At 44.0% G+C, this 278,388-nt stretch overlaps 3 protein-coding genes across 6 annotated transcripts in view; 2 read left to right on the top strand and 1 right to left on the bottom strand.

Annotated features, from left to right (window-relative positions):
• Positions 1-90,865: 90,865 nt before the first annotated feature.
• Positions 90,866-222,457, top strand: PPP2R3A (protein phosphatase 2 regulatory subunit B''alpha). Of its 4 annotated transcripts, XM_069975694.1 has the most exons (17): positions 90,895-90,966; positions 104,261-104,407; positions 128,030-128,151; positions 160,713-160,770; positions 169,164-171,639; positions 212,114-212,380; positions 212,605-212,708; positions 213,531-213,633; positions 214,334-214,408; positions 215,957-216,043; positions 216,227-216,383; positions 216,889-216,937; positions 218,070-218,159; positions 218,515-218,690; positions 218,784-218,902; positions 219,445-219,551; positions 221,519-222,457. In XM_069975694.1, exons 5-17 carry the CDS (start codon positions 169,663-169,665, stop codon positions 221,613-221,615), a joined length of 3,408 nt encoding a protein of 1,135 aa, XP_069831795.1. In that variant the 5' UTR covers positions 90,895-90,966; positions 104,261-104,407; positions 128,030-128,151; positions 160,713-160,770; positions 169,164-169,662; the 3' UTR covers positions 221,616-222,457. The 4 variants fall into 4 exon arrangements, with proteins under 4 accessions (XP_069831794.1, XP_069831797.1, XP_069831795.1 ...); XM_069975693.1 differs by lacking the exon at positions 104,261-104,407 and having other exon boundaries at positions 90,866-90,966; XM_069975696.1 differs by lacking the exons at positions 104,261-104,407; positions 160,713-160,770 and having other exon boundaries at positions 90,866-90,966.
• A 22,171-nt stretch (positions 222,458-244,628) lies between these two features.
• MSL2 (MSL complex subunit 2) lies at positions 244,629-250,676 on the bottom strand. The gene is made up of 2 exons (XM_069973967.1): positions 249,913-250,676; positions 244,629-246,398 (listed from the first exon to the last, which is right to left on the bottom strand). The coding sequence occupies exons 1-2, from the start codon at positions 250,052-250,054 to the stop codon at positions 244,786-244,788; spliced, it is 1,755 nt and encodes a 584-aa protein (XP_069830068.1). The 5' UTR covers positions 250,055-250,676; the 3' UTR covers positions 244,629-244,785.
• Positions 250,677-267,924: 17,248 nt separating this feature from the next.
• PCCB (propionyl-CoA carboxylase subunit beta) overlaps positions 267,925-278,388 on the top strand; it is a 14,321-nt gene continuing 3,857 nt past the window's right edge. Inside the window, exons 1-11 of the mRNA XM_069975692.1 lie at positions 267,925-268,177; positions 268,424-268,543; positions 270,624-270,692; positions 270,791-270,847; positions 271,502-271,615; positions 273,124-273,234; positions 274,011-274,119; positions 275,466-275,586; positions 276,218-276,299; positions 276,476-276,599; positions 278,297-278,388. The exon at positions 278,297-278,388 is cut by the window's right edge and continues 16 nt beyond it. Of these exons, the coding sequence (XP_069831793.1) occupies positions 267,989-268,177; positions 268,424-268,543; positions 270,624-270,692; positions 270,791-270,847; positions 271,502-271,615; positions 273,124-273,234; positions 274,011-274,119; positions 275,466-275,586; positions 276,218-276,299; positions 276,476-276,599; positions 278,297-278,388 (1,188 nt within the window). The 5' untranslated portion in view covers positions 267,925-267,988. The remainder of the gene's footprint in view (positions 268,178-268,423; positions 268,544-270,623; positions 270,693-270,790; positions 270,848-271,501; positions 271,616-273,123; positions 273,235-274,010; positions 274,120-275,465; positions 275,587-276,217; positions 276,300-276,475; positions 276,600-278,296) is intronic.

The following is a 278,388-nucleotide window of genomic DNA, read 5'->3' as shown; positions in this document are numbered from 1 at the left end:
CTCCACCTAGGGCCCCGCAAGACTTGGCCAGGTGGCAGACCATCCAGGAAGAGTCCCGTGTCCTGGGGGAGATCTATGACTACCTCTCTACTGGTCGGGTCCCCATGCGGATAAAGAGGCCCTATCCTGATGTCGAGCTAAGGCGACTCTGGAGGCAAAGAAAGAGGCTCTTCTTACAGAAGGGACTGATCCTGCGGAACTCTCTTGATCCGGTCTCTGGGGAGAGGTGCCACCAGATCCTCATTCCCCGACGAGACGCTAAGATGGTGCTAGATGCCTACCATGACCGGTCCGGTCATTTCGGGGTACACAAGACGGAGGCCACTATCCGACAGCGGTTCTACTGGATCGGGATGAGGGCTGACATCGAGAACTGGTGTGCTGAGTGCCCTGCCTGTAATATCTCCAAAGCTGGGGGAAGAGAAGTCAGGGCCCCTTTGCATCCAATCACCTCCCACCGGCCGAATCAGCTAGTCGCCCTGGACCATGTGAAGCTAGCCCCTACAAGATGCGGGTATACCTACGCCCTCACCATGGTTGACCACTACTCCAAGTGGGTAGTCGTGGTACCTGTCAGGGACTTGACCGCCAAGACCACTGCTCTTACTTTTTACAAGGAGTATGTAAAGCACTATGGGTGCCCAGAGTCTCTGCTGACGGACCGGGGTCCGGCCTTCGAGTCGCAACTTTTCCAGGAGCTGTGTGCCTACCATGAATGTAAGAAGCTCCGCACCACGGCCTATCACCCTCAAGGGAATGGTCTGTGTGAAAAAGTTAACCAGGTCTTTATCAACATGCTCCGAACGGCTTCAGTGACCAAGAGAGTAGAGTGGCCCCACTTGTTGGATGAACTAGTGGAGATCTATAACAATACCACTCATTGTTCCACTGGCTACTCCCCGTTCTACCTGATGTTCGGCCGCCAAGGCCAACTTCCTCAGGACCGTGCTCTTGGAGTCCAAGCTCCTGACACCTTCAACCCCCTACCTGAAACGGACTGGGTTCGGGAACATCAGAGGAGAATCCAGGATGCCCGGGAAATTGTTGACCGGAGGATGGGGGAGGCTCAGCAGCGCCAAGAGGATGCCTACAACCTAAGGGCGAATGCCACACCACTACAAGTGGGGGATAAAGTTTGGCTAAAGAAATATCATCGCTCTCACAAACTTGAAAGCCTTTGGGAGCCTGAGCCCTATGTCATCTCCTCTATCCCTTACCCAGAGACTGATGTGTATGAAGTCAAAAAGCCTGGGCTAGCCCCACAGACGGTGCATCGGAATAGGATAAAACGTTGCACTAAGGAGGACCTACAGGGCCTTACAGCACCGTGTCCGGTACCTGCATCCACGCCTCCGGCTCCCCCAGCAGCTCCAGCTAAACCTCTCTCTCTGGAAGAAATGTTCCAAGTTGAACCGTTCCTCATGGCCGTAGGCTATCCAGCGTTCCCTGTACCCGTTTCAGCGGTTTCTCCACTTCCAATTGTGCCTCCAACGACTCCATCTTTACAACCAGACACTGGGGGTGATCTTCCACCGGTACCTGCACCAATCACTGTTGAAGAGGATCCTCCGCTGAGACGGTCTGAGCGCTCTACCAGAGGAATTCCTCCACTTCGCTACAGAGACCAGAGCCCTTAAACTGTTTCTGTTGTCTAACTGTTTTGTTCCAGTTCCTGCAACGTTCAAGGTTCGTGCCTGGTCCTCCTGACCAAGTTCCCTGTACTAACCAGCCATGAGCTGATGGACACTTACAGTAACAAAAGGTTCTCTAGTGCCTGTCCCAGAGCCTTTTACATGGACGATGTCTAATTGACTAAAAGAGACTCTACCTAACAGAGACACTTAATCCATTCCTTCCTAATGCACTTTCCTGTGATTGTGTGTTCCACACAGGGTATTATTGCACTTATTTCATTATTGCACTTTTCCTACTATTGCATTCCAGTGTTATCGAAGTCTTTGTATTTCCTCCTCTGAGTAAGCACAAGGTTACATAGATTGCCTCAGAGTAGAGCGCCTCTTTTGTAAAACAGTATATTTTCCAGTGTCAAAGTCAGATAGCTCCTCCTCTGAGTAAGAGAAGTCAGGTTACATATACCTCAGAGAAAGTCCAGTTTATGTAGGAGTGTATTTTCTCATCCAGTCTCATTATTGTGTATTATTATATCTATATTATATCTATTATATCTATCTATTATCTATAGCTGGAAAGATTTAGTTGAGCCAGTTCGTATGCAGATTTTTCTCAGATTTTCATTCAGATTTCTCTCAGATTTTCATTCAGATTCATGTGAGCCAGTTCTCCTCAGGACCTCGCAGTATTTGTTGTCTTTTGTGTTTCCCTTCCTTTTGTTTCCAGTATTTGTTCGCCTCTGTCTTGTCCCAACACAGTAGTTATCACACATAGTCATACCTAACCTTCACACTGGTCCATACATATCGCACCTTGGATACCTTTTCGTGTGTTTGGCCTGTGGAGTGCTTGTGTGTGTGATTGAGTGGTATGAAAGGGAGCTCCCCATGTATGTTTGCTTTTATTATTTTGTTCTTTTCTCTTCCAGGTATCCAAGACACTACTCAGACACGCCAAGGTAGTACACAGGTCTTCACAGTTCTCTTTTCCAGTAGGGTAACACATTTAACAGAAAACCTACTGTCTAACTGGCTGGAATATTGAGGGTCACCCGCCAGCAGTTAAGTTGTCCTGGCTTACACGTCAGATGGTTCACGCACTAGCTACCTGGTCGCCAGAGTACGTTAGGCACCCCTAGGTGAAGTCCTGCCACTAGGGTTTCTCATTCTCTCTCTCTTCTCACCTGTGCCTTGGGCGTGGGAAACACACACCTCATCACACTCACTCTCATCATTCATTCCTGTTGTTTGATTGTCCAGTCTATTCATGTTTGCTGCCTTCTAGATTCGCCGAGGTCGGCTCAAATTTGCTAGGGAGGTATGCAGTGTCCCAGAACATGCAGACTACTACTCCTATTATGGCCATTTCTCTTGCTGTGTCAATGCCTGTTCTGGTAAGTGTTTGCACTGCAACTGCTGCTGGTTTTCCCCTAGTATTCTCTGGTAATGTGCATTTTCATGTGTATTGTCATGTATTCCTGTGTATTATTACAGTGTACAGTGGTATGCAAGGCTGTTGATCACGTGACCTGTAACCATGGTTCCTCCAATGGCCGACTAGTTCTGGCCAGGAGCAACCATGTGACCTCCCACTTCCTCCTAACAAGTTAGTCTTCCCCCTGCTTCCAAGCAAGGAGGATGTGTGTCGTCCCTCTCCTGCCTCAGAGGAGTTGTGGATCGAGTGCTCTGCTGTATTCAAGTCTTCGGCTGTATCTGCCTGCTCAAGTGACCGGATTCTTCTCTCTCATCTGGGTGTCATTCTGTTATCTCTCCTCATCGCTGCAAGGATTCACAGCAAGTATTATTCTCAAGCTAATCCACCCAGCAACGCTATTCCTCTCATACTCCTACTCCCATCATCCGGCACGTATTCTCACAGCCTATGCAGCACCACTCCTGCCTTATTTGTCAAAGCCTGCTATATACCCGGTTGCATCCGGACAGAACTGTTGCTACTAGTTACCTTTTCTATAATAAAACCGCTGTTACTGAACCCTGGCATTGGTGTCCACTAACTGGTGCCCTGACTAAGTGCAGCGAAGAATCGCATGCCCATCATCACCCGCAGATTCCACAGACCGGCCCTACAGCTGTGCTGCACTCAGGCCTATACCGTGACAAGTATAACCCCTGCAGCTGCCCCGGTCATTGCCCGCTCATAACACCAGCACTGCGGAAGTGGCCCCCAGGGGCCAGGGCATCGCACGGGCATAATAGGAGTTGCCGTTTTGGAACAGCTGGAGGGCTGAAGGTTCTCCATCATAGCTCTAGAACAAGCTAAGATGCCCTTAAAGCGACTCTGTATCCACAATCTAACACCACCACCCCCTCCCCCCAAGATCTGTCCTGAGGTTTTCATCAGCTGTGTGAATACTGAACATGGGCTGGATCGCTAAGGCACCTGTGCAGTGTTCAGACAGGAGAAAATGTTCCAGTGGCAGTCCTAATGATGAAGATGGTGGGGAGGAGGGACGGAGGGGTGGTGCAAAGTTAGGGCACAGATACTCTAAGCCCCGGCCATTGGGCACGTGGCTGCAAGTTTAAAAGTTGTTTTTTAGGACAGTAACCGCATCACCTGCCGAATGGACCCCAGGACAGATCTTGTATTAAAAGCAGCTATCCGAAGGTACAAATGGTTTGGGGGGGTCAGATTGTGGGGACAGAGTCGCTTTAAAATTGAAATGTGATAGATAGGGCAAAACACATAAACATGATGAACTTGAGAGGTCAACATGACAGCAATTCCTGGTTAAGGCCGTATTAGACCCCGGCTTCTTGGGTGATCATTGTCTTTATTACACGGAGCGATATCTGTCCTATTGCCCTGTGTAATAGGGCTCCTACATAAATCTTGGAACCTTCTCCAACCAACTCAACTTCAGACAGAAAATTCTTCAGGCTCAAGACTCAAGACCATGAGGTCTGGAAAAGCTGTGCTTATATAGGGAGTAAAATATGCTAGCCCTACCTAGCATACTACCTACTTTATACAAGAAAATTCTAGGAAATGATGTTGTGTTTAACTCTAGTACTAGGATATGTGCACATTATGGAATCCAGGCGGATAACCAGCCACGGATTACACCGCTTGCCCCACGCGCATCTCCGCCCTTGCCATAGACTGTATTCTATTCACAGGCGGGCGCAGTCGCAAGTGGGGGAGAGTGGCGGAATCCGTGGCTGGCTATCTGCCTGGATTCCATAGTGTGCACATACCCTTATTGTCTGCCAGAGATTGAGACAGAGAGTAATGAGTGTGTATGAAATTAACTCCTGTGTACTGTACAATCTGCCAATATATGGTAGGAGACATGTGCACCTGTATACTTATACAATCATATAAAATAATACAACTTTCTGTGATAATTTGTCAACCCATAGGAACACCTGTGTTGGGACACTGCAAGTTCAAATTCAGCATGGATAACACACTTATTATCACACTGACTGATAAAAGTGGCAGCCTCCAACTGCTGTGAAACTCCTAGGAAAAGGGATGCAGCGTATATCAGAATAATGCAAAGCACTTGCGCACTAGCAGCCTTTTTTATTGGCTGGAGTGCATCACATGACTTCCAACTTGCTCAGCCAATCAGACAGCTTATTAACACACATTACAAAGTTATGTAACTTTGAAATGTGTGTTAATTAAGTGTAAAAATGTAATCGCCGCACTACCCCTTTAAAAAGGTAATGCCGAACAGGAATAGAAGAAGGACACATTAGAGACATGCTTACTTGTGGTATGCCCCCGGATGGTGTTATAGCGGTAGGACGGCGGTCACTTGCTAGATGGAAGTGTGACGCCACTACTGTGGTGGATGGCTGAGATACAGCCGGACCTTAAGGTTTTGTCACGTGACGCCAGTGCTTGTGAGCACACAGATGTGATGGCACGCCTGCTTTTAAGGTGTAAGGCTGGTTATACCCTTTTCCCCTGTGGTCGGTGTCCTGTCGGGTTGCTACCGGGGTCCGTTTGGATAGTGTAGTCGCGGTATAATGACCCTCACGATTAGTAGGACCCGCCACCCACAGAAAGGGCAGATGTCCCAAGGTTGTGGTGTATATACTGTGTAGGTGGTAGTGAATAATCAAAGACTCCGTAGATAACGTTGACTTGATTTACTATTGGCAAATGTGCAGCAGGTAATACAGATGGGCTTAGGTATACACTTGATAAAGTTCCAATAAATACTTGAACGTAGGACCACCAGATCTGTGTCATAAGTGCTGAGTAGGATATAGTAGAATTGGTAAAGTTGTACTGAGGTAGCGTAGTAGGGAGGAGGGTGCCGTGAGAGTCTCAACCCATGTAGTAATGTGCTCTGCCGGGATCTTGGAGTGTATAGAAGAATACTTTCAGAAGAAGAAGAAGAAGAAACCGGTGACTGTGTATTGACCTTTCTAGAGTCTTCACACCACCTTATGCCCACTAGGGTTCCCTTGCTGACACTCGCACTGCAAGATGGAGTTCATTGACTTTTACAGTAACTTTGCTCCACCTGGATCAGTTTCTAGCTCTTTGGCTCTTTAGTGGATACTGTCCTGCACTGTTGTTTTTTTTCCGAGTCCACGTCGTGGGTTAAGGTGATCTGTTGGCTAGTCCTCTCCTGAGGGGTTTAACACTGGATTCTGCAGGGTATAGGCACTAAGGGAGAAGTTTGTAAGAGAGCACTGTCCTGTGTCCTACCCATGTGAGGCACTAACTAAGACTACTCCTCTTCTTTATGAAGGAACCTAGCAGAGGGCCAGGGCCCAGGTAGTACCACTGTGGAGAGCTATCTGGTCTGCATCCATCCTCCACAGAATCTCATCTAAGACGCCTCCTTCACCCAAGGGACTAACTTCCTATCCAGCGTGTAAGGTGCGCTGTGGTTGGGTGGAAAGAGTGCAACAGAAGAGCAGAAAGAGAAGAGGTGATAGGACAGAAGAAAGTAAAGATCCTACTGGTTCACAGATTCTGTTATACATAAACACAATAACCACTGAGACACTTCAGCTGTGCAGCTTCCACACTTCAACACATAACACAGTGACCTCTAGTGGTCATCTCTAAATTCTACTTTGGCTGCAATAAGACCACAAAAAGTACAGACTTCTGCGAAGGGTGTGAACAACAGTAACACCCCTTGTGGGACACCACATGCTGACCCTATAAGTTACAGTCCACTTATGGGACAGACCAGGAACTGCAACCGAAAAGGGGATATTGTAGTTATGGGTGACCTCAACATGCCAGATGTGGATTGGAATATCCCTTGTGCACTTACATGTAAAAGCAAGAATGTAATAGAGACCCTCACAGGGGCCTCTCTAAAACAGCTTGTGAGGTCACCAACCAGAGGAAAGAACATTCTAGATTTAGTATTTACTAATGGGGATCGGATGTCTGAAGTTAGAGTGGAAGAAAATTTAGGTTCCAGTGTCCACCAGTATTTATGGTTTGACATACAAACTGACTGCGTCCAATCCCATACTACAACAAGGGTATTGCATTTTAGATTTTAAAGAAAATGGGGGAGTATTTAGATAAAGAATTCAAAGGTTGGGATAAAACATTGGGAGCAAGCACTCAGTGGGCAGTATTAAAAAATGCCATATTAAAGGCAACTAGACTACATGTACGAGAAACCACGAGGTAAAGAAAAAAGAAACCACTATGGTTTACTAGAGAGGTTAAAGGGGTTCTCCACCTAGAGGTGAAAAAATAAAATAAACCTGCAGCAGATGCATGTAGCATTGCTTACCTTTCTGACCCAGTTCTGAAACTACCAAAAATCGATGTTTTGCAGGTCTTCATTCTGTATTGTGTGGCTGTACTTCCTGGTTCAGCATCTGCTCAGTTTTACTAGTTCCAGAATGCAATGCTTTCCCTCACCTGTTCATCACAGTGCTGCACCCTGCTCATTCTCCGCCCAAATCTGTTGCAGAACCTCTAGGCTGTGTTCACACATTGCAGTTTTATTGTGTTACTGATGAGTTTTTGAATTTAGTTTTTTTTCTCCACGTACATATGATCAAGCATCTTTGAATTTGAACCCACAATAAGGACTTTATTTGATATTATCGTACATGGGATATACTGTTTATGCCTCGTTTCTTGTCCAGGTAGGATTGGCAATGTCGGCTCTGATCCCGTGTGCCATTTAGCATCATTTAATTGTGTTACTGTATCAATTCATTGCATAATTTTTGTGAAAACGCTGCAGTACTGCAATGACACTCCAACATGTGTGAACATAGCTCTAATGTCACTGCAGAGTTTTGCACAATGAGTGAAGTTGCAGCAGCTGCTTCTGTCACTTCTTGTCCGCTCAGGTGTAGGCTGGAGAGGCCGGTCAGAGATGTTGAATTGGTGAATCACTCAGGGGGATATGAGATCTAGCCAAGCCTCCTATGACATCAGAGATGATGCGTTGACACGGGAGAGGAAAGCTGGGACTCAATACAAGTTTTGAAGACCTTCTATTTTCCCATTTCCTGTCAGTGTTGAAGCACAGAAAAGCCACTGAAGCGAGGACTATTGGTAATAACATTATATTACAAAGTTATATATCTTGGTGTGATAGTTTACTTTAAATACAATTTTCTCATACTGGAGTACCCCTTTAAGGCTATTGTAAAGGGAAAAAAAGGCAGCCTATAGAAGGTATAAAGAGACTGGAAGTGTAGCTGACAGATGTGTTAAAGTAGATTATAAATGCTGCTAAAGTTTTAAAAGAAGACTAAATGGAAAAATCTGTTAAGGAGAGGAATAAAACCTTCTTCAGATATATAAGTGACAGGAAGCTATGTTTCTATGTAATCTGGAGAGATTTTGCTGCACCCAGTCTACAACACTCTGTATGTAGCCATAATCCACCAGGTATGTTACTTGTATTTAACTCATAAATTACTTTTTAGAAACTTTGGTTACATCCATAATCTCAACACCATTTTCTTAGGTTGAAACATATTCTGTGACAAATAAAGAGGTTGTCTGGGGGTACATATTTTTTCGTATTTGCTTGTAGGTGATGGGGGGGGGGAAGGAATACTCACCTACCTTCATCCCCCCCATCATAGGAATTGCCCCGCTCAGCCATTCACTGGCCCTAACAGTGAGCCATCTCAGTCAGAGTTTGGCAAACATAAGTTTTTTGTATTTTTACCCTCCGACAACCTCTTTAATTTCTTCACATATCATAATTTTGGTCAAATCTTTGCTTTTCTAATATGGCGATCCAAATCCCCAGCATAGACATATATTTACTATGATTATGTCTGAATTCAGCTGTCACAGGGGCACGGTAGAATATTTCCTCAAATAAAAGAGTCTTGCATATGGATAATTGCCATTCATATTGTAAATTGTATTGAATAATAAAATAATAGATAAGTAATAAAAAAAACTAGAGGTCTATTTACACAGAAAGATTATCTGACAAATTATCTGCCAAAGATTTGAAGCCAAGGCCAGAAACAGTCTATAAACAGAGATCAGGTCATAAAGAAAAGCCTGAGATTTCTCCTCTTTTCAAATCCATTCCTGGCTTTGGCTTTAAATTTTTGGGAGATAATCTGTCAGATAATCTTTCTGTGTAAATGGTCCCTAATGATTTCCCATCTATCTGTCATTACAGCCAATAAGGAACTGTTGACATCAAAGAGGCCAGGAGCTCCTCAGCATCTCCAGCGTCAGCCAATTAGTGTCTGCTGCGGTGTCCTGCCTCAGCTGCTGATTGGCTGAGCAGGAATAGTGTGCCCCCCCTAACAGAGTACATTCTGACCTCCAGGAAATTAAATTAACCCCCTACGGTCTAGACTGTCACTTTGTAAGGTTTCAGGTTAACCTGGTACTCTCCACTCTGCTAAGTAGGAGGCACCTGGTTCAATTCTCCCATTTCTCCCATTTTTTTTCAATGAGGTTTTTTACTCAAGTCGAGCACCCTACAGCATTTCAATGCTCCTTCAACACTTATGATACTACCACAACTTAAAGCGACTCTGTACCCACAATCTGATCCCCCCAAACCGCTTGTACCTTCAGATAGCTGCTTTTAATCCAATATCTGTCCTGGGGTCCGTTCGGCAGGCGATGCAGTTATTGTCCTAAAAAACAACTTTTAAACTGGCAGCCCCGTGCCCAACGGCCATGGCTTAGATTGTGTGTGCATTAGGCAACCTCTCTGTCCCTCCTCCCTGCCCTCCTCATCATTAGGAATGCTCCAGGCAGATTGTCTCCTATTCATCAGCTGTGTCAGCACGGCACATGGGCTGGATCATTAAGGCACCTGTCTAATGTTCAGACAGGAGAAAATGTTCTAGGGGCATTCCTAATGATGAGGACGGTGGGGAGGAGGGACGGAGGGGTGGTGCAAAGTTAGGGCACAAATATTCTAGGCCACGGCCGTTTGACACAATAACTGCATCACCTGACGAATGGACCCCAGGACACAAATTGGATTTAAAGCAGCTATACGAGGGGGGGACAGATTGTGGGTACAGAGTCACTTTAAAAACAAGAGACATTGGAGGTTCAGCCAGCATGATGTAGGTTAACATTCATGTGAATAATGTTTTGTACATTTTTACACAGCCCGCAGCCAAGACTAAAATAGCTTCCTGCATCCCACACAGTCACCTACTATAGTTTTAGGTTGAAATTTCAAATGAGGTCAAAATTTCAAATGCAAATGAAGTAAACTTTTATTAATGCAAGGAATGGAGCAAAGGGACTTTGCCACTTTGGCTGATTTTGCAGCTTTTGAATTTTTGAAATTTTTTTTTTAATGTGTCAGAATTTTGCCTCATGCAGTATCTTTCCAGCCTCAAGAGGGCAGCAGTTTGAAAAAAATACTATCAATCCATGATCTAAATTCAGGCATCTCTGGTTCAAAAAACGGCTCTGAGCATCCCTGACTGCAGTATGGCTGCAATATACAATGACATAGAAGTAAATCATGTGCTACCGGCTTCATGGCACCACAGTAGCGCTATGTTCACACTTTGTACTACAAAGGCCGTTGTATTAAAGCACAGCACTGGCCATATTTATACATACTGCCATATCAGCCACAGAGAAATTAGTGAATGGTTATTTAAATTGTGGGCACCTTTGGTTGTACCTGCAACTCAATTAACCATTGACCTCAATACAATGTAAGGCCATTAGCACGGCCATACATTGTGAGAACAGGCCATTGTATGCACAACGGACGCTGTTCTCCATAGGATTCAACACAGTGTATTCTTTTCTTTTTTTTAACAAGAACAGCCGTTGTTATAATCGTCAACAACATCCGTTATTTAAAAAAAAATAATACACTGTGTGAACATAGCCTAAGAAAGACTCTTTTCCAGTTGCAGGTCAGCAGTAATCTAGCTAAAGCCCTTGGTACTTGGTTTTCCATTACAACAATATTTTTAACCTTCTTCGTTAAAGTGAATCTGTCAGCTGCAATTCACATTCCAAACTGTTAGATAGCTGTTAGGTCAAGGAGACACATGATACCTTTCCTAGATCTGTCTGTGCTTCCAGAATGTAGAAAAATGCTTTTGAATTATGGAATTTCCCGAGCACATGAAGTACAGCAAGCTGTAACATCTTCTTGCATCCCTCCAACCCCATCAAGCACCCCCACCCCAGCCCTGCACTCAGAGAACATGTCCCTTAAACTTCAATAGCCTTCCTCTTAATTTTAACAGGAACAAAATTAAAGTATGACTTTTCTTAACCCCTTCAGGACCGGGCAAATTTTCGTTTTTGCGCTTTCGTTTTTTCCTCCTCGTGTTTAAAAGGCCATGGCGCATGCAATTTTTCACCTACAGACCCACATGAACCCTTATTTTTTGCGCCACTAATTGTACTTTGCAATGGCTGGCTTAATTTTTGCATAAAGTGTGCTGCACAAACAGAAAAAATTAAATGTGTGATGAAATTGAAAAAAAAAACAAAACACATTTTTTTTAATTTGGGGGAGTTTTGTATTTACGCTATTTGCCCTAGAGTAAAACTGACTTAACTTGACTGACTTGTTATGCATGTTCCTCAAGTTGTTACGATTACAATGATATGTAACTTTTATTTTATTTGATGGCTTTTAAAAAATTGAAACCTTTTTTTTTTTCAAAATATTAATGTTCCTTAAAATTGCTCTATTCCCAGGCTTATAGCGCTTTTATCCTTTGGTCTATGGGGCTGTGTGAGGTGTCATTTTTTGCGCCATGATCTGTACTTTCTATCGGTACCTTACTTGCGTATATGCAACTTTTTGATCACTTTTTATTACAATTTTTCTGGAATTTTTTTGCAGAAATCAATAGTACACATGATTTTAAGTAACTTTCTAATTGGGTTTATTAGCCGAAAAATGCATTTTTATCATGAAAAAACAGTTTGAAGCTCTCCCCCCTGTTTTCATGGTTCTCTTATTAAGAGGGGAGGGGTTGAGGGAGATGAGGCACCAAAATAGGAGAACAAAGAGTTAATTTACAGCTACATCCCCAATGCTATCTCCTCTGAAGTCAGCACTGACCTCTCTGACCTCTGAATACTGGCTTTCATACAGCTCCCACTGTGTAATCCTTTGTTCTATGCTCTTTAATCTCCATCCTCCCTCCTCCCTCCTCCCCCTCCCCTCTCCATAGAACAGACAGGGCACGTCTGATGTAAAAGAGTCGAGATTTCCTGATAATGAGCAGTGGATGAGAGAGAGGAGGGAGGGGGGAAGGGGCTGGGGAAAGTCTTTTTGAATTCAGATAATGGCATATTTGCCTAATAAACCCAATTAGCTGTAAGTTAACTCTTTGTTGTCCTATTTTGGTGCCTCATCTCCCTCAACCGTTCCCCTCTCAATAAGAGAACCATGAAGACAGGGGGGAGAGCTTCAAAGCTTTTTCATGATAAAAATGCATTTTTTGGTTAATAAACCTAATTACAAAGTTTCTTAAAATCGCCTGTACTATTGATTTCTGTAAAATAAATAAATATATATATATATATATATATATATATATATATATATACATATATGACAGTGACACAAGAAGGATGTGTCCCATCTCAGCCACTGATTGGCTTACAAGCGGTGGCGTACTATATGGTGTCCATTTCAGGCAACCGTCCTGGTGGGCCCATGGCTCTTTGAACCACCCACGTCTGATCTCACTGCAGCTGCACATCATTCGGGGGCCCATAGATGATCCTCTGGAGAGCCCCCTGAGTGATATGCAGCTGCAGGGCCAGTGAGCACACTAAAAACTCACCTCCCACGCGCTCCCCCTGTGCTGCAGGTCTGCCGGTGCTACTCTCCCCTGTTTTGTCTGCCGACACAGGCAGCGTTTGTTACAAAAGCTGCCTGCATTGGAAGTTCCGGCCGCCTGTGCTGCTTACTTACTTACTTACTTACTTACAGTCCTAAGTCTGAGAACTGCATTCATCACAATCCCATTCATCACACTGATCACTAGTCTAGCATTTCACCACTGGGTGGCAGTAGAGCCCTTTACATTATTTGTCCTCCTGTGGACTCACGTAGGCAGGGGAGAATGTACTTGGACCAGCATCTCATACATTCAGCTGCGCTGGAATAAGATGCAACAAGTATTTTAAGAGGTTTATCTATCCTAATAAACATCTCACATCTTGTGTTTTTTTCTGCACCACAAAGTGAAATCTTTGCCAGCTCAGAGCGGAGCAGTCTTCAGCTATCATGTGCTCTATAAATTACTGGCATAAATGGTAGGTAATCTGTTGGCAGCTAGTGCAAACATTTTCTACATTTTTCTCCAGCGTCTTGCACATGCGAACTTTCCATACTTTTCCATACTGTGTTGATTAGATATATGTGGTGCTCCACCCTCACGCTGGAGGTGGTACAGCCGGTCACTTGCTAGGTGGTGGAGGGTGACGCCAGCTCTATAGTGGTTGGCCGAGATGTAGCCGGATCTTGGGGTTGTATGTTGCGACGCCAGTGCCAATTAGACATACAGGTATGGTGGCACACCTGCTTTTATTTTAGAGAGCCGGTTACACTTTGTTCCCCTGTGGTCAGTGACCTGCCGGGCTGCTACAGGGTCCCTTGGGTTATAGTCACAATAGTCCAGAGTGGAGTGATGACCCACCCGGACTATTAGTACTGCCACTCACAGAAAGGGGAAATGTCCCAAGGAGTGTGTGTATACTGTGTCGCTGCGGGATGAAGAATCACAGAGTCTCTTTACTTACGCTTGTGTGCAGCAGAACATACAGCTTTGACTTGACAGAATACGTTACACTTGATAAAACACTTAATTGTTCAGGAGAGGAGGATGTTGTGAGAGTCCCAACCCAAGTAATACTGTGCTCTGGCGGGATGTTGGAGGATGAGGTAGAAATATAAAAATACTTGTAAGAGAATATTTGTGCCCGTGCATCGACTCTTGTCGGAATGAACCACCTGTTGCCCTACCAGTGTCAGGGGACCCGTCTTAGAGAGTGACACAAGCCCCAGACCCTGTTACCTGGGATGAGCGAAATGCTGAGGGTTTCCTCCTGACAACCGCGCTGCGAGATAAAGTTCATAGGCTTCTAGCAACTTTGCTCTATCTGGATCAGTTCCTAGATTTCTGCTTTTGTGGATACTGTCCTGCACTGTGACTCTCCTAGTCCACAACGTGGGTTGAGATGATCTCTGACTTGTCCTCTCCTGTAAGAGTTTTAACACTGCATAGTGGCTGAGTAAAGTGGCTGGGTAAGAGAAACTGTTAGGTGCATCCTAGCTAGTGTCTAGTGACCAAAGACCTCATACGAAGGCTAGGGACCTGGCAGAGGGCTAGGGCCCAAAGGAACCACATTAGGGATCGTTCTAGCTTGCGTCCTTCCCCTACAAAATCCAATACAAAAGTCCTCTACACTTCAACTACCCATGTGGTTTCCTCTCTACAGCTCCCCGTAAGGTGTGCTGTGAATGGGTGAAGAGTGCATAAAGAAGGAGTAAAGAAAGAGATGATGGGACAGAAGAAGAAGATACTCTCATAGGTTCACAGATCCACGTGACATACAAGCAAACAATAACCCTTTCAATACTTCAGCTGTGCAGCCACTAAGTACATATACTTACAATAGCGACACCTTGTGGCGAAACCTTATCACTACTACTTCACCACTTACTTACAATAAGTACAGGCTTTTGTGAAGGGTGTAGCCAATAGCAACACCCGTGGTGGGATACCACATATATATTAGAGGAAAGCAGATTAGAGGAATCTTAGTTTAATCTTCAGCGCTGTTTCGGTGCAATAAGGAGTTTAATCTTTATGCTAAGTGGGCATTTTAGTGCACTGGGATGGGACCACTTCCTCCAGTGCACCGATCCTCCCCTGGCCACCCCTTCTAATGAATTTAATTGGAGCAGGCCGGTTTGGTTCCTGGTAGTCCCGCCCCCAGTCCACCAAAATACCTAATTAGCATAAAGATTCAACTCCTAATAGCACAAAAACAACGCCAAGGATGAAGGTAAAAAACTTTACTTCATCCTCAATGCACCATGCACCATAGGGACATATCAGCTGGTTAGATGGTTAGATAGTTTCCCTTTAAAACACTGCATATAGTGTGAATACAGCCAGAAGCACAATCAGGCTTCGATTGTAGATACTGTTATAGCTGTAAGTGCCATGAATCCCGGATAGGTCGTTTCTGGAAGTGTATCTGCTCCAAGTTGTTAGGGGACATCACAGATGAGTATTTGTTCAGATGCAGCCATTGTTGGATAGATTTATGAGGCCGCATGTTAGAGTGCACATTCCGCAGATTGGTGGGGCGCATTTCTTAGTACAGACTGGAGGCAGAAATACATCTACTTTATGTTCAAGTGCAAAAATAAGAAACTACACTTCAATGTGATAATTACATGTGACATAAATGCCTGATAGATTCCGGTTTCAAATGCCCTGTCCTGTAGACATGTCATAAATCTGCATCTGAGACAGCTTGAGTATAGGCCAAAGTAGGGTCTATGAACATCGCAAGAATGAGGATCCCTCCCAAAGAGTTTCAGGGTATTTTTCTATGTTAAATAACCTGTCATTGTTATTGTTCAATGTTATTTTTCTATGTTGAAGGAAAGCTGTCATCACTCCTGACCTAAATACTTGTATTCTCCACAGAATAACAATTCTGGAATATAATTTCTTATTTGATGTGCCGTTCCTCTTATTCTTACTAGAAGGGTATGACTCAATAACCAAGTGGGTGTTACCAATGGGGAGTGTCTGACACTATCCAATGAGAGCTGACAGCCCAGACTGTGTAGGGACACACCCCCAGGTGGTAACACCCAGTTGGCTATTAGTCATGGATTTGTTGTTATAACTTTTAAAACCTAAATCAACAGTAGATGTGAAATAAAGCAAGTTTGCAATTTACATTCATTATTTTTTTTCCATTTTCATGGAAAACACAGGAAGTCCTATGTTTCCCAGGTCATCTGAGTGCACACAGAGAAAGCAATCATGTGACTGATGGACACAATGAACCTTGACTCTCCATACTGGCCGGACTTCATGTGTTTCGTGTCTTTTTTTTAACCAGCACAAGACTAAAAAGTCAGTATAGCTGTTATATAGCTGCCTCCAGGAGACTGGGCCTGGATACAGTCAGTATAGCAGTTATATAGTTGCCTTCAGGAGACTGGACCTAGATTTATGGTAAGTATAGCTGTTATATAGCTGCCTTCAGGAGACTGGGCCTGGATACAGTAAGTATAGCTGTTATATAGCTGCCTTCAGGAGACTGCACCTGGATACAGTCAGCATAGCTGTTTTATAGCTGCCTTCAGGAGACTGGACCTGGATACAGTCAGTATAGCAGTTATATAGTTGCCTTCAGGAGACTGGACATGGATTTATGGTAAGTATAGCTGTTATATAGCTGCCTTCAGGAGACTGGGCCTGGATACAGTAAGTATAGCTGTTATATAGCTGCCTTCAGGAGACTGCACCTGGATACAGTCAGCATAGCTGTTTTATAGCTGCCTTCAGGAGACTGGACCTGGATACAGTCAGTATAGCAGTTATATAGTTGCCTTCAGGAGACTGGACATGGATTTATGGTAAGTATAGCTGTTATATAGCTGCCTTCAGGAGACTGGGCCTGGATACAGTAAGTATAGCTGCTATATAGCAGCCTTCAGGAGACTGGACCTGGATACAGTCAGTATAGCTGTTATATAGCTGCCTTCAGGAGACTGGATATGGATTTATGGTAAGTATAGCTATGTTTAAAGCATGAAAACAAAACAACTATGTAAGAAATACACTGTGTTCAGTATTTTTGTCACTAGTTTATGCAGCCTACATTCAAGTCAGCATAAACCTACTGGCAGATTCCCTTTAGGCTATGTGTGGAAGGCCAGGCCGCGTATGCTGGAGTAGCTGGTGAGTTGTTTGTGGCAGCTCTGTGGGTCACTTGGACACTTGCCACCGTAGCCCAGAGTGATGTTGACACCCACCCCTGGACAAACGGGCACTGCTTCCGAGATTTCGGATAACCCAAGTGTAAGCCTGGTGTGTAGGTGCAGGTGCAATAAGAATAGGCCAGAGTCCAATAGCTTAATCAGAATAACATCTGTTTACTTAGAATCTTCAGTGCAATACAACAATACTTTAGCAACTGTAGGTGCAGGCAAGAGGTAGTAGTAGTAGTTTGTAAACAAGAGGAAAGTAGAGTAAAGAAAATCTTGAGGGCACTGTCCAATGTAGCCATGTACTTTTACGGGATAGTGTAGTGAGGAACAGAAGAAGAAGATGCTCATACTCACGTATAGATATCTTTGATTTTACTGCCTTATGCCCTATAGTGTTGGGATACCCATCCTGTTAGGGTAGTACGAGGTTCCAGATCCCTGCACTGGGTTGAGCAGCCTTTCCCAGACTTTCCCAAACAGAATAGCCGTGCGCTGCAGATGACGCCTACGTATCCTACTGCAACGCACGGCTATCCTGAGAAGTCTGGAAAAGTCTGCTTAACCCAGCGCAGGGATCTGGAACCTCGTACTACCCTAACCGGACGGGTATCCCAACACTATAGGGCATAAGGCAGTAAGATCAAAGATATCTATATGTGAGTATGAGCATCTTTTTCTTCTTCTGTTCTGATACGTAGGCGTTATCTGCAGCTTTGTCCTACTGGGGTCAGTACCTAGCTCAGGTATGTGACCCTGTGTCATGTTGATGGTGTCCCTGGCATGGACAAGGTGATCTTCAGAGGACATCCTTCCTCCTGAGGAGGTCTAGCACTGCATGCTAGCTGACATCACTTGCATAAGGAATCTTTAAGTCTCTTGGTCCCTGACAAGGGTCCTGATCTGAGCCAGGCCCCGGCTTCACTGCAGCAGGAACTGTCTCTCCCTCTAAGTTGCTTTCTCTGGCTGAACTGACTAGAAAAGACCCTCACAACAGAAACTAATCTCCTTTTAGAAAGAGTAGCTGTGATATCAGAGAGAAAGGGAAAATGCCTGCACCTGCGATAGGAGAAGAATAAACATGTGATACAAACAGTTTAACCCAATGCTTCCATCGGCTGTGCATAGTATAATAAATAGAGAATACAGACAGTGACACCTAGTGGGAAAAACAAACACCACAACTCTCCTTCATACCACTGTGAGACCCTTAGTGAGTTACTTTGCCCAGGTGCATAGAGAACTTAGTGGCACACCTGGGACCCTACATATGTTCACACATAATATTTCAATCAGTCTTTTGGTCAACCAAATTTAGGAGTGGAACTGACGGCAATATTATAATGAAAAGATTAAGAAATGAAGCCACAATACCATGAAGCTTGGCAGTTTTTAACCCATGTTTTTGTTTCTTATAAGCACCACTAAAGTTCAGTGCACAAATCAGTAATAATGTACCCCAGTGAGGCGATGAGCTCATACTGTAACCTTGTTTCCTCTAGGTACAGAAACACACAGATATTTCATGTTTGAATGCATACACAATCCTTTATTAAATACATTGTGGCATGCTTCAAAGCATTTTGAATTTCGGGTTGGGGGTGGGGGGAACATAATAAAGAAAGTTTGCTTACCGGACCTCATGCCCGTGCTGCGTCGCATCACCAGGCTCTCGTACCCTGCTGGATGTAGCTTTCTCCCAGCTTTGCTGTATGTCATGCCACGACTGAAACATCACCAAAGGGTGGGATTTAGCCCAACCAGTGACTGCAGCGTTGCCCCGCCCCAGTAACTGACTGGCTGAGCCGGGCATCTGTCAGCTGTGTTGTGACGTAGCAGCAGGGGAGATGTGCAGACTGTTATCAGGTTCCAGGAGCAGGTTGCAGCGCTGCATGGGCACCGGGACGAATAAATACTGTATACCTTCTTTATTATGTTCTCCCTCCACCCCCTGCCCAAAATGATTTTTTCCCCCGCACCAGACTTTTCCTATAATATAAACACATAAGTTTATTCATTTCTAATAGTAATTTAAAAAAAAAGTGTGAGGCACATGTGACCTTAATTTTACTAACAGTAATCCGCTTACTTAAAGGTAATCTGTCAGGTCAGTACCAGGTACAGAGCTGCAGACACTGGCAGATAGGATAAAGGAAGATAAAACAAATGATGCCCTTGTCTTTGTGCCTATATACATTGTTACCTTATTTTATTCCAGCATGCACTGCACTGTCAGCGCGTTCTGCAGGGATCTTTAAAAGAGACCTTCTAACAGGTCTTTCTGTCTGTCAATCATCCCTGCAAAGCGTGCTGACAAGCAGAGAGGCCTGACTAGTGACAACCCGGATACCACCTAGATGACTAGTAACGACCTCTCTCCCTGCAGCGCAAGTCAAAATAAAATAGCATTTTCTCAGATATACCACCTAGGAGGAAGGCACACAAAGTATGGTAAGAGCACTCTTTAGCAGCTCTATTAGGAGCTGCTAACAGCAGTATATGTGTTATAATAGGGATTGGTTCCCTTTATAGTAATTTTTTTAGTGTTAGTAAGTGTAGTCACTGCACTTACTGACAGCAGCTCCCTATGTACCTCATAGAGCTAACATCAGACTCCCCTCCTCCAGGCTGTGCTATCCTGCTCTGTGGTTAGTCTGTCCATAAGATGGCCGACAACGAGAAGCATGTGACCATCACAGAATCACCACAGAGCAGGATAGCATAGCCTGGAGGAGTGTAGTCTGATTTTAGCTCTACGTATACAGGTATACAGGTATACAGGGAGTTGCTGTCAGTAAGTACAGTGAGCACACTTACTTATACTGTCCACTGATTTTTCTAAGGTTAATTTCTGTAGAGTATTTCTTGTTAATGGGAAAGTCTGTATTACAGTAGGACATGGACCCACTTAGCATGTTTAATATATAGTCACATTTATTCGCCATTATATATATATATATATATATATATATATATATATATATATATATACATGTAGAAGGGGGTCACAAAAAAGATCAAACCTATGTAATCCTGGTCAGAAGCAGGGTCATAGACCAGGTAATAAAAATGTCTAGACACCGCATTATAGCCTACTAAACAGGCCAAAGACCACTTTATCTATGGCCCCAGGTAATCCCGCTATTGGAGCCAGACCTGACCTTCTTTTCACATGCAGGGAATCATTGTACATTGGGTACGGCATTATTGTCGTATTTACAGCTTGTAGCCATTTAAATAATTTTTTTTTACATGTTCCTCAGTGGAAACAATCCAAATCCCATTATTATAATGAAGGTATTCCATGTACCCATTAGCTATGATCAAACATCTTCATGCTGCAAAACGACTGTGGTGAGGCCAAGAACAGATTAAAGTCAGCAGTCTAGACCGGCTATAGCTTTCTCTGTCTCATTTAAGCTTCACGTTGCTCTTCTTGAAGAGTCAAAGGCAGGTCAACCTTCATCATAACCAATGTTACGCCAAAGAGCGGTGACCTCTATTGTCCTCCCTCGTTGGATGTTCCAGATACAAAATGAATACGGAACTGAAAAGTTGCATCTCCGTTATATAGCTGAAAATAATGAAAACCATAGTAAGCAATGATTAAATTAGTTTACTTGAGACTAGTATGTTTACTCATATTAAAGGGCCCTCTATACCAGTAGTGGATTATAATAGGGGAGTTTTGGGCAGCAGCCCGGGGCCCTGAGCTCCTGGGGGGCCCATGACCACCCAAAAAGACTTATCCTTTCAGTGGTATACTGTCTCCTGGCTACACTTCTGCCGTGATTTTCAAAAAATCACTGTTTTTTTATGGCAATTTTGCACAAATCAGGACATCATGACATTATCTGTCCTGTACTATGAACAACACGCTAGTGCTTCTATAGTTACAGTGGGGTGGGGGGGCCCAGGCTTGGTGAACAGCCCGGGGCCTATGGTAAAGTTAATCTGCCCCTGCTCTATACAGTGTATTACAATGCAAGAAATTGTCATTCTTGTTCATAGCAACCTTCAGATGAGTTAACATTTCTTAAAGGGGATGACCAGGTATAGTAAGAAAAAAAATCTGCTTTCTTTTTTACAGTAACAGTGCCACTTGTATCCATAGGCTATGTCTAGTTATACTGTTTATTACCATTTAAGTGAATTGGGTTGAGCTGCAATATCAAATATAGACAAATGGACAATTGGAAAAATGCCAATCCCTTTAAATTGCCCGATCCCTTTAGAATTCTTGTCAATCCCTTTAAATTGAGTGTGTCACCCTGGAAGTGTAATTCAATCCGTGGGTAGCATCTTACATAATAACATAGTCTACTACCTAGCATCTTTCTGTGGCACATAGAAGCAGCTCCAATTGTGTAAAAAAAAAAAACGATCTCAAACGACCGCTATTGTGAAAGACTTGAAAATGTTCTTTTATATCCATGGAACGATAATCGTTACTTATGATTGTATTTGCGATTGTTTTTTCTTCGCTATTTCTTCGCTATTGCATTCGTATTTACTGCGAACGACCGAACGACGTCTTATTCAATGCGAACGATTTACGAACGTTTTGCGAACGAGCAATGATAAAAATAGGTTGAGGTCTTATAAAGCGATCAACGATTTCTCGTTTGGTCGTTAATCGTTAACTGCATTTCAACCGAACGATTATCGTTTGGATTCGAATGATTTAACGATAATCTGAACGATAATCGTCCGGTGGAATAGGAACCCAAAGCCAGGAATGTATTTGAAAAGATGAGAAATGCCAGTCTTTTCTTTATGACCTGTTCTCTGTTTACAGTCCATTCCTGGTTTTGGATTCAAAAATCTGTCAGATAAATTGGTCAGATATCTGTTGGTGTAATAGGGCCCTGAGAGAGATAGAATTTGCTAGAAAAAGCTTCAGTATAGTTAGTAATTTATTAATTTAACCCTCTAAATACTCTGGGCTTAGGAGTCCAGTTGACAACCTCCTCCTATAAGCATACATGCAGAGATTTCAGTCAATCACTAGAACCACCCACTGGACTCCTAAGCCTCTGGTCGACGCCCTATTGAAAACTATCTCTTACAGACTCAATGGGGGAGATTTATTAAACTGGTTTGAAGTAGAATTTTTCTAGTTACCCCTAGCAACCCCTAGATTCCACTTTTTATTTTTCAAAGAATCTGTGAGGAATGAAAAGTGGAATCTGATTGGTTGCTAGAGGCAACTAAGACAATTCTACTTTACACCAGCTTGATAAATCTTCCAATGTCTACAGATTGACAAGAGGGCGGTCCCACTACCTTTAACAGGGCATAAACAGTCCCCATTAAAAATTGATGATGACAACCACAGGTCCTCTTTGAACAAACACAAGGAGGGCAAAATTCATATGTTGTACAGTGCTGCAGGTTGTGCGGGGGAGGTGCCTGACACCCTTTAAAAGCTCGCAGTGGCACACAGAGTGCCTACAGCTTTAGGCTATGTTCACACTACGTAAGTTTCCGGACGTATCGCGTTCCGTGAATAAGCGGCCGGAGACTTACGTAGTTTGCGTACAATGGAAAGTATACGATGTACGGCTGCACAGTTCACACTACGTACGAACTTACGCCCGGATCGTACGCGGCGCCGTAAAAAATGAACCAGACCATTGTTTGCGGACGAAAATGTCGTAACTTACGCCCGTAGCGTTACATGCGGTCCCATACGTAGTGGTGATTTCTTCATTTTTGCAGCTTTTTGTGCCGATCCAAAAGGTTCTGTGGGGTGTCCGGGGCTAGGCGAAGATTTCCAAGTAAAAGACCGCTGTCAGATCGCTACGTAGGGCGCTCGGGAAGCGTAAGTAGACTACGGGCGTAAGTTTGCGGTCCGTACGCAGCCGGCCGCAAGTAGCGTAAATCTCCGGCTGGAGTTTACCGCGTATATGTCCGGCCGGACATATACGCAGTGTGAACATAGCCTTATAATACAGAACCATAGGGACTACTTATATTGTTTTTGGAGCTAAGCATAATAAATAAAGCACCGATACACTATTAACTACATGCAACAGTCGCATTATTTTTCAAGGGGTTCCTTTAAAACATGTAAACTGTTTTGTAGATGTAAACTGTTTTTTTTCTTCTTTTTTATTTGAGAACCCCACCCTATCTGAAGTCACAGTATAATATGTTCAGCAGATGTTTGTCCTAACTAACAGTATAAGCTATCGGGGTGTGCAGTCAGTGCTCTAGTATGAGAAACTGCTCTGTGACTGAAGACAAACTATAAGGTATTTTAAATAAGGAAAACTAAGTGCAAATATCATCATTCTAGAATGTATGAACGCCCCTTGATTTGCTTATTTTTTATTTTATGAAGTGTATTTTGCTCTGGAGGACCTGTCTTGTCCTGCATTGCATGGGTTTGACTGGACACTATGCAATACGTCATCTTCCCTGTGGTGATGCCACCGAAATATTGTTCACCTACTGCACAGTTTCATCACAGATCATATAAAATCTCTGGAGGCCCCATTAAGAGGGTACTTTGGATTCAGATAAAGGAAATCTGTCATCTCTAGATCTTGCTCAGAGCTAAAGTGTTGAAGGAGAAGTCTGGCCATTAGTCACTGGGCTGACAGGGGAGAAAATAACAATCATTGCTTACCTCTCCCTGTGCCCACAATGTGCCACTTGACCAGCTCTGGTACCCCCACCAGAAGGCATCTTCCACTGAGTTGTGATGATGTCAAGACGCAGGGAGGAAATGCCCATCCCGGCTGATGGACAGCCCGCTCAGCTAATCCATGACGAGTGGTGTCCTGCCCCAGTCTCTGTCTGGCTGATCAGGCTGTCCATCAACCAGGTCATGACGTGTCGGCTCTGCTGGATATCCCTGAGCCCAGTGGGGTTCCCAGAGCGGCGAGCCAACTATCGAGAGGCACACAGAGAGGTGAGTTAGTATATTTTGCTATGTTCCCCCTGTGCCCTGCAGTTAGAGAAAAAATGCCTGTGGCCAGACTCCTCCTTTAAGGAGGCAATTCTGAGTCTACGCAAACCTCACTCCCCCACTCCTCCCTGCCTTGATTTATTGGTGTACAGGGCTCAGCGCTGAAGCCAAGCCCTGTACATCAATAATGCTGGTGGTGGAGGGAGGAGGTATACATGGTGTGGCTCAACAAAGCCTCCTTGACACTTGTTCTCTTAGCATACATGTCTCCTCCCTCTTTCACTCTTCCCTGCCTTGATCGATTGATGTACAGGGCTCAGTGTTGGAAGCCAAGCCCTGTACATCAATCATGTTGAACAGTAGTGGTGTTGGTGGAGGGAGAAAGTATAAATGCTGTGGATCAGCAAAGCCTCCTTAACACTTGATGTCTAAGCATACATGCCTCCTCCCTCTTCCACTCCTCCCTGCCTTGATTGAGAGCCGTGGTGACACCCCCCTTACAGACCCAATGTCTACAGATTGACACAGGGGAGGTCCCACTACTTTTACCAGGGCATAAATGAGTTGAGTGATGGCAGCTACTAAGTTGACAGTCTAGGTCCCCATTTAAAAATGATGATGACAGACACAGGTCCTATTCGAATAAAAACAAGAAAGTCAATATTTATATGTTGTGCTGCAGGTTGTGCCAAGCCCTGTACATCAATTATGCTGAACAGGAAGTGGTGGTGGAGGGAGGAGGTATGCATGCTGTAGCCCAGCAAAGCCTCCTTGACACTTGATCTCTGAGCATATGTGCCTCCTCTCTCTTCCACTCCTCCCTCTCTTGATTGATTGATCTACAGGGCTCAGTGCTGGAAGCCAAGCCCTGTACATCAATCATGCTGAACAGGAAGTGGTGGTGGAGGGAGGAGGTATAAATGCTGTGGATCAGCAAAGTCTCCCTGACACTTTATCTCTGAGCAATCTCTCTAGATTTCTCTCTAGAGCTAACAGATTTCCGTTAATGTCTTTAATGATATTATACCCAGGGATGGTTTAGAACAGACTTTGGACCAGTACCTGCGAGCTTGATGCAGGTACAGCTTTTGATGTAACACAACTTTAAAGTTTCTCTATGAAAACAGTTGCTATGAAGGCTTTTTGCAACTTTTTTGGTCGTAGGGAATCAATGCTATAGAAGCCTAGTGTACAGTAAACGTTAGTTTGATCTAAAGCAAAGTAAATATTGACTCGTGGATGTATATGGGAGTTTAATAAGGTCACTAGAATTAATGTCCACTTTGTCTGCTAATCTGGACTCCTGGTCTTTATCAAACTCTTGTATATTATTAACCTTGGTGCAACAAGCGCAAGGCAGTAAGAGAGCGCTAGGGATTATAGTTATATAACAGCTTCATGGCCACCACTGTCAGCCCTACATAATAATACATGATAATTATTGATATCTTGAAGGGAATGTGTCATTAGAAAATGACCTATTGTTCAATATGAGTGCTATGTCATCCTGGCTGTGCACGGCTCGCTCATAGCGTTCATGTTCTCTTATGTGGCCCAATGACCCTAGCACGGGTAGGTGTCCAGCCGAAACTGCAAACTCTACAAACCCTGTTGCTATGCCACCAGGATGTGTTTTATACACAGATCATAGCGATTGCAGCTAATAGTATTTTTACAGCCAGTTTTTTTCCACTTCAATATTATTGAAATAGTCAAGAAATATCCAAGATACATCAACATCTACAGAAGGCAAACTTGGCCAGATTCCAGTGCCGACTAGGCTGGAGGGAGGTCAAGCTAGATGATAAGTCTATAGTCGGCAATGACAAAGATCTGCAAGTTTCCAGATTAAACTGAAATTTCTAGTCATGTAATGAGAAGCAAGAAAAAGGAGGAAAATGTCACCTCAATTTAAAAAAAAATACATAAAAACTTTTGGCATGCGATAACAACATGTCAGAAGTGGTGTGACAGGTGGATTTCTGCCTTGGCTACCAGGTGACTCAGTTCTATCTGGGAACTCATATATGAGGATGAGGGTGCAGTTGCATTATTTAAAGTGTTGATGTGTGAGTGCGGATTCTTGAACTCAGTGTCGGACTGGGGTATCTGAGGGCCTACCAAAGGGAAATGATCCTGGGGGCCCGCCAATGAAGAACCAATGAGAAACAAAATGTCAGTCAGTGTTTGTGCAGGTTCTAAAGCTGGGGGGCCCACCAGAGGATTCTCCGGTCCTCCAACGCTGCTTGAACTCTATTCCCAGCCAAAGACTTCTATGTTTTCTCTACAACGGCATACTTTAGTTCAGGGTGAATTATAGATGATATCGTAATATCCTGGCTGGATGGAGTGGGATGGCTGCTCCTCCCATGCACTGTCCTGTCTGAACTAAGCAGCCTTCTATACCCAGGGATTTAATAGGCTGTGAAGTGCAGGAAGTGTTATGCAAGGGGAGAGGAGACCAGCCCAGTAAACCCTGCAGCCCCTCTGGCATTTGCCCAAATTTCCTGATGCCCAGTGTGGCCCTGTTGCTATCACACGGACAGACACTGAGCAGAGAGAAGCATGCGCGGGGGGGGGGGGGGGGGGGGGGAGACACGAATGATCTTTAGATCGATCGGGTGGCCCATTGAACTCAGCGGCCATTGCACGGAGCAGCGTTGCTGACATACTTGTGCTTGATGCTTCAGCATGTTGAAAGACCATGAACAACCGACATTGTACATGTTGCCTGATTGTTGCCTTTCAACATGTGCTATTACACTAAAAGACTGTAAGGCCAATAAACCTTAAGTGTAATAGAGCCTTGAGCTGTGCATGCATAATGAGAATTTGACAGCTGCAGTTTGACGCCCCTGCATTAGAAGATCACCCCCTCTATAACTATAGTGGACAGCCATGTTACTATGAATATAATGATTACTACAATTAGAGCGATGGGACAATAGGGACATATTACTTATCAGAGATAAGAGGCCATAAAACTAGTTGGTAGCTCACAAAGTCAACTTTACTACACTTGTAGTATAATAATAATAGTCCCAATTACGTAACATAATATCAGACGTAAATCAAGTAAAGGTCAATTAAACTGTAATACAAGGAATAATTGCTCTGACATTTATTAATGACTTGCTATTTCGGTAATTCCAATGAATAAGTCATAAATGACTAAACTGTAAAGACTGCTGCGGCTACGGGCAATGATATAGGCCTTGAGGAGAGGAGCTAACAGTAATGCAATGGAAAATCTTATTGTAGTTAACATCATCTGGGCTTTTTAAATTAAAAAAATAGGAAAAGAACAATGTTCACCACTGTGCACCACTAGCAGAGCATTGGCTCCATGAATGGTGCAAGGAGGAACAGATGTTTGTTAAAAACAGAACAGATGTCTCATTTGTCGAGTTTTTCCAGAAGCGTTAAACATCCAATTGGTCTCAGGAAAACTAGAAATGGGCTACAATGTTTTTTTGGGGATGGAACTTTGGTACCAATGTGGTATCCACTAGGGATGGTGAATGTTCTGAGTAGTAGTGTGGTTGTATTGACACCTGACAGGGTGGTGCAGCTAACTCGGTGGGCCCTTGTGAACTCAGCAAATGCTTTTGTCAAGAGTGTCCTCTGTTTGATGGAGGAATTTACAGGTTATTATATTCATTAGGTGGCTTCTTTTTTCTCCCTGCTGGATGTTTACTCAGTGTGCATAGTGTATGACATAAATAAGACATCAGCTTGAATGTTATTAGTTTAGTTCCATTGTGTTTGTCTAAAACCTTGATCACATTTTATTAGTGATCAATGAAGAATGTCACTTCCAATGCATCAAGGTAATTGCAAAGGATTCATTTTTTTTTCTTAGCACATATATGCCTGTATATATGCCTGGTTTTTTTTTGTTTTTTTTAAAGGGGTTATCCAGTGCTACAACCACATGGCCACTTTCTTCCAGAGACAGTACTACTCTTGTCTCGAGCTTGGGTGGGGGTTTGCTACTCAGTTCCATCAAAGTGAATGGAGCTTAAAGTGACTGTACCACCAGGCCCAGGCTGAAGCACTGGAGGCGGGCCGACCCACCCTTAGTGGGTGGAAACCCCCACCCCTCTATGATAAGGTTCCATTGATTCTAATAGAGTCACAGCATGGAGGGGCTGGGGTTTCTTCTCACTGGGGGTGGATCCCCCTGGGTGGGGTTTTGAAACTCAGCTCCATTGAAGTAAATGGAGCTTAATTGCAAACCCCACCTGACCTGGAGACAACAGTAGGGGGAAAAGTGGCCATGTTTTTGTCGCACTGGATAAGCCCTTTAAATACAAACCACACCTCTGAACTGGAGACCGGAGTGGTGCTGTCTCTGGGAAAAAATGTTTTTATAGCACTGGATAACCCCTTTAATGTCAAATCTCTCTATCATCAGAAGTGTCTACATAGGTGTTTTTTATGGAAGCCTATGTTAAGTGAATAGAGTCCGTCTAGTGAAGTGATATACTACGAGGACAGGCTGTTATAATCCTATCAATAGTAATTGATCATCTGGAAGTATTCACACCTCCAATGCTGTATCCATATGAAAAGTAACAAATACAAATCAGAAGCATAAGGTACATGGGAAATAGACACATAGATATATTAAAACCATCTGCTTACAAATCTATGGAAATTAATAATGTGCAGGAAAGTTAGAAGTCGCTCCAGAGATCAGGACCAGTGCTGCTGGATTCTACCAGTGTCACTGGTCATTAGGTCTGTGCATCTACTGGTGTCTACTGGTATCCAGAATGACTGTGGAGAATCTGCTTAGTATTCCTTTACCCCGAACAGCTGTACGGGGCCATTTGCCAGCTTCCCTTTGATGATACTGTGTTATAGAGCGCTCTCACAAAGCAAGCCGCCTGCCTTTTACATCCCACAGCAATGTTTATGAGCATGCAAACATCTCGCAGATGTCACTGGTTTCAGTAAGCTCATAAGCTCCATTTAAGTTTACCACCCGAAATAATACAACATTTCATGAACTTTAAGGAATTATACAAACCATGTCATTAACCATGTCTAAACCTTGTCTAATGCCTAGATTGTATTGTACCTATGCTACATTTTGGAAGTACAGAATTTCGGCGATATTTGGGAACTATATTTTTATTTATTCCTCTATATACACTCATGTTAAATTGAATGTACCAGCAGGTACATTGCTTTAGTGCTTCATTAGCATGATGGGAAAGTAGGGGAGTATGCTACTTTCCCATCATGCCTTGAGAAAGCACCAGCGGGCATTAAACGGCCATAAGCTGGGAGGTAGCATGTCTCTGTGTCCTCCTGTAATGCACTTCTGAATGCTACAATAATGATTGTCTTTTTAATGGTAAGTGCACCTGGAAATCCTACATTTATCAAGTGGACTATTGTTATATCAGCTGAGCACCACTGGTTGTGACCACATGGACTAAGTCACAGGAGGTCTCTTCAGTCTCTGCTGGGAATTGTAATGCTGGTGAGTGAAACTTCAAAAGACTACATGTGAACTACAGACTGTTCACATGGAAAATCTTAAATTGTGCATACTGCCTCCCTGTGGTATAAAGCAACAAAGCAGTAATACTTACCCCTTCCCCACTGCTCCCACTGTGCAATCTTCTGGTCCTGGCTGTGTGGTGTCCCACCACGGGTGTTACTAGTTTATACACCCCTCACAAGAGCCTGTACTCTAAGTAAAAGTGGTAATGAAGTAGTACCTAAGTTCTGTAGTATGTAGTATGTATATCTTGTACCTATGTACTGCACAGCTGTAGTGCTCAAGGGGTAATTGTTGTTTGTGATTTGTGCACCAATGAGAGCTTTTTCTCTTTTCTCTACCTCTCTATTCTCCTTCTTCTTCTGAACTCTCTTCTCCACCACTCACAGCAGGTATTTCATACCCTGTAGGAGTTTGTCACATGGGGAGAGGAAGTGTAGTTACACACTTAGTCAGACTTAGTCTGGTTCCTGTACAGAGAGGACAAAAGCCAGAATGGTCCCTACAGCAGTCACGTTGGGCCCTGGCTTATGCCAGGTCCCCTGTTGGAGGACAGTCCAGTGTAGTCTGAGGCAAGATAGTAGACAGAAACACATGGGAAGCACGGACACTCTTTTCTTGAAAGCAGCACTTCCACACACTATGCAGTGCTAAACGCTCACAGAGGGGACAAAGTCAGAGATCATTCCAGCCCACGCCCAGAACCAGTCTAAAGGTGCAGGACAGTATCCTAAAGCAAGAGGACCTGATCCGGATAGAGCAAAGTTGCTAGAAGCATAAGTACTCTATCTCGCAGCACGGTTCTAACCAGGAAACCTTGGCCACTCTGCTCAACCCAGGTAACAAGGTCTGGGGCTTGTGTGACCCTTATAGGACAGGTCACCTGGGGAAATAGGTGGTGCAAAGGCAAGAAGTCAAAACACAGGCGCAAGTATTCTCTCTACTCTCAAGTATTCTACGTATTCTACTTCTTAAGTTCCGGCAGAGCACATTACTACTTGGGTTACGACTCTCGTGACATCCTCCTCTCTATTTCTCTGTACTTACTCTACTTATCAGCACGCAACCAAGCCAGCACGGGTGGGTCACAACTCCACGCCGGACCACTGTCCAAGGGAACCTCTCACAGCTGGCAGGTCACTGACCACAGGGGAAAGGGTATAGCTCGCCACTGTAAAATAAAAGCAGGTGTGCCTCCATACCTGTGTGCCCACCTGGCACTGGCATCACAACAGTACAACATCTGGCTGAGCATATTTCGACCAACCACCACAGTACTGGCGTCACAAAAAAACATCGGGCAAGTGACTGGTCGTGCCTCACAGCAGTGCACCTCTATTCTTTTAAAGCATCAGCATAAACCAGCAGAAAAAGCATACAGCCGGGACCAGATAATCACATAGCGGGGGAGCATGGTTGTATTATGCCATAAGGGGGCAGTATGTATAGTTAGAGTTTTCATTACAATTTGCATCAAAGCAATAGACCAGCAAGAGGAGGGTATCTGAGAGGCACAGTGTTGTTGGAATAGTGATGTCATGATTTTTATGTGATGACATCACTTAGCTCATTTAGTGGGTCGATCACTAGACCGATGTCTACAACTGGGTCATGTTCTCTGTGGGATCTTTGTATCGTCCTTTAAATCTGACAGACTTGGCTTAAGATGTATATTCTCTCTTTTTCATTAGTCACTTTTTTTCAAACAATCAAGAATGAAGTTTTTGTCCACTAAAACTTATTTTACCCCTGACAGGGCAAGATGTAAAAGGGAGTCACCAGCCATTTGCAAAAAAGAACTCAGATCAGTTGTAGGCGATCAGTCATTCGATATATATAACACGTGCATGACATCACCGCTCGGTTTCTAGTAAATGTCAGATATGCTTAAACATCCGAACCCGCGACGCACGCCAACCGGAGCAGAACTAGGTGAATTACACAAAATGGCTGGCAGCCTGTGGCCAAACACAACACTCCGCAGTGACTACATGTCTCGCTACACATCTGTGTGTTGTCTACAAAGCATGGACCCTCTCCAAGTTCTCCTTGTAACATGTATTATATCTACATCTACTCACATTATTACAAAGACAGTGAAACAAAACATGACGCACATCTGAACTCAAGAGGAGTCCTGAAGTGTGTACTCTGAGAATGATTTACTAGGAATAGATCAATGTAAACCCTTGGAAGAACATTTCTGAGAATACAGGCCTGTAGATCTAGCTGGGCCCCCATTATAGTGCTGGGTTTAAGATGAACAAAGGGGGATATTTATCAGACTGGTGTAAAGTAGAATTGTCTTAGTTGCCCCTAGCAACCAATCAGAATCCACCTTTTATTCCTCACAGGTTCTTTGAAAAATGAGAGTTGAAATCTGATTGGTTGCTAGGGACAACTAAGACAATTCTACTTTACACCAGTTTGAGAAATCTCCCCCATAGTGTTTTTTCTGTCATAGTGGTTCCTCTGAAGAGGGGAGTCCTATACAAATTCCCAATGCTCATGTACAATTGATAAGACTAACAGTGGTGTCCCACTAGGGGTGTTGCAGTTACATACACCCTTCGCAAAAGTCTGTACTTCTTGTATTATTATTGTGGTAAAAGTAGTACTGAAAGTTAGCCACTAGATGTCGCTGTATTATGTATGTATATGTAGAAGCTGCACAGCTGAAGAATTGCAAAGGGTTATTGTTTTTGTGTGTCACCAGAGTCTGTAGACCAGTAGGATTTCTGCTTTTTTCTTTCCTATCATCTCCCTCCTTTCTTCTTCTGTTGCACTCTTTCACCCCCTCTCAGCGCACCTTAGGGAGGAAGTCACATGGGTGGAGGAGGACCTTGCACTTTGCGTTCTGGATGTTGTGGAGGAAGGACACGAGTCAGATAGCTCTCCACAGTGATCCGTTTTGGGCCCTGGCACTCTGCCAGGTCCCCGTACCTGCAAGTCAATCTTAGTCAGTACCCCGCATGAGAAGGACGCAAGACAGCTAACTGTTACCAACTTCTTTACCAGTGACTATACAAAGTACTATGTACTGTTAGACTCCTCTTAAGAGAGGACTAGCCAGAGATAACCTCAACCCACGCCGAGGACAAGGAGAAGTCACAGTAAAGGACAGTATCCATAACTGAGCCGCAGACCCAGGAACTGATCCAGGTGGAGCAAAGTTGCAGTAGCCTATGAACTCCATCTTGCAGTGCAGGTGTCAGTGAGGGAACCTTCAGCACTCCGCTCATCCCAGGTAACAAGGTCTGGGGCCTGTGTCACCCATTAGGAAGGTTCAGCCAAATCTAGTGGGCATAAGGTGGTGTGAAGACTGAAGTCAAAGGTCAATACACGGGCACAGGTGTTCTTCTTATTATTATTCTTCTTACAAGTATTCTACCTCATCCTCCAGCATCACAGCAGCGCACATTACTACATGGGTTGAGACTTTCACGGCATCCTCCTCTCTGCTACTCTACCTATTGTATTACTCAGCACAACTCAACCAACACAACTATATCCTACACTGCACTTATCCTACAGCTCTGGTCGTTCTCTTATCAAGTGTTTATTGGAACTTTGTCAAGTGTGCTTCAGAGAATTTCACTAAAGAAACCTTATACGGTCATTTCTGTATTACCTGCTGCACATTTTCAAGTAGTAAACTAGCTCAAATTTATTTTAAGAGTCTGTGATTATTCGCCACCACCGACACAGTACACACACCGAAACCTTGGGACACTTCCTCTTTCTGTGGGTGGTGGGTCCTACTATCCAGGAGGGTCATTACACCACTCTAGCCATCCGCAACATAACCTCAAGGGACCCGGTAGCAACCCGGCAGGACACTGACCACAGGGGAAAAGGTCCGGCTGTATCTCGGCCATCCACCATAGAAGTGGTGTCACACTACAACACCTAGCAAGTGACTGGCCGCTCCTCCGATATAACATCACACCGGGGGTACACCCCACAACCATGCCGAAGGCAGCCATGCAGTCTTGGTCCCATATAAATGTATGTTTAAACTCCTGTACTATTGTGCAGGAATGTGTAAAAGTTACAGTGAGATGTACACAACAAGATTTTTGGGTTGGCCAAAAAGAAATCATCTTTTACCGGTAGATCTCACATCTTGATGGTGGTGGTGGTAGTGATGGTCCATGCTGCTACAGTAGTGCCATTTCATGTTCCATTCTCTTAAATGCGACAACATGGTAAAAACCCTAAGGACAGGCTATCAATTTTGTACAGTGGAGAACAATTCTAAAGGGCTATTCCACTCAAACATAACTTTTTATATGTTGCTGTCCATGGTGAGACTAACAGTTCATTCCATACTTCAGTCTCCTTCCCTAGTTCTCAGCTGCTGCTTTCTGCGGTGTGAGCTTTTCTCTCTGCCTCCCCCTCCCTTCTGAGACTGCTAATGTAAACAGATCCCTGGCAGGCTGTATCTGCAACATTGTAACTTCTTTGTAATGCTAGGAGGGTTAATCTGAAGTCAAGTTGCTGATGAACTCACTGTGATTATGCCTCCTGGCATTACAAACAAGCTACAATGTTATAGATAAAGCTGAGGGAGGGGCAGAGAAAGGCTCACACACAGATTTTTGTGTTTTCAGCAGAAAGCAGCAGCTGAGAACTGGGAGAAGGAGACTGAATAAATAATAAGAAGTGTGGAAGGAAATGTTAGTCTCACCATGGGCAGCAACATATGAAAAGTTATGTTTGAGTGGAATATCCTTTTAAAGGTGTTTTTCCATCTGTCAAATTATCCCCTATTTTATCTCCCCTATTCCATCCCAACTAATCTTTGCTCATTCCAGAATAAAGAGTCATATAGGTGGTTCTACCTAGTAACTGACAGTTTTCTTTATATGCACATTTATACACAGATAGCTGTCAGTCACTGCTTGGACCGCCCACTGGACTACTTCGCCCAGAATTAGCAATGTAAATAAATAGTTATCATTCTGCTCAGCTCCTGTTGCTCTAAAGAGTAATGGGGGAGATTTTTCAAACTGGTGTAAGTTGAAACTGACCCAGCTGCCCCTAGCAACCAATCAGATTCCACCTTTCATTTTCCAAAGAATCTGTGAGGAATGAAAAGTGGAATTTGATTGGTTGCTAGGGGCAACTGGGCCAGTTTCACTTTACACCAGTTTGATAAATCTCCCCTTAATCTATAGATTAAACTACATTTTCAGTGTGACAGGTTCCCTTTAATAACACTAACTGAGATGAGGAAAAGCAAGGTTTCTCTTCTATAATGATCTTATTAAGACAACTAAAAATGTCTTCTTTTACAGTATGTAGATGTATGCTTATTGCCTAATGGCTTAAAGCTGGGACCTGTCACTATTAAAACAGTCCTTAATCTATGGCAGCATGTTATAGTCCAGAAGGAGCTGAGCAGACTGATATGTAGCTTTGTGCAAAGAGATTAAGTATTCCTGCATATAAATCTTTGGTCATTCTGGGCTTAAGAGTCCAGTGGGCGGTCCTAGTAAATAATTTGTGGTTAATAATGTAAGCATGATTATATAGGGTATAATAAATGTGAGGTGAATATAAAATAACATGAATCCATATCAAATGAAGAAATTCTTCAGGTTCCTAAAATATCCGCAGTCTATTTTCTGGTTTAATTATAACATCTGCCTTTGAGTTAATAATACGGCTGATTAGGGAAAGCTTTAGATTTACATACATTAAATTATTTCTCAAATTTACATTTTTTAGTTCCAACGATGAAGAGTAGTCTTTATAATTTTTGTCACTTAACTTGCTAAGATGTCTTCCTGTATGATGTCAATGAAAAGCCCAATTTCCTCTTCAATAACACCAGCCTAATCTGCACTTCCCGATGGGATGTTTTGCTTTCCTATTACTAGGATGTTTGGTAAAAAAAAAAAAAAAGTCCCCAGCTAACACCTTTTAATGGTTAACAGAAAAGACGATGATGATGTCATCAAGTTATCTAACATGTATCTCTAAGGCCCCGTTCCCACTGAGCAAAAGTATGTTCATTCTTCAGCGCGTACAGAGCAGGAGTGCGCGCCTCCCATAGACTCCCATTATGAGCGGGAGGCTAACGGCATTCCGCGGCGGACAATTCCGTCACGGAATTCCGCTGCTTTTGCTCAGTGGGAACGGGGCCTAACATTTCTGTATTCTGGCTAGGGTAGTACAAATATATTCTTTTTGTGACTTTTTATAACTATCCCCCTCATAGAAGTACAGATTTTTACAGAATATAAAAAAAAAAAAACGATTGCGTTCATAAGTAGGAATCTTTTTGATACTCTGTCTTCTCCTGACAGTTTAGTTTGTTTGGGGCTGCTGATCTATTACTCTGGATTGGTTACAGTGTGGTGCGGATTATAGTGTATGCTCTCTACATTTGTTTCTAGCATTCCAAGTTTTAAAACATTTTCTTGGGAAAATCTATTGATTGCCTATCCAGAGGTTAAACTGACCTACTCTGTGCTGACACCCAACATCCCTACCGATCAGCTGATCAGCACAGCCATGGTGCCTGGATGTAAACAATCCATTGTGTAGTTAGTTGTACCACCAGGCTGGCACATCCCATTCACTTCAAGTCTGATGACTAAGTATTAATCTGCAATTATTTAGGGACTAAGTGCCGATGCATGCACGGACCATTGTTGTGATTCATTTCAGGCAGTATGTTTTGGCACAAGCAACTACGTCATACATTGCCTACCAACCAACATTGTCTGTGATATAAAAGCGCAGGTGAGGATGCACGTAGTAAGTTTTTTTATTAGCCTCTTTCTATGATTGGCTGGATTCTGTGACTTTCATTTCCTGGCAAATTCATTGATTTGACGTTTCCTACGACAGTGGGATTTAATTTATTCACAATTTGACAGCTCACCCTATCAAACACTAGGAGGTTTGGCAGCTTTGTATATGATTGTTGCATTTTCCCCTGAAGACATCACCTGTATGTGGTGAAACATGTTGGGGGGGGGGGACTAAGAGAAATATTTTAATTACAGCAAGTGTTCATAACTAGATCCTACAGAAACATTTACAATAATGAATTGTTGTTGCCAGCTGGCAAACCACATCATGAATAGGGCTTGATTATAATGAAACTGCTTTTTAGTTTTATAGACTTGCAATACAAATAACAGTTAAGTCTTAATACAATACAACAAGTTAATTTGTAAACTAGGGAATAAATGTATTATCCTCCATTCACGCAGGTAATTGTGGGTGGGAGTTGTAATGCCACATACAACCCGAGGACAGGTGTGGCGCTGTTTTTGGAAAACAGATTCGTTTTGTCATGCAATTATCTATCTATCTATCTATCTATCTATCTATCTATCTATCTATCTATCCTAAGATACTAAGGACAATAAGAAGAATAAAGAAAATAATTGAAGGGCACTCCAGGTGGTCTTTTCCTGCCAACATTCTTCCATGTTTCTATGTGACACCAGACCTGTTGCTACTAAAACGCGACAACTGGGCAATAGTTTTATCATATTGTACTTGCACAATTTGCATCTGACCCACCAATATAGGAAAGTGCTGGCATTTGCATGGATAGAGGTCTCAATGTCAAGGCCACAGACATTACTGGTGGCAGGAGCTTCAGGGTCTTACAAAGGAAACCTATTATTAAATTGGGTATTACTCCTACAAAGAGCCTCTTTAAGGGTACAAAATGGGTGGCGTGACTAATATGACGCTCTATTCTGAAGCAATGTGGGTGGTCAGCAAAGTCCAAAGATAGGCCAATGAGGATTAATGAGGAGATATGACTACTTTCTGGCTCTTATGTTTCATGGACAACTACAAAAGGCGAAACCCCTTTAGACTGTGATTTGGCGTCTAGGAAGCCATCAGTGACATGCTTCTCATTCTCAGGATACATAGACAGATGCACAGGCTTGCCGACTGGGGGCAACAGGAAAGCTCATGACAGGAGAAGAGTAATGAGGGACAGAGGGCTTCGCTTGGCCTGAGCCTGGACACTAATAAATACTATATTCTGTTTGTCTATTGAGGCAGGATGTTGAGTTTGTTTCTCTTCTACGGTTACATTGCAGATAATATTTGATGTGAGCGGTTTTATCTATGAGCGTTTGATCTGTCTCTGCTGTGTTTATATAGGTTAGTCAGCACTTTGCTGTGTTTTTTACCCTCTTTTCTATTTGATCTTCCTAGGAATCCTTGCCAGTCTTGTATGTTTTTTGTTGACATTGCTCCTTGTGTTTTGAACGTATTAATAATTAATGGCGGGGTTGTGTTTTTTAGCGCGGTGCTGTCAAGCGAAAAGACAGACTTTACCTGAATCACCTAAACATTACATTGGTTCATTGGGTCTGGTCTTGCTAGCTTTGCCCATAGGACGGTAAACATTTGGCTGCTCAGCAGCTGGGATAGTTCTTCGCTGTTAGGTTTTTTTTCATTGCTGTGTCAATAAATCAAAGCTGTTTTCCTTACGAAGACGTTTTCTGCACAGTACATTGCCTTTAGCCAAAAGCCTAATTATAGCTACACCTTTGCTTTACTCCTGCACAGTGTGTGAGCTGACACCAAGAAACCTCGTACAAGGATTCAAAATAAAACATGGATTTGCAGTGAGATCTTCTTGGCTGGGTTCTGCTAATGAAGCTTAAAGGGGTTGTCAGGGGGAAATATTGATGTACTATAATGTTTAAAAAAACAAAAAAACATCTAAATCAACATTTAAAAAAAACAACGTGCCCAAAGTGTCAGACCAGACGACGGGCAGAGTTATATTGGTTGTAATAATAACCGAGGAGGGAAGCTTCAATAAGTGGCAATAAATCTGCCTAACAATAACTTTTATTGTACCGTCCATAGCAACAACACCCAGTTACAGGGCAAATTAGTGATATGACGCTATTGTTTAAAACTTAATCCCAACGTGTTTCCTAAGCAGATGGACAAGTTCATCAGGGAACGTTAACTGAGTTAAAAACAGCACCAAAGCACATGGCTCCAATCTAAGACTGATGAAAAAGTAAGTGGGTGATAAACCAGCTTCAATCGAGCCACTTAATATGACCTCATGTCGTACTTCAGCACTGATGCTCTAACAGTGCCATTACTATAGTCAACCCAAAAATAATATGATAGAGATACCGTTTTCAGCATTACATTGTCTTATTGTCTCCCAATAATATTAATAAGAGTGCCACCAATGATAATTGTCATAACTAGTGCCCCACAAAAAATGTATAGATGGTGCCCTGACAGCACTTAGTGCCTCACACAATGCCCCCCACATTAATGGTGCCAATCAGATAGTCCCTCTTAGCACCACAAAAATAAAAATACCACGCAAATACCATGCATATCTCCAATATCATGTTGACGTATTATAAATTATAATTGTACCAACCACAGTGTCCCAGAGTTAAAGGGGAACTCCTCATAAGGAAAACTTGTTTTCTATTAAAAGTACATTAAAAGTTATATAGATGTGTCTATACAATGTATTACCATATCTGTGCGGTTCTGCCACACTGGTAGCAGATAGAAATCCAGGAAGTGAAGAAAAATGGCCTCTGTGCCAATCCACATTGTCTCCTGCTCCCACTGCTCTCCCACCTTTGGAGACAAATATTCCATGCCTCTGTCTCACATTGTGTGTGTTTGCTGAGCACAGGCTGATGATGCAGACAGGGGGAAGGGCGTGATGTCACAAGAGGCTTGGCTGGATCCCCCAATCCCCTGAGTGATTCACCATCTCTGACCAGCCAGAAGCAGATGTTGCAACTTTACTGACTAGGGCTATGTTCACACATGTTGGAATTTCATTGCAGTACTGCAGTGTATTCACAAAAATGATGCAGTAACACAATTAAATGATGCTAAAGGGCAGAGAGGATGAGAGCCGGCACTGCTAATCATACCATAGAAAAGACAAGGCATAAACAGTATATCCCATGGAAGGTAATATCGGATAAAGTCCTTCTTGTCAGGCTCAACCTCCAAGATAAAAGATGCTTGATCATAATTTGTGCGTGGAGATTAAAGAACTTTTTGAATTTTTTTTTCTTTATTCCAATATCAGTGTTACAGGTATAGAATACAGCATGCTGTGGGGTGTTACAGGTAGAGAATACAGTGTGCTGTGTGGTGTTACAGGTAGAGAATACAGCGTGCTGTGTGGTGTTACAGGTACATAATACAGCGTGCTGTGTGGTGTTACAGGTAGAGAATACAGTGTGCTGTATGGTTTTACAGGTAGAGAATACAGCGTGCTGTGTGGTGTTACAGGTAGAGAATACAGTGTGCCGTGTGGTGTTACAGGTAGAGAATACATCATGCTGTGCGGTGTTACAGGTAGAGAATACAGCATGCTGTGGGGTGTTACAGGTAGAGAATACAGTGTGCTGTGTGGTGTTACAGGTAGAGAATACAGCGTGCTGTGTGGTGTTACAGGTACATAATACAGCGTGCTGTGTGGTGTTACAGGTAGAGAATACAGCGTGCTGTGTGGTGTTACAGGTAGAGAATACAGCGTGCTGTGTGGTGTTACAGGTAGAGAATACAGCGTGCTGTGTGGTGTTACAGGTAGAGAATACAGCGTGCTGTGTGGTGTTACAGGTAGAGAATACAGTGTGCTGTATGGTGTTACAGGTAGAGAATACAGCGTGCTGTGTGGTGTTAAAGGTAGAGAATACAGCGTGCTGTGTGGTGTTACAGGTAGAGAATACATCGTGCTGTGCGGTGTTACAGGCAGAGAATACAGTGTGCTGTGTGGTGTTACAGGTAGAGAATACAGCGTGCTGTGTGGTGTTACAGGTAGAGAATACAGCGTGCTGTGTGGTGTTACAGGTAGAGAATACAGCGTGCTGTGTGGTGTTACAGGTAGAGAATACAGCGTGCTGTGTGGTGTTACAGGTAGAGAATACAGTGTGCTGTGTGGTATTACAGGTAGAGAATACAGTGCGCTGTGTGGTGTTACAGGTAGAGAATACAGTGTGCTGTGTGGTGTTACAGGTAGAGAATACAGTGTGCTGTGTGGTGTTACAGGTAGAGAATACAGCGTGCTGTGTGGTGTTACAGGTAGAGAATACAGTGTGCTGTGTGGTGTTACAGGTAGAGAATACAGCGTGCTGTGTGGTGTTACAGGTAGAGAATACAGTGTGCTGTGTGGTGTTACAGGTAGAGAATACAGCGTGCTGTGTGGTATTACAGGTAGAGAATACAGTGCGCTGTGTGGTGTTACAGGTAGAGAATACAGTGTGTTGTGTGGTGTTACAGGTAGAGAATACAGCTTGCTGTGTGGTGTTACAGGTAGAGAATACAGTGTGCTGTGTGGTGTTACAGGTAGAGAATACAGTGTGCTGTGTGGTGTTACAGGTAGTAACTGAGTGCTATGTGGGTGAGACTACTACTGCAAATAATTCAGTAATACAATGAAACTGCAATGTGTGAACACAGCCTAGATGTTCTGCAACAGCTTTGGGCGGGGAATGGGCAGGGTGGGGGACTGTGATGAACAGCTGAGGGAAAGCATTGCATTCTGGAACCTGTAGTACTGAGTACAACTGCTCAACCAGGAAGTACAGCCACACAATACAGAACAAAAAACTGGATTTTTTGAAGTTTTAAAACTGGGATAGTTTTTGTTACCAAGCAACAGAGCACAAACTTTCCCACAATCCCCATTGCTTGCAGGCAAAGTGGAGACCAACTGCCAGTACTTCCTGTAGATTGGGTCGTAAACAAGGGTAACGGTATAAAAACAATGCAGGCACAACTAGGATAAGTAACTCTATATCTCTCAAACAGGACAGTTTCAGAAATGCTTGTACATTCGAAATATGTTTAATTTCACATAGCGCATCAGTTTGGAACTTAGTTTTCTTAATGACACAACCCCTTTAAGGAAAGTTCCCTCAACAGTCACCACTAGGATATGAATCAGTGAAACTTCAGATTTTAAACACTATGGTGGGCATTGATTAAATCTGGCGGTTTTTACGCCAGGCTTACAAATGTCCCAGCAGCTCTGGAGCTCAGAGGATTTATGTATAGGTGCACTGCCTTTACATAAGTCCCGTGTGCACGGAGCCCATCCGTGCAAATAAATTTAAACCTGTGCCAGCACAGAGCTGGCGTAGGTTTCACTGTCATTTTTCCTCCAGAAAAATGATAAATGTGGTGCACGCAGAGCTTTCTGCCGCGCCCGCCGTAACTCCCCCTCTCCATCGCACTGGTGCAGGAGTCGCAGATGGACCCGATGCGAATGAAATATTTGCAAATAGACCATTTGCGAATATTTTTACGCCGATCAGGCCCATCTGCGCCTCTAGTCTTTTTAATAAATTTCCCCCTATGTAGATAAGTAATAGAGATGAGCAAACCTGGAGCATGCTCGAGTCGATCCGAACCTGAACTTTCGGCATTTGATTAGCGGTGGCTGCTGAAGTTGGATAAAGCCATAAGGCTATGTGGAAATCATGGATATAGTCATTGGCTGTATCCATGTTTTCCAGACAACCTTAGAGCTTTATCCAAGTTCAGCAGCCCCAGCTAATCAAATACCGAACGTTCGGGTTCGGATCGACTCGAACCCCAACCCGGTTCGCTCATCTCTAATAAGTAAGTGTTTTATCTTGGTTATCTTAGTGTTACTTTAAAAAAGGGCTCCCCTTTAAACAAATGCACAGGTGTTTGCTTATATAACCACCTGCGAGATGGTTTACTCTATAATGTTTGCTCTCTAATATAAGAATAAAGGCACAGCCGTTGTCATTAAAGAGTCCTCAGAAGCGGCATCTATTAAGTTCCATCCACCCACTCCTTGTCACTTACAATATATTTGAGGCTACAGGAACACAGTATTATAAAAGCAAAAAGGAAAAAAAAAACATATATTATTTACCGAGGCTGCTGGTTGCAGTCGTGAGATTCCACAACTCTAGAGCTTTCAGCAAGCCTATAGATCAGAGAAAAGAAGATGGAGTTTATGCAGAATGGGAATGTGCCAGAGCATTAAAGCTATAGGGACAGAATGTACAGATTGTGATCAGGTGGAAATAGAGGAGCTGGAGATCAGGTTTGGTGAAATGATGTTCCTGATCCTGTAACGCCTGGAGTAGTGGATCCACTGGACCGTCACCAGCAATGGCACTAACCTCACCAGGGAGCGGAGTCTAAGGGGCCGCTGGTTTTCACCAGAGCCCGCCGCAAGGCGGGATGGACTTGCTGCGGCAGGCGACCCCCAGGTCGCTACCCCTGGCTTGGTTGCTAGTGACGGCAGGCGAGGCGTGGCAGGAGCAGTAGGCAGGAGATGGTGCTGGCAGAGGTCTGTAGGCGTAACCGCAGGTGACAGGCTGAACACAGGAGCAATGGTGTAACAGGGGAGCAGGAACCAGGAACAAGGACTAGGGACCATGTAGCGGATAGGAATCAGGAACAGGGACTAGGGACCAGGTAGCGGATAAGAATCAGGAACAACAGGGAGCTGGGCCAAACGCTATGGGAAGCATGTAGAGGCTCCAACCCCTGGAAGGGGGCAGGGCTGTAACTTATAGGGAGTGATTGAGTGCAACACCAATTAGGGGCGGACTGGCCCTTTAAATCTGAGACAGCCGGCGCGCGCGCCCTAGGAGGCGGGGACGCGCGCGCCGGCCGGCACAGACGGAGACAGGAGCGGAGGTGAGGCGCCCCCAGAGGCCGAACTAGCAGCAGCGCCGGGTCCCTGCACAAGGACCCCGGCGGCTGCATGGGGCAGGAGGAGGTCGCGGCGGCGGCCCGGAACATGGGACGCCGCCGCGGCCGTGACAGTACCCCCCCCCCCCTTTGGTTTCCCCCTCTTTCTTGCCTGCAGATGGAGGCATCAGGCAAGTCTTGGTATTCCGCCGGTAGGCCGGACAAAGGCTTGGCGGGCTCGGGTGACAACATAGAGTACTCGGGCTGAGGTGACCTCAGACACTGGTTGGAACAGTCCTGACCCCAACTAAGAATCTTCCCGGTTCTCCAGTCCAGCTTAGGGGCATGTAATTGCAGCCAAGGGAGTCCCAGGAGGATGGTGGAAGAAGAATGGGGCAGGACGTAGAAGGAGATCTTTTCCAGATGTGAAGTGCCCACCTGGAGGACTAGAGGTGCGGTCTGGTAGTGCACATGGTCGGTAAGAATCTCGCCCGTGACCGAGGAGATAGTCAGGGGTCTGGCTAGTGGGGTCACGGGTAGCCGCCATCTCTGGACCAATGTAGCTGCAATAAAATTGCCTGCTGACCCAGAATCGAGAAAGGCAGTAGTCTGGTGAGTTTGTCCTGAGGGTGTCTGGATGGAAACTGGCACAGACAAACTTGGAGAGGTGGCATTCACACTTAGGGAGACCTCTCCCACCGGAACTAGGTGCTGGCGTTTCCCGGACGCTTGAGGACGTTGGGGACATCTCAGCCGAAAGTGATCCGAACCACCGCAGTAGAGGCAGAGATTCAGCTCCAGACGACAAATTCTTTCATCAGGCGTCAGGTGAGCCCGTTCCACCTGCATAGGAATCTCAGGAGTCGACTGGGACACCGGAACGTCAGGATTCTGGAAGACCGGCGCCAGCTGGTGATGGCGACGGGACAGACTTAGTCGCCGTTCATGCCAGACCTCCTCCTCTCTCTCAGAAAAACGAGTATCGACCCTGGTGGCCAGTAGGATGAGTTCGTTCAGGGAGGTAGGTAGGTCTCGGGCGGAAAGCACGTCTCTCACCCGACTGGACAGGCCCTTCTTGAAGGTGGCTATTAGAGCGGCCTCATTCCAGTCTAATTCTGCCGCCAGGGTGCGGAACTGGATGGCGTAGTCAACAACAGAGGAGCTCCCTTGAGAGAGGTTGAGGAGAGCAGTTTCAGCTGAAGAGGCACGGGCAGGTTCCTCAAAGACGGAGCGAAACTCGACTAGGAAGGTTCAGAGATTGGCAGCAACAGGGTCATCTCGGTCCCACAGCGGCGTGGCCCAGGCCAGAGCTCTACCCTCCAATAGGCTGATGATGAAAGCCACTTTAGAGCGCTCGGTGGCAAACTGACTGCTTAGAAGTTCAATATGCATAGTGCACTGAGTCAGGAAACCTCTGCACAACTTGGAGTCACCAGAGTATTTGCTTGGGAGAGCCAGTCGAAGTGTAGAAAAAGCAGCAGGAGGTGGTGTGCGCTGGTCTGTAGTATGCTGCAGTAAGGCGGCAGTGAGTTGCTGGATCTGCTGCGACTGTTGCTGGATTTGTTGAGCCTGTTGGGCGACCACTCGGGCTATGTCACGGATATCAGGCACCTCGCCGGGATCCATGGTTGGAGCCTACTGTAACGCCTGGAGTAGTGGATCCACTGGACCATCACCAGCAATGGCACTAACCTCACCAGGGAGCGGAGTCTAAGGGGCCGCTGGTTTTCACCAGAGCCCGCCGCAAGGCGGGATGGACTTGCTGCGGCAGACGACCCCCAGGTCGCTACCCCTGGCTTGGTTGCTAGTGACGGCAGGCGAGGCGTGGCAGGAGCAGTAGGCAGGAGATGGTGCTGGCAGAGGTCTGTAGGCGTAACCGCAGGTGACAGGCTGAACACAGGAGCGATAGTGTAACAGAGGAGCAGGAAACAGGAACAAGGACTAGGGACCAGGTAGCGGACAGGAATCAGGAACAACAGGGAGCTGGGCCAAACGCTATGGGAAGCATGTAGAGGCTCCAACACCTGTAGTGGGGCAGGGCTGGAATTTATAGGGAGTGATTGAGTGCAACACCAATTAGGGGCGGACTGGCCCTTTAAATCTGAGACAGCCGGCGCGCGCGCGCCCTAGGAGGCGGGGACGTGTGCGCCGGCCGGCACAGACGGAGACAGGAGCGGAGGAGAGGTGAGGCGCCCCCAGAGGCCGAACTAGCAGCAGCGCCGGGTCCCTGCACAAGGAACCCGGCGGCTGCATGGGGCAGGAGGAGGTCGTGACAGATCCTAAATATGGTTTCATGTTAGAGAGGATCTCCATCTTAAATGTACAACTGGCCATATACTAGCTAATATCTATCTATCTATCTATCTATCTATCTATTAGCTATATATATAATAAACAAAATAATAATAATAAAAATACTAGCTATACATAAGTTTTTCATTTTTGATCTCCTAGCACCTTGCAAAGCCAGTTCATCAGTAACCCTTACCATCTCCACAAATTATCTACTGTATAGTAATGTACTTTAGATCTTCCTCCAGCACAGTGCCAGCCTGTCCAGTGTAGCAGTGCTCCAGCACTATTTCATAGTTTAGCAGTAAGGAGGCCAGACAAGTAAGGACAATGATGTGCCTGTGCGAGTACTGCTGGCAAACAGCCGTGCACCATGGAGGGGGCTCTCAGTGGTTCATTACCAGCAGAGAGAGCAGTAAAATCATTACTACCCTAAAGAGATACTCTAACAGACTATATGTTACACTTTGTACTATGCAGCACTATAGCACCAAATGACACTTTGTAAAGTGTCTGGGAATATATTGCACCTTATGTGTTAAAGGCGAGCCTTAAAGTGCAGTCCTGGCTGAAATCTAACAGCTGCCATTGGTAGGGGCAAACATAATAACCAGTGCTGATGACGTCGCGACTTAGGGGAAAATGCCTGTCCCGGCTGATGGACTGGGCGCTCAGCCAGTCAGTGACTGGAACAGTGTCCTGCCCCAGTTAATGACCGTCTGAGTCCAGGTCATGACGTTGTCAGCCCAGGAGTTCCCAGAGCGTAGATCCGGCGCTGATGAAGTACAGAGAGAGGTGCGTTATTACCCTTTCCTATTTTCTCTCATGCCCCTGCCATTTAAAAAAAAAAAATGGAGGCCAGACCTTTAGGGTGGGTTCACACATTACAGAATCGCAGCGAAATCTGTTGCTATTCCCGTACTGTCAGTGTGAATAGGATTACATACTTGCCGCAGAATTTTCATTCCACTGCAAGTATGTAAATACCGGCCCCTTAAACTGTGGAAGCCCAGTGAATACATCACCGATCCACGCTCCAGCTTGCTTTCGCAGCTCCCAGCATCCTGATGTCCCGCTCAGCCAATCAGTGCGCTGTCCAGCCACAGCCACAACTGGTGGCTCAAGAAGTTGTATGCAGCCCTAGGGAGTCCGGGAAAACTTGGATACAGCTTATGGCCTATAGTTGTATCCATATTTTCCAGGACTCTTTAGGGCTGCATCCAACTTGCTGAAATCAGACTTGAGCACGCTGGAATAGCGCTCATCTCTAGCGGATATCACACACATTTTGTAGTTTTTATTTCCTTGCTGTAGAAAAGAGAAAAAATGGTCCAGATAAAATGGTGTCACTCTAAATACCTTTTTGGATTAGCAGAAAAAAAACAAAAGTTTTAGTAAATGAGGACCATGGTGAAAATAGGCGTGGAATAACAATGTCTCACGGGAATAAGTAACACTTATTATTACAGCAAGTAATTTATTCTATATTCAAAGATAACACCTGGCTGTACGCTAAGCTGTATTAATGCTCACAGCATTAGCACATGACAATACATGCCCTTTGGCCATGAAACATTCTTGATTCATATCAAAAGATCAGTGTTTCTGGCTTTAGTGCAAACTCATGAATCCAACTTGCTGCAACGTGTTCCGTGCGTGCGTGTGGAGGTAACATGAAATGCCTCCATGGAAGAACAAAGTATTGTGCAGAGCTATAAGAGCATGGTGTGTGTATTAAATTGATGTTATAGGGTCAGCAAATAAAGGCTATTAAGTCTAATGAAATATAATATTAGTTATATAATTGTTATATATTGCGTCTGTATCACAGCTATCGAGATCATTGATTGCCGTCCTTCATTATTAAGCTTCATAGTTTGCTTCCAGTGAATTAATATCTGTCCTACTTATGCAATGAACACACAGGTGCATGGCTTCTTACAGGTAAAGTGTACCTTTATAGTAATGTGAAAAATGATTATAGTGCAGCCCTGTGCACAATAATCATGTACCTAAATTGATGAGCAGGAAGCTCCATCTCTTAATGCACAGTTATTAAGGGCCAGGAGCATGGACAATGAGTGATTGACACAGGTATTTAGACACCGATTTGAAAACTGAATGAATGTAGAAAAAATATTATTATGCACAGAGCTGCACTATAATCATTTTTTTAATGTAATTTTACAAGTACACCTTAAAGTGGGGCTATCAGCAGTAAAACAAGCCCATAGCTAGATAGGGCTCTCATCAGTGTAATTAAGTATAAGGCTAGGTAAGGTAAGGGCCCTATTCCACCGGACGATTATCGTTCAGATTATCGTTAAATCGTTCTAATCTAATCGTCCGGTGGAATAGGGCCCTAAGTCATCAGTAATTCAGGTATAACTTTTTCTTTTATTTCCATAGTCATCTCCAGGGCCTTTTTGTTAATATGTAAAATAGGCGCAAAGCCCATGGGTCATTGTCCAGGTGAGCCCAGCTCATGTCCTCTTTTTCACCACCTCTGTATATGCTTCCATCCTCCTATCTGATTTGACAGCGACTAATCTGTAAAGAGACACCTATCAGGAGTTATTACCCTAAAAAACGAATGGGTTACAGGAATTGGCAGCTTGAGGGAATGCTTCCATGGCATAAAGGGTAATTTGTGCATCAGAGAAAAGGGACATCCGACAGCTTGGCCTACCACCCATTGCGAGAATGGAGGACAGACGTTCTCTGAATTAATGGAGGTGCAGTGGCATAGGCAGCAAGTACTTAAAGGGGTATTCCACTCAAACATAACTTTTGATATGTTGCTGCCCATTGTGAGACTAACAATTCCTTCCATACTTGTTATTATCTATTCAGTCTCCTTCCCCCAGTTCCCAGCTGGTGCTTTGTACTGAAACACACAAAAATCTGTGTGTGAGCTTTTCTATCTGTCCCCCCCTCCTCCCCCTGATGGAAACAAGTCCCTGGCTGGCATTATCTGCAACATTGTAGCTTCTTTGTAATGCTGGGGGGATTATTAACAGTGAGTTCATTAGCAGCTCTACCTCAGAAAAGCCCTCCTAGCATTACAAAGAAGCTACAATGTTGCAGATGAAACAAGCCAGGGACTTGTTTACATCATCCATCTTAGAAGGAGGGGGGGGGAGAAAGAGAGAAAAGCTCACACACAGATTTTTGTGTTTTCAGCAGAAAGCAGAAGCTCAGAACTGGGGGAAGGAGATTGAATAGATAATAATAATGGAAGGAAGTATGGAAGGAATTGTTAGTCTCACCATGGGCAGCAACATATAAAAAGGTATGTTTGAGTGGAATACCCCTTTAATTCATCCCCTATGGAGCCTCAAACATTACCAAGCCCAGCACAAAGAAATGTTTGGAAGCTCGAATAAAGCACTGGCCACGCATGACCAGTGTACTCCGTTAAAGCGGGAGCACAAGCCTTCTACGTGATGGGTGGTTGTCTCAGTGGTTGGACACCCACCAATATGCTAGTTATCCCCTATTCTGTGGTATAAACATATTTCGAGGCAGCCGGTGGGGCGAAATGTACGTACATCGAGGTCTGAGGTGGGGACCCCCTATTCCATGGTATAAATTAAGGGCAGCATTTTTATCTATTGGCAGCTTACATGCTCCTATTATTATACTCTGCAGTTTATGGGCATGTATATTTTGATGAAAGCTTGCGGGTATCTGGTGGCAATATATATCTGTATGTTTACAATAAGTTTCTCTATAATAGCTGCTATATATATATTTTTTTTTTATTCATTGTTGCTCATACACCATATGTTATTATTGCACCTTATATTGATGAAGTTGCTGCTGCTAACATGATGTAACCACTATCATGATGCGAGAATGGAAGGGACCCCACTTTTATGTATTGGTTTTTAGGGGTGTTTTTAATCATGTTTCAATAAAGATTATTTATTATCATTCTTATTTTGTATTTCTTTTGGGGGGGGGGGGGGGGGGGTTGTAGGTGTTCATTAGTATTTTCTTTTCCCCTCATACGGGATTTATTTGATTGGGGTTTTCCTGAATTGTAGGTGTACTATATTTCTAATATAAAAGCAATTCTGAAACTATACTGTATGAGAGATATAGACTTACTAATCCCCCCATGTGCCTGCTTTGTTTTGTTGCCCTCGCTTACATCCACCTTACATCCACATGCTCAGTTCAACTGTCTCCCGGTCTGTCCCAGAAGAGGGATTGTGGGAAATCATTTGCAATATTGCATGGCCACAGCTGAGAAAGGAAGCCAGGAAAGGATCGGATCAATGGGAGAGAAAAATAGTAGAGTGATGTCAATCAGGGACGTAACTACCACTGTAGCAGCCATAGCAGCTGCTATGGGGCCCACCGCATCAGGGGGCCCTGTTTCCTATTCCTGCAATGCACTGGTCCCCCTGAGCTGTCATCATTTTCAGCATCAGGTGGCCAAGTGGGCTCCCAGGTTCTGCAAGTGTCCCTTTTAACTGCAAGCACCCCTGACAAGCCCTTGCAGTTATGACTAAACTTGACGGTTGAGTTGGGAAGGGGGCCCCAATCAAAAGTTTGCTATGGGGCCCAGCCATTTCTAGTTACGCCCCTGATGTCAATTATTGTACCTTATAAAAGGGTCACATTCACATTTGTACTACTTTACATCATGTATGTGGTATGCATCTGATTTTACTAACTTTGCTTAGTGGAAAGACCCCTTATACTTGAAAATCCTTTCTAAATCCCTTAAGTTTCTAAGCTTCACCACATGGTCACCAACCCATCTATGTTTAAGTACATAATCCACAATATAAAAAAAAAATATATATATATATATGTGTGTGTGTGTGTGTGTGTGTGTGTGTGTGTATATATATATATATATATATATATATATATATATATATATATATACATAGCGTAGAAAGGGAAGAGACGGCACTCCGAAATAAAGTGAAGGTGTATTTTATTCACCCAACACGTGTGGCAACGTTTCGACTCTGCTCTAGAGTCTTTCTCAAGGCTTGAAACTCAGAGTCGAAACGTTGCCACACGTGTTGGGTGAATAAAATACACCTTCACTTTATTTCGGAGTGCCGTCTCTTCCCTTTCTACGCTACTACTCTGAAGGTACCTGGGGTCGGTTACCTGAGTCATGCACCCTCAAGCTGGAAGCTTTTTGACTGCAAGTCTACACAGTGCCGTTCTACCCCTTTATATATATTTTTATATATATATATATATATATATATATATATATATATATATATATAAAACTTTTGCCATGTCCTAGGTGCATGTCAAGAGTTTTGATTATTGTTAGAGTGAGTGAGGAGAAGTACATGGCTGAGCGCTGTTACTCCCTGTTCTGTCAGCCTATGGTCATTCTATTGAAATCCATCCCCTGCTGTAATGTAGACAGAGCTGGGAGTAAATGCACTTTGCGCACATTTCTCCCCACTCATTCTTACGATCATCAGGGGTCTAAACATCCAGACCCCCATTGATCAAACTTCTTGACATGTCCCTCAAAGATTTTATCAAATGATAGTATCAATTTAAACAACACCTACCACCCTTTTCCCATACGACTCAGTCTTGTAGAATATAAGCAGGCTACATGATGAGATAAGAGCATAGTTAGGAATAAGACAAGGGTCAGACCCAGAAATAGAACGAAAGGTGCCAGGTGAATAAGCTAAGCCAAGTGCAAAAAAAACAGATGAAAAAACGGGTGCATTTGTGTGCAACCATTTTGATCCGTTTTTCCATTGACTTCCATTATAAAGAAAAAGAATCAAAACATTCTTTTTTTTAACGTACACAAAAACATAGTTGACCACATTTTTGTGTATGTTAAAAAAAATGGATGCGTTTTGATCCGTTTTTTATAATGGAAGTCAATGGAAAAATGGATCAAAATAGATGCACATAAATGCATCCGTTTTTCCATCTGTTTTTTGCAAAAACGGATGAAAAAAACAGATTGCAGTCTAACACATATAAATGGCCTCTTCTAAGACTATATTGTCACTTCCTTCCTGTGCATAGTTAATGGAGGTTGATAGGATGAGCCGGAGCAAATTTTCTACAGGATAGATACTGTATGTAACTGAAGACACAAGAAATAACACATTCGTCTTCCTCCAAACCTCTGCGTAGAGTCAGCCAAAATAAACTCTGTCATATGGAGGAAGAGAGTAGACAATGTCTTGATTGCTGCACAGAGAATATACAGTAACTTTATCTCTGGGCTCCACTCTTGTATCAGAGTGCGGGGTCGTATTTAATTATATCAACAGGATGATAGACTGATTAGCACGTTCCCCTGAGTCTATTGCCAAAATGCTTGATTTCTAGCCAACATGTCTTCCTTCTCCAAAAGTTATCGCTGAGAAATTCATGTCCGTATAAACAGAGACAAGAAAAATAATCTAGAGTAAAGGAAACTAGCGTCAGTGATCGTCCAGTAATAGGGTTAGATTAGAGAACGCAGGTTTATGTCTTGTTCTACAGTATTAGGCTATGTTCACAAAACGTAAGAGACTGTCCTTTCTGTGACCCAGCCGGGTTACGGAACGGCCGGTCTCAGAAGAGATCATCCCGGCTGGTACTGCAGTACAGGCCGGATGATCTTTAGCTCCGCAGAGTTGTGATGCGGGCACATTCGTGCGCGCCCGCATCAGAACTATGGAGCCGCTCGTTCCATAGTTTGCACTGACATGGTTTTCTACACATGGTATACACTGACATGGTTGTGTACACATGGTGTACACTCCGGCCGGGATCCCTAGCGGCACTGCAAACAACTGACATGTCAGTTTTCTGCAGCCTCTATTCAGTGAATAGTGACCGCAGAAAACATGTCAGTTGATTGCGGCGCCACTAGGAATCCTGGCCGGAGTATAAACCATGTGTATACGCTCCAGCCGGGATTTCATAGAATGCGAAGTGACGTGTATTTTCGTAATAATCACATGGTTTTACGAAAATATACGTAGTGTGAACACAGCCTTATAAAGGAAAGACAATAGTCCAATCCATTGGATGGGAATCGGTCATATGATAGGGTTCTATGTTTGAGGATATTGTATAATAGATAAAGGAAATACAGGAAGACATTGGTAAAGGTGAATCAGTGGAGGCACCAGCATATCCTCTCCTTAGGCCATTGTGTTAGGGGCATATTACACAGCTCGATTACTAATGTAAACGAGAACCGATTGGCTAGTTTGGCGCATTTCAAATACTGCATATGTCCCTGCAGCCCTTCCCAAAGTGTGAAATAATAAACCTTATACATACCTGTCCACACTCCCTGGTGTCCTTATTGCTTCTGCCTGCAGCTGTCTCGGGCACTTGTGAGGCGGTCTCCGAAGTGACAGACAGCTCAGCCAATCACTGGCACTGCGCTGTCCCATCTCGACCAGTGATTGGCCGAGCGGCCTGTCACTTCAAAGACAGGATGAGAAGTTCCAGCAGCAGCTGCGGGCAGGAGCGAGAAGAAGACTGGTGAGTGTAGACAGTTATGTATAACGGTTAATATTTTTTTTACACATCCATCAGCCGTTGGCCGTACATGTCTATCACACATAGTGTTGTGTGGTCGACGGCCAATGTTTTTTAGGCTGGTATAAATGACAACGATCAGCCGTTGATCATTTCCTCAGCTGGTCGTCTATATTACACGGAGTGATAATCTGCCTGATTTGGCAGGTTATCGCTCTGTGTAATAGGGCCTTTAGACTAAGAGAATATTTTGGTCCTGGTTAGCCAGATCCAGAGATTTATTGGATGTCTTTTATCTGAACTAACTGATCTAAGGGCCAACCGACTGGCTTGGAGTGAAATGCAGAAGCCTAAGCAGCACAATGGGCACTAACCAGAGTGTTGGCACGGTGATATTAAATATCAAAATATATAACAATGGCTGACTTGTAGCCCCCCCACCCTCACCTACCAGACTGGTGCTGAATCTGTTGTTGGCATGTGGCACCCATTAGGGACCATGTGGCTGTTTTTCATTTGGTTACATTTTATTTTAAATTCAAGGTTTTTATTAAAGAAAAAGCAAAAAGTCTGTAAGAATTCACAGCTGTCAGCAAGTGGAAATAGAGATGAATCACGTTATAAGCATTGAAGTAAAGCAATTACAGTCATTGTAAGTGCTATAATGCTTGCTGTACAAGAAAAAAGGGAATCAGTAACTGATATATAACAGTTAACACGATACAGGACATGTTACAAGCCTTGTATCCAGCAGTACAAAAGACTAAAGAGGGATAAGTTGTGTAGGAACCTGCCCTATTTGTTTCGTCAAGCTATGATGCTGTTCCTGGTATTGTAGCTCGTCCCATTGGAAAATTACCCAAGTGCCAGGTGTGGTAGTATGAGTCTCAGGTTGGCACAACTGGGCGAAGCTAACCTCTCAAGATACCAGGGTAGGCTGAGCAAGTCACTGCTAGTGACTGGGTAACAGAAAACAGTAATGTTGCGTTTACATGGAGCGATTATCGTGCGAATTTGCATGATAACGATCAAATTTGAACGATAATCGTACGTGTAAACGCAGCGAACGATCAAGCGATGAGCGAGAAATCGTTCATTTTGATTTTTGAACATGTTCTCAAATCGTCGTTGGTCGTTCGCAAAAAATTCAGTCGTTCACCGATTTAACCTATGTGAGAGATAGACTTAAGTTATCGCGAAACGATTTTTCCGTACGATATATCGTTCCATCTAAACGCTGATCATTCTAAAAAAAAAACAAAAAACGTTACTTCGAAATTGTTAATCGTACGATCGGGCCAATTATCGCTACGTGTAAACCCAACATTAGGACACACAGTTAACCTGTTTACCTTCAGCGGTGCATGGAGAACAAGGGAGAGTGAGACACCAGGTGGTTATGGTGCAGAACAACATCCATCATCCCAGAGTGTGACACCTGACAGAGATACCTTTCGATAGGTGGAATACAGGACTTAGTGGCACATCTGTACTGGCATACTACAGATACACTAATAGGGACAGCTGCTGGGTGCTCAGAGATTAGAGGAAGGCATTGATTTTGCTTTCAGGAACAACATGGATCCAGAGCCGTTTTAATACATTGGTGGGCCCAGTGCACAGCCCTCAAGAGTGGGCCCCCCCCCCACTGAATTTGCCCCCACACTGTATCAAGAGCCCCAATACATACAGTAGTTACCTTATAACACTATTTCCACCATACAGTGATTACATATTACATAAAAACTGCACTAAACAAAACAGAAAGATATCACCAATGATACCATTACATAATACCGCCACATCATGACCCCTAACACTACAACCCTATAACAGAGTGCAGTTACATCCAGTGACTCACCGGGGGCGTCTTCTCCGATCAGAGTCTGTCACCTTTTCTTTTTCTCTCCATCCAGCCTGGGCCACCTTGAAGTCTTCTCCTGGCTGTGAATCTTCTCTCCAGAATCTGCCAGACAAATATTTTAGGCTCCAACACATACAGTATTAAGGTCCCTTGTACCCCTATACAGTAGTTACACCCCTCTGTACCCCTACATAGTTACACCCCTCTGTGACTCCATAGTTTTAAGGTGTCCCTGTAGTATATAGACCCTCATGTGCTCCTCCAGTTATATACAGCCCTCCTGTGCACTCCCCCATTAGTATATAGCCCCCCTGTGCACTCTCCCCAGTAGTATATAGCCCCCCTGTGCTGTCCCACAATAGTATATAGCCCCCCTGTGCTCTCCCCCAATAGTATATAGCCCCCCTGTGCTCTCCAATAGTATATAGCCCCCCTATGGTCTCCCACAATAGTATATAGCCCCCCTGTGCTCTCCCACAATAGTATATAGCCCCCCCTGTGCTCTCCCACAATAGTATATAGCCCCCCTGTGCTCTCCCCCCAATAGTATATATCCCCCCTGTGCTATCCCCAATAGTATATAGCCCCCCTGTGCTCTCCCCCATAGTATATAGCCCCCCTGTGCTCTCTCCCATAGTATATAGACCCCTGTGCTCCCTAATAGTATATAGCCCCCTGTGCTCCCCAATAGTTTATAGACCCCTGTGCTCCCCAATAGTATATAGCTCCCTGTGCTCCCCGATAGTATATAGCTCCCCTGTGCTCCCCAAAAGTATATAGCTCCCCTGTGCTCCCCCATAGTATATAGCTCCCCTGTGCTCCCCCATAGTATATAGCTCCCCTGTGCTCCCCAATAGTATATAGCTCCCCTGTGCTCCCCAACAGTATATAGCTCCCCTGTGCTCCCCAATAGTATATAGCTCCCCTGTGCTCCCCAATAGTATATAGCTCCCCTGTGCTCACCAATAGTATATAGCCCCCTGTGCTCCCCAGTAGTATATAGCTCCCCTGTGCTCCCCCATAGTATATAGCCCCCTGTGCTCCCCCATAGTATATAGCTCCCCTGTGCTCCCCCATAGTATATAGCCCCCTGTGCTCCCCCATAGTATACAGCTCCCCTGTGCTCCCCCATAGTATATAGCCCCCTGTGCTCCCCCATAGTATATAGCCCCCTGTTCTCCCCAATAGTATATAGCCCCCTGTGCTCCCCAGTAGTATATAGCTCCCCTCTGCTCCCCCATAGTATAGAGCTCACCTGTGCTCCCCCATAGTATATAGCCCCCTGTGCTCCCCAATAGTATATAGCCCCCTGTGCTCCCCCATAGTATATAGCCCCCTGTGCTCCCCAGTAGTATATAGCCCTCTGTGCTCCCCAATAGTATATAGCCCCCTGTGCTCCCCAGTAGTATATAGCTCCCCCATAGTATATAGCCCCCTGTGCTCCCCCATAGTATATAGCCCCCTGTGCTCCCCCATAGTATATAGCCCCCTGTGCTCCCCAATAATATATGCACTCCCCCTCCCATATAACATTGAAAAAAACAAACACTTTTACTCACCTAGGTCCACGCGTTCCTCTTCTCTTCCCTCTTGTGGCCGCACTTCCTGCGGTCACAAGAGGCTGCACTCCCCTTACCCTCGCGCCGACGCTCCAGTGACGTCGGGCGCTAGAGAGAGAGTGCGGCCTCTTGTGACCACAGGAAGTGCGGCCACAAGAGTGACTGACAGGGAGGGAGCCAATGGCTCTCTCTCTGTCAGCATCACTGCTGAAGCTGAAGCGCCGCAGCAGCAGCGGGCGGGCGGGGGCAGCAGTGGACAGGGGGGGCCCTGCGGGGGGCGCCATGGAGGGGTAAGTAGATTACCCATCCATGGCGCTCCCCCCTGACAGGCTGGTGGCCGGAGCCCTGTGCGACCGCATTGGTCGCACATAGCAACGGCCGGCCTGCTCGGGGGGGCACCTTTAACCAGTGGGCCCGATGCACATGCACCATGTGCCCTCTGGTTAAAGCGGCCCTGCATGGATCATCTGAAAAAGTTAGACAGGATGGCAGATTGCAGGCACACAGCCCAGGCACTCTCTATTCCTTCCTGTGTTCCATCCTGACATAGCTGTTACTTGATACATACTTAGCTTAAAGGAGAAGTCCGGTGCAGGGGTAAAAATTATTTCGGCAGTGGCCAGTATTTTACAGGGTTTTTTTGTCTGGAGCTAAAGAGGCATCTTTGGTAAATTAAGTGATTTACAGGAATGATAGAAATCATACAGTTGTATGCAATGACAGTGACCTCTACTTCTAAGTCTTTATTGTGAACATTTTATAAGAAATGTTTTGTCTAATTTTCCATTTTATCATCTATAATTTAAAATAATCCTGAAATCTGTCCAAAATTCCTAAAAAAAAGCTGCCAGCAGTCTTATGATTATCGCCCCATTGAAGGTTACAATGAACAGTGACACTTGTAAAAAGATAAGGTAGAATCAGGGCAATCGGTGTAATGAATGATAACAGCTCCTCTCCTACCCTTCCCTGCACATTAGCTCTGCACAGGTCATAGAGCATGCCAGGAAAACACTCCCATAGAAATAAATTAGTCCCCTTCAGTCTGCTGTAAGTAATCTCTAAATGCTGTTAACAGAGCAGAAGCTCAGGCAAGATGGCTGCTCCATAATAATGTGCAAAACATACATTTAAAAAAAATTTCAATGAGAAAATAGCAATAGATTAGAAAAAAAATGAACATTTTAGTATCTCACTGTGATTAGGAGAAAAAAAATCTAGGTGTCATAGTCCCTAAAAGTGAATGTGAGATGAGTCACTGTGCCGTGTAACCTTCATTGTGCTGATCCAGAGGGGTTCTGGAGATAGAGTAAGCTATAAATGTTTCATCTGCGGTGGTCCAAAGGATAGGAGGACATTGGTGCTAAACTCCCCTTTAATTCCATCATTATAAAATAAATAAATGGCCTCCATCAGTTACAAATTGGTGACTTGCAATAGCTACAATTCTGGGTGATTGTTATAGCTAGCCCCAGGACTGTATATAACACATTTCATCTGAAAGAAAACAAAGCATCAAACAATTTACAGCGCTTAGTTATCCTCTGCCCGGGAAGAGTTCTCTTTGGGGACGTTAATACTTTTATTTACGGTCTGTTTTTCGAGGTGGATGATTTGCTTGTAGAGCATGGTTCCCAGTGACGTTCCCTTTGCCAATACACATCTGTGCACTGAGATCATCACCATTCAAGCTCCAAAGATGTGTCTAAAATCATTTATCAAGAAAAGTCATATGCCGGCATTAATCATTGTCAGCATTGCTGTTTCCTTGTGTCAGTTTAGACGTAAAAATCTCACACCGTATTGTCAAATAAGAAAAATATTATTTCCTCTGAGCTTTGAAAGTACCAGGATTAGAGTTTGTATGTAACTAGTGATAAGAAGAGAAGAGAGAGAAGGGAAGAAAGAAGGGCAGGCAAGTCAAGGTCAGTAAGGAGAGAATATAACTCTTTAAGGCTATGTTCACATTTGTGAAGCAGCCTATGTTAGATATATGTGAGGGCTAAACGTATAAAAACCTTATATTTAGAAGCTGTTGTGAGACAGGCAGTGTGTTCAGACATCTACTGATACGGCTGTATACTGTGAGTGTGGCACAATAGCTGTTATCTTACTACTACTGATTTGCGCAGTAAAGGAGTTGAACAGCTCTTTCATTTTATTATTGTAAAAAACAATTATATATCTGGTATTCGGCTGTATACTGTGAGTGCGGGATGATACCTGTTATCTTGCTTCTACTGATTTGTAGTTATCGTAAATTTTCGTTATTACGTATTTTACACTGCACCTGACCTGATGTGTACACAAGGGTATACCGCTAGACCGAAACGTATACTTCTACTTTACATTCATAATTTGTTCGTGAATGTTCAGCAAACATGAACCAACCACAAACATTTTTTTTTTTTGTGTTCGCATTCGGGATCCGAACTGAAAATTTGGATGTTCGCTAATCAGTAGCGTTAGATGCAGCCAGGCATGCTTCCCCTGCTGTCCCATATGCATTCCAGAGGTGTTGGCATCATTTCCTGAGGTGTCATTGTGCACTTGGTGACCTCCTATTGGTCGAATATTGATTTCCAGGTCCCAAGTATTTTTCTCCCATTGACTATAATGGCATTTGATATTTGTTCGAATATACGATTCGTTCGAATATTGGAATCAAATTTTGAATTATCGAATATTTCACTATTCGCCCATCTCTATTTAATATCTGTACATCTCCCTGTGTAAACAGGGGATGTGCAGCCAAAAGCGCTGTATTTAAATGGCTGCACAAACAATACAGTGATCATTCATGTGGCCCAGCCGCTCGATTACGATGTGTAAAGACGCTGTAAACGAGTGCTGATCGGCAATTGTTTGCAGCCACGGACAGCTGAAGATTGGTAAGTGTAAAAGCACCGTTACTGTAATAAACAATGTTTTGGACACTATCAAAGAACGATTGTCCTGTGCTCAGAAGTACAGACACAGAAGTCTCAGGGCTCCTTATCTGTATAGTACAGGATACCTTTTAACATGATCAATGTCTTTTCAGTATTTTCCTGAGTACATTTACCCTCAAGGGGTATGTTCACATGTTGGTTTGTTTGTTGTGCAGATTTTGATGCCAAAGCCAGAAACAGATATAACAAGAGAACGCTCAGCCTTTCCTTTCTACATTATCATCCATATACAATCTGTTCTTGGCTGTGACTTCAAAAACTGAATAAAAAAAAAAAAACCTGAATGTGTAAACGTGTCTCTAGATACTATGGGGCATGGAAAGATGGCTACTTGCCTAAACACCAGTAACTGCTTGCCTATAATCAACAATGGAGAAAGAATCATAGGATTCACATGCTGTCTGGTTTGGTAAGCTATGTAACATTACAGGCCTTGCCTCATAACAGGATGCTAAGATATGCCATCAAAGCCTAGTTGGACAACGTGCTGCCATCTTGTACTATAAGTGGTGGCAACTGTATATGTATGGCCACCTATAAAAGGGAACAGGACAAGGCCTGTAATACAGTAAGAGAAGACCTATCACTAAGCCCTTTTATACAGGACACTAGAGAGTCAAGCGCTCTCCAATTACAGTGCATTACACCAACCTAAATCCGTTTTACGTGCATAGCAACAAAATTATCGCAAATTGAACAGCAATCTTTTCAAGAGGTTCTGCTGATCTGAGGCAGAAATAACCTTGTCTATAATTGTTCCTACATGTATAATCTGGTATGAAATGGTTCTCAGGATCAATTTAGCGTGTTACATGAATTGTCAGAGAGCCCTGTCTGTCATGTACAGCAAACACCATGAGCGGGAGAACTGCAAGGATTTAGAGGAATGATTGACTTCTATAAAGAAATGGTGTTCCTTACAATAGGAATGTCTTAGAAAGACCGGAGCAGATATACAGAAGGCTAAAGGATATACCCGTTTAGAGTGTCATCTAAAAACCTTGTCCTCTATATACCACCTGATGTGAGAAATAAGGATTAAAAATGTTAGTATGAGCCCATGGTGTAGTGTCCTACTATGTGTTTTTTTTTCTCTCTCTTCTTATACCTTGGTAAAACTGTCTCAATCCAGTGTCACAGGATAGGACAGGTTAGCTGTTGTTCCTTACTTCAACCACTAGATGTCACACTTTCACAGCACAGCTTCAGATAACACTAGGTCTAGCTACACATACACTTGCTCTCTGTATTTTACACTTCCTGAACATATTCAGTCTAGTTCCAGAAAGAAAAGAAAGTAGACCTGTTTTCACTACACTAGCTATCCAACCACCATGTATAGCTAGACTAGACTTTTAAGGTAACAGAGCCAAGGGAGACCTTACCTTTGCCTATGCCGAGGAGCCACTAACAGAATAGGACAGTCGACCAGCTTACAAAAGGGAGGGACAAGCTCAAGACTGATCCTACAGTAGAGCACAGTGCAAGTTCAGCCACTCTCTACTGAAAAGCGTTCAGCTTTGTAGGAAGGACACTACAAGCCAGGTCTACCCAAAGCAGAGACCTGGGACTTGTACTACCCCATAGAACAGGTAACCTTAAACTGTGCATCCCAGCATCCGGTATGTCCGTGTAATGGAGGTCATGCAGCTTTCCCAGTACCTTGTAGTCAGTATGATGGAGGTCACCCAGCTTTCCCAACATCCTGTGGTCAGTATGATGGAGGTCACCCAGCTTTCCCAGCATCTGGTACTCAGTATGATGGAGGTCACCCAGCTTTCCCAGCATCCTGTAGTCAGTATAATGGCAGTCACCCAGCTTTCCCAGCATCTTGTAGTCAGTATGACGGAGGTCACCCAGCTTTCCCAGAATGTTGTATAGTAGTCAGTATAATGGGGGTCACCCACCTTTCCCAGCATCTTGTAGTCAGTATGTGGGAGGTCACCCAGCTTTTCCAGCATCTCATACTGAGTATGATGGCGGTCACTCAGCTTTCCCGGCATCTTATACTCCGTATGATGAAGGTCACCCAGCTTTCCCACCATCTTATACTCAGTGACTGGTATGCTCGGGGAGCTGCACAGTAAATCTATACTGTGCAGCTGGAAACCACATCAGCACAATTGTGCTAATTGGTTCCCTCTAATGATCTATACAGCACACACGTTGTATGTGAAAGCTTAGTAATCCAGCCAGAGTGTATACCCATAGAGGGAGATTTATCAAACATGGTGTAAAGTGAAACTGGCCCAGTTGCCCCTAGCAACCGATCAGATCCCACTTTACATTCCTCACAGACTCTTTGGAAAATGAAAGGTGGAATCTGATTGGTTGCTAGGGGCAACTGAGCCAGTTTCACTTTACACCATGTTTGATAAATCTCCCCCATAGTATACACTTTGGCCGGGATCCCTAGCGGTGCTGCAAGGAACTGGCATGTCATTCATTGAATAGCGGCCGCAGAAAACCCTGACAGTTCACACAATGGAGCGTGCGGCTCCAGCTCCGGCTGAACGCTCCATTGTGAGCAGCAGGGAATTCTGATGCGGGCGCGCATGGATGCGCCCACATTCTGAGTTCAACGGCGCTGAAGATCATCCTGCAGTACCAGCCGGTCACGGGATGGCAGGTGTCATACAGCGTCTGAACATAGTCTTATACAGGAAAGTGACTTCTGGCCCCTTCACAGGGAGCAGTAGGAATTTCCTTTTACAAATGACTGGAAGGGCCAAAGATGTTATTTGAACTGTCGGAACATTGCTGCTGGAGGAAGTACAGGCCCGGGCGGCCATCTACCTTCCCTGCACTGATGTGGGGAGAGTAATAATAGATAAGGGCCAGAATGGTCCTTAAAGGATGGGCTGCTGGCCAGCTACTCATGGGCCAGTGTTTTGTGCTCACCCCCCAGGCTAAAATTTGACAGCTAGCCCCTGGCAATGGCTGTCCAGAAAACCCCACTAGCCTGGATTTCTGCATCTGTTTCCTATACAGGTATGAAGTAAAATTTTGAGTAGTGACTATTAACATGGGGGTTGGTTATATGTAATTATTCTCAAAGTGGTTTTAACTAGATTTTGTAGGCTTTCAGGAAGCAAAGCAAATCAGAATTCAAATGTTCAGAATTATCTTAGTAAGACGTCCACTGACTGTTAAGCTTATAACTAGGCAGGGAGGGGTAAGGGAAGGGGGAGGCATGCATACTGTGGCTCAGCACATCCTCTTTGACACAAGCTTCAATCATGATATAGAACTGACATGATATAGAGCTCATTCCCTTTACCAGTATTACAACAGCTGTGCTCCCTGACATATATGATATGTAACCTTAAATTTTTTTTTTCCAGGAATTATCCTATTTTCTGCCAAATATTTTACATGTTAAAGAATTATTGTGAAAAGAAGCTGCTACTCCTTCTGTGATTGATGCCATTAAAGGGGTATTACCATCTCATAAAGTGAATATTTATTGATTTTATTGTACACGGCCTATTACATGGCCAGATAATCGTTTAGCAAGGGCTGCACGGACATTGTTACCGATGTCCTTGCAGCCCTCACTTAAACAGTATACATTACCTATCCACGCTCCAGGGCTGCTCTTGTAGTCTGCTTCTTTCCTGGGTCCTGCATGCTGCAGCTTCGGGGTGGCCTGTTTGAGCTGACAGTCCACTCAGCCAGTCACTGTCCGTGACCGCCATGGCCAATGATTCACTGAGCTCAGACAGGCTGCTCCGAAGGTGCAGCGCGCAGGACCCGGGGATGAAGCAGACCGCAAGAGGAGCATTGGAGCATTGACAGGTAAAGTCTACTGTCTGCAGAATCATTAGCTGCCGGCCACATATCGCAATTACATGTATGCAATGCACGGGTGGCAGCTGGTGATTTTTGGTTTAGGCCTAAAACAACGATCAGCCCATAATCGTTTTATCAGCTGATCATTGTCTCTATTACACTGAGGGATAATCGACCACGTTGGGCCGATAATCGCTCTGTGTAATAGGGCCCTTAGGGTACTGGCCCCATAGCAGTGGTGTGGTCTGTCTTTATGGTAGCTATGCCACTGGGACTGGCCAATTGGCTAAAGTGTTTGACCACTTTAAAAGGAACCTTTCACACTAAAAAATGCAACCCAATCTGCAGACATCCTGTTACAGAGAAGATGAACAGATTGATAAATAGTTTTGTGGGGAAAGTTCCAGGATAACTTGTCATTTTGCCATGTAGACATCTCATTCTGGGCTAGGGAGTCGTCTGGGCGGTCCTACTCATAGATTGATCGCCATCTGTGTGTAGAGAACTATCAATCTCTCTCTCCTTAGGAATGCCTGCTTGACTGCTTAGCCCAGAATAATTAAAGCAGTCAAGTGGGTGGTCCTTCTTAGTGATTGACAGCTCTCTATATGAACACTTAAAGAGGCAGCTGTCAATCTCTGTGTAGGACTGCCCACATGACTAATTAGCCCAAAATAGGCAGACATTTTCAGGAATAAATACTAGTTATCCTGAAACTGGAATAAATCTGCTCGGCTCCTCCTGCTCTATAACACTCTGTCTGCCGATTGGACTTTATTTTCAGTATGACAGGTTCCCTTTAACTCTTAATTGATAACTTACAGATATGATTTAGTAAAAAGGCTCCCTATCTACATTCCTAACCTTACTTTACTTTCTATACCTGGCACCTTGCATTATCTGAAAAAAATAAGTCGTTTTACGTAAAGCACATATCATAGGGTAAGGTGCCTTCTAAACTACCCCTTTAATAAAAGCCGAATTCTATAAATTCTTAAAAAATGTGAACCTGCTTTAAATAGTTTTTCTGTTGCCGTCTGTTTTTTAGATCCCAGAACCCAGTCATACGATTCCTATTACATAAATTGGAATTACACGTAGGTAGCATAATTCCTAATGTTCCTGGCTTTCTTGCTTTCGCTGTCTGGATCTAACGCGAAATCTCACCAATGATTAATGTTCTCCTAAGTATTTCTCTTACCACAGGGAGCGTATGATATCGCTTAGAACTCTATGCAGTCCGTAATTATGGGGCCTATATATAATCACATCACATTGAGCAAGGAATTAACTGTATGGACGTCGCTTCTTTCATTAAATAGGATTTATACAGGATTGTGGGTTTACAAAGAGGGGGAAATGTAACCAGACGATTTCCTATCCTACTATTAACTCACGTAAAATGTTATTAAACTCCACTAGAGCTGCTGGAGTGGGCCCAATACATACATGTGTCTGAACGCTAAAATACCTTTCCGTCTGCTTCAAGTGAGTAATAATTAGATTTATAGTTAATATTGTACAATGAGATCATTTTACTCCGCAGTGTATTGAGAATGATTTACATAGAGAAAGAGTTCAAGGGGGTTCGTGTACTATATGTAATGCCTAATCAGCGTAAATTAAAGTGGAACTCTGGTGTGTTTTTTTCTTTAAAATCAGCTGGATTTATAAATTACTATTTAAAATTCTCAAGTTTTCCAATACTTATCAGCTGTTATATGCCCTGCAGGAAGTGGTGTATTTTTTCCAGTCTGACACAGAGCTCTCTGCTGCCACCTTTGTCCAGGACAGGTACTGTCCAGAGCAGGAGAGGTTTTTTATGGGGATTTGCTCCAGCTCTGGACAATTTCTAGCAGGGACAGAGACGGCAGCAGAGAGCACTGTGTCTGACTGGAAATAATCCACCAGTTCCTGCAGGACATACAGCAGCTGATAAGTACTGGAAGATTTGAGAGTTTGAAATAAAATTAAATTACAAATCTATTTAAGTTTTTTAAACCAGTTAATTTGAAAGAAAAAAAATTGCCCCTGTGATGTGAAATAATAAATCATTCCCATAAAATATTACAACAATGTTGTACAATGAAAGGAGCGTAGAAACAAAAAAAGAAGGTGCCCAAAGGTACAATGACCTTATAATTTCTGCAACAAATGTGCTGCATGTAACCTTACCTTTAACACTAAGGGCCTTATTGCACTGGACGATTATCGTTCGCATAATCATTAAAGATAAACGATTTCAAACGACCGCTATTGCGAACAGCCTGAAATCGTTCACCCATTTACATGGAATGATAATCGTTACTTATGATCGTTCTTGTGTGTGGTCGTCTTGTCGTCACTATTGCGTTCGTTGCTACTGCAAACGACCGAGCGACATCTTATTCAATGCGAACGATTTGTGAACGGGCAACGATAAAAACAGGTCCAGGTCTTATTTAGCGATCAACGATTTCTCGTTCGTTGTTTAATCGTTAACTGCTATTCAACCGAACGATTATCGCTTAGATCCGAACAATGTAACGATAATTCGAATGATAATCGTCCCGTGAAATAGGGCCCTAAGGCCCTGTTCAAACTACAGAACTCAAGCCCCCACCCCACGGAGAGGTGTGAAGAGCAGAGGCCCACAAGCCCTCCCAAATATATAGAAGACAGGATTCTGCGTAGAGTTCGTGCACGCACGTGTGTGTGTGTGTGTGTGTGTGTGGGGTCAGTACGGAATTTCGGAGCTGATTCCATAGTGTGAATGGGGCCTAATGCACATAATATTGAGCTATTTGTATAGTAAGTATACTTGTGTTACAGTGTTTGTGAAAAAAAAATTGTTTGTTTTACAAAATGTTTTATTTAGAAACAAAGAACTAAACAAGCTATTTGTAACACTGTAAATATCATAAAAAACACCATAAAGAGTACAGTCTGTATTCATCTATCTATCTATCTATCTATCTATCTCCTATCTATCTATCTATCTATCTATCTATTTATCTATCTCCTATCTATCTATCTATCTATCTATCTATCTATCTATCTATCTATCTCCTATCTATCTATCTATTTATCTATCTCCTATCTATCTATCTATCTAGTATCTATCTATCTATCTATCTATCTATCTATCTATCTATCTATCTATCTAGTGCTATTTTATCCAGGCTATTCTAGGCAACTCTGCAACCACTGCAGATCCTGAAGGACACTGTGCGGTTTCTAACTCTATATCTTAATCAATATATTTATATAAACATCAAATAGATCCATAGTGAATTATTTATTACACAGCTAAAGACATGAAATCTATAGCCGGGGCACTTTCATGATTCTTTATGCAATGTGGCAGAGTGATTAAAAATGCTGTTTCTTCCCATATAAATCCATCCAGTATTATGGCAGCTATTACAGTCCTCTGTGACCGCATTACAGCTGGAAATGCGTTTGATGTATATTTATACCTTGCTGATATTCTGCATAAGTGCAAGCCCTGGGAAATGGGGGCTCATGTATGTATACTGTATGGATGGATGTATTTTTGTTGCCACCCCCACCCCCTCCATCCCTTTATGATATAGAATAAGATGAGCTCCTGCTCAGACAGGTACCCTTCATACATTACATGATCAGCTGTAACATTAAAGATGGATGATAACTCCGCGGTTTGCAGTGTTGTCCTGCAGGGCAAGGTTCCTGGGTTGAAATCCAACATCTCCATAAAACATACAGGAGTTATAGGGGTAATTCCATCAGCTGAACGTGGGGATACAATCCAGAGAATGGGGAATAAATAATGTCGGTGCTCTTGAAGGAATAGATCAAACCCAACTTAACAAACTAAATAAATACACAAAGACAACTTGTGGACTTAAACATAGGCTCTGGACGAAATTTATTAAATATTCTTTAAAAACAATAATAACTTTATTAACCCTTAGAGGACCGGGCCAATTTCAATTTTTGCTTTTCGTTTTTCCTCTTTGTGCTTAAAAGGCCATAGCAGTTGAATTTTTTTCACCTAGAGACCCACATGAGCCCTTATTTTTTGCGCCACTAATTTTACTTTGCAATGACAAGCTGAATTTTTTCATAAAGTACACTGCGAAACCAGAAAAAAATTCAATGTGTGGTGAAAATGGAAAAAAACGCATTTTTTTTATTAGTTTTTTTTTTATGCTGTTGGCCCTGGGGTAAAACTGACTTGTTATATATGTTCCTCAAGTCGTTACGATTACAACGATATGTAACATGTATAACTTTTATTGTATCTTATGGCCTGTAAAAAATTCAAACCATTGTTAACAAATATATGTTCCTTAAATTCGCTCCATTCCCAGGCTTATAGCGCTTTTATCCTTTGGTCTATGGGGCTGTGTGAGGTGTCAGTTTTTGCGCCATGATGTGTTCTTTCTATCGGGACCTTGATTGCGCATATGCAACTTTTTGATCGCTTTTTATTACAAGTTTCCTGGATTTGATGCGACCAAAAATGCGCAATTTTGCACTTACAGGATTTTTTTGCGCTTACACAGTTTACCGTGCGAGATCAGGAATTTATGAAATTAATAGTTCGGGCGATTACGCACGCGGCGATACCAAACATGATTATTTATTTATTTATTTTTATTTAGAACATGGGAAAAGGGGGGTGATTCACACTTTTATTAGGGGAGGGGGCTTTTTATTAATAACAACACTTTTTTTTTTTTTACACCCAATGAGAACAGTGAGCTCTGTACAGTGCAGTGGAATATGATGGTACTAAATAAGAAATTACTGTTATGGCTGAAGGACACTTCCCCTTTTGATAACAGCTTATTGCACCTTAGCTGAACCTGTGCTGGCCAATAACTAGTAAGAGCTTCATGAACCATCTTATGGGATAGCATTATGCCATACAAATCTTTCATAAAAGTGACAGAGCTGTGTATATAGCCCATATGTCATTGAACCTCAGCTCTTAGTGGCACTAAGTGAAATGGCCTCTTACTAATGTAACCTCTGTACCTGCTTATGCTGTGATGTCTGTACTGCCTGTGCCGATCACTGCTGTCCCCAACCCGTGTGGGTAATATACATTTACACATGTTGTGTCACCGCTTTCTCTCTCTCTCTCTCTCTCTCTCTCTCTCTCTCTCTATATATATATATATATATATATATATATATATATATATATATATGTATATATATATATGGGCTTCATTACTCCTCCAGGGCACAGGAAGATATTATTATTAGACATCAATAGGTTGACATCAGTTTCCACATATTTAATTTCACAGAAGTGACGTAGGTCCTGACATATGGCTTGCAGAGATGAGATAGATATAGTTCTGCATGACACAAGCATGTACAGTAGATTGTTGCTGCAGTCACTTAAAGGGAATCTGTCACTAGGTTTATAGCGCCTTAAATGAAGACAGCATAAACTAGTGACATAAATGCTGAACACATTGGTGTATTAGATATATCATTCTGTTTAGCCGTTCTCCTAATATGCAGGAGAATAGGATTCTTGCACACCCCTCCCCCCGCCCTCCAGCTGCTAATTGACAGTTGACTGCCTATACACAGAATGGATAGATAACTGCCAATCAGCAGCTGGTGGACGGAGATTTTAGCTTCTCATGAATATTGAGGACTACTGGGCTCATGCACATAATGGAGAGGACTACGTATTGTCCATGTTATTCAGGAGGATATCTCTGGATCAGCTGCACAGAACAATGTAAGTGATATATTATTCTGTTTAACTTCTCTGTCACTAGTTTATGCTATCATTAGATAGGACAGCATAATCCTACTGAGAGAGTCTCTTCAATCACCAGAATATGAGAATATGTGTTAGTACCAGACCTTACAAACCACTATTTATCGTTGCTTCTTCTCAATCCCATATACGAACCCTGAACAGCTCACTACTCAATAAATATAATCAAATACAATTATTCCATATTATACAAACAACAATACCAATGTCGGCTAAGCCACATACTTGTGAGAACTGTGAATTACAATTGGCAGGGAAAGTGCAAGTTTAGGATCTTAAATTATAGTGTGCTCAATCCAATTGGGCCAATTTCTCTCTGGACTCCATTTGTGTCTCTCCTATAGCCGTTTCTCACAGCCCCTTGTTTTGTCTGATCTGTGATACGCTGCAAGTCTTCTTGGCTGTGGAAAAGCAGAAACATTCGCATACGGACGAGCCGCGGCCCAGCGCGGAGATTAGAAACACAAACCAATTTTATAGCAGCTGTTACTGATGAGCTTACTACTCCTTCCTGCCAGAACGTTCAACTGCAGCCAGCCTGGCAAACCAAGGGTTAAAGAAGAGTTATACTACAATCATTTACTAAACATCTGAATAAGGGGCAGGCCCCCAAGATATATATATATATATATATATATATATATATATATATATATATATACCCCGCCTATATCACTTTTATTGTAACCATTAAAATTATATTGATAACGGTGACAGAGGTCCATGGTAAACATACATGTATCTACATTTTCCAGCCAAATCCACAATCACCAGACTCCACATAGGGATATACCAGCAAGACCACCAAGACATCCAAAAAAAAAAATATATATATATATATACTTACCTTGAGTTGGTTGTTGGGATCCGCTTTAAGAAGTCTAGTAGGCGTGCACTGAGCTCGGTTTACGATGGTTCAAAGTGGTGAGACCTTGAGTATAACTTGGGATCAAATAATAATAATAATAATAACAATAATAATAATAATAATATAATACTTATTTGTATAGCACCAACAGATTCTGCAGCGCTATGATAGGGACATACTGACATGCAAGGATAGTCACACCACTTAGCTCCAACACATAAACACAGGAGATACTTCTAAAGCTGGTAAACTATGTTGCAATATAATAAGACGACTACAGCTGATACTCCCACAGCCTGTAAACTATGTTAGGATGTAACAAAATAACTTTAATCACAACTACAAAGCAGTAACTTTATTAGGTTCATAAATCTGTATTTTTAGCAATTGCCTAGGGTACTGAGTGGCCCAGAAGAGAATCTGATGCAGAATTGAACGCTGATACTGTTACAAATTTATAAAAAGACGCAAAAAGTCAAACCAAAAACATAACAGAACATATAATAAGATAAACGACAGTGACACTTTAACAATTGGCATAACGTGTATGCTTCCAGCTTAGTACAAGTAGGGCCTCTGTATAGCCCCTGGGTTCACAGCTTAAGAGTAGAATGTGCGCACATTGGTGTACTTTCATCCTCAAAGAGCGGGGACTCCTGTTATTTCGACAGGGGGCCCTGTTCTTATACAGTAAACAGGGATATAATTTTCATCCCTGTTTACTGTAGGGTCCACAAAGGTAAGTGCCGATGCAATACATCACTTCACAGACCAGGCGTATAGGGTCAACTCCAAACCTGCCAAACCCGAAACTATTTTGACAGCAAAAACTTAATTTCTGGAAACAAATCCTGTAGTTTCTATAACGCTGGACCTGCTGTCTGCTATGGTGTAATGTTAGAGAACAGTGTCTAAAGATGCACAATATTTATCAATATGGAAAATCCTTAGACTGCCTGGTGTAAGTTTCTACTGTCTAAGTACTAGTCGGATTTCCTACATCTGACCCTCTATTTTTATAGTAACATAGTCAGCCAGGTTTGGAAACACATGGCTGTATTTGGATTGGGCCAGGTCTCTGGCTTCTGAATTTACGAAGCAAAAATACATTTTAATATTTTTGTTAGGTTTTTTTTAGACTAAATTTCGACAGTTTTAGGACCAAATCTGTGAGTATTGATCAATTCCAAGTTATGTAAACCAAAACCAGATTGTATGTTATTCATGTGGAGCCAAAAACATGTGATCTCCAAATATTAGCTTTTGTTTGCCTGTAAATGGAATTAGTCACACTGTGGAAAGGCAGAGTTTTCAGTTTAAATAAAAAGGTAAAATATATAAATGTGTATATATATATATATTGTTTATTCATCCTAAGTCACAATGTCTCAGCCTTGCATTAAGGCTAAATAGGTAGATAGGGGACATAATAAGATAGATAGAGTGTGGTGCTTTGAAAAGAACTTGAACCCCTATGGCATTGTCTGGAGAATCACATTATAGAGCCCTATCATTCTTTATCCCAACTGCTATAACAAAGATTTCCAGCGATAAAAAAAATCCCAAGCAATACACCAAAGGGGTCCAGGCTGTCTGTACAGCTCCATCACCCCCTTGTTTTAGGAATTGGTAGAGGTCCAAGTCCACACCCCCACACCAGTCTTATCTTCTGCCTGGCACAGCAGTGGTCCAACCGTTCCCTTTGTCATAAGAAGAAACAAGATTATACATGTTGGATATTCTCTGTACAATGTACGTACTTCAGTGTAATGGGGGTAAACATCACTCCTCCCTTAGATAATGGATTGTCGAGATATCTCCATTAAGGATGGCTTAAGAACACATTTTATTCAATATTATGTAACTATGTATATGATGTAATGTGGTGTATATAGTGTATATAAAGAGCGACAGTGAGATGGTGACCTGTAGTATGCTACAATCCTGCCATGCCCTGTGCAGTCACTGTGTAACAGAGATGGTAGTGTCTCTGGCTGCCAGGAGATGACTGCATTAAAGGGGTAGTTAACAAAAAATAAATTCTTTCAAATGAACTGGTTCCTGAAAGTGCCAGAGATTTGTAATTTACTTCTATTAAAAATGAAGCGCTATGTCTTGCAGGAAGTGGTGTATTCTTTTCAGTCTAGAGAGCAGGAAAGGTTTTCTATTGGGATTTGCTGCTGCTCTGGACAGTTCCTTACATGGACAGAGATGGCAGCAGAGAGGACTGTGTCAGACTGGAAAGAATACACCACTTCTGCAGGGCATACAGCAACTGATAAGTACTGGAAGACTTAATATTTTTTAATACAAATAAATTTCAAACATATATATAACTTCCTGGCACCGGTTTATTTAAAAGAATAACATTTGGGGTAAACTACCCATTTGACACTGGCCCAGGATGTGTATTGTGACAATGAAAAACTGCACATCTCCTAGAAGGAGGTTAGAGAATTAGAGTGTGCGGTGGAACCGCGTGAGGTGCCTGGAGAACCTGCTGTCCACACACTCCTTTTAGTGGGGGTGCTCTGTGCTCCAGCAATCACTAAATGTCAATATACAAGATGAAAAGTGCTCAAATTGTAGTCACATTTATTGTATGCAACATGTATCCCAACCAGAAATAAGGTAAGTAGAATAGGTTGAGTCTAGCCAAGATGATACTGAATACAGACAATGCTTAAAGGGAACCTGTCACCACGAAAATGCTACCTAAGCTATTGGCACCATGTTATGGAGCAGAAGGAGCTGAGCAGATTGATTTATATCTTTATGGGAAAAGATTCATTATGACTTGGAATTTATTACAAGTCATGAGGTCACCGGACCTCATTTGAGCCATCTCTGTAGAGGCTGGGATAGTGAGTCTAGTGGGAGTCTGTGATGTTGTTACTACAACTAGAAGTGAGTGTCTAAAGGCCCTATTCCATGGAACGATTATCGGCCGATATCGGCCGTTACAGACGATAATCGTCCCGTGGAATAGAAGGCAACGATTAGCCGACATCGTTCATTCGGCTGATCGTTGCGTCATTTGTTTTTCAAACAGGCTGAAAAACGAGCGACTGTGATAGCAGCGATCTGCTGCTGTTGCTCCGTGGAATAGGAGCAATGGCAGCAAACCACCACTATCCTCTATGGGCTTCCCCCCTGCAGCTCCCCGCGGCCCCCCCTGCACTAACTCGCTTGCTGCAGCCCCGCGAAATAGCGGCGGCAGCGAGTGGGAAACGATGATAGCGCTTGTTTGCTCCTCACTGTCGGCACGTGGAATAAGGACTTTAGGGAGCTTTGGAATAACTCCATAGCAGGTAGTAACATTGGAGGACCTGACCTTTGTAAGTATTGGCATGTCCCACCAGTAAGGCATGGCATATGCAACCTCTTTAGTAACTTAAAGGCAGGGCAGGCTGAGAGTAGGGGTGGCAAGCTTCCCAAGGACACTGTACTCTTGACTAATTTAGAGCAGTAGGCCCATATACTGTACTTTTGTTACACAGGGTCCACCTGCTGACTGTATTCACCCGGTGTTTCCACCTAGAGCATAACCAAGTCTACAGATGACCATATGCATTAGATTAAAGTTGGGATTGGCAGACCCTCTCATGTGTAGGGATGTATGCCAATCCCCCCCCCCCCCCCCCCCCCCCCCCCCCATGGCAGATGTTGAGGACAAGAATAGTAGGACATGGTGGATTTCAACACGTCAATCCATTTGTTCTGGGGAGTGATTAGCCGCTGCCAGAGATCTGTCTGGCAACAGCTTTCCCTCCGCTCCCCATTTAGACAAGATAAACTTTTTTGTGTATAGGGCCTTGACCCTCCAGCTGTTGCAAAACTACAACTCCCATCATGCCTGGACAGCCAAAGATAATGTTTTGGCTGTCCAGTCATGATGGGAGTTGTAGTTTTGCAACAGCTGGAGAGCCAAGGTTCCCTACCCCTGGTATGGGGGATTAGATCAGTCGTCCACTGTGTATGGCCATCGTAGATCTTACTTTAGACTCCAATGTAGACTATACAAACTATTAGGGGGAGATTTATGAAACATGGTGTAAAGTGAAACTGGGCCAGTTGCCCCTAGCAACCAATCAGATTCAACTTTTCATTCCTCACAGACTCTTTGGAAAATGAAAGGTGGAATCTGATTGGTTGCTAGGGGCAACTGAGCCAGTTTCACTTTACACCATGTTTGATAAATCTCCCCCATTAAATTTAAGCTGTCTACAAAGGTAACTGTCCTAATGTCTGCACACAGAGCTGCTGTCCTCTGCATGCCTCTGTATGAAGTGCTGGCTTTATTTATCTCACTACAATGAAGATAAGGAGAAAGCAATAAAGATAAGATGAGAACAATATAGAAACTCCTGAGATAAGGACAACTTGAATTTGAACTTTGTGCACACACTTAAATATGGGCGGTGAGACTGGTTTTCACTGTTACTCACACCGCCAGGCACCTGTGTAGTGTATTTAAAGGTGTAGCTCAACCAAAAATGTTTTTCTCTATCAAATTTACTGGTGCCAGAGATTTGTAATTTTCTTCTACTAAAAAATCTCCAGCCTTCCATTACTTATCAGCTGCTGTATGTCCTGCAGGAAGTGGTGTATTCTTTCCAGTCTGACACAGTGCTCTCTGCTGCCACCTCTGTCCGTAACAGGAGCTGTGCAGAGCAGTAGCAAATTGCAATAGAAAACCTCTCCTGCTCTCCAAACTGGAAAGAATACAGCACTTTCTACAGGACATACAGCAGCCGATAAGCACTGGAAGACTTGAGATATTGTAATAGAAGTACATTACAAATCTCTGGCACTCTCTGTCACCAGTTCATTTGAAAGAATTTTTTTTGTGAACTACCCCTTTAATGCAGTCATCTCCTGGCAGCCAGAGACGCTACCATCTCTGTTCCACAGTGACTGCACCAGGGCATGGCAGGATTGCAGAATACTACAGGTCACCATCTCACTGTTGATTTGACAGTGTATGGGGCACACCAGATACACCCTATATACATCACATTACATCATATACAAGGAACACTAATCCTAAATTAGAAAGCTATCGATGGGGTTTTTCAGGAAAAAAATCAACTGGTGCCAGAATGTGCCACAGATTGGTAATTTACTTCTAGTAAAAAAAAAAACTCAGGTATTCCTATACTTATCAGCTGCTGTATGTCCTGCATGAAGTGGCATACTCTCCAGTCTTTAAGTTTAAACCTCCAGGGAAAAAATATGTTGTGCTCGCTACAGAAAAAAAACACACACTGAGAATATGTGACCATGAGCCTATAGCACTTTGTGTATCCCAGAGAAACCTCTCCCTGAAAGCCATGCTTATACAATTCTCCACATTCCCTACATTAGGGCTATATTGCATAGACATGGATGTGAGCCATTTTTTATAATGTTGATATGAATAATAGGCTCAAGGCTGGTGTTTGACTCATCCATGATGAAACGTGTTTCCAATAGATCAAAACAAAAGCCTTACAGAAGATACGTCATCTCCATTGATTTTAATGGAATGAGTCAGAGTTGATACAGTATAGTAGTAGTAGACGACACCATTAAAGAAATAAGATGCATCCAGTCCTGTGAAAGATGGCAGTGTAACCAGAGCTGAAGGTTTAGTCATCGGCAGGCATAATATAAGACTTAACAGGAATCCTGACACATAGAGTGCTATGCTGCTAGATAACGCTCCAACATTCAGAAGCCTTGTCCCAGTAAGTGTCGCATGTCACATTAAAAATGCAGTCTAATTTACAGGCAGCGTGTTACAGATCAGGAGGAGCTGAGCTGATTGATACAGTGGTGCCTTGGATTACGAGCATAATTCCTTCCGGGACTGTGCTTGTAATCCAAATCCACTCTTACACCAAAGCAAATTTTCCTATAAGAAATCATAGAAATGCAGACAATTGGTTCCACACCCCAAAAATGAGTTTTTTTTTTTATTCTGAATATCATGTAAAACAAATGAAACAAATAGCTGACTATGTCATATTATAAGTTACTGTACAGTATAGCAATCAGCATGTGGAGTATAATGTATAGTAAGTGCATAAACCTGATAACACAGCAGCAGTTTGTAGATACAGGATGGAACTGCGGATCCTCATAATGCAGTAGTGTAGTAGATCAGAGGTCTTTGTGGTCACATGACAGCAATGGGGAAGGGGGGTGTTCAGCATGGACCAATCAGGAAGTGAGAATCACAGAGCTGTGCAGGAGGACAGTGACAGAAACTTCTCTATACAGCAGTGTGAGTGGGTGAGTGTAAGTGCAGGCACATTATAGCAGGAATGGAGAAGATGTGAAACACAAGGGCTGACAGAGACTGCAGGCAGCATAAAGGAATGAGCAGGGCATATGTGGCTCTGCCATTATATGGATGGTGAGGAAGACTTCCTGGATCAGAGTACAGGGCTATAGACCCCACTATGCAGACAATGCCCCTCCCCCACTCGCGCTCCCACCCAGTACAGGGAGCTCTTAAACCAAAGCAATGCTCTTAAACCAAGTCACAATTTTGAAAAACTGTGAGCTCTTAAACCAAAATGCTCTTAATCCAAGTTGATTTTAAACCAAGGTACCACTGTTTATAGTTTTATGGGAAAAGTTCTAGGACAACTGGTATTTATTCAAAAAAATTCTGCCCTAAGTAGTCATTTGGGCGGTCATAAGTGATTGAAGTCGTCATCAGCTGATCTGGAGAAATAGATCAGCTGTGATGCAGTTTTACAGCAACTATAGACATAGGTAATGCATGAGAGTCCTTGACGATCTGTTACCTCTCTTGACTAGCCAATATTCCCTCATGGTGTAATAGCAATATGCAGTCGACGGCTAACAATTGAATAAACTGCCCTCTGCATGCTTCCCAGAGCTGCGGCTGTAGCTTTCAGCTGACAAGCCACTCAGCCAATCACTTGCCGTGGTGGTCCTGGCCAGTGATTGGTTGAGCAGCCTGTCAGCTCAGAGACTGCTTTAAAGCTAAAGTCATGGCACCAGGAAGCATAGAGAGGGCAGGAAAAGACCAGGAGCGTGGAGAAACAATGTATAACAGTTTAGGGCAATAGCTGCACAGGCATCGCAAATAATGTCCATGCAGCCTTTGCTAAGTGATCATCGAGCCATGTAATAGGCCGCGTGGCTCAGTCACTACAGTGCCGCAGAGTTTCAAAATGTTCTCGGCATCATATTAATACATCATGCTGTGCAAGGGAACAGTCCAGTAGAGGGATTCACCATCCATGTAGTCTGTGTTCCACAGTGCTCCAGCCTAAGTCTAGGAGCCTGTCTCCTGCCCCAAGCTGGGGAAAGAAGCATGTCTGTGTGCAGTTTCAATTATACAGGTTTATGGTGGTGTTACCTGTGCACCAATGAGCCCACTGTATGTTTTGGTGAATATTTACATTTTCCATGTAATAACAGTTTCCAAGTATCTTAGAATTCTGCACCTAAAAATATCTGAATCAATTGACAACTAGGTGCCATTCCCATTCCCAAGTGGGTGCGCCTCCAAACACTGACACTGGGTTATGTTGCGTCCCATCCAGAGACATGTTAAAAAACAAAGTAAAAAAATATTTTATTTCATAACGAATACAATTATTTACTCAGCCATGTCCTCCTTAAGGTGCACTTATATAATCATGTTCTCATCTTATATTTGAAACATGGTATTAATTTAATAAAATGTCGGGGGTGTCAGAAAGTCTGAAGTGCACAGTGTTCCCCATCACAATGGCGAGGAGAGCATTTGTGCACGTTCACATATTTTGTGGGCCATGAATGACCTTTGCCCTGTTTGATCTGAGATCCCTCCAGCTATGAACATTCTAGAACACTGAACAATATCCATAATTTCAAGAAAGAACATGACAGGCAGTGACCTTGGAGAACATGGAGTGTTCTCCTAACCTTAGTGTTGACTAGGCAGGAGTCCAAAATATATGGACTACACGCTGCCGAATGCCAGGGTGGGAGGAGGACACAATCAGGCCTTTGTTTGGTAACAGAGTGATTTTATTGTCATGGAGTGTTTGAAGATAGGGTAGCGAGGAGAGAGGAGGCGATCTTACATGTTATCCTTTCACTTGCTTCCTGTACACAATGTGGCAAATAACAGAAGCCAGCTCTGTCTACTCCCCATGAGGTCATAGCTGAACACAAGATACATTCACTATCACATACACTTGGGGAAAATAGCATTAGGATTACTAGTTTTATGGAAACAGAAGAAACCCGCTTATAAAGCTGTTATAGAGAGGTGATATATTTATACCATTGGGGCATAGATATATACAGTATTCAGGAGGAAAGTACTTTACATTGTAATATGTAGTTGCTCTATTTGTCAAGTATTTTAAGGAAGGGTTAATTCTGTATGTTGGCGCCATTCATATGGTTGTTTCATATGTTTCTCAGTTACGGTGCTCTTCACAATATTACATATAGGCCAATGAATGTAGCTTACAAGGACTAAGGGCCGTATTCCACGGGACTATTACGTTCGTAATTGAACGATAATTGTTCTGTGGAATAGCAGGCAACGATTAAATGACCAAATATCTACTTAGCTATTTTGTGAACCTATTTATTGTCATTACCTTTGAATAAAAGTATGCATGTGGGGGGTTGTGGGCATGTGCGCAGTATTTGTTCTCTATTTTGTTAAATTTATATTTATAGCACATAGTTTTCTTGCATGCCAAATATGTGGTTATATTATTGTGCATTTGTGTTTAATTAAATAAATGTTATTTTATTATTAAAATGTGCATGATGTTATTATTTATTTATTTTTACAATACTTTATTTTTATTTTGTATAAAGCGTCTTTTCCCTTCCAATATACTGGCAAACTGGCGTATTAATATGACTGAATATTACGAAGTGGTCTCACACACACACTCCAGACGTCACCTTGCACACTATATTACAATGATGAAAAGCGTCTTTTATTTTAGAGGATTAATTTCTTCTAAACCGATAATCGCTTTGTGTAATAGAAGACAATGATCAGCTAACATGCACAATGTCGGCTTATCATTGTCTTTCAACAGGATGAAACTCTGATGGTGGTTTTACACGGAACAATTTATCGTTCGAATTTGCACGATAACGATCGAATTCAAACGATAATCGTACGTGTAAACGCAGCGAACGATCAAGCGATGAGCGAGAAATCGTTCATTTTGATCTTTCAACATGTTCTCAAATCGTCGTTGATCGTGTGATCGGGCGAATTATCGCTCCGTGTAAAACCACCATTAACAATCAGCCTGGCAACAATCTGCTGCCGTTGCTCCGTGTAATAGGAGTGGTGGCAGCAGACTGTCGTTGTTTCCTCTGGGCTGCCCTGACAATTGCCCGGGCAGCCCCCCGCAGCTCTTACCCGCTCCTTCTCGCTTGCTGTCAGCACATGTAATAGCACCAGCAGCGGGCAGAGAAATAAGGAGCAAATGAGCACTGACCTGACAGGTCAGCGCTTGCTTACTCTCCACATCGCTCCATGTAATAGGGGCTTAAGAACATTGGCCGTTGTTTGAAACTGTAGTATCGACCGGATGCAGTATCGACATTCGGGTATGCCCACACTCCAATTTACCATAGACCACAGTGAAAATTACATCCTAAAGCCATACTTTTCACTGTGACTGAACAGCGACCACACAAAATAGACGTCTATTGATAATGGTGCCCCACAAAATGTTCATGATCATTACTTGCGACTGTCATTATCAATAGACGGGCATAATTTCGGGCTAAAATCCCGTCGTAGCAACATAGCCATATGGTCCAGATGCCGACTGTATACCAGGGGCTGAACTCTTGACCGCTTACGGAACTCTAGGCATCAGGATTTATTATGATGCTGGGAGTTTAGAAACAGCTAAAGTTCTATATGACATGGAGAGAGAGGAGCGACTGCACATCACACCTATGGCTGATACTAATGCCGCTAGGCTATTTTTAAAAACCAACGCAAGGATGTTGGTATATAATTTGATCAAACCATATTGCCCCGTATACTACGTGCCGGTCTCCTGGTTCACACGGGTCTCTACGCTAACTCCACACTGTGTTGGTCAGCGACCGCCAACCCCGCAAAGCGTGCACATGCAGGGAAGGGGGACCATGGAATAGCCCTGCAACCCCAATGTCACAGGACCAAACCCAAAATGCCCCACCAAAACCCATCCGGCATCACCGGCGGGGAAGGCTGCCCCCAAACAACACAAGTATGAATATGGTATTGCACTCACCACCACTGCTGCAGACAGAATGGGAAAACATGAGGTACTGACATGTGAGCACAGGTATATCCTGCCAATTTGGGTCATGTGGGTCTTATGAAGGTGAGTGCCAGCTGCTCAGAAAAGGGAGAAATATAAAATACGACTATAGGAGCGGCTGCACATCCCACCTATTGCTGATACTAATGCCGCTAGGATGTTGGTATATAATTTGATCAAACCATATTCCCCCGTGTACCACCTGCCGGTCTCCTTGTTCACACGGGTCCCTACGCTAACTCCACACTGTGTCGGTCAGCGACTGCCAACCCTGCAAAGCGTGCACATGCAAGGAAGGTGTAACGCCTGGAGTAGTGGATCCACTGGACCGTCACTAGCGATGGCACTAACCTCACCAGGGAGCGGAGTCTAAGGGGCTGCTGGTTTTCACCAGAGCCCGTCGCGGGATGGACCTGCTGCGGCAGGCGACCCCCAGGTCGCTACCCCTGGCTTGGTTGCTAGTGAAGGCAGGCGAGGCGTGGCAGGAGCAGTAGGCAGGAGATAGTGCAGGCAGAGGTCTGTAGACGTGATCGCAGGTGGCGGACAGGACTCAGGAACAATGGGAAGGCAGCGGGCAAGGACTAGGGACAAGGACTGCAGACAGGAACAAGGGACAAGGACTAGGGTCAGGAACAACAGGGAGCTGGGCCAAACGCTATGGGACGCATGCAGAGGCTCCAACACCTGTAGTGGGGCAGGGCTGGAATTTATAGGGAGTGATTAGTGCAACAACCAATTAGAGGCGGACTGCCCCTTTAAATCTGAGACAGCTGGCGCGCGCGCCCTAGGAGGTGGGGACGCGCGCGCTGGCCGGCACAGCAGGTGACAAGAGCGGGGCGAGGTAAGGCGCCCCCCGGGGCTGAACTAGTAGCAGCGCCGGGTCCCTGCACATGGACCCCGGCGGCTGCATGGAGAGGTCGCGGCGGCGGCCCGGAGCACGGGATGCCGCCGCGGCCGTGACAGAAGGGAGGCCATGGATGATAGTTCAGCCATCAGCTATAGAAGGTGTATCTGTGGTGTGAGCCCCCGGTTATGTTACTATGAGGATTGGACGGTCACTTGCTAGGTGGTTAAAGGGGACTCCAGGGGTGACAGCCGGACCTTGGAGTGTTATTTTGTGACGCCAGTGCCTGTTGGATACACAGGTGTGATGGCACACCTGCTTTTATTTGACAAGGCCGGTTGTACCCTTTTCCCCTGTGGTCAGTGTCCTGCTGGGTTTCTACTGGGTCCCTTGGGTTAGAGTGATCAAGGATGGCCAGAGTGGTGTAATGACCCTCCTGGAATATAGGACCCGCCACCCACAGAAAGGGAAAGCATCCGAAGGTTGCGGTGTGTGCTGTGTCGGTGGGTTGCAAAGAATCACAGAGTCTCTTTGACTTAAGGACGGCTGGTTTACTAGTTGCAAATGTGCAGCAGGTCATACAGAATCAGCAGTACGAGGTTTCTCTGAATAAAGCACTGGATAATAGACTTGACAATAGTTCCTAATAAATACTTGACAATACGGCAGCCTGATCAGTAGTAGAAGTGCGGTGTAGGGTATAGTCGTGCCGACTGGACAGTGCGTTAAGTAACACAAAGAAGCAGAGTAGTAGAGAGGAGGATGCCGTGAGAGTCCCAACCCATGTAGTATTGTGCTCTGTCGGGATGTTAGAGAATGAGGTAGAATACTTGGAGAAGAAGAACACCTGTGCCCGTGTATTAACCTTTACTTAGTCTTCACACCACCTTATGCCCACTAGACTTGGCTGAACCTTCCTAGAGGGTGACACAGGCCCCAGACCTTGTTACCTGGGATGAGCGAAATGCTAAGGGTTCCCTGCTGTCACCCGCGCTGCGAGATAGAGTTTATAGGCTTACTGCAACTTTGCTCTATCTAGATCAGTTCCTAGCTCTTTGGCTTTTGTTGTGGATACTGTCCTGCTCTGTTATTTCTTCTAGTCAATGGCGTAGGTTGAGGTTGTCTCTGGTTTGTCCTCTCCTAAGAGGGGTTTAACAGTGCATAGTGCTTTGTAGCGTTACTTGTAAGAAAGTGGTTTGCAGCGTTTCAGGTGACAAATAGAGAAACAATAACCCTTTACATCCTTCGGCTGTGCGGCTTCCAAATACACATACATAATGCAGCTACATCTAGTGGCGAACTTTAGTACTACTTTCATCATCACACAAGTACAATAAGTACAGACTTTTGTGAAGGGTGTATACAACTGCAACACCCGTGGTAGGACACCAAATATCACCTTCTGGTACCTAAAATTCCCATACATATCAGTGAAAAGTAAGCTAAATCAAGCATTTAGGCAGGACCATCCAACTGTCTTTTGGTCTATTGTGTATTGTCTTCTTGTTTCTCCATCCTGTCAGTCTCATTTTTATCTCTCTTTACCACCATCTGTAAATATGACGATAGACAATAACCCTGAACCCCATCATTTCTGTCTCTTAATCATCTTCCTCAAGTCCCTTCTCGCCACCATATAGTTTCCTTCTCCATCCTCCTTCATCATAGATTTTTGTTTTGTTTACAAATATGACGGTCACCACCACAGAGATTTCAAGGACGTTGTAAGATGTCATGAGGCCTCCAGACTGTCATAGTTCCATTATACTATATATAAACCCAGACACATGACTGGGAGCCACATATCTGTCTGTATCTCATCTTGGACATATACTCTGATTCTATTAACGTGCAGCTACTAACATCCAGTCAATGTGTACAAACACGGTTATATGCTCCTATTCCCCTGACCTCCGGGATGGAAAATGCGATTAAGGGTAAACTAATATTTCTCAGAACGTATATGATTTTACTGTGGCAAATTAGATTTTCTATAGAAGTATATTCTTGTACTTCGTGTCAGCAGGACGTATTCATCTCATGGCTCACAGAGGCGCCACTGGGAAGCTAGAAGAAAGCTGTTGGCTGTGTGGGCCAGCATAAAAATTACTTAAAAAAAATAAAAATAAAAAAAAATATATATATATATATAGAAACCACTTTCTTTCTACAGAAGTTATCTCCATGTATAGGAAACAATAATACCCTGCCTATCGTTCTGTTATAGTATAAGGTTATACAGAGAGCTATAGTTCACTAGCATTCAACTAAAATGTCAGTCTGTTTATCTATTGCAGACAGTATTGGATGGTCAACCCCAAATCACAAATAACACAAAATATAAATATACAATATAATGGGATACTTAAAGCTGTAAACAGATATTATCAGCCATTGTAAACTGCTTGTGAGTAGAAAAGGAAACTCATACTTAGCCCCCAGCCCCCCTAAGCCCACCCTTCACACACACACAGTTATTCCAGGATGAGAGTTTGGGAGAAGGACTTGACGCCTGAACCAGTCTTTCTATGCACATAGATTCCCAGTTCCCAGGAATTCTAAATGGGGAGAGCAGAGAAATCCACTGGCAGTGGCTTACCTCCCCAAGAACACAAGGATTAGGCAGTTGAAATCTCACTGCTTAATCCTTATCCCCCTGATGGCAGCCATCAGGCAGGAGTTAGGAGGCCCCATATCCACTACATTGGTAACCATTTCCCCCCAAAACTGCAGGTTAAGCAAACTTATGTAACGTGTATGGCCAGCTCAAGTGTCTAACTAATATAGTTACTTGTAAGACTTGTCATGTTTTCGAAAATACATTCATAAAGGGATTGTCCAGCGAAAATCTTTTTCTTTCAAATCAACTGGTGTCAGAAAGTTATATAGATTTGTAATTTAATTCTATTAAAAAATCTCAAGTCTTCCCATACTTATCAGCTGCTGTATGTCCTGCAGGAAATGTTGTTTTAGTTTCAGTCTGACACAGTGCTCTCTGCTGACATCTCTGGCCGAGACAGGAACTGTCCAGAGCAGGAGAAGTTTTCTATGGGGATTCTTAGAAAACTGAGACAGGCACTCCACCAGAGATGTCAGCAGAGAGCAGTGTGTCAGACTGAAAATAAAACATTTCCTGCAGGACATACAACAGCTAATAAGTATGGGAAGACTTGAGATTTTTTAATAGAAGTAAATTACAAATCTATATAACTTTCTGATATCAGTTGATTTGAAAGAAAGAGACTTTCACTGGACAACCCCTGACAGTTCGGACCGGCATGGCAGGGAAGTGAGTAGGATGTGCGGCGGCGGAGGCTAGGGGGGGCTTGCTGCTGGGGGCCAGATGCGGGGAGGTTACAGGCAGCAGCTGCGGTGGCTGTGTGGAGGTTAGAGGGCTTGCTGTTGGGTGCCAGATGTGCAGAGTTTACCAGCGGTGGCAGGGGCTTGGAGCTGCGGATCACCCTAGTACTACTCCTCATGAGCAGATGATGGGAGGAGTAGCAGTGTTGTTCTGTCCCACTGCACAAAGCAGGGAAGGAGGGAGGAGGTATATAGATGCACCTACCTCTCTCTCCCTCCCTGTTCGCTGCCTTCCATTTATTCCATACACATAGTTTGTAAATAAAGTGTAGTTTATATTACATCTCCCATAGACTTCAATACAGTCCATAGGCTTCTACATATCCTGCACCCCCTGCTGGACACTCCATAGGAATTACACCCTGATTCGTGACGTAACGAATTTTGAGAGAATTTGAAGATTCCATGATCTACTAAATTAAGGGAAATAGCCCTATATGTGCATTTCCCATAATTAATGTACATTAGGAATTTGTCTAACTTTCCATAAGTAATAACATATTAAAAACACTTTTGGCCGGAGTTGTCCTTTTAAGCCCTTCTATAAGACTTTAAAAGGCAATTATTAGATTGCTTATACTGTACTACCACATAGCACTGATCAGTTAGATTGGTGCTCTGCTGGTAAAGTCTGACAGTTGACTCTCTGCATGTTGTGATCGCTATTTATACTAGCATGTAAAGGGTTAATCTGCCGGTATTGGACTGAAGTCTGCTCCCTGAAGATTCAGGCAGGTGTTAACTGTGATATACAGCCGGCACCCGCTACATACAGCTCCTCTATATGCAAAGACCAACAAGCTGCTGTACAAAAAAAAGTGTATCCGCTGTCATTAATAGGTTAAAAAGACACTTGGTGGCTACAGCTATGGATGTGCTGAAGATAAAACAAGATGTGAACACAGGCTAATATGTATTTTTTATAGTAAGTAAGTGATTGTCGTCTCTCAGTCTAGCTGTGAGCACATGTCAGTCTAACAATGGGGACTTTGTCTCTCTTCATCCTTGATCTCTTAGATCATCCCCACTATCACCTCAGTCTTTTCACATCACCCCTGCCAGATCACACACGAGGGGATTGGGCTGTTTTTGGCAACAAACATGCAAAGATATTCTGCTCCGTGAATAACTGGATTTTCCACTGCAAATTCAGATTTATTTATTTTTTTTGTCAAAAATGAAAAATGAAAATATACGTAGTGTGTACATAGCCTAACAGTGTCAACCTGAATGTCCCAGGTTTCTCAAGTACAACCCTGCTTCTGCTATTTGCCTATAGAGAATGGACGTCTATACGCTGGACGTTGCGCACATGTTAGCAGACGCGGCCAAATCCTCTGGCTGGAATAACAAATACAAAGAGGAAAATACAACACTATGTAAAATGTACGGAACATCTTGTATAAATCACTGCTTAAAAACACTAACTAGGCATATACTTATATGTTATCATATAGGGAAGTATATTATGACCTGTAGACCATAGTGATACAGGAGATTCTAAGTTCTTAAAGTTTTTATTCTTTCGGGAATCATTGTACTGTGACTTTTATTCTTCCTATGATGCCAAGGGGTGCGGAGTCTTCATACTCGTTTTACAGAAATAACTCCTCTTCCTCCCCAAGCGTGGGAAATCTACAGTGGACAGAGGTTGAAGGCATCAAGTTTCTATTTTTCCTAATGATGTCTATCTGTCTGGAGAACATTGGAATTACAAGGCCCCTGCTGGAAATCCTCACTATTTACCCATGGGTTATTTACCAGTGAAATGACATGATGGATCTCTTTATAGTCTGAGAATTATTTTACTTTCTATGTTAGTTATGTAATAGATATAATGTACACTATCAAGAAGTATTAGATATTGTGTATAGATATTTGCTGAAATGTATGGCCTGCTTTAGTGTCACCCAGTTCCTTTCTTTGTGTAATCTTAGTTAGACTAGTATCCTATACAGAATCACTTATTATTTTACTGACCTCCACAAAGAATTTTCTTTATCAAATCTGATAAATGGAGATGTTAAGGGGGTATTCCACTTACACATAACTTTTTGTATGTTGCTTCCCATGGTGAGACTAACAATTGATTCCATACTTGTTATTATCCTATTCAGTCTCCTTCTCCCAGTTCTGAGCTGCTGCTTTCTGCTGAAGACACAACAATCTGTGTGTGAGCTTTTCTCTCTGTCTCCCCCTCCTCCTCCCTTCTGAGACAGCTAATGTAAACAAGTCCCTGACAGGCTGTATCTGCAACTTTGTAGCTTCTTTGTAATGCTGGGAGGGTTATTCTGAGGTCAAGTTGCTAATGAACTCATTGTGATTAACCCTCTGTGATTAACACACAGATTTTTGTGTCTTCAGCAGAAAGCAGCAGCTATGAACTTGGGGAAGGAGACTGAATAGATAATAACAAGTATGAAAGGAATTGTCTTACCATGGGCAGCAACATATCAAAAGTATAGTTGGAGTGGAATACCCCTTAAAGGGGTATTCCTTCATGGGTTAAGGGATAAATGGTTGATCTTAAGAACAGTATTTCAAGTCTCCTGTTGGAATAGGCCTGCCCTTTTCTAATGATAATGAATGGAGTGGGCTGGCATGGAGGCAGGTCAGTCCTCCTAACGGTCTCATTAGATTGTGGAACAAAAGACTAACTGCACAGAAACGGTGCAGAGGAGGAAGGTAAGAGACATACCTTCCTCCTCTGCCTCTCCTGTGTAATAGGGACATATCAGCAGGCTAGATTCATCTAACCTGCTGATAGTTCCCCTTTAAAGAATCTCTGTCCTGTGTATAGGGAATCAATTCATATGTCCATGGTGGAAAAATCCCTTTAAAGTCGGGTGAAAACATAATACAGTGTGGGCAGGAGGGTGGGTTGGAACATAATAAAGAATGTATACTTACCCATCCCCGTGCCCCGGCAGAGCCACATTACCTCTCCTGGACCCTGGCTGGCTTCCTCTGGCTCTCCCTCCTGCAATGTCACAACCCGGATGATGGATTGTTTAGCCAGTCAGTGACTGCAGTAATATCCTGTCCCAGTCACTGACTGGCTGCGCGGACATTCCATCAGCAGGGTCGTGACATTGTAGCAGAGAGAACAGGAGGATGCTGGCAGGTTTCAGGAGCGGTGAAGCGGTGCTGCGGGCAATCCAGCAGCTGGATCAGGTACTTTTGAGTCATGACATACGAGGAAGCTAAGAGAAAATTAGTTCTGGCGGTCCGGGAGCCTGTTTACTCTGCGGGGGCACAGGGACCTGTAAGTATACATTCTTTAATATGTTCCCCCCACCCCCTGGACATATGACAGCGTAATCAGGAATGGAGCCAAAGGTGAGGGCCATAAGCAGAAAAACAAATGCTAGCCATGTGTGTCAGTACAGTAGCACAAAGATTTAAACCTAATGAAGATGATACGGTGAGTTCTGTACCGTAGCACATTGTCTATGCACCAACCATAATTACAGAATGCATAGAAAAATGACCATATTCTGTACCAACAATCCTTCCTTCTGGTGCCCAAGGTGCCCCAATATGACTCTGACATAAGGTTCTATTTAGTCATAATTCCTTCTCAGCCACTCTCTGAAGGCTCATATACTGACGTAATGAATGTGAACATCCCCTCGACCTATAACAATGTGCAAAAATAAAAATATGAAACTTCACTTTCAAATCCCTGTATAAGCAAAGAAAGATTGTAATCTCCTCTCCATACGTCGGTGTTTATATCACCTCGTTGTCTTAACGGTCAGAATCCTCACTTGGCCTCATTAATTTACAATGGTTGAACGTTACCTAAATGAAACAATATGATTTAGCTTTACTGGGTATCACCGCCAAACTGTCCGCAAGTTAGAATGTCACGAAAATAGTACCCCATCTGGCCCTTGGGCCTATATCAAAGCTTATAGAATGTGTTCTCCAGACGTTTTATACATTCCAGACTTTTCTGGCAAGAAACTGAATAAGAAAGTGTTAGATTTAGTGCAGTTATATAAGGACACGGAGCTCCCACCACCAGCAGGTAACCTGAGATTTACACCATCCATAGTCAGACATCATCTATACTTGTATCCACCAGTGGAAACCAGTGGTTACTTATATATATTGTGACTCAGAGTGAAGGTGAAGGCCCAGCAGGGTTGTTAGTAGAATCGGTGTAACTGCTGTGGCCGCACTTCAACCCTATATTATTTATATAGTACTATACATAAGTCATACGTTGTTTCCTCAAAAGTAAAACAGTGCCTTATATAAATTTTTGCTTCCAAAGAGACACTAAGTTTTTTTGGGGGGGAAGTCTTATTTCTCGCCCCCCCCCCCCCTCCCCCCAGCATACTCACCAACATCCTCAGAGTGACCAGCAGCGGGACCAGGAACGTGCATCAGGTTTGGATGTACGGCAGGACATGGGGGCCATGGACCAGTATGCCTGGGGCGCCGGCTGTGAAGGTCCACAAGGGGATTAGATGAGTCCCGGGGTGTGGCATGCGGTGGGTGGTAGCGTGCGACAGTGGCGGTGGGTGGCAGGCAGTCTTATTTTCGGGGGCTCCTTACTTTAGGGGGGATGTCTTACTTTAGGCTAGTTGGGGTGTCTTATTTTAGGAGGATGTCTTATTTTGGGGGGCAACACTGTGGGGGACATTTATCAAGCGTCTGCTCAAGGCGTATGCCAGGGAGATGTTACAGATTCGCCCCTTCTCCCTGGCGTAAGCCTGCTGTACGCCATTCTCGCCCGATGGGCGGGGTGAGGGAGCTTGAGGGGGGGGCGTGACGAGACAGGGAGGAGTCATGGCCTCTTCCGCACCTCATTAATCAGGATTTACGCCTGCTTGCAGGCGTAAATCATGACCCAAATCTGTACCTGCTGGAAGCAGGTGTAGATTTAGTACACCGGGCGCAGATTCAGGCAGCCAGCTGGCTGGATTCACTAAGAGGGAGCTTCTTTCCCTTACTGAACAAGTTGGCACTGGGCTTGGGAATGAATTCCAGTCTAGTGCACAAGTCCAATAGTTCGGCAATTGAATACCAGTGGCTGAAGAAATTGGGGGCGCAGTCCTAGAGAAAGAGCATTGGATTCCCTCAGCTATTCATCACAGTCCTCCCACCCTGCCTATTCCTCTCCCACAGCACTCCTGCCAGCTGTGACCATGATAGCCGATAATCATGACTGCACCAGGTCTGACCGGAGGCCTGTTTGGGTACTAGTTTGGAGCTGTGAGGTCCTTGTGAAAGTCTCCTCAAAGCCTGAACTTCTATTTACCCCTCTCCATTCTGCATGCACAACCCTTTCACAACCTTCCACAATTTTATCCGGCTACAAAGCAAAATACAATATAAAACAGTCATAACCAGCTGATCCAGAGTAATAGATCAGACGTGAGTTGTGAAACAGTTGCAGCGCAACTGCCCCAAAAAAGCTAATAAAAGATGGCAGATCAACAGGATGATTACTGCTATTCACAACAAAAGGAATATGAAAAAAAGATGGAAATTATACTATATAAGACTAAAATAAAATAAAATATCTCCTTTAAGTACAGCTTTTTATGTTATAATCATGTCTTGGCACTTCAGTAGCAATCTATATGTAACACTAACATTCACTAATGGCTGTAAAATCCCATGAGTCCCAGCTCCTCAATCCCAGCAGATAGGATCTCCGTGCCACCTTACGGATACAGAGGACGCATTGCGCTGAGTGATGGACATGCCCCATAGACACTGTAGAGGAAACACAATGTAATGAAGCACGGTGGAATTACAGTGGGGCAATCATGCAGTACATCTCACTTGTCAGGGAACCAGTTTTAAGTTTTAGTATGAGAAATATATAATTTAATGCAACATCAAGCATGCTGGGAGCTGTAGTTCTGCAGCAACTGGAGAGGCACAGATTGGAGGCCACTGGTCTAGGGGGCCTGTTTTGGGGAAGAAAGGGCTGACATTGGGGACTATTTCACATATGAAAAAGAAGTTACATCACTTTTTCCACAAAATCCACTTTTATTGTTTTTTCTTTCAATTAAATTGGTCCCAGAAAGTGCCAGAGATTTGAAATTTACTTCTAATGAAAAAAAAATTGTGTTCCAGTACTTATCAGTCACTGTATGTCCTGCAGGAAGTGATTTATTCTCTCCAATCTTCTGCCAACTGTCATGAGCAGCAGCAAATCCCATAGAACACCTCTCCTGCTCTCCAGACTGGAAAGAATACACTTCTTCCTGTAGGGCATACAGCAGCTGATAAGTAAAGGAAGGCTTGAGATTTTTTAAAAGAAGTAACTTAGAAATTTAGAAATTATAATCATCATCATCATCATTTAATTTTCCATCCACTGACAGCAAGCAGAAGTCCTGACAGTATAAAGCAGTGGTATAACAGCGTATCGTGTATTATACAGCTGCAGAACATCCCATACAGTGAGCAGACCGTCCCGCCGCGTCAGCCTACAGGGGGCGTGCCAGACTTCCCGCCCCGCCCCTTACAAACTCAAGTGCAGGAGAGATGCCACGCCCCCTGTCCGCGCACATACACACATCCCGCACATGGGGAGGGGGCGTGGACATGAACTTCAGCCCACGTGACAGCAGCTGGCAGTGGAGCCGGAGAGGCGGGGGAGGCAGTGCTGAGCGGAGATCCCGCGGAGAGGAGTCGTGCTGCTGCTGCCGCCGCTGCCGGGGCTCTCAGTGCAGGTACCGGCTCTATACCGCGCTGCCCCTCTGCTTTGTCCTATGGGCTTGTGTTGCTGCACGGGTAACTTGCTGTTGTGGAACTACAGGTGCCAGCAATGCACGACTGCCTGGGTCAGCGCCATGCATTGTATATACAGCACTGTGCACAGGCTGGGGATTATTATATAATGTCAGTGTCAGCAGTGAGTGTCTCCTCAGATCTGAGAATGAAGATAGAAAGGGGGGCACTCACCTAACTTACTGCAAGTGCCACTATAGAGCAGGGGTCTCCACCAAGGTGCTGCAGAACTACCACTCCCAGCATGCCCTGACACCTATTGTATGAATGTGTTCATGTAGTCGCCTCTGTATCCTGCAATCTGTGTCGCAGAACTACAACTCCCAGCATGTCCTGTCAGGGTTAGGACCTCTTACTGTATATGTGGTTACATATACATGGATGACCTCTAACCTGTATATCTCTAGGTGCTGCAGAACTACAAGTCCCAGCATGCCCTGTCAGGGTTAGGACCTCTTACTGTATATGTGGTTACATATACATGGATGACCTCTAACCTGTATATCTCTAGGTGCTGCAGAACTACAACTCCCAGCATGCCCTGTCAGGGTTAGGACCTCTTACTGTATATGTGGTTACATATACATGGATGACCTCTAACCTGTATATCTCTAGGTGCTGCAGAACTGCAACTCCCAGCATGCCCTGTCAGGGTTAGGACTTCTTACTGTATATGTGGTTTCATAGCTCCGAAAGTCTATAATCTGATAGTATGGATGACCTCTAACCTGTATATCTCTAGGTGCTGCAGAACTACAACTCCCAGCATGCCCTGACAGCCTTAGGATGTGCTTACATAGTCAGCTCTGATGATCTATAGGTAATTAAGGGGCCACGGGACGATTATAGTTAACGATAAACGATCTCAAACATCCGATATTGCAAACGACCTGAAATCGTTCACCCATTCACACGGAGCGATGATCGTTCTTGCAATCGCCTTGTCGCCGCTATTGCGTTCGTCGATACTGGGAAACAATGCCTTATTGCGAACGATTTGCGAATGAGCAACGATAAAAATAGGTCCAGGTCTTATTAAGTGATCAACGATTTCTCATTAGTCGTTTAATCGTTAACTGCAATTCAGCGAAGGATTTAACGTTTATTCGAATGATAGTCGTCCCGTGGAATAGGGCCCTAAGATGATGATACACGTCAGTGATCCCCGACCTGCTCCAGAACTACAACTCCCAGCATGCCCTGACAGCCTTAGGGCGGGTTCAGACTACGGAATTCTCACGGATAAATTCTATGGGCGAGCTTATTCCGCCGAAAGAATTGTCTTCTCTTATCGTAAATATGTGTTTCCAGGTATCTAAGATGATATACATCAGTGATCCCTAACCCATATCTCTCCAGGTGCTGCAGCACTACAACTCCCAGCATGCCCTGACATTACTGTATGACTGTGTTACGTAGTCGGCTCTATATCCTGCAGGTATCTTTAGTGATGGTATGATTAGTTATCTGCAACCTGTCTTGCAAAACTACAACTCCCAGCATGCTGCTCTCAGGGTATGCTGGGAATTGTAGTTTTCCACACTTCTATGGATTACGGGGGAGATTTATAGTAAGATTCTGTGTAGCAGATAGCAGCCAATCACGGCTCAGCTCTCATGTTACCAGAGAAATCTGAAATGCGTCCTGAGCTGTGATTGGCTGCTGTAGGCAGCAGAGAGACTCCTATAATAACATCTCCAATGTAGTCTGCTTTAGTAAGGTTGGGAGACCCCTTTAGGGTGCGTTCACACCTACAGGATCCGCAGCAGATTTGATGCTGTGTTCAGTTATTTAAATGAAATCTGCTGCAGATCAGCTGCGGATCCGGTAAGTTTGAACGTACCCTTAATAATATGTGAGCAAGGACTTCTATAGTCGTCTCTGTAAGTAATGGCTGAGATCAGTGATCTCCAAACTGTGGCTCTACGGCTATTGCTAGACTACAACGCCCAGCGTTGATAGCCTTAGGACCTCTTACTGTAAGCACCAGTTGTTGCTAAACTACAACTCCCAGCATGGACCACTAATTGTATGCTTGTGTTTATATAACCAGCTATGGGATATACAGGTATTTTTTGTCATGGAATGGATCAGTCATTTTCAACCTGCTGCAAAACTACAACTCCCAGCATGCCTGCCATTGTGTAGTGCCTGGTTCGGGAGCACTGACAATAGTGTCAGTAAGATTCGAGTTGCCCTGACTATATTGCATTATCTGTCCGTTGCTGGACACCTTCTATTGAATTGATGGTTCATAGTGACAGGCAATGCTGACAGCTGGGGACACCTGGATTTCTGCTCCTGAGGCACATACTGCTGCCTTTACGTTGATGCCATCTAGCAGTAAGCTGTGTGTTCAGAGCTAATAAGAAGTGACAGCTTTAGCATAAGTCGTGACTGCCGCTACCTGCCCTGTGTCGTCACCTCCCATACACTGCATCACTTTACCCGTTACAATATTACCCGCGGTCAGACGCCACACATAAGACGTGAACCATGACACTTAGCTCTGCTACATCTGCTTAGATTTCCTGTCTAATATTAGGATGACTCTGTATTCTTATGCTGCGCACATCTCCATCGACACTGCTTACTGCTTCCAAAAATATCTCTGGCTAAAGCCTCACCGTCTGTACTTAGCATATACAGCAAGCACTTCAGTAGCGGTGCAGAGATCTGCGCTGTACCCTGTAGTACATACATAGTGGTGCCGAGCAGTGAGGGAGTATACTGTATGTACATGTTCTGTAGCTAATATATACTTTTTTTGTTACTTTTATTTTTTTTTACTGCAGCCAATGACAGTAACTGTCAATAGGATTGTATTTTTAAAGGAGTATTCCGCTCAAACATAACTTTTGATATGTAGCTACCCGTGCTGAGAATAACATTTCATTCCATACCATACCTGTTATTATCTATTCAGTCTCCTTCCTCCAGTTCTCAGCTGATGCTTTCTGCTGAAAATCTGTGTGTGAGCCTTTTTCTGTCTCCCCCCTTCACCCTCCCTTCACCGTCCCTTCTGAGACAGCTTATGTAAACAAGTCCCTGGCAGGCTTTATCTGCAACTTTGTAGCTTCTTTGTAATGCCGGAAGGGTTATTCTGAGGTCAAGTTGCTGATGAACTCACTGTGATTACACTGTCATTACAAAGAAGCTGCAATGTTGCAGATAAAGCCTGCCAGGGACTTGTTTACATCAGCCGTTTCAGCAGGGAGAAGAGGGAGACGGAGAGAGTGGCTCACACACAGATTTTTGTGTTTTCAGCAGAAAGCAGCAGGTCAAAACTAGGGAAAGGAGTCAGAATAGATAATAACAAGTAGTCACCGATACTTGATAGCAGACTTGACTTTATTTAATGTTTGATCATAATGCAGGGAGGGTGCGGACATGCCTCCTAAGCGATGGCCGTTTCAGGCGCGAAGCCTATCTTCTTGGCAAGGAGTATACCTAAAGTTATGTTTGAGTGGACTACCCCTTTAAATTTGTTCAGAAGACATGCACGCTCAGCTGAGTCGGGGGTGAGTGTGTATGGTGGTTTAGGAGAAATTACTTTTCCTGGCCTATAGAGCCAAATGGAGGAGCATATCTGACCACCCCCTTCATTCAACCAGTGACCCACAGGACACAGGTTCATGTGATGTTAGGTGACCAGACGGGTAGTCACACTGGTATTTGCGATTAATATCAAGGCAGAAATGGCGCTATATTACGCTTGTCCAAAATAAGCCCCAAGGGTATGTTCACACATGCAGATTTTCTGCAACTGATTATACACACTGACTTGTTTTGAAGCAGAATTGCTGTAAGTTTTCGCGCACCAAATCCGCAACGTGTGAACGTTCCCTAACACTGGACAAACGTTTCGGCGACTGACTACTGAAGGCTAATAGATTTCCTAACCATAATACTAATATATATGGTCTTATGTTTGCGGAAGATTGCGCTAATATAATTGTCCATTGTTACATGCACGTGGCTGTAGGTTCCTGGCAGGGAGCCAGTAAAGGTCAGCACTAGTAACAGATATATATATACACACACACACACAGTATATACCTGCCATATAGAATACTGATGGAATAGGAGATCTTATCCGTCTTTTATTTATCTTGGACCAGGTGCTTATAAGTATAAGAGTTTCCCCACCAACCACATAGAACTGTTTTTATACAGTATGAATTGGCATTGTTCATCCTGTGCTTCCTGATTCATGAATGGGGGAGATTTCCTAGTGTTTCTAAAACATAAATTTTTAGGAAATGTCCTAATATTTTCCCATCTAAACACTGGCACAGCGCCATTAATGAATTCCTGGCCAATGTGCCCGGTATCTACACATTTGCCCCCTTCCCTGAGGGCTGATTCAGGGATTTGCTTTGGTCTGTGTGTATCTTGTGTTTATGGATGTAGAGATAAGCAGACGGATTTTGGGATCGGCTGTGTTTTGGAAACAGATACCAGCGTGTGGTCTCTGTTTCTACAAGCTGCTTCTGTGGAGAATACTGAACACATGGCAAGGTTTACATTGTCGGATTTTCCTAACTGTTCACTTCTGAAGTATCGCCATACACCCCCGAGAAGTTGCTTAAAGGTCAAAAAAGAAATATATCTTAAAGGGGAACTCTAGCAAAAAAAAAACAATTTGTTTCAGAAAGTTATATAGATTTGTAATTTACTGATATGTCTACATCTCAATCTTCCACTACTTATCAGCTGATGTATGTTCTGTAGGAAATGGTGTATAGCTTCCACTTTGACCCAGTGCTCTCTGCTGCCACCTCTGTCTGTGACCGGATCTGTCCAAGTCAGTAGCAAATCCCCATAGAAATTGTCTGCATTTGACAGTGTGGCAGCAAAGAGCTCTGGGTCAGATTGGAAAGAAAACACTGCTTCCTGTAGGACATACAGCACATTATAAGTACTGGAAAACTTGAGATTCTTATATAGGCGTACATTACAAATGTATATAACTTTCTAAAACTGTTTGAATTGGAAGAATTTTTTTTTTTGCCGGAGTACCCCTTTAAACCAACATATAGGAAAAAACCCTTTTCTTACTCCATTGAATTGCCTTTCCAAGATATATTGTCATTATTAGTACGGCTTTCTGTGTGAAAATTTTTGCTTAAAAACACCTCTTCCTTTGATTTTAATGGGAGACAGTGAGCATCAGAAACTAGTGATATCACTATCTTCTGTGTGGTTCCATTCTGAAGCTGCCATTGAAATCAATGGAAGTTTCAGGGCAGCATCCCTCCCCCCTCGCCCTTGTCTTTGTGCCCATGTCCTTAGGCCTCCTGCCCCCAGCCTCACTCATTAGATGTTCACTTCATACATGGCACCTTGTGTGCATCATATAATTTTCCGTAAAGTCCCTGTAGCTCAGTAGTGTGGAACTTCAAGCTTCTGCCCCAATGCGTGACGGCCAAGGCCCCCTTCAAACGTCCAGTTAATTTATCCAGATTTCTTGTCTGGAAATCTAGATAAATATCCTGACCAATAGGGTTCTATTGGGCACGAATATCCTTCAGGACTTTTCCTAAGGGTGCGTTCACACCTACAGGATCCGCAGCAGATTTGATGCTGTGTTCAGTTATTTAAATGAAATCTGCTGCGGATCCACAGCAGAAAATATGCTGCGATCCGGTAAGTGTGAACACACCCTAAAGGGTGCCCGTCCTGGAAAACAACCCGTTTTACATCTGCCTTAGAGGCTGTGTTTTGAACTGCCTTCGCAGAATCAATTTTAAAGGGATTATACTTTGAGTTGAAGGGTCGAGGAGGCTGTGCTGAGCCTCAGGATGCATGCCGCCTCCCTTCCTGCATTGACTCATTGAAGTGTATGGTTCAATGCTGGAATATGACCTCTGTATGTCAATCAAGGCAGGGAGAGGTGGGGGAGGGAGGAGGCAGCCTCCTTGACCCTTTAGCTCTATGCATGATCTAAAACTGCGGACACCAGTGGAAGACATGACAGACCCATCTAAAACATACCATCTACCCAGACAAAAGTACAACGGGCTAGTGTGAACTTGGCCTTGTGGGAGAAGCCGACTTTGTAATGTGCATCTTGTTTGTCCAAGGCAGTTTTGTAGTTGTTGGAGTAAGATGAAGTGTTTTCTGGCACCACATGTAGTGTTGGAGCAGACGTCTATTGCTTTTCTGAAGATATTTCTATGTCTGTATTATTTGCTATGTGCTGGAGGCTGTACACCCTTTGTAACATGGCCACAATGACTGTGTGACGCCATATAGTGCTCCATAGGATGCTGTATATAAGGAAGAATATTAGCGATGTATCATGTCCCTATATACGTCCACATTGTGCGGGAATAGCTTCCATTACCTCATGGTGTGCCTTCTCCCATGAGCGACATACACATATTATTATATAACCGGCGTCTAGAAGGTTTTATATCTTTTTATAAATGTTCCTTATTCTTTAGAATTGGTTTCGCTACCCAACGTAACCTCCTCGTGTATTGTTACCAAGGCCCGTGTTTCTCCATGGAGACGGATATTACATGAGGCAGTTCTGTGATAACGTTCACAGCTGTTCGCTGGATTCTTATGGAGTGATATACAGAGGAAAACCTATTGTTCAGCTCCGAGCACTTGAATCAATGTTTATACCCACAATACACGGGGCCCGGCAGGAAACCTGACGCTCAATAAAACTTGCTAATAACTGGATTCATTTGGCGTTTGCGATTGTTTGAAACTTACTATGGAGTTACCGGCAGAAAAATAAGTTTCCTCTGTAGAAGTTTCAGTATTTATAAGAAGCATAATACCCTATAGATCAGAGGGGTCAAACTGCGGCCCTCCAGCTGTTGCAAGACTACAATTCCCATCATGCCTGGACAGCTAAAGCTTTGGCTGTCCAGGCATGATGGGAATTGTAGTTTTATAACAGCTGGTGGGCCTGAGTTTGACACCTATGCTATAGATGTAGGAGCTTATATGGCAGGATTATGGGGAGTCCTACTATGGGGTTCTACCTTCATAAAAAAGGAGAGAACTACTGCCCCATTGGGTTACATATTTCAAGATCATGAATAAAATTAATGTTTCTTAAACCTCTTATCCAAGTAAAGACCACTGCTGTCCATATACTGTTTTATATAGAGCTCCCCTCTCAGGACTACTCCGCCTGTACACAAATCCACTCTGAACGGCCATTCATTACGGTGGTAGAAAAACGGACACCATTATAGAAATATTTATGACTGGAAGTGGTGTCTCCCATTAAAGAAACCCCCATTTACTTAGAAGAGTTGTTCTCTATATGACCTCTATAGGATGGATTCCCACACAAGAGATTTGGCAGACATTTGTGAGTCCATAAATCAGTTCCATTTACCTCAGTAGGGTTACTTCAGGGGCAAGTAAATTGTGTGTGTATTGGTGGACCCCCACCAACCCCAAGAATGAAGTGCTACTATCCCTACATGCACTCAGTATGGGTCTGTGGCAGATAGCTGAGCACTGTAACATCTTCTCATGAGTATGCATGCTCATCTGTCACTCAATTAGAGGGACCCCTATTCTTGTGATTGTGGGGGTCCCAGTCCCCGGACCTTCACCGATCAGTGATAAGTTTAGATTAAAGGGGAACTATCAGCAGGTTAGACAAATCTCCTGCTGATGGATGGCTTCCTACTGTGCACAGGGCATTAAAACTGTACAGGAACAGCACCGAGGATCAAGGTAAATCACATACTTTCATCCTCGGCGCCTTGTGCGCAATAGTTCCCCTTTAAAGGGGTATTCCCCCCAAGAGCCAAAAAAATAAAATGCCCCTAAACCTAGCTGGTCTCACTCTCCAAGTCCACCTGAGTATTTGGAGCCATCCCCTGTCTTCCTAGCTGCTGCCATTCCTGAGTTACAAGTTTTTCTAAAGGCGCTGGCAGGGAAACTACACTTCCCATCATGCATTGCTTCTCCCAGATGATGATGATGATGTAGTAAAGCTAATGATGTTGTAGCAGAGCGGATGATAATGCAGCAGAGCCGATGATGTTACAGCAGAGCTGATGATGCAGCAGAGCCGATGCTGGTGACCAACGGGGGGGGGAGGAATGCTGGTAGCCGGTGATGGTGAAGTGTGGAGCGGGATATCGTCAGGCTCACCTCCAATACACAAAGCTTCAAACGTGCCCTCAAAACTCATCTGTTCAAGCAGGCTTACCAGGTTCCCTAATTTTGACTGCTACCCTAACCCCCCCCACACACACACACACACCAAGCATTTAAGCACTTAGACCTGTGCATGCAGGCATTGGCTGGTGACAGGTTCACCCACCCTTACTTGCACTACCTTATTTATAAAGCCTGTCAGATCCGGGGGTGGGGGGTATAGGTGCCGTGGCCGTCCATCAGCCGGCCCAATGCGGGGGTGGGTGGGTGGAGTAGCTGCCGCGGCCGGTCACCAGCCTGTCAGATGCGGGGGGTGGGGGGTATAGGTGCTGCGGGCGGCCACCAGCCTGTCAGATGCGGGGGTGGGGGGTATAGGTGCCGCGGGCGGCCACCAGCATGTCAGATGCGGGGGGTGGGGGTATAGGTGCCGCGGGCGGCCACCAGCATGTCAGATGCGGGGGGTGGGGGTATAGGTGCCACGGGCGGTCACCAGCCTGTCAGATGTGGGGGTGGGGGGTATAGGTGCCGTGGGCATCCATTAGCCGGCCCAATGCGGGGGGGGGGGGGGGGTGTAGCTGCCGTGGGTGGCCACGAGCCTGTCAGATGCGGGGGGTATAGATGTTGCGGGCAGCCACCAGCCTGTCAGATGCGGGAGTGGGGGGTATGGGTGCCACGGGCGTCCATTAGCCGGTCTGATGTGGGGGGGACGGGGTGTAGCTATAGCAGGCGTCCACCAGCCAGTCAGATGCAGGGTGCAGCGGGCGGCCACCATCGGGTGAGGGGGGGGGATGGGTCGGGTAGTGCAGAGAGGGAGACAGTGATCAGCAGCTGTCACTGTCTCTGTTTTCTCCCTCACTTCAATGGACTGGGTTAGGAGCACTAACCCGGCCCATTGAAGAGACTGAGGACACGTGATGCCGTCTCGGAGGGTGCGGGCCAGGAGCAGGGAGCGTGTCAGGTTGGACTGATAGCTGATGATTCTATGCATTAGATGGGGGTGAGTGCACCTAGATAACAGCAAAACTGTGCAGAATCCGTAATAACTTTATATTGGAAAGATGGAAAGCTACAGGTGGGCAACGTATTAATGCAAAAATAATTTTGGGGGGGATACCCCTTTAAGGATAACACCTAAGCTTGAGTTTGTTAGGATAACACCTTTTAATCTCTTTAATGCTTTTATTCTGAATGCGTTGATTACTGTTTTCCACATTCAATATTGGTTTTCTGTTATGTCTGAGATACAGGCCATGCTGCGATCACACATTGGTAACCGGGAGTCCTTGCTCATTATGGAAGCCATCGATGCATGACTAAAAGAAGAGCATCTTTATGACAGTCTTGCTATAGCTCCGCACATTTTCCGTGGTTACTAATGCAACACTCGAGGTGTTAATGGACAGTCGTGCATCACCATACCGTCACACGTTTGTTGCTTTTAAACCCTAAAGTGTGAGGCTATATCTGTAGTTCTGTGACGTCGGCTGGGTATGGTGTGCCGCAGAGCATTGACCCCTTCCCTCTGATAGCTATTACAGGCTGCAGCGAGGCCAGCGCGTTCTACAGATACATACATGCATGGGCTAAACAGGATGTCTTCACGTTGGATTATCTTTTAGAGGCCTTTAAGATTGTAACCTTTTTGTAACCTTTCAGAATTGATATGTGCTGATGTAATGTAGGACTTTACAGATGAGGATTTACTCCGGCTTTGGGAGCACTGAGCCAGTGGAAAGGTTATATGGTTATACCGGCCAGGCGTCATGGAAGTAAATAAATAACAGCTTGGTCTTTTTTTGTTGAGCTAAACATCACAATACTTAAAGGAGACCTTCCTGAAAACATGTGTGAACATAGCCTTAATGTCCTCCTCATACAACGTACATTTTAGGAATATAACGGCCCTTGTTTCCAATTTAAACAACATGCGTTCATTTCATAGTGAAAATTGTTGCATTGAAGTCAATGCAAATAATGGCCATTGTTTACACGATGTATTGAACAATGGTGGTTGTTTGATACGGCGTGCGTGTTAATTTCAATGCAATTTTTTCAGTCCAACAACGGCCTTGTTTAAAACTCAATACAGCGGCCATTATTTTTGAGTGCCGAGCAATGGTTGTTGTCCGTATGTTGTGTGAACATAACCTAAAAGTGTGAGAAGCTGATTTGTGATCCCTTTATTTATAAGGACTAAAGCCTGAGTCTGCACTACTGAGAGAGGTCCTGATAAAAACAATTCCCTGCTGATTTCCATCAGGTATACAGTTCTCATGGGGACCTCATGTAATTTAAAGGGGTTATCCAAGATTAGAAAAACACAGACACTTTCTTCCAGAAACAGCACGATTCCCATCTCCAATTTAGTTGTGCTTTTGCAGTTAAAGGGATACTCCAGTAGGGGGGGCACTTTTTTGCTGATACGTCTCAGGTACAGAGGCGGGATCTGAGCGGACTTGAAACAGATCCCGCCTCCTTCACTAACTGGCTGAGCGGACCTGAGACGTCACGTCTCGGGCCCGCGTCAGACACCAGGAAGCGGCCGCGGACCGGAGCGCCGCGCTGCGGGACCCGCCGCTGGAACCAGGGAGGTGAGTGGATGTCTTTTCCCTCAACCACCTCCTCCCCAGTCTCAGCAAAAAAAGTGCCCCCCCGCTGGAGTACCCCTTTAAGCCCCATACACTTTAATGGAACTGATTTGCAAAACTACACCTGAACTGGAATCAAGAATCGTGCTGTTTCTGGAAGAAAGCGGACATGTTTTTTTTTTAAGATCACAACCCACAGCAATTTAAAGGGAATCCTTGTATTCCCCATTAAATAACAATTCTGGAATGTCTTCTCTTACAGTTCTGTGATGTGCCTTTCTTCTTTTATTCTTATTAAAATATTTGACTCAATAACCAAGTGGGTGTTACCAGTTAGGGGTGTGTCCCTTCACCATCTGGTACTCTCTGCTCTGATTGGATAGTGTCAGACTGTAGGGACACACCCACTTGGTACTGAGTCATACATCAGTCAACAAAGGAACAGCGCATCACATCGCTATTAGAAAAGATGTTCCAGAATTGTCAGATAATGGGCATTGCACAGATTTGTTAAAACAGGCGTATAGTCGGGAGCCCCCCATACATCTAATACAGTGGTGGGTTCGGCTTACGTCAGTATGAGACATATATTTTCTGGCCTCCCTATAACCCCACCACAGACGTCTATTTTACTAACTTTTCCAGGAGGAAAAAGGAGACTGTCAGAACGCAGTAGTAATTTCATAGGGAATACAAGTATTTGCTTTAACAGACGTGTCAGGAGAGATGAGAGCTCCTCTTTGAAATGCTGAGAGAAAATCATAACTAGGTTGAAGAGAGAATAGGAATGTCTGACGTGACTTGATATATGAGATACTTGTAAACTGATCCCCTTTTCATCTCTCTCTGCTTTCGGACATCCCTCCTTAGACAATCCATCCATCTAGGCCCGTGCGCTGGAGCTCTGTATACCATATAGGGGTGCTGTCACCTATGTTTTACTTAGTTTTGGTAAATTGACACAGCCTAACTTATTTTTTTACATAGTGTTTTGGCAGCTCTGACGGCGTTATCTCACTTTAACTGTGTGGGCGGTCTCTGGATAAAAGGTTGGAGTCTGAGGAAGACTGCCAAGAGCAGAGCAGGGGGATCATCAAACACCTTAAAGTGGCAAACCCATTTTATTTATTGAAGTATAGGTGGTCTCCCCCGATGTGCACACATACCAGGGATTACACAGCCTGCGCTGCTGCCCAGTGCTTGTAAAGAACCCTTTTGGGAGTAGAATACCACCTTTTAAAGCCTGTTTCCAGATTTAAAAAAAAAAAAAAATTCCGGGTCTCTAGACGTACAATTAAGCATTTCTTTTCTAGCCTGTTGGCTTTGGTAATTTTTTATGAAACCATAGTAGGAGAAGATGCTGGTTACTTCCTCTTTTACAGGTATCTCCGCTGAGCGTTGCTTCTTTTACCCAATCTCTAGGCCACCCACCTAGAAATTCCCTTAAATATCCACATACATAAAAAGTTTATTGTACTTCTAGATTTTAACTTAAAGGAGGAGTCTGGCAATTTATAAAATCCAGCAGGGGCAGGAGGGGAATTTATTGCAAGTACTAACTTGCCTCTCCCTGTGCCCACGGTGAGCAGCCGGACTGGACTTGAGACCACCGCCGGAAGGCATTTTTCCCTGTGTTATGACATCACAACTTGGGGGGGGGAAAAGGCCTGTCTTGGCTAGTTGACTGGACACTCAGCCAATCAGGGACTGGAGCGGCATCATGCCGAGGTCACGACTGGCTAAGTGCAAGTCCATCAGCCGGGTCATGATGTGTCAGTGCCGGAGATCCCAGAGCCAGGTGGGGGGGGGGCATGGCTGGTCCTGCCACTCGCCGCAGGCACGGGGATAGGTAAGTTAGTAATCAATTTCCCCCCGCCGGCTGCAGGATTTAATAAATCACCGGACTTCTCCTTTAACATTGCGTTCTGCCAATGTCAAGTTTTCTATGTGGTCCTGGGGATGCTATAAAAAAAAAAAATAAAAAAAATAAAACTTGCCTACCCCAGTCTCCCACAGCTTCCATGTAATGCCTTCTGGTTCCTCTGCTTTCTACTTCCAAGATAGACAAAATTCACTGGGGGAGCTGCAGGAGAGCCAGGTGGGTAAGTATGTTTTTTTTTTTTTTTTTTTTTTTAAAGACTGGCCCCAGCATCATATAAAGATAAAATCTATCTATCTATTGCAAATATGGCTTTAAAGGGGGTTATCCTTACAATAGAATTAATCTGTTATCCATAATATATGGGATTACTAGCTGATTGGTGGGGGTTTGTCCATAGGGACCCCTCAGCAATTATGAGAATGGAGGTGAAATGCCCCCGTTATGTACAGAACACACCATGCATTTAAAACTGGAGCTTCTGAACATTGCTGAGCTTTGCAGCATGAAATCTGCATTGCATACCTTTTAATAGGAACATACCCAGGTGGCTATAAACTTAAACGGGCACTGGAATTTTAAAATGTTTTTGACATGTTGTGGTTTTTTTTATTTTTTTTATTCCAGGGTAATGAGGTTCTGGCAGCAGATTGTCCCATGGGAACGAAGCATCGGGCATACTAAAAGTGAAACGTTGGGAGGCCCGTGTACACAGTTAGTTGGCCGACCCTGCCAATATCATTTGGTTTGGGTGGCATTTATCCAGTGTGTACGGTGAGTGTCTTCTGCTATGTGTGACAGCTGTCTGGGTAGCAGATATTGGTGGTTTTCCATCTGCTGATATGATTACATTACCTGTATGAATTCTCTTTGAGTCCATACACCCTTCTGTGTTAGAGAAGACAACATATTTTGCCAGACTCTGTACACACTGGTTTTATGCTTTTATTTTTATTTTATGGTGTGCTTTAGGATCCTTTATGGTCTGTCTGATGGCTCTATGGTAATAATTTAAGATCCATTTTTATGCCTCCATTGACTTTTAATAGATCTGTTTACATTAGTTGTAGCTCCACTATTCTGACCTTCAAAAAGTGACTCAGACCTGGTGGAAAACAACATGTGGGTGATCAAGACTAAAACAGTCTCATCTAACCAGCAAAATTAGTTTTCCATATGCTATTGTCCTTAAAGGAACTGGCTACATTGTGTGTGTTTTTTTAAAAAATTTTTATTTTATTAACAGTATTATTTGTAACATAGGGAACATGAACACCAGAAGATACTTGTCATTGGAAAACACTTTTTATGGTAAACTATTGTTATGCCCAGAATTGGGTTGTGTTTGGTCACATTACCCTCCTTCAGCAGCCATGTTTTTGGACAGGAGTAGAGATGAGCGAATCTAGAGCATGCTTGGGTTCATTCGATCCTGAATTCTCGGCATTTGATTACCAGTGGCTGAAGTTGGTTCCACCAGTAGGAAATCCTGGAAAACACGTTTGTTTCCATGTTTTCCAGGCAGCCTAAGGGCTGTATCCAACTTCTTTAGCCACCAGTAATGAAATGCCAAGCGTGCTTGATGTTTCCTCATCCCTAAACATGAGCCTTGGGCAATCTCTGGGATCATTTATTTTTCTTTGACTCCACTCATGAAATGCATCCCCTGCAGTATGTTGATGTGTCCGTAATAAGACACCACACCGCTCACCTCGTTCACTGCTCCTCTCTCCCATAGCATATAGCCGTATAGTCGAGATCTGTCAGGTGGAGCGATTCCTAACGTGTCCATCTGGTGGAGGCTACTGTGCTGACAGCCGAGCATGCACACACCTTCTTGGGGCTAGGGAAGATTTACAGTCTGATCATCCAAGCTTTTGCAAGAAATATTTTTGACTTGCTGTTAGCAATAGAAGATATTGTAGGGCAGGGGTACTCAACAACTTTTAGTGAAGGTCCACGTACCGGGTCTATAGTCAGGTGAAGGTCCGAGCTGAACATCAGTAGGAAACGTGTTTTGTTACTTTTCACAAACGTTCAGCTATTTACATACAGAATTGCTGCTTAATAGCGGGAAAACTGGCATTTTTTCTCTCACCAGCCCTTTTGATATTAGGTACAAAGGGGGGTGACTGCCCTGGTAGTATATAGCCCCCCTGTTGCTCCCCCAGTAGTATATAGCCCCCCTGTGCGCTCACCCCCTGTAGTATATAGCCTCCCTGTGCTCTCCCCCTGTAGTATATAGCTTCCCGTGTGCTCTCCCCCTGTAGTATATAGCTTCCCTGTGAGCTCCCCCCTGTAGTATATAGCCCCTCTGTGAGCTCCCCCCAGTAGTATATAGCCCCCCTGTGAGCTCCCCCCCAGTAGTATATAGCCCCCCTGTGAGCTCCCCCCAGTAGTATATAGCCCCCCTGTGAGCTCCCCCCAGTAGTATATAGCCCCCCTGTGAGCTCCCCCCAGTAGTATATAGCCCCTCTGTGAGCTCCCCCCAGTAGTATATAGCCCCCCTGTGAGCTCCCCCCAGTAGTATATAGCCCCCCTGTGAGCTCCCCCCAGTAGTATATAGCCCCCTGTGAGCTCCCCCCCAGTAGTATATAGCCCCCCTGTGAGCTCCCCCCAGTAGTATATAGCCCCCCCTGTGAGCTCCCCCCAGTAGTATATAGCCCCCCTGTGAGCTCCCCCCAGTAGTATATAGCCCCCCTGTGAGCTCCCCCCAGTAGTATATAGCCCCCTGTGAGCTCCCCCCAGTAGTATATAGCCCCCCTGTGAGCTCCCCCCAGTAGTATATAGCCCCCCTGTGAGCTCCCCCCAGTAGTATATAGCCCCCCTGTGAGCTCCCCCCAGTAGTATATAGCCCCCTTGTGAGCTCCCCCCAGTAGTATATAGCCCCCCTGTGAGCTCCCCCCAGTAGTATATAGCCCCCCCTGTGAGCTCCCCCCAGTAGTATTTAGCCCCCTGTGAGCTCCCTATGTAGTATATAGCCCCCCTGTGCTCTCCCCCAGTAGTATATAGCCCCCCTGTGCTCTCCCCCAGTAGTATATAGCCCCCTGTGAGCTCCCCCCAGTAGTATATAGCCCCCCTGTGAGCTCCCCCTGTAGTATATAGCCCCCCTGTGAGCTCCCCCCTGTAGTATATAGCCCCCCTGTGAGCTCCCCCCTGTAGTATATAGCCCCCCTATGAGCTCCCCCTGTAGTATATAGCCCCCCTGTGAGCTCCCCCCTGTAGTATATAGCCCCCCTGTGAGCTCCCCCCTGTAGTATATAGCCCCCCTGTGAGCTCTTCCCTGTAGTATATAGCCCCCCCTGTAAGCTCCCCCTGTAGTATATAGCCCCCCCTGTGAGCTCCCCCCTGTAGTATATAGCCCCCCCTGTGAGCTCCCCCCTGTAGTATGTAGCCCCCCTGTGAGCTCCCCCCTGTAGTATGTAGCCCCCCTGTGAGCTCCCCCCAGTAGTATGTAGCCCCCCTGTGAGCTCCCCCCTGTAGTATGTAGCCCCCCTGTGAGCTCCCCCCAGTAGTATGTAGCCCCCCTGTGAGCTCCCCCCAGTAGTGTATAGCCCCCCTGTGAGCTCCCCCTAGTAGTATATAGCCCCCCTGTGAGCTCCCCCCTGCAGTATATAGCCCCCCTGTGAGCTCCCCCCTGCAGTATATAGCCCCCCTGTGAGCTCCCCCCTGTAGTATATAGCCCCCCTGTGAGCTCCCCCCAGTAGTATATAGCCCCCCCTGTGCGCTCTCCCCTTATAGATGGCCCCCAGACAAAAAAACAAACAAACAAACAACCCACAACTCACCTAGCACCTTGCTCCCCCGCTGCGGCTGTCTTCTTCCTTTCTCCTGTCGGTCCGGCCCCTGGCTGATACGCGCTCTCTGGGGATGTCCCGGGGATTCCCCAGCAGAGCGCGCATCAGTGACCTCAGTGTACGCCGCCGGCCTGTACTTCCGGGAAGTTCAGGCGGGCAGCGTACACTGAGGTCTGTGGTGCGCGCTCTGCTGGGGAATCCCCGGGACATCCCCAGAGAGCGCGTATCAGCCGGGGGCCGGACTGACACTGCCCCCAGCCTCTCAGGCGTACTGCAATCTAAGGACAGTACGCCTATGGGGCGGGAGGCAGTGCGGTGGGGAGCGGGACCTCCTAACCGCCCCGGGACGGACCGGATCCGGGGCGGTTAGGAAGTCTGACCAGGGGTCTGGACAGCTGGTCCGCCAGTTGAGGACCCCTGTTGTAGGGTAACAAATCACAGTTTTGTAGACTAGAGCACTAAGGTGTTTGAGCGCCATCAACATGCCTTAGGCCGGGATCACACTTCTCTGTTCCATCATGGTTTCCACTTGTGGGTTTTTATGGAAAGTTATAATTGACTAAAGAAAATCAGAACACTTCATTTTACCCGTCTGTAGAGAGTCCGTTCACACCCCCCCCCCCTTTTAGGAGGTGCAAATTGAACATGCATCCGGTTATTTTTTCTTTAATTCAAAAGGAAAACTATCACTAAAGCCTGCCCTGAGGACTCTGGGAAAATATGGATACAGCCTATCTATGGTGTATGTTTTCCTGGACTCCCTAAGGCTGCATCCAACTTTTTCAGCCATTGGTATTCAAATGGCGAATGATCGGACTCAAGCATGCTCGAGTTGGACCCCCATAAAGTAAGTCCACCTGCCGCCACCCAGGACTCACTTTTTCCCCTTGTGGAGCTTCACTGTCGGCGCTGCCGGGGGAAGAGAAATAAGACATACTCTAAAAATAAGACCCAGTGCCTGTTGTGGAGTAAAAATGAATATAAAGCACTGTCTTATTTTTGGGAAAACATGGTAGCAATTTGTAACAAGACAGGACCAGGGCAGGGCTCAATAGAGAGCACAATCTTGGATGCTTCCAGATCAGTCTCCACTATCATGATGTATCTACAACGTATCGGAAAAAAGTTCAGACTTTGAATTTCCCCTTTAAGTTTGCTGTCGTGTTTGCAGCAGAGAAGTGATGTAAATAGAAGTGACATGTGGTTTTATCATTGCCGTTGGTATCGGAGCACTACCATCCTCCCTGAATGCTGATTTCTGTCTTTTAGCGCGCTCTACAGGGAAGCATTTTTTTTTGTAGAATTATTAATAATAATGTACTATAAGCTCCTAAAAATGTGCTTTGAAGCTCAAGGACAAATTGCCGTTTTGATGGTGTATGACAAGGAGGCTTTTAAAGCACTGAGCACATTCTAAATATCATTTTATTAACTGTAGTACATGTTTCCGAAAGTCCATAAGTATTCATTGCTCCATATTGGTAAGTGCAGCTTTTTGTACCAAGTAAAGAGAATGTTGTGAATATAAGGGCCGTTTGGGAGGTTAAAAAATATACTGTAGCATGTACTAATGGTGAGTTTCATGGTGAGGCGCTTTTTATGTATAGTATAGTGCTGTCACTCTAGGTGCCCACATGAGCCACACGCATGTATAGTTTTATTTGGGCATTGTATAGGTCACATTTTTTAATCCTATTTCACTGGTTAAAAAATTTAAAATAACCCCATTGGTTGCTGGGGTCTACCATCATGGTCATTCCATGGCCATTGCAGACATTAAACAGCATAGTATCTTAATGACAAGCAAGTGTTGTAGTAAGAATAACAGGGAGCGATAGAGGACCCTGGTTACTGGTGGTACGGAAATTAGGCTTCTTCACGTCTTAGGCTGGGTTCACATCATGATTTTGCTATCCACTTAATGTATCCATTCTATGAAAAAAAACTGATTGTTTTCCACACTGTTTTTCTGTACATTTTCGAAAACACATACAGTGAGACAGATCGCAAAACAAGTGGTTCTAAAAGATTGGCTAATGGGGCGCGCAAAGGTATGGAGAAGTTTTTGGATTATCCCTAATATTGGTAGAGAGAATTCCTAAAGAATTTTTAGGACCAAGCATATCCTTAGAGTTATCGACATTGCACCTCTATTTGCTCCAATTTTTCTATTGGACCAGTTTTCATACCTTCATCTACTGTCTTTAATAGATTATCCAATATTATAAAAACAGTTTCTTTCTTCTAGGAGTATTGCCACTCTGGTTTGTGCGTGGTATTGCAGCTCTGTTCAATGGAAGTGACTGGAGCTGAGTTATAATACGAAACACAACCCAAGGACGGGTTTGGTGCTGTTTTTGCAAGAAAGTAGATGTGTTTTTCTAATCCAGGATAACCCTCTTCAAAGAGGTTGCCCTGGAGTTTGAAAACTGTCAGCTAGTGAGGGGGGTATTTGGGACCTTCTGCCTCTAAATCTGGCAATAAAGCAAAGAAAGTGTTTACTGTAACTAAAATTTTAATTGTTTTGGTCTAGGATATGAAAGGGTGAAAGCGACTCTGTACCCACAATCTGACCCCCCCCCCCCCCCCCCCCAAACCACTTGTACCTTCAGATAGCTGCTTTTAATCCAAGATCTGTCCTGGGGTTCGTTCGGCAGGTGATGCAGTTATTGTCCTAAAAAGCAACTTTTAAACTGGCAGCTCCGTGCCCAACGGCCAGGGCTTAGATTGTGTCTGCATTAGGCTGGCACACCCTCTGTGTCCCTCCTCCCCGCCCTCATCATTAGGAATGCTCCAGGCAGATTGTCTCCTATTCCTCAGCTGTGTGAATACTGAACATGTGCTGGATCGTTAAGGCACCTGTGCAATTTTCAGACAGGAGAAAATGTTCCAGTGGCATTCCTAATGATGAAGAGGGCAGGGAGAAGGGATGGAAAGGTGGTGCAAAGTTAGGGCACAAATACTCCCGTTGGGCACGGGGCTGCAAGTTTAAAAGATGTTTTTTAGGACAATAGCTGCATCACCTGCCGAACGGACCCCAGGACAGATCTTGGATTAAAAGCAGCTATCGAAAGATACAAGTGGTTTGGGGGGGGGGGGGGGTCAGATTGTGGGTACAGAGTCACTTTAAAAAGTGTCTGTCTGGTATTGCAGCTTAAAGAGGATGTACCACCATGTACATCCTCTTTAATCTGAACCCACGGATCGAACAGCGCCGTCACGGAGAAGCCAGTGCCGTGGTCCGATTCCTGTGCACGGCGCCATTCTATGCACCGGAACCTGGTGGTACATCCTCTTTAACCCATACACTGCAATCCCAGCCATGGGCACAAGTGGACACAAGTTATCTTTCTCATACCAAACAACCCTAGTAATATCACAAGATATTTCTATAAAAATAGCATGTGCAATTTTGAAAAAATACATAGTCTCTAATGCTACATTTATACAGGGATGCTTTCTTTATGTATAACAGTGTCTCGGTGGAAACGCCCTTAAAGTATTGAAATGTTGGGCACAAATCATATTTAGCAAGGCAGATTAATGCAGAAAGTGCAGATGTGCATTATCCATAAGCTCCATTTATCTGACAAAAGCAGATTTTTTCCAGACGCGTGGAGCTCTCTAAGCTGGGTGGTGACGGCCTATTATAGATCGAAAATCCTAAGAAGTTCTCCCTGCAGGGCTGTGATGGATACAGCAGACACAAAGGACTTCATTACCGATACTTCTCCCTAATTAAAACCTCTGCGCTGTGAATACGTTTGTGCTGGAGATTGGGCCCCAAAGTTCTGTACGGAAGGGGCGGACGTGGGGCGATGAGTGGAAGGAATTCACTGGATAAGGGTTCGGTATGTCTTACATATGGTGCTGAGAGAGGAGTATTCCATTCATCTCCTGATGATACGAGTATCATGCTTCTTATTGCATCAACCTGCGATATAAACATCTTTCATCCAACATGACCTATGACTTCCAGAAGACTCGGGAATCGTATGGGTGAGATCACAAGGGTTCCATCTACTGTGGAATTGAATTGTGAATTAAGTGCGCTCTATAAATAAATAATAACAATAATTAACCTAAATGGGGCTGAGCTGCAAAACCCACAGCCAAACTAAGGACATGTGCGGGTTCTTGGAGAAAGTACACTTTTTTTTTTTTTTTTTTTTTTTTTTGTAAGCCTCGATAGCAGTGTGTCCTATCCCTGCTCTGAGTTAGAAAAAAAGATGTGCTCCATAGGAGCCCAAGTCCGACTTTTTTCTAAGGCCGGAGAGTGGACCACGTGGTTGTGGTCTTCTCGCGGCTCATTTTCCCAATCGGTGCAGGTCTAAACTCCCTGAATATGTGCAATGAAGGTGCCAATATGGCAGGTGCTTAAAGTGACACTATTAGCAGGTTCTTTGCAGAGAACCTACTGATATGCCGCTCTAGCTGCCTCCCTCAGTAGTAGATTGCAGATAGTTACAGCCCTGTACGCCCCCCACATTGTTTCTAAAAACGCTAAATTCTCTTATGCAAACTAGTAGCATAAGAGCATTTAAGGCGTTGCTCTGGGCCAGGGAAGCAGGCCTGTCGGAGACGCATGCGCGATCCCCCCCGGGCCGCCGTCTCTGGGACTTCCCAGAGGATCGGCGGCTTCGGGGGATCGTGCCTGCGCAGGAATCAGCCTGTCTCCGACAAGCCTGCTTCCATACGCAGTCGTCCTGTACAGAGCCCACTATGCAGTTATGAATATGCATAGTGGGCAGGCAGGGGACAGGGCGCGGTGATGCGCTTTGGCCCAGAGTAACGCCCTAAATGCTCTTATGCTACTAATTTGCATAAGAGCACTTAGCGTTTATAGAAACAATGCGGGGGCGTACAGGGCTGTAACTAACTGCAATCTAACTGCCGCTTTAAAGTGTACAATACTAGAGATTAGCACAACTCTATCATAGTAGTGTTCATGTGAACCTGGAGATCTCAACATTTTCCCGGATGTCTTAGGGCTGCATCCAACTTCTTCAGCCACCAGTAATCAAATTGTAAGACTTCTGGGTTCACATGGACTTGAGCATGCTCAGGTTGCGCTCATCTCTTTAAAATGGAGATACCACAACTTTTATCACTGATCAGAAAGTGGAAACTTATTTGCCCCAGTTGTAAATTGACTGTTATAGCAGCTGTGGCTACAGGCATAGATCCTAGATCCTGCGGTCACGGACATTGTCAAGCCATAAGAGGGGGGGGGGGGCGAGGTTTGCAGAGCTCTGCTATCAGTATGAACTCTGCGGCATCTTGGATTTGGGTCACTGTTTCCTTCGTCTGTAATTTTCTTACCCTGCATGGTATAGAGACACATTCACATTTATGAAATTCTTATTTTGCTCTTTTATATCACTTTTATCAGTTTTACCAAGACTTAAACATTGACCTAGAAAACAAAGAAAAGTTTTAAAACATACCTTTTACAGGTGTTTTGAAGATGACACCTTTTAAAAAATAGTCAGTTAGTCCAATTACCTGTTATTACCAGTGAAAGTTACTTATGTTACATGCTAGTCATTAAACTGAACAGCTGTTCATGGAATTCTTAAACATAATGCAAAACACTGCAGAATCTGTTGGCGCTATACAAATAATAACTGTTATTATTATTATTATTATTATTAGGCAAATTTAGACACCTCCCCCCTTATTTGACAAGGGGGTGTGGCCTTGTGTTGAACTGGTGTGTCCCCATTCTAAAGGGAGTGACTTGGTGAAAAGGGGGCGCGGTTTGCAATTTGACAACTTGTGTTGAACTTTGTGCACAGAATTCTGGCACTGATCAAGATGGCGTGTAATAAAGTTTTTGATAATTTCATACATAAAGGATCCAAATAAACAAACTTAAGAGTAGTGGGTAGTAACCCAAAATGTAAAGGGTATGGAGTTTTCTTTCCTTATGTCCTCAGTAACCAGTTATGCAATTATCATGGCCCATTTGTACTCTTTAGATTTTTTTTTTTCCTTTATATGTTTCTGTGACTTTTTGAGTGCAAATTGAATAAAGGAGATATATATTATATTTATATATGTCCGTTAGCCCTTATCCACCTACATTCTCAGCAAAGTGAACTGTCTAGCCTAAAGCTTGGCTGTATATGTGAACCAGAATCAAAGCTGATCTAACAGAAGGCCTATTCCTGAACGACAACTTTGAGGTCAACTATGGCTATTGGCAGCTGTCATGATATGACCACTATGGTCAAAAAACAGACTCTTCTCGTCAGAGCTATACTACCGCTTTGGCAAAATCATAATGTGGCTTGGGCCCTAGAATATTAGCTTTTCAAGTGCAACTGTTCTTCTCTAAAGCTTTCATACAGTACTAGAAGGTAACAATGGGGGGGTGCCTGTCTTCTTGTACTCCTTCCATAGGCTCAATGCCAGGATGTCTTGGGCAACAGTAAAATGCATCATCATTAGTACATTAGTGGATTACATACATAAAAAGGATGACTCAATAAATAACTCATGTAAGTTTAGCCTCGGACGTGGCCGTTGCCTTCTTGAGCTGACTCTGCCATATGGAATTGTGATTGAACTATAAGCTGCAGTAAATATAGTGGAGGCTGCTACGGATACGCCAGATTTTCATGGATCCAAAATGATGATGTGTGTATTGCGGCACATAAACCTTGAGTCTGCCAGCTCATCAGGGGATCCCCAGGCAAGGTTAATAAGTTCCTTGCTAATAGCTATGGAGGTTGATTCACTTGGGGTCTGTGGGCCGTGCAGGCACGCCGCTCATCATGATTCATATAGACCATTTGTGGTCATTCTATAGTGTTCAGCAGTGAGCTCATTATTCCTTTAGTTTAGCTGTAAAGTGACTTGTCAAATTGCACTAACCTCTCCACATTGAGGGTTTACAGAACTTCCTCCAAAATTGCTTCCAGAGCCTGTTGTCCTCCAGCGTATGGTCTACAGAGCCGCGACTGGAAGGTCTGCTGTAATTTGTGCTCATTACTGGGAGCAATAAGGGAAAGTCTCGGCCGCTCGCACTCATGTCTGTGTTCTCCCCTCATGTCTGACAGTACCATGAAAGAAGCAATGTTAAAATCCTATGCTGATGTTCACACAAAAATGATTACTGCTTTGATGTTTTACACTTTTATATACTCTTTTATTTGTTAGAAAATTTTGTTTTGTAAAAAATCTCATGAATCCATCAATTGCCGAGGCTCTCCATCCGTATCTGAGTGGTATAGCATGCCTGGAGAAGGTTTCTGCTGCAGCAACCTACCTACAGCAAGAGTAGCTTCGGCCTCCCCTCCTTTTTCTAATCCTCTTGTGTCCCAAGTAGTGTTGAGTGGACCTGTCAAACTGTTCAGTTTCGGCAACTTTCTCCACGTTTGATTTACCGTGGCTACAAAAGTTGGATGCAGCCCTAGGGAGTCCTGGAAAACATGGATATAGCCATAGTTTTTTTTTCTGGCAGCCCTAGGGCGGCATCCAACTTCTGCAGTCACGGGTAATCGGATACCAAGCGTTCGGGTTCAGAGAACGTTGCCAAACCCGAACAGTTTGACGGGCTGCTCAGCACTAGTCCCAAGGTAATGAAAGAAGTGAATGTCCTCTGGAACACTCATACAGATGGTTAATATAATTAGGATTAGATTAGATAGATCAGCCATAACAATAAAATCACTAACAGGTGAAGAATAACTTTTGGGTATCTTGTGACAGTGGGGCTTGTCGGGGCAAGGGGGATTAACAGAAGAATTGGCAAATGTAAGAATCTGAGTTTGATGACCTGAATTGTGAAATGCCAGGGGTATCTCAGTATGCAGTGGATAATTCATACTAAAAGTGATACCTGGTGATACAGTGACCGGGTCATGGATACCCAAGTTCATTGATTAGCTTGGGGTTTGAAGGCTAGCCTGCCAGGTCCGATCCCAAAGACGAGCAACTATATAATCTATAGCCGATATGGAGTGTTAAGATCCCATACGCTTTAAAGCAAAGCATTATTCATTGAGTTTGACCTGTTGCCTAATGTGTGTGGTTCATCTCTGGCCCTCCACTAACATATGATGCCAGTGGAGGGAAGGGTCAGGCGTGTTGAATTTTTAACACCCAATCTTGTTCTTGTTGGAGGGATAAGCTGTCTGGCTGTGGCTTATGCCTTGCTGAATGTTCATGTGTATAAGGAGGGCAGGAGAGATAATTTGTTAGCAGTTGTTGAAAATGATTGCCGACCTTAGGGCCAGTTCACCCGGAGTAAAACTGGTGGAACTCCGTGCCATACTGGCAGGCTATGGGAGGCTCGCGGGCCTCCTCTCTCCGTGTGGAAGAATTTACATGTAAATTCTTCCGAGTGGAGAGGCGCGGAGAGAGGAGGCTTGCGAGCCTCCCATAGACTGCCAGTATGGCACAGAGGCTGGCGGGATTCGGAATTCCCCAAGTTTTACTCAGTGTGAACTTAGCCTTACAGTGTATCTGCTAGGAAGCTGGCCACCCCGATCAGTGGTAAAACCCACTCAGCAGCTGGAAGTTTGGCTATCCATGGATTATCATAAGGATCGTCCTAGAAAACCCTTTTGATACTGGCTATAATATAATGTAGTCACAGCAGACCGGTCATCACATATTTCTGTACATGGGAATGAGTAGCCACAGACCAGTCCGAGTGCCCATGTGGAGTCCTGTACATCCCAAAAGTCCAGTAGACATTGGGAATTAGAAGTGGACTATGGAACAATGGAAGAAGGTGGCTTGATCTGAAATATAGGCTATGTTACATCATTTTGGAATCCATTAAGCATCTTAAATATATGAAAAGCAAACCTAGATGTGACTGGCGTCTTTAGCACAATGGCGCTGTATTTAAAAGAATGGTCCCACTTCTCGTTGTATGGAGCCCGGCGTTATGGTATGGGATACTCGGTGTTGCGGACAATCATCTGCTGCTAGAAAGTAGAGGAAATTACGTTACCTTACATAAGCATCTTGGGATCGCTCTTTGATGCATAACCCATTCAGTTAATTACACTTGCTCTCTAAATGGTTTTCATTGCATGTCTGTAGTTTCTTGCATCTGCTGCCAAGTTAATGTTTCTTTGGGCTCTGGAAATTTAACTCCAGTGATGCTGTGCACGTTCTTATGGAATGACAAATGTACTAGCACCGTAATGTCAGTGATTTCCAGGGTTTTAAAGATGATTATCATTATAGCCTCTATTATACACAGTTCTGTAATTCACATGCATTATAGTCGAACTATGAAAATGACTATGTGAATTAACAGCTATAATGTGTGTGGTGGCACCTGACCGGTGGCCCCTCCGCCACTTAGGAATACACTGTATTATAAATGGCACATCTTAGGTTTGTTATTAATTTTTTGTTGCCCTTTTTTACACCTATAATGTGAGTTCATGCCTACACTCCACTATATTTGACGCACAGACATCCATTTACATGGCGTTACTTTGTTATTAAAGGAGAAGAAAGTGGGCAAAAAATAAAGGGTCTGGGGTGGAGGAAGATAAAAAAGAGGTCATAGTCACTTGTCCTGGTACCCGCGCAGCGCCGCGTCTGCTCATTGACCTCAGACGGCTGTCGTCTTTGTTCCCCTCCGGCTACGTTACAACCCGGGTGACAGAGGCCCTGCTCAGCCAGTCAGTGATTGGGGCGGGACACCGCTGCAGTCACTGATTGGCTGAGCGGATTATATCCCACCCGCTTGTGATGTTTTAGCTGGGTCGTATTATACCAGGAACCGGGGAGGAGATGACACCCAGTGGGGTAAGGGACAGGTAAGCTTAGTGGTCTGGCTGATGTGTATATAGTATACATTTATATAGATTATAAACCACACTGTCAGCAATGGGAAAGACATAATGGCTTATCAGGAGAAATAGGGAAGTATTCTAAATGAATGTATTTGCAAAAAGTTTTAAAGTAGTACTTCAGGGGGAAACAAAATGTTTTCAAATCAGTTTGCATCAGAAAGTTTTACAGATTTGTAAATTACTTCTATTAAAAAAAAAAAAAAAAAAAAAAACTCCAGCTGCTGTATGTCCCACAGGAAGTGGTGTATTTTTTCCAGTCTGACACTGGTTTCTAGTAAATCCCCATAGAAAACCTGTACTCCTCTGGGCAGTTCCTGTCACAGACAGAGATGGCAGCAGAGAGCACCGTGTTAGACTGGACAGAATACACCACTTCCTGCAGGACCCACAGCAGTTGATAAGTACTGGAAGACTTTTAAATAGATGTAATTTACTAATTTGTTTAACTTTCTTATACCAGTTGATTTGAAAACTATTTTTCCCCCTCCAGAGTATCCCTTTAACTTGACAAGCCCTACAAGTATAACTGTAAGTTGAAATGAGAATGGCATTTTAAGGCCCCTAAGACATGCTAACAGCTGCACAATAAAGGGTACTGATCTTGTTGATCAGCATTCGCTTATAGAGTCTTTACATGGATCAGTGATCATGTAAGCAGGGCTGATTCAGTTATTGCTAGATTATTCTTATGGCCCATTATTTTGATCCTTTTTGGCCCTTAAAGGCAAGGGGCTGCTGATAATTATTTTAAAGGGGAACTCCAGGTAGAGGTTAAAAAAAATGAAACTTCTGCAGAAGCATAACGCATTACTTACCTGTCTATCCCAGTTTTGAAACTACCAAAAATCCATTTTTTTTTTTTTTTTTTTTTTTTTTTTTTTTTGGGGGGGGGGGGGGGGGGGGTCTTTATTGTGTTTCTGTCCTTTCTGGTTGAGCAGTTCCCAGAATGCAATGCTTTCCCTCAGCTGATCATCACAATCAGTAAAATTAGTGCTGCACCTGCTTCTGGCCATTCAGAGATGGTGGATCACTCGGGATTGGGGGATCCAGCCAAGCCTCCTGTGACATCACGCCCTGCCCCCTGTCTGCATCATCAGCCTGTGCTCAGCAAACACACACAATGTGAGTCAGAGGCATGGAAGATTTGTCTCCTAAGGTGGGAGAGCAGTGGGAGCAGGAGACAATGTGAATTGACACAGGGCCATTTTCTTTCAATTCCTGGATTTCTATCAGCTACCAGTGTGGCAGAACCGTACAGATACAGTAAAACATTGTATAGACACATCTATATAACTTTTAATGTACTTTTAATAGAAAACAAGTTTTTCTTATACGGAGTTTCCCTTTAATACCACCACACTTTTTTTGGCTCTTTTTAAACAGTCAGATTTATTGGGAGCGAACACTTCCAACAAGGAGGATTGACTTCTGGTGATTCACCTTATAATCGGCTTATGTTAAAAGACTTTTATTTGGGAAACTGTCCGATTTTGTAATCGGTTGCCGAATTAAAGGAAGATGGCTGTAGGTGGTGACCTTCCATTTCCACTCGTGGGCTGCCTCTCCTATGACCCTGTGGCCATGGTTTTTTCCCCAGCACGGCATTTAGTAGACATGCTCTGTTTTCTGTCAGTGAACGTTTTCGCCAGCTGTTTTGCATCTCTGGCTGCTGCTACAAGAGGCAGATTCCATGGAAATGCTTTAGAGAACGGGAACGCCTGCTTATTAAATGTAAATGTTTTATCTCATCCTCGACGTTGAAGGGTACGTTCACTGTGTGCGTATGTACAGCGCAGCATGGCAGCCTTGGTTATGATTAATATGTGATCCGTGGGCCAATGCACTGAACCATTACACTTTATTCTTCTTTTATTGTGGGCTCATAAATTGCGCGGTGAGCCGGGGAGTCTGGCATGTCATATAGCCCAGTGTAATGGATGCCACAGCTATTCCGCTCTAGTTATTAACATGTATATACATCTCTACCAGTCGGGACGCGGAGCAGGATTCTGGGTTGATTGACGAGAATTCTGTGGGTAGAAACATTGCCGTATGATATAAAGTTCTGCAGGGGGAAGATTGCGCTGTTTATGGAGCAGAATTTTTAAATAAAAAGCAGAGTAAATCCTGACAGGACTCCTCTATGACAGACCGTGAGAGTCCTGGTTACCCTGCTCCCATTGGTTGATTGACAGCTTCCAGAGTGTACAGAGTAACCTGTCAATCAGCCTGTGTAGGCGGAGTTAGGACTAGTTAGTTAGATCCATTTCAAGTCCGATCAAATCCCGCCTCCTTCACGGAGTGGCTGAGCGGACCTGAGACGTATCGTCGCTGGAGTACCCCTTAAATGTTCAGTTTTTGTATTTGTCCACACCCTCCCTATTACACAGGAAGCAGCTGACTGACAGGTAAAACAATATGGTCAGCTTGCCAGCTCATTGATGGCCTATTACACAGGGCAATATTGACCTGTTTAGCTAAAAATTACTACGTGTATTAGGACCCTTACTAGGGATGGTGGAGGCTCTGTGTCTGAACTGCAACAAGCTCTTTTTATTAACCCTGTCTTTACATAATCTGAGAGAGAAGTCTAAGACCACATTGTATTCTAATGGCCGTTTTTTACCTAATTCAAAGGCAGATGGGCCAGAGGCGAAGAAAGTGACCAAACAAGGATGTTACCGTACACAGATAACAAACCAAGATCTGCAAAATTTGTAAGGAACTGAACACATGGTTTATTAAAAAGTTGCAGATGTCAGCGGTGATGTCACAAAGGATGACAAGCCAGCATGCCAAACTGTCAACAAAGCAGCAGGGGGGAACACCAGCAGACCAATGGGGAGGTAACAGGTCAGAATCAGTAGGTAGTTTTTACCCACAACCCCCCCCCCCTTCCTATTAACCCCACTCTGTTTATTCCTTCACTCCAGGGCAATGTCAGTCATTTGTTTCGCAGCCACTTGAGAAACCTGTCGCACGTAGACTCTGCTTTACTTCTCAGTGTAGATGGCTGTGATGCAGCTGTCACCACAAATAATGTATGGCCTTCTGAATATACCTAGTGCAAGGCACTTAGCTGGACCTAATAACAGTTGTTATTGATTTTACATCCATGGAATGTGAAGTAAAACTATAGCCATGTCAAAAACAAAAATCCATGACTCTCTCCTGTCATGAAGACTTGTGTTTTATGCGTTGTTTAGTTACTTTTTCCCGGCAAAACTTGTCATAAGCTTGTTAAAAAAGCTTCTCTAGGTCCCTTAATGGTGTAGACTAATGCTACGTTTACACGGAGCGATTATCGGGCGAATTTTCGCGATAACGATCGAATTCAAATGATCGTATGTATAAACGCGGCGAACGATCGAAAAATCGTTCATTTTGATCTTTGAACATGTTCTTAAATCGTTGTTCGCAAAAAATTCGCAGATCGTTCCGTGTAAACAGTCGTTCACCGATTTTACCTATGTGCGAGATAGGCTTTAGCGATTGCAAAACGATTTATCCGTACGATATATAGTTCTGTCTCAACGCTGATCGTTATAAAAAAAATCGGTACTTTGAAATAGTTAATCGTACGATCGGCCGAATTATCGTTCTGTGTAAACGCAGCATTAGGTTATGCAAAGATACATTGCTATCTAGGTAGATTGCTCTTTAGGACGGTAAAGCTAAACCCAAACAGTCCATCCAAGAGTGGTTGCGTTCTTCTGGCCATCATTTGAGCCCAAGGTGGGCAGTGGGCTTACATTTGAATTTGGGTTAGATTTGTGAGCAAATTCTTTAGATCGGGGGTAGGGAACCGTGGCTCTTGGAGCCAACGTTCCCTACCCTTGCTTTAGATGGTCATCCATTGCAAATGCCTACACTGATCAAACATTTGTGGGAGAAACAAAGTAATTGCAGGGGCGTTCCACAGCCAGTAGAAGCGCAATCTGGGCCCTTGCCTGTGGAACGCCCCTGCAACACTTTGTTTCTCCCATGAATGATTGATCAATGTATGCATTTGCAATAAATGACCATCTAAAGGATTTGGTCAACAGCGGGGATATTACTAATCCCCTGAACCCATGGTGTATTGGCCATCATTTGAACCATTGCTGAACAACTAGCCATCATCTGAACCCAAATATTATTGGCGATTATCTAGCCGTTATCTGTATGCATGGCATATTGGAAGTCATGTGGCCATCACCTGAACTCATGGGGTTTTGAATTTGATGCTTCTGGATTTTAAAAGACTTGGACTTGGTCCAGAATGGATCTTTGACTTTGTATGGCACACTTTAGATAACCTGTGGCTGCTTAGTTTTTGTGGGATTGATGTGTGACAGCCATGCACGTGGCCATATACACATAAAGACTAGAGACGAGGGCAGCTTAAATGCAGCTCTAAGGCTGCCTGGAAAACATGGATCCAGCCATAGGCTTTTTTCTGACCTAAACATCCGTGCTTAGTGTAACTCTTTCATTGCGATGCTGCTAATTTTTCTTCTGCTCATAGCACCATGCAGGACCAGTGCATCAGTAACCTCTTCTCCCATCTATGGCAGTGCTCTGTATAAATCATCCCCCAGCACAGTTGCTTGAGGTAACCCTTTCCTTGCTGTTCAGCTTTTCCTGTCATGTCTGTTCACCTTGCAAAAACCCATTCCATCAATAACTCCTCCTCTACCCACATATATAGTTTATTAGTGTGTTATGTAAATTATCAGCTCAGTACTGTGCAAGCCTGTTCAGTGTGACTAGCTACAGAAGGGTGGAAGCAATTGTGTTTATACACTACTGGCATATATGCTGCATACTACTGTGTAAATACTACACAGTTGTAGTCTCAGCAGAACCCAAGAGTATTGGCCATCATCTGAACCCAATAAATATAACTATTATTACAGCCCTAAATATTACAACTAGCTTTCAGGGGCTCAGCAGCTAAAATCACCTTATCACCACTCTGAAGGGTTAATCTAACAAAACCATTGATATTTATGGGTATCTTGCAATGACTACTCCAACGCTGGGTCAGTAATAAAGATGTGATCTCTTGAATACTCCCCCATGGACTCCAGAGTCTTGCCTCGGTCTCTAACAGTAGCCTATGAAACTTGCCATGTGGATGAAACCCTAAGCATAGGAAACCTCTTCTGCTTCATAAAGAACTTTATGAAAAGGGAAAATAGTTTTAGATTATTCTTTGACTTTACGGGTCAGGTCACCGCATTATGCAGTAGCCATAGGCCTCTAGTCTATCAGCTGCTGTTCAAATAATTCCAAAAGTGGGGACGCTCCAGGGAAGCCTCGCAATAAAAGCAAGGCCGGGGTTGGTCACCATGAACGGCGGCGCCACTGTTTTGGGTCTCAGACGTGACCCCATGTGTCTTATAAAATATAACTCTGAACAGACTGTGCTGGAAAGCCTCTTCGGAGCAGCATAAACTTTTCCATGAAACATTTTGGAGTTTGAGCACGTTGCAGCCTGTCAGCAGCGATTGTCTCATTCTTCGCTGTTTTCCAAAGCAAACACAGCAATGTTATGGGCCCTGTCAGGAGGAAGCTCGCCTGTTGACTCTGATGATGTCAGTCATGGCCATGCAGATGCCAGAGTCTTGACTTTCGACAGCAGTGATGTCATTAACTTTCATTAACTTTTTCAATTGTTCCCAGATGAAGATCTTAAAACCCATCTACTCCTCACCCTGGGGACACATTAGATTTGAGGAGAACCAGTCTTATTATATAGAATTGATAATACAATACTGAACAGTATTCTCTGTCTGCAGGCGGCACTAGTGAGGGGGTCCTGACTGGCGCCACCTTCGACTACTAAAGACATGATCAGTCCCATTCTCTCCTATGGCAGCACTTTCAACATCAGCTTGGAGACCTAGAAGGCGGAGAACCTACATATCATAAGGCTCCATATGGCAAAATAAAGCCCTCTGCAGATTCAACTCAGGGGAACTCTTAGGGTATGTTCACACTGAGTAAAAGCGGCAGAATCACACCTGCCTCAGTGTGTCAGTGGGATGCCCCACGTGACTCCGCTCAAAGGATTGACTTGTCAATTCTATGAGAGGAGAGCCGCGGAGAATGGAGGCGCGCGCGGCATCTCATTGACTTACTGAGGCAGCTGGGGGCTCCGACGCTTTTGTTCAGTGTGAACAAACACTTATGATAAATAAATGAAGAAATGTCCTGTCAGAGGCCGAGTGGTAATAACTCTCTCCCTCTTCCTGAGGTAAACACTGCCACAGAGGCTAAAGAGAGGGACTGCACCTAGGTGTTTGGTGATGATGGTACTTGTAGTTCCCCCTGGGGCTTATCGATTACTGCTGTCTGAGATGTTAATGGAGAAGCCCTTGATGGTGAGGAGGTGCAGAGAAAATCAGACAACAAGCAGTGTATAAGAAGTATATAACTTGTACAGTTTCTTTATGCTTAATATCTCCCAATATGGCCGACTGCCAGAGATGGGTCACTGTTGTTACAATGGAGATTGTTGGTATATATGGAGTCACCCTTTTGTAAGCTGGCACTGAATTATCCAGTGGGATGAGAGTCCTTAAGGGGAAATTGGTAATCCTGTACTCCTCTGTGCAACAAGAGTCAATGCCCCATGGGTTCAGATGATGGCCAGATGATTTTAAACACTCCTTGGGTTCAGGTGATGGCTAGTTGTTCAGCATTATCACTCAGGTTCAGATGATTGCTAATGCTGCTAGGGATGAGATGATGGCCATCTGTTTAGCCGATGGCCAATATACGGTGGGCTCAGATGATGACCAGATGATTAGCAATATCCCTGAGTTCAGAAGATAGTCAGAAGATTGCCAATGACCATTGGGTTCTGAGATTGGCCAGTTATTGAGCAATATTCCTTGGGCTCTGATAAATGCCAAAGGATCTTCAATACCCCTTAGGTTCAAATGACAGCCAGCTGCCCACCTTGGGGGTCAAATGATGGCCAGAATACTCTTGGGTTCAGATGATTACCAATATCTTTGGCCATGGCCATTTGAGTTTGTTGCTATTTCTGCAGGAAAGCAGCCATGTTTTTCTAATCCTGCACAACCCCATTAAATTAACTTAAAGGAAACTTGCAGGAAAGTGTTCTCTAAAATCTATTTATATTTTTCTTAATTTTTATTGTTTTCTCTGTACATTATTAGGAGAGAAGCCATCTCACCTGGGCTGTTTGTAACAGCATAACCAGACATGTTTTACAGCTTAAAGGAGAAGTCCAGCAAAAGTACTGTATTGCCCCCAAAAGTTATACAAATCCCCAATATACACTTACGTGAAATGCTTATAAAGTGCTTTTTTCCCTGCACTTACTACTGCATCAAGGCTTCACTTCCTGGATAACATGGTGATGTCACGACCCGACTCCCAGAGCTGTGCGGGCTGTGGCTGCTGGAGAGGGTGATGGCAGGTGTACACTAAAGGCCCTATTCCACGGGTCGTTTAGAGGAGCAATATCGTTCGTATTCGGCCGATATCGGCCGCTACGAACGATATTCGTCCCGTGGAATGGAGTGCAACGATCAGCCGACATCGTTCATGTCGGCTGATCGTTGCAGTCGCTTGTTTTTCAACATGTTGAAAAACAAGCGACTGATATAGCAGCGATCTGCTGCCGTCGCTCCATTGAATAGGAGCATCGGCAGCAGACGCTGCTATATCCTATGGGCTGCCCGGACGATCAGCGATCCCCCGGGCAGCCCCCCCAGCAGCTCCCCGCCGCCCCTCCCGCACTCACCCGCTCGCTGACGCCGCGTTGAATAGCGGCGGCAGCGAGCGGGGAACGAGGAGCAAACGAGCGCTAATAGCGCTCGTTTGCTCCTCCAAACGACTCGTGTAATAGGGACATAAGGGACACAGGGCACTGGAGGGACACTGAGCATCCCCCTGCCATCATCCTCTCCAGCAGCCACAGCCCGCACAGCTCTGGGAGTCAGGTCGTGACATCACCATGTTATCCAGGAAGAGAAGCCTTGATGCAGTAGTAAGTGCAGGGAAAAAAGCACTTTATGCCCATTTCCCATAATAAGTGTATAGTGGGGATTTGTATAACTTTTGGGTGGCAATACAATATTCTAATAAAAATTTTCGCTGGACTTCTCCTTTAAATTACTTTTCAAGTTGTTCCTGGAAGTTGAGCAAATGTTCCATCCCTTTAATGTCTGTATTTCCATTGAGATGTTATCAGGCTCCATTTTTATAGATACCGATCTGCTAGAACTTCCAGACTTTACAATGTGAACATTTCTTCCTCCTGGGCATCCCCCTTAAGGAGCGGGATGGGGAGGAGTACGGTGCACACATGTGCAGCACACAGCGCTTCTTCTCCTACCAACAAGAAATATAAAGCAGACATTAAGGATCAGCATGTTTCCTAGAAGTCACATAAGGCAGCCGCGGGGCACTTGCTGAAGCACTCGTCAGCCCGGCTAGATTCACTTCTTTGCCTCCCACCCAATCTCCCTCCCTGCCCAGGCTTGGCATCTGGAGCCACAAAGAGAGTAATGTGTGAATGGCTCTCGGGGTCCCTCCTTCATTCATCTGGAGAACAAAAGGGAGCTGTGTTGTAAAGTAACATTTCCTCCGAGAAGTCCGCCCTCACATTATTTCATGCAGCTCCGGCAGACTGTGGGCATCCCATGCTGGGCTATGAATGCCTTGTAACCTTTTATTCATGAAGGAGGAACAGATTAGTCAGTGGGGCTAAAGAATTGTGTAAATTAACAATCTACAAATTAGCGTTAAAGGCTTTAATGATACCGCCGAACTACTTCAGATTCCCACCCGCTGGAAGTAAACGGCTGTCAGGACGGAATGAACAGGATGGTTCTGTAACGTTCCTTGTAAACTAAAGTGCAGGTTTACAGAAGTCCCAGCAGGCTATAAAAGAGGGCACATAGGGAAGAGAGTGACCCATGACACAAAATGCATATGGACACCAACCGGATCCCCTCCCATCCCCATCACTTCTGCATAGGACCTGTCTGCCCTCTAGTTCTTTCAAATATATTGGGCCCTCAGATGTTCGCCCTTACCTTGTTAGCTATTGCTATGATAATGTACAGTAGGGAGCCCTTCTCAGGCCCTACCCACCAAGGGATTGGGCTAAAGTGAGCTGGCCCCTCACTATTTGGATGTGAGCATATGCACAATAGGTTTCTATTAGAGATGAACGCAACTCGCTGAGCAAGTCGTTTGGCATTTGACTACCAGTGGCTGAAGAAGTTGGATGTAGCCCTAGGGAGTCCTGGAAAACTTGGATAAAGCCTTAAAGGGCAACTCTTGGTAATTTTTTTTTTTCACACACAAATTTGTAATTTACTTCTGTTAAAAAACAGAACTGCTACTGCACTGGACAGTTCCTGATATGGACAGAGGTGGCAGTAGAGAACAGTTAGGGTAGCTTCACACACACCGTATCGCAGCAGATTTTCTGCTGCAGATCCGCAGCTGATTTCATCTAAATAACTGAACCATCAAATCTGCACAATCAAATCTGCTGCAGATCCGGTGTGTGTGAAGGCACCCTTAGACTGGAGAAAAAAACACTTTCTGACACCAGTTGATATAAAATAAAATAAAAAATCGCCAAAGTTTCCATTTAATTTACCTTACATGGACAATGCAGATTCTCTAGACACTCAGATGCAGGTACACAGTCTTTCACAGAGCACATGCTAAGCCCCGCCCCACCTCTGAGGCTGTTACTAGAGACATTTTAAACTGACCAACAGGGAGTGGACATCAAATTGCAGGGAAGGGAGATACCTAGCGGCAAGACTTTTTGGTTTGCAGGATTAAGGAGTCACTCTTGGTAAATAAAGTGGTTTACAAAAATAGTAGGAATCACATTGAGGGAAGTTGTTTGATACGACAGAGACCAATTAAAGGAGAAGTCCTTTCTCTTTTTTTTCTTTTTTTTTTTTTAGCAAGTTCTGGGGAAGGGGTGTATAAAAGAAATATGCTCTTACCTCCCCCGCTCCAGCGCTGGTGGCTGAATACCGCCCTCTCTCTTCCTTGGGGCTCATGATCTACACGTACGTCTCTCTATCTCTCTTCTTTTGCAGACCTGGTCCCAGTGTGAAACACACTGCGCCGATTCTCGCCTGTCATCGCGGAGAGATTATTATTTTTGTCGCTCTCTCCTTTTGTTTCTTCAGGTCTGTTACGTGTTAACGGATTAAGGTCAGACCCTGTTGACACGTCTCAAGTGTTTGTCATGATTATAATTTCTGGTGATTTGCTAAAGGACTTGTTATAAGGTCTGCTCTGTGTCAGTCACTTCTCTCCGTGGCCTGGGATGGCCTGCTTTGTGAATTTAACACTTACCTACATCTCTTTTCATCTGGTGCCAGTTGGCTCGGTCAGTGTAATGTGTGGCATGGGGCGGTGGGTGGTTAGGTGGTTGGGGCATTTTATAAGACCATTTTAGTTGTGTAAAGATTTTATAAGGGATTAGAAATACAAGTGGCACCTGTCTTTGTTAAATGTATTGCCAGCTGTTACAAAACTACAACTCCACTCATGCCCTGACAGCCTGCGGCTGTCAGGGCATGATGGGAGTTGTAGTTTTGCAGCAGCTGGAGAGCCACTGGTTGGGTAATGTGTCTGCTGTAGACTTCTCTTTTGGACATTAACTCTCGTTTTCTTACTCTGTAATACCGTTTGCATTGCTTCGTGTTTTGTAATACAATTTGAATGTGCTTTTCGTTTTTACATTCCTTTGCTGTGTTTTTTTTTCCCTGTAGGATTTCTATTGAGACATTTTTGTGGAACAACAACCTGGAAACCTCAACGCTAACTGAGGAAAGAATGACTCGCGTAGAGGAACAATGTGACCATTGTCTGACCGCAGTGCTACTCTGACCAGGTCTGTGTAAGATATCTATGGGATCCCTTCATAATTCATTGCTTAGGCCACCAATTTATTCTGCAGCCATGTACATACAGTAGCTTGTCATCACTCATACGGGTTCTGTCCCCCATTAGGGCTCACAATCTAAATTCCAAATTCACCTATTTTTTGGAGTGTTAGAGGAAACTAGAGGACAGGGAGAACATACAAACCTCTTGCAGATGCTGATCTTGGTGAATGTTCTTAAAGGGGGAACTGTAGAGAAACTTTTTTTTTTTTTTTTCTTTTTCAGATCAACTGGTGTCAAAAAGTTATATAGATTTGTAAGTTACTTTATTCAAAGATATCAAGCCTTATCAGCTACTGAATGTCCTACAGGAAGTGGTATATTCTTTCCAGTCTGAAACGGTGCTCTCTACCGAATACTTTATGTAGGGCATACAGTAGCTGATAAGTACTGGAGCACTGGAGATTTTTAAGCTATAAAATACAACTTTCTGGTACCACTTGATTTGAAGAAAAAAAATATTCACTGGAGTTTTTTCGAGCCTTCAAAATATCCAGGAGTCATGTTTAAATAAAGCCAAGAAAAAACATTTTAAGAGGACCAGTTGGCTCTTCCAGGGGGAATAACAGAGGTACGGCCCAGTGAAGAGTTGTAAGAGTAGATGCTCTAAAATTCCTATTTCATAGGGAATTCTGAATTTGTCCAGAATGTTGACAGAGTAATTTCTTCTAAAATATTGATCATTGAATTTTTTTTCTGCTGTTGTGTTAAACATTGTAGTTTTAAAAATTCCCTACAGGCTGGAATTGATTTAATTTTTTTTTTTCACATATAAAACGAGAGTAGTGCTAACTTTATTTGTCGAGCCGTATCTTACAACCAACTTCGGATTGACTGAGCTCCTGGCACTGTGATTGTAGAAATCGCTGCGGACGCGGCCTGCCAGCTCTCATGTTACAGGAACCTTCATACTTCCTGTTGTGTGCAGACAAGTGTAACTGCTATGCCAAGTCTAAGAGCAGAGAGGAGAGCGTAAGTGGTGCCGGAGTAGTGGGAGTCATGTGTTCTGGAGAAATATGTGGATCAGGATTTAAAGTGTCTCTGTCGTTTAAATTTTTTTTTTTGCAGAAATCAATAGTAAAGGCGATTTTAAGAAATGTTGTTATTGGGTTTATTAGCTAAAAATGCATTTTTGTCATGAAAAAGCAGTTTGAAGCTCTCCCCCCTGTCTTCATGGTTTTCTATGGAGAAGGGAGGGGTGGAGGGAGATGAGGCACCAAAACAGGACAAAAAAAGTTAATTTACAGCTACATCACTGGGCTATCTCCTCTGAAGTCAGCACTGACCTCTCTGACCTCTGAATACTCTCACACAGTTTCCGCTGTGTAATCCTTTGCTCTCTGGTGACTAATCTCCCTCCTCCTCTCTCCCCTCTTCATAGGTTAGACAGGACTCGACTGATGTCGGGATTTCCTGATAATGAGCAGTGAGAGAGAGGTGGGGGGTGGGGGGACCTGGGGAAAGTCTTTCTGAATGCAGATAATGGCATATTTGCCAAATAAACCCAATTACAAAGTTTCTTAAAATTGCCTTTGCTATTGATTTCTGCAAAAAGCAAAACTAAACAAAAAAAAACATCAGTGACACTTTAAAGGGACAAGTCAGATGAGCCTCTTACCTGCGGATTCATCCAGAACCCTACTGCTTATTGTGTAATAGGCAACACATTGGTCAGAAATAGAATGAGGTTGGTAGCTGTATTGTTTATTGAGAGAGTAAGGGGGGTACATGATAGTCATCTTGTGTTATGTATTTGTGGGCTGGTGGGAGTAGCCATTGGCTTGGAGGAATTTTTCTGGTATAACTAAGAAGCATGTGCACACCAGCCGGTTTCTTAAAGCCTCAAAATGTTCCTGGAGATTTAATATACAGAGTCAGAAAGCTTCCCCAGAAGCAGGAGTGACTCCACAGTATACATCTGTTTTGGGGTTCTTGCCCCTTATAAATACAGAGCATGGTGCAAGCTGGCTACAGAGAGGCCTGTGTTGTGGGACCAAAGAGGTAATGTTTCTCTTTGAGGAGAGCATCATAAAGGCATGTAAAGACTTAAGGGCCCCATACACCTTATACTCTTGTCGGCCATACTCACCGCTTGGTGTATGGGGCTCTTGTAGCCAGATACCAACAGATTATATCAGTGGAGTAGGGGTCCGGCATCCTCCCCTTTGCTCTGGGAGAGATAAGCCGCAACCAAAGAGTGCCTTCCCATAGATAGGATCGCTCGGCCATGCTCAACGTTTTTGTGAATGGGGAGAGATAACTGATTGCCGTAAGATCAATTAAAGGTGTATAGACACCTTTACAGATCACCTCTCTTGCGCCACCTTTGGTCTGGCATAACTAGTTTTATATAAGGCTCTGTTCACAGTTTGTCAGGGAGTTCCAGTGTTTATGTTGGCAAGCATATCCCATTGTTCAGTGCTATTCATGCCACCATGAATGGAAGCCAGGTTGGCAATGTGAACAAAGCTTTAGTTATAGCAATTGTTTTATTTTGCCAGTTTGGTAATTAACTAGATGAGTCAATCTACGGTCATCAATGCTCGAGAGCAGGATGGTAGCAATGATTTTACCACAAGAAAGACCATTCCCCTGCTTGCGGGTATCAGGCAGTGTCGGCACTTCCGTCGCTCAGGATCCTGATGGTGGGAACGTGCGGTACAGTTACATAACTGGTATACTATGGGACAAGTACAGGCCTGCCGTGTACCCTGGAAAGATCTCCTAAATTCTGTGAACTGGATGTACGCCTAGAAAGTGTTCTTTTGGCATAAGTCTGGTTGGTGTCCTTTTCACCTGAATTGGAAATTTAGTTGACTATGCTTCACAATACATGTGTATGGATAGTCGTGTGCAGATATATGGCATAGAGGTGCACGTATGTGGTGGACATGCTCTATAGCACAGGAGATAAACTGTGGCCCTTCAGCTGTTGCAAAACTACAATTTCGATTATGTCTGGACAGCTGAAGCTTTGGCGGTCCAGAGACGATGGGAATTTGTAGTTTGGCAAAAGCTGGAGGGCCACCAGTTTGACACCCCGGGTGTGTTGGGTGAACATGGTGAGTCTATCTGCCAGATTGTCCATCTACCCTTAGTGGAAGCATCCGTGGGATCAGGATTTATCTAGGTCTATTTCCTAGGTTGTAATAGGCCTGATCTCTCAAGGAGAGGAAAACTTGCCTGTGGACTGAAGAATTCCAGAACGTGAGAATTGGCCAGACGACAAACCGGTGGAAGGGATTACATGACCACAAAACCTCAGACTGTAAATACTCCGTTATTATCGATCAATCACTCCTACACAGCTAAATGGCTAGACGTGCAGACAGGTACCTGAACCTACATCAAGTATGTCACTTCATCTCATCCCTTTATTGCTTACTAGTAGAGATGAGCGAACCTCAAGCATGCTCGAGTCGATCCGAACCCGAACTTTCGGCATTTGATTAGCGGTGACTGCTGAAGTTGGATAAAGCCCTAAGACTATGTGGAAAACGTGGATATAGTCATTGGCTGTATCAATGTTTTCCAGACAACTTTAGAGCTTTATCCAAGTTCAGTCGCCCCAGCTAATCAAATTCCGAATTTTCGGATTCGGATGGACTCTAACCCGAACCCGGTTCGCTCATCTCTAATGGGCACCTTTTTAAGGTCCCTATACACCTTCATACTCTAGTCAGCTGTCAGTATAAAGTGAATAGGGCTCTCCCGAGATGTCGTTGGTGGAGATAGGGATCGAACTTGATGGAAAATCACTGCTGAACCCTTTGTTCTGGGAGAGATAAGCCACAGTAAGAGTTCAGATGTGCTAAATATTTCTATGTATCTGGAAGACTGTGGACAAACAGGAACGATAACTGATGAACGAACATTTGGCTGTCCGTTATTAAAGGGGTTATCCAGCGCTACAGAAACATGGCCACCTTCCTCCAGAGACAGCCCCACTCTTGTCTCTAGCTTTGGTGGGTTTTTGCAGCTCAGTTCCATTGAAGTGAATGGAGCTTAATTGCAAATCGCACTTGAACTTGAGACCAGAGTCGTGCTGTCTCTGAAAGAAACTGGCCATGTTTTTGTAGCACTGGATAACCCCTCTTAAGGCTGCGTTCACACTATGTATACTTCAGTCAGTATTGTGGTCCTCATATTGCAACCAAAACCATGAGTGGATTAAAAACACAGAAAGGATCTGTTCACACAATGTTGAAATTGAGTGGATGGCCGCCATTTAATGGCAAATATTTGCTGTTATTTTAGAACAACGGCTGTTATATTGAAATAATGGCCGTTATTTACTGTTATTTGGCGGCCATCCACTCAATTTCACACTCTGTGTAAACAGAGCCTTTCTGTGTTTTTAATCCACTCCTGGTTTTGGTTGCAATATGAGGACCACAATACTGACTGAAATATACGTAGTGTGAACGCAGCCTTAGGCTGGGTTCACACTACGTATATTTCAGTCAGTATTGCAACCAAAACCAGGAGTGGATTAAAAACACAGAAATGTTGAAATTGAGTGGCTGGCCGCCATATAACAGTAAATAACGACCATTATTTCAATATAACAGCCGTTGTTTTAAAATAACAGCAAATATTTGCCATTAAATGGCGGCCATCCACTCAATTTTAACATTGTGTGAACAGAGCCTTTCTGTGTTTTTAATCCACTCCTGGTTTTGGTTGCAATACTGACTGAAATATACTGACTGAAATATACATATACTGACTGAAATATACGTAGTGTGAACGCAGCCTAAGGCTGCGTTCACATTACGTATATTTCAGTCAGTATATTTCAGTCAGTATTGCAACCAAAACCAGGAGTGGATTAAAAACACAGAAAGGATCTGTTCACACAATGATGAAATTGAGTGGATGGCCGCCAAATAACAGTAATTAACTGCCATTATTTCAATATAACGGCCGTTGTTCTAAAATAACAGCAAATATTTGCCATTAAATGGCGGCCATCCACTCAATTTCAACATTGTGTGAACAGAGCCTTTCTGTGTTTTTAATCCACTCCTGGTTTTGGTTGCAATACTGACTGAAATATACTGACTGAAATATACATATACTGACTGAAATATACGTAGTGTGAACGCAGCCTGAAGGTGTATGGCCACCTTTACTCCTCCGGTAGGTGGCACTAGAGACTAAGCCCCAGGCATCTGAAGAAGTTTAGGGCCCTTTTTCATACAGCTATCAGTGGGGAGGATAGGCAGCAAGGGATTGCAGCTATCTGGATTTTATTGGTGAACAGTTTACTCAGTTGTGTATAATAAATCAAATTCCATCATTTTTTTTGATTCAATAAAGCATCAGTGTTCTGCACCTTATTATCTATGGCTTAAAACCTAATACAAGAAGACACATATCTCTCCCCCAGACCGAGGAGTGGTCCCCTGGCATATTATCTCACACTGTATGCGGCCCCTTGTGTTCTCAGGCTTTAAGGAGGTGTCTTTATCTTCCTTTCCTTGGTTGCTAAGTGAATTTAATTCATACAAGCAGCGGCACAGGGCTGAATAGGAAGACGTTGCGACATCTTAACAAGTCGGGGCTAAGTGGGGCAAGTTCAGCATTATAACTGGAAGCCGTCCAGCTTTTGTAGGGAGATCATATATCCGCTATTATGGCTTCATCTCATTGCATTTGCTCAGTTTAGTTGTCAAGGCTGCTCGGTAGAAAAATGAGCCTCATCCGTGAAGGCTGCCGCCACTGACCGCCTCTCATCTGTACGATCCTCTGTCTTCTGTTCTGATAGAGCCCCCCGGTAGTAATAATGCTGTATGAGATGCCAGCTGATGCAGAATCATGGGCGGAATATTCACTGGCATTCCATCAAAAGGCAGAAGGTGGAGGCACAGATTTGTGCCAGAGCGTCTCTAGTTACTCACTGCACAATTATCCCAATGCACATGGTAAGACGGCAGAAAACAACCTATTTTAAGAGACCTGGAAGCTCTTCTCTTAACATGCTCTCATCCCAGTTTCCATGTCATAAACAAGTCCTTACCAGTTGTAAACTGCGGTGAATAATTGTCAGGCTTTTATAAGAACGTCGCTTACATTATCCTTCTCCACGTTACTCACTCTTGTTGTGTTGGGGGTAGAGAAGGGGCTCAAAATAAGGCTATGACTATATACACAGTGCCAGACAGCTATGTATACGGTGTAGCCTATATGTTATGTTATCTATGAGTCACGGCCTGTGAGTTATGATGTGGCTATGGCTGTCACATAATAACGCAGCTTTCTATGTCTTTAGAAGCAATGTGGATGGAGAGCAATGGCAGCCAGGAATCCTTTCTCGGTATGGAGGAGATTACCTAGTTGTTGGGGGTCAGTTCCTTTACATAGGGCACTAAATGACTATGTACCATAGTGTATATACTGCAATGCAGCCATTGTTGTCTGTTGTAATGACAGATAGTACAGAACTCCCTTTAAAATTGTTTCCTAAACGTCCTTAAATGTGATTGATGGTGTTGTCTACTCTGTGCATCTGTTTTCCATATGTTCTATGCGGGCATGCCGAGCGGATCAGTGGGGAGTAAAGAACCGGATTGTGTCAGGAGCCCCCTCATCCACTGAGATCAATGCGTTCATTTTTTCCATGTGATTCTTCTGTCCATGAAAATGAGCTCTTATACACTTGCTCCCCCGGTGATGACTTCTGATGGAAGAGGGGTCCTGACAGTAGGACACCTACATCTGGAATGGGCCCACAATTTCTAATGGGGTCTGCACATTGTGTATATTCTGTAAAAAGATTGTGACAACTCAGTATCAGGCTGGGTTCACACTACGTATATTTCAGTCAGTATTGTGGTCCTCATATTGCAACCAAAACCAGGAATGGATTCAAAACACAGAAAGGCTCTGTTCACACAATGTTGAAATTGAGTGGATGGCTGCCATATAATGGCAAATATTTGCTGTTATTTTAAAACAACGGCTGTTATATTGAAATAATGGCCGTTATTTACTGTTATATGGCGGCCATCCACTCAATTTCAACATTGTGTGAACAGAGACTTTCTGTGTTTTTAATCCACTCCTGGTTTTGGTTGCAATATGAGGACCACGATACTGACTGAAATATACGTAGTGTGAACCCAGCCTCATGCTCCGAGCTCCAGATATGGGATAGCTGATCAGAAGAAAAAACAAATGATACCTGTCTCTTAGCTGATGGCTGTTTTGCAGAGTTATAAAATCACGTTTTTCTTCTAAGCTCAAGTGTTTGGGGGGGGGTTTCTGCTGAGCTGCAGCATGCATGCCTCCTCCCTCCCCCACCCCTCCTTGCTTAGCATGGTTGATGTGTGCAAGGCTCTGTTCTGGAAGCCAAGCAGAAGGCATGCATTCTGCAGCTCAAAAGAGCCTCCACAACACTTCAGCTTAGAACAAACAGCCATTAGCTAATAGACAGGTATCATTTGTTTTATCTGCTATCTGCAGCTCAAACCTGATATATGGCTAACAAATTCCCTTTAAACAGGACATGTCCGCATGCTGGAGCCCTTTTTTGATGGAAGAAAGTTGTGCGGTCCCTCTGTTATTCCTCTTGGAAATCTGCAAATCAAATGACAGAGTATTGCCATTTTCTTGTTTTAGGAGTGGCGTTATGGTATGTTCACACTACGGAATAGATAGGGAATTTCAAGTGGAATCCGCTTGGAAGTTCTGCCTGTCTCGTTAATTCAATGAGATTTTTCAAGCGCAATCTGCAGTGTGCCCAAAGAATTCACTTTGGGCGGATTGAGGATTGTGCTGGAGAAATCCCATTGAATCAATGGGACACACAGAATTTCAAGCAGAATCTGCAGCACAGATTTCACCTGAGATTCTTCGCCTGAGATTCTTTGCCTATTTCCATAATGTGAACATACCCTCACAGTCTGACACTGCCCAAACACTAAAGTCATTTTTTTTTCCCATACATTTCCAGGAGGGACTGTATAGTCCTGAGAAACGGTGCTAGAACCCTGGTACTATCACTGAGCTCTTTAATATTGTCACGTGTTTCCTGTGGTGTTCCTCGCGTCCTTTGTATTAATTATAATGGGTAACTTTTTTTTTTTCCCTGTAAAATATTCACACGAGCTGAACCTTGGCTCCGGATATCTACATTGTTTTAACTGCAGTCACCTGGAAAATATTCCTTTTACCCTTGAAGATGTGGATTAATGTGTTTTGTGCCAATTAAAAATAACACGCCTTATTAAACCGGGGGTCCGATACCTGGAAAATAGTTGACTCTCACCCGTAAACTGAGCCTCGTTCACACTGTACAGAGTTCAGAACAATTTATTTTTCTGAAGCCGGTTGACTTAAGAATGACCCTTGTATGTGGCTGGCAGCCATGTACCTCTTGTTCTCAGAGTGTCCTTACCAATGTGCTAAGTCCGGCTGCTCCGGCCCCTGCTGCACAACCTTTATTTGCTGTACGCCATAGGCGGCTGAGGGAGGGGGGGCATGCAGATCTGCTTATTTGTGCCTCCTAGGCAAACACGAGCCGTTTTACTGGAAGTTTTTATTGGAAGTCTTTTTAATACATCCGTTTTTATGCCTTTGTCAGACGGTGTTTGCAATATAACCAGTATGTCACTTGCTTCACCTTCTGTGCAAACGGAAACCAATGCAAAAAAAGAGCTCACAAAGTGCTGGGACAAACCGGACTGTTTCTGCTAGGGAACACATGGCTGCCAACATTTGGCAACAGGTGGAACCACCCAAAACCTGGGCACCAAGGCGGATTTTCAACTTACTATGGCTATATCAATCGGGGTGGTCAATGTGGTTCAGCCTGGGATGCTCATAATAAGTGGACCAAGGCTATCTTAAAGGGGTTATCCAGCGCTACAAAAACATGGCCACTTTTTCCCCTCTCTTGTCTCCAGTTCAGGTGTGGTTTGCAATTAAAGGGGTAGTGCGGCGTATACCCTTTATTTACTAAATAACACACATTACAAAGTTATACAACTTTGTAATGTGTGTTATTTAAGTGAATGGCCCCCTTCCTCGTGTTCCCCCCCCACACCGGAAGTGTGGTGCATTAGAGGGGGCAGAGGGGGGTCGTCATGAGGGACGGCTGGAGCGGTCCGGCTGGCCTCCCGAAGATGACGACGTCGACCAAAGATGGCAGACTGGGTCAACAGCAATTGAGTAAGTATAATGCATCACACTTCCGGGGTGAGGGGAAAACGGGGAAGGGGGCCATTCACTTAAATAACACACATTACAAAGTTGTATAACTTTTGTAATGTGAGTTATTTAGTAAATAAATGTTAACGCCGCACTACCCCTTTAATTGCAAACCACACCTGAACTGGAGACAAGAGGGGCAAAAGTGGCCATGTTTTTGTAGCGCTTGATAATTCTTTTAAGATAACAATCCTATACTGCTGCCAATTCCCAGCAAAGCAGAGCCGCTTGATTTTTTTTTTTTTTTTTTTTTTTTTTACATCAACTACTGTTTCAGGTAAGCAGCGATGGAGAACTGGGCAGCCCATAAGCGAAATTTTTTTGTGAGCCTACAAGTCCTTTATTAAATCAGTCTAAGGGTGCGTTCACACCTACCGCATCCGCAGCTTATTTTTCTGCGGAAATCCGCAGGTCTGGTAGTGCAGATTTCAACCTGCGAGAAATCCGCGTATGTGTGCGTTTTGCGGTTTTTCTGCAGCAAGTTTATCGCAACTGAAATGTCAGTTTAAAATGTCTCTCATTCTAAATGGACATTTCAGTTGCGATAAACTTGCTGCAGAAAAACCACAAAACGCACACATACGCGATTTCTCGCAGGTTGAAATCTGCACTACCAGACCTGCGGATTTCCGCGGAAAAATAAGCTGCGGATGCGGTAGGTGTGAACGCACCCTAAAACTTAAGGACCATACCCTTTACCTAAAGAACACATCCACCATTGTCAGCAGTTTTTGAAATGCAGAGAAAATTTGCAACTTTTTAGGCACAATTCAAAGCAAAAACTAATGTAAACTGGTAAATGTGGGCCTTGGTGAGGCCTAACGCAACTGTATAGACTCCTAATGTGACACCCATATAATTCTGTGAGCCCATGCACTACCTTAAGTGCCTTCATTTTACATGGAGATAATCATGAGAATTCACGAGAAAAATAATTGTGCCCCAGTATGCACCATTATTGTGGAGAATACAGTAAGGCTAAGTTCACGTAATTTTAAAGTAAAGAACGGACGCTGATTGCCATGTAATCATCGTCTGTTCTTTACTACAGAGGCGGCATTGCATTGAAATTTTTAGAACAGGCATTAAAATAATATACCTGCCTATTTCCGGACGTTGTTCAGTGAATAGTAGCCGGAAATAATAGATGTTCACACAATCGGCAGCGACCGCACATTAAATTGAAGTGAATGGCTAATTGATTTGCGGGTACACCCGACTGTGCCCGTAAAAAAATAGCAAAAAACAGAGTTAGGGTCCTATTACATTGAGCGATTTTTAACGAGATTGTTTATCGTTAACCTGAAATCGTTTACCATATTACACAGAACGATAATTGTTACGATCGTTATTGCTATGGTTACCATGATCGTTTATTCCTTCTGATCCCAGAAAAACCATGAACAATGTGCATTTACACTGAATGATTAGTGAAAGAACGCAGGACTTGAGCAAACGAATGTGGAATTACAGGGAACGATTAACGATAATTTTAGGTTCAGATCTAAATAAATGATCAACGACATACGAACAATTTTTCGATAGTTGCCTGCAATTACACAGAACGATTATCATTTAAATTCGAACGATTTAACGATTCTTTGCACCATAATCGTCCCGTGTAATAGGGCCCATAGTGTGAGGTTACCTACTTCACAATAAAACTACCCAATGGAGTAGGTCAGGACTGGCCAAGTAAGTGGTGCCATATGGTACGCATGAACCTTTTATATTGTAAATGATTCACTTTTGTGTGTCTAGATGTTTCTTTATATTGGATAATGTCCAGTTCATAGATATCCTTTCGTGTTCTTTACTGGGCATATTGCACACGTTGACTGTTAGTTTATAATAAGGAAATGTTCTATTACTAGATGGATGGCATGGATCTTCAGCAAGACTATCTATCTATACCGCACTATGTCAGCAATGCTCACATGACTGGGTACTTTCAAATATAGATGTAGATAGCGTCATTACATTGCAGTTTGACCATGTAGTTATTTGAAGATAAAGACGTGTCACAACCATTGTGTTACTGAGTCACATGCCAGATAGCTAGGGTACTTATTCACCTAATACTTTTCCAGCTGAGAGAAGATAGTAGTGCCCCTTTTTTATGTGCATGGGTCTTGCTGATCTGATAGCATACCACTGGTTAATCTTTTGTTTTATGGATTGATTTTTAAGAACTAGGTTGCCACTGCACAGTAAGTTGGGTGTTATGTGCCTTCTAAGTTGATGCCCTTGAAGTCACCTTTGTTCAGTTGCAGAATAATGGAATGGCCCATGGCCAGCCGCCTTTACCCGCTCCTGACCAGATGTTGAGTGTTGTCACCCATACCCTGCACCAGAGGCTTCCTGTTTTTAGGCCAACAAGAACACAATCCAATGGGATCTATTGCCTAATGGTCCACCTGCTGCACCTTCCCTTGACCAGCCATCTTTAATATTCACTGGCCATCATTGTTGTTCTGCTCTGTTTTCGTATAGATTTTTTTTTTTTCTTATGCCTAAGAATTTACAAACTTATCCAGCTGCAGGAAGAGGACATACCATCCCGGCGACATGTGTTTTTCCTCTCGTAACTGTGTCGTCAAGGAAGTGACCTCTGACTCGCTATACAGCTTTGGGTTACTATGGCAGCCGAGCAAGTTGATGCTGGGGACGTTTTATTTCCCACGCAAGTGCTGAAAGGGTTCAGTGTGTGAGTGGAGGAAACCTATAGAAGTTGTGAGAAAAGCCAAGTTATTCAGTGAGGAGTGAGTCAGACGCCCATTAGTTCCATGTTCCTTGAGAGATCCACCACCCACAGCATGATGGTGGCCTTATAAACAGTGTATTATTTTTATATTATACATAGAAATATAGTATGCAGTTTAGTCTTTGTTTTTTGTTCTTCGTATCTATGTATGGCCTTTTTTTTTTCTTTAATACATCGGAGAGAAAACACTACACAGAACATGCGTACAATATATTCACCACTTTAGCATGAACTGAGACTATTCCCAATTGGTTTTAATTCCTTTAATTCCCAATGTGGTCTTGTCTCCTTTTTATTTATTTCTCCTTTTGGTGTCTTTAGTATTAATGTAAACTTGTCTCCAGGACCACTTTTGGCCATAAGCTTGGCCCTGCACACATTCATGATCATTCTTCATCGAATTCAAATGCATTCTTGGTTTGGCCAAGCATGCGTGTTTTCTCAATAGAGAGAAGGAAATAAACCAGCCTGGTGTTGGCTTATCTCCCCTTAAAACAAACGGATTAGGCTTTTAGCATACCCACTCCTTACCTCATTCTTTATTCCAACAACAACATCATCATTTATAGGTATCCAGTTAAGACAGGGTTCACGCCACAATGGCATGTCTTCGTCACTAACCTGTCAAAATGGGATGCCGATGTGTATATATACACAGACGCCATTGACTTCAATGGCCCAAACTTTGTCAGCCAATGGAGATTGTGATCCTGCTGTATACAGCTCTAGTGAGACCACATTTGAAATACTGTGTCCAGTTCTGGAGACCTCATCTACATAAAGATATTGATAAAATAGTCAAAGACAGGCTACAAAAATGGTGGCGGATGTGAGGCATGAACCATATCCAGAAAGACTTAAACGTTTGAATCTTTAGAGTCTTGAGGAAAGAAGGGAAATGGGGGACATGATTCATCTTCTATGGTCTCTATGTAAGTGAATCGGTGTAAGGAGCCACGGAGCCTGGGGAACTCACACAGACAGAAAACACAGAGAGAAAACAAACTGCATTCACATGCTGTCCATGGTAGGATTTGCACCCACAACCCAAGTGCTGTGAGTCAACACCATCCGATCTGACCCCGACTCCTGTCGAGAGGGAATAGTCATGTGAACTCTACACTGAATGGATTAGGATATAGTCCGTGGTATACTGTAGCCCTTCTACAGGTATTCCGAGGATAGTGCTCTATGTAACCAGAATAATTTGGTTTTTTTTTTCTTTTTCATATATAAACATAATATTTAACAGAACCCAATGACCTTTCTGCTCCCGCTACATGAATGTGCTTGTTCTCCATATGTCTTGTGGGTAACCTTACAGAATTCCCAGAAACCGTAAAACACAGATGCTTCAGCGTTGCCTTTGAACGTGGTTTATATAAAACAACCATATGTAGTTTATGAGGTTTTGTCCACATGTGTATTAATAGGACATGTTAATGAGCTGAACAAAAAAGTATACAAGTAATAAAATACCCCATTTATACAAGTGCCTGAGTCGGGAGCTAAAGTGACACCATACCTGGGCATGGGCACATTTTATCGCCATGCTCATACATTTGCTGTGGGGTGGTCGTGAACACTGGGGGAGTGGGCGGCTACAGGGAAATTAGGTTGCCCTTTTCCTCCCAGTGGGACTATACAAAGGCTGTGCTTGGCCACAAGAACTTTGGTGACATTTTGAAGCAGTTGGTACTGGACAAGATTTTTCACCATGTTGGGAAAAGTTAATAAAGTGAAACCTCTCCAAAAGACCACCCTTATCAAGACCAAATTTCACGTGATGGGCTTTAAATCTACCATACATTATGTATAGGGCCACACAACTGCCCCCCCCCCCCCCCAAGGAGACCACTTTTCAATACAATGTTGGCTGGTCTGCGCAAATAGCCGACATAGCAGGGGTCATCGGTCAAAGAGAGTGATCCTAGGAGAAGAATCTTCTCCTAACACTGGAGATGCGGAGACATCTCCACCGGTCAAATAAAGATGCTGCTTTATTTATATTTTTGCTGCTGGTATCTATGGACAGACACACAAATTTCTAGCATTCACATTGTACGTCGTAATGTATTAAACAATTGTATTACCGTTGGTTACTGTGGAAACTGCATAATCGGGATTGATGTAATATCTAGATGAGATGGGTTACTCTCTGTAACACACAGCATGCCCTACCCCACTTGGCTTCATGTAAATCTGGTTTCTTTCCCAGAAAGAATTCCATTCCTCACGCTTTCCAAACCCTTTTTTTTTTTATAAGAATACACAGATAAAATTCGCTGGTTATCGTCTTGTGGAAGTTTATCTTTTCACTTTTCTTAAAGTGGTTATCTAGGCTTAAAACATGGCTGCTTTCTTCCAGAAACAGCACCTCTCTTGTCCTCAGTTTAGGTGAGGTTTTGCAGCTGAGTTTAATTGAAGTGAAAGTGTTACTGTCATTTAAACATCACTTTGCAGAAATCAATAAGTATCAAGAGTATAAGCGATTTTAAGAATCTCTGTAATAGGTTTTATTCAGCAAAAAAGTTTCCTTCTGTACTCAAAAGCTGTTTTGCAGCATCCCTTCACACTTCAGAAGAAGCAGGATTTCTGTATCCATTATGGTCTATGGAGGTGGGAGGGGCCAAGGGGGAATAAGTGAGCATGGAGAGGGAAAAAAGGTAGCCCTGCAACCTTATCTCCTTAAGTTCCCAGACCATCACTGAGCATTCTGACTTGTGAATCCAGCGTTTTATGTGCCCAGACGGTCTCCAAACTGCAGGGCTGTTTCTCTCCTCTTCCAGCTCACTAATCCCCCTCGACTCCTCCACCCTCCATAGATTATAATGCACACCGCAAACCAGTCTTCACTTTGCTCCTTTGTAATGTAAACGACTTTGCCTGACAATGAACAAAAAAAAGTGAGGGGGGAGGGATCAAAACAGCTTTTTGAATACAAAAAGAGGCTTTTTTTTGCCTAATAAAACTAATTAGAGAGTTTATTAAAATCGCTTGTATTATTGATTTCTGCAACAATATTTCAAATGACTGTTAAACTTGAATGGAGCTGCATTGGAAAACCGCACACAACCTGAGGACAGGGGTGGTGCTGTGTTTGCGAGACAACGGCTGGGTTTTTCCTAATCCTAGATAACCCCTTTAACTCACGGCTAGTGAAGAGTGAACTTACCAGTTTGACTCCTGGTGGCTAGAAAAGTTGGATTAAGTCCTAGAAAACATGGATAGAGTCATAGGCTCCTATTGGATGGAACATATGGCCGCACTTGTAACTGGGCCTTACGATGTTCTGTAAAGTATTACAGTATTAATATCACTATACTACAATTCTACAATACGATATTAACTCTTTTATAGCTGGGGGTGTAATGGCCATGCGTTATGTCACAAAGACCATATGGGGCTTACGTATAGCATTTACCCCTGGGGCTGCCACAAAATGCTATAGCATAATAAAAAAACAATGGGAGGTCATATGTTTCCATACAGAGTACAGCAGTGGATTGTTTCAGCTTTTAACTCAGTATGGTCTCTTCAGTGCAACACTGCTATTGTTTTTTCTACAGGAAAACTGGGCCGTGTATAATTCTCAGCTTGTGGTGTGTGTGCCAAGCTCGGTGACTTCCAGCTCTGTGTACGTATGTGTCATAAAGAGCCTGTAATCAGATACCTGGCACTTCCCGCCATGAGTGGCTCCATCTGCTTTCTTTCCTCCTTTGGCCTTTTCATGTGCTGTGTGAGGCTGGAGAAGGGGATGGATCGGGTGGGCCGAGGCTGTTCATCCCTCCTGGGAAGATGAGCCACCTGCTCCTGGAAATAAGTGATTAGGCAGGGAGATCTCCTTACAGTGTAAAGTCATTTGTCTCTCACTTTGTAAGACACGTTAAAAGGAAGAAATCTTAGATCTGATCCGATTCCTTATCTCCTTCCAATTCTGGTGAAGAACAAGGAACTGGTTCTATCATACTGGACTGATGCTGCAAGCCGATACCCAGATCTGCCCGCCAGTCACTTTTTTGAGTTAGATCTTTCTGACTTTGTATTTCAGTGAATTTTACTTGTGTTTAATACAAATCGACGCTTAGTCTATCACACAGGGCATTTGTGTGGCATCTGTCGGTACCATATGTCCTGCAGAAATCAACGTGCTACACTGACTGCTGTACTAATCCTTTATTCTAACCTTGACTTTTCTACAGAAACTACTGCACCTGCCAGATGTTAAGCAGCGGGGAATTAAGAATTCTCATTCATGCTCTGTGGTGGTGACCTGTGTGCGGTGCTTAATTTTTTTCCCTGGTATTTTTTCTGGTGGTGGTGTCCATTTTACAATTATTATTATTATTATTATTAATAATAATAATAATAATAATAATAATAATAATATTCTCAGCTCTGTTAATATATCAGAAGCTTTTATATTGTACCCTCCACCTGTATTGTACTAAATTGTTATTACTAGATATCTGCGGCACATGGACAGTGCACTAGGTGTCATCTGGGGTGGGGGGAGGGGTGAAGAGGTACAACTGCATGGTGAACAGTGGTCTGGGGTTGAGGTGGTAACAGCAGTGGGCTTGTTGGTGTTTTACTTGGGCACTTGTCACAGTATTGAGGGCAGCACAAATGTGTGGGCGCAAGTGCAGGTTTGGCGGATAGGAAGAAACAGAGTTCAGCACTTAACCAAACTGTAGCTTTTAGAATCTTCAGTGCAGTACAGTTGGGACTTTTCAAAGTTGAAAAGTGCGCCAAAATAATCACAAAAATTAAATTTCCTTTCTCTTGATGGACAGTATAGAGCATTTAGCCTGGGTGCTTGTAAATAGTAGGTGAAGCAGTATAGAGTTGAGTGGGTTAAGGGGCTGTCTTGGGTACCTTGCCTAGGTAGTCCAGTACTCTCCCGGGATGTTTTTTTAGTGTCACTGTGTAGAACAGTGCTTCCCAACCTTTTCCACCTGGGGGCCCCCTTTTGGAAAAAAAATTAGCTCGAGGCACCCCTACTAAATGTTCTACAAAATAAGAGAACTGTCATACAGGGACTCACAGGTGACGTCTTCTTTGATCTGAGGCGTCACTTTCCCTTTTCCTCTCCATCCAGTGCAGTCCTCCATCAGATACGTTTCATCTTTTCAGAACCTGCGAGACAAACATCTTAGGCTCCGCACATTTCTAGCAACTTTCTATCCTTTCTCCCTCCTGTAGGCTCCCAAAGTAACTGCGCTGTTTGGTGTTATGTGCAGTAAAGCGACTAGGAATGTGGAATGCCCCCTGTATGTAGGATCACCTGCTGTGCTCCCATATACTAATAATGCCCCCAGAGGTGCCCCCCATGAGCTAATAATGCCCCCAGAGGTGCCCCGATGAGCTAATAATGCCCCCAGAGGTGCCCCCATGAACTTATAATGCCCCCAGAGGTTCCCCCATGAAATTATAATGTCCCCACAGATGCCCCCATGAAATAATAATGCCCCCAGAGATGCCCCCCATGAACTAATAATGCCCCCAGAGGTGCCCCCATGAACTAATAATGCCCCCAGAGGTGCACCCCATGAACTAATAATGCCCCCAGAGGTGCCCCCCATGAACTAATAATGCCCCCAGAGGTGCCCCTAAAAAAAAAAACAAAAAAAAACAACATCCTACTCACCTAATCCATGCTGTTTGGCTGCAGAAAGCAGCTCTCCTCCTCTTCTGGCTCCATCTTGCGAGCCGCAGGGACAGGACCTCCGGCAAGCGTGATGACGTCACATCATCACGCCTGCCGGAGAGGTCACGTCCCCGAGTCCCATAGGCTGCTGGCATGAAGTGCTGGCAGCCTATGGGAGTGAATGTAGGAGCAAGACGCTGACAGGTCCTGCTCCTGCATTCTGCTCACTTTAATGTTCCGCGGGCGGAACATCAAAGCGATCTGTGCATCCCGCAGCTTCTCTGGATGCTTAAAGAGAGAGTGCGCATTTCCGCCCGGGATCCCGTGGCACCCCTAGCGGGTTCTCCCGGCACCCCGGTTGGGAAACGCTGGTGTAGAAGACTTTCGTACTCACAGTTGAGGATAAGAAGAGAAGAAGATTGCCTTTTGCCACACAAGTCCAGAGAGTGTCAGATTTGGTAGTACTGGGCTGGGCTTGAACAACTGGGTGAAGCTAACCTCTCAAGATTACCTGAGTAGGCAGAGTAAGATCCAATGGAGTACTTCAGCACATGCGTTTTGCTCCATTGCAGACTAATCCTGGCTTTGTCCAGATTAGTTCTGATCCCTGGCATAGGCATGGTTGAACCCAGGTGACAGTTACTTCACCTTTTAGGTTTAGCACTGTATAGTAGTTTTCTCAAAGTCTCTCATAACAAATCTGAAAGCTAAGGGTCCTGACCCTGAGCCAGGCCTGGTTATAGGCTTCAGCAGGAGCTTTGTCTCTGTGTCTATCTTTCTCCAGCATCCGCTAAAGAAGACCCTCCCACCAGGGACTACCCCTTCTAAATAGGGGTGACCGGGACTAACCTTCTATTGGTGGGGAAAGTGTTAAAGAGAAGTGAGGTGTAAGAGTGTGATAGGAGAAATAGTGTAAAGCACCCAAGCCAGTGTTTGGTTAACACAAAACAGTAAAACAGACCCAGCTACCATTTTCCTCCTACAGCTGTGCTTGGAAAACAAGGGAAAGTCAGACACCAAGTGGTGACGGTGCAAAACAACACCCATCATCCGCTGACACCTCACAGTTACCTTTTGACAAGTGGAATAAAGCTTTAGTAGCACATCTGTACTGGGACACTACACAGTTGCCAAGGCAAACATCTGACACCCAGCAGATATTGTGCATGGGTTTCACTCTGCTTACAGTATAGGGGTTCTGCCCAATACTTCTAATACACCTAAGCAAATACTCTCCACGACATTGAAATTGCAACACCAAAAAAAGTTCTGTAATTATAGAAATCACAGGATCGATAGACATGTTAATGATAAAGTGGGGACAAAATAATATCTTGCATTGAGCCTCACTGACGTATAGCATGCCATGGTGTTTGAGGTTATTGGTTGTCTGGTGAATGTTCTGCCATGCTGAATGCATATAGGCACATCAGGACCCTCTGCTGGCAGCTCCCTTTGCAATTGCCAACCAATCACATCCCAGATGAGCTCTATGGGAGACATGTCTGCAGGTCATGGTAGCCTGCTTAGGCCATGCAGGCTGCTCTCAGTAGCACGAGAAATAAGCTGCGTGAAGTTGTCGTGACTCAGAAATGTGCGTACCACTAGTTCCATGACCAAATCAATGTAAGACTGAACTGTTGGTATACCTTAAATGAAGAGTGGAGCCTACCATATGTAATCCCAGCAGAGGGACTGGTGTGATGTTCCCTCCTTAACTTTGAATCTGCTACACCAAGAAAGACAAGGATGGCAATGAAGTCTGCAATGGTGTTCTACCTTCTTTAGTGACGTGTACCAGTTCTATCTTGGATGCAATGACAGAGATTTGTCTTGAGACCATGTACAATGCCATGAAGAGGACTTTACAAGGGGACGCCACACTGGTCCCAATCCCAGGGTTATGGTGTGGGGTGGCATGATGTACAGTAGCCGTACCCCTCTAGTCTTCATTGCAGGTACAATAACAGCTCAGTGTTACATTAGTTTGGTTGTGGAACAAGTGGTACGGCCATTGTTCCAAAGTGTTCCAGGTTCCATTGTTCCAAGTGTTCCAGATGTTTTCAACACAACAACAAAAGGCCGCATGTTGCGTCTGTCACCATGAGCAGCCTACGTGACCTAAACATGCTACCATGGCCTGCAGCATCTCTGGGCTTATCTGCCATCGACCACATCTGGGACGTTATTGCTTGGTAGATCTTGATGATTTGGGTGTCCAAGTGCGTTTAGCGTGGCAGAGCGCTCCTCAGAAATCCATTAATAACCGTGCATGCCAATGTGTTTGTGCGTGTGGTGCCACATAGAGAGAAACCAGCGGTGTTAATGCAGGTACGTGGCTTGTAACAACGTTTAGATGTGCGATGGCTGGCACATGTCACTAGGCAACCGTGATGCTGCCTATCATCGAAAGACATGATTGTAGTGATCGAAAGTGTCCATCAAAAAGTCATCTCCAACATCGCTCATCGGAGATTGAGGGCGTTTCTTTTCCCATTTTCTTGCCCAGTGCACACCTCGCTTATAAATCTGTTCAAACCTGATGTTTTCTGGCACTTATCTGAGTAGAAAAGTATTGAAAGCAGTGACAAATGGTATCAGTTTTTGTTAAACGTTCATGGCGGTATTATTATAGGGCCATTCTTTTCCCGAATGCTGTGCCGTATAAACAGCCGTGGACTATTATCTGGATTATTTATTACACTATAATTGGACTCCAGGCGTAATATATGCAGAGAGCACTTGACTATTATCCCAAATGACAGGTTCAGCTTTCATAAGCATGTATTCACAGCGCATGCAGTTTGGCCCAAAATGCACGGAGAGCGCCATGAAATGACCCCATGTTTGCTGGTTATAAAGACGCTAGTAAAAAGGCTGCTGGGACCAGAACGTGTTGTGTGTGTGTGTGTGTGTGTGTTTTGTGTGTGTGTTTTCCATTATACGTCCTGCCATGTGGGCAGCAGATGCCCGGCATTCTCCAGATCCGGTGCCCACGAAGACTGCGATCACCGCGAGGAAATGGATTTAATTCACGTGAATTTATGAAAATGTTTATTTTCGCGCACAACCTGTCTTCTTATTATATAAGGCATTGGCTCGTAATTCTATGTGTACTCGACAATTTAGATGGAATAAAAAGCAAGGATATAAAAGAGAATAAAAAGGTAGGGTTTACAGTGGATTGCTATGGTAACTGACTCAACCTGCATTCATTTAATACCTATTTACATTAGACTCCCACATAGCTCTCCCCAGTCGTGACTGACCAAGTGTTTTGCAGCGCTCGGCGGTATTACAGAAGCCTATTTATTACCGCTATTAGCTGACTGTGAAAGAGGTTTATAGTTTTATATAATAAAGTAGTAGTTTCTGAAATTCTGTCTCTTTAGTCATGGGACAGTTCCTATATTTTCGCTCCTCCACCATTGCCCTGTAGACCTGTCATAGTCTGGAGCCGGAGTGCAGGCGGCCGTGGAGATGGATCCTGTGTTCACATCCAGAGGGCAGCTATTCTTAGTATCACTATATGTGATGTATTTTTTTACACATGTGCATTTTCCCTTAGGGGCCTGTACACACAGGTGTAATACAGTACAGCTCTGGACAGGGGCTATATAATTAGAGTCAAGGTCAGTATCAAAACCTATCCTGAGATATCAGAAAAAGGAGAAAAAAAAAATTGGGCTCATCTTTATATACCATCTATCCAAAATTCAGATTTGCAAAGTTTACGACTTTATAAAATTGTGTTTTCCTTCTAAGCTCATGGGTCATAGAGGCTGAGCTGCAGCATGCATGCCTCCTCCCACCCCCACTACTTCCTGCCTTAACTGATTTTTGTACAAGGCTCAGTGCTAGTAGCTATACCCTGTTCATTAATGCAGGTAGGGGTGGGGGAGGTAGAGGCATTCATGCTGCACCTCAGCTCCGTTGTCGGGGCGATCCCGGCCAGTGATTGGTAGAGTGGTTGCTCTGAAGCTGCAGTGTACGGTGCCAGGCCGCATACAGAGCGCAGGAGAAGACCGGGAGCGTGGACAGGTGAAGTTTTAACCGTTTGTAATAGCGATGCGCAGCCGATGACTGACAATTTTAGGTCTGGGCCTAAAGAAGCCATCAGCCCGATCATTGGCTGATCGTTGTCTCTATTACATGAAACGATAATTGGCTGAATCAGGCCAATTTATCTCTCTGTGTAATAGGGCCCTTAATTTTTTTTTGTAATAAATACTCTTTAACTGCATGTAAATCTGCAAGATGGAGATGTATCTGTTCATATGTAGACAAAAACCAAACGTTGGACAGCACTGTGCTGGCTTACGGCCAAACTTACTTTTCAGCTCAAGGGTGCAAAACCTCTGGGAAGACAGACTAGGCTCCACTACTTAACCATAAAGATGCCATAGACGGCACTTTGATATAGTGATGAAATAAAAGCTTTTTTATTCACCCATCAATCGTGCGACTTTCGACTTTTTTTCGACTTTTTTTCGAGTATTTTTCAAGCTTAAAAAAAAACACTATAGCAATAAAGTTGAAACCTTGCACAATTGATGGGTGAATAAACTAGCCTTTCTATCATTACTATATCGGAGTGCCGCCTATTGCATCTTTTTGTTCAAATGTAAATGCTAAAAAAAAAAAAAAATCCAGGTATTGCACAGTTGTGGATTTGAACTTTTCCATTAACGCCATTTGGGAAAATGTACCGTAAAGCTGCAGTGGATCCACTAAAAGTATGGTCACAATTACTGCATGCATAATGCCTACTTGTTGGGTGTATTAGGCTGGGTTCACACTACGTTTTTGCTATTCGTTTTTAGGGCAAAAACGCATACATGTGTGTACATTCGTTTTGATCTGTTTTTCCATTGAATTCCATTATAAAAACAAAAACATTAAACGGATCCGTTTTTTTTTTAACGAACACAAAAATGAGGTCGACTACTATTTTGTGTACACTGAAAAAAGGATCCGTTTTGATTTTTATAATGGTATTCAATGAAAAAACGGATGCACACACATGCATCGGTTTTTTACAAAAAACTGATGGAAAAATACGTAGTGTGAACCCAGCCTTACTCAACCGTAAAATGTTTGCAGAGACTCCCTGATCCTTTCACTTTCCTGCTGCCATCAGCCTATACTGTCACATGGGAGAGCGCCAACCGCCATATCCATGTTCTGTACTGAGCAATGTAACATTTCTCTCTCTCTGACAAGCAGCTCAGAATTTCCCGTCTACAACCTCTGATCCTTTTGGATTTTTTTTAAGCTCCACAACGGATTATTCTTATTATTTCCAGCCTCACCTGTCACATATTGATGAGATGTCCCTTTCCTGACATGAATAGGATTTGACGTTTTAGTCTCGACATTAACCTATGGTTGTACGTCTAGCCGATCTATAACATACTGCTTTTGGGGGAGAGGTTTTTACATGTAATGCAATCTAGTAAACCATCACCCTCATATGTCATCTGTTATTATATGCAGGTAATATGTTTTTACTATATTGGATTATATCTTGTGCCCCTTGCTTTTAGTTTTTTTAGGGGTCTTGGCTTTGTACAAAGTTTAGGTGACAGATGAAAAGTCTAAAGTTTTTAAAATGATAGTAGCCCTTTAAAAAGAGTAAAAGTTTGTGGACAGTAAGCATGGGTCCCATATCCCCTGTGTCTGTGGTGGTAATCTTCCTTGCAGCAGTCTTGGTCTGTGATGCGGAGAGGTGACATCATTCTTCCTACACATTGCAGGAAGGTGCACAAGTCACTCTTTAGAAATGCACTCGGCTATTTATCTTCATCCCATGAAGTCTTGGGTGGTGAGTGGAATATTCCTCATCTGAGCTCACACCAGCCACGTAGACATGTCTCTTACTATGTGACTGGTCCCGCGTTCCTGTAACTTAGACCTCTGTCTCCTCTACTTTTTATAGAGCCTCACAATAACATTTGCTCTGTGTTCTAATAACAGGACTTGTCTCATCTCCTTCCAGTGACTTATTAAATCACAATTGCCCCCTAAGGCTGGGTTCACACTACGTTTTTGCAAACTGTAAAAACGGATGCCTTTGTGTGAATCCGTTTTGATCCGTTTTTCAATTGACTTCTATTATAAAAAAAAAAAACGGATCAAAACGGATCCTTTTTTTTAACGTACACAAAAACGTAGTTGACCTCATTTTTGTGTCCGTTAAAAAAAAACCGGATCTGTTTTGACTCCTTTTTTTTTTTAATAATGCAAGTCAATGGAAAAATGGATCAAAATGGATGCACACAAAGGCATCTGTTTTTATCATCCATTTTTTTTGCAAAAAACGGATGACAAAAAGGTAGTGTGAACCCAGCCTAACTGTTATAAACATAACTGCATATCATAGTGAACATGTGCGCACAAAAGCAATGTAGCGTCTGGAATCGGAATAATCTCCAACCCATCTAGAATCTGGAGAGGTTACTGTTAAAGGGAATGTGTCAACTCTAGATCATGCTCATGTGTCAAGGAGGCTGCGCAGCATGCATGCCTTCTCCCTCCCCCACTCTTTTGGTCCACTCGGCTGATTAACATGCAGGGCCCAGTACTGGGAAGATGAGACCTTCACATCAGTCAGTCATGGCCGGCATGGTGGTGGAGGGAGGAGGCATGCATGGTATGGTTTAGTACAGCCTCCTTGACACTGAGCATAATCTGGAGTTGACCGATTTTCCTCCCGTCTTCCCTATCCCTATATGCACGCTCAGATCAGTCAACTATGTTTGTATTCTCAATTCGTAAAGTGGTAAGATGCTTCCAGACATCCCTGGCTGTGGTTTATCTCCTTTAAGAAATTCCACATGTACCATCCTGTTTCCACCACATTTCATCTCTCAAGGTGGCACATATCCCCCATGCACATAAGCTAGTTGGCTGGTCCCACCATCAATGTTCAGTTTTGGCGACTTTGTTCCAGTTCCAAGTCCTGCCCGTTGGTGTAAATGGCACCCGCTCATGACACATGACCCTGACATAGTCCATCCTGCTTTATGAAATACTTAGATTGCTTATGAAATAACGCTGGCAAAATTTTAATTATCATTTTACAGCTGTAGATAGAGCTGAGTTACAGCCAGAGATTTCTTGCCAAAACTGGGAGTGGATCCCATCAGAGAAAAGCATAAAAATCCAGCTGTGTGAAGACGCCCTTACCCCTGCCGGGACATTAATATTGCACAGTGTGTGACTAGTGTAGGAAAGTTTGGTAAGTGAGAGTGAAGAGGCGCAGGAGCTCAGGAAGGACGGACATCGCTGTAACCAGTCTGGTAATGTGCATTTTATAAGGAGAAAAGTAACCGGATCAGATTTCTTATGGGCTAAAAATATAAGAAAGTGTTGAAAGGAAAATTCTGATAATCTGTAATAATGCAAGACCTGCTGTAAGAGTCTCCCACCACCAGCACCACTCGTAGCTCCTGTTTCCAAGATCAGCACTGAGGACTCATATAGTTTATAGTAGCTACTAAAGTGTCTATTATTTCCAGGATATTTATATATGTCTGGTTTAAAAAAATACTTGGATTCCCCATTAAATAACAATTTGTGTGAGACATTTCTATGAAGTATTCACTGTGCCTTTACTCTCTTTGATATGTATGGAATTAAAGGGAATTTTATCACTTTCATGCTGCCCGAACCGTGAGTCCCTGGTGGCTTCTTCTTACCCCAGCAACCTTGATGGATTCACCCCTATACCCAACACTGATCTGTCAATCCAGCCTGGTGTAGTAGGGAAAACCTGCAGGGGACCCCCTTAATGACTTGTGGTTTAGGTAGCATGGAAGTGATGCCAGCTTACCTGAGTGTAACCATTCCATTTATTGTGTCTCTATACCCGCTGACTTAAGGGTCTTTAAACACAGGTTGATCGGTCAGGAGTGTTGCTAGAAACGCTCTTGTGCCTGTTTAGCAATCAGCTGATTTTGCCCAATCCTTGGCTGATCATGTCTTTTGATCCTGCTACAAAATTTATCGCTATTCTATGTAAAGCAGTGTATACTTACCATCCTTCCTGCTTGTGATCCGCCATCCAGCTCTTTAGTCCTGTGGCCATTGCTGTATCTTTAGGCCGCTGTCTCCTCTAAAATGATTGACAGTCGCAGGAGGTGGAGCCTGAACCTGAAGGTACAGCAGGTGCCTGGAGACCTGGATGCTGGATCACAAGCAACATGGATGGTAAGTATACACTGCTTGTGATCTGGAAACTGACAGCACAGATGCAGGGCTGCACGAACAATCCTTATATTTGTCATGCCATGTAAAGAGACTGAAAACGAGCGCCGACCGTGGCCCACAAATCTATTTGTGTAAAAGAACCTTTAGTAGGGGTATGACCCTTTGACCAAGGGGTTGTGACACTCTCACAGCTGTATACAAATATATAGTAAGGCTGGGTTTACACCGTCCTGGTCTGACTAGGGGTCTGATGATGCAAATTGACAGCTGTCAGTCTGGGTTAATGCGATTGGGTCCGGACTTTTGTCCGTAATCCGGATACAGAAATGCGGCTCTATTTCTCCTTGTGTAACTGACCTTAGATGCATCACCAGAGCCGACGGGTTTTCTTTAAAGGGAGAATCGTGTGCAGTGAAAGTTCCCCCCCCCCAAGATCTTCATGCCGTATTCTTCTACCCAGCTGCGATTTATATTCCTCCTATGCCAAGTACTGACTCACATAGTCTATCTTCATTTTCCTTTCCCCGGACCCGCAGTCCTCTTATTGGGCCTGTGAGCCAGTCTCTTCCGTTTTATTATCCTAATCAAAGTTTTCCCTCTTCTCCTCCAGCCCTCCGCCATGTGTCATACAGACCGGGTGTGTGGACCATGTGGAATGTAATTCTGTATATAAGACATGACCTCATTGCCCTATAAACCACTATTCCTGGACACGGGCACGGATTGTTTTACAGGCACTGGTACGTCTCAGTACTGGGCAGGCTGAAAGCGCAGAAAGAAATGTCTGCTAAAGAAGAAGATGAAGACTAAAAAAATAAATGACTGTCTAAAGAATTTCCTATAGGCAGGAGCCATGTTTGTTTTATTTGGTGAAACTTTGCTACAATCCAGCGATCAATCGTCAATGTATCATTTCCTCGCTGTCGGCATTGTAGACATAACGGATACACTGTAGCGCGGCCGTTCTCCCACCCTGGTAGCTGCTACTAGTAGTGAGGCCGGTGGTGGGGTTTAGGGAATCCTTATAAGGTGACTTTGTCATTGCCATACGGAAGTCCGCAGCAGAAGTGACTCACCGCTACTAAGTGCTAAACACTGACTCCCAGGTCCTGAGAAACCTGCCGGGGGGAGAACAACAATGACTTCATTTTACTACCAGATACTAGGGATAACACTGCAGTTGTGTTGCTGCTAAGGTAGGGACCACACAGAAATATAACACTTTTTAAAGGGGTACTCCTGAGATTTTTTTTTTTTTTTTTTTTTTTTTTTAAATCAACTGATGTCAGAAAGTTATACAGAGTTGCAAGTTACTTTTATTAAAAAAAAAAAAAAACTGAAGTCTTCCAGTACTTATCAGCTCCTGTGTGTCCTGAAGTAAGTGGTGCCCCCCCCCCAGTCTGACACAGGCTTCTATGGGGATTTGCTGCTGCTCTGGACAGTTCCTGGCATGGACAGAGGTGGCAGTAGAGAGCAGTGTATTGGGCTGAAAAGAATTCACCACTTCCTGCAGTACTTACAGCAGCTGATAAGTACTTGAAGACTGGATGTTTTTAAAAAGTAGTTTACAAATCTGTAACGTTTTTATACCAGATACATTTTTCCCTTCCCTCCAGAGTACCCCTTTAAGCATTTACAGATTTTCTTGTTGATTTGCTATAGATTCAGCCATGGACTAGCCCCATGAGTGCACTTGGCTACTTAACATGGTTTCCTTGCAGACTCCCCACTCTGCAATGTTGTAGTCCATACAGTGCGGATCCCTATTGATATCAATGGAAGCAAACTTTCTTGAGGATTTTTAGCGTAGAATCTGCGTCTAAAATCTATCATGTAAACATACCTTGAGGCCAGGTGTAGATGAAGAGAAAATATTCCTTTGCAAAAATCCACCCTTGTTGCAAATTTACCCGTATTAAAGGGGTAGTTCACCCAAAAACTTATCCTTTAAAATCAACTGGTGCCAGAGATTTATAATTTACTTCAATTAAAAAAAAATCTCCAGTCTTCCAGTACTTATCAGCCGCTGTATGTCCTGCAGGAAGTGGTGTATTCTTTCCAGTCTGGAGAGCAGAAGAGGTTTTCTATGGGGATTTGCTACTGCTCTGCACAGTTCCTGTCATGGACAGAGGGGGCAGCAGAGAGCACTGTGTCAGACTGAAAAAAATACACCACTTCTACTACTGGAAGACTTGAGTTTAGTTGTTTTTTTTGTTTTTTTAAATAGAAATAATTTCTTAATCTATAACTTTCTGGCACTAATTCATTTAAAAAAAAAAAATCCTATGGAGTTCCCCTTTAATAGTTGATACTTTTTAATGCGTAACTGAAAAGAAGAAGAGTGATAGCAAGCTTTCCAGACTGCCTATGGTTTGTCACCATCTAGTCAGTTATCCACTAAAACGCATACCGTAATTTAACTAGAAAATATGTGACACAGGTCCCCCGGGGTTAGAGGGCCGGGTAAGTATAGAATGAGGGATAGGATTGACGTACTAGTGTCATTGTACAAATATAACTAAGACAATGGGAAACCTTTAGAGGTCTGGTTGTGCCAGTTTTCCTTGGTCCTTGATAGGGGCCCACTGTATTTGGGAGTTTCCATCTCCCCCCAGTGTGTGTAGGTATGGGGTGGGCCAGTGGGGGATTATCTGCATTACTTGTCGGCTTCCTAGGCACATAGATCTACACGTAATTGCTTGCTTCCTGCCCTGTTTGGAAAAATAGATGATGAATTTGTAGGAGAACTTGGCCTCGGCTATTGTGGAAAGACATTAACAAGAGTTTCCAAGGGGCTAAGGTCATTGATCACGCAGCGAGGTCTTGTGTTAATAGGAGAGGCAGCGAGGTAGGAACCAGAAAACACAGTGGGACCAAGGGGCAGAGTAAAAGGGGCCTCAGCAGGACATCTGTTATCAGGCACAGTCAATATTGTTAGCAGGGGTTAACCCCTCTGCCTTGTGAGGGCATCTAAGTGTGGCTTTATTTATAGTGACTGCTGTGCATGACACGGGCCTGCAAGCCGACGACTGGAGAAACAAGCCGCTATACTGGAGACTCCCTCTAGACGCCATACAAAGTATCTGTGTGTCATGCACCTTGCTTTCCAAGCATTTCTAGCAAAAATCCCAGTAAATAGTAATCCGGGTTAATATACGTTTTTTTTTTTATGGTGTTATAAAAACAGCATAATAACAAACCCTATATAGTCATAGGTAAAAGGGCGAACAAATGTAACAATGGGGGTGGGGGCTAGGGGAACTCCGCTGTCAGGTAGTTTCCATCTTCCGTCAGTGGGTTGACATAAACATTCGGTAACCGAATCGCACAAAATCAATTGCTTCTGGATGGTTCCAATTAGAGCGATTTATTTATCGGACCGTTTTCTGAAAGTCGAGATGGACATCTGGGTTAGTTGGAGATCTTAGAAGGTGTAATTTGTGTCTTTGAATCAATTCCAGATGTTCTGTATCTTTAAGGAGTTGTCAGATTTTCTGTTTCTAGAGCAGCACTCCCCAATTAGGAGATAACGTCTGTGTGGGAGTGAGAACTGAAGATCTTAATTCTTTTTTATCTTGTGATTTTATTTTGGTGTTTTGAATGGGATTAACCGGGATTAAAAAAAAAAAAAAAAAAAAAAAAAAAAAAAGTTAGCTTTCTTCCAAAAACAGCACCACACAAATCCTCAGGTTGTGTATGGTATTACCACTCAGATCTAATCACTTAATTGCAACTGAGCTGCAGTACCACACACAGACTGAGTACAAGGGTGGTGCTGTTTATGGAAGAAAGAAGATGCATCTTTTCTAACCCCTTCATTTATAGAAATAATCAAAAGGGAACGGATGTTACTTAAAGGGGCTGTCCCATCATTAAGACTTAAAACCTATTCATGAGATAACGGATAGGTGTTTGGATGTAGGGAGGTTCAACCTCAGGGATCCCATGTGATTTCTAGAATGGGGTCAGGTGGGTCTTCATGCATGAACACTCCCGTTCCTTTCATTGTTTATGGTAGATTTACAGTGCTCCGCTATCACCATCCACTCCCATAGACGGTGAATGGAATACCAGTACACGCATGTGACTGCTGCTTCATTGTGATGGGAGATTCGGGACTCTGTTGTCGAGGTCAGGGAACATAGTAGTGGTTGTCAAACAAATCGGAAGCCAAACATCAGCCTACTCCACTATGGGGGAAAACAACTGTACAGTTTATTTACCCCCTCCAGGTTTATTTTGAAAGTCCTGTTGTAAGGGTTCTTTAAAGAGGTTATCCAGCGCTACAAAAACATGGCCACTTTCCCCCCCTCTCTTGTCTCCAGATTGGGTGGGGTTTTAAACTCTGTTCCATTGAAGTAAATGGAGATTAATTGCAATCTGCTTTTGAACTGAAGACAAGAGAGGGGGGGAAAGTGGCCATGTTTTTGTAGCGCCGGATAACCCTTTTAAATCCAGCCTTGACTTAGAGGGAAGTTATCTCCAATAGGTGGCACTAGAGAGCCAACCTTCTGCAGGAGGAATATTATGCAACCACCTTGCCTTGGTAGTGGTATACAATATGAGTCATTGACCTGTGTTTTCCTGTCTGACTGAGTAAAAAAAGATGGCTATGAGGTATCCATCACCCTTCCGGATGTATAGACGTGTGGTCTGAAGAGCTTGCAATCTATAGCTATTCAGCTAGCCGCTCCTCATTACCACTCCTCACCTTTCTTGCACTATTTTGATCCTCCTCCCCTTTCAGTTACTTCCTGGCGCCCCCTTGTGTTGTAATATTTTCTGCTCTTTGGACTCATTACGGAGGTTTCTTTGTAGTAAATTTCCACTTTGCGATTGTTTCTGCCAGAAGATTCCTCCCTAAAATTCCAGTCAGCTATTGCAGAATTTTCCAGGTGCCGACAAAGCAGAGCTGTTTGCTGTTTAGTTATTTGTAAGCTGGGCCCCCCAGAAGAACGGACATTATAGTGAAACTGGTGGTTTTATTAACCAGGGGTTTGAGCAGGTGGTTCTAATACCGGATCAGGGATCTTGAGGTGGAAGGTTTCACTAAAGGGCCTGAAGGCTTTGCAGTCTGTGCTACTATACCACTGCGGGCCTCTGAGGGCGACCTCCACCGCAGCCTACCCTGTCTATACATCACTAGCTAGGGTGTACCATTCATTTAGGATTGTGGGTATCTGCACAACACTAGGTAGCCAAACAGCTGGACCTCACTAGCCCACATGCTTTGAGGGAATCAGCAGTGAATTTTGCACATAATTTTTATCTCTAAGATTTGGTACTCCATGGAATGGAAAGTACACCGACTGTACACATTATATTCTTCCGGCCCGGTGCCCTTGCACACCGCTTTACAAGTGTGAAGTACATTCACGGTGTTTGCACAACTGTCCTAAGTTTGTCAAGAATGGATTTTTTAATTTACTTCTATTAAAAAAATCTCAAGTCTTCCCATAGTTATTAACTGCTGTATGTCTTGCAGGAAATGTTTTAGTTTCAGTCTGACACAGTGCTCTCTGCTGACATCTCTGGCCGAGACAGGAACTGTCCACAGCAGGAGAGGTTTTCTATGGGGATTCATAGAAGACCGAGACAGAGTTATTTTCTCGGCCAGAGATGTCAGCAGAGAGCACTGTGTCAGACTGAAAATAAAACATTTCCTGCATGACATACAGCAGCTAATAAGTATGGGAAGACTTGACATTTTTTAATAGAAGTAAATTACAAATCTATATAACTTTCTGATATCAGTTGAAAGAAAAAGATTTTCGCTGGCCAACCCCTTTAAATACATTGATTTGTTTTGATGCATTTTCTGCAGTGTGTGAACCTGTCCTCAAGAGGGGACAGTGTATAAGATTACATATTGTCATATTGCAATGTATAGTGCCAAATGACATACCCGGCACCACTACATCAATTTTACTGCATCGCTCTATATACTATAATACAAGGCTGTGTAAACTTTGCCAATAACGCAAGCTGTCCCATAGACCTGAATTGCCGATCTTTGCTGTGATAGGCCCTTTGTAATCTTCCATATAAGAAAGAGGGTATATTGGTTATTACACTGTATGTAGAAGTAGTTTTGGGCGATTGTTGAGAAGTCACTGCTGTGCAGAGTATATTGGGGATGTAAGGCGTCGCACCCTTATGTGTTAGCTGCAGTGTATCCTGGGTGAACCCTGCCGTCCTTATTTATAGTGGTGCTAAAGTAGTGTACAGGGTGTCCAGCTGGATGCGAGCGTCCTGTATACAGCTGTGAGTACAGTACAGCCCGTCTCTGGTGGGATCTGCCCTATCTCCACTACCATCTCCGCCCTCCTCCTCCATCCCTCACTTTCACATTTTTTTTTCTCCTCCGCTCGCCCGCCCTCCACACTGCTACAGCTGCTCTGTTTTGTGTTTAAAAAAAGATTTCAAAGTGCTTAGTCCTGTTTGTGGAAGCATTAAATGAGGAGAAGTGTCATCTGCCCCTGGTGGTAACAAGGCTGCAGAATCCTGGCCGGAGCCTCCGCGCTGGAGACCGGCAGCCTCCCCTCCCCAGCCTGGACTCAGCTGCTCCGTGCACTCATCTAGATAGAAGCTTCTCCCTGTCATCAGATGTGATGTGACAAATGGATCCGCACCAGCGCCACGCTAAAACTGTTTGTTTCCTTTATTTGTAGCTGGCCTCGTACATGTTCACCGTGCCCAGCGCTCGCTGAGAAAGCATCGTACCCTCCGGTAAGCTTATCTCCATGGCTTTCTGTAGTAGAATTCTGAGCTGTTGCCAGATGACATATAGTAGAGAAGGTTTCATTGATTGGTGTAGCAGAGCTGAGTTTGTTATTTAACCCTTAGGGGGCGTTATTAAAATATAGTAAGGTCGCCTGCAACCCTATGTAAGACTGCAGATAGTAGAACGGTGACAAACCTGGCTCTGCTACGTCTCGTAGTAGCTGTTTAAAATGAGCACAGGACATGAGTATTAAAGGGAAAAAGTGAGGAATAATGGAAGTATGTACAGACACTGAGTATACGTGCGTATGTATGTATGTGTGTGTATATGTATATGTGTGTGTGTGTATATATATATATATATATATATATATATATATATATATATATAATTTTATTTTTTTTAATATATACATATACACACATATATATACATACACTATATACTGTATCTGTACATACATATATATTTATTATACACACACACACATATGTGTGTGTATATATATATATATATATATATGTATATATGTATGTATACTAAATATATATGTATGTGCAGATATATATAGTGTGTGTGTGTGTGTGTGTGTGTGTGTGTATATATGTGTGTGTATATGTATGTGTTTGCATATATATATATATATATAATGTGTTTGAGAGTGTGTGTGTGTGTATATGTATGTATGTATATATATATATATATATATATATATATATATATATATATATATATATAATGCACCTGTGAACATACTTGTTAAATGTCAAGCTTAAAGGGAACCTATACTATTACATTTCTGACCTGTCATAAAGAGCTGCCGAAGGTTTATGCTCACGGTAATCCAGGTCATGTGACCCCCAAGGATCACTAGAAGGAAGTGTCAGAAGTGCTCGGCTGTGGTTGGCGCCCTATTGGTTTCTAAGGAGAGATGAGGTTTGCTGTATACAGGTTATATACCTTCTAAGACCTGTCCCAATAACTCTCCAGGGAGACATGAAACTGAATGAAGACAAAGGAGCTCAGCTCTTTAAAGCACTAGTTGGCGTCTTATATAATTTTTCATAGTGTATGTCAGATCTGAGGGTGAGAGTGGTTACAAGTCTGTTTACATAGGGGTAGATGATAACAGATAGCAATAGACTGTATTGCAATGCAGCACGAATACATATTACCCTAGATTGGTGAGGTTTCTCTTAGAAGTCTGGGCTCTGAATGAACAGAATGCCAGGACTGCAGTAGAGACTGACACCCAGACACTAAAAGAATCACAGTATCCGTATTGGAGTATATGCTTCTCTGGCGCTGATATCAGCAGTGTAATGGTTGTCCCATGCTGCATGTATTACTGGGAACCACTGACACTTCCATTCTTCCATAACCATGGGTGGCATGAGATAGTGACAGGTCCGCTGATAGGAATGAGCTATGCTTTACTCTGAAATGGAAAAGTGCCAGGCTTAGAAGATGTGTTCGCTGGGTGACTTTCCCCCCGGCGTCTCTCAACCAAGATAATCTTGATAGACAAGTCCCTTCCTATGCAGAGAGATCTGTCAGTCTTCCAGCGCTGGCCGGGGAGAAGCCAGAGGGGTGACCCATCCGATGCTGTACTGGAGACTTGTTAGGGTATGTTCACACTTCCTTCCTATGCGGCAGATGTGATCAGTATAATCTGCTGCGTAAACTCTGCAAGGAATTAAATACCTGTGACGTTTCCTATAACCTATGTTATTTGTAACATAAGCTGACATTCATTGTTATGGGGGGACCTGAGATCTCTTTCAATGCCTAAAAGTCCAATGGGTGGTCTTATTGGTGATTGACAGCTATCTCTATGCAAAGTTTTCCCCAGCAAACTATATATGAATCTTATTACCTGGGTGTGCAAGGTGATACAAATCCAGCTCTGTTATAATGTAAGAATATGCACTGCTGTTAGAACTTTTTATGGCTAGAGTTTTTCTACTTTTGCCTTACTTTTGAGTACATTTTTTCACATTACTGCTCAGCCCCTAGAAGGGCAGACTGCAGTGTATATTAGTGCACTACAATGCGGGCAATGCTTCTGCTATTCTTTGTCTCGGTAGTTATAGTTTTATATTGGGATTTTTTTTATGTATCTTATATTCTGTGTGGTTTTCCCTTGTGAATCAAGTTGCTTAGTTGGCATTTAGCACAGTCAATTAAGTCAGGGGCAAATCTCAAATGACTAAGTGACTGCTTAGTGCTGCTGCTATTATTATTATTATTATTATTATTTATTATTATTATTGCTACTGCTTCTGCTACTACTACTACTGCTTCTGCTACTACTACTGCTTCTGCTACTACTACTACAGCTAGTATTCATCGTTGCTGCTGCTGCTGCTACTACTACTACTACTACTACTACATCTAGTAGTCATCATTACTACTACTGCTACTGTTAGTATTTCCTCCTCCTCCTCCTACTACTACTGCTGTTAGTATTCCCTACTACTACTACTGCTGCTGCTACTGCTGTTAGTATTCCCTACTACTACTGCTGCTGCTACTACTACAGCTAGTATTCCCTACTACTGCTTCTGCTACTACTACTGCTTCTGCTACTACTACTGCTTCTGCTACTACTACTACAGCTAGTATTCATCGTTGCTGCTACTACTACATCTAGTAGTCATCATCACTACTGCTGCTGCTACTGTTAGTATTTCCTCCTCCTCCTACTACTACTGCTGTTAGTATTCCCTACTACTACTACTACTGCTGCTGTTACTACTACAGCTAGTATTCCCTACTACTACTACTACTACTGCTGCTACTGCTGTTAGTATTCCCTACTAATACTGCTGCTGTTACTACTACAGCTAGTATTCCCTACTACTACTGCTGCTGCTACTACTACAGCTAGTATTCCCTACTACAGCTAGTATTCCCTACTACTGCTGCTAGTATTCCCTACTACTGAAACTAGTATTCCCTAACACTGTTACTATTACTAATACTATTACTACTGCTGCTGCTACTATTACTACTACTGCTGCTGCTACTACTACTACTATTACTACTACTGCTGCTGCTGCTGCTGCTGCTACTACTACTACTGCTATTACTACTACTACTACTACTACTATTACTATTACTACTGCTGCTGCTGCTGCTACCACTACTACTACTACTACTACTATTACTACTGCTGCTGATGCTACTACTACTACTACTACCACCACTGCAGCTGCTACTACTGTAACTGGTATTCTCTACTACTACTGCAGCTGCTGCAACTTGGGCTCCTTACTACAACCACTACTACCTCAAATGGTATTCCTTACTCGTGCCTTACTACACCTCAACTAACATTTCCTGCTGCAGCTGCTACTACCTCCATCACCTTAATCCATCTTCCTTACTACTATTGCTGAGACTTCAGCTCAGGCACTTACTACTGTATACCATATTTTTTGCTTTAAAAGATGCACTTGACCTTGCACCCCCGGATTCGACAACTGAAAACAGTAGTCTAAGGCAGTGGGGAGGGGGTCAAAGTTTATTGATCTGACAGATTTACTTTAACCCTCTACATGACTATACTTTATACCCATACATATGCAGCTTTGCTGCATACACAATACACAGCCAGCTCTGCTACACCACACACACAAAGCTCTGCTACATACCGTGCTACTACATCAATATACAGACACAGATCTCTGCTACATCATTATACACAAACAGCTTTGCTACATACAAACACACAGAACTCTGCTAAATAAATACAGATACACGCAATTATCTGTATGTAGACTTGACATTCAGAAGTAATGCGACTAATTAGACAACTCTGACATCACTGAAGGTCCTGCAGGTTCCTTCAGCTCCTGTTCTAAGTAAGTTCTCAGATGGGGCTGCTACATGTAGGAATCTGGATGTGATGTACTGGAGCTGATCTCACTGTTTGGTAGGAGAAGGGAGAGGACTGTGCAGCTACTGATAGTCACACAGTTCATTCAGCATCAGGCGCTGAATCAGCACTATGCCCGACTATTAGGGAAGCAGTCAGGGCGGTCTGACACTCTTGGGCCATTCTTTCTTGCTGAAAAGTGCATCTTATAAAGCGATAAATCTAGTATCTTTGTTACCTTTATTTCTGTCAATTTGTGACCTAACTATGTTGAACATGAATGATGCCGATTTTTTTTATACTGAGGAGTGAACACTTTCCCAGACTTCTCATCATTAAGTAGACAATGTGATGGATGAAAGCTTTTTCCCCTCTATCATATCAGACATTTACCAAGGGTTGTGATGTTCCTTTCCATCTCTGGATAGATATACAGCTGTACATTTAATAAATCTGTCTGGAGTAGGACCCCTGTGTGTGCCTATTGATTTCCATCCTGTAAAAGGACACATCCTCATATATCGCCCCCTGAGCAGTAGTGCAGTATTGGTGTTAGTAGAAGTAGGTTCAGACATTGGTTGCTTCTTTACCCAGTTTCACCCTTCCATCCAGTATGACTACCCAGATAGTGGCCCCCTTTTCTACAGATGCCCCTGTGCATACGGCAATATGTCCTCCTCGGAATCCAGCAAGTTGTTGCATCCAGTGGCGTAGCTACCATAGAGGCAGGGTAGGCAGCTGCTATGGGGCCCGTGCAGGAGGGGGGCCCAGGGGAGAAGGTAATTGGCTTTCTGCTCTACCAGTCACTCTTGTGGCTGCTGGCAGGATTCTGCCTCTGGCCACAAGAGATTTAACTTTTTGGCCACATTACACACACATCAGTGCTTTGTGTTGTGCGAAGGAGAGTGGGGTTGGCCTTAAAATTTTTTGCTATGGGACCCTGTGAATCTTAGCTACGCCCCTGTTTGCCCCATGTGTTTCAGATTAACATCCTGTAACGAGGGTTCCAGCCATTCTGTTTTTGCGGTTCGTTTTCCTATATAGATATCAGTACTAATGGGATCTAATGCATGATGGTCATAGGAGCGGACAGTTAGTTTGGGGTCAGAGATGTGCCCAGAGGGGCTGGGATTTCCCTCCCCCCACATACTGTGAATGGTGCATAGTTCTGTCAGCCTACATATCAAGGACTCTACGCATTACCCTTCCACAGTGTATGGCAGGCTTGGTTTGCAGACAATGGGTACAGTGTTTTAGACGTGATTCTAGCATGTTCCGGCTATGTACATGACTACTACCGTAGGTGGCATCCCTGTGATGAGCGGCGATAGTCTGGCTCTGCAGCAGATGACAGAGCCAGTTTTGCAGCTGTCTGATCATACTTGTAGTATTTTCTCTAACACTTTGACCTCCGATATTTTGGGCTCTCGGGCTTTGTCAGCTGCCGTCTAATTAGCATTTTTCTTCTCCCTTCTTGGCCGCGTTCTTGCCTCTGCGGCTATTTGTCAAGTTCACAGGAGAGTAAGCATGTGTGACGGATGTGAGTAGCCAGGGGTATTGATATGATGTGTAGTGACGCTGTCAGCCGTAGTTGGATTTATGTTGTTCACATTAGTACCAATGCAAAATAGGTTAAATGCTTAATTAGGTTATATTATGCACTTGTGTATATAAGAAACATTTTATTATGGTCATCCAAGTACCCCCCAGTATATATAGAAGGCTTTTCTCGTATACATATAGTGAGTGCGCAAATATACACCACTCAGATCCAGCCACAGCCAGCTATTGAGTTCGGTCCTTGTTCACATTCACCTTCTTTTTGGGACATTGTATGTAAAGTGGTTGTAATGTAGATATTGCTGACTTCACATCAAGCAATATCTGCATAGTAACCACTTTACATACACTGTCCCATTGGTCATGGCGGCCATATACAGTTCTACACAAGGAACCAACAGTCTTAATGGTTATCTGCTGAGGTTGGTGACAGTCTATGGTGGTGGTCTTTGCACCGTCTCCTGGTAACATGCATTTAGTCTGATTATTCTCTTTGTGTTATTTTTGACAGGAAGAGCAGCATAGTCCGCAGCTTTTTTTTTTTTTTTTTTTTCCCCCTCTTCTTTCTGTCAAAAATTGGAAACCTGATGGATTCCATTAAAAGTTAATGTTATCCACTGCAGTCCATTTACAAATACATGCGCATGGCTAATATGGATCCATTATAAACAGATGTGGCTTTAATGTAAAAAGAGCTTAAAAGGGGTTATCCGGGAGTACAGTATTGATTGCCTCTCTTTAGCTCTGTTCCTGTGGTTGTGGCTTTGCCGTGTATTGTAACGCCTATTCACTTAAATGTGTGCTGGGCGCAACTATTAAAGTATAGAGCTATGCCTTGAAAACCGTGAAGGAGCTGCGGCTCTCTAGAGAGCATTGTGCACCCTTTAGTCAGCTGATCTACGTGAATGCTGGGAGTCAGACCCCAATATGTCCAATTTGCCAATATGATGGACTATCCCACAGGTGGCCATTACTGTCGGACAAGCATTTGTAAATTTGTTCAGGGGAAAGAGGAATGGATAAGCTACAGCCAGACAGCGCTAGGGGTGACCTATCTCTACCAGAACATTAGGGTCAGTCAGTTAAAATCCAAAATACTTGCCCCCTTCCTGTTTGTTCACTTCATCTGTCTGAGAAGAGTCATGAGGCCACCATAAACGTTCAGTGACAAACTCCAGTTTTGCCTGTCCAGGCATGATGGGAATTGATAACTTTACAACAGTTAAAGGCCACCACAGGTTTAACATGTGCGTTAGACAGTGAATCCTGTAGAAGTCAACAAATTGGCCCAACTTTTGTCTAAAGTGTATGAGCACTTTTAGGATAGGCCCTTAACAAAGTCAGATGAGTTTTTGGACTGGTTTACTGGAATCATAAAGTCCTTTAATTTTGTGTGTGCATATTTTTCCCCATTAGCCCCGATCTTTTGGTCGCCATCGACATTTTGGACTAGACTTTTTTTTTTTTTTTTTTTTTTATAGATATGTGGAGTATTTCTGAAGGGCTGAAACAAAGAGATAGTGACAGGACAGGACATGATAGGAGGTGAAAAGTACCAAGAGATGTGGGTCAGGCTTGTGCACATCCGGCTACAATATTTATTTTTGATTTAGTTCTGGCATCCTAATGGGTACAAGATCCTGCATCAAGCCAGGACACCCTACAGGAACTTATAGCACATCATGCATGGAAACCATTAGGGACAGTAGTGGTGGTGTTACCCATAGAAACCTATAAGATTGCAGTTTTTAAAGAAGAATTCCGGCAAAAATTTTTATTAAAGCATTGCATTGCCCCCCAAAAGTTATACAAATCCCTAATATACACTTATTACGGGAAATGCTTATAAAGTGCTTTTTCCCCTGCACTTACTACTGCATCAAGGCTTCACTTCCTGGATAAAATGGTGATGTCACTTCCTGGATAACATGGTGATGTCACTCCCAGAGCTGTGAGGGCTGTGGCTGCTGGAGAGGATGATGGCTGGGGGACACTGAGGGACCCAGGGCATTTCCCATAATAAGTGTTTATTGGTGATTTTGCGGGGCAATACTTTTATAAAAATTTCCGCCGGACTTCTCCTTTAAGTTCTAGTGCAGGTTAAAGAATAAAATATTTTTTTTTTCCATTTGTTGCCTGCCATCAAGTTTTTTAATATGAGATTCTCTGTGTTATCAGTACTAGACATGAGGACCATAAAAATATTACCATAGAGTTGGGTTTTCGTCCTGAATACAGAGCTCGACAAACAAATACTACGGTTTGCAGGCTGCAGAAAATCATGAGTCAGTCCCTTTTATGTTGTTAAGCAAACAGGGTTTTCTGATGTTTATCTTATAATTTGTTGCAAGTGGCAAAAAAAAAAAAAGTCCTCTGCCCGGGACCGCTTCAGCGCCAATTGAAAAGATTTCAGAGTAAATATTAATATAAGTAATGGTATTTATCTTTGGAGTAAGTCTGAAGTGGCCTGCGCCTGTTAGTTATTTCAGCTGTCAGTGCACTGGAGCCTGTGAAGCTCTCAGCTGGGCAAGGGGTGATTTAAGACGCCGGTGTGGACTGCTGATCCGGGTAAATGGCCGTTCTGAGGTTGACAGCTGGTCACATGTCCACACAAGGTATATCACACACGTGCAAGCTGTCATTCATAAATAGCAGCAGGCTGGAGTTAGTGGTGGTCGTTCTTAAAGGGGGCGGGTACAATCCATTATTGGAAGTGGGTATGTTTTTTCAGTAGTGAGTAGCTAGTGTGACTGAGCCCTTGTCTGCATTTCAGGATCTATATGGGTAAGGGTAAAGATTTATATGTGTGTGCTTCATGCTTTAAGGGTAACTATTATATGTCTGCAAATTGCATTATTACTTTTGAGTATAGGGATTGGTATGGTACAGTATGATTTGATAATTTTTAGAATTTTCCTTCCGGCTCTTATATTTTCTGTTTTCCTTCTTTCTTCGTAGGTAGTCCTCCCATCGACTAGAACATCTGACGTTTCACAGCGAATGGAGAAAAACAAAGATTTGAACTTCAAAAACAGATACAAAAACTTCCAGACTCGGCGCTTTTTCTAAAGCCATGTTTTTGCAAACGGCCGTCTGTAGTTTCACACGGAGCCTCATGTGGTTACATGGAAAGACCATTAGGAAATGCGGTTTTGCACAAGCTGGAGAAAAGATACAGAGATAAACTATTACTTCTGTCATCCACATCGACTGGAAACTAATACCCATTATTGGATTACTCTGTGAATTGTTGTGTTTGGAGATTCTATTTATTCCCGGCGTGTGTGTATTTGAATGGTTTTATTCTTTTCAACACCATTTTGATGATAAAAAATATGTTAAGCCTTTTTCACGTGGATATATTTTTGCAAGTAAAACGTAAAATGGGTGCAAATTTTTGATTTTTTTTTTTCTTTTTTTTTTCTGTTTAAATCTAATTTATTTATTTATTCTCCTGATGGCTGCACCTTACAAGGTGATTGTGAGCAAAATCACGTGTTACAATAGCGTGGTGCTGGACAACAGGTTTCAGAATGTAGTACATTATTGTCTCGGAAGTTGCCAGGCTCATAGACTAGGGGTGCAGTGTCTGGTTGCACATCACACAGTGTGCTCAGAACTTCTAAAAGCGCCTGAGGCAACCTCTGATCACTGCGGAGATGTTGGCAACAAGATCTCAGTGGGTGAAAGTGCGGTTTGTGGTGAGGATTACGCTCATCTAAGCCTTAAGGTTAAAAAGACTTTCCCCGTTCAGAATACCAGCAGCTTGAAAGATATAACAGGTGAAGCTATAAATCTTGCAAGTGGAAAAACAAAGGAGTTCTCGTTTGAAAAGCTAAAGAATGCCTCGAACCAGCACGTGAATCTCAGGAAAGGTCGAAAAGTCCGTCCAGAATCGTTTGGCAGGAAGTCGGCTGACTATGACTTTATTTATGGCCAATTCAATAATAATGAGAATTGCCCACCTTTTGGTCTGGTACAGTCTCAGGGGTCAGAAGAAAAAACGTTAGTGCCCCACGGCACATCTTTAGAACAGAATATCAATTTGGCCTCGCTGTATTTGCAAGGGCTTTCAGAAGAAAACCTGATAAACCAGATTTTGAAGAAGCATAAGCTTGACAGCTCCGGGTCTGGTGAGGATATAAAGATGTGCTTGGACATTCTTCTGAAATGTTCTGAAGACCTTAAGAAATGTACTAATATAATAAAGCAATGTATAAAGAACAGATCGGTTGGTGGAAGCAGCAGTGGTGTAGGAGATGGAAAGGGGACGGATCATTTTCCAAATCCAGAGCTCATTTATATGAATGTCATGGCGAGACTATCTTCTTACCTAAAAAAGCTTCCCTTTGAACTGGAACAAGGTTCCCATGGAAGAACTGAACCTAATGATCTGGCTGAACTTGTGAAAAGCCTCAATAGTCTACAGCAACATCCATTCTCGCCAATATATGGTCACGAACAGCCTCCAAAGTATGAAGATGTTGTTCAGACACCCCCTTCTTTGAAAGCCATATCATCAAGCACCAGTGAAAACCGTGAATCTACTTCACAAAACGCCAGCACCAGTGACACTACCGTAAAATCCGTGCCAGATGTTGCCCCTCCATTACCTGCAAAGACGTGGCAAAGAAATAAACCAAACCAAGCCAGTGGTCTAAAAAATCATTCTCCAACTACTCAGCAACCCAGTCCTATAATACATGCACACACTAAGGAGAGGATCCCAAGAAACTCGACAGAAAAGCTTTTTATTGAAGAGGATTCAGATTCACAGACTACTTCTTCCCACCATAAAAAGTCGCCAACTGTGTGTGCGCCAGTAGTGTCGGAGAGTAAACGCTGGTCAACTGAAAGCCTGGGCCATGATCCCTCAACCAGTTCTCATTTTCTTGCCGCAACTCCTTTGCCTAGTTCCCCAAATCTTCTCAACACTGCCAATGAAACTGCCCGAACCCCTCCCGTTAATGTGAATACACTAGTGCCAACGAGAAAGGGCAGGAGCAACGATCACGAGGAAATCGACAAACTTCTTTTAGACTTAGAACGTTTTTCTCAGAAAATTGAAAGCACTTTAAAAAACCCACCAATGTCTTCACCAGCACCTTCCAAACTACCAGTTGGACTGCCTGCTCTCAGTCTGGACCTCAAAGCACAATCTGCTCCATCTTTACTGGCTAAAGAATCTAGCACAAGTACCGTGGAGGATGATGACAACCTTTTATTGCGTATATTAGGCAGCATTGAGGACTTTGCTCAGGAGCTTGTGGACTGGAGATCGGGGAAAGGAACTCTGTCCAAACAGAAAGAAGTTATGCACATCCTTCAAGAAACTTTGGTTCCTCAGACTCCTCCATCGTCTCCAGGTTTTCAAAGTCAAGTCAAGGACTTCGGCTCAGCTTTGTCTATTCAGCAGACGCCTGAAGTGATCAAGGTAAGCAGATTTATATAGTATAATCTTTTCTATTGTTTCCAGAAAATCTGCAAAAGGATGAGACATAAAAAGAGAAACACCATATCTAAATGGAGTATGTGAATCGTAGAAGGGCCATAGAGCTACAGCCGTCGCTTAACTGAGAATAGAAAAAAATGGTCATTTGTCAGCTAACTTGTATTGTTTGTGCAGCCGCACGTCACCTTATGTAAATGGCGATAATGATGAGGTTAATGGCCACAAGAACCACTAATCGTCCATGGTTTGTGTGGCCTGGGAGCCTATGAACCTGTGGCACTTCAGCTGTTGGGAAACTACAATTACTCTTAGGGCCCGTTTACACTGAGTAAAACAGGCGGAATTCTCCGCTGAGCCCCCGCCGCAGACTCCGCTCTGGAATCCCGCCTACCTCAGTGTGTCAATGTGCTCCCTGGCGCGTGCCTTTGCTCTCTGTCATGTCAATTCTTTGAGTGGAGAGCGGAGGCGTGTGAGGCATTGAATTGACACACTGAGGTAGGTGGGATTCCGAGCGGAGTCCATGACAGGTGGTCCGCTCGGAAATTTGCCACTTTTGCTCAATGTGAACATACCCTTATGCCTGAACAGCCTTGCAGTAGAAATAGTTTTGCAAGAGCTGAAGGCCCAGAGGTTTCCCACCACTGATCAAAGGCTCTGTAAACAAGCGTCAGTCACAGGGATTGATGCTTATTAGCCCATATAATAGGGCCCTTGGTCAGATAGGAGGGGAGAGAGACATGGTTGGTAATATCCTTTGCCAGACTTAAAGAAGAAGAAAATTTTTTATTAAAGTATTTTATTGCCCCCCAAAAGTTATTCAAATCCACAATATACACTTATTACGGGAAATGCTTATAAAGTGCTTTTTTACTACTGCATCAAGGCTTCACTTCCAGGATAACATGGTGATGTCACGACCCGACTCCCAGAGCTGTGCGGGCTGAGGATGATGGCAGAGGGATGCTCAGTGTACCTCCAGTGCCCTGTGTCCCTCAGTGTCCCCCTGCCATCATCCTCTCCAGCAGCCACAGCCCACACAGCTCTGGGAGTCGGGTCGTGACATCACGATTTTATCCAGGAAGTGACATCACCATTTTATCCAGGAAGTGAAGCCTTAATGCAGTAGTAAGTGCAGGGAAAAAAGCACTTTATAAGCATTTCCCGTAATAAGTGTACACTACCGTTCAAAAGTTTGGGGTCACCCAAAAATTTTGTGTTTTCCATGAATAGTCACACTTTTTCACCACCATACTTTGTGAAATAAATAGAAAATAGAGCCAAGACATTGACAAGGTAAGAAATAATGATTTGTATTTGAAATAACATTGTTTTTACATCAAACTTTGCTTACGTCAAAGAATCCAACTTTTGCAGCAATTACAGCATTGCACACCTTTGGCATTCTAGCTGTTAATCTGTTGGGGTAAGCTGGAGAAATTGCCCCCCACACTTCTAGAAGCAGCTCCCACAAGTTGGATTGGTTGGATGGGCACTTCTGGCGTACCATACGGTCAAGCTGCTCCCACAACAGCTCAATGGGGTTCAGATCTGGTGACTGCGCTGGCCACTCCATTACCGATAGAATACCAGCTGCTGCTTCTGCTGTAAATAGTTCTTGCACAATTTGGAGGTGTGTTTAGGGTCATTGTCCTGTTGTAGGATGAAATTGGCTCCAATCAAGCGCTGTCCACTGGGTATGGCATGGCGTTGCAAAATTGAGTGATAGCCTTCCTTATTCAGAATCCCTTTTACCCTGTACAAATCTCCCACCTTACCAGCACCAAAGCAACCCCAGACCATCACATTACCTCCACCATGCTTAACAGATGGCGTCAGGCATTCTTCCAGCATCTTTTCATTTGTTCTGCGTCTCACAAACGTTCTTCTTTGTGATCCAAACACCTCAAACTTGGATTCATCCGTCTACAACACTTTTTTCCAGTCTTCCTCTGTCCAATGTCTGTGTTCTTTTGCCCATCTTAATCTTTTTCTTTTATTGGCCAGTCTCAGATATAGCTTTTTCTTTGCCACTCTGCCCTGAAGCCCAAAATCCCGCAGCCGCCTCTTCACTGTAGATATTGACACTGGTGTTTTGCGGGTACTATTTAATGAAGATGCCAGTTGCCAGGACCTGTGAGGCGTCTGTTTCTCAAACTAGAGACTCTAATGTGCTTATCTTCTTGCTTAGTTGTGCAACGCGGCCTCCCACTTCTTTTTCTACTCTGGTTAGAGCCTGTTTGTGCTGTGCTCTGAAGGGAGTAGTACACACCGTTGTAGGACATCTTCAATTTCTTAGCAATTTCTCGCATGGAATAGCCTTCATTTCTAAGAACAAGAATAGACTGTCGAGTTTCAGATGAAAGTTCTCTTTTTCTGGCCATTTTGAGTGTTTAATTGACCCCACAAATGTGATGCTCCAGAAACTCAATCTGCTCAAAGGAAGGTCAGTTTTGTAGCTTCTGTTACGAGCTAGACTGTTTTCAGATGTGTGAACATAATTGCACAAGGGTTTTCTAATCATCAATTAGCCTTCTGAGCCAATGAGCAAACACATTGTACCATTAGAACACTGGAGTGATAGTTGCTGAAAATGGGCCTCTATACACCTATATAGATATTGCACCAAAAACCAGACATTTGCAGCTAGAATAGTCATTTACCACATTAGCAATGTATAGAGTGTATTTGTTTAAAGTTAGGACTAGTTTAAAGTTATCTTCATTGAAAAGTACAGTGCTTTTCCTTCAAAAATGACATTTCAATGTGACCCCAAACTTTTGAACGGTAGTGTATATTGGTGATTTGTATAACTTTTGGGGGACAATACAATACTTTAATAAAAAATTTCGCTGGACTTCTCCTTTAAAGCGTACCAGTCACAAAGTCTGGACTGTGCGTAATCACATTCTGATCCAACTAGGCATTACCGACTGATCATGGCGGCAAATGGATCGCACGCTATGCCAGGTCCAGGCTTTGTGACAGGTATACTTTTATTCTAGCTTGTATAATGTATTTTTCCTCCTTCATGTTCCTCTGATATGACTGATGAGTTTTGGCTATACTCTTAAACCCAACTACAATCAGATCCTCGTACCCTCCACTTTTCCATTATAGTGGAACAGATCGTTCATCTACAGCTTTATATATAACCCTCTTGGTAAATACATTGGGCTGGTATATGTTCCACACATAACACCATTCTGGATTCTCACTTCTTGTATTTTCACATAAGTTTCTACCATTATGGCCTTTTATGTTTACTTCATATTCTATGATTTTGCAATGTTTGCTATAAGGCAGATATTGGCTTAGGGCCTACATATTCTGGATCCTTTTATTGAGTATATAGCCTGCTGTTACGGTACTGTTTTTCGCTCCCTCTTCCCAGTCTGATAATAGACTTCTTTGCTGTGTGACAATAAAGTAGATCTAGCACATTACCATGTATGGAGCAGCATTTACGGCCTCTCCGAAGCTTGGTTTACGAGCCTGGCTCGGTTCTCTCTCTAGGGAGCTCATTGATGAGACTTTGCTCAGCTCGCCTCCAGTGTGAGCTCGGTAACATATGTGCTCAGAAATGTTGCTTAGGTCATTTGAGTATTTCTGATATACGTCTTTGTTAACACGTTATTAGAATTACCTCCAGAATATCCCTCCTAAACCACAGACATATTCTTTATATCCCTGCTCAATACCTTGTCCTTGTTTGCCTTGTGTACTTACAAGGCCCGGCTCACAGATTACAGCTGTATGGATGAAGCGATAGTCTATGAAGTGTACGATGTACTGAGTAATAATGAGGCATCATTCATGTATAATCTGAAGTGGGTTACTGTAGACGTGCGATATACACGTGGGTGTCAAACCCGAAGGTGGAACATTACTAAGCTGTTATTTTTGCATGGAAAGAAGTAGTAAAACAGATAGCACTGTGAAAGCATTTAAAGGGTCTCATCATAGAAGATACCTGATAAATTTAGTGACTTGGTATTCGAGACTCCATCAAATAGCTGCCATTGCTATGATGATATACCTCCTAGTCTATTTGTGAGTCTTCAAAAAAATGTGAAGTTGATAGTTTAGGGTGCGTTCACATGTTCCATGAATCATGGGAGACCAGGATCAAAGACCTTCCGCCTTCATAATGATAACAAAATCTGTATCAGTCCAGTCCTGCAAAGATTTAAACACTTTTGGCGCTCTCAGCATGATAATGATACATGATGCTGGGAGATCTGTGATCCTGGTGCCCAGCTTCCAAGATTTACGTAACATGTGAAAGCGCCCTTAAATTAGGATGAACTGTATTTTTTGAACATGTAACGTCTACAAATAATACGGATCCTGTAGAATTACGGTCCACGCTATTTTTTTGCTGAAATGATTGAAGATCCATAAAACTGTGGATAGTGTGAATAACCCAGTATAAATTAATGGGCCCTAAATGTCCATAATTTGACATGCACAATTATGGGAAAATTTACAGAACGTGTGAATGAGGCCTAAAGGCCCTTCTACACAAAACTATTATCGGCCTTATTCGTTTTGTGTAATAGGACATGTTAAAAGGCTTCGATTGGCCAACATGCACAATGTTGGCTGATTTGTGGTCTTTTAACATGTTTAGGCTGGGTTCACACTATGTATATTTGAGGCTGTATTTGGTCCTCATGTCAGGTCCTCATAGCAACCAAAACCAGGAGTGGATTGAAAACACAGAAAGGATCTGTCCACACAATGTTGAAATTGAGTGGATGGCCGCCATATAACGGTAAATAACTTCCATTATTTCAATACAACAGCCGTTGTTTTAAAATAACAGCACATATTTGCCATTAAATGACGGCCATCCACTCAATTACAACATTATGTGAACAGAGCCTTTCTGTGTTTTCAATCCACTCCTGGTTTTGGTTGCTATACAGCCTCAAACATACAGCCTCAAATATACGTAGTGTGAACATAGCCTAAAAGAGCACAATTAGTGCAGCATCGGACCAGCAATAGGACCAGTGGCAGCAAACGGAAGCTGACTTTAGTGGGCAGCTAAAATGATCTAAGAATTGTCTGGGCAGCGGGGAAACATTAGAGATGAGCGGATTTGCCGAAGTTCGGGTTCGTATGAACCTGAACTATCGGCATCTGACTCCCGCTGTCTGCCGGCTCCGTGCAGCGAGTGGATACAGCCTAAGGAACGCCTAGAAAACTGGGATACAGTCTATGCCAGTGGCTGTCCGCTCAAATCCGCTCATCTCTAGGAAAGATGGGGAAGCAAGTACTAACCTCGCTTACCCTAGAATGTTGTGCCGTGTAATATGGCCTTAAGTTTGCTCAAGTCTGATGAGGTAACCAGCTTTACGTTCCAGTACATAGTAATGTCAGATGTACTCAAGAAACCTCCATCAATAGGCCAGCACCTTATTATGGAAAAGATCCTGACCATTGTACCTCAGTGTGTCAGTCTAGTGAAATCTCCCACAGGACACATTAGGCTTGTGAGGGCTCAAGGATCTTGGATCCACTGACACTCCCAACCAGAACTAGATTGTTGGATATAGTGAGTGATACATGGTATTTTAAGGCCTATGCAGCATGAATCTTCCTCGTAATCCATCCTCTGTGCATGTTGGAGCCTGCTTCCACACATACATCAGCATTATATTATGGACATTAATCATTATATACAGCATTAGGCTCAATAAGAAAAATCTCCCCGGGGGCGCCTCCTCCTAACTTCTATTTGTGAGTTTTGACTGAGACTTTATACTTTGTTGCGTTGATGTTCTGGCATATTTTTTCCTTTTAATCCATCACTTTTGCATACACCTTTTTTTAGTTATATATAAGATTGCTTTCTAGGTACTTCCTGCTTTATTACATGAGTCTCCGGTGTCAAAAACTCCCATGAAGATTTCACCCTAGTTCACCCTTTGTGGAATCTACTAGTGCGAATACCCCATGGCAACAGTTTGCCAGTATTACAGCTTTAAAGGGGTTTCCTCAATATAACTTTTAATTTGGTTATGAATAGAGCGGTAGCCTTGCATTGTTGTCCGTCTCGATTTATTCCGACTACAATTTTACTGCATTTTCAGGATCGCACCCAACGATCGGACCCCACCAATGCCCTATCCTGCGGAGCACCCTTTAAGTATTAAACCCTATCTGATGATAAGCTGTTTGCCAGCCGTATAACGCTTGTATACTGTCTGTGTTGATTAGTCGGGTATTACACTCCTATTAGACATGAAGTACTGGAAAACACCTTTAAAGGGGTTGTCCCATTCTATTCAATGGATCTTTCAGAAGTATATTGGCAATAATGTTTATTTACCTGTCTTATACGGTTTCTCAGATCTCAGTACCAACCCATAGTTGATAGGTAACTTCCTTTGCATACAACCCGTGGTGCACTTCTGGCTGCGCATGTGCCCTGTGAGGAGGCTCTTTTACTATGGGGGGTGGCTGGGACTCCGGAGAACAGATGTTCTTATGCACAGTAGCTTTATACCCTGGTCTGATGGCTCAGCTGACTGCCAGCTCATAGACTTCAAGAATGAGTTTCTTCTCCTCTTCCCCATGCTGCTTTGAGTGGTCCTTGCTCCACTCCACTCCCACACGCTGGTTTGGCAGCGTGGGGCATTCATATTTAATTGGCGGTCTGGACCAGTAATACGTTCATAACATCTCTGCTGCAGGCCCAGACTACCAGTGAGATTTAAATGCCCATCCTGCGGGGTGAAGAGAAAACGGGTGGGAGAAGTCTTTAATGTTACTTTTAGGGACTCAAACCCAGGACTTGTTGGCCATGAACTTCTTTGCTTCTGGCTGAACATTTAAGAGCCCTATTACAGGGGACGATAATCATGTGGAAAATCGTTATATTATTTGATATTAAACGATAATTGTTCTGTGTTACTGCAGTAAACGATCGAAAAATCGTTTGTGTGGGCGTTGATCATTGATTTAGATCTGACCCTAAAATCATTGTTAATCATTCGCTGTAATTCCACATACGTTCGCTGCTGTTTGACATTCGTTCAGTAATCGTTAAGTGTACATCGTACATTATTTTGCTGGGATCAGATGGACTAAACGATCGTAGTAACTATTATTGTGACAATTGTACCCAACGACTATCGTATGTAATATAGTGAACGATTTACGGTTAACGATATACAATCTCGTTTGCGATCGTTTATCATTAAACCTCGCTTCGCCTAATAGGAGTTCTTCTTCCACCATGTTTGGGAAGCTGATAACCAGTATAGGAAGCTGCTGGATTGGTCACGACTCTGAGAATGGAAAGATTTCTTGTTTTATCCAGTCCGAATTTAGGCTGAAGTAGAGGATCAAAAATGCACCAGGTTTATGCGCCAAGTCTAGAATCCCTCATTAGATTTACTACTGTCTGTGTCTAGAAAGTAAAACAATAGTTCCAGGGTTTGAATAGTCTGGATTGTCTTCATAAAGTGCGTAGTTGATGACTTCTTCATCTATGTGTACAGAGGCCATTCATCTCGATCGGGGAGAAGGAGCTTGTGTGCCGTATGTGACTGATGGTGCTCAGGTTTCCTGGCAGTAAAGGCTTTAATCACGGCTTGGCATCTTGCCGTGCTTTTTCCTTTGGGGAATATGTTGACATAATAAAGAAAAAGACCTAAATTATACATTTCAGTACAAATTTGGGCAAAGCATGCCCCTGCTGCTAAAAAAGTACATTTTAATGAGTCATTTGGACTTAGTCTGCATATTTTACAAGTTTATTGGGAAGAAAAAATTTGGAAAAGAGTCCGTCATGTCTTTTACTACAGTCCAAATTCTCGATCTGGAAGTCGTGTGTCGGTGATTATTCCTATGACTGTGAATGTGTGGGTTTCTGGCTTGTTTGGGCAGGAACTCACTTTCCTATGGTGTCATGTGTACATGATGTTATAGTTGTGTCATGGGTATAATTATACTTATGTAACGATGACAGCATTATAATTAATAATGATCTTTATTATAATTCACTTGTATAATATAGCCAGCTGTATATGCGTCATTGCTAAATATTCCTGGCACAGTGACTTGCTTTGGACCAGTACCATAAGACAGTCCACCAGGACCATAGACAGTCTACCTGGACCATAGACTATTGTTACTGTGCTGCAACTTGGTGAAGGAGCGGGGGGTCCTTTGACTAGGAGGGTCTGAACCGCTATAACAATGCTTTATGCAGATCCTTGGGAACAAAGCAAAGTTACCATGTATACACTATTCTCATAATTTCGGCCAACGTAATACCGCTATACAGTGCCAAGATAATAGCATCATATTCAGCCCACATAATGTCAGCAGGCAGTTCCAGAAGATCCAAATTTTATATCCTTAAAAGAGCTGATGTAATGTCAGATGGATCCCACATAATACTGCATCTAAAGTCCAGGAAATAGCATTGTGCCGTGGCAGACAGTGGGCAATACAGGTCTTGGCCTGTTTCCCTATAGAAACCGTAGTTAATCTTACCTCTTCAAGCCAGTAATGTGCACTCATTTTTATTTTCTCTGAATGGCCTGAATGCTCACGATCGTCCCAGCAAACTGCATACATCGGTAGTACAAGTGATTGTTAGAAACCTTGTAATATATCTTATCAGAGAAAAATGCATCTTTCATCACTTATCAAGCTCCTTTACTTTCCCCACTTTATCTGCTAAACTTTGGTTCACCTTGTAAGATGGACTAGCAGCTCACTGAGAGATCTTGTTACATGCTTTCCGTACAAGTCTATGGAGAGGGAGAAGGTGCGGAGGAGGATTATTGAGAGCAGATGCAAAGTCATTAAGGGCTTGCAATAAGACTACACAAGAGTTAACTGTAAGTATTAAAGTTCACCTCATTAACTACTGTTCTGTGATGTCTTCCATGCAGCTGCTCTTTCTATGGAGACTTAGTTAACAAAACAACAGATAGGCTTTAACTGGTTGAAAATTAGTGTGTGTATTGCTGGGTGTAAAGGAGGTGTGGGTGCAAAATATACTGGGGGGCCTTAGACAGGTATCATTATACAGTAAACGAAAGGGGTATGCCATTGTCCCAATACCTACTTCTATTAGACTAAAAGTTTAATAACAATTGATTGGACGGGGGCCCAGGAGTCTGGTTCAGAGCTATCAGGCAAGGGGTTATTAGAAATGAGCCAACCTGAACAATCGCCATTTAGAGAAGTTTTGTGCTTCCCAAGGACTGCCTGGAAAACAGAGATACAGCCTATGGCCCTTGTGCAAACCTGAACTTTCGGCAAGTTCGCTCATCGCTAGTGGCTAACTATTGTTGACAATAGACTTTTATGATATGTAAATCATATGTTCCTATGGGATTTGGAGCGACAGACACCCCAAAAAGAGAGAGCTTAAAGTGTACCTGTCGTTATAACTTTCAAAGTCTAAATCAACAGTAGATGTGAAATAAAGCAAGTGAAGATAAGTGAAGAAAGATGCATTTTTCTCTGATAAGATACATTTTTCTCTGATAAGATACATTAGATAAGATAAAAACAAGTTTGCAATTTACATTCATTATTTCTGTTGTTATAATGCTGTAAAACAAAAGCTGTACTTACCAGAAATCTAGGTCCAGTCTCCTGAAGGCAGATTTTCTGACTTGCGCTGTTTGGCAAAAAACAGGCTAAACAAAGGAGATTCAGCCAGTCCAGAGAGTCACGGCTCAATGTGTCCATCAATCACATGACTGCCTTCTCTCTGTGAGCGCTCAGATGGCCTGGGATACACAGGACATTCTGTTTTCTGACTTTCCTGTTTTTTGAGAAAAAAGTCAGAAGACAGGAAGTGCCGTCTTTTCCATTATAACTGAAAAAAAGATAATGAATGTAAATTGCAAACTTTCTTTATATCACATCTACTGTTGATTTAGGTTTTGAAAATTATAACAGTGACACTTTTATTCTCATTAATAGTAATTGAAACTTAAGAGCATATACAAAGCCTGAATGGTGGGGGTCTAGGGATCTGCTGGTTACCCATGTGTGTTCCTCTCTGCTGGGATAGAAGGCAGCAGTCTGCAGCCCCATGTTAGTACCTAAGAATAGCCTGTAAATGTGTGTTTTTAATTTGACTATTGGCACATTACAATGAATTGAGCAGTTTATTAGAATGTATGTCTATAGGACAGATCGAGAGCTGCTGCGTGGCGGCGGCGGGGACCCAGGCCCATCCAGACTGCGGTGCAGGATGAGGTTTCTCAATGTGTTGGCTCAGCAGGAGAGGAGGAATGCTGCAACACAATTACTCAAGCTGTAACCGCTGAGGTTTCTGGATGAGTAAATGGAATCAGACTGGAGTTTACTGTACAATAACAAACCAGAAAATTGGAGATTTTCTCTCTGGTTTTTCGTTCCAGTCGTACTCCATGTTGTGGTCTGCTGGGGCTGGTGCAGAACTGCATCTTCAGCTATTTGTAGGGGGCACAGAACAGTAGGACGGGTCATTATTCTATATACCCTATAGTACCATGTCATTGTCTTTTTCTCCTCTATGTAAAATACCTACCACATATGTGTGATTTGTATAGGGGCAGTGTTTTTGTGTGTTATATGGAAGATCAGCAAAAAAGACATAGACAATATAGTTTAATCTGATCTGATTTCAGAGAGTTGCAGATGCAGAACACAAGGCTTATATGTCTAAGGGTCCTATTTAGGGATGGTCCGAACCCGCCGAGGTTCGGGTTCGGATGAACCAGAACACTCGGCATCGGATTACCGCTGTCTGCCCGCTCTGTGCAGCGGGCGGATCCAGCGGGAAGACCGCCTGGAAAAATGGGATACAGCCTATGGCTATGGCTGTATCCCTTTTTTCCAGGCGGTCCTCCCGCTGGATCTGCCCGCTGCACGGAGCGGGCAGACAGCGGGAATCATTACCGAGGGTTCGGGTTTGTACGAACCCGATCCGAACTCGGTTCGAACCATCCCTAGTCCTATTACACCTACAGATTATCTGACTTTTTTTTTTAGCCAAAGCCAGGAATGGACTATAAACAGAATAGTTAATAAAGGAAAGACTGAGATTTCTCCTCTTTTCAAACCCATTCCTGGCTTTGGCAGATAATCTGTTGGTGTAATAGGACCCTAAAACATATGCTCATGCCTCCCATTGATTTTAATGGGGTTCGTTACTTGTATAATGAGTACTTATTTTATGGCTCGCTCAACAGAAGCCTTAAAGGGTCCATATGTGCTGTTTGGGGAGCCCCTTCTCTGTAAGGATGACTCCCACTCTCCTTATAGCAAATGTGGCTTCTCTTCTCTATGATTATGATATAGAGTAGCCTGCTTCTACCTTTTAAATGGGGTTGTCTTTTTTCATAGTCCCTTTTAAGGCGTGCTCTGGGACTCTCCCCCATTCGTGAGAATGTAGCAACTTAAAGGGGTTATCCAGGATTTAAAAAAACATAGCTGCTTGTTTTCCAAAAACTGCGCTTCACTCACTTTAATAGAACTGAGCTGCAATACCACACCCAAACTAAAGACAAGAGCGGCGCTGTTTCTAGACAAATGCAGCTATATATATTTTTTTTTCTAAGATATCTGTCAGCCGCATGAGTGTTCATCCAAGAGCTAGCTCTCCTGATTTCCCCCATACACATGAATGCTTCACTTGGCCAAGCGGTCCTGTGTTCAGAATGGGTGGGGGTGGGTAGCACCTTAGTTCCCAAAGAACAAAATGACTGGGCACTTAGAATTCAATATGCCCTATCGCTTCCTCCGCTGACACCATCAGACAGGGGAGCGTTAGGACACCATCATACACATGAATGGTTGACCGGCCTGCTGAAACTTGTCTAATGTGTGTATCGGCCTTTTATTCTCCGATCAGGGTTTAGGCAGTAGATGTGCTGAGTCTAGAAGGAGTTATGTGTGTTTACATACCACATCTCAGAGACACCCAGTCGCCTGCAGGAAACTAATCCGAGGCCTGCTCGGCGAGGGGTGACTCCAGGGAACCCGATCCCACCTTCTGGCTGCCGAGCAGCTATGTAGACGTAGGGGGGATGTTCATGCCGGCCTGTCATTGTGCCGCCTCCTCCCTACATGCCTACTTAGCGGAGAAAATTGATTTATAATACATAATTGGCTTTTCCTGTGAAACCGCAACACCCTTCTAATAAAAGAAGTGCCTGCAGGAAACATAGTGAGGATCAACAGAATAACGTAGGGTTGGGAGTGAGCTCAGGATACTTGTCAGCGGGGATCCACCAAAGGGGTCATTATCTATGGAGGAATAGTGTTCTTCTATATATATGATTACAGGCCACCTCCGCCTTGTGTCTCATCCCATCATCATTTGTTACCTGCATTTCCTCATATCATTCTTCATCTCCTATCCTCAGGCCGCCATATAGGATTTGTATATTATAATACTTCCACTTTACACCCTACCATTTTCATTTAGAGAATGACTACGAGGTCTATAATAAAGCTCATTGACTGCTGTAATGTATACATAACCTCTCCACTACCTGCCAGATGAGATTCTGCATCTGTGTCCACATGACAGCTCTTCCTGTCCCTGCATTTGCGGGATCCTGTCATTCTCATAGTGACATGGTGAATCCAGCTAGCATGCATGAGGGGAGTAACAGGCTGCCAGACACTTCTGGCGGCATCTTGTCTTCCGTGAGAACAAACATGTTCCCATCCTTCTTTCGCAAGAGTTTTTGCTAAAGGCTGTTACTGTAACAATAATGCGTATGTGTCTAGCGTTTTGGGATAACCGCTCACTTATTCAGCAGATACATATCTGGTGTAACCGCTAGAACACCTGCAGATCACATGAGGAGGGGTCCCTTGCATCTCCAGGGAATGCAATGGCAGTCTTGTCCGCTACCCAGGGCACTCACTTCAGGACTGCCTAGGATAGTTAAGACCCCCATGCTTTACCACAGAGCCATATACTTGCTTTGGGACTAATGGTGGTCAGAAGTCCCTTAGGGTATGTTCACACTGAGTAAATCAGGCCGAACTCTGCGGCTGAACTCTCCGCCGCGGAATCCGCCTGCCTCTGTGTGCCGTAGCCTGTCTATGGAAGAGCTTGGGCGCCTGATTCCGCCTGATTTATAGCATACCCTTAGTGAGTAAAGAGAGTGGGTCCCAATGGATCTGTTTTCTGGTGATTGATCTGATACTTATCACCTAAGGTGATCAGTTATTATTATAGATGAGCAGACTTGCAGTAAACATGGCTGTACACATGATTTCCAGGACCCCCTAGGGCTGTATACATGATTTCCAGGACCCCCTAGGGCTGTATCCATGATTTCCAGGATGCCCTAGGGCTGTATCCATGATTTCTAAGACCCCCTAGGGCTGTATCCATGTTTTCCAGGACCCCCTATGGCAGTATTAATGTTTTCCAGGACTCCTAAGGGCTGTTTACATGTTTTCTAGGACTCCTTAGGGCTGTATTAATGTTTTCCAGGACTCCCTAGGGCTGTATCCATGTTTTCCAGGACCCCCTAGGGCTGTATCTGTTTTCCAGGACCCCCTCGGGCTGTATTAATGTTTTTTAGGACTCCCTAGGGCTTTATCTATGTTTTCCAGGACTCCTAAGGGCTGTTTACATGTTTTCCAGGACTCCCTATAGCTGTTTACATGTTTTCCAGGACTCCCTATAGCTGTTTACATGTTTTCCAGGACTCCCTAGGGCTGTATTAATGTTTTGCAGGACTCCCTAGGGCTGTATCTTTACCTTATCTAGTTCTGTGCTATGGGGTAGATGTTTGCGCGGCTGGGTTTACTTTCAGTGTCAGGTATTGGGGAGCAGCTCATGAAACTAAACTAATCCTCATATTTTTTTAAGCCGACATGATGAACACTAGCGCTCCAGTAAAGTGTGCCTGCATCTGGAAATTTAGTATTTTAGTCTTTTTTTTTTTTTTTTTTTTTGTGCTAAAACCTATTGACAAATGACATTTACAGGATTGACAGATTTTAATTATAAGTGCAAATGGTGCATTAGCAGTGAGGCTCCAGCAATGTGCAGGCCTTAGGCATTTACAGCTCCCAGCCTGCTAGTGGATGCCGTGACTTGTAGCGTAAGGCTAGAGTTACTCTGACTTTTTGTAGCGAACTATTAGGTGACAGGAAATAATTTGCATAAAACCAGAGTACAGTGCGGATGAAGACTGGAGGGTACCTGTCATTTAAAAAAATATATATATATATCCTAGAGACATGATCAGTTGGTATCGGAGTGTTCAGAGCCCGGCTAATTGCTAGAGCAAGCGGAGAGAGAAGGGCTCGGCTGAGCACTTCTCTCTGTCACACTGCAGCCATCTTGGTCATGTGGTTTAGAGTGGGAGGAGTATGTGAGCACTGCTCCCACTTTATCTAGCAGTTGGTTAGGATCTGAACACCCAGACCCCAACTGATATGTCTCTTTAAAATATATCGAAAGTTTTTTGTTTTGTTCTTTTTTTTTTTTTTAAGTGCCAATTTAAAAGACTATTAATGGCAAAAAAATTATATTCAATAAAAGAGTTATCCAGGATTAGAAAAACATAGCCGATTTCATCCAAAAACAGCTCCAGCTCCAAGTGTGCATGCGCTACTTACCTAGGCAAAGAAGGCCTAGTCCATATTATGAATAGTCAGAACTCTTATCGATGGTGTTTTCCCCTCTTACGACAGAAGGATCCGTTGACTATAAGCATTGTAGTACCCCCATACAAAGAACCACAGCAATGCGCTATGATGGCCTTCAGTATGGAGTTATACCCTTTATTTGCTTTTTGCCCTCTCTTAGGCAGAGTTCCCATCATGAGGACTAGTTCTTGTTTCCTGACATCTTGTAAGTCACAGACACTTTCTGCTCTTGCCCCTGACAGCCCCTGACAGTGTAATAGATAACTTTAATGTTATCCTAATGTACGTCTTTTATCGGCACGCTATGTTACGGCCGGTGAGCTGATTACATCTCTACTATCCCCATCTTGCAAAGTAATTGACTTGCTCAGACCTATTCCAAATAGCTGAATAAATCAGACTACTGATTCCAGCCTCCGGCCAAAACCATATAGATGATGGGAAGCAGAAGGAGCAGCTCAGCCCGGGGACGGAGGCCTCATCTAAACAGTTCCCAGTCATTACAATACATGGAGTGAGATGAATCTGGGCGGAGGACCCTCCGGTGTGTGCGGAACTACTAGGGTCTAAAATTTATGGGATCCATCAATTTTATACTGTAAAGAAAAAAATAAGCGAAAAAAAATGAATATCGTGCAGACATCTTTCCTTAGTCACTCCCACCAATCACAGCAGCAGGGAGAAACATATATTGCTGTGGTGAATGGAAGGCACCACGGGGGACATTTACTATTGAGTCTAGAACGTGCAATTTTTCTACAGAGTATTCGTCTGTTTTTTACCCAGCTGATTAGGACTAATTTAGCAAACTTCATAAATTTCTGAATAGAATATTCACAAAATATTTGTAAAAAATTTTGCAAACATATTCACCTGGTACTGACCGGACGTAAGCATTCATCACTTTTTTGCGACTTTTTTTAAATGTTGCAAATTAAAAAATTGGGCATAAATCCTGGATTATGTGTAATTTTTTGGTGAATACCCCAAACAGGCAGATTAAAAAAAAAAAAAAGTTGTACCTAAAAATATTTGCTTGTCGAATACTGGTTCATAAATAAAACTAATGGTGCCTTTGCACAGAGAAATTTATCTGACAGATCTTTGAAGCCAAAGCCAAGAACGGACTATAAATAGAGAACAGGTCGTGAAGGAAAGACTGAGATTTCTCCTCTTTTCAAATCCATTCCTGGCTTTGGCTTCAAAAAAATGGCGAAAAAACCCAATTATTTGCTGAAAAATAAGTGCAAAACCCCTGATAAATGTCCCCCAATTGTTTGCAACCTGCCCTGATACAATCTTCCAAGCGATGCCAAACTCAGCCCTTGGCAATGTTTGGAAACCCCATAGAGGATGAGGGAGCACTGGACTGCCCATGCATGGTGCGTTCCATTCATTCTAGGACATTTCTCATGATCATTGAGGGGGCGACCCCAACAATCAACACTGGTGGTATAGGATAATGTCTTGCGATGGAAATAACCTTTTAAAGAGGGTTTTACCTCTTGAAGTTTTTATGGCCGCTCCGATAAGTACAAGGATGACTTTATATGTGGTAGATTTTTTCCAGAAACTTTTGATGGAACTAAATTTAAGTTACAAAAAAATTTCTGTACCAAATCTTCTATGTGTGATCGCCCCCTAATGGTGGGCCTGGGCATGCACAGCCGCTTCTTTTCTGCAGGCAAGGCCGGCGTGGGGTCCCATAAGTAGCAGTGACATTATCATACGTCAGGCAGATCCTATTGATGATCAATGTTTGTCCAGGGAGTACAGCTTTTGAGTGGTGTGGCTGTATCAGTGTTGGGGCCTGCAGTCATCTACCACACCGTGACCTCCATTGTTGCGCATGTAGCACTCTTGCCAAACACAATCTTGTTATGAAGGCTTCTGTACGGCTTGGGTCCTTGCCTACAGTATACGTCCTTCCCCTTTAAGAGCCTGTGTTTACCACCTTTTTGCATTGCCGTCCCTTCCTCGAACTGTTCATAAATAGATTTGTTAAAAAATTTGCAAGAAAAAAAAAAAAGCCCTCCGGTAACATTTCGAGCTCTCGGCAGGGATAAAGCAATACAATGAAATCCTATCCATTAATAAACAGTGTCACTGTACACCCCGAGCCCCGCTCTATTTATACTCCCCATGCGAGGCGCGCTGGGTAACTCCAGGACAAGCGCGTCTCTTCTCCTGTCACATCCCCGCGCTCTTTATAAAACTTTTTTTTTTTTTTTTTTTTCTTTCTGCCTGATTTTGCCGTGGTTTATGTCAGCGCTGCACATTCCGCCTCAGTGTCTCCCAGTCCTGGCCGGGGGGGGGGACGTAGAAACTTCATACTTTCCGAACATAAAGCCATGGTCCCAGTTCACATTTGTAATCCGTCTGGTATGAATCGCCCATACGATAAAGCTATTAAGGATTTTGTGTACTCGCTAAATATTTCCGTTGTGTGGAGTCACTGAGGAATATCATGGCCCCGGCTTGTCCTCCCCCAAAAATATTAGACGTGTTATTTCAGGCTCTGGAATCTTTCAATCTCGAAATATCAAATTCTCCGACAGAAAGAAAGATTAGATTTCAATAATGAAGCATTAGAAGTGGGAGATTCTGCCTCCCCTTATATCTGGATGCTTATTACTGGAGCATATCAAAGGGGAAACCCGTACAAAGGCTACGTGTCATGTGTGCAAGCACTCCGACTCCATATAGATGGGGTAATAAATCCAAACCAAGGCTTGTCACACTTGTATTTATAGTGCGCAAAGGCCTCTTTCATGGCCGCTATAAGGCACTGTTCACATTGTATGTTGTGGGTAATAATCCCGATAACAGATGTTCCATACAATGCTATATACTGCACGTAGCCCAACTAACTAGTTTGACTTTGGCCCATTCCTTAGGGCAGGGATGAGGGACCTATGGCCCCCCAGCTGTTGCAAAACTACAATTCCCATCATGCCTGGACAGCCAAAGCTAAAGCTTTGGCTGTCCAGGCATGATGGGAATTGTAGTTTTACAACAGCTGGAGGGCCAAAGGTTGCCCATCCTTGACTTAGGGTGTTGTCTAAGTGGTCCGACTGTTTTCGACATATAACCTCAATACAAGGCTCTGAATTTCGTTGCAGTGGTGCCCAATATTGCCACCTCTAGGAGTGGTCCGGTGTAGGTGACATTTAGCCTAGAAAGCCAAGAGGTCAGACAAGAGAGGAGTCCAGTTACAGGCCAGTGCCAGGGCTGGCATGAGTTCCAGCATGGTCAGTGGCCAAGCCTAGGTCAGGACAGGGTCAGACACTGCTATAGAGAAGAATACAGGATTGTGGACAGAGATGAGGTCAAACCCCAATCCCCACACAATACGGCACATTGGCAGGTTGTGACTGGTGAAGCTGTTTGATATACATGGAGATTAAAGGGAGACTGGCATTTTTTTGAAATTCATATTAAGTGTTGTCAGAAAGTTATTTACATTTGTAAAATCTTTCAGTACTTATCAGCTGCTGTATGTCCGGCATGAAATGTTGTGTATTCTTTCCATCCCAGTGCTCTCTGCTGCCACCTCTGTCCATGTCAGGAGCTGTCCAGAGCAGTATCAAATCCCCATAGAAAACTATGGCAGAAGAGAGTACTGTGTCGGAATGGAAAGAACACACCACTTCCTGCAGGACATACAGCAGCTGATAAATAATGGAAGATTTTAGATTTTTAAGTAGAAGTTAATTACAAATACATATAACTTTCTGACACCAGTTAATTTGAAAGAAGTGACCAATTAGCCAGAGAACCCCTTTGAAGGATATGGCTTGGGAAGGGTTTGGTTGTATGTTCTGCTCTTTAAAGCAAGTGTACCATCAGGTACATTTGCTTTAAGTATTACTCATGTATAGAACAGTGCCGAAGCGGGGACGCCGGTGCCGCAGTCCTTTATTTGAATCAGTTCCCATGTATGGCGCTGTTCTATTCACGGGTAACGGGCAGGGGTGAAGCACTGGAGGCGGGCCGGCCCTCCCCCAGTGGGAGGAAACCCTCTCCCCTCTATGACATGGCTCAATTATAATCAATGGAGCTGCGTCATAGAGGGGCAGGGTTTTTTTCCCACTGGGGACGGGCCGGCCCGCCTCCAGTGCTTCACCCCCAACCCAGTACCTTGAATAGAACGGCGCCGTACATGGGTAATACTTAAAGCAAATGTACTTGATGGTACATTCGCTTTAAGATGTAGAAAGGGAGTGTTTGCGCACCATATGGACCGACCCAGCAAGGGATAGCATGCACTACTCAGTAGATGTCTTGCTATAACATGCACCAGACATTGTTGGCCCTCTGTATGTGACCGATACCTTTGGCACATAGTATGCTGCCATTTTTCAGGCTGTACCAGCCGTATTGTTTGCATGTTGCAGCCATCTTCAGATTTCCTGTTGAGTTACTACATGTACTTGGAAGCTCGGTGTAAATAAATTATGGACGAGATTAGAAGATGAGATATGGTTGAGGAGGCATGGTACAGCCCTGGTCGGGGATTACATGTGATTACGTAGCATTACTGCATCCCTAGGCTGGGGCATAGCTGAAGCCTTTAGTGTGCCAGTCATTCAGATGATATATTGGCATAATGTTGCCAAAGTCTGAGCGGTTGCAATGCCCATATTATATATCATTTTACATGTACAGTGATACTTTGGTTTAAGAGTAACTTGGATTGAGAGCGTTTTGCAAGAAGAGTTCACAATTTTTCAAAATTTTAACTTTAAGAGCATCACTTTGGTTTAAGAGCTCCCTGTACTGGGTGGGAGGGGCAGTGGGAGAGGGGCATGGCCTGCACAGGGTGGTCTACAGCACTGTACTCTGACCCAGGAAGTCTCCCTCACCTTCTAAATCATGGCAGATCCTCTTCAGGCTGGGGCTTACATCTGAGGACAGGACTGTGGAGGTAATCTCTTTATAGCTGTAATGCCTCTCTCCTTGGACAGAGTGTATTTATGTGCCCACATCAGCCCTCCTCATTACCTCCTGCTCCATGCAGTCTCTGTCAGCCCTTATGTTTCCCATCCTCTCCATTCCTGCTATAATGTGCCTGCACTTACTCAGCTATACACACTGCTGCTATGCTGTGTCTGCACTCACACTCAGCTATACACACTGCTACTATATTGTGCCTGCACTCACACTCAGCTATACACACTGCTACTATATTGTGCCTGCACTCACACTCAGCCATTCAAACTGCTGTATATAAAGTTTCTGTCACTGTCCTCCTGCACAGCTCTGTGATTCTCACTTCCTGATTGGTCCATGCTGAACACACACCCCTTCCCCATTGTAGTCATGTGACCACACAGACCTCTGACAGCAGCCCTGCTTCTCTATTTTAGCTTGTTGTACTACGCTACTGCATTATGGGGATCTGCAGCTCCATCCTGTATCTACAAACTGCTGCTGTTTTTCAGGTTTATGCAGTTACTATACATTATACACCACATGCGGATTGGTGTACTATACAGTACAGTTTCTCATTGTTTGTTTCATCTGTTCATGTTGTCCAGAATAAAAAATCATTATTTTTGTGGTTTGGAACCATATTGTCTGCATTTCAGTGATGGTTTAAGAGTGATTTTGATTACAAGCACGGTCCCGAAACAAATGTAATCCTATATATATATATATATATATATATATATATATATATATATATATATATATATATATTTGTTGTGATATCAGCAGTGTCTCAAAACTTGTGGGGTTTCCCTTAACATCACCTACCCCGCTCACTGCCTGTGCTGTCAGGCAACGTATCTATCTCTAATGGTGTGTGTGTGTGTGTGTGTGTGTGTGTATATATAATATATAACTGCAGGTAGATTCCCGTGTGCTGAAGTAACACAAAACGCCACAGTAATGTCCATCGAACCATCTGTAGAGTTATTGGGGTCCTGCTGCACAGCCTTGTGTATTTGGTGACACCTGGTGGTGGACAGGGATACCACAAGAGGAAAGCTGAAGAACTGTGTTTATTTCTTTTTCATTACTCTTGTTCTTAGATTGATACTCTTCATACAGGTACAGTGGAAAATACATTAAATTCCCAAATAATTTTTATTTTGTTTTTACATTCACTTTAGGAGTAAAATTCTAATGAGTATGGATGCACATTATGTATAGTTTGGGCTGGTGGAGGTGGTGCAGAGGTGGGGGGGCAATATCTTCTTGCCCCCTGGGTGCTCTGATACCTGGACAGTAGGGCTTATGTAAGCATTGGGGCTGACCAAGTTCATCCCTTTATCGAAGCTATATACCCTATGGCAGGAGGAAACATTTGGCGGGACAATGCACCATGCAAGGTCAGTGGGTTTTCTGTGTTTCCTTGCAATCGCAGTCCCCAGATCGTATTCCTATAGAACATCTCTAGGTAGAGAAGGATGGTCAGAGAATGTCAGGACCTCCAGCTAATGTGCGACCACTGCGAGGAGTCCTCCTGTCCACAATATATTCCTGCAGAATGGAATCTATGCTGTGAGGAAGGTTTATCAAATGGTGTAAAATATAGAATGGCGTAAACTGCCCACAGCAACCAATCACAGCTCAGCTTTCAGCTCTGGTAAAGTGAAAGAGAAGCTGTGATTGGTTGCTGTGGGCCGTTTACACCAGTCTATATTCTCCATCCTTTGATAAATCTGGGCCTATGTGTTTCTACATGGGGAGCTCTTTAGTGTAATTGTGAGATCTGGCTGAACAATTATTGTTATATAACCTGGCAAAGGTTCATCGCAGAAATCATTGGACCATGCCGCCCTCTGTTTCCTGTTCTAAACACTACTGGCATTTTGATGGGGTCTGATTTCAAGGGTATGTCCTCAATTCTCCCATATCTCTTATGGACTATAATAAAGAATGATTGGGAATACATACACATCTTTTTATTTGGGAAACTAAGCACCGCCAGTTATGGGGGATCCATAGGGGTCTCAGGAAATGGGTCCTTACTGATCAGACATTTATAGCATTCATTTATAAAGTAGGAAAATTAAGAAGACCCTAACTGTTGGAGAAGATAGGGGGATGCTAGCAACAAGTGTCATGACATCCTCTCCTCCTTCAGTCTTCTACTGTCCTGTGCCAGAGGCAAAAATGTGTAGCAGAAACACAGCAGACGCCATAACTGATAGGCGGTCAGATCTTTGTACCATCAGCAATATTCAGCACTGTTTCCACCAATACAGTGCTTCACCAGGAGAGGGTGCTATAGGCATGCAGTATTTTAATGGTTTACTGAAGGTGAAGCACATAGACTAGGATGAAGCCAAGAGAACTGTAAGTCTCAGTTCACACTGCGTTTTTGCAATCAGATTTATGCAAAAAATGGATGAAGAACGGATGCATTTGTGTACGTTTGTTTTGATAAATTTTCCCATTAACTTTCATTATAGAAAATAAAAGATCAAAGAATGGATCAAAACGCATCCTTTTTTTTGGTGTACATAAATCTGGGCTATTTTTTGCAAAAACGCAGCGTAAACCCAGACTAAGGCTGCTGGGGTCCCGATCGCATGTAACAACGGGCAGGGGTAAGCCTCTTACCTCCATCCTGTCAGTTTGGCGTTCTATGCATAGAGTCTGCTCTCAGGCAGTCTCTATGCATAGATCACCGATAACACTAATCTATGCTATGCTATGGCACTGTAATGATTGCATGTTTTACAGCGAAAAAAAGTGTAAAAAAAAAAAAAAAAAGGGTAGTTTAAAAAAAGTTTTTTTTAAAAAGTATTAAAAAAACACCCTTATACCCTTGCCCATTATAAAAAAAAAAATATATTTTAAAAAATAAAATAATTAAACATTATATATCGTAGGGTGCAGAATTGTCTGATCTATTAAGATATTATATTATTGTTCCCGCAAACAACAAACAAACAAAAAAACACACACCAGGCTTGCAGAAAAAATTTTATAAAAAGCGATCAAACTTTTTCTGTTACACCAATATTATACTAGTAAAAACTAGAGATCATGGCGCAAAAATTGACACCACAACCAGCCCGGAAGGTGGAAAAATAAAAGCATTATGGCTCTTAGAAGGCGGGGAGGAACATTGCATTAATTTGACCCGGACTTTTGTGCATCAATGGGCTCTGTCTTGGGGGTTAAATCTAATTGATTTAACCAGACTACTGTCATTCCTGCAGTCACCACTAGAGGGAGCCTCCTCCATATATCTAAACCCCTAAAATGCTGTCATGGCATTATACAGGATGATGTTTAAAGATCTTTAAATAAATGCATAGCTATTACGTCTATCAATACAATTAGATTCACTGAAGAATAGAAAAGGTAAAATAACATAAAATAGCTGCAACTCCAATAGGGTTAGAAGTAAATGATACTAATAAAGCAGAAAACACTCAGGCGTCCTATTACACGCCTACCACTTTATTTCTTCCCTACCTGAAGTATGTTCAGCCATAAAGACCCCCGTCCCCCTAGAAGAAATATAAAATTGCAAGGAACTGATCAATCAGATGTCGTCACTCTATAGATAATACAAATATACATGTAAAAAAAACCCTCTAGGATCTATACTAAGTACAATGTACACAAAATAATATAACTAATATTTAGAATCCTGACTACATATAAGGGTCAGCAACCTTGTGGATATTCATTACAAAGCATTGATACAATGTAACCAAAGAGGCCAAATCTTTTTAGAAAGCTTATATATATATATATATATATATATATCGGAGCCTGCCGAGGTGACCAGGGTCTCATCCCTCTTCTCATGTATCGGCCTAGCCCGGCGTCCTTCCAGCTCTGGTAACACATGGGTCTTTATATCTATAGTGGTGATGTATGCTACCACCTCCACCCTTCCCCAAAAAAGGGGCTCCGGAGCCATTACAGCCATGTTATATTTATGAAGGATAAAACTGCTTTCTCATAGTCTATAAATACAGATCCAGCTGGTATTGGCCCCCGGTGTAATCTCCACACCTGTCAGCCCCTGGCATACAGTCAAGCTGTCCCATTCCCCACGAGGTGAAATCCCCACAGTGTCACTTCTTGCTTTACTTCTAATGTAATCCCCTCTTTCCTCCCTCCCTCTACGGCTTTTTACAGATTTCACCCTCGTAGTTTGGATTAGAATTATGTTTTTTTTTTTTTATAGGTGTTATAGGATGGTGGCGGTGTAATACAAGGGAGAAACCAAGATCAAATCCCGATTCTGCCAATCTCTGGTTCGTGTATAAGGGTATATGTATACAAGATATAAGGATATGTTCACACAGGGCAGATTCTTATGCAGAAAATCTGCAACGTATTACGCTCGGATGATATTTTTGAGAAAGTTTGCCGTAAATCCACACAAAAATTGAGTTTCCATCTGCAACCTGTCACTTTATGCTTCGGATTCAGCCCATTGACTCTATTGGGAAGGTTAAAATCCTCAATAAATCCATGTGAATCCATGTTCCCCAGGATCAGTGCTGGACATCTAACCACCTAGATGCTGTAGTTGCTATTGACTGTGGGTTAGAGCACGAACAGCGGATGTCTGCTCCTAAGCTTGCTCCGTACTCCCTATTTGCACATATGCTGCAGATTTCTCCACTGACTTAAAGGGGCACTGCTGCAATTAAAATTTTTTCTCTATCTATAAGATAACTAGGAGATCAATGAGGTTCTGACCACTTGGACCCCCACTGATTACCAGAATAGAGAAGACCATATCCTCTTGCAATGAATAGAGCAGCCAGCACTCTGCAATCTTATATCTGTGGAGCAGAATTCATCGTTTTTCTGCACGTTCCTGAGCGTCTATAGACAGTGGAGCAGTGGCCGCGCATCTACATTCTGCTACCTTCATTGCAAGAGGACGTGTGTTCCCAGTTCTGATGATCACTGTCGCACCCCCACTAATCATATACTGTGGAAAGCCCCCTTTTAAACATTGCCGTTCTGCCGTAAAGCACGAAATCTGCTGCGGCTCAAAATTTAGGAAAGATCCAGTGTGTTCACCTCTGATGGTTCAGGTGGTTTCTTTGCAGCCATTGAAGCTGAAATGTACTGATAATTTATCCTTTGTAGATGTGTAGAATGTTGCTTCATACAGCGACCATTATCATGGAGGATACAGTGGGTGCAGAATGTATTCAGACCCCTTTAAGTTTTTCACTCTGTTTCGTTGCAGCCATTTGGTAAGTTCACATTTTTTTTATTTTTTTGCTCATTAATGTGCACTGTGCACCCCGTGTAGATATGTTTGCAAATTTTTAAAATATTACTTTTTAGAAAGAGTAGTAGATGCTTGGAACAAACTTCCAGCAGATGTGGTTGGTAAATCTGCAGTAATTGAATGTAAACCTGGCTGGAATATACATATGTCTATCCTAAGCTAATAAGAAGGGAGATACTAATAGAGCAGACTAGATGGACCAGGCGGTCTTTTTCTGCCGACAATCTTCTATGCTTGTAATGTGCCGTCCCTCTGATCTCTCACAGCATAGCACCATCTGCGCTCCCGTCATAGTCCCTCCAGCACAGGCTGCTGCAGTTGTTGCCGTCCTCCAATACCTTAGAAGTCTGATGAATCCATTCATGGCAACACATGCTGTATGACAACTGCAGATTAGGCAATATAGAGGATGGATTATTCCTGTGGATACAAGGACTGACTGTCACTCTGATCATCCCGTAGAGTTCGGCTTCCAGTAAAAGACATTTAAAGGGAACCTGTCATCCTTTTCATGCTTAGAACAGCGGTAGAGTATAGCGGACTTGCCAAAGTGTTTGGGTCTGGCAGGGTTCTCTGCATTTAAATCCTGGTGTCTGAAGAAGTTGGATGCCAACCAGGGGGAGTCCTGAAAAACATGGACACAGCCATTGGGCAGCATCCAACTTCTCCAGACCCAGGGAGTCAAACAGTGAGCGGTCAGATACAAAAAACGTTGCCAAACCCGAACAGTTCGGCAAATCATCAGGAGTCGTCAGAGTGGTCGCACTACTTCGCCGGCTTTTATTGCTATATGACTTTCTATACCCAAAAAGGGAGAGCTCTATGAATCAAGGCTGATTGGAGGGGACCGCCCAGATGACTCGGGCAGTATGAAAGTGATAACAAGGCTGAAGTCACACACATGCTGTTTTATCAGCTGTATATAAGAATGGGTACAAAAATAATTTTCCTGTTCTCTGCAGTTTTTGGCTAAAAAGACGGCATGTGTGATTCCGGTCTAAGAAAAAAGCCACTTCAGCCTATATTTATTTCCTAATTTTGGAGAGGGTGAGGCCGGGCTGTGTGCCTGACCTTGGGAACCATCCGCTCCTTCCTTTAGAAGTACAGGTCTTACATTTGACACTGACAGTGTTCCCTGTGTTTGACAAAGTGCAGTGGTCGCTCGGCTTCTCTCGCGGTGACTCTGCATTCCCCTCCTAAGTTACATAGGGGGCAGCGTGCCAAGTCCATGAAACAGATGTGCTCCAATTATGGGTCATTTCAAGACAAAACTCACTTCCATCCTTTTTTGTTTGACTGTTTTGCTTTTTTAGGGGAAATCTGAAGAACGACTATGAATAAGGGGTTGTCCAATATATTTAGGTGTGCTGGGTGGAATCTACCAGCCCGCAGCTTGGGGTGACCACACTTATAAGTTACAAACCGCATTTGCCCATGAGTAAGATTGTGTAGACATCAGAAACACGTTGGTAGTTCTTATTGAGAACGTTGTGCATGGTGTTTAAATATTTTTCAATAAAAGCATTAAAGTTTTTACAGGCCACACTGGATCCAGCACAGGTTTATTACATAAGGGAGGATACAAGATGTATAAGTTGTATATATCTCCACCAGCAAAATAGTGAGTGCAGCTCTGGAGCATATACAGGATGTAACTCAGGATCAGTACACGATAAGTAATGTAATGTATGTACACAGTGACCCCACCAGCAGAATAGTGAGTGCAGCTCTGGAGTATAATCCAGGACAGTACAGTACTGTGTGCATTCATTACATTACTTATCCTGTACTGTCCTGAATTACAGTCTACCTTATACTCCAGAGCTGCACTCGCTTTGCTGCTGGTAGAGTCACTGTGTGTATTTGTATATGTTACTTTGCTTATACTGTATTGATCCAATGGATACAGTGACTTCACCAGAAGATTATTGAGTTCAGCTGTTGAGTACAATGCAGCCTGTAATTCGGGATCAGTACGTAAGTAATGTAATGTATGTACATAGTGACTCCACTGGCAGAATAGTGAGAACAGCTTGGGAGTTTAATAGAGGATGAAACTCAGGATCAGCACTGTACGTACATAGTGACTCCACCAGCAGAATAGGGAATGCAGCTCTGGAGTATAATGCAGAATATAATCTTGTAGATGATATCTAGTTCTCCTTATTCCAATAGAAGAGGGTCCCTTATACAGGACTATCATGAAATATCCACTGTGGAGGACATGGTACCTATTTCACAAGCAGCACAAATAAGCCATGTGTAATGCTTCAGCTACCATATTCCACTATAGATTTCAGATGATCAGTGGCCGTCCTAACAAAGAGAAAACAAGCATCAATTGATTATCATTATCAATAAAATGGAAAAGTCCAATGCAGACACAACCTACTTAGGAAGTGTGATCCTTTCTTCTTAAAGGGGTTATCCAGTGCTACAAAAACATGGCCACTTTCTTCCAGAGACAACACTATTCTTGTCTTCAGTTTGGGTGTAGGTTTTGTATGGGTCCATTTACACAGAAAGATTATCTGACAGATTATCTGCCAAAGATTTGAAGCCAAAGCCAGAAACAGACTATAAACAGAGATCCGGTCATAAAGGAAAGCCTAAGATTTTTCGTTTTTCTAATCCATTCCTGGCTTTGGCTTCAAATCTTTGGCAGATAATCTGTCAGATATACTTTCTGTGTAAAGGGACCCTAATGCGAAGTTTACACGGAGCGATAATTGGCCCGATCGTACGATTAACGATTTCGAAGTAACAATTTTTTTTTATAACGATCAGCGTTTAGATGGAACGATATATCGTACAGAAAATTCGTTTTGCGATCGCTTAAGCCTATCTCACACATAGGTAAAATCAGTGAACGACTGTTTACACGGAACGATCGGCAAATTTTTTACGAACGACGATTTAAGAACATGTTAAAAGATCAAAATGAACGATTTATCGATCGTTTGCCGCGTTTACACGTACGATTATCGTTTGAATTCGATCGTTATCGCGAAAATTCGCCCGATAATCGTTCCGTGTAAACGTAGCATAACTTGGTCCCATTAAAGTGAATGGAGCTGAATTGCAAACCGCACCTGAACTGGAGACCAGAGTGGTGCTGTCTCTGGAAGAAAGTGGCCGTGTTTTTGTAGAGCTGGATAACCCCTTTAAGAATGAGAGGGTAACCCAGGATACGATGCTTCTGCTGCGGAGAACCCTTCTGGTATTGCTTGCCATTCGCTTTGCTGCACTTGGGGGACGCTCGGAGCCCTCCCGTTACATGCCTGACAGCAGAGAGCAGAATTTCATTAATGGAAAACGGAAACCTCTTCAAAGCCCCAGCAAGGACAAGACTGGCAAAGTGACAGGTGCGGCCTATATTTAGGAGCTTAGATTTCTGAGCCACTCAGCATAGGATTCTTATTGCTGACCGCAAGCCTTGCGTTATCACTGCTGCCTGTGCTCCACTGCCGCCTTTAGGCTGGAGGTTTAAGGGTTAACAGGGGCGTCTTTAGGTGTGCTGGGTATAGTGGGAATCCTATGCAATCTTTTAACCACCCATTGCCCTGTATGCTTTGCTTCCATCCTGCAGAATTGGCTTCTCCTATAACAAAAATGACCCTGGGAACAGAAGCTCTTTGTTTGCGCCCTTCCTAACCATATATCATGGCTCCAGCCCCGGCCCGAGGGTCCAGGTTTTTGCTGGGGCTGCATTTGTGTTGCAGGGAAATTTACAAGTAGAAGAGAAGACAGAAGACGATTGTAAGGCCCCGCTGGGGAGCGTGCTGGCCGCTGGCCATTTGTCGGATAATATTTTAGCGTTTGCATTCCCAGTAGGGGCTGTTATATCTGTTATTGTATCAAGATTCTGAATCTCAATGCTTCCTGATTAACGGAAGGGGGCTTTGAAAAATCCTAGGAATCGTCTACCTAAAACACTGCCACCTTCCTCACCTTCCGTCTCCGGACCTCCAATGCTCACGTTAGGTGATAGATTTAGGGTGTTAGGATTTTCTTTGAAGTGTTACTTCTGGAGTGCTGACATAGTCTGTGACGCTGTACAGACTTGGTCATAATTCACACCAGTCCCTGAGCTCACAGTCTACTTTTTCCATTTCAACACCCTACAGTCGGTTTGTATAGGATTTTTGAGAAAACCTGGAGGATACCACACAGACATAGGTTAAACTTAGAGACCATATGGATATTGACCTTGGTCTGATTTGAACCTTGACCCTAGCTAAGGCAGGAGTGCTAACCATTGACCATTATCCTACCTAATGCTAGGTCTAAATAGGTAGAATATAACCGCTGAACCACCATTCTGTCTAATGCCATAACCGCTGCTTTAGGTGTTCTTTAAATCCATATATCTAGCACTAACCCCATTCATATATCTGGCATTACATTGTGCATTACAGAGTCAGGGGCTGTTCACACAGTGCAGAAATTGTGCAGATTTTCTGCAGAATTGTTATTCCCTTTTAGGGTTAATTAGAAAAGTATTGAACAAATCTGCAGCATTCCACCGGACGATTATCGTTTGCATAATCGTTAACGATCTCAAACGACCGCTATTGCGAAAGACCTGAAAACGTTCACTCATTTCCATGGAACGATAATCATTACTTATGATCGTAATTGCAATCGTTTTTCTTCTCTATTTATTCGCTATTGCGTTTGTATCTATTGCGAACGACCGAACGATGTCTTATTTAATGCGAACGATTTGCGAACGTTTTGCGAACGAGCAACGATAAAAATAGGTCCAGGATAAAGCGATCAACGATTTCTCGTTCGGTCATTAATCATTAACTGCATTTCAATTCGAACGATTTAACGATAATCTAAACGATAATCGTCCTGTGGAATAAGGCCCTAAGTTAATAGAATCCCTGTTCATTGAATAGACACTGTAATACCCTATGGGCCCTATTCCACCGGACGATTATCGTTCAGATTATGGTTAAATTGTTCGAATCTAAATGATAATCATTACGGTTGAAATGATTAACGACCGAACGAGAATTAGTTGATCGCTTTATAAGACCTGGACCTATTTTTATCGTTGCTCGTTCACAAAACGTTCGCAAATCGTTCGCATTGAATAAGACATCGTTCGGTCGTTCGCAATAGATACGAACGCAATAGCGAATAAATAGCCAAACTAAACGATCGCAATTACGATCATAAGTAACGATTTTCGTTCCATGGAAATGAGTGAACGTTTTCAGGTCTTTCGCAATAGCGGTCGTATGAGATCGTTAATCGTTAACGATTATGCAAACTATAATCGTCCGGTGGAATAGGGCCCTTACTCTCCTGTGGTGGTGCTACAGGGAAGTTGAAAAATTAGGTCCCTGTTACATGGAGGGATTATCTGCTGAATTAGGCCGATTCGTGCAGATATCGCTTTGTGTAACAAAGACTGCGATCTGCAGAGGAACCAATCATCGGTTAATCGCGGCCTTCAAACATAATTGAACATCACAGGCCGCGGGATGTGCAGCTGACGGCTTATGCGAGGGTAATGAAAATAATGTATACTTACCTGTCCACATTCTCTTGCCTTAATTCTGTGATTCCCGGCTCACTGCAGCCCCTTCTGGCACCCCCGGGTTAGTCTCTGAAGTGACAGGCTGCCAGTGTCTTGGCCAGTGATTGGCTGAGCGGCCTGTCACTTAACAAAGGGGAGCAGGAGTGTGAGCCGCAGCTGCAGTAACTGGGGAATCCCACAGACAAGGCTGGGGGAATGTGGGCAGGTAAGTACTTTCTTATTATTTTACACCTTTAAATCAAGAGCTGCACAAACATTGCTAACAATGTACAGGCACAATAATCGAGCTGTATAATAGGCTCTGTAAGCAAGTGCTGATCTAGCCGATTTGTCTTGCTTACCCAGCATATTGGGCCGTTACCGCCCGGTTTTCCCACAGGTTACAGATGATCACTGGAGGTCCCAGCAAGTAGATGGGGGAGATTTATCAAAGGGTGTAAAATATCCGCTGGTATAAACCGCCCCCAGCAACCAATCACAGCTCAGCTTTTAGCTTTAGTCTTTGTTGCCTGACGTGCCATGCACACCACTCATCAGGCTCCCATCCCACCATAGAAATAATATACTGGTTCCATTAGCAATGAACCTAAATCTTGGGCTCTGTATACTCTTCTATAGAGGCGGTCCTTATGGAAACAAACATTGTCTCCTATGTAGTTCCAGTCCGTGGATCTAACCTAGTTATATATATAAGTTGGAGGGCTAGATGCGTCCGGTTATCCCTGTATATAGAATGCAGTGGGACATCAGCAGTTGTTAAGTTGGGTCCTTTAACAATATGGAATATGTCAGCGGAACCAGGTCACGTTCCATATCTGCCCCTGTGACCGGTCACCTCCCTATCTGTGTCACTGGTACTTTGTTCCCGTGTATGAATGACCTTTCCAGCCATTGAGGCTTATTAAGTAAACATAAGCAGGGAAGACTCTTTATATTAAGTATGTTGCTTTGGAGTGTCTAAGTTTAGCAACAGCCGGCAGCCGCTGGGTGCTTCCTTTCCCAGAATCCTTCCTCTGGGCTCCCACTCCCCCACTGCCCCCACCATCCCAGGCCAGCACTGGCTGTCTGTCACACAGCAGCACTATTCCGAGGTCATGTTTCTCAGCTGCTCAGTGTTAGGAGGCTTCAGAAAAAGACAGTTTTGTTCTTGCTAAGAATTTGGTTTTGTCAAGAGAAGCGCAGGGCTCCGTGTCGCCCGGACAATGCTGGAGTCTGGGAGCAGAGCGTCGGCCTTAGATCGCAACACTTGGGTTCTCTTTTTACTGCAACAAGTCTAAGTGAATCGCAGCTTCCAACAACCTGAACTCTTGTCCATTGCTTCTTCTTACCCCCAATTTTCTATTTTTTTTTACTTGAGAGCTGGTTCTCCAAGATGATGATAAAGGACACGTCATTGAGAAGGGACCCTGATTTGAGGGGGGAGCTGGCCTTTCTGGCTAGAGGATGTGATTTTGTGCTCCCATCCCGTTTTAAAAAGAGGATCAAGTCTTTCCAACAAGCTCAGGTTTGGCTATCATTCTCTATGTAAACTTCCAGATGTTATTGGGTATTGAGTTTCGTTTGTATTGGACCGGCGTGGGTGGAGAGGGGAGACAGTTCTTGTAGGTGGACATTATTAGGATGATTGTATTCAAGATGGTAAGATTATCGTTAGATTAATCGTTTCACGTATGGGACGCCTTGTGCTGGATATACATGATGGGCAGATTTGCAGGGAAGTCGGGGAGGAGTTCTAAGTGATGCGGTGCTTGGAGGTGGAGTTGAAGGATCACCTCCGAGGTCAGGAGGCCTTAAGAGGTTTTACAGTGTGTGATGTAATATTGGTTATCGCCAGGTACTGCCGGGGTATCTGCTTTGGTCTATTACTGTTGTCCAATCCCCGGTTTACTGTAAAGATCCAAAAACCACATGTACCACCACGTGGATGTGGACTGATAGGAACTGGTTTCCAGTCCTGCCCTAAAAGTTTCTGGGCCTTACTTATAAGCTGCTGATGTGTCCTGAGTTCCTGGTAAAAATAGGCATCTAATATTAAAATGAATGTTCCTTCAGCTACGCGTGGTGGATGTGTTTCATCGCTTGCTCCATTTTTAGCTGAGTGAGATTTATTCTCATGGTGTCTCAGGTCGGGTATACTTGGGCTTTGCCAGTATTTTACCAAATCTCAAATTTTCCATTATCCAGGACCTTTCTGGACCACACATGGAAGTTGTTCTGCTACGTGTACACCTGTAGAGAGTTTCACTGAAAGACAGTCACCATTAAATACAAGGTCATCTGTTACTGGAAAAATGTTATGGCGACGCATACGGCTCCCATGGTGGTTGTCACCGATTTTGCCGAAACTTCTGAAACGCGCCTCTCCGCCCGTGCCATAGACATCATTCTATGCACGGGCGGATTCCACATTCCTCCGAAAGAATTGATGCACAATTGAAGCACATTCACTAGGGTAAGATCGGGGTGGACTGTGACTTTGTAAGATATAGTTAAAAGTACATTTATGACTAGGAACTAGAGATGAATGCATTGTTCTGCATTTAAATACCGGGGGCTGAAGAAATTGGATGTTATAGGCCGTATCCATGTTTTCCCGGACTCCCTAGGGCTGCATCCAACTTCTTCAGCCACCGGTACTCAAATCTGAAATGCTGAATGATTGGACTGGAGCATGCTCATCTCTACAAAGAATCAATCAAATAAGTGTCCTCATCCATAAGAAGTATCAGAATATTTATTCCTGTGGATTCTGTACAGGATTAATCCAGGTAAAACACAATGGGCCTAACTCGTGTGCAGATCAGCTGGCATAATTCTGGACCTCAGCCTTAGGTTCATGTATGCATCAGAGGCTGTTGGATCCATCTGAAGAACGGACAGAAAAATGGAGCATGCAGCATATTTTGTGTTTTAAGAAAAGTCCAGCACTAACCGGGTATATGCAGTACAGTTCCTTTATTCCGTGTAGCTCACAGCGTGGGGAGGGGATGGAAGGAGGTGCGGGAGCTCCCGCATATCCTAGCACCCTGTGTTGCTACAGTGCTGTGTTGCAGCAAGCGGTCTTTAGCCTGACCATAGCCTGAGTGCTAACCAGCTGTATCGCCTAAAAGTGTCACTGTCGTTTACTTTTTTTTTTTTTTGCAGAAATCAATAGTATAGGCGATTTTAAGAAACTTTGTAGTTGGGTTTATTAGCCGAAAAATGCATTTTTATTATGAAAAAAGCAGTTTGAAGCTCTCCCCCCTGTCTTCATTGTTCTCTATGGAGAGGGGAGGGGTGGAGGGAGATGAGGCAAAACAGGACCACAAAGAGAATTTACAGCTACATCACCAGGCTATCTCCTCTGAAGTCATCACTGACCTCTCTGACCTCTGAATGATGGCTTTCACACAGGTCCCACTGTGTAATCCTTTGTGTTCTCTGCTCTCTGCTGGCGACTAATGTCCCTCCTTCCTCCTCCCCCTCCCCTCTCCATAGGTTACACAGGGCTCAACTGATGTAAAAGAGTCGAGATTTCCTGATAATGAGCAGTTAATGAGAGAGAGGAGGAGGGGGGGGACCTGGGGAAAGTCTTTTTGAATGCAGATAATGGCATATTTGCCTAATAAACCCAATTACAAAGTTTCTTAAAATCTCCTGTACTATTGATTTCTGCACACACACACACACACACAAAAAAAAAAAAATGACAGTGACACTTTAAGCCTCATATTTTGTGTTTAGTTTGTTTTTCTTTTTGGTCTGGTCAAATCCAGCCAGGTGAACGGACGCCATAAAGTCAATAGGGTGACTTGGTATCCAAACAGAATGCAGTCATCCCTTTGGCTCCAGTTATTGCTATTGAACAGAATATGCAAATGGGACACCGAACTGAGCCCCCCCAATACAAATGTTGAACCTAGATTATTGGAAACTAACGAGAAAAGAGTAGCGCTGTTTCTGGAAGATAGCAGGCTGGTGGGGGCAGGAAAATAATAAAGAACTGAACTCACCTGTCCCTGTGCCTCCAATGCGCTGGTCCCGGTCTTCGTTCACATCAGCCAGTGACTTGCATCTCTGCTTGCTGCAACATCACAACCCTGGCTGAGTGATTGCCCACCCAGCCCATTAGTGTCTGGGGCGGGACACCGCCCCAGTCACTGATTGTCTTAGTGGGTGATCGCTCGTTTCAGCTGGTGAAGCCAGGTGCAGGACCCAGGAGCGGCGCATCGCCGGCACGAGGACGGGTGGGTTTCGGTCTTTATTATTTTCCTGCCCCCACCAGTCTGCCTGCAGCTTTTGTCCTTCCATGGGACTTCTCCTTTAAGGATGCCTTTACACAGAGAGATTTATCTGATAGATTTTTTAAGCCAAAGCCAGGAACAGGCTCAAGACAGAACACGTCATTAAGGAAAGACTGGGAGTTCAACTCTTCTCAAATCCATTCCTGGCTTTGGCTTCAAAAATCTGTCAGATAAATCTCTGTGTAAAGGCACCCTAACCTTGGATAAAAAAAAAAGACTAAATTAACATCAAAGAAAATGATAGCTGACCCTGACACAAACGAAGTACCATTTATATTTCCATATTGCTGGACATTCTTTCTAAAGATTATTTCCGAGCCAAAAATAATGTGTTTGACAAATACTTTCCGTTCCACTTTCCTTATAGATATCAGAATAGGTATGAGAATTCTTAAATATTCCAATGAATGGTTCTCAGAATCTGTAATTTTATAGACGTTTTCCGTGTTGTTGCATCTACCCACATTGGCAGGCAATGTGCGGATGGGACAGCATCTTCTCATTGATGACTCCTGTATGGATTCATGGCACCACTAGCTTACGTTGTGGAAGGCGTCACTGACTTATGCTTTAAAAAAAAAAAAAAAGTTAATTATTTTGAAGCCTTGTTATAGTTTGAAGAGTGATCAGTATAAGGATGACATAACTTTAGCGGCTCTGGTTACCCCTGCTGGTCAGCGGTTGGTGCTGCATGTTCATTGGGCACAGTTCATAGCTGGTCGAGAGGTCTGCATGCCGTATCTTTTAAGAATGTGAACACAGATGCCATGGCCTATTTATAGTGGCCAGTGAACAGTGTCAGGCTTTCTTGTAAGTGCATAGCAGTCGGAGTCTGTGTGTGCCAAGTTACAATTCAGGCCCAGGCTTGTTCTTTAAGTTTGTGGCTGATTTTTCTGTAAAGTTATAGTATGTAACTTGCCTCTTACTTAGGAATTGTCCCGCACATCGCAGTGGTCTAACAGAGGTTTAGTCGTGTTAACATGGGTTAAGTGGAGATCCAAGATGCCAAGACTTCGGCAGAGGTTTGAGGGAGTGTTTGCTTGTGAGCAGGTAGAGTAGTCCGTCTATGTGCTGTATGTGACATGCATGGTGCTGTGTATAGCCATAGCCAACTGTTTTTGCTATTTGCTGTCACACTTTTTGGAAAATTTGTCAATGGTTTGGGAAAAAGTAAAAAAAAAATGTTGTTTTTTTTTTTTTTTTTTTTTCGCCCCATGCGTTTGGATCCTATCACCATCCCGCAGGCTGCTGTATATATACTCCTATTATTTTGGTAATAAACAGTAGTTTAGTAAAGTATAAAGAAGCGCTGTTTTCAGGCCCGTTTTGCAGCTTTTTTTTTTTAACACCTTTTTGTATTTTTTGAGACCGTCAAGGACAACAGTATTGCAGGCGTTAGCCAAATACCCACCTGATGTTTTCCATCTTATTGGTCGTTGCTTTGCAGTCTTGGTTTTCATTTCTTGTAAGTCTGGGATGTGTATTGAGTTCTGCAGAGGACGGCCGCCTCCCACCAATGGCAACTCCATATACTGTCTGGTGCAGGGTACAGGACGTCCTTGATTCTGCTTTCATACGAAGAGCAATGTTAGGAAAACCATTGGTCCTTGCTAAGGCTAGATACATATATATACTATATATATATAGATAATATATTAACTTTTAGTAGAATTTTTCAGTAACAAAAAAAGGTATAAGGATTTGATCACTTGCAAAGAACATTCCATAGTTGTTTGGTTGTTAGCGGCCATTGAGGTCTTGGCTTTTACCGCGTACCACTGGCTTAAATTATATGTGGCATTCCCTTTGTAACATGTTTTATGGCCAGGAAGACGTTCCTTCTCTTACGACATGAGTGCCCTTTAACCCAGCCCCTGTGGCCCACAAAGTGATGTTTGACCCCTGGCGGGTCAGGCTCTGTTTACATGAGGGTAAACACATCTCTTCCATCTATGGCTGTGTCCACATGGACTGTTTTTGTTGCCAAGAAACATAGAAGATTGTTGGCAGAAAAAGACCATCTAGTCTGCCCTTTTAGTATCTCCCTTATTATCTTAGGATAGATATAATTTTGGCCTCTTTATTACTTTACTACAGTGTTCAGAACATACAATGTGAGGGCCTGTTCACACAGACTAAAACTGGTGGAATTCCGCGTCAATTCTTCCAAGAGGAAGCGCGCAAGCCCTCCCATAGACTGCCTGTATGACACTGAGGCTGTCAGGATTCTGCGGCGGAGAGTTCACAGGGGAATTCCGCCAGTTTTACTCAGTGTGAATTGGCCCTAATAAATAAGATAAAGATTGAATTATCACAACCCTGGTGGTTTCTATGACCTAAGATGTTCCATAATTGTATCATTTTTGTCACATTTTCAGCTTCAATAGGGACTAAAAACATTAAAATGGTGTAAAATCTGTGACTATGGTAATGCCATTTTATGGTGTTTTCCATACGGGCAGTTCTACAATAAGTTCTTTGAATGGATATGATTAGCAGAATCTGCTGTAAAAGCTTCATGTATTAAAAGGGAATATGTCAGCCAAATTTTCTTTTACTGTTAAGAGTCAGATACCAAAATACCATTGTTATGGGGGCTGCAATCTTGCCCTAGCTGTTTTAACAGCACTTAGTGACATGCTTTACAGCAAAACTCATGGACATAGATGACAATAGACTGTCTGTTCCCTTGAGAAGAATGTAAAACGCTCTGTGACCTGTGAAGAGATCATTCCACAGGGAGCTGCTATTGTCTCCTTTATCAACTGGTGTCACCTTATGTTGTAATGCTTTACAGATCACTTTACAGCAGCCTCCTCTTATCACCACAAAGACAACAGGAAGTCTTAGCTTAGTTTTGGCCCCAGTGGTGAGAGTAAAAAGCTGAAAGATTTCAGAACTATTTTATAATATAGATTAAAAAAAAAAATTAGAAAAAATCTCACCAAAAAGTATATTTCTAATATAAAAATTTATTTAAACAATGTTATTTTCCGATGATTTATTTCCCTTAACTCTTTGTTCTAGTACAGAAGTAAGAGTGCGCTTATTGGGTCTTATCATTTAGGTATGACATGCAAATGGTCATCTGACCACAATTCTCTCCATTGACTTAATGTTTTGTTCACCTTTTTTGACCACCATTATGTATAGAACACAGTGTAAAACAATCTTGTTTTCTGTCTACATTCTTTTTGTAGGCCCTTGTGTTTCTATGGTAACAGACTACAAACTAGGCCTGTGTAGTCTAATCCTGCAATCTCATTAACAACATCTGTTTCCTGCTTCTAGTTAACCTACCAAATATATATGGGTAAGAGATGGGAAACAGATGGAAATGTAATGGCTACACAATGCCCCTAATATGCTACCAAGACCCCACAAGGAGCTGTCATCAGCTGATTATTATACCCCAGTAGCCAGTGCAGGAGAAATGTAGGGCTGTGTGGCACCAAATAAATAAATCCATCTAATACATCGATAGCTTAAGTCCAGGAGAGCCATTGCTTGTTAGCGGGTCTCTGCTCTTACTGCATTTTGGTGGCAGAATTCCTTTAACTTTCACATTATTTTGCCTTGAACATATACAGTGGGTAGGGGTTCCTAACTGGTAAACCTGTATGGCTGATTATAGATTATATATGTTATATTAAAAATTTTCCAGGCCTCAGTATGAATGGCGGTTAGCTTACTGAAGTGCTATAGTCACTGGAGTGGCCCCGTCATTGTTTACCAACACAACTCTATACATATAGTAGTAGCTATGACTTGTGTTTCCGTTCTCCGTTGCTCAGTCCCATGTGAGTTGGATTACACTGCAATAGAGGGCACAGCCACTATAAAATGTACAACCCTGTGCCTTGTAAACAATGAGGCAGCCGCACCACTCAACTAGATCCCCTCAATCATCTGATCAGAGGGTGCTGGGAGTCTTGACTACCACATGTCTGATAGTGGTAGCATACCCTGAGGATTGATGTCCCGGAATTATACATATTTTTTACTCATCATCTACATATTTGTACTAATCTTCCATCGATCCCTTGCTTGTACCAGTCCCTGCTGTCATTGCTTCGTCGTCAACAACATATAGACAACATATGTATACATATCCTCTCCCCTTGAAGGAGAAATGCGTCCCAGGCTAAAATCTGACAGCAGTCAGGGGAAGAACATACAACAATCTGTACTTACCTCTCCCCTTACTCACGATGTGTGACCGGCCCCAGGACCCCAGCTGGAAGGCATTTTCATCTGAGTTGTAATGCTCAGCCAATCAGTGACTGCAGTGGCGTCCCACCCTAGTTACAGATTGGCTGAGCGGACAGTCCATCGAGCAGGTTGTGACATCGGCTTTGGTGGAGGTACCATATTGGTGATCCAACACTGGAGAGGCACAGGGAGAGGTGAGCTGTGATAATTTATGTTTTTCCCTGCATTTTGAATAAAGTTTACATGGCCGGACTTGTCCTTTAATACCCAGTCAAACCATAGTGCTGCTATAGCAAATTGTTCCTAGCCTAGGATACTTTCCTCCAGATAATCTTGCATGCTGTGTCCCCTGAGATTCCCGGGACTCCCTTCCCAGTAAAGGAGGCATGTAATGTCTGGTATCAGGTTCTGTAGCAGTAAGGACGTGTTGCAGTCAACATATATCTCCATTAATCTCCAATCCTCCACCCCTTGTAATGAGGTTTGGACCATTTAGCTTTCTTCTCCTTATAATGGTGACTTATCTAACCTTGGTGGTTAGCTGTCCTCTCCAGGGAAAGCTGCTTTTAGCCCAACGTATAGCTTGGAATACCTGTATAGGTCAGGGCCGCCATAGCACTAGCCACTTTTATAACATACTTCTCTGTTCGGGCTCATACAGGGGTGTAAACCAGCCACACTCCATCCTTACCTTCCATATGGCCTAATAGTAGTATACGTATACTGTAGACATGGGGTGCCTCATGAAGACTACCCCCTTAAGATGTGTAACTGTGCAATGTTTATATCTGTACTCAGTAACTACTGCAGTGTAAAGTAAGGGGGAATAAGTAATAGGTTTTACTTCTAGTCACTTCCATGTCGGGTGATCCAGCAATGTAGGGATTTCAATCTTCATTTCCCAGTGGCAGAGCGTATGTGAGCTGGAAGCTTGCGATCATTGATAGGCTCATAGATGTAGGAGATGAAGGAGCTTCATTGGTTGATTTTTGTTGCCAGGTCTATAGATGATGTATACAGAAGAAGCAGTGTATGTAGTTTTTCATCTGATTTGAAGCCCCATGCATGTAGTATATAGCCTGTATAGTGGCACTCTGCTGAGCTGTAGGCACTCGTGCTGCCATATAGTCCTCCCTATGGTGCTGTACTATAGGATTCTCTTCCCTTGTTCTTCTAGGAGAAAATATGTCTGTTGTACAGCATGATCTCCATTCAACTTATAGGTTGTATTAACCCATAATATGCTAATATGCATCATAGCCTCATACACGTTAGAAAAACATTGGCTAAAACTTACGATTTCGGCAGAAGTTGCTGACTGTCTAATGTATATGGTGGACTGCCCACTCTACCCCGACAGAGAAGGATCAGGCATGTTTGATTTCAGCTGCCTGATCATTTTGTTCTCGGAGGATTCTATCAGTGGCGTACCCATATTTTTTTACATTCGCACGTGGACAATTGACTCTTAGTATTGTTGGTCTTATCTGTATGTACTACTGTACTCTAACATGTATGTTCTCTTTTCAGGTTCAAAACAAACAAGAGAAGAAGCCAGGGACACCTCCTCCTGCCCCGGTTGTAGCGCCTGTAATTCCTCGCCCGGCCTCTCCACCTCCCGCCAACAAAGTCACCGTCCCCCCTTCCCTGTCCATAAACATTCCACGATTTTACTTCCCAAAAGGACTGCCCAACCCTAGCACCAACAATGAAGACTCCATCTCCAAGATCGAAGCAGCATTCTCTAGTATGGAGGACGAGAAGGCTGACATCTACGAGATGGGGAAGATTGCCAAGGTAGGTTAGAAATTACTGAAAGGTTTGAAAGACACCTTTCTAAAGGCTCTTAGAGGGGGGGGATTCTAAAACTGTGCTGTTAATATGCCCTAAATGGGTTGTTTTATTGAGATAACCCCTTTAAGGAAAATCTATGTCATAAACCTTATTGAGATACTATATGAGAGGTGACGTGTAGGTATTGTTCTGACATGCTGAGTATACATATATCCCTTGTTCTTCAGGTATGCGGCTGTCCATTGTACTGGAAGGCTGCCCTCTTTAATGCGGCTGGTGGAGAAAGGACGGGGTTTGTGTCCGTTCATTCATTCATTGCAATGTGGAGAAAGTAAGTTTGACCTTTTTTTCTACTCCAAAGTGAAGAGTTTTATATACCATTTACATGGTGATCCAATTTGGATAACCTCTATTATGAGTGAAATTCATTCAGATGGACTGTAATTCCCTGTATAATGTATAGGACCTGTGATATCTTCTACAAACCCCCATCTGTCAGCCGGCACAGTAGCCATATGTCCTCTTTAAAGGGGTATTCCGACAAAGAAACCTATTTTCATCTGTCTAATGAATGAACATATATTGCTTCATAAAGTTATTTTACTACCATCGATCATGTTGTTTTCTGCTTTTAATCCAGATTGTCTGCTCTGTTGTCTTCAGTAGCCAAACCTCCTGTCTGGTGTATATCCTGTAACAGACTTCCTGTTCCTGTGTACACTCTAGTTGGGAATTCAGGCAACTTGCTTTCCCTCCTACTTTGTGGGATGGGTTATGGTCCAGATGTTGTAGTGGGAGGGAGATAGAGTTGGATGAATTCCCAGCTAGAGTGTACACAGGAACAGGAATTCTTATATAGGATTTACACTTGACAGGACGTGAGGCTGAAGAGGACAGAGCAGACAGTTTGCATAAAAAGCAGGAAAGGTAGTAAAATAACTTTTTTTTTACCAATAGGTATTCATTTATTAGACAAACATAAATTTCATTGTTCAAAAAATCCTTTAAGCCGTCTAAATGTTTGCTTTTTGACACATTTTTATGTATCATTGTTTTGTTGTACCTATAGTGCTATAGTGCCACAAAGTAGGAAGTTAGTGTATTTTTTATTATTATGACCGTATAATACAGGTGTTATTTTACCTTTTGATAGGTTATTACAGAACTGTCATGATGACAATTCCAAATTCATGAACCTTTTAGCAAAACCAGGCTGCAGCTATTTAGAACAAGAGGACTTCATCCCCCTTCTACAGGTGAGAAATTTCATTGTAATTCTTAAAGGGGTGGTCTGAAATTACAAAAACAAGGTCACTTTCTTCCAAAAACAGCATGACTCTTGTCCCCAGTTTTGGTGTGGTTTTGCAACTTAGTTCTATTCAAGTGAATGGAGCTTAACTGCAAAACCGTACACAACCTGAAGACAGGAGTCATGCTGTTTCTGGAAGAAAGTGACCATATTTTTTTAAATCCTGGATAACCCCTTTACGTCTTGACACAGCTTTTTGGGGGAATTGTATCGCTGAATGGGGAGTATAAATTATGGACTGCACCTTTAATGCCATCTGGCAAAGTTCCTTACATGTACATCATCATCAGGTGGGACTAAACATAATATGAAAAAATTTAAAACATAAATGATAAAAGAAGAGAAGCGGCATTGGATCATAGCGGGTACCTGTGTTTAGACAGCCCTGCAGTTCCCAACATGAACATTGGTGGCAGCAGAGCGGCCCATATTGTCTCTTACTGTTGCCACTCATTGTAAAACAGAATAGACGCAAACACTAAAATAGAGGAGGCTCTTCACCTGTCATATTTTATGACATGTGACTTGGCGTACGGTTAGTGCAGGGCTAGCTTACGTTGACTCTGATCGGACACAGCCACTTCTCTTCGTAACACCTTTACCATACCCTTGGTCAGTGGAATAATACTCGCTTCTTTTCTTTGTAGGACATAGTAGACACACACCCTGGATTGACCTTCCTCAAGGAAGCGCCTGAATTTCACTCCCGATACATAACTACGGTATGTGTTCCTTGTAATCGAATAGCAAAAGCCTGACATAGGATGAAGAAGAAAAAAAAACCCTGTACCGTGTCTTACATTGCTGTGTAGTATGCAGAGCATTGCTGTTGAGTGAGCGGTAGGCAAGATGGCATTCTTCAGAGGTCTCACAAGCTCCACAGGAACTTGCTATAGTCTATACGTCAGCGTAGTCAGGCTGGTGGTAAGACAACACCGCCCAATGGGCTGCACAGAATGTGCGACTACTGTAGCGCTACTGTACTTGGCGTCCAGGTAACCGGATACTGCACCTAGGAGTCAATTACTGGACCCGGAGCAAGTCTGAGGGGGAAGCAGAAAGTACCCTGTCAGCCTCCTCCCCTCTAACCCAGATCGGAGCTGCCACCCTCCGATCCCCGGCAGCCAGGACCATTTAAGGTTATTATATACAGGTCAATACAGGGGCTTCCGCCAATGCTTAGTAGCTGTGAGGCCAGGAAAGTATACAGTAGAGAGTGTGAATAATTTCGTACTAGGCAGTTAAAATGGATGACTGTCTTTGGGAAGTCACCACATTTCTTGTTAGGGTGGATCCAATGATGCGGTGGCATTTCCAGCCTGAGGGAAACTGATCTTAGAACTGATCCCATTCAATTCAATAAGACCGTTCAAAGCATCCAGTGCTTCAATTGGGACGCCGGATAGCCGGACAGGCCAGACAGCAGAACACGGCTTGCAGCGTTCGGCCTTGATAGTTGATAGAAAAAAGGATACGACAACGGATGCATTTTTGCCATCAGTTGTGGCATCAGTTGTCATCAAAAGAAGGATAATACATATAAGCCGGGCCTTAGAGCCTTCCATGGGTGCCCCCTTGTGGTGGTTACAGGCCGATTGCTGGACAGATCTTTACACATTGGGGGAGATTTATCAAACATGGTGTAAAGTGAAACTGGCTCAGTTGCCCCCGGCAACCAATCAGATTCCACCTTTCATTTTCCAAAGAATCTGTGAGGAGTGTAAAGTGGAATCTGATTGGTTGCTAGGGGCAACTGAGCCAGTTTCACTTTACACCATGTTTGGTAAATCTCCCCCATTGTTTATAGAAGTGGAGAATAAGTCTGTAAAATAGTAAATTGTCACTTTCATTAGAAGAACAGGGCAGTTATACGCTTCACTCCCCAGCTCACTGCCTGTTCTGTCTTGTTGTCCAGGTTATCCAGGATTAGAAAAAGCACAGCTACTTTCTTGCGAAAACAGCACCACCCCTGTCCTCAGGTTGTGTGTGGTAGTACAATTCAGCTCCATTCACTTCAATGTAAGGAGCTGCAAAACCCACCCCTAAACATACAAACAGGACAAAAATAGTGCTGTTTCTGTAAGAAAGTGGACATGTTTTAATAAGTCTGGATAAACCTTTTTAACTTATGTAGCAAGATGAGAAGTGATGAAGAAAAGAAGCACATAACTGCTCACTTACTCTCTTTAGAGATCAGACTGTGGACATACTTCGGACACTTTAAAAGTCATGTTAGAAATAGATATAATTGTCAATTTTATACCCGGCAGGTCATACAGAGAATATTCTACACAGTGAACAGGTCGTGGTCTGGGAGAATCACATCTACTGAGCTGCGCAGAAGTAACTTCCTGCAGGTAGGTGACACCATGTATGTGACAGCGACACTACGGGGCTGAGGATCGGGAATACAGCTGCCTGATGTCTGAAGCCATTACCCTTCCTAAACCTGGACTCCGGTCTCTGTCAGGCTGATGAAACCCTATGGATACATCATTTGCCTTATAATTTGGATAATGTTAATATCACTTGTTGTGCAGACATTGGCTTTACTGGAGGAAGAGGACGACATTAACCAGGTGACGGACTACTTCTCCTATGAACACTTCTATGTCATCTATTGCAAGTTTTGGGAACTGGACACTGACCATGATCTATACATCGACCAGAAAGACCTGGCAAGATATAATGACCATGGTGAGTACAGTGAGTGTGTGTGTGTGTGTGTATGTAATATATGTGTGTGTGTGTGTGTGTATATATAATATATATATGTAACGCTACTGCGTGTGCTTTGTAACATCAGGCAGCCATACGTCTCTTCTATCTGAAGCTAAGTAAATGTATAGATTCACTTTACAATGTTACTATTACAGCCTTGTGATTTTTGGAGACAACTGCTAACCCACTAACTCACATTAGGGGGCTTGTAATGTGCAATAACATCATAAAGGAGCACTAGTTGGATCTTGTAGATGGGGATCTATGTCCGTCTTATGCAAGGTAAAGAGATATGTCGAGTAGTCCCCCCTCTTCTCTAATGTGACCTTTCACAGTCTCTTTAGGGTTCTGATATTGATACGGTAACCCTTATGGTTAGGTTTTTTATGCCTGGGATTCTGGCAATGTTTTTATTACATGTTATTGGCACCATTGGAGATTCCAGAGTTTCATTTGTCTTTTTTTCTTTTGTATCTTTCAGCTTCTTCAAACAGAATCATAGAACGGATATTTTCAGGAGCAGTCACACGGTAAGAGGAGGCGGCCACATCAAAAACCTGTGGATAAAGTTTAGATATTTGCATTCTAGAACTGCCTGTTTAGAGAGAGTACTGGTTACAGCCAAGTGCAGCTATGTCTTCCCCTGCCACCGAAAGTATTTGGCTGTTTACGGGCAGTAGCAGGGAATAACATAGCTTTACCTGCAACTTGTATTCCGCTGTATCTGGTGCTTCTTCTTTTCAAACAGGTTTAGCTGATGCTGTGCTCTGTCTGTAATCGGGCACAACACTGGGAGAGAGAGCCTTGGATACAATACAGCTCTGCCGTCCCCACTTATATTCATACACAGCAACGTAACGCCATGAATAGATGGGGGGCACCGTTCAAACAGGGCACACATTACGTTACTAAATTACATAAAGAATTGTTTACACTTGCATTTATTTTCTAAATAAAAAAGTGACAGGCTAAGTTCACGCTACGTTTTTTTTTGTTTGTTTTTTTTTCATTTGTTTTTCATCCATTTTTTGGGGGAAGAAAAAACAGACAAAAAACTGATGGGAAAAAAGGATACATTTGTAAACCTCAGTTTTGATCTGTTTTTCCATTGACTTCCATTATAGCAAAAAGGTTTAAAATGCATCCATTTTTTTATTGTACACAAAAGTGTGGTCGACCACAGTTTTGTGTACATAAAAGAATGGATGTGTTTTGATCCGTTTTTCTTTTTTATATACTGGAAGTCAATGGAAAAACAGAAGCACAAAAATGCATCCGTTTTTCCTTCCATTTTTTTGTAAAAACAGATGAAAAAAACATAATGTGAACCCAGTTTTCCCAATTTAAAAGGAAACTAACTGCAGGTTAGACACATCTAACCTGCTGATATATCCCTATAGCGTACAGGGAGCTGAGGGTGAAGGTAATTTCTGTACTTTGATCCTAAGCTCCATTTTTGTAAAATTTGTAGTTTATTCCCTATGCAAATGAGGCTGTTTGGTGCAATGGGGCAGGCCTGATCTGCCCCAGCCGGCCTTCCCCTCCTAATGAAATGTGGGGGGAGGGAGTTTCTTCAAGCTGCTAGATACAACTCCAGTGTGTGATTTCTCAATGTGCAGATATCATGGCTGCTATTGTAACTTGTACTATAATTGTTCACAGAGGGAACGCTGTCCAAAAAGAGGGCCGGATGAGCTATGCAGAATTTGTCTGGTTCTTAATATCTGAGGAGGACAAGAAAAACCCCACAAGGTAATGATGGGGGTTGTGTCTGGTAATACAACATCATACGTCTTCTAGCTCAGGCAGTGCACCCTGGGAAAAGGGGATGTAGTTTACAACACTTTGAAATCCTTAAAATATAGCCAAGTCAGAATCTTCTCTAAATGTAAGATGCACTCATAATAACAGCATTGAGACTGCCACCTAGTGGTCAGAAGTGTTAATTGCATGGTTGTCTTATTCTGCAAATGTCAATGGATTTAAACTAAAAAGCATTGTCTCTTGTTAGCAGGTATATATAGAGTAGTGCAATATAATAAAAGGATCTATAAAAAGTATTTATGTCATTGGTCTGATACTAAATCCTTGCGCTGTCTTCCCACAGCATTGAGTACTGGTTCCGGTGCATGGACCTGGATGGAGATGGTGTGTTATCCATGTATGAACTGGAATACTTCTATGAAGAGCAGTGTGAGAAGATGGAAACTATGGGTATTGAGCCACTACCCTTTCAGGATCTGCTGTGCCAGCTATTAGACCTGGTAAAACCAGAAGTTGAAGGTGCGGAGCAATAGTATTATAACATGGGAAGATTATTGCTTACAAGATATTAATACTGGTACTAATGTGATTGTCAAATTCATCACCTTTTAGGTCGAATCACTCTGAAAGACCTGAAACGCTGTAAAATGGCGCACATATTTTATGACACCTGCTTTAATCTGGAGAAGTACCTAGACCACGAACAAAGAGATCCCTTTGCAGTGCAAAAGGTACCATGACCTGTCTGTGTCTCCTTCCTACATCCATACACAATGCTTCCTCATAACATACTAGTGATTACATAAAGGGATAGTCTCATTAATATGCCTAAAGGATTTTTTTCTAGGATTTTTAGACTAGAACCGGACTAAAATAAAAAACAATATATCGATATACAGTGGTGCCTTGGATTACGAGCATAATTCACTCCGGGACCGTGCTTGTAATCCAAATCCACTCTTAAACCGAAGCAAATTTTCCAATAAGAAATCAATGAAATGCAGAGAAATGGTTCCGCACCCCAAAAATATTGACTTTTATACTATTTCTTAATAAGAATGGTCATTATTCAGGTAAATATACACCTACACGGATGGATATTTAGATAACTGTCCCACTCCCAACCATATACACATCAGTGGAGAAAAAGGAACCATTCTTGAGAAATTGGAAGCATTGATAACTTATTATACTAAAATATTCTGGAAACTCTCCAAGTACATTGCTCCGGGCTCCTACTCACATCCAGTATATCCCATCTCTCCCTGTACAGGATGTTGACAGTGAAATACCAGAACCGTCTGACTGGGACAGATACGCCGCAGAAGAATACGAGATCCTGGTCGCTGAGGAAACTGCCACTGAGCATTTACAAGAGGGGTAAGTCCCTGATATTTCATAGTTCATCCCTCATGTTACAAGAACATAGCTGTTGCTGGTATCTGAACTTATTTGTGGTAACAAAATGGCACACAATGTTATTAGGTCTGTGTGACATGTCAAAAGTGTTGATTGGTCAGAATAAGGGTGTTTGGGACCCCTCCAATCATTAGATTGAGGTAGAAGTTCACAGTTATGTGCTTCATTCCCCAACTTGCTGCTCTATCCGACTCTTTGCAGGAGATGGGCTCTATAGACTTTGTACAGTATTAGGCCCCATTCACACTATGGAATTGGTGCTGAGATTCTGTGCGGAATCCCCCGCATGGACTCTGCACCGAATCCTGCCTTCTATCTGTTTGAATGGGAGAGCTTGCGCACCTATGTTCTCTGCACCTCATGTCAATTCTCTGAGTGGAGAGCGGAGGCACGCGAGCCCTCCCATTCAAAAAGATAGAAATGCAGGTGTAAGAGAACCCAACAGCATCCAGGAATTTGGCCAAAGTTCAAAGCTTTATTGCACGTCTAAATACAGCAGCGACGTTTCGACAGAGCACAGTCTTTATCAAGATCATGCTTGGTCGAAACGTTGCTGCTGCAATTGGACCTGCAAAAGAGTTCATGTTATAAACTGACAGTAATGCTTTAAACATACATGCTCAAGTTGGATGGTTTGTGGGAGACTAAATTAAAGTGTCACTGTCGTTTTGTTTTGGTTTTTTAGTACAATAGTACAGGCGATTTTGTAATTAGTAATTAGGTTTATTAGGCAAATATGCCATTATCTGCATTCAAAAAGACTTTCCCCAGCCCCCCCCTCCCCTCCCTCCTCTCTCATCCACTGCTCATTATCAGGAAATCTTGACTCTTTTACATCAGTCGGGGCCCTGTCTGTTCTATGGAGGGGGCAGGAGGAAGGAGGGAGATTAGTCGCCAGCAGAGAGCAGAGAACAAAGGATTACACAGTGGGAGCTGTGTGAAAGCCAGTATTTAGAGGTCAGAGGTCAGTGCTGACTTCAGAGGAGATAGCCCAGTGATGTAGCTGTAAATTAATTCTTTGTTGTCCTGTTTTGGTGCCTCATCTCCCTCAACCCATCCCCTCTCTATAGAGAACAATGGAGACAGAGGGGAGAGCTTTAGACTGCTTTCTCATGATAAAAATGCATTTTGCGGCTAATAAACCCAATTACAAAGTTTCTTAATATCTCCTGTACTATTGATTTATGCAAAAAAAAAATTAAACAACAGTGGCACTTTAATGTGTATGAGCTTTTTAACTGATTCCGTACTAATACTGATAGGACATACCAGGATGAAGGGAGCAAATATACTGAGAACCATATTTCCATCTTTGTCTTCTGCCATAATGATGCTGCCAGTATCCTTTGCTATGCCTGGTATTACAGCCCAACCCAAAACATTTAATGAGGTCAACCTCCAATACCAGGTTGAAGGGGAACTGACAGGACAGATATGCATATATCCATGCTGACAGTTTGCCATTGCCGATTACACAAGCTGTGCGTACTTACCTCATGCACTGCTCTGTGATTGGGTGTGCTCATGAAGAACGATTCTTATACCGGGCTGGCGGCCTGAAGATTGAGCAGCGTCCAGAGTGGGGAAGGCACAGTCAGTGTCACAGACACACCTCTGTAACACTGTCAGTTCGGGATAAAGATCTGTTTTCATGAAGATGCCGGATCACAGAGCAGTGTGGAAGGTAAGTATGTACTGCTCTTGTGATTGGCAGATATCCATGCTGTCAGTTTCCCTTTAAGCACATGGGTGAATGTGGAAAGGTACTGCAGCGGTCCCTTCCAGTCTTTTGATAAAGAAGGTATCAGCAGTCACACTTGTACCAATCCCATTACACATCCTAGCAATGAACCATCAATTATGACAAGTACAGTATCCCAGTAACTATGCAGAATTACCTTTATGTAGTATTTTCTTCTTATTCCCAGGTCATTTGAAGATGACTATGATGGAGACGAGATAATTTCTGCTCCCGAAATCAACAGCAAGATGGACAAGTTGGTCATCTCGGACCTGACGGCGTGAGGCCGACCCTGCACCCTTCACTGGACAATCAGACTGACCAGTATTTATGGACTGAGCCCTGGTCACCAGAAGACTTTCAGGGGGAAATAATATATAAATATATTTTTTATGATTATTTTGTGAAGAGAATTGCTTTGTTTTGTAAAAAGCTCTATGACATAAGTTCTGCTTTTATTTTACCACATTGTGTGTGAGTGCACAAGTTTGCTGTCAAATGAACAAAAAAGCCATTTATGTGCAATATGTCTTAAATACAGGGCCGATGTGTACCCGCAGCAGTGCAGGGGCAGTCCGGGATGGCTACCCTGACCAACCAATCAGAATCCAGCTCTCATTTTCTGACCTGCACACAGCAATGATGAAAGCTGGAATCTGATTGGCTGCGGTGGGTAAGGGCTCCGATCCCCCTGTGTACTAGTGCGGATACACAAGGGCCTGTGTGTTACTTGTAGAGAAATGACCTGATGTATTTGTATGTAATCACTGCCTTTACCCACCTCATACCTGTACGCTGCCGACACATAGAACCAAAGCTCCGCTGTCCACACATCAGAAAGCCTCTATTAGATAACTGTATATGTACCGAGGAGGTCCTAGCATGGAGTCGTGTATCTCTATTTATCACAGCCTTCCAGTATTCTTCATCATGTGTATAATTCATACCAAACTCTATGTAAATATGTGTAAGAAGAACGTAAGGGAATAACCATTCAAAATTATTACAGGGATGAGGCTGGCAAAGCATTCTGGGACATGAAACAGTATAGACCATAGCTACCAAATATATTATATATATATATATATATATATATATATATATATATATATTTATATATATATACTGGAGAAATCACTGACCCCCATATGCAGTGTGTCCCAGAACGCTCAGCCGCCAGATAGTGTCCCTTTCAGTTGAATACAAGTAAGTTCCCTATGTATAAAGCACTTTTAGGGCATTTTATGTTGTCCGCTCATCCAGTGCCATCACAGTCCCTCTCTTGGTGTCCGCCTTGTCTGTTACTTGGATTGTTTGATCCTTCCTGGGATGTGCCTTCACTCTTTGTAGACAAATATATCAATGCAGAGTTTTAGTTTTGTAAGTAGTGTATATATTAAAAGTGAGTGGTACCTAATGCTGGTAGTGTTGTGTGATCCACCATGGCACCAGAGTGCTGGAGATTGTCTCTCTCTTCCTGCTGGTCCATATGATAATCTCCCGCAGCCTTGCCCCATGCTCAACATCCACCTGGTGTTTAGTGTCGGTGAAAAGTCCGTTTTATTGAGCTGTTTCCAGCTGAGAAATTGTTGTATGTTGTGTGATCTAACAACCAATTGTAGAGTTGCGGGACAATACCATATATACAGGTTTGGAGTTGGATCCCATCTATTGGTGACTGTGTATAGGGGAGAGATCCATCGATCGAGGCCAGTACACACGCACTTAAACAAGCATTATAAAAAAAATAAAAAAAAAAGAATATAGTAGTGTGTATATAGTAATGTACACACCAAAATTTGTATATACTTTATTAGGGATACAGCCTAACCAAAAACACCCTGAAATAAGGGGTGTACACCCCACTGAACAGGGATCAAATAGATCCACAATAGGGGCCGGGTGTAGGATAGATGTATACAAAAAATGCACAATGATAAATATATAGTCAACATAAATGCATAAGAGTAGATGAATATTTTTATGTATACATCTATCCCATACCCGGCCCCTATTGTGGATGTATTTGATCCCTGTTCAGTGGGGTGTACACCCTTTATCTCAGGGTGTTGTTTGGCATGTTTTTGGTTGAGCTGTATCGCTAATAAAGTATATACATTTTTTGCTACAAATTTTGGTGTGCACATTTCTATATACGTACTTCTTTATTTTTATTTTCTTGATCTATACTGTGATTATTAGTGTGGCCCAGCTACATAATTAAAGGGCTCGTCAAGCAAAAATCTTTTTCTTTCAAATCAACTGGTGTCAGAAAGTTATATAGATTTATAATTTACTTCTATTAAAAAATCTTAAGTCTTCCAGTACTTCTCAGCTGCTGTATGTCCTTCAGGAAATGTTTTATTTTCAGTCTGACACAGTGCTCTCTGCTAACATCTCTGGCCGAGACAGGAACTGTCCAAAGCAGAAGAGGTTTTCTATAGGGGTTCATAGAAAACCGAGAGTGTTCCTGTCTCGGCCAGAGATGTCAGCAGAGAGCAGTGTGTCAGACTGAAAATAAAATATTTCCTGCAGGACATACAGCAGCTAATAAGTATGGGAAGACTAGAAATTTTTTAATAGAAGTAAATCACAAATCTTTCTGATATCAGTTGATTTGAAAGAAAAAGATTTTCACTGGACAACCCCTTTAATCATGCCTTTTTAAAGGCACTGCAAACGAGCACTGATCTTGCTCATCGCTTGTGTCCTTGCACGGCCCCATATCAGACCATGTAAAAGGACCTTTATACTGGAGGACGTCTCGGTCACATGGCACAGAGCCGAGAGAGAATGCACTAAAGCCCCAATTACACGGGGCTATTCTGAGGAGCAAATGAGCGCTCACCTGTCAGGTCCGCGCTCGCTTACTCCTTGTTCCCCGCTCGCTGCCAGCGCTATTAGGCTCCGTTCACAGGGTGCAAAACTGGCGGAATTCTCCGCCAGCCTCCCTGTCATAATTACAGTCTATGGGAGGCTCGCGCGCCTCCTCTCTCTGCGCTAAAGAATGGACAGGAGAGGAGGTGCGCAAGCCTCCCATAGACTGTCATTATGACAGGGAGGCTGGCGGGATTCCGCTGCAGAGAATTCCACCATGGAATTGCGCCAGTTTAAAGTCCAGGATAAAGTCCCCCATACTTACCCCCTCCCGTTGCCAGGAAATCAAAGCCACGCCTCTTCATGTTAATTATGCAAATTAGCACAGATGAGTCCGATGCCCATAGGAAATTACTGCTCAAGTGGTTTGCTATGGGCATCAGCTCATCCCATCATATAGACATGGGGGAGATTTATCAAACTGGTATGAAGTAGAATTGTCGTAGTTGCCCCTAGCAACCAATCAGATTTCACCTTTCATTTCCCAAAGAACGTGTGAGGAATGAAAAGTGGAATCTGATTGGTTGCTAGGGGCAACTAAGACAATTCTACTTTACACCAGTTTGGTAAATCTCCATGCTTTATTTTTTTGTTTGTTTTTTTAACCCCCCCTGTCTGTAGAAGTCTATTAGGGGAACAATGCTATAATTTTTTTTTTAAATGTCACATACAAAACTGCCACAGGAAATGACCAATTGGATCAGAATAGAGGTCACGTGTATTACCGTCACGGCACAAGGATACCCGAACTTCCAGATACTAAATGGAATTCACTGCCGATTGAGTCAGCAAACTTCATGAGGTACTAGTGATCTTTTGTTCAGTCTTAAAGTGGTATTCCCATTTGTTTAACTTCACGGTAATGTGCATGGAGACATTTGCACTGTACATGTATATATGCACACAGTATATACAGAAAAATCATTGCATTCAGAATGGGAAGAAACCTCCAGCTTGGTTCTACTATTGAATGGACAGCGTTCTCGCTAGGCAGGTGTTACTTTTGCCAGCAGCTCCAGGCTGCCCATTATACATGTGTACTGCTACAGGTGAGTATGTAAACTGAAGGGGACATACAATGGGTAGTGTTATCTATGGGGATAATGCACCAGGTGTGCCCATTACATTTCTATTTGAGCCTCTGCATATAGAAAAACTGATATATAATTGTATAGACCAATATACACACCTATGGTTATGAGGTATAAGTGCATAAATCTTCGTTTCTGCCGTCTCCACCGGCAGAAGACTGAGACCCCTGTGACAACACAAATCATTGTATTGTTCTACACATCATCCATGTGGAATGTGTGAATATTTACGGACGGTATTCCTAGTGATTGTCCCACTTTTTGCTGTCGCTTCAGGGGTTGAAAGAAGTAAGTAAAAAATAAAACAATTTCTTTTTGCTGAGTTTGATTTACTCTGATCTTTGTAGAATGGTTTTGTATAATATACACTGGAGAATTGTACATGATGTGGAAATATACAACATCATGTACATTGCACATAGCATGAGGCAGTGTAAATTGACACCAGAAAGGCGGTGGGAAGAATCTGCCTATTTCCTACTGAGCAGACAGCACTAGTCCAACCAGATGCATGCCCAGTAGTGATGAGCGAGCATGCTCCTCGTTCGAGTATTAGGGTACTCAATAGTACTTGTTACTTGAACGAGCATCTCGGGATACTCGAGAAAATGGCATCATTTCTCAGCCAATCAACATGCAGCTGCGATCACGTGGGACCCATACATGTCGATAGCAGCGATTGGTTGACCAGTTCCCTGCCATATAAAAATCTCGGACGCCGAGGCTCACATGCATGCTGGAAGAAAATAGGGACCGAGCTGCTGCTTGTCAGGGAGAGCGCTAGGGAGGGAATTAGCGTTCCAGTATGCAGGGATACTATATACAGAACCCAATAGCCCTTTTAAGGGCTTAAAATCTTTTTTTTTTTTTCTTTTTATTACTCCAGACTGTTGGCTGGGAATTGCAGTGCAGCTATCACGATTTTAGCAGCACACAGAAAGGGGACAGCTGGTGTTGCATACAGACCCCAAAGAAGTCCTCAGTACTACTATATTTTTTGTGGCTGGTGCTGCTGCTGTTGTACATTGTATTGCTGTGATTTGTAGTACAGCTGCATAGAACCTCACTGCTCATTGTCCTGTGTAACAGGTGGCATAGACCATATACCACCACCACACACACACACACAGACTATACGACAACCTCCAAAAACTAGTGTGACCAGAATATTTTCTTATTTCTTCGTGCAGCATTATCCAAGCTCACTGCTAATTGCTAATGCTGCGTTTACACTGAACGATAATTCGCCCAATCGTACGATTAATGGTTTTGAAATAACGATTTTTTTTTAAATAACGATCAGCGTTTAGAGGAAACGATATATCGTACGGAAAAATCGTTTTGCTATCGCTTAAGCCTATCTCGCACATAAGTAAAATCAGTGAAAAACTGTTTACATGGAACGATCTGCGATTTTTTTGCGAACGATTTAAGAACATGTTCAAAGATCAAAATGAACAGTATATTTTCTTATTTCTTTAATTCTCAGTGCAGCCATATACAAGCTGACTGCTAATTGCCCTGTTTAAGAGGGTGGCATACACTACATAGCAGCACTTACACTTAGCCTCGAAGGGGGGAGGCAAGGTCAGTCACAGGACCGGTTGGAAGAGGAGTGAGCAGAGGGAGAAGCAGGGCCAGAGCAAGTAGATCAGCAACTGTTTCACGGAGTCAAACTCCCGTGGCCAGGCCTAGATGTTTGCAAGCCTGGAGGTTCTTTAACCCCTTAACGACAAAGGGCGTATATTTTGCCCTATTGTCGGTAAGGGGCTTCAGAATGGGGCCGCGCGGCAACCCCGCTCTGAACCGCCGCGGTCCCAGGTGCTGCGTGTAGCCCGGGACCGTGGCTAATCAGGTAATCGGAGGCAGCTGTCAAAGTTGACAGCTGCCTCCGATTACCGGAGGCAGCAGTTCCCTAGTGTCTAGTGGGGGAGATCGCTCCCCCGGGACGTTGTCCCGGAGGAGCAATCTCCTTGTCTGAAGTCGGCCGGGGACCGCACCAAGATGGCGCCGTACCCGGGTCGGCACTCCTTTGTATTCGTCTGCAGCGGCCGAAAGCAAACGAGTGCCGATCTCATTGATCTTTGCTGTATATCTATACAGCAAAGATCTCAATGAGAGGTCAAAGTGTATATACTAGAAGACCCCCAGGGGGAATAACCCTAACCCCAGGGGGGCTTCTAGTATATGTGTAAAAAAAAAAAAAAGTGTTGTTATTAGTAAAAAGCCCCCTCCCCTAATAAAAGTCTGAATCACCCCCCTTTTCTCAGGTTATAAATAAAAATAAATGTGCGTAATCAGCCGAACTATTAATTAATTAATCACATTCCTGATCTCGCACCGTAAACGACGAAAGCGCAAAAAAAGGTATATGCGCAATCAAGGTACCGATAGAAAGTAAACAACATGGCGCAAAAAATAACACCTGACACAGCCCCATAGACCAAAGGATTTATCCAATAAGCCTGGGAATAGAGCGATTTTAAGGAACGTATATTTGTTAACAATGGATTGAATTTTTTACAGGCCATCAGATACAATAAAAGTTATACATGTCACATATCGTTTTAATCGTAACGACTTGAGGAACATGCGTAACAACTCAGTTTTACCCCAGGGCGAATGGCGTAAAAACAAATACCCCCCAAATAAACAAAATGTGTTTTTTTTTTTCAATTCCACCACACTTTGAATTTTTTTCTGGTTTCGCAGTGCACTTTATGAAAAAATTCAGCCTGTCATTGCAAAGTACAATTAGTGGCGCAAAAAATAAGGGCTCATGTGGGTTTCTAGGTGGAAAAAATGTAAGTGCTATGGCCTTTTAACCCCTTAGGGACCAGGCTCATTTTTCAAAATCTGACCTGTCTCACTTTATGCGCTTATAGCTCAGTGATGCTTTAACATATGCTAGCGATTCTGAGATTGTTTTTTTTGTAACATATGGTACTTTATATTAGTAGTAAAATTTGGTCACTATCTTTTGTGTTTTTTGTGAAAAACATAAAAATATCATGAAAAATTTGCACTTTACAAACTTTGAAATTCTCTGCTTCTAAGAAAAGAAAGTTGTATCACATAAATTAGTTACTAGGTCACATTACCAATATGTCCTCTTTATTCTGGCATAATTTGGTAAACATATTTTACTTTTCTTCGGTGTTACGGGGCTTAGAAATGTATTAGCAAATTACCAATTTTTCATGAAATTTCCAAAACTAATTTTTTTTTAGGGACCAGTTCTTTTTTGAAGTGTGTTTAGGAGGCTTGTATACTTGAAACCCCCATAAATGACCCCATTTTGGAAACTAGACACCTTAAAGAATTAATCTAGGGGTATAATGAGCATTTTAACCCTACAGGGGCTGGAGGAAAGTATTCACAATTAGGCGGGAAAAAAATGGAAAATAGAAATTTTTTCAAATAATATGTTCGTTCAGATTAAAGTTTCTCATTTTCACAAGCAACAGGAGAGAAAAAGCACCACAAAATTTGTAAAGCAGGTCCTCCTGAGTACAATGGTACCCCATATGGGGGCATAAACCACTGTATGGGCACACAGCGGTGCTCAGAAGGGAAGGAGCGCCAATTAGCATTTTCAGTGCAGATTTTGCTGTACAAGTTTTCAGGCGCCAGGTGCGTTTGCAGTGCCCCTGTAGTGCCAGGGAAGTGAACCCCCCCCCCCCCCAAAAGTCAGCCCATTTTGGAAAGATAACCCCTCAAAGAATACATCTTGGGGTGTGGTGAGCATTTTGACCCCACAGGTATTAGAGGAAAGTATTTAAAATTAGACAGTAAAAATGAAAAACTAGAATTTTTCCAATAATATGTTTGTTTAGTTTGAAATTTCTCAACTTCACAAGGAAAGGGAGAGAAAAAAGCACCCCAAAATCTGTAACGCAGGTTCTCCTTAGTACAACGGTACCTCATATGTGGGCATAAACCACTGTATGGGCACACAGCCGGGCTCAGAAGGGAAGGAGCGCCAATTAGCATTTTCAGTGCAGATTTTGCTGGTCAGGTGCGTTTGCAGAGCCCCTGTAGTGTCCGCAGAAGAGAAACCCCCCAAAAGTCACAGAAGTAATCTTGGGGTGCAGTGAGCATTTTGACCCCACAGGTATTAGAGGATAGTATTCAAAATTATAATTTTTCCAATAATATGTTTGTTTAGTTTGAAATTTCTCAACTTCACAAGGAAAGGGAGAGAAAGCGCACCGCAAAATCTGTAACGCAGGTTCTCCTGAGTACAACGGTACCCCATATGTGAGCATAAACCACTGTATGGGCACACAGTCGGGCTTAGAAGGGAATGAGCGCCAATTAGCATTTGTAGTACAGAGGGCACCCCTCAAAGAAGTCATCTTGGGGTGCAGTGAGCTATTTGACCCCACAGGTATTAGAGGAAAGGATTCAAAATTAGAAAGTAAAAATGAAAAAAATGAATTTTTTCAATAATATGTTTGTTTAGTTAGAAATTTCTCAATTTCACGAGAAACAGGAGAGAAAATGCACTGCAAATTTGTAAAGCATGTTTTCCTGAGTACAACGGTACCTCATATGTGGGCATAAACCCCTGTATGGGCACACAGCCGGGCTGAGAACGGAAGGAGCGTCATTTTGCTGGTGCAAAACCGCAGCTAGTATCGGTTATAAATAGCGCAGGTGCTAAAATATTTTTTTTTAAATGAGATTACAGGTAATCTGGGGTGGTGACGGGCGACGTCTTCACTGCCCGTTCAGCCAATCAGTGCTGAGAATTCTCCGCTCCGGGCAGTTACAGGAGGGGGTCAGCTGTCACACTGACCGCTGATCCCCCGTCCTGCAGCCGCCGCCGGGCGGTAATTTGTTCCGATGCGCCCGCCGTTAAAAGGCGTACGCATCGGAATAAAGCCCATTAGTGGCCGCCGTGAAAAGGCAGCATGGCGGTCACTAAGGGGTTAAGCACAAGGAGGAAAAACCGAAAACGCTAAAATCGAAATTGGCTCTGTCTTTAAGGGGTTAAAGAAACTGCGGATGACCAACGGACTGTAGTGTGCAACCTGTGCCATGCCAGGATCAGCAGGGGAGCCACCACTACAGCATGCGCAGGCATATGAGTGCTAAACACCCCACTCAGTGGAACCAAGACCGTTCAGTTACTGCAAGTCGCACCCCTGCTCCTTCCCCTGTGTCACATGCTGGCTCTGTCAGTCCCCCACCCAGGCCCCAGGCACGAGCGCCTCCTGCCCTACACCCACCCCTTCACCACCACTATGCTCCACACACTCCAACAAGGTGTCCAAGCGCAGAGTTCAATTGTCCCTACAACAGACCTTTGAACGGAAGCGCAAGTACACTGCCACTCACCCACATGCACAAGCCCTAAATGTGCACATAGGCAAACTGCTGAGATTGGAGATGCTGCCCTATCGGCTGGTAGAGACAGAGGCTTTTAGGAACCTCATGGCGGTGGCTGTCCCTCGGTACTCTACTGTGTCAGGCCTAATTTTTAGGAGGTTCCACACCTGCCTTATCTAAAGGCTGGTAAAGGCCACTTTTTTTTTTTTTTTTTTAAATCTTCAATTTAAATTTTCAAATCAAATCGACTTCAATTCAAGTGCTATTTTGCAGGGCTTTCAGGTCATCTATTATATCTCCAAGATACACGCCACCGTTTAAAAACAGGGGTGGGGAACCTTTTCCATGTCGAGGGCTGGTCGGGCCTTAATAAAATCATTCGAGGGCCGCACTCAATGTTATACCGTGCGCGGCAGTTAGTAGCGGGGGTTTGCAGCACCCGAACAAGGCAAAGTATTGTTCCCCTAATGCCCCTGCTATTGTAGTTAACCCTCTGTGATGCCCCTTGTACCTGATCTGAATCCTTAGTGATGCCCCTGGTAGCCTAGTTAACCCCCCAGCCATGTCCCTGGTGGCCTAGTTAACCCCCCCCAGTCATGTCCCTGGTAGCCTAGTTAACTCCTCAGTCATGTCCCTGGTGGCCTAGTTAACTCCTCAGTCATGTCCCTGGTGGCCTAGTTAACCCCTCAGTCATGTCCCTGGTGGCCTAGTTAACCCCCCCAGTCATGTCCCTGGTGGCCTAGTTAACCCCCCCAGTCATGTCCCTGGTAGCCTAGTTAACTCCTCAGTCATGTCCCTGGTGGCCTAGTTAACTCCTCAGTCATGTCCCTGGTGGCCTAGTTAACTCCTCAGTCATGTCCCTGGTGGCCTAGTTAACTCCTCAGTCATGTCCCTGGTGGCCTAGTTAACCCCTCAGTCATGTCCCTGGTAGCCTAGTTAACTCCTCAGTCATGTCCCTGGTGGCCTAGTTAACCCCCCCAGTCATGTCCCTGGTGGCCTAGTTAACCCCCCCCCCCCCCAGTCATGTCCCTGGTAGCCTAGTTAACACCCCCCCCCCCCCCCAGTCATGTCCCTGGTGGCCTAGTTAACCCCCAGTGTCTGCCCCAAATGAAAAAAATAAACATCCCACTCACCTTTCCTCCGCTCCCACGCTGTCCAGGTCCTCTTCTCCCTCCTCTCTTCTGTGCCGGTCTTCTCCTGCAGGCGGCGCGCGATGAAATGACGTCATCGCGCGCGGCCCGCAGGAGTCAGAAGACGTGCGCCGCTCTGGTGAGGCAGGAGCCGGCATACAACACATCTTCCTGTGTCTGTGCCAGCTCCTGCCTCACCAGCGCGGCGCACGTCACAGGAGGGCAGGAGTCAGAAGATGTGCACCGCTCTGAGGGGAAGGAGCCGGCACTCACAGCATCCTCCTGGCAGCTGTCACAGACACAGGAGGATGCCGTGTGTGTCGGCTCCTTCTCCTCCAGAGCGGCGCATGTCACAGGGGAGCCGTGGGCCACATCCGGAGGTGTCAGGGGCCGGATGCGGCCCGCGGGCCGGAAGTTCCCCACCCCTGGTTTAAAGGAACAGACAGTGAAAATAGTGGATCCTAATTTAGCCTCCTTGTGTTGTCCATTTCGAACCATACTATCTGTGGATGTCAACTTGTGGGTGTCCTCTGCCGTCCTTTCATTTTTTACCTGTTTCAAAGGCAGTAGTCAGCTGCTCGTTAAAGGCAACTTTCTGGCTTTTTTTTAATCTACAACGTAAATTTTCAAATCAAATCAACTTCAATTCGACTAATAGTGTGGATGTCTGCTATGTGTCAGATACTGGGTTTCTTTGAGGAGTCAACACAGATGGTCAGCGGTGATGCCGCCATCATCAGCCTCACCATCCTGCTGCTGTGTATGCTTCAAACCTCCCTGCTCAGCCTGAAGTCTGAGATTTTGCCTTCGTCTCAGGAGATGGGGGAAGAACATCCACTGCTAGATAGCCAGCCCACCCTCACGTCTGTTTCTCAGCACGAAGTAGAGGAGGAGGAAGAGGAGCAGACTGCTGGTGCGACTCAAGAGGGTTCCCATCCTCAATCCTTAGCTGTTGAGCGTGTATGGCCTGAAGAGGAGGAATTGGTGGAGGAGGAGGAGGAAATTGACAGTCTATTGAGGAGAGGGAATTCTTGCGTGTTGGGACCCTGGCGAACATGGCTGACTTTATGTTAGGCTGTCTTTCCCGTGACCCTCAGGTTAAAATTTTTTTGACAACACCGATTACTGGGTGTTCACCCTCCTGGACCCTCAGTACAAGCAGAACTTTTCCTCTTTCATTCCTGCCGAAGAACATGGTATGAGAGTGAATCAATATCAACAGGCCCTGGTGCAGAAGCTGAAAATTTACTTCCCATCTGACACCACTAGCGCCAGAGGACGTAGTTCTGTGGGCCAAAAAGCGGGGGAGAGAAGGGGTGGAGCAGGCAGCTTGACAAGGGGGAGGGGAAACACTCTCCAAGGCCCTTGACAGTTTCATGGCACCCCAGCAAAACTATGTCACCCGTCCCCAGTCTAGACAGAGTAGGGTGAGGCCTTCAGAAAGATGGTGAGGGAGTACCTTGCTGACCATACCAACGTATACAATCTGTGGGTAACTGCAGCTTTATAGTATATGCCACCCTCTTACACAGGGCAATTAGCAGTGAGCTTGGATGTGACTGCGGTAAGAATAGGAAAATATACTGGTCACACTAGTTTTTGGAGGTTATCGTATAAAATCTGTGGGTAACTGCACCTATATAGTATACTGTATGCCACCCTCTTACACAGGAAAATTAGCAGTGAACTTGGATGTGACTCACCACTTCTCCCCACCGCTGATTGGAATTTGAGTTGGAGGTGCTGGGCTGCCCTGCCGCTAGCGTGTTGTCAGAACGGGTCTTCAGTGTAGCTGGTGGCATCATTACTGATAAGCGCACCCACCTGTCAACTGACAGCGCTGACAGGCTGACGTTTATAAAAATGAACAAAGCCTGGATTTCACCTGAATTCAACTGCCCACCCGGGGAAAGCAGCTCAACATGAGAATTCTTTGTATATCCTCTCCTCCTCCTCCTCCTCCTCCAATTCTCAGCCAACAGCCAATTCTTGTCCCACCATGCTGTGTCTGGCATAATTGATGGGAGGCTCACTTGCTACCGCTTCTACCTTGGTCACTCTGTCCTCACTGCCATGCTGTGTCTGGCATAATTTTTGGGAGGCTCCCTTGCTACCTCACTTTTATTGGTTCTCAGGGTACACCGCTACTGACACCACAGCAGTGTAAACAGGTGATCACGTGAAGAGAACCATACAAACTTCATACAGATGTTTTTCCTTGGTGGGATTTGAACCCAGGACCCCAGCGCTGCAAGGTTACAGTGCTAACCACTGAGCCACTCAAACTCAAATCAGTGGTGGGGAATCACATAACACAGTACTCAAGGGAGTGTCATGATCATGTGGAGAGAACATACAAACTTCATGCAGATCTTGTTCTGGGCGGGATTTGAACCCCAGACCCCAGCGCTGCAAGGTTACAGTGCTAACAACTGAGCCACTCAAATTCAAACTGAAAATCAAACTCAAATTAGCGGTGGTGAGTCACATGATACAGTGAAAATTACCCCAACTGCAAAAGTAGTCAGGGGGTGTCATGCCCCAGTCCAGGTCAGTCTAGTAACTTAAAGGGAAACTCCGGATAAGAAAAACTTGTTTTCTATTAAAAGAACATTAAAAGTTATATAGATGTGTCTATAAAATGTATTACCGTATCTGTGCGGTTCTGCCACACTGGTAGCTGATAGAAATCCAGGAAGTGAAAAAAAAAATGGCCCCTGTGATAATTCACATTGTCTCCTGCTCCATCTGCTGTCTTACAGACAAATCTTACATGCCTCTGTCTCACATTGTGTGTGTTTCCTGATGATGCATACAAGGGGCAGGGTGTGATCTCACAGGACACTTGGCTGGATCACCCAATCCCCTGACAGATTCACAATCTCTAACCGGCCAGAAGCAGCTGCTGCACTAATTTTACTGATTGTAATGGGTGGGGGCTGTGACGATCACATGAGGGGAAGCATTGCATTCTGGGAAATGCCAAACCAGGAAGAACAGAAACACAAAACAGAGCAAAACCTCCCCAAACAAATGGATTTTTGGTAGTTTCAAAACTGGGATAGACAGGTAAGTAATGCGTTATGCTTCTGCAGAAGTTTCATTTTTTTAACCTCTACCTGGAGTTCCCCTTTTAAAGGAAAGTTATTAAGGGGGGAGGAGGGGAGCACTCTCCAAGGCCTTTGACCGTGGTCGCATGTGCCTTGCCCATCTTAGTCTGGGTCAGAACTATTGTCTTGAGGTTGACCACTAGGCTGTTGCCCAGAATTTGGCGTAATGGTGCAATTAGACAGCCTCAGAGGCATCTATGCATGCTGCCCATGCTGTTTCCTGTCCATTTCCTTGGTGCCAGGTACCTCTGTTTTAATGGTTAACTGTGTTCTTACTGCCATGCTGTGTCAGGCTAAGTTTTGGGGTGATTCATATGCTACCTCTGTTTTAAACCTTCACTGTATGATCACTGCCATACTGTTGCCCAGAATTTGGCGTAATGGTGCGATTGGGCAGCCTGAGGCATTCATGCATGCTGCCCCTGCTGTTTCCTGTCCATTTCCATCATTTTCTGAGGTTGACAGGTTTTTACACAACCTTCCATGTGCCAAGCTTGGGTCTCCTGCAAAAATGCTCGAGTTTACCATTGACTTCAATGGGGTTCATTACTCAAAACGAGCACCCGAGTATCGGGAAATATTCATCTAGAGTAACAAGCACCCGAGCATTTTAGTACTCACTCATCACTAATGCCCAGTATTAAATCTGTGTCCTGGGGGTTGTTAGACTTCTTGCCTGCCCAGTATCACAAGAACAGATGGATCAGACCATATAGCATACCACCTTTGTGATGCTCCGGGGCTACTTTGCTTCAACTGATACTAGAAACCTACAGCATGTGTATATGGATGGAATCAAGGATCAGGAAAATTCTTGAGCTTTCTTTGTGGAAGCTGAAGCGTCATTGAATCATCACCAGGACAATGATTCCAAACTTACCTCAAAGTTCACCAAGGCTTCTGGAGAGGTCATCACCATTGTCTGACAAACACCTAAAGTATTGTATTGCCCCACCTCCCCCAGTTATACAGTACAAATCACCAATATACACTTATAAGCATTTCCCATAGTAAAGTGTTTTTTTCCCTGCCCTTACTACTGCATCAAGGCTTCAATTCCTGGATAAAATGGTGATGTCACGACCCATCTCCCAGAGCTGTGTGGGCTGTGGCTGCTGGAGAGGATGATGGCAGAGGGATGCCCAGTATCCCTCCAGTACCCTGTGTCCCTCTGCCATCATCCTCTCCAGCAGCCATATCCCACACAGCTCTGGGAGTCGGGTCGTGACATCACCATTTTATCCAGGAAGTGAAGCCTTGATGGAGTAGGGAATTCAGCCATAAACATTTTTTTTTTTCATGGGCAACCCCATCAACTATATTTTTGCTGTACTGAACACAGCAGCAGGTCGGATAGGTGGGAGAGGGATTCCTGCTGCAGACAGTGGTGACACAGGGCTATAACCTGACCAAAAACCTGTTCACCACCAGTTGCTATTGGATATATGGAACAACTAAAGGCACAAATTCAACCATTTCTATACCAGCAGTTGATAACTAAAGTTTAGGACTGCAATTCCTCTTTGCACAGATAATCATCAATGATCAGCTGATCACAGGAGGATCAGCTACTGGACCCCATAGTTCAATTTTCATGCATGGACTACACATGGCAGATACATACAGTTCAAGTAAATCCATAGATTGTCAGTGTAATGACCAGATGCGGTTTGCAGTCCTCTGGCTAATACAGAAGGCTCATGAAATGGGACCTCCATCTGTTATTTGACATTATTTTTTTTTTTTTTAAATGTAAGCAGAAATCCCCAGCAATAAAGTGTAACCATGTCACAATAACTCCCCTACAGGACTATTTATATATCAGATGTAATAAAGCTATTAATGATGCAGAGAGCTTTACAATAGGAGCGCCACCACATTATTACAAAACTAACATTTATTGATAAAATGTACATCTCAATACAGCTTTAAAAGGTGGCAGTGAATACCAGCACGGAAGGGCGTAACACTGTCTTCTCACATGGTGCAGAATGTGAAATGCAAAAAATAAAAAAAATTCTCATAACCTTGGGGAAGTAGTTTTAAAGCAAAGATCCAGTAACACACACCTCTACTATGGAACAGATGGATACTGGTTTACTATTAATAAAAGGGGTTGTCTGGGAGTAGAAAAACATGGCTGCTTTCTTCCAGAAACAGCACCACACCTGTCCTAAATTGGCATTGCAGCTCAGCTCCATTGAAGTGAATGGAGCTAAGTCGTAATCTCACACAAAGCCCGAGGACAGGAGTGGTGCTGTTTCTGGAAGAAAGCGACTATGTATTTCTAATTGTGGACAACCTTTAAGAACACTGTGGAAACCAGATTGCTTCCAAGCAGCGAAAACATCTAAAAATGTTGCTGCAGATTTCACCTCTGAAAGAAGAAAAAAAAATGAAATTGACATATTGCAGAATTTAAAATTCATGGCACAAGTCACGGTCCATGCAGACAAGATGTGTAAACCTCATCCATGTGCCTGGTACTTTATATCTTTGCAGATTACCAGTGCAATGTTTCCACCTCGTGTGGGCCCAGCCCTAAAAGCGTTTAATAATATTTACCAATCATAAGTGTGCTTTAGGCTGCACTCACAGCATTTTTCTGCACCAAAATCTGTGCAGATAGACATATGTAATGCACATCCAGTTGTCATGGATGGGAATACACACCACAGTCTGCACTAAACAGCACTGGCTTTAAAATCCTCCAGAATAAGTGATGTCTACATGGAAAACGCACTAGGAGCAAGGGGAGAGTGTGTGTGTGTGTGAGTGTGAGTGAGTGTGAGTGTGAGTGTGTGTGTGTGTGTGTGTGTGTGTGTGTGTCTCCCCACCCTCTTTGGGTATATGCACACAGAGTAACTCTCGCGCTCCCGCTTCCCTCTCTACCTGCTCCATAGATTCCATTCTATGTTCTGGCGGATTCTGCTGGCCGCCCAAAGGATTGCCATATTGTTTCTTTGGGCAGACAACGGAATCCGCCTGAGCCTATGTGATGGGCTGAACTTCAAGTGGAATCGTGGAGGAACGAACAGCGGATTCTGCACTGAGTTTTCCGCAAGAATTACTCCGTGTGCATTTAAGGATAATCCATCCTGGGTCAGGAAAGAAGAAAAAAAAACAAAACAAAAAAAACACCCACATTGTTTAGGCTTCGTGTATACGGGACATTTTGGTCAAGTGAGAAAAGCACAAAACATAACGAAATACAATTTGGTTTTAATAAGACATCACAGAACCTTATATTTAATAATTAAAAAAATAATAAAACAGGTGCCAGTGCTGGCAAATAAGGACAAGTAGTACTAAAGTATTTCCACCAGGTATTCTCATTATCAAAAATAGTTTGAAATCTGCTTAGGAGAGAAAAAGTAGAGGAGAAGAGGGAGCTGTGTATGTGGGGGGTATTACAGAATAGACAGGACATGACATCTTCCTATGGCTTTTTGCCTTGATTTCCCCTACACAGCTGATACACATTAGATGTAATAGTAAGTAATCTATACCTGACAACATTCACAAAGGAGGACAGCATGAGACGAGACAGAAGGGGGCGCACTAGTGAGGGTGCACAGGATGGAGGTTTGGGTAAGGCTTGTCTGCATGCCGATTCTATAGATGAGAACTGGAGGAATCCGGGCTCCTAGAGACAGAGGCGTTAAACGCTTGGCCCTCCAGCTGTTTAAGAACTATAATTCCAATTAAGACTGGACAGCCAAAGCTTCAGCTATTCAGGCATGATGAGAATTGTAGTTCTGCAACAGCTGGAGTGACAGAAGTTGGATACTTAGGTATCTGAAGACCATTACAATGCAATATGCATGACCACCATTCAATGCAGAGGCTTCACCTCCATCTACATACACACACTGTAAAAAATATTTGGAGACAACCAACAACACTGCCCCCTATCCCAAGCAACAGCAGCACGAGAGGCTGTTTGCTCTGTACAGAATCTAAAGGCTACAAAGGGAGAGTGGCTTGATGTTATATCAGCACCTATGTAGAAATCCTGCACAGACTACTACACATGGCCCCGACCACATCACCACCATGCCTTGATCCATTATAGGAGACGTGAAACCAGGACCGAAAACTACAATCCAAAAGGTAGAAAAGAACCTGGCAACCAGGCAAATGGAGAAGCCACCAGCTAGAATAGAAAGGACTCCCTATTTTTGGGATCTGTAGATGGATGCCAACCCTCAGTGACCTTTAAGTGGCACTGTTATAACATTCTAAATCAACAGTAGATGTGATATAAAGGAGATTTTCAATTTACATTCATTATTTTTGTTTTTATGCTGTAAAACAAAGCTGTATTTATCAGAAACCCAGGTCCAGTCTCCTGAAGGCAGATTTTCCAACTTGTGCCGGTTTTAAAAAAAAAAAAACAAAACAAAAAAACACACAGACTAGACACAGGAATTCCGGCCAGTACAGAGAGTCACGGCTCAATGTGTCCGTCAGTCACATGACTGCCTTCTCTCTGTCAGCGCTCAGATGGCCTGGGATACACAGGACTTCCTGTTTTCTGACAATTTTTTTCCCTCACAAAACAGGAAGTGCTGTGTTTTCCATGATAACTGAAAAAAATTATAATAATAATGAATGTAAATTGCAAACTTGCTTTATATCACATCTACTGTTGATTTAGATTTTGAAAGAAATTATGACAGTGGGGCCAAAAAGAACACAGTATAAACCGAGCTGACATCTTAACCTTGCAGCTATAAGGACTTTAGCAGGTTTTAGAGGGTCTGTGCAGAAAACAGCTACGTCCCCAGCTGGCTGCGTACTGTACACAAGCCATATTCTAATTCATAGGACTTGTGAATGGAACTCCGCCGGTGTGGGATGTTCCACTTTAAAGACCTTTTAATCTGAATACATTTCTAACTACTTAATCTGAGTGATACAGAAAGAGACTAGTGCAGATTTAAAGACCACCAACTCCAGTAACGTAACAGCTAAAGTCCAAAAGTTATGTCCATATCCAGAGTGCAATGAGTTGAGTTACCAAACTATTATATATAGGTTTAGAATTGGAAAACAAGAAGGGATCTACTCAAGTGATCTGGAAAATTCCCCCCCCCCCCCCCCCCCCCCAACAACTATAGTGTTACTACCTGCTGGGATCACATGTGACAGAGCCCTGTATATTGCATGCAGTGTCTCCGAAGAAAACGCTGTATGGAGGAATAAGTATACTCAATTGTTTGCAAGCTTCGCTATTAAAACTTAACCAAATTCACCCACTAGTTCTTAAAAGGGAGGGTCACAAGGAAGTGCCCAAACTTCTGATGGCCCCAGACATAGGACAGGGAGTGTAGAGATACCTGGTGTTCCAGTCATGCCAATGAAAAACACTGATCTGACGGCTGCTGCGGGAGAAAGTGTCCGAGAGGCGGGATCTACATTAAGTGCCTGAAGGTTCCTCAGCTATGACTAACAGCACTAGCAGTCTCCTGACTAGTTACAAAAGTTGTCACTTCTCTCAGAGAAGGGACACAGGAAACTATGAATACAAGACTGCTCTGGGCACTCAATGCACAGAGCTCTGTGGTGGCAGCTGAGACAGGAAGCAGTGTTCACAGTCATGTATATGTGAAACAGCAGGTATCCGATCCCTTTACAGCGCCGTCAGATGTTTTTATGGCTCAAAACTGTTGACAGATGCCCTTTAAGGGATTATGAGACTAGTAAAAGGGGTCTGTTTCTTTCTACACAAAGAGCTACTCTCCAGTCTGTCTAGTATTGCAGCTCTGCCCCTTTCAAGTGAATGGGCCTGAGGGTCAATACCGCACAAGACACAGGGATGAGACAATGCTGAGGTAAGGGCGGTGCCGACCCCTTATACAAGCCTTACAATCCCTTAAGGCCTAAGAAGTTTTACAAGTAGAGTTGAGCGATTCTGCAGGAAGACTCAAACCTAAATCATTCAGCCATTCACTTATTTAGTGTTGTAGACGTTTTCCCATTCTCTAAAATTGTCTGGATTAAGACAGATGTCAGCTACAATTCCCATCATGCCTGGACAGGCAAAGAAATAGTTTTGGCCGTCCAGGCATGATGGGATGAGTAGTTTTGTAACAGCTGGAGGGCCACAGTTTGACATCCGCAGACTAAATAAAGTGACAGGCAATTCATTGACTCATTTGGTAAATCTTACTGTAGACTCTCTTAACTTTACTTTTAAAAGGGGTATCCCAGCCCTTCTTACTTCCTGAGCAGCTCTTCCGCTAGAAATGAGACGTCATGGCATGGCTGTGTTCCAGCGCCGCCATTCTGTGCAGTGGCAATCACTTCCTTAACGTGCCGCCATCATCTTCAGAAGCTTGGGCTCCAACCCTCAGGATAAGCGAGAGCACAAACACACAAGGTTCAGAAGATGAGGAAGGCACATTGAGGAAGAGATGCATCCGTGCTATCACACTTCCGGCAGTGGACCTGCTCAGGTAGTAAGATGGGCCAGACTACCCCTTTAAGGTATCTGATCCCATAATGAATATCAATAAATAAATGATATCCCCTACCACTAAATGGCCAACAAACTAAAACCCCAACAGCAACAGTTCTGAAGTCTTAAACAGTTAATAAATTGCAAGAGATTGACCAATGACTCCTAGAGATTTCTTGACAAATGATGAAATGTGGGAAGGACCCAAATAGGCAAGCTAGTTCAACGCGTGAATGTTAAAGACTCATGTGTAGATCTCTGCACCAGGTTTAATAGAATTCATTAAATATATTGTATATTTTTCTTAAAATTAAAGCCATCATTCCCATGACACTAACACCTACAGGTATCAAAAGCCAGATAAAACATATACATCAGGCTTCTATTCATACCAGACAGGATGGAAAAAGGTGACAAAGTGAAGCTCCCCTTTGGGTTATATTAGGTAACTGCTCACACAGTTATTCTCTTTGATCCAATCTAATATCAACCACATTCAGCTGAACCAATGTATAGAGTTGTCAGACATGTTTCTATTCCCAGGCACAGGCTGTTTTCCTGCAGACCCGACATTAAAGAGCCAAAAGTTTGCAGAACCACCCCTGGGAATTCCCTGGGGCGCTGTACATAAAAGGAATAGCTCTGTGGCTTTAAAAATGAATATAAATATAAACTGCCCAGATGGAGTGTGTATGTGTATATATATATATATATATACACATACACACTCCATCTGGGCAGTTTACTAGTATTTAATGGGAAATTAATCTTAAAATTAACATTGGAAATCTCTCCTTCAATGTACAAACCCTACGATGTTACACATAAGATAGAGGCCGGATGATGTAAGCTTCAAAACCACAATTCCCATCATTCCTCTTTAGCTGTCCAGGCATAATGGGAATTGTATTTTAACAACAGCTGGAGGGCCCCGAGTTTGCCACCTATAATCTAGGGTAGTACAAGTGTAATAATGAACCCTAAATGCAAAAGGAGTCATAAAGGGGTTCTTTGTTATTTTTTTTTTTAACATAACCTAAAGAGGTTTTCCCACTTAAAATGAGTTCAACCTGAGCATACTTGAGTTGCACTTATCTGTATTTCCTACCAACACTACTTGTCACGCAAGTGAAGAACGTAACCAGTAAGGGTCTGATCATGTGCGTCACTGGTTGACTGAAGCAGTGTTTGGACATGTGCACAATGACTCCAATTCTAAACCCAATGAGGATATTTTACATATTTTACAGAACAATTTTACTATGTGATAGACATAATGCATTTATAATCTCTGGTGACAGAGGTGAACAATTTCTACTAAATAAAGGCTCAGTTTGAATCGGATGCATCCAAAAAGAAGAAAAAAATAATAATACATGGTAGTATTGGGGCAATGTATGCTAACTAATGAGCATTCAAAGCATGCTTATGTGGTGTGTGTCCTAGGGCTGCATCCATCTTCTCAAGGCAGCAGGATTCAAATGCTGAGCAGTTGGGTTCAGGCCAACCCAGACTTAAAGGGGTTTTTCAACGCTACAAAAACATGGCCACTTTCTTCCAGAAACAGCTCCCACTCTTGTCTCTAGCTTGGGCGGGGTTTTGCTGCTTAGTTCCATTGAAGTGAATGGAGCTCAATTGCAAACCACACCTGAACTGGAGAAAAGAGTCATATTGTCTCTTAAAGAAAGTGGCCATGTTTTTGTAGCACTGGATAACCCCCTTTTAATGTAAGTTTGCTCAGCTCTACTTAATATCCAATTTAAACCAGCAATCTACACTGCAAAATGCAACAATGCACCAAAAAATGGTGGCAATGGTTTATGCTCAGGACCCAGACCGTCGCGACACACATCTGCAACATTTATCAACTACGAAATGTCTGACAGAACATGTACACTAGTAACAGATTAAAGGTGTTATCCAGCGCTACAAAAAACATGGCCACTTTCCCCCGACTGTTGTCTCCAGTTTGGGTGGGGTTTTGAAACTCAGTTCTATTGAAGTAAATGGAGCTTAATTGCAAACTGCACCCGAACTGGAGACAACAGTAGGGGGGAAGTGGCCATGTTTTTGTAGCGCTGGATAACCCCTTTAATGCAAGAGTCTCAGTACCAGAACGTGAGCCCATTTCAGCACCAATATTATAGTTAGAAGACCTAGACAATACCCCATGTTTTAAGTGAACTGAATCCCAAATCCAGTTGGCTTAAAAATGCAGCAGGCCTGGTCTTCTGGCTCTAATACTGCGGCTACATTGTAACCATGTGAATGCAGTTATAACTTTACCACTTACAGATCTTCATGGAGTGTTATAGTAAAAACTATCCAAATGTCCTGAGGTCCTTTAAGGAATATAAGTGACATGTGACTACTGCAACCCTGTTCTCTCCTCCACTAAGTGTATCTTCACACTGAGTAAATGTGGCAGAATTAATGGAATTCCGCATTTCTATGAGAGGGCTCGTGCACCTCCACTCCCCAGGCAAAGAATTGACATGCCAATTCTTTGAGCAGAGAGTGGCTGGAGCAGAGGCACGCAAGCCCTCTCATAGAAAGGCGGGATTCCACGAATTCTGCCACATTTACTCAGTGTGAACATACCCTAAGCCATTCGTCAGATGCAGATAGTACCATGATACATTTGAAGAACACGAGATGACATCCCGAGCCCTCCATCCACACTTAGGCTGCTGCTATTCTTGGCAGACAAGGCCATTAACTATACTGTGTAGACAGAACCCAGCTATGTGAAGCATCGGTTTACAATAGGAGGTACCAGACATAAAACACTGCTTTTTTGTGAACTTATCTAGGTTGGTATTAAAGGAAGAGAAGACAGAAGCGTAAGAATAGGACATTAACTTAGGGGGTAAGTTACTTCTTTGGAATGCAGCATGTATGCTAGACAAAGATGTGATTTATCATTAGACTTACAAGGGAGGGTGGGGACATATTGCAAAGTGTCAATAAACCCTAATGTGCATCACATGGATCATTGCCATCAAAACTACTGTGGAATTTAATCTTGGCTTTGGAAATGACATAACCAAGCAGAATAGAAAGCCATCCTCATAGCGGTGGTGAAAACAATGTATGACAGGATACGAGAGGTTGTTGCATGGTTGCTCTTTCTTGCCAAAGATCATTTTCTATAAATCAGGTGCATCAGACAAAAAAAAAAAAAATATCAAAGTCTTCTTGTCAAACCCTCATACTGAATAGAAAAATTGACAGATTTTAGGGTTACAGTTTCTTGCCCCCCTTCCATCTCCTCCCTCCCACCCCCGTCCCAAACCCACAAACATGAACACATAACTTAGCAATAAACACACTTGATACAAGTGATCTATATGCAGAAGCTCTGGCAAGGTAACCAAACAGAACCATAGCTGCCATAAAACTGCAACCATTCTCCTGCCCTCAAACAGCCAGGGAACGGCCGGGCTCAACTAACAGTCAAATCTCAAGTCTATCGCTTCGTCTAGGCTTTTGTCATCGTGGGGACTGGCAGCTAAAAAGGTGGCTACGGGAGAACCCGCAACGTTTATGACACTGGCGCTTGTGCTGGCATTGCGGACAGCAATGCTAGTCACGTTAATGCCCAAAGTAAGCCGGGTCTGTTCTAAAGCCTTCTCAGGCACAGCAAAGGCCTCCAACTTTTTCTCTCCATTTGCCATGTAAGAGTTTTGGCAGCCACGGCAAATACAGTCAAGACAAGCTTTGCGATTAGAATAGCACGGACAGCGCTGGCCTCGGCAGGTAAGAACACTTGGATTCTGAGTAGCACGTCCACACTTGCAGCCTTTCTTCTCTGGCGGCTTCTTATACACAGTTTTTGTCGGGCTCCCTGGAACCACGTTATTGCTGGGGAGTTTCTCCTTCATCTTGTCCTTTGTTTTCAGCAATGGTGGTTTGGATTTTGGATGCGTTTTCTTATGAATGTGCTCCGGGTTCTTCTTCAAGGTTTTATTGGATAAGAGAATAGTCTTGCTGATTTTGGACGAGCTACCCCCATTGGGGACAGTAACAATGGGCTGCAAGAAGTTTCTATTTTCCCGAGTGAGTAGAAAAGGAGTCTGGGATCCTATCGCCGGCCCGAGGATAATGCTGGAGATAGGAAGCGGCAGAACTTTTTCACTGTCGCTCTCTGAACGTGACCGCTTGCGGTTTGTTTTCACCATTTTTAGGGTTGCAGTTGTACAAGAGACACCAAGAGGGGGCGCATGGCTGTCAGACAACAGAACAGTATGTGTAAGGGGCTGCGGGCAAATATCCAAAAAAGCTCCATTGGACACGGATGTATCCAGAGTATGCTGCAGGTCGCAGTCAGTCACTTCTGAACTGGAAACAGTCTCCAGACTCTGGAGAACTTCCTCTACGCTGAGGAGGAGAGGATCACTGCTTTTCAGGTCATCATTATAGCCACATATATCAAGTCCCGCTGCACATAATTCACTAGTGGAAACAGGGTCACAGACCGCCTCTAAGCTCTCCGACAAATCTTCTGTTTTAATATCGACAGCTGTGCAACAGAGGTCAATGGGGTCCGAGCTCCCGGGAGAAGGGATATTTACAGCGAGTTCAGCTTCAGATGATAGCCCATTGCAGTTAGGCAAACCATTAGCAACTGTGCATTCACTATTAAGATCCGGGGCATCCTGGGGGATGGGACAGATGTTGGCCTCAGGTTCAGCAGCCAGTTCTGAATTAGAAGGTATAGGGGAATGTGAAGGGCACAGGGGTGACGGGGGCTCTGAGGTTTTCACACATTCCTCCGGTGTGGTTTCTTCCACAGATTCCTCAGGTAGAAATGCCAAGATGTCAGCCGGGCACTCGACGGTGTTCAATAGGTCCTGTGCCAGCGGCGTGTGGGTGATGTACTCACACAGCTTCTTGTAGCAGCTCACCAAGATGCCCAGTTGCTTATTCTCCTCAAACTGGTCATAGTCCTTACACCAGCTGCAGGAAGGCTTCATCATCATCTTCTTTCCTTTGCATTGCTTGCACACATAATGTTGACAAGTGGAGTTGACTGGAGATATAGGGTCTTCAAGTAAATCTCCTGAAGAAAAAAAAAAAACATAGAAACGTTAATGTCTATGGTCATTGTTACAGACTTAAAGTGGCACTACTGTTTGAAACATACGCTTTACTGATTGCTAGAACAAGCCAGGAGAAGAACCTGGCTAAGCACTTCCCTATCTGGTTCATTGCAGGAAATCGGTTCCATAGACTTCCTATACAACTCGTCTCCTATAAAGAGACAGACGGCAGCGAGCTGAAGAGAGAAGTGATCAGGCACTTCTGTTGGATTGGAGATCAAAAATTTTAACATGTTAAAAGTCTTCTCAAAACTTATAGTAACGCTTCGTACTAATAAAGTATATAAATACCAGACATGTCAGGATACAGATGCACAATACAGTCACATGCACAAGGCTTTAATCTACTGCTAACTCTGTGTAGACATAAGGAGACGCTCATGTGTCTACCCTTGCTGAATCCCTTAATGGTTCCGAGTCTAATGGGCCGCTGTACAGTATGATATATTAGGCACATTCCGGTCACATAGGTGCGCTAAATCCTGATGCTAGCGGCAGGGTATCTGCTGGCTTAGTGCACAGACATTGTTGTGTCTGAATCAGCAGCTCTCACCAATCCGCTCATCATAAACAACCACTCCCTCACCGCCGTACAGGACATATGGGGGGGGGGGGGGGGGGGGGGGGGGGGGGGGGGGGGAGTCCATCACCTCCAATAATCTCTATGGGTTGCATATCCTCCAATGCACGCAGATATCCAGTAGCCTCTGCCATTGTGCTAAAATGAGGATACACATAAGACTGCTGCTTTAAGAGCACAATAATGGAATTATGTTACCATGTATATATTCCATACACTGACAAGGCCTGCAACAGCTGGAGAGCAATAGGTTGGACACCGGTGCTATGTATACACAGATCTACTTCTTTCACACCACTAACTTTACTACCAAGTATAAGGGAAGGCGTGCAAATATACATCTTTTAACCTGGTCTTCTGGGAATGGCTTTTCTTGCATCTCCCTATCCTAGTAAACCTCTATAAAGCTCAATGGATGACATTACAGCACGGCTGTCAGCACGGTAGCAGTATACGATATAACACTCCCCCCTCCACAATCCACTCATTCACATGTCAACACAGAGGCGGCACGGTAACACACCAATCACATGACAGGGGCGGCCAGGAAATCAGGAAGGGAGGAGACAGTCTGGATGTATGCAAGTTATAGTGACCTGGGCACCAGCACAGCACATACAAAGCTTACTGCCTAGGGGACGGGCCCAGCTCTGCTCTCTCTCCTTGTAAATGGATTTAGCCATCATTAAAACCACCATCCCTTTAAATTATCTGCAACCTGATAAAGCATCTACCAGGACCATATCACTGACTAAGAAGTCTTAGTGTTCATAGGTAGAAGGTTTTATACTATTCTCTATAAGGAAGGGACCCGCATTAATCTGACCCCCTTCTATACAATAGCTGACAGTCCAGAGCTGCGCTCCTCCCCATCCCTGTAGATTAGGATTCCTGGAGAGTCTGTGAATGGACCGCTTTATTACCATCAACCAGCAAACAATGAGACCCCCAGACTGTTCTCAGACACAGACCCCCAACAGGATGAGGTTATTCACTATACAGGAGAGCAGATGCTGGGACGTTCTGTCACCATCTGCAGCAATCTATAACAGTGACTAGAGAGGGCTGCACCATGGCTGCAGAGGTGAGGATGATTATATATATATATCTATCTATCATAACTGTCTGACCTGGAAATATACCCCAACCACCAGTGTCCATACTGATACTACCCCATCCCTGACCAATGAAAGTCGCCTGCACAGCAGCACCATCCTGCATAACATTGCAGGGAACAAATGCTCAAAGTGAAACTGAAAGTGCGCTCAGTGGGCCTGCTGACTATGGTATGGGGGGCTTCAGCCAGTAAGTGATCACAAAATATTAACAGGTAACTGATCACCCCCAAACAGCACCCCAATGTTCTGTGCACACACCACTGTGGCAGCACTGACAGCCGCTGTCTTGATTGGGGGGGGGGGGCACTGGTCTATACCATCGTCTCCCATCATGCTGTCACTCAACTCTTAGAAAAAAAAAAATGGCTGCAGGTCTGTTATCTTTACTGATCAATTATGGACAAAGCCGACAACTACAACTCTCATCGCTTCTCAACAACGCAGCTACACGGCCCATCACACCCTGCCAAGGTTCACAGGCAACACTGCAGTGTTATGCTCTGACACTACAACCCCCAGCATGCTCGGACAGCCAGAGACATACAACTCCCATAATGGCCTTACAGATCAGCTGGTGTGAAGCTACAACCCCCAGCACACCCTGCCTAACTACAACTCCCAAGATGAAGACAATCCACCTTATGTATGTATGGCTGCCAGAACTGTGCGGCCACGCTGATATAGCTTCTCTCATCTCACAGAACATGCTGGGAGTTGTAGTCTGGCTGTAGGTGATGCAGGGGAGGGGGGCTGTCAGGGCATGCTGGGAGTTGTAGTCTGGCTGAAGGTAATGCGGGGGAGGGGGCTGTCAGGGCATGCTGGGAGTTGTAGTCTGGCTGTAGGTGATGCAGGGGAGGGGGCTGTCAGGGCATGCTGGGAGTTGTAGTCTGGCTGTAGGTGATGCGGGGGAGGAGGGCTGTCAGGGCATGCTGGGAGTTGTAGTCTGGCTGTAGGTGATGCAGGGGAGGGGGGCTGTCAGGGCATGCTGGGAGTTGTAGTCTGGCTGAAGGTAATGCGGGGGAGGGGGCTGTCAGGGCATGCTGGGAGTTGTAGTCTGGCTGTAGGTGATGCAGGGGAGGGGGCTGTCAGGGCATGCTGGGAGTTGTAGTCTGGCGGTAGGTGATGCGGGGGAGGGGGCTGTCAGGGCATGCTGGGAGTTGTAGTCTGGCTGTAGGTGATGCGGGGGAGGGGGGCTGTCAGGGCATGCTGGGAGTTGTAGTCTGGCTGTAGGTGATGCAGGGGAGGGGGCTGTCAGGGCATGCTGGGAGTTGTAGTCTGGCTGTAGGTGATGCAGGGGAGGGGGCTGTCAGGGCATGCTGGGAGTTGTAGTCTGGCTGTAGGTGATGCGGGGGAGGGGGGCTGTCAGGGCATGCTGGGAGTTGTAGTCTGGCTGTAGGTGATGCGGGGGAGGGGGCTGTCAGGGCATGCTGGGAGTTGTAGTCTGGCTGTAGGTGATGCAGGGGAGGGGGCTGTCAGGGCATGCTGGGAGTTGTAGTCTGGCTGTAGGTGATGCGGGGGAGGGGGCTGTCAGGGCATGCTGGGAGTTGTAGTCTGGCTGTAGGTGATGCGGGGGAGGGGGCTGTCAGGGCATGCTGGGAGTTGTAGTCCAGCTATAGGGGCAGCAAGGTGACATGTGAGCAAAACTTCCCCCCCCAGTACCCCCGGTCCTCCTCCGATCCCCCTCCTCCCCCGGCTGCAGTCCCGTCCACCCCCGGTTCTCCTCCTCCCCCGGTCGTCCCCCTTTCCCAGTTCTCCTCCTCCCTCCCCGGTGCTCACCACAGGCGCAGCAGGCCAGGGCCTGCCGGTAGAAGGGCAGCATCCTGCAGATCTCGGCGGCGGCCTGCCGGTCCCCGGGCTCGTAGCTCAGCACCAGTCGGCTCGCTGAGATGTACAGAGAGGTGGCAGTCACCGGGTTCATTGCAGCCGTGTTGCGGGCGGCGGCTCCAGCGTAGAGAGAATGCTCGGTGTATGGGGGGGCCCCCCGCCCTCACCCCCGGGTCATTGTCTCTGGGGGGCGCCCCGATCCCCCCGCCCGGCAGATGTCGCTCCTCAGGCCGGGGGACTAGTGCAGGGCAGCGGCCGGGCTCCTCATCATGGCGGCGGGGATCCCCCCTCAGAGCTAGGCCGCAGTCAGGCCTCCGGAGCGGTAATCCTCCTCCTCCTTACAGGCCTCCCCGTGCCCGTGCCGATGACAGGAAGCGGCCCGAGGCCTCACCGGACTACAAAGACGAGCGGCGGCCTCCCGCGGGCCTCCAGGTGATGGCGCTGTGTGCCGGGGATGCTGAGGGAGGCGGCGTCCGGGCACTGCCGGTATTATTGTATCTGTTGAGGAGGAGGGGGAGGGGTCGCTGATGACGTCGCGAACGCGCTTAGCTTCGCTCAGTCTCCGGTCCAGCCGCGCTCTCAGTGGCGGGAAAGGCGATCAGGTGACCCCGCGCGCGCTCTCGCAGCTCGTCACCGGCGGGAAACGAGGAAAGGGAAAGGAAAAAAAAAAAAAAAGGGCGTGGCCGCTGCTGTGGGCAGTGGAGGAGTGCGCAATGGAGACGCGCATGCGCAGTACAAGGAGCCTATGGCGTAGTGTGGGCGGACGAGTTGGAGTGCGCATGCGCGCAGCGGCTGTTGCCTGATGCAAGTTGTTATTGTAATGCAGGGAGATGGCTAGGTTATATATGGTAATTAGTGTACACGGTATATACTAGCAGCCGGGGGGGGGGGGGGATGAGGCAATCCTCCTTACTGATACACAGGCTGCTGACGGAAAGCGCGGACACATTCCCGACAATAGACTCTGCAGCAAATAGTATGAGGGCAACAAAACGGTCTTTGTTGCCCATAGCAACCAATCAGAGTGCAGCTTTCATTTTACCTCAGCAGCTCATAAAATTGACAATTTTTGTTTTTGCACATTATTTTTCCATAAAATATGCTGCGAAACCGGGGAAAAATTATTTGCGCTGTGAAACTGGAAAACAGATTCCATGTTTCCGCCGTCGTTCACCTTATGGTAAAACTGGTCGTTTATGTTCCTCTAGTGCGTTCCATCAATGCGATAGGCAACTCATATATCTTCTTTTATTTGACGGCTTTTAAAAAAATTAAAACCTAAATAAACTAAATGTTCTTAAAATTGCTTTATTGCCAGCCTTATAACGCTGTTATCTATTGGTTTATGGGGCCATGTGACGTGTCATTTTGCATTTTGCATTTTTTTTGCACTTATGCCGCTTACCTTTCAAGATCAGGAATGTGATAATGTAATATTTCAACGATTCCGCACGCAGTGATATCAAATATGCTTATTTTTATTTATAAAATTGGAAAAGGGGGGTGATTTAAACTTGTATTTGTTTTTACTACAGGACTCCTATAATCACAGCACTGATCTCTCATAGAGATCAATGCAGTATTTATGTACTACATTGATCCATGAGATCAGTGCTTGATTACAATGGGCTGCTGGAGTTAATTGTAATCGAGTGCTGAGTCAGGATCAGCGTCATTGCGGTGCTGACCCCCGGCCTGGACACATTTTCTTTGGTTGTTATGGGTGACACACTGGCAAAAAATCACTTCAAAATCTCTGAGCTGTGCAGTTTTCGGTGCTTTGATGAGCTTACTTTAAAGCTCCCACCAACTTCTGTGAAATGTGGCTTTTTTTTTCAGCACCATAAAAACCTGGCAGTTTTTTTTTACATTTCCCTTTGACTTCAGTGGGAGAGGTTTATGCCCATATGAACAAGCCATTAGACCAGCAATTCAATTATATTATCAGCCATTCTTTGATTCTCCATTACAGTAGGAGACCTGGCCAATCCACGGACAAATGACCAAAACGCGCCATGCTCACTAGGGGACTGTCACTACAGCGCACTGCCAGCACTTCAGGTAGGGCTTAGGTGCTGAAAGATTCCCTGAAAGGGTGCATTCACATGGAGAGGATCTACTTGGAGATATATATATATATGAAAAGCTCAAGTATATACTAAGAAAACAAAAGGAAAATTATAATACAAGAAGGATGAGAACTCTGATCTACCTGGGAAGCACCGAAATGTCGCAAAGTCGCCAAAAACATAAAAAGGGGTCGGTAAGAGCAAATAGTAGAAGAAGGACACTACAGAGAACATATGCATTAAGGACAGGGGTGTCATATGTATATTGGAGAAGGTAGTATGTTGAACTCTTTTGAATGGATAACCAATGAAACCAGATGTTGGTATATGGGTGGTCTCTAGAGTTTGGGCAAATAGGGGTGTGGACATGGCCTGAGCAATGTGGACCTAAAGTTCAGACTTCCTGATGGATCCCAGGATGCCCTGTGAACCAGATAAACTAACGCTTCACTAGCTACCAGGACATGAGGAAGATGGGATGTGCATGGGAATGGCCTGCAAAAGGTACAGCGAACAAGCCACAAATCTGCTATCAGTTATCAGATCCTTGCCCTTCGTACAACACTTCTAACCATCAAAAGCAACGAAATCTGTGGTGGAGCATCAGTGACGCTTATTTGAACATGTGAACACGGTTATTTTTTATTGTTTGGATTTTACCCCTGTAAAATCTGCTAATATCTCCAGTCTTTACTGTCATTGTAAAAAAAACTTTGACATGTCAAGCAGTGTTGAGACCCTCACCGATCATTAGATACGGCCACTTCATTCACTCCCGGGATCAGTGTTTAAAGGGGTACTTCGGTTTGGCCGTATTTTTCAGATATGGCCTGGGAGGGGGTTGTTATGGATGCAGGAGGTCAATTATCTCCCCGGTTCCAGCGCCGGGTCCCGGATCGCGGCGCCCTGTACCCCCGTCCCGCGAACAGTCTGGCTGTGGTGTAACTTATAAATGTTTGGCCATGGATAGGGAGGATGGTAGAGAAAACTGTCGGTCCATCCATTGTTTGGCTGGCAGCTATTAAAGGTGTATGGCCGCCTTTAGAGATACAATCCAACTCACACTGTGGACAGGGTGGAAAGAATCTTTTAAGGAAACATGATGAATTCAGAGAAAGTACATGGGATAGATATATGTTTATCTCAAGCAGGTTTACATTCACTTACTGTAGATTTACCAACCACATCTGCTGAGAGTTTGTACCAAGTATGGAGCCATCAAAAAATCCTGACAAAAACGTGAAGGAAGTGTGAACAGTTCTTTCAGATCTTAGTGAAGTGTGACAATGGGAAGGGAGCTGTCCAGCATCTCAGGTCTCAGGAACAATTCTATAAAATAGAGGGGGTGGGAATGTTCCGATGCCATCAGTGGATTATGCCTAGGAAACCCGGAGCTTAGGTCTACGCTTCTGCTGCCTCCGTGGAAATCTTCATTCACAATTGGTTAAGCGATCTATCCATGTTATTAGGAAGTAAATAGTGATTACAATTGTTGACAGATGGAAGGTTGATGGTAATGGCAGACATAGTATAACATGCTCTTTATTTGTAGCTACAGTATTATTAGTATTTATTTTGAACACCGACAAGCAGCGGAGGACCATTACCACGGCTTTTGTCACATCATAATAGCACAGCGTGTTTCTATTTGTTTGTGTGGGAGGTAAAAGAGCTGTTTGCTAAACCAGCAGTGGATCGTACATACATGAAGTAATATGTGCTGCACAAATATGACATGGCCATGGAAAATGTAAAAGCTACTACAGAATTATATATTTTTTTCAACAGGTGCCAAAAACTTATACAGATTTGTAAATTAAACTAGAAAGATAGCACATGCACAACTCCTAATTGGGTGCACAGTGCCAGTACATAAAAAGACCAAGCACAAAATATAGAAAAGATGTACTATAATGGCAAATCTGGTATACCAGAAGTCATGAATAAAAGTACTTTATTGTGTCAGGTACACATACAAATATGAGTAGAAAAAGTCTCAATTAAAAACACTTAAAAAGTCCCAAACTCCAGGAAAAGTATATGGTCTAATGTAATCCAGAACAGGCAACCCGATAAATGGTATATAGTATCCCTGTTACATGTAAAGTCAAGAATACAAAAAAAAAAAACAAGCAAATAAGCCAAAGCCTGTATACAATACACACAAAACAACATGTGACCAAATCCAATAATGGTAAAGTTGATAAAGTGACAAGTAAAATAGGTGAAAAAGATTGACTAATGCTGCGTTTAAACGGAACGATTATCGTACGAATTTGCACGATAACGATCGAATTCGAACGATAATCGTACGTGTAAACGCAGCGAGCGATCAAACGACAAATCACTCATTTTGATCTTGCATGTTCTTAAATCGTCGTTCGCAAAAAATTCGCAGATCGTTCCGTGTAAACAGTCGTTCACCGATTTTACCTATGTGCAAGATAGGCATAAGCGATCGCAAAACGACTTTTCGTATGATATATTTTTCCGTCTAAACGCTGATCGTTCTAAAAAAAACATTGTTCTTTCGATGAGGCTGAGTTCACACTACGTATATTTCATTCATTATTGTTGTCCTCATATTGCAACCAAAACCAGGAGTGGATTAAAAACAGAAAGGCTCTGTTGACACAATGTTGAAATTGAGTGAATGGCCGCCATATAGCAGTAAATAACGGCCATTATTTCAATATAACAGCCGTTGTTTTAAAATACCAGCAAATATTTGCCATTAAATGACGGCCATCCACTCAATTTCAACATTGTGTGAACAGATCCTTTCTGTGTTTTCAATCCACTCCTGGTTTTGGTTGCAATATGAGGACCACAATACTGATTGAAATATACGTAGTGTGAACATAGCCTAAGGCTGTTAATCACCAAGTAATAATGACCTTAAAGGGAATCTGTCTACCCTGCAGAGTGCCCTCAGCACTATGTAGATGGCCAGGACTGTGCTTTTTGATGATATCTATATTTATCAATTTTTGGTGTAATTCTTGTTCTTGTTGTTTTAGTAACTCTCTCAGGCTTCAATGGAGTTGCGTTCACGTGTGGTCAGCTTTCTTCACTTTGCCCACCACCACCACCACCACCACAAACAGGGCAAAGCCATCTAAAGACAAGAGTCATGCTGTTTCTGGAAGAAAGCAACCATGTTTTTCTAAGCCTGGATAACCCCTTTAAAGGTTTTTAGTACATAACCACAGAGACTTCCTCTTATATCAGTACTTCCCAACCTTTCCCACCTCGGGGCATCACTTAGAAAAGAAATTTAGCTTGGGGCACCCCTACCAAATAATGTTCTACACAATATAAAAAACACCATTCAGGGACTCACAGGTGACGTCTTCTTTGATCCGAGATGTTACTCTCCGTTTCCTCTCCATCTGGTCCAGACCTACGTGACGACTTCTTGCAGCTATGTTTCATCTCTTCAGAACCTGCCAGACAAACATATTAGGTTCTGCACATTTCTAGCAACTTGCTTCCCTTTCTCCCTCCTATAGGCTCCCAAACTGCCCATGCTGTGCCCTCAATATAGTGATCATGCCTCCTGCTGTACCCCCCATATAGTAATAATGCCCATGCTTTGCCCTCAATATAGTAATAATGCCCATGCTGTGCCCCGCAGTATAGTAATAATGCCTCCTGCTGTATTCCCCATATAGTAATAATGCCCACGCTGTGCCCTCAATATAGTGATCATGCCTTCTGCTGTACCCCCCCATATAGTAATAATGCCCATGCTTTGCCCTCAATATAGTTATAATGCCCATGCTGTGCCCCTCAGTATAGTAATAATGCCTCCTGCTATACCCCCATATAGTAATAATGCCCATGCTTTGCCCTCAATATAGTAATAATGCCCATGCTGTGCCCCTCAGTATAGTAATAATGCCTCCTGCTGTATTCCCCATATAGTAATAATGCCCATGCTTTGCCCTCCATATAGTAATAATGCCCATGCTGTGCCCCTCAGTATAGTAATAATGCCTCCTGCTGTATTCCCAATATAGTAATAATGCCCATGCTTTGCCCTCCACATAGTAATTATACCCATGCTGTGCCCCTCAGTATAGTAATAATGCCTCCTGCTGTATTCCCCATATAGTAATAATGCCCATGCTGTGCCCCCAATATAGTAATAATGCCCATGCTGTGCCCCTCAGTATAGTGATAATGCCTCCTGCTGTATTCCCCATATAGTAATAATGCCCATGCTTTGCCCTCCAAATAGTAATAATGCCCATGCTGTGCCCCTTAGTATAGTAATAATGACTCCTGCTGTATTCCCCAAATAGTAATAATGCCCATGCTGTGCCCCAATATAGTAATAATGCCCATGCTGTGCACCCCCATATAGTAATAATGCCCATGCTGTACTCTCCATATAGTAATAATGCCCATGCTGTACCCCCCCATATAGTAATAATGCCCATGCTGTGCCCTCTCCCTGCTCTGCCTCTCCCCCATGCTGTCCCCTGAGTATAAATGGCCCCTGCATGCTGTGCCCCCACCTATACATAAAAAAACAAACATCCTACTCACCTAATCCGGGCTGTGTGGCTGTTCTTCTCTTCGGGCTCCATCTTGTGAGCCGCGGGGACGGGACCTCCGGCAGGCGTGATGACGTCACATCATCACGCCTGCCGCAGAGGTCACGTCCCGGAGTCCCATAGGCCACTGGCATGAATTGCCAGCGGCCTACGGGAGTGAATGTCGGAGCAGGGCGCTGACAGGTCCTGCTCCTACATTCTGCTCAATTGAATGTTCCGCCTGCTCACTGTGTATATCCCTGTGCGGCCGCAGCTTTTGGGGATATTAAAGGGACAGTGTCGCATTTCCCACCGGGATCCCGAGATTCCTGTTGGGAACCGCTGCCTTATATAAATGCCTTCAGTTAGTTCTGATCTTCTCCTCTCCTTGCGTCATGTTCCCCCTGCCTGAAATGTATTTGGTAACACCGATACCCTGTACACAATAATCCTATCATTACCAAATCTGCAGATGTCTCACACCTGAATTATTTAGCAGGGGTTAACTCCTAAGCTGCTGGGAGAGAACTAGCGCCACTATAACCATCTCACAGAGGGTGAATACCTGAAGCAGGTGCAAGTCCGTTGTAAACTATTCTTATGCTGATTGTAATTGTTTAATAATTTATATCTTGTAATCATTTATTTAACACCCTATTAATATGAAGGTACAGCTGGTACACAACACACACCTCAGCACATACACTAGGGCTCATCCGTACCAGTAAGGGACTTTTTAATTCTTTCTCCTCTTTGGATCCAGTCTTGATTTCTTTTACACCACATACATTACAAAACAATATACAAATTTTACACAAGTAGTCTTTACTCTTTCAGTTGCCTGTAAAAAAAAACAACTGCAATTACTGATTACATGACTTGAAGGGGTACTCGGGGGGGGGGGGGGGGGGAGGGTCAAATCAACTGGTGTCAAAAAGTTGTACCGATTTGTAAATTACTTCTATTAAAAAAATATATATTGTTCCAGTACTTAAAGGGGTTATCCAGGAAAAATTCAAGGCTGGCCATGCTACCGGAGACATGTCAGTAATGTGTACTTACCTGTCCCACTGCCCCGCCATAGTTGTCAATTCCTGGGCTCTGCGCTGCAGTCAGTGTTTTAGAATCATCCGATGCTGTGCTGCTCCCACCAGAAATGGCTGCTCAACATGGGACGTCATCACATATTATGAAAACGCTGACAGCGGAGCAGAGTGGGCGGTCCAGGAACTGGCAACTTCGGCGGGGGAGCAGGACAGGTAAGTATACATATACTTTATACTGACATGCCCTCCACGGCTCCGGTAATATACCCCCCACAGCCCCAATAGCACGGGTGACTATGAATGACAGCCATGTAGGAATAACAGCTGCTGTACGTCCTGCAGGAAGTGGTCTGACATGGTACTCTCTGCTGCCTCCTCTGTCCATGTCAGGAGCTGTTCAGACCAGTAGCAAATCCCTATAGAAAACCTCTGCTGCTCTGGACAGTTTCTGACATTGACAGAGGTGGCAGCAGAGAGCAATGTGTCAGACTAGAAGAATACACCACTTCCTGCAGGACATACATCAACTGATAAGTACTGGAAGACATGAGATTTTTTAAATAGAAGTAATTTACAAATCTATATAACTTTCTGACACCAGTTGATTTAAAAAACATTTTTTTTTAACTCTGGAGTACCCCTTTAAAAGAATCTGTCAGGTGTTCATGCCATCTCCAAACAACACATCATGCAGCAATCGTGGACTTGGTCAAGATACTTCATCCAGATGAATTGCACTCCAAACAAGAAATGTTATTTCATTTACCTGTGTTCCAACCCAACATTAGCATCTTTCTTAGTCAGCATTTGCACATTCATGGAGGGTATATATAACCAAGAGCATTAAATACAAATAAGTGAAAAATCTAATTACATGTACAAATAGAATAATATTTACAGCACCAATTTAATCGAGCATGTATAGTAATGCTGGTTATGCATTTCCAACAGAAGTGTGTAATAAAGTGTCACCCAAGTAGTGTAAAAAGTGTACACAAACATAAGCCATAACGATAGGCCTCCGACTATCCAGTTAGCACCCTGATCTGCTCTGAAGAGGGGCAACAACCCCAAAACAGCTGTCTGCAGATAGGCAGTCTTTCCTTTTGACAAAAGAACACCGGGAGTGTGGAGAGGTAATGTATAACAGTTTAGGGCAAGGGCTGCACAGACATCAATAACGATGTCCGTGCAGCCCTTGCTAAAAAAAATTATTGAGCCATGTAATAGGCTCAGTAAACAAGAGCCAATCTAGCAGCCCTTCTAATGGGATCCTAAGCCTCCTAGCTAAAGTGACTTGAAGGGACACAGCTAATTTGCATTTCCTTTCTTAACAGAATTCCCAGTGGAGCAAGAATGGCCTTTAAAGCGACTCTGTACCCACAATCTGCCCCCCCCCCCCCCAAAACGCTTGTACCTTCGGATATTGGTTTTTAATCCAAGATCTGTCCTCCTGGGGTCCGTTCGGCAGGTGATGCAGTTATTGTCCTAAAAAACAACTTTTAAACTGGCAGCCCCGTGCCCAACGTCCATGGCTTAGATTGTGTATGCATTAGACTGGCACCGCCTCTCCATCCCTCCTCCCCACCCTCCTCATTATTAGGAATGCTCCAGGCAGATTGTCTCCTATTCCTCAGCTGTGTGAGCATGGCACATGGGCTGGATCGTTAAGGCACCTGTGTAATGTTCAGACAGGAGAAATTGTTCAAGTGGCATTCCTAATGATGAAGAGGGTGGGGAGGAGGGACGGAGGGGTGGTGCCAGCCTAATGCATACACAATCTGGGCCACGGCCGTTTGACACAGGGCTGCAAGTATAAAAGTTGTTTTTTAGGACAATAACTGCATCACCTGCCAAACAGACCCCAGCACAGATCTTGGATTAAAAGCAGCTATCCGAAGGTACAAGTGGTTTGGGGGAGTCAGATGGTGGGTATAGAGTCGCTTTAAAGTGTACCTATCACTTCTCCTGAATTGCTTCAGGATACACTGAAAAGAAAAAGCTGCAGGTGGGCAGTCTTCCTCTTATGATGCAAGAGGGTTACAGAACTCCCAAAATACATTTACAATGCAGTCTATGGCATTTTTGGGAATTCGGCCTTTGCCCGCAACAGAGGAGGACCAGGTACCTGCAAGATTTTTTCAGCTTATTCTGCCACGATCCCAAGGTGATCAGCACACAGGAGAACTAGTATCCCTTTGACTGACATCATTATAAGAAAGTCTTATTGTTATTATTATGTTGCCACAAAGGGGGAGTTATTAATAGACTATGTTCACACAACTTGTCCGTTTATAATTTTTAAAATGACGTCTATTATTTTGAAGATTGACCGCCTGTCAATGCAGTGACAGCTGCTGATACATTATTCTAGATTAGGTGACTAGTTGGCCTTTGGGTGTGTCTTTAACTGAACAGTCCATTGAATTTATTGGAAAAAATGGAGAAAGAACAGTGAAAAAAGAAAAAAGGTGTGTGAACAATCCTCGTCCCCTTTTTGCAAAAGACGTCAGAAAATAATTGACATGATCGTTATTTTGACGTCCGCGCAGATAACGTCAGTCATTTTTACACTGTGTGCATAGGATGCCCGTCATTCCATTGATGTTGTGTGAACAGAGCCATAGGGTGGGGAGGTGTAGCTACATAAACAGGAAACTACCTGCCTAAAGGTGAGAACATATGTACCAAATATGGGCACTACCTGTGTACTTGTGCTGGTATTATTTGTCCCTTGTATGGTGTTGTTATTGGTAATATATATATATATATATATATATATATATATGTCTGTTAAAGGTGAAGTCTCACGAAATTAAAGAAGGCAAAAGGGCGGTGCGGGAAAATAACAAACAGCCGCTGGTGTCCTGCAGCTCTTCCAGCTGCAATGTCACGTATGCGGCTGATTGATTGCTCGCTCAGCCAATAAGTGACTGGGGCGGGACAATGCTCCAGTCACTGACTGGCTGAACAGGCAATCACTTAGCTTGGCTGTGATGTTGCCACTGAAAGAGCTGAGTACATGACGTACCCAGATTCCAGCCAATCATGACAGGTGGCAGGCTGGACACGGGAACAGGTAAGTACTTTATTATTTTCCCTCACCCCCTGTCTTCCTCCCTTTCATTTTGTGGGACTTCCTCTTTAACAGAATAGTGGGATTATCTTGTCACTGTGGGTGGTTACAGTGGTGGTCATGGTGAGGAGCTATTATTCCGTTCTGATCAGTGACATTATGATGGTATTATGAATAGGGATAACGTGTCCCTTGTATATTGGTATTATTTAGTGATTGTATGACTATTATTTAGCGGCATTCAATATTAGAATATGTAGTCTTGGATATATGTTATGTATGTGCGGGTTTAGGTGAGCCCAATGCTGCATCTCATAGCCTGAGCCTGTGATACCTATACATGAGCATGGACCATAATTAGCCAATATAAAACTTTCTTAGCACATTGCCAATACAATTCCAATGAGTTTTACTTATAATTTCATTAAAATGGAGACATACAGTCCTTACTGGTACAGCCTGGAACCCATGGTACCCTTAGTCTGTCTCTTAATTTCCATTCACATTAAGGGCAATGGATTATGTGACAGTTCTATAACAGCTTAACTCGCATCATTCATTTGGAGGTACACTTGAAGGGATTAAATTATTTCCTAAATGTGTTAAAAAAAATGAACAGAAACAAACAAAAAGCGTCTCCCCTGAGCTGCGCACTGACAGCAGTAACATTATTAACTGGTAACAAAGCATCCAGCTAAAGGTTTATATAATATTCTTAAGGTCATGTGACCACAGAGAGCTAGTTTCTGAATGGTAGAGCCTAGAATGTATCCTCTCCTTTGAGTTTCTCACTGTAGGGGATACATTCTAGCATCTTCAGTAGTGAAAATGCTAGAATGTATCCTCTCCTTTGAGTTTCTCACTGTAGAGGATACATTCTAGCATCTTCAGTAGTGAAAATGCTAGAATGTATCCTCTACAGTGAGAAACTCAGAGGAGAGGATATACTCAGAGGAGAGGATACATTCTAGCCATTTCAGTACTGAAGATGCTAGAATGTATCCCCTGCAGTGAGAAACTCAAAGGAGAGGATATAGTCAGAGGAGAGGATACATTCTAGGCATTTCAGTACTGAACATGCTAAATGTATCCCCTGCAGTGAGAAACTCAGAAAAGAGGATACACTCAGAGGAGAGGATACATTCTAGCATGTTCAGTACTGAAGTGTCTAGAATGTATCCTCTCCTCTGAGTTTCTCACTGCAGGGTATGCATCCTAGCATGTTTAGGGCTATGTTCACACATAGTATTTCGGTCATTCTTTCTTCGACCAAAACCGAGTGCTGTGTTTTATGTGTGAACATAGCCTAGTAATGTAAAGTCCATCGAGTATCCTCTCCTCTGAGAGGGCATACATTCTAGAATGTTTAGTACTGAAATGTCTGGAGTGTATCCTCTCCTCTGAGAGGGCATCTCCACCAGGTGTACCCTCTCCTCTGAGAGGGAATCTCCACTAGGTGTATCCTCTCCTCTGAGAGGGCATACATTCTAGCAAGTGCAGTTTTGAAAGGTCTAGACCACAGGTGTCAGACTTCATCCCTCGGCTGTTACAGACTACATTTCCCATCATGCCTTACTTGTCCAGACATGGTGGGAATTGTAGTTCTGCAACTGCTGGAGGGCCTGAGTTTGACATCTCTGGTCTAGAATGTTCTCTTTTCTAACTGCAGGGTATACAGTCTAGTATGTATCCTCTCCTCTGAGCGTATCCTCTCTTCTGAGCTTCTCCCTGAGCGGGTCATATTACACAGCATGATTAAGAGGTGAAAATGAGCGGCGATGTTTTAGGTCAGTGCTTTCTTCCCCTTTGTTCCCTGCACATTTTCTGTGTTATTACACAGACAGTGACTGGGGGAACTGCGGGCAGCTGCGGGAGGGGCAGCCCAAAAAATCCTTAGATTGTTCAAGCTGCCCATTGTAGACAGCAGCACTATCGTGATCTGGATTACTCGACCAGTTTGAAGACCACAATCAGCTGATAACGTGGATTATTACACCAAATGATTATCAGACGTAACGGCCAGGAAACCTTTGGTGTAATACACCATTGTCTGTACAAGGAACAGGACTGGTGTGTGGGGTCTGTATACAGGGGAGAGGACTGGTGTGTGTGGGGTCTGTATACAGGGGAGAGGACTGGTGTGTGTGGGGTCTGTATACAGGGGAGAGGACTGGTGTGTGTGGGGTCTGTATACAGGGGGAGAGGACTGGTGTGTGTGGTCTGTCTACAGGGGGAGAAGACTGGTGTGTGTGGTCTGTATACAGGGGGACAGGACTGGTGTGTGGGGTCTGTATACAGGGGGGAGAGGACCGGTGTGTGGGGTCTGTATACAGGGGGGAGAGGACCGGTGTGGGGGGGGGGGGGTCTGTATACAGGACGACAGGACTGGTGTGGGGGGGGGGGGGCTGTATACAGGGGGAGAGGACTGGTGTGTGTGGTCTGTATACAGGGGGAGAGGACTGGTGTGTGGGGTCTTTATACAGGGGGAGAGGACTGGTGTGTGGGGTCTGTATACAGGGGGAGAGGACTGGTGTGTGTGTGTGTTCTGTATACAGGGGGAGAGGACTGGTGTGTGGGGTCTGCATACAGGGGGAGAGGACTGGTGTGTGGGATCTGCATACAGGGGGAGAGGACTGGTGTGTGGTCTGTATACAGGGGAGAGGACTGGTGTGTGGGGTCTGCATACAGGGGGAGAGGACTGGTGTGTGGTCTGTATACAGGGGAGAGGACTGGTGTGTGGGGTCTGTATACAGGGGAGAGGACTGGTGTGTGGGGTCTGTATACAGGGGAGAGGACGGGTGTGTGTGGTCTGTATACAGGAGGAGAGGACTGGTGTGTGGGGGTCTGTATACAGGGGAGAGGACTGGTGTGGGGTCTGTATACAGGGGGAGAGGACTGGTGTGTGGGGTCTGTATACAGGGGAGAGGACTGGTGTGTGTAGGGTCTGTATACAGGGGGAGAGGACTGGTGTGTGGTCTGTATACAGGGGAGAGGACTGGTGTGTGGGGTCTGCATACAGGGGGAGAGGACTGGTGTGTGGTCTGTATACAGGGGAGAGGACGGGTGTGTGTGGTCTGTATACAGGAGGAGAGGACTGGTGTGTGGGGGTCTGTATACAGGGGAGAGGACTGGTGTGGGGTCTGTATACAGGGGGAGAGGAGTGGTGTGTGGGGTCTGTATACAGGGGAGAGGACTGGCGTGTGTGGGGTCTGTATACAGGGGAGAGGACTGGTGTGTGGGGTCTGTATACAGGGGGAGAGGACTGGTGTGTGTGGTGTCTGTATACAGGGGAGAGGACTGGTGTGTGTGTGGGGTCTGTATACAGGGGAGAGGACTGGTGTGTGGGGTCTGTATACAGGGGAGAGGACTGGTGTGTGTAGGGTCTGTATACAGGGGAGAGGACTGGTGTGTGGGGTCTGTATACAGGGGAGAAGACTGGCGTGTGTGGGGCCTGTATACAGGGGAGAGGACTGGTGTGTGGGGTCTGTATACAGGGGGAGAGGACTGGTGTGTGGGGGTCTGTATACAGGGGAGAGGACTGGTGTGTGGGGGTCTGTATACAGGGGAGAGGACTGGTGTGTGTAGTCTGTATACAGGGGGAGAGGACTGGTGTGTGGGGTCTGTATACAAGGGGAGAGGACTGGTGTGTGTGGGGTCTGTATACAGGGGAGAGGACTGGTGTGTGTGGGGTCTGTATACAGGGGAGAGGACTGGTGTGTGTGGGGTCTGTATACAGGGGGAAAGGACTGGTGTGTGTGGGGTCTGTATACAGGGGGAAAGGACTGGTGTGTGGGGTCTGTATACAGGGGGGAGAGGACCGGTGTGTGTGGGGGGTGTATACAGGGGGAGAGGACTGGTGTGTGTGTGGGGTCTGTATACAGGGGGAGAGGACTGGTGTGTGTGTGGGGTCTTTATAGAGGGGGAGAGGACTGGTGTGTGTGGGGTCTTTATACAGGGAAGAGGACTGGTGTGTGTGGGGTCTTTATACAGGGAAGAGGACTGGTGTGTGTGGGGTCTTTATACAGGGAAGAGGACTGGTGTGTGGGGTCTGTATACAGGGGAGAGGACTGGTGTGTAGGGTCTGTATACAGGGGGAGAGGACTGGAGTGGGGGGCGGGCTGTATACAGGGAAGAGGACTGGTGTGTAGGGTCTTGTATACAGGGGGAGAGGACTGGTGTGTGTGGTCTGTATACAGGGGAGAGGACTGGTGTGTGGGGTCTGTATACAGGGGAGAGGACTGGTGTGTGGGGGGTCTTTATACAGGGGAGAGGACTGGTGTGTGTGGGGTCTGTATACAGGGGAGAGGACTGGTGTGGGGGGGTCTGTATACAGGGGAGAGGACTGGTGTGTGTGTGGGGGGGGGTGTATACAGGGTGAGAGGACTGGTGTGGGGGGGGGGGTCTGTATACAGGGTGAGAGGACTGGTGTGGGGGGGGGGGTCTGTATACAGGGGAGAGGACTGGTGTGTGGGGTCTGTATACAGGGGGAGAGGACTGGTGTGGGGGGGGGGGGTCTGTATACAGGGGAGAGGACTGGTGTGTGGGGTCTGTATACAGGGGGAGAGGACTGGTGTGTGGGGTCTGTATACAGGGGGAGAGGACTGGTGTGTGTGGGGTCTGTATACAGGGGAGAGGACTGGTGTGTGTGGGGTCTGTATACAGGAAAGAGGACTGGTGTGTGTGTGGGGGGGTCTGTATACGGGGGAGAGGACTGGTGTGAGTCTGTATACAGGGGGAGAGGACTGGTGTGTGTGTGGGGGGGTCTGTATACAGGGGGAGAGGACTAGTGTGTGGGGTCTGTATACAGGGGGAGAGGGGACCAGTGTGGGGTGTCTGTGTACAGGGGTTCTCTCCCCCTGTATACAGACCCCACATACCAGTCCTCTCCCCTGTATACAAACCCCACATACCAGTCTTCTCCCCCTGTATACAGACCCCCCCCCCCCCCCCACACCAGTCCTCTCCCCCTGTATACAGACCCCACACACACGCCTGTACTCTCCCCTATATACAGACCCCACACACCAGTCCTCTCCCACTGTATGTAGACCCCACACACCTGTCCTCTCCCCCTGTATACAGACCCCACACACCAGTCCTCTCCCCCTGTATACAGACCCCATGTACCAGTCCTCTCCCCCTGTATACAGACCCCACACACCAGTCCTCTCCCCCTGTATACAGACCCCACATACCAGTCCTCTCCCCTGTATACAGACCCCACACACACCAGTCCTCTCCCCTGTATACAGACCCCACACACACCAGTCCTCTCCCCTTGTATACAGACCCCACACACACCAGTCCTCTCCCCTGTATACAGACCCCACACACCAGTCCTCTCCCCCTGTATACAGACCCCACATACCAGTCCTCTCCCCCTGTATACAGACTCCACACACCGGTCCTCTCCCCTGTATACAGACTCCACACACCAGTCCTCTCCCCCTGTATACAGACCCCACACACCAGTCCTCTCCCCCTGTATACAGACCCCACACACACCAGTCCTCTCCCCCTGTATACAGACCCCACACACACCAGTCCTCTCCCCCTGTATACAGACCCCCCACACCAGTCCTCTCCCCCTGTATACAGACCCCCCACACCAGTCCTCTCCCCCTATATACAGACCCCCCACACCACTCCTCTCCCCCTGTATACAGACCCCCCCACACCAGTCCTCTCCCCCTGTATACAGACCCCCCCCACACCAGTCCTCTCCCCCTGTATACAGACCTCACACACCAGTCCTCTCCCCCTGTATACAGACCCCCCCCACACCAGTCCTCTCCCCCTGTATACAGACCTCACACACCAGTCCTCTCCCCCTGTATACAGACCCCACACACCAGTCCTCTCCCCCTGTATACAGACCCCACACACCAGTCCTCTCCCCCTGTATACAGACCCCCCACACCAGTGCTCCCCCCCTGTATACAGACCCCCCACACACCAATCCTCTCCCCCTGTATACAGACCACACACACCAGTCCTCTCCCCCTGTATATAGAACCCACACACCAGTCCTCTCCCCCTATATACAGACCCCACACCAGTCCTCTCCCCCTGTATACAGACCCCCCCCACACACCAGTCCTCTCCCCCTGTATACAGACCATACACCAGTCCTCTCCCCCTGTATACAGACACCCCCCACACACTAGTCCTCTCCCCTGTATAGACCCCACACCAGTCCTCTCCCCTGTATACAGACCCCACACACCAGTCCTCTCCCCTGTATACAGACTACACACACCAGTCCTTTCCCCCTGTATATAGACCCCCCACACACCAGTCTTCTCCCCTGTATACAGACCCCACACACCAGTCCTCTCCCCCTGTATACAGACCACACACACACCAGTCCTCTCCCCCTGTATACAGACCATACACCAGTCCTCTACCCCTGTATACAGACCCCACACACCAGTCCTCTACCCCTGTATACAGACCCCACACACCAGTCCTCTACCCCTGTATACAGACCCCACACACCAGTCCTCTCCCCCTGTATACAGACCCCACATACACCAGTCCTCTCCCCCTGTATACAGACCCAACACACTAGTCCTCTCCCCTGTATAGACCCCACACCAGTCCTCTCCCCTGTATACAGACCCCACACACCAGTCCTCTCCCCTGTATATAGATCCCCACACACCAGTCCTTTCCCCCTGTATATAGATCCCCACACACCAGTCCTCTCCCCCTGTATACAGACCCCACACACCAGTCCTCTCCCCCTGTATACAGACCACACACACACCAGTCCTCTCCCCCTGTATACAGACCACACACACACCAGTCCTCTCCCCCTGTATACAGACTACACACACCAGTCCTCTCCCCCTGTATACAGACCCCACACACCAGTCCTCTCCCCCTGTATACAGACCCCCCACACACCAGTCCTCTCCCCCTGTATACCCCTCCATGCTACTATGGATATTGCAGCTTCCTTCACTCTGTTTCTGCACAGTGAATGGTGCAGCAGCTCACTACTTCCTACTTCCGGTCGAGGCCCCGCCCCTCCTGGTGACATCACACCTCAAAGGAGAGGATACATTCTAGCGTCTACCGTTTCTGAATGGCAAGTTGGTTTACGTAGCTTCCCCTCCTTCGCCGACATGCGATCGGTTCTGCGCTGTGATTGGTCCGCAGTCATAGACCGCACATCCTGATTGGCCAGTGGTCCTGTACAGCGCTGTAATATGTCAACCCCGTCACATTGCTAATAATGATTGGCTGCAGGGACTTTGTGGGATTGTATTGGCTGGGGAACGGGGAGTTGTCATGGCGGCCGTCCACGGTGTTTCCCGGCTCTTGGCTGGGTTCGTGAGTCCTGGAGCTAGGTGGGCTTCCCGAGTTCCCGGCCGCCTGTACTCAGTCAGTCACCTGTCGGTACCGGAGAGGATAGAGAAGAAGAGGAGCGAAGCGCTGCAGGGAGGAGGACGGCAGAGGATAGAAGCGCAGCACAAGAGGGTGAGAGGAAGGACACCGTGTCAGCCGGTTACCTGGGACTACCGCTAGGGGGCAGCACAGGGCACCTGTGCACAAATACTGTATATATATATATATATATATATATATGTGTGGGGGGAGCAGTCTGTATTAGAAAGGTGATGTAGCTGGGGCCCGGCCGGCGTGTGGCCCCTCGTGTTCTTCCATACTATCTGGATTATTGCATTGTTTGCCCCTCTGGATGTATAACTCTTGTTTGTCCTATAGGGGAAGCTGACGGCGCGGGAGAGGATCAGTCTGCTGCTGGACCCGGGCAGTTTTGCGGAGTATGACATGTTTGTGGAGCACAGATGTGCAGATTTTGGGATGCAGGAGGACAGGAACAAGGTAAGGTGCTGAGAGCAGAGACGCCTAAGGCTCAGCCAGCCGCCATGTTATACAGGTGACCGCTCCATCTCCCTGGAGGTGGCACTGTGTGCTTATAGTTATTTCACATAGCTTTCTGTTAAAGGGATCCAATCGGGCTGATATGGTTCCCTTAACTGCTGTATACAGCGGCTGCAGCAGGAGTTGTGTACCCGGAAAAAAGGAGTTTACCCCCGGGCGCGTGACAGGCAGAGAGCGGTGACTAGATACAGGCGGGAAGCCGCCCAGATGACTACTTCCCCGCCTCTGCCTGTCACTCACCCGGGGGAATAAAGTCCTTTTTTCGGGTATACAGCTACGGCTGCAGCCGAGGCAGTTATGTGTCGCAACTGCTGCAGTAGCTGTATACAGCAGTTCAGGGAACCATATCAGCCTGAATGGCTGTATACTTTGCAGACCTATGGACGGTGAATTGCTGTCCTGGACTGTTTCCCCGCCCAGCATGATGTAGCGGGGAAACTGTTTGAATCTCTGCAGACATGTGAATGCAGTCTTATGTGTAGACATGATGGTAACCACCCACATCCACTGCCATGGTCTCATTGTATTATGTCTAAAGACCCCCGATAACTGTCAGGGAGCCCCATATCAGCTCTTATGGCTGTCAGAAAATAGGGATACTAACCTTGGACTCTTATGATCAGATTTCAGGGACTGAACTGATTGGCAGAAATGCCACAGATGCTTTTATACAAGCCGTAGTTTTTTTTATGTGCCATGAGAGCCATGTCCTCTGCAGCCTGTTCCAGTATGTGTAGCCTCCTGTGCATGTGCTATAGGGCAGGTCAGACAGCAGTCACCTTTTGCACATAAATGTAGACATGGGACAGGAGTGAAAAGCTATGGAGTGAGGGTTTTATGGTGCAGAAACCTCTGCTATGCAGGTTTATGGCTTGGATTAGATTATAGTATGATAGATCAAGTAACAGAAGAAACCTGTACTTCCACTTCTGTGTAGTGATGGCAAAGATATCTGTTGTATAAAGGAGCATTCAAAATATCATTCTAAACCTTGAACTTGTGTGCAGCATAAAATGGGGAAGTATACAGGACGCAGGATCAAGTAAAAGAACCAAAGACCAAATGTGCCGGCGCTGCCTATAGCAAATCATCAGGGTTTGTAACTTCTGTTGCGGGTTGGTAAATATACACAGGGATGCAATTGGTTATATTTGGCAATTGCTGTTCTTGTCTGCTATAGTTTTATACAGAAGCCCCCAGTCATATTTATAGCTATAGAGAGAGATTACATGATCATAGCCTGAGGCTGTCAGGGCCTGACCACAGCTAGAGAGTCATTGGTTGGGGAGAGATTGGTTGCTATGACCTTCCTGTTACTCAGCTTTTGTTATCTGTTCTCTGTTGCTGTAAACGTGGCTCAGATTTCCATGGTTAAACAGTGTGTGAGCCTTGTATTTTATATACCGTGGTGCCTTGGGTTACGAGCATAATTTGTTCTGGGACCGTGCTTGTAATCCAAAGCAAGTTTTCCCATAAGAAATCATAGAAATGCAGACAATTGGTTCCACACCCCAAAAATAATTATTTATTATTCTGAATAACATGTAGAACAGATGAAGCAAACATTCAGAAACAGCAGAATGTGATATTATAAGTTACTGTACAGTAATGGAGAGGATGGGAAACACAAGAGCTGAGAGAGACTGCAGGGAGCATGAAGGAATGAGCAGGACAGATGTGGGCATGTAATGCAGCACTCTCTGTCCGGGGAGAGAGGGGTTACAGCTATGAAGAAATTACCTCCACAGTCCTGTCCCCTGATGTAGGCCCCAGCCTGAAGTGGATCTGCTGTGATTTGGAAGGTTGAGGGTAGAGTTCCTTGGTCAGAGTACAGTGCTGTAGACCCTGCTATGCAGTCCATGCCCCTCCCCCACTCCCCCTCCTACCCAGTACAGGGAGCTCTTAAACCAAAGCAATGCTCTTACACCAAGTCACAATTTTGAAAAACTGTGAGCTCTTAAACCAAAACGTTCTTAAACCAAGGTACCACTGTACTTGTTTTTCTCCCCTTTCCTTGCAGTTTCCTGGAGATAGCGTGGTCACCGGACAGGGTCGCATCAATGGGAGACTGGTATATGTATTTAGCCAGGTAATTGACAGACATATGTTTGTAGTATTTCAAGGTGATTTTTTTTTTTTCTTTCTGAATACTGTTTTCTAATTGTAATTTTATGTATTTTTGTACAGGACTTCACTGTGTTTGGTGGCAGCTTGTCTGGAGCTCATGCACAAAAAATCTGCAAGGTAATGTACAGATCAGATACATTTATTATTAAAACCTTGGCTGCTGTATAACATCAGGCTAAGCATGTATTCAAGTTGGATTTTCCACAAATTTAGATGCTTATTGTGCATGAATATTTGAAATTGGTTTTATTGCTTTTAATGGCACCCTGTGCGCACTTAAAATTTAAAAAAGTCCAGTGAAACTAAAAAAAAAATTACAGAAAGGCACTTCATGGGACTTCTCTTTTAATTGACAGATTCAGATTCTGTCTCAAGAATGTTGATATTCGAAGCCAAAATTTGATAGGGATTTTGTCAACTCATCCTCAGCCTGCAAGATTGGGCAGCAGTCAGGTCATGTGACAAGCAAGCGCCAATCTTACTGATCAGTGCTCGCTTGTGGACAAAGATTAGGGTTGAGTGAACCCGCCAAAATGTTTGTGTTCGGCAACTTTATTCCAACCTAAACGTTATACCTTTTGGATCCCCTGCGGCTGTAGAAATTGGATGATGCCCTAGGGCTGCTGGGAAGACGTGCATACAGCCTGTGGTTGAATCCATGTTTTTCAGGACAAGTGGCAGAATCCGAACATTTTGACGCTACCGAAGATTGTTCAGTCTGAAAGGATACTAACTTTGGTGCATGGTCTCATGTGTTGCCTTCATTCTTAGATCATGGATCAAGCTGTGCTGGTGGGAGCCCCCGTGATTGGACTCAATGACTCTGGGGGTGCTCGTATCCAGGAGGGTGTAGAGTCCTTGGCTGGCTATGCAGATATCTTCTTGGTAAGAAGCCTGTTCCTTATGGAAAAAACAGACGCGTTATGTCTCACTAGTTCCCTATAGACCTGTGAATTTCTGAACCTTACTTCTAATCTACCTTTACTAAAGGACAATGAAACAATGAAAATAACAGTGTATGCCACCATTATCTGTATTTATAGGGCTAAGAGCCCTATTAGGCTAGATTCACACTGCGTTTTTGCAATCCGGTTTTTGCAAAAAACGGTTAAAAAACGATCAAAACGGATCCGGTTTTTTTTACTGACACAAAAACGTAGATGACACTACTTTCGTGTCCGTCAAAAAAACATCCATTTTGATCGTTTTGTTTTTTACAATGGAAGTCAATGGAAAAAACGATCAAAACGGATGCACACAAATGCATCCGTTTTTTCATCTTTTTTTTTTTTTTTTTTTTTTTGCAAAAAATGGATAGCAAAAACGCAGTGTGAACCTAGCCTTGCACGGGACGATTCTCGTGCGAAAAATTGTTAAATCGTTCGAATTTAAACGATAGTCATTCTGTGTAATAGCAGGCAACGATCGAAAAATCGTTCGTATGCCGTTGATTTAGATCTGAACCTAAAATTCTCGTTATCGTTGGTCGTTAATTCTTATGTATACAACAGCATAAAAAGCAGCTGGCACCTCCAGTATCGCCTCTTCAGCTAATTCTTATCTTTGCTGCTGTTCATCTTAAAGGACAAGTGCCATGAAAAACTTTTTCCCAGTAATTGAAACACATTACGAAGTTATATAACTGTGCAATATGCTTCAATCACCTATCTGCCTTCCTTCCCTGTCTTTTCCCCCCTCCACCCCCCACCAGGAAGTGTCCTGACTCACACAGACCTGATTACTGCCGTCACCATCACCAAGCTCTTCTCTCAGCTCCTTCTCCTGTTACACTAGCCTCCCCCCTCCCCTGCCTTGTCAGGTCACAGCTTGCTCAGCTCCCATTGGCTGAACAACTGCAAGCCATCACTTTTCACATCTCACTTGCTTATCTTCCCTCAGACTAACTCCGGCACATAGGCAGCTCCCCCCTCCCCTCATACCCTCTCTCCTGCTGCTGTGGACTCAGTGAAGGAGTCATGTCACTAGAGAAGATAAGCTGAGGAAGCAGAGTCACCTGACAAGGAGGGGAGGGGGAGGCTGGTGTAACAGGAGCTAGAGCAGCCCTCCTGCTGATGACTCATCCTCACAAGAAGGAGCTGCCTGGTGACGGTGACGACAGTAATCAGGTCTGTGTGAGTCAGGACACTTCCTGGTGGGGGGTGGAGGGGGGGGGAAAGACAGGGAAGGGAGGCAGATAGGTGATTGAAGCATATTACAGAGTTATTTAACTTTGTAATGTGCTTCAATTACTGGGAAAAAGTTTTTCATGGCACTTGTCCATACATAAGTGAATTCAACCTTACTAATTTATTTAAAGAGCTTTTCCTCTGATTTTAAAGCTCCTTACAGAAGATATTGTCATGTAGGTTTAATGCATTTTCTCCATTTGTCAGAGGAACGTCTTGAGTTCGGGAGTTGTGCCTCAAATCTCCTTAATCATGGGACCATGCGCTGGGGGTGCAGTTTACTCACCAGCACTAACAGACTTCACATTCATGGTTAAGGTAAGTGTCCTTCCGCTTAAGGTGCCTTCACACAGGATGGATCTGCAGTGGATCCCTGCACTGTAAAGTCTATGGGCAGACATACTCGCAGTGGGATGGACATTCTGCTGCCAGTATGTTGGGAGACCGCCCCCAGCCGGCCGGAGCTTATACATTACCTGCTCCGTGATCCCGTTTGCTTCGGGTGTTCCCGGCTGCACGTCCTGCTCTGCCCTGACGCAGAACACTAATTGGCTGAGCAGAACCCCCGAAGCAAGCTGGGCTGTGGAGCAGGTAATGTATAAGCTCCGGCCGGCCGGGGGTTAATGGGACGGTCTCCTGACATACTGGCAGCAGGGACGTCCATCCTGCTGCGAGTACGTCTGCCCATAGACTTTACAGGGCATGGAACCGTAGCGGATCTGGCTGCAAATTTGCAGCGAGAAAACCACTGCATATTAGTCATGTGTGAAGGCACCCTTAGGCTGAATTTACTCATGTAGTTTTGGTGGTTATTATGATTATAATGGAAGGGATTCCTCTCATTCCTGACGGATCCACTTCCGAATTCCACTTGAAGCATATATAGTGGCAGCCGTAATATTTGTCGTAGAGCTTTCACATAAACAGACGTGACAAACAGTCAAGGAGAATTTTTAACAATTTGACAAAAGAGGACGTTCCCAACACCATGTATTTGTGCAGATTAAAATGTTCTATAATAATCTTGTGTATAACAAACGGAGCCATTGTGATATGCCAGTGTTCACTTGCTGTCCCTTCCCTTGTCTCCCCAGGACACTTCTTACTTGTTCATCACTGGTCCAGATGTAGTAAAGTCTGTCACCAATGAGGATGTAACACAGGAGGACCTAGGAGGAGCCAAAACCCACACTGCACTATCAGGTTTTGTATGCGTTCACCACTTATTTCTGCTTCATAGGAGGTGTAAGCGATGCTGGATACATCATGTGGTTAATAGACCTCATTGACTTAATTTAGGAGAGTACAGTTCCAATGTAATGTCTGTCATTTTGATGTGAAAAATAGTGCTGTGTTCCAATTGGTCAGATGTGAATCTGCTTTGGAGGCTCATACGTAGATATTTATGAGAGCTTTATAGAAGACACATCACTATAGAGGATGCCCCGCGTTAGAACTTTGGTTTTAAAGGGGACAGACTGGGTGGAAAAATGCATTATTCACCTCTATTCTCTCACTCCAGCACACCCATTGACCTCCACTTTATGGCTGTGGTCACACACTGTAATAAATTTGGCCGTAAATCTGTGGCCGTAGTGGTCATTGAAAACAATGGTCGTAGGTGTCTGAATTCATTGTGTTCTATTGTTTTCAATAGAACAACAGCCATTGTTGTGCACACAGTGCATTAACTACGGCCGTTGTTTCCTGCAGCTGTATAAAATGATGAACGTTATTCAGTTCGCAAACAACGGTCGTAGAAAATAGACTGTTCACACACTGTGTGGCCATCCTGCCGGCCGTAGTGTGAATGAAAGTGGATGGTTAATCACACTCATGTGGCCAGCACACTTCTATGGGTGGAAAATAAAGTTCCTACAGCCGATGATGCATTATCGGACAGAGGAACACACAATTCAGCGGCCGTTGTTTAACTTGCCTATGATCCTTCAAATTTAACTATATTAAGATGGGAATACCCCTTTAAGGTCAGGGCTACACTGACTTTTTGTAGTGCTACAAGATTGATTTTAACTTTCAAGCAGCCTAAGTAATGCATTGAACTGCATGCAATCTTGCGCTGCCCCTTAGTAATTAATATCCGTATTTAGCGTTAGAGTAAGTCACGGTGTAGCCGTGGCCTTATAGCCATATGAGCCTGGCCTTAATTTCAATAATGGGAGTGTGTTTTGGGCGATAGGAGTGATGTATACAGTCATGGGGTGTGAATGCTTAGCACATGCCCATAGACTGATATTCATTTCCATTATTATCTCAGAAATCACAGGATATATTAAGAAACTTTAGGAGTGTATTCGAGGCACCCCAAACTATTCAGTGATTGTAACGCCAGATCTCTTGCACCACTTTTTGTCTCTATTTGTTCTATTGTTCAGCAAAGTTACCAAAGTGGCAAAAAATATCTATTCTTAAACAACAAAAAAAAAATCCTTTTTACGCATCTGTATTAGATCTGATCTGTATTTATATATGTGAATGAGGCCTTAGTGAGTGAGAACATAGCTGGATAAGGCTTCTGTATCTTGCAGGGGTGGCTCATCGAGCTTTTGAGAATGATGTTGATGCTTTATTAAACCTACGTGAATTCTTCAACTTCCTTCCACTGAGTAACAAGGATGCAGCCCCTATCAGGGAATGCCATGACCCCAGGTAAGTTTCTGAGATCATTGTCGTACACCACCCGCCAGGAGAGTTACAGTTTCTGCATGTATCTATGGGCACCGTGCACACTGCACAGATCTAAAATTTTTTTCTTATGGATTTTTTTTGTGTATTTGAGACATTGCATAACAATAGGAAAAACTGTAGGAAATCCACTTTATATGAGTCACCTTTCTTATATTATTTTATATATTTTCTAACTTTAAAGTGTCTCTGTCGTTTACATTTTTTTTTGGCAGAAATCAACAGCACAGGCGAAACTTTGTAATTCGGTTTATTAGCTGAAAAATGCATTTTTATCATGAAAAAGCAGTTTGAAGCTCTCCCCCCTCTCCTTATTGTTCTCTATAGAGAGTGGAGGGGTAGATGGAGATGAAAGAGTTAGTATACAGCTACATCACCGGGCTATCTCTACGAAGTCAGCACTAAGCTCTCTGACCTCTGAATACTGGCTTTCATACAGCTCCGACTGTGTAATCCTTTGTTCTTTGTTCTCTGCGGGCGACTAATCTCCCTCCTCCCCCCCTCCATAGAAGAGACAGGGCCCGACTGATGTAAAAGACTTTTGACAAATGACTTTTTTACTGTAGCTTAGTGTATTCTGTTTTTTTGCCTGCAGCGACCGCCTCATCCCTGGATTAGACACTGTCGTTCCCATGGAATCCACTAAAGCCTATGACATGCTGGATATCATTCATGCGGTAACATTTTCAGTTTTAATTTTCAGTCGTAATTTAATTGCCATGTGCAAAACATTTTTTTTCTAAATTTAAACCCCATCAGTTGTATCGGTCAGCGCATAGAACGTGTAGAGATATCAAAGAAAAAAATTAATGTCCAGTCACTAATGTTGTGTGTCTGATTCCTGTCTTTTTAGATTGTGGATGAGCGAGATTTCTTTGAGATTATGCCCAACTATGCCAAGAATATTGTGGTGGGCTTTGCCAGAATGAATGGGAGGACAATTGGCATTGTTGGAAACCAGCCCAAAGTTGCATCAGGTACTGGGCCTGGAAATATACTGGAAGTTAAAGGGGTACTCCAGAAAAAAAATCCTTCCAATTAACTGGTGCCAGAGATTTGTAATTTACTTCTATTAAAAAAAATATCGAGTCTTCCAGTACTTATCAGCTGCCGCATGCCCTGCAGTAAGTGGTGTATTCTTTCCAGTCTGGAGAGGAGAAGAGGTATTCTATGGGGATTTGCTGCTGCTCTGGTCAGTTCCTGTCATGGACAGACATGGCAGCAGAGAGCACTGTCAGACTGGAAAGAATACACCACTTCCTGCTTTGCTGAAATACGCCTTTAAAGGAGCTATGAAGCCTTAACCCATAGGCCACTAGTTTTGTGTTTGGAGTGGCTGTGGTGCTTTTGTGTACATTGCAGCCTCTTCACTGTTTATCAGTGCTTCTCTTTCCATCTTTGTACCATTGTTAGTGGGGTGTAAAGTATCGCTCTTTTGTGTCCTGTTGACTTGAAAGGGACCACGCTGCAGTACCTTGCACCACCATATTCTTGTTCCATCTCCATAGCCATAGAATCACTTGACGCTGCTATGGAGGTAACAGTAAGCTGCATCTCATAGGGTACAGTTATGAGCAGCGACTCAGTTAAGGTAAATTCAAAATGGAAATAATTTAGAATAATTACTATTGTGCATAGTGTTCCATGATGGCAATTTTTCATAAAACTTTACAGACATCCTTGATACAGTTCTGACAGATGTACTTTCCTGCACTGTCTTCAGTATCTGCAAAAATATTAGAGGCACAGGTGCATTACACAATGTTCGTAATAATGATTGTAATCAGTCTCGCCGTCACTGGTTTAAACAGTCTCAGACACTTAAAAGAGAAGTCCCACAAACTGAAAAAACGGCAGGCAAGGGTGGGTGAGAAAACAAACAAGTGAACTCGCCTGTCCCTGTGCCTCCATTGCGCCCCTCCAGGGTCCTGTTCATGGCTGTCATCTTTTGCAGGAAACCGGGTACATCGCGTAAGCGGCTCCTGCAGCAGCAACGTCACTGCCTGGCTGAGCAATTGCCCACTCAGTCAGTCAGTGACTGGGGGTCGTGATGTTGCAGCTAGTGGTGCTGCATGGACCTAGCAGCGGCACTACAGAGACACGGGGATGGGTGAGTTTACTTGTTTATTCTCACCCACTTCCGCCTGCCTGCTGTTCTTTAAGTTCGTGGAACTTCTTTTAAAAGGGTTGTTCAGCGCCCAACATTTTTTTTCAAAGAACCGGGGAGGAGGTGACCTAAATCAACCTACATGCGCCTACCTCCCCAGCTCCAGCGCTGGGGTCTGCTGTCGGCCCCTCTAGTTCCTGGTCACTTCCTGGTTTTAGTGGGGACCCAGGTCGTGACATGTCAGCCCCGCTCGGCCAGTCAGCAGCTGAGGTGAGACCCTGTTGGGAGTCGAAGAGGTATGTGCATGTAGTTAGGTTCAGCCAACTCCTCCCCGGCTATTTGGGGGGAAAAAAATGTTCGGCGCCGGACTACTCCTTGGAGTCTCTTTTTTTTTTTTTTTTTAAATAATTTACATGACGAGAAAGAAAATGTAACATGTATAATGCACAAATCGTAACCTTTCTTCCCCATGGTGTCTCCATGTAAAGTAGTTGCGGTGTGGTATAGCGTTGTGTTCCTTTTCCCTATAGTAAATGGTAAGCCCATTTTTCCCATGTTGTCTTGCAGGCTGCTTGGACATAAATTCATCAGTAAGAGGGGCTCGCTTTGTCAGGTTTTGTGATGCCTTCAATATACCCATCATCACTTTTGTAGATGTA

The sequence above is a fragment of the Dendropsophus ebraccatus genome, chromosome 6 (genome assembly GCF_027789765.1).
Source record: "Dendropsophus ebraccatus isolate aDenEbr1 chromosome 6, aDenEbr1.pat, whole genome shotgun sequence".
NCBI lineage: Eukaryota > Metazoa > Chordata > Amphibia > Anura > Hylidae > Dendropsophus > Dendropsophus ebraccatus.
The sequence above is the reverse complement of the archived record's forward strand: the minus strand, read 5'-3'. Positions and strand labels throughout refer to the sequence as shown.

Coding starts and splice junctions, on each gene's coding strand:
- MSL2 (XM_069973967.1), bottom strand. CDS start 250,054: ATGAACCCGGTGACTGCCACCTCTCTGTACATCTCAGCGAGCCGACTG. Junction 246,399..249,912: donor CCTGGCCTGCTGCGCCTGTG/GTGAGCACCGGG, acceptor TTTTTTCTTCAG/GAGATTTACTTGAAGACCCT.
- PPP2R3A (XM_069975696.1), top strand. CDS start 169,663: ATGGCTGCACCTTACAAGGTGATTGTGAGCAAAATCACGTGTTACAAT. Junction 218,160..218,514: donor GACAAGAAAAACCCCACAAG/GTAATGATGGGG, acceptor GTCTTCCCACAG/CATTGAGTACTGGTTCCGGT. Junction 218,903..219,444: donor ATCCCTTTGCAGTGCAAAAG/GTACCATGACCT, acceptor CTCCCTGTACAG/GATGTTGACAGTGAAATACC.